The sequence below is a fragment of the Pseudopodoces humilis genome, chromosome 7, assembly GCF_049639895.1.
Source record: "Pseudopodoces humilis isolate 2021_Gansu_Grassland_sample_001 chromosome 7, ASM4963989v1, whole genome shotgun sequence".
Lineage (NCBI taxonomy): Eukaryota > Metazoa > Chordata > Aves > Passeriformes > Paridae > Pseudopodoces > Pseudopodoces humilis.
In genome coordinates, this window is record NC_142206.1 from 16238742 (window position 1) to 16463607 (window position 224866).

Genomic DNA, 224866 nt, shown 5'->3' on the forward strand with positions numbered 1-224866 from the left:
CTAAACCTCTCCACACAGGCATCAGAAACAGAAGTTTGGAAACACGGGAGAGACTTGGATGGACTTCCCTCCACCAGGGCAGTTCAAGGGTTGGCAAAGCCAAAAGGCCCTACAGAACAGCTTGCACCTTGAATTTAGTAAGCCTCTCGTGTTTTGACATCTATGTTGAATTAACCAAGTAACTCACACTTCAGTATTGGACTTTAATATTTCATGCAGGCTAACAGGCTCAATAAATATTTTAAGGTAATATTTGAATGAATCATTCTCTATTGCACTTGTATACATTTAATAAAAGCATTGTGCTGAAAACTACCACTTCTGGAGATTTGTTCCTTTATTCCTGATTCTTTGATTCACTTCATCACTCAAACTTTGAAGTCAATTTGAACTACATTTGGCAGCCAGATTATGAGCTCCCTGAGAACAGTCAGCTCTTGGTATCTGTCTGTATGACAGCTTAAAACATGCTCCCAGTCCTGAGTCTTTGCTGATGATACTGAGCCTTTTCCCCCTTGTAGATCAAATGATATTAAGTAAGGGTTTGGACAAGTTCCCAAATTCTTGGAAAATGGGAAGGCATTAAATAAAACATAATACACCATTCCAGAGGGCTGTCATTGGAGTAGGTACTGGTTGTGCTTTATTTACAAAATCCAGAGATTTGTACACAGCAATCTACAGGACAGCATAGGGCTGGTATCAGGAGGATAAGGGACATGCTCAGCAGGAATTGAAGATGCCAGCAAGGGGTCATCCCAGTTCCACAGGGAACCTGCTTCCCCTTGCCTGAGGAAGCCACCAGACCCCTCCAGGAAGAAAAGCAGCAGCAATAGCCAATCCAGGCTGATGCGATTTTTGTTATCATTGAGGCATGAGAACACAAGTGACCGGTGAAGGAGGAAAGAGGAGACCAGCAGGGGTTCAGCACACCACTAAAGGCCATCCTGCCTGGTTCTTTACTTCCAGCGCCCACCAACCTTGCCCTTGGCTCCTGCCTTCTTGCTGCTACAATGCAAAAGGAAAGAAAAACATGTCAGCGTGATGGAAGCAGTGGGGCTCTGTGGCCACTCTGCATTTCTGACTCTTAGATTAGGTTTCAGCTGCTTTCACTTCTCACATGCTGGGCACACCTGCCATTTACCACATCCTAAGAAAAATATTGTTGATATCGTGGAAAAAGATTTCTCCTGAGGCTCTTGGTGTGAAAGGCAGGATGTGCATGCCTGAAAGAGATAGACCCTTCCAGACTCCTGGATTATCAGGGTAGCAATCTAGGTGGTCTCCAAATTAAGTGACAGGTCTCTGCAGCCACAGACTTGATATTTTCTGAATGTTTTCTGCATATTAATCAGCTATGCTCTGGATTTTAGGATTTAGAGCTCTATCTAGAGAAATTTGCTCAGTACGAAAGAGCTCTGATCAAATTCCCCAGATGCTCCATTCAGCAGTGGAGGCAAAAAGCTGAACACTAACTTATATACAACTAAGAAGTGCTTTGCTCTAGCAGAGTGACTATTTATACCATGAGAGCAAGAGCCTCCAAAACAATCCAACCAACCTTTTAGGCCTGCTCTCATATCAGTATCCTTGTCTTGCTCATAGTGTGTGGGAGCAGTCCAGCTACACTCCCCACTCAAAGCACCTGAGGCAAACTGTCTCCAAGAGTTCTTACACACAATCCTACATGCAAGTCACTTACCTTCTGCCTGAGAAGCCTGAACTCAGAATGAGGCTAGGCAGGACGTTAGTTGAGTTAGATTCTGCACTAGTTCCCATTAGCAGCACCTTGCTTTGTGGGGCTCAGCACACCCCCAAACCCTTCCATCTCACACACACAGTGATGAGGCTGCTTCTTGAACCAAAGCACATGCAAAGTGGGGGCAGCTCTTTGACTTGGCAGATTGTGGGGTTGGGGACCAAACACAAGGTGCTGGGGCCTTGCTGTCAATTGAGACCTTTCTTCAGAACCCCTGGTTCCTCCAGGGAGAAGAAAAACATGGGGACATCACAACCCCATGGATTGGTTCAAGAGCACCAGCCATATTTACAGAAGGATGTAGCACAGTGACAGAGACACACACATAGTGGATACTTTACCTTTGACCAAGATAGGCTTGGTCTATTTGAAAAAATTGATGGTTTACATAAAAGAGAGCATGCACTTTCTGCTTATATTAAATTAAGCTTTATGTCCCTTTTGCCAGCCTTTCTGAAGGTTCAAAACCCAGCGTAGGAACTGAATAGCTCCTCAAACAAAGACAGAGTCCTTTTATGTCCACAAGCACCTGTGATGTTTGATGTTACACCTAACCTTTAGAGTGTGCTTAAGGAGATTTAATAAAGTCTGAAGCAAAAGACTCATTTGATCCTTGTATAACATTCTGGCAGGCACTGCTTTGGAATGATAGTGTCTAGCATGGACAGAAATTTAAGCACACAGAAATCTCATTAGCGCTGGGCTTCTCAGTGCAACCTTTTCAAATTATGTCCTGAGAGAGTATCATGTCTTTTGGGGGAACAAGCAGGCAGCAGGCTGTTGTGGGTGGTGTGGTAGTGCCCCTCAAGAGCAGGAACACCCAGACAAACCAGGGCATCTGTCTGCACATTCTGCTGAGGTTTATCAGCCTACACCTCTGTACAGAAAATACCACAGGAAGGTCAAGCCTTATGTTTGGCATTACAGACAACCAATCCCCCAGAGTTACATTCATTTGATAAGTCTGGGTGTCTTTGGGAAGTGGGAAGGCAGTAACTGGTCACTCCTGTCATCCAAAGACACCACCAAAGATCACTGCTTCATTCCTGGCATGACTTTGCTAAAAAGATACAAATGCACAAAGAAGAGCAATCACACCACTGGAGAGTTCTCTTCCCTTTCTGCCCTGCAGTTACTTTTCAGTGTTAGTCTTCTGCATGTTCTAACCCCCAGGCTGTGTCTACCCCTGGTATCTCATAAATCCATTAAAATACCTAGAATAAAGATACTAGACTCAAAAAAGTAATGAAGTAGTCTTGTGGTGAAGGAAAGTGGAAGGGAGCTGATGAGTGAAAAGAATTCACAACAGTAATCCCATTATGTTAGTCTTGTTACACACCATTCTTCGTAATCTTAGCAACCACTTGTTTATCCTTCATAAACAAGGGTTGTATTCCCTCAAGTATTCAAAGCACCTCTATCAGGTGTTTGAAAAACCCAACAATAAGCAGAGGAAATTTTTGAAGGTATGGTATAGTGAAGAAACAGGATTTTTTTCTTGTTAGGTGTTACATTCACTTCAGTTTCCCCTTCATTTTCTCAATGTGAGGCAGGATGGGAGTGGCCCTTCCATCTCTAGCCCCATTTCATTGCAACAAGAAAATGTCAGTGTTGAGGCTGAAGTGACACATTCGAACACTGAGAAGACATCCCCAAGCCAGGAGCTAGGAAGGGGATATAAATACTTACTGCTTCTGGGCCTGATCGATCCGGTTTCTGAGGGTGACAATCTGCAAACAACATACATGACCAGGGTTTTTAGAGACAAAGAAACCATGTTCCCTCAAGGAGAGGAGAGTTTTACCTGCTAAAGTGCTTGAAACAGGTGCCTGTAGTAGGAATTAATACTTCCTTTGAAATAAAAGCTCACCCATGGCTGAAGGACAGAAATGTTACTTCATGGCAATAAATCTGCAAACCACCTTCACATGTCAAGGGACAGAAGAGCTAGAATTTTATAACCCTTAATAGAAGTGTTTCTGCCTATTGAAATTAATCTCCTATGAACTCACATGTCAAGCTGCAGGCAGGTAAACTGGAATGAATGTCACCTTGGCCAACTGGAAAGCTCTTGGATGGCTCCATCACCTGCATGTTTCAATCTCACCTTCTCACTCTTCCCTTGCTTCTGAACATCAGGTGTTTGTGTAAACCCAAAGATTTTCAGTGGTCTTTGGGTGGGGACCTCCAGAATAGAAGATGGGTATGACATTCTGCTGCAATACCTTTTGCTGGCTGGCAGAGCAGGAGGTGAGGAGCTTGCAGCACTCACCACTTTCCCAGCCACTCATTTAATAAGAGAAGATGACCTGATGCATAGGAAAGCACATACCTACCTTGCATGGGATAAACACCTTATGGCCTGACTTAGTAACTCAGTTTGCTCTGTAGGCCTGGACTCATTACTGAAATGCTGGGACTCACGTACTGGAAAAGCCTACAAAACACTGGGGTGTGACAGGGAGCCCTCTTTTTCCCCTCCATCTTCTCATTTGTAACTAGTCTGTGTTCAGCTTAATTTTCCTGGGTTGAAGAAATGCCCTTGCCGAGAGGTATGCTTTGCTTTTGGCACAATTCAGAATTCGGCACAGGCTCTGCCGGTCCAAGAACTGATGACCCAAATTCTGTAAATATTTGAAGTCGCACTTGACATTCCCGGCGTGCAAAAAAAGAAAAACAAAAGTCATACATTCCAGATGTCCCAGGAATTGGTAATTCCTGGCTCATGTCTTTCCATGGCAAACAAAAAATTAAGAGACTGAAATGTCACCAGGAACAGGACAACACAAGCAAGGAAAGATCAACAGATCACTTGCTTTTGTACTTACTTGTGGAAGTTTTAGTATTTGTCACAGCAGTTTAAATTCGTATTTTCCAACCAAGAATTTTCCCCTAGTGTTGAGGAGAACCAGTTTTCTTCAGTTTGACCCAAGCACTTAAGACTTACCTTCAGTCATAACCTTATGTTTGTGACTACGACACTCACTCTCCAATGAAGCACCAAAGAGCAACAGACACTAGAGCTAAAGAATGGCTCTACTTCTGTGTCCCACTTCCTTCCTTTGTCTCTCCCTTGAATCCTTGCTTGTGTCTCCTTCATTCTCTTTCCTATTTTCACTTACCTTTCTCCTCATTTTTTCCTGCTGTCATCCTCCCTTTATTCTTCCACTTTTCCTCTCCCATCTTAGCTATGCATTTTCCTTCTCCTTTGCTCATTCTTTGTACTTTGTCTCCTTGCTTTTCATCATCAGGCACCCACCTCTTTGTTTATGCAGAGGTCTCATTACCAAAGCATGTACCCCTCCCCTGGCCTTATTTCCTGTTTTTCCACACCCACTTGGCCTGTTATCCTTAAGCTAGCCCTCTGCCAGTCTCCTAGATAACCATGTGCCACAAGGTGGAGAGGCTTTCCAAACCCCACACTATTCTCTATATGCTGTAGTCCATGCTATTACACGTGGATCCCTAAGTTTCTGCACTTATCCTGGGTGTGATATGCGGGGCTGATGTCCCCATGCATGTAATACCTGGTTTTAGATATGGAGTTTTGGATAGGGAATTATTTTAAGGTGCTGTCAGTAGATTGAATTCTCAGTTCTTTAACCAAATCCCTGTTGGAGTCCTGACTCTTTTCCTAAATTACCACACTTTATATCTTTTCAAAGAATGGAAAGGGAGAGAAAAAGGAAGTGAATGGAGAGACACAAGATCCATTTTTCTCTTTTCTCTCTGCACTTGGAGCCAAGTGCCAGCTCCTGTCTGGCACCTGGCTCTGACCATGCGGCAGGCTCATGCATTTGGTAGCCTTTGCTGCTGCTGTTACACAGGCAAGTTCATTGTACTTACAACTTGGAAAGCTCCTGCAGCCTGCAACGCATTGTTAAAATCTAAGAGAGATTGAGATAGTTACATTGGTGTTGCTCACTGCCTGTAGCACGTGTCTGTGTGATTGGGAGTTAAAGGGAGAGCAAGACCAAGAGAGATCCAGTAGGATTTCTCAGCCACTGAAACCTAATGTGGGTGAGTGCCACCCTATCCAGTGACTGTGAGAAGGAAACATGTCCACTTTCTGTTACCATATGACACTTCAGTCAGATGCTCCTGGCTGGAGACAGTTTTCAGTGACTCCAGAGAGCTCAGTCCACAGGTAATCTCTGTGGGATGGAATAAACTTACAACATTCAAGTTTGAACTCAAAGATGGATCTAAAAATATCACTGTGCAATGGAGGTGTGTGAACTCAGAGTTACTGAATTTTCAGGCCAGTTACCTATAGATGAACAAGAATGAACAATGTTTCAGGAGAGGGCAGGTAGTCCAATTTCTATTGGGATTGCCTTTCCATGGGGTACTGAAAACCTTAGAAGTGACCTATTCAATTTTAGCCTAAAATGTGAAATCCAGTTCAAGTATGTATATTAGGGGAATTCAGTACCAAGCAGCTTGCTTGCAGGGTCATTGGAGACCCAAATAAAGTCACAACATTATTTTTGCCAGAGAAATCACAGAGAATTTTACATGTTGGCCTATTAGCAAAATGGCTTCTCAACTCACCTCGTATTTTTTCCTCTTGATCTGCTCTGTAAAGTCATACTTTTCAGTCTCTAGCTGATATAACCAGTCCCACAGCTCCTTAGCTTTGTCCCTGTGTGTTTATGGGAGAAGATGGAAGAAACACATGACATCAGAGATTTTCCATTGTTTTCACATCACATAATGATGTTTCATTCAATATAAAACTCACATGAGTTTTATTTAGTGCCATTCACACATCTTCCTGTAAACCCTCTCTGTTCTCTTAAAGCTACTCATAATTTTCAAGGTCACACTTTTCTCACCTTCAAATCTTTTAGACTTGCAGTCTTGCATGTGTCACACATTAACATAATTCCTCTAATTTCCCCCCTAACTCTTAATGAGAGATAAGACTGCAGTGGAATCAGACAAGAAGGAAGGAGAACTCTGAAGGTCACCCAGATAAGCAGAGCAGTTGCCATTGTGCAGTCTCATCTGTGTCAGGGCTGAGATAAGCCAACTTCATCTTTCAATCATGTGTAAACTCCAACATGTGCAGTCCAGACTATCATCTGATGACTGCTCTGCAGCAGAGCACTTAGCTTCCAAACCTCCAGCCTTCATGGAGATCCTATTCACACCTTAGCAGCATTCACTCACCCCTGGGAACAGATACCCCAGATACCAGTCTGTAGGCTTGTGCAGCCAATCCCAGAGCCAGTCCTGTAAGCAACTAATCCTAATCAGCAGAGCTATTCCAGGAGCACAGCTAGAGGGCTACCAAACCATTTCAACACTTCCCTACGTTCCCATTACTCCTCCATTCTCCAGGTTAAGCAAGGGCACTACTTAAATGTGTCCCATGATGAATTTCAAGGACGGTCCCCTCCTCTACCTCATTTTATCACCAGAGAAGACTTCAGGACACTAAGAGCAAATATCAATGGACTACGTTCCATAAATTAGGATAAACATGTTACCTCAGCTTGTCTTCATTAAGGTGGTCAATGTTCAGGGGCTTGCGCCTCTCTGCCAGGACCTTCTTCTTCGTCTCTCTAGCTGTTTGCTTCTTTCCTCTCTTCTGGTCAGCCTATTTTCAGAATATCAGTTAGCATCAGACTGCAGAAATCAAGCCTGAATGAAACAATTTCAACATTGTATTTTCAACTGCTAATGAAGACTATTCCCAGTCAACTTAATGGATTATTGTTTTCATATTTCTTTCATAAATCCATGATTTTACCTTAGCCAGATAACTGCTGTATGTTGCACCCATGGAGGACAGAGCCTTCTTCTTCTTCAGATCATCCTCAGCTTTTCTCTTGGCATCTTCTTCCTCTCTCCGTGCCTTTTCCTCCTGTGGAGTGTGACACACAAAACAAGTTACTCTAGGACAGACTCCCAGCTTTCCCAGCAGCCAGTGTCAGTGCAGGGAATGTGATACAGAAGTACATTCATGAGAATTAGCAACTCCTGTTTTCTGCCCTTGCTCATTTCACCTCTGGACTGAAGCAAGCAGAACCTGTTGGTTTTTTGTCTCTAGAGATCTCTCCAGTTCAATGCAGAGACAAGGAGAGGGAAGCAAAGACACATACCGCAAGTCTCGCCTGACGCTCCTTCTCCTTCTCGGCCCGGATTCTCTGCTGCTCTGCTCTTTCCGCTCTGCGCTTCTCCTGCAGGAAGCAGTGCCAGAGGCATTGGATCATCATCATCATGGCTTTACCTGCCTCCACTGTTACACCCCACTACCAAGAGTTTTGCTTCATTGAGTGTGAGCCACCTTTTTCTAGAACATGCAGAAGGGTCTCTTGTACAATTCTCAGATATAAAACAAGAGGCTAAGAAAGAGAAGCCATTTGATGATGACTTGAGCAGTCACTTCAGTACGTGATAGCACAGCTTTCTGTCAAAGTCTGACAGTGGTTTCAGCTTCTCATCTACAGATGATCTCTCAATCTAGTACAGGGAAACAGCAGTACAGGGACTCACAATCCTCTCCTTGAGGGCAACCAGCTCTTCCTCTTCCTTTCTTCTGGCTTCAAAGTGGCTGTCAATCAAGGCCTGCAGTTCAATCAGGTCTTTGTTCTGCCTTTTCTTTTGGATGTCCTAGAAAAGCAGGAAAACTCATTAAGTCCATATTGCTCTAGGTATTATGTCCTGGACATTCCCAGCACCCTGCATACACAGAGAAACAAAAGTAGAAAGTGTCTGTAGACTTCCATGGAAATCTATGGATTAACTTTAACGGCTGTTGGTGCAATCAGACACTTATTCATGCAACAGTCAGGAGCCCAGAAGTGTAAATACAAATCTCCCATTTCCCTACACCATATTTTATACATGGCTTTGCTGACACACCTATCTTTCCACATACTTAGCTGACTCCTCTTGGCTTTGTAATACAAATCTTACCTAGAAAATATTCCTGCGTTTGGGGAAAAGCAAATATTTTTGTGGAGGGTTTCAACACCAGAATTTCTACATTTTTCTAACAACTTTATAGGAAAGTGTTTGGACCTCTACTTATTGTTGTAATTTTAGCTAGTATTTCTCAGCAACAGATGAGGGCCTGCAACTTTCAAGCCATTTGTAACAATGGGACAGAGGATCTGAGATTCCTAAAACACTTACTTTCTCCTCCTTATAGTGGCTTCAAAGATTCAAAGAGATAAACAAAAAAGAAGAAATACATGACTTTAGCTTAGTCACATTATCAGTGAATACATTCAGACAGTTTCAGGGAGCAGAGAGTAGCCTTTTGCTGAAATCAAGTGGGAAATCAATCATACTTTTGCCTTTACCCTCTGCAATATCCAGTACAGGAGGAGTTATGTGGGTTTGCACTCATGTTTATTATCAGGTATAAAGGACAAACACAGCCAGTCTTAGGAATACTTACATCAAAATCTACTTTCTCACCCTCTGGTATTTTAGGAGCAGTTAGTCTGCAGAGAGTCAAAAACAAAACAAAAAGAAAAGAAAAGAAAAATAAAGGATTTTCTTCTTAAAGAATATGCAGCTTTTTTAATAGCCCATCCTGCCCTGCTCTCAGGAACCATGCTGACAAGGGGGGATGTTGGTGGAGATAGCGAGGGGTGAAAGAGCACATCAGTGGAAAACTACTCCAGAAAAGTCCTAAGGACCATTGTCCTTCCTGGAAGGTTGTGCAAGGCAGGGAGTTACCCCTAAAGCCCCTCTTTATCCCCAATGCATATGGTCATTCCCTACCACATGGAAAGATGTTGGTCTGTGAGTCTGCCTGTGCAGGGCTGTACACTCCAGTCTTGGGCAGCTGGCAGGGTGGGAAGGGAAAGTGCTGGGGCCCAGAGCCAGCAGGTCCATAAGAAACCTTAGTAAAGCTCAACTCAACCCAGCTCAACATTTGCCACCCTTCCCACTGTCAGTGATCCTGGATGGAAAGGGCAGCTTCCCAGCCATGGCCTCTCACAGAGCATTCACTGTTGAGCTGCCTATATTTTGGGGTACTGTGAGACTTCTGCATCTCAGACAGAGATGCATCCATGAATTCTCTGACTCTAGCAGGAACAGGTCTTAAGGCCCAGGCCAGTAACTGCTGCTAAGGCATCCTCTGAAGGAAGCAGACATCCTGGAAAGGCGTGCAGGAACAAACAGATGGATGTTGCGTGAGGGAGAGTTGGATAAAGACTTCTGGTGGCCACTTGCCTAATACAGAATCTAAGGGCTTCTGCTAGATTAGGAAAATGATCCCAAGGTTTTGAAACTCTGCCCATCATACTTACTTTATTCTGGGCTTCTCCTCTGTATTTGGAACGATGTAGCAAAACAGGAAGGGAAAAAGAGGAAGAAAGTTAAAACAACAGAGATCATGCCAGCTGCTAAAGTAAAAGGAGGGAAGGGAAATTTAATCTTAGGGGAAACATACAGAGAGACTGGTTAAATCTCAAGCACTTCCAAAAGAAATACACACAGTCACACACCCCTTTTGCTAGGAGTGAATCTGTTTTTACCCTTGAAACAGAATTTGGCAGAAAAGAATCAAGAGACTATAAAAGTCCCAAACATAGCATCTGGAAAGCAGTCGTTTTGTGTAAATGCACAATTATTTTTCTCAAACCATCCTGACCAAAGCTCTAAGGAGGCCAGCTGGGCTGGAGGGTAGAAGAAAATTGGGCCTTTTTCAATCAGCACTTTTTTTGTTAAAATTAAATTGAATTCACAAAATCGTGTCTCAGTGATAACCAGGCTTCACTAGTTTTGTTCAAATGCCTCACATGAAGGCCAGAAGGGGAAAACCTTTATGACACACATTTTCCCCAGGTTCATTGGCTTACAGGACATCTTAGGGCACATGTCCCTGAGATACCTTGATGCCATGGGGATGATGCTTATTCATCTGCACTGTGTGGTGCTCCTCAAACCCAGCTTGGAAAGACCATCCTCTCTTAGCAAGCACCTTCTCCTGCTGAGGTACATGCAAAATTCCCATGGGCATTAGTGGGAATGATCTTTTCATCTCCAGGAGAGGCATAATTCCCTGACAGGTAGGCTAAACCATCACAGAATTGTTCCCTTGCAACAAGTGACCTTTCCCTGGCTCTCAGACATGTGCTAGTCTTATGAGTTACTTGCTTAACATTTGTGCTTGTGGTCAACTCCCCTCCCTGCTATTCTTTTTAAACTTTAGTTATTAACTCCAGTGTAATGGCAGCAAGTTCAGTGCTGTTACTCTCACAAACAGAAATAAATTAAACCTATGTGTTTATTCTGGCCCATTCTCTCAGAGACCCAGGTTGACTTTCATAACCACACACTACATTTGAACTTTCAGGGATGCTGATGGATTCTGCGGTACAAGACTCTCCCTGTGTTTGCTCAGTGGAAGGAAGTGAAGTAGAAAAGCTCACAGCCTACTGAATCTGGTAAAAAAAATGAATTGTGAAATAAAAATAAAAATTACCGCCTCAGTAGTGGGTGCATGAGCCCTATCATGATACAGAAAGATATATTTTTTCAAATGCTTATTTGCATCCAGTAGTTTAGGGACAGATGGTGGAAATTTGGAATAGCAAATAGAAAAAAATAGGAAAAAGAAAAAGAAATATTATAAGAAGGGAAAATAGCAAAAAACTTACACTAGAAAAAATTTATTGAGGCAATCAGATGTAAGGGTGATGGATAACAAAAAACTGAGAGAGTGATTGGAAATGTGTTATTGAGATAATCAAGAGAAAATATGTGAGAGATGTGTAAAAGAAATCAGAAACCGACATTTCCTTTTTTTCTACTCATTCCCATACAAATTTCATTAATGACATTTTAGGGGCTAGACTTTTCTCATTTACTGCAAGAACAGTGCCTGCCAAAACATATCTCAGTTGAGGCCTCCAGATGCCAGAGCAATGCTAAGAAAATAAACAGTACGTAATTACAAATGTATTTTAGACTGCTCCACTATAAAGGAAGTCCCAAATCACTCCTGAAGAAAAAGACCATTAGCCAACAGCATGCTTTTGTATTCCTCCACTTATTTTTCTTATTTGTTTTGCTTTTCAAATAGCCAGTGAGCTTCTTAACATGTTAGCTAAATTGCCTTTTACCTGGAGAGAGGAAAAGTAATCATAATTAACCAGTCAATCAGGTATGTTATTTACACAGGATTCCCTTCCTTCATGACATACCCAGATAATTTCCACAAACATTCCTGTTTGGCTTAAAACTGCCAGTTAGTAACACTTCAAAAGAGAGAGTGGGGTGGGAAAAGAGTAGACAGGAAATGACTGGTTTTGTTTGTTGAGCTTGTTTGCCAGGGTCGACACCTGTCTGTCAATAACTGTGTGAATTTGGTTTCAGCTGCCACCAAATCAGCATACCAACAAACAATTGTAAAAATGCAGAAATAAGGTTAGTTATTCTTGAAATAAGAAATTGTAGTTAGAATTCTTAAAGGTACCTCCAGAAAAAAGGGATATTTTATTAAAAATTAAACAGTAAAAAAATCTATCCCCTGCAATGCATGACCCAGCCTTTGTCCATAGCGTATGAACCAAAAGCAGTCCAGGGATAGGATTTATTTTGAAATGCCCCATCTTTCAAGACACTGAGTTAAGGAACTGGGCCAAAATTTGTTGACAAGCAGGAATTGTCAAAGCAAATTCCTGTTCCTATGGAGGATTTTGACTGTCATTCCGGTCATTCTGACTATGAGCCATGGGGCTGAGACAAAATCCCCACATGCAACCCTGCCAAAAGAAGGTAAGAGACACTGCCAATCCAAGTTCACTGCCCTGGTGATTAGAGAGTCTTTGAGTTTCTGGTTTCCAAAAGGCTTCACGCAGGGAGAGGATACACCACCAAAATACCACCACCCTGCTTTCTCCTGCCCAGTCTATGAGATATTCACACGGTGCTCTCCTTCTCTGGGAATCCATCTGAACTGCCTTTATTTCACTCAGAAATCCCTAAACACCCTCCCTTAATCCCACTTCTCAGAAGCAACACATCTAACTCACACTGTGTCCTTGGGAAAAAAAGGAAATCAATATGCTATTTAAAAAAAAAAAGGGAAAAGAATGAGAAAAAGAAAGACAGAGAGGGGCTCAGGAAGGTCCTCAGGGTATTTCCCTAAATTAAAAAAGAAGCCTGAAAAGCGAGCAAGAAAATTAAAACAAAAGAAAAACAACAACAAAAAACTCTACAAAAGCAAAATGAGACAAAATAAGGAAACACAGAAAATGCAGGGTGTTTTCAAGTGATGCTGGGCTTTGTCTTTTGAAGCAGCTGCCTGGGTGCTCTAGGGGCTGGGGCAGTCAGGAAGAACCCTGTTACTTCAACAGCCTCTAAAACTTCCTAAGAACTTTCTGTATGTTTAAACTGGGCAGGGAGGGGCTAAATTATCTTCTACAAGAGCAACACTGACCCTGCACACACTTAGGTTTGGTCCTTTCATGTGCGTCTTGTCCCTAGCTGTGTGCTCCAGCACCCACTCAACCAAGTATTGCAACCAGACAATATTTAGCTCCACCCATCTGAATAGATGTTTAATGTTTAGCATAATTTTAAGTGCATGGCTTGAGCAGAAGTTTACATTTCTGTAGATTCAGGCCTGGAGCCCATGACCACCTAAGGCTGTGTGAGGGATGCATGTCTATGCAGGGCTCAGCTCCTTTTTCCAAATATGCCACTGTGATTTAAAAGGTTCTTTCTTGATTTTCTGGGGATAGACTCATTTTGCTGATGAGAGCTAGAGCACAACAGATTCTGGCTAAAAGACAAGCCCAGAGCAAGCTTCTAGAGTTTGATTTTCACCATCTACTATCCTAATGAGGATATAGAGGCTTCTCAGTACACTAATGACTCCCCAAGGGTGATTGGATATGCACAGTGAGTGATGCTTTGCAGCAGAGATGTTTTGGCCCAGTTCCTGAGTTTAAAAGAAAGTGAGGAACAAAAACACATAAAAGAGAGTGAGATATTAGAAAGATGACTTTGTTGTCCTAAGACAACACTGAGCTACCATCATTGTATTCGCCTTCTTCATTGGCTGTAGGTTGGAGGACAAAAGACAAAGAGAAGAAGCACAGTAGTCAATCCACAATCAGCACTGTGCTAAGAGCACCTGTCCCCACTCCCTCCCTGTTATGCTGGGAACCTTGGACTCTCTGGAGATGGAAAAAGAAGGAAAAAAAACCCATTTTGGTGATTTGATTTGGCTAACAAACATCCCTTTCTCCATGTTCATTGAAATCCATCTAGAGAGATCATTTCCCTCCCATACTCTTTTCTCTTGAACAATGTCAGTGTTTATGACACTGTTTCCTCAGCACTGAAAGAGAAAAAGGATGAGGGTCTGTAGGTACGTCACATACCTTCCTCATGAGCTTCCTCTGCTGTTGTCATGGTGCAAGCAGTGATGGAAAGACAGGAAATAGAAAAACAAAAAAACAAAAAAACAAAAAACAGAACAGTTATTTAAAGCTCTTGGAATCCTGAGAAAGAGACCAGGGGAATCATGAGGGGGGGAAGAAAAAAAGGAATTAGTGAACTAAGGCAGGAAGAAAACTGGAGAGACTGTCAGGACTTTAAAATGCTGTTATGTTAAAGTAGAAGTAAGCATGGAGGTTAATGGAGAAAAAGGCTGCAAAGGATAATTGTGGTTAATGTTTGTTTCTCTTGTTTTCTTCTCTTCTACCAGCCCAGGACTCCTGTTCTCTCCCTCTCTCACACACATACACACTTTCATGTTGCACCTAGGTGAAGTAAACCAGAAGTCGTGTCACATACCTGGCTCATGAACTTCAGGTGTGAAGTGTCATGGAACAAGTTGCGATGGAAAACAAGAGAATGACAACAAGGAACTTGTTATTTCACACACCAAAAGAGCTTTTGAGCCAACAGGGAGGAGGGGCAGAGAGGAAAAGGGGAGCCAAGAATGAAGTTAAGAAGTAAACAGGTGAAATATTTACAGTTGAAATAACACATAAAGAGAAGTCACAGAACAGGAAAGGTAAAAGAGGTAGATTTATGATAATAGTGCAGTGCTTAAAAAACACTTCTAATCATCATATGGCATAAAGCACAACCTGACAGCACAGTGTACCGAGGTTTACCTTGACTGGAAATATGCACATGAACATAGCCAGCACTCTCAAAGCACTACTGGACCCATCCTTTACTACAACAGTATTTCAGCCATTTGAAATAAACGCAGTGTGGTTCAGAAACCTGCTGAAATACCTGCCGTAACTCATCATCAACGTTCAGCTAACTTCCAAAGAAGCTCAGTTCCCTTCTAGATCTATGGCTCAGGCCATTTTCTTCCTTGAAGACAACATTGATGCCTGTAAAAATGTACTGCTGCTCTTCAAATCCATTTGCAATGTAAAATTACAAACAGATTACTTCACAGGAAGAAAAGGTTCATTAGAAGTCTGTGCAGGTCTACATGTCATTCTTCTGGGTTTTGGCAAAGCAGGAATAAATCAGCAATGTGAATTTGCAGGGGAGATTTTGCTTTTCAGCCATACACACACATCCCACCAAATATTTTGCAAAGCAGGCATAAAAAAACCACAAACTCTCACAGTGTTTTATATTCCCCATGTACAGTCAATGGGTCAAATTCTGCCCTGAGATTTGAAATAAATCCTCCCCTGTAGGAAGAAACATTCATTCTCATATCACAGGGTAGAATTTAACGCATTCCACAAGGCAACTTTTTGCTGAGCTACCCTTTCACAAATGTGTTTCCCCAGTTTCTAGTGAAATTCTCATGCAATGGGTAAGTTTCCTCCTCCTTACTGCTGATTACTCTTCACTGAGAGAAAATTTTAAACTAACATAGAACCATCCCAAAGGCATGCAGGTTATAATCCATCCTTAACTGATCAGTTGTTATCCCCTGTCACCTTGTATTCACTTTGCACACACACCATCCCAGCAGACAGACACCAGGGAGTTTAGAAGTTAAATCACATACCTGGAGGGGGAGCTTCATTTAGTAGGATGTGTCAGGGGAAAAACACAGGAAAGGAAGATAAAAGAATTAGAAATAAGTTATGCAGGAAGGGATCACCTCAAACTTTGGTAAGACTGGGTTGAAGAAGTATAATTTGCAGACTGAGTTATAGGGATGGACTGTTAATAAGAGTAGAAAAGGAGTGTAATTACAGTGAGGTATGAAGTAGATAGGAAGGAGATGCCATAGAAACAAAAGATAAAGGGAATTTGAATGTTGATGATTTGCAACAGTTTAAGTCATGCAAATTTATAAACCATGGGCAAGTGTAGTAACACTGGTGATCCTTAAATTTGAAAGAAAACACCCAAGAAGAGAATTTTACAAGCATTTAGTGTTACCCAGGTTTCAGCTGCCCTTTTAGCTATCAGAGCTGGCATAAGGATGTGAGAGTTACTGAAGGAGGTACCACTTTGGATGTATCCCTATGCCTGCATCTGAAGCTCCACCATCTAAGAATCTCTGCTGGCAGAGTCCAGGCTTAGTTCTGCAGAACTGGCAATATTTGTGTTTGCACAGAGCTTGTCTTTGCTGCAGAGGACTAGAACTGCTTGAGTTTGTGTGCCAGAATCCTGCTGCAGTCCACTGCCTGCGAGTGTAAACAGGCTTGGGTTTCTGCAGCTCAGATACCTGCTTTCTGTCAGGGCTATAGGGCAGTCACAGCCCTAAAAGTTTTCAGGGACACTAAAAAAGTTTGTTCTAAGCTTCTTAGATGGTGATCCTTCAGTTACAAACAATATTTATGCTTTCCTTGAGGGAAAATAAGTTTTAGGGAATTTCAGGAATGGATTGATTCTTCATGATTCTGGTATTCTTCAACATCTTCAAATTCTTATGTACAGGAACACTTCAGATTTGTACATAGGAATTTAGATGTCACAAACATGAGCTTGGTTAGGTGGAAAGAGTCAAGAAGGAAAAATGAAAGAATTAGAGCAAGAATTCCACAACATCAACTGTGACTTGTGCAGGCCAAAGCTGTGACTTAGGAGATGTGGTAGGCAAAGACAGCATTAATAACAGAGAAACTAAATAGTCATACAGTTACATGAAAAGCTGGGACAGTCTTCCTCTGACATAAAAGCTTTTTGTTAAGCTTGTTATATTTACATTGTCTTTTGGTTTTATTGTGCTTTATGTGTCAGAGGGAAAAGAAAGCATGGGGAGGCTGTTGTTATGGCTTTATTGTTTGTCATATTATGTTAATACTTTGTGTTTTGCACAAATTTCAAGCTCATACTTCTGTCACTGCTAATAGAGAACCAGTTCTCAAGTGGTATGTAGCAGTTCAATAAATATCATGGAAAAGAGGTACAGAGGCAGGCAAAGAAGCTGTGATGGAAGCAATGACCTTTAGCTTGTGCAAATCAAAGTCAGAAAAACCTTAGGTGCAGATTAAGAGACAAAAATCAATATGATTAAAAAGAGAAGAGAAGGATGCAAAGCCAGAAGCGATGAGAACAGGAGAGGTATGAGAAGCAGTGAAGAGATGAATGTTGAAGTATTAAGTCATGTAGAAATCAATCAGCTTTCACCTCCCTCGAGCCTTGGCAAAAGCATTGGTCTGAACTAAGAGGCTGGTCTCCCTCTGTGGACAGCAGAGGGAAATAGCTGGGGTGGGAGGCTGCTGAGATGTGACTACTTTAATAGAGCTACTCCAAATGGCACAGAATAATTTCCACAGACAGTTTAGAGGACAAGTTCAGTTTCTGCTTTTCCAGGTAATAAACATTGTAACATTCCCATACGCACTGTGAGGATGGCTCCAAGTCCGGTAAGCGCCTGTTACTACAGCTCATACATTGAGATGTTTGTCTACAAAAAATGTTACTACATTTTTCATGCAGCAGTTAGCTTTATCCTCATTATTATGCATCACAGAGTGATGAGGAAATTATGACTGGTCAGAGGTGTGAGGAAGCTGCAAGTTACAGTTTATCGTTAATATTTGATTTTTATGTTTACTTCCACCATCTTTGAATTCCTGAGTATAATACTAGAGTTACTGGTAAAATTTTCCAACATAAATCATAGCTTCAATTAAATTTCAATGTTTCAGAACTCACATAGATTTAGCTGAGATTTTGGTCAAAAAAATAGAAACATTTAACAACCATAAAGGTTGCAGAGAAATTAACATCTCTGCAACAAAACTTTTCTGCTTTTTGCCTTGTGGCAACTTCTTATTCCAGATTTGTTCGTGCTTTACACTATATATACCCCACATTATCCATAAAGGAAATGCTTCAGAAGCAACTGAAATAGAATTTTCATTTCAAAATTTGGAAATCTTCCATAGAGGAGAGAGGGGAAAAAAACGTTGGAACAAAATGTTTTAACTAAATAAAACCCATAATTTTCAAAAGCTGTCAACCAGGTGTTCATCTTTTTTTTTTTTCTTTTTGGTTGGTTGAAAAGTTTCCATTTTGTCCCAATTCAGCATATGACCCAATTGTGAAATTGCCAAGTGGAATTGAATTTCCAGCACACAATAACCCTTCAGATTGACGCAGAGGAATTCAGAAGTCACATACCTGGTTCATGGACTTCTTTAAAAGGGAAGTAGCAGGGAAGGAGATGCAAAAAAAGATAAGAGAATTAAAGCAAGAAACAGAGGATAATTAAAAACCCTTACACTTTCCTTAGCCAAGGTGGTGGAGGGTGGGGGTTAAAGGGAAAAACACCATTAATAAGATTAAGTGAGAAATAGAGGGCACATGTGAATGTCAATTAGAATTGTGGAGAGGAAGGATTGTTTGGATATAAAAATGCAGATGATTAACATATATATTCATAATGTTATAAATCAAATGCCACTGGTAGCCTTTGGCTGACAAAAACATGACTTCTATTTAAAGTAAGTCCATTACCCATAAGTTTGAATGTGCAAAAAGGGTATAGACAACTTGCTCTTATTCATGTGCATAGAAATCCCAGCCAGTGTGGAAATCAATGGGCTCTGAGGAGCTGGCATTGATTTCCTTGGTGCCCAGGATTTCACCACTGGTGTGTAGGGCTGCACACTGATGTGGGGAGGTGAGCACGAGCATGTTACTGCTCTCCAACCTGCACGATAAAGCATCCCGTGGAAGCCTGGCTGGGTAAGCAGAGAGGGGCAGGCAGAAGGGCAACTGAAAGGTAAATGGGTTTGGGCTGCCAGGCTGATGCTTTAAGAAGCATGACCTTCTATTTTGCCAATTAGAGAGATTGTCTTACCAGATCTGCACCTTAATTCAGGCTATAAAATCATGTAAAAATGCAACCCTGCCACCCCTGGTTTTGCATAATGCACATTGACCCAGAAACACCCCAATAGTTATGGAAAAAGCACATACTACATCTTTTCTCAAATGTGCTCCAACTGAAATGATGCCACTTAGTCCAATCCTTACCCCAAGAGTAAAAGCTATGTATGACACCGTGTTGGAGCACTTGTTGAAACGCTCAGGACTTTGGGTGCAAGTCTCCCCATATCTCCATACACTGCTGCAAAAGGGAGTTCTGTCTCTGTGCAGTGGCAGGGGAACTGGGGAAGAGGTGCACGCAGCTGGGGGACACAGTACTGCCTCAGGACACAGCTGTCCCACCTCTAACCCTGGGGCGTGGCACTGAGGAAGTGCTTTGAGGAGCACTGTACCAGCTGGTGTCCATAGGAATAGCCTGGCTGGAGACATCAGGTGCTGGGGAATACTTCAGCAGTGCCCAGCCTGTGCCTCGGGCATTGTTTTCAAACAGCAGTTAGTACTTAATTACTCATCACACTGCTTATCCTACGAGAGGAAAGCAACCGTGCAGAGGGTATTTTTTGCATCGGCTGGTCTTCAACCACCTCCAGAATTCCTGCACGAGTTACCACCCCAGACAGAAACAGAGGAATTCACAAGTCATGGCACATACCTTCCTCATGAGCTTTAGCGCGTGGGAAGAGTCACAGAGCAAAATGCAGAGGGAGATGAGAGCGTTAGAAACATCAGAACAACTTTTCACTTGGACAAAACGGAGGCGGAGGGAAAGACTAAGAATACGTTGCAAGGAAATAAAATGAGTATGGATACCAAAAGCAGTTCTGGAAGTGAGGGTGCAAATGGTCTGAGATATAAAAACATAAAGCTGATTTAAGCAGCCATATCAGATGACATTTGTCTTATACAGCCATTCCTGCAGCCCTGCCCAAAGCCAGGAGCAGCACGCTGTTTCATAACCCCGATACTTGCCCAAGTGTATTTACAACCTGAGGCCAGCAGGTTTTGGGTGGCTGCAAGTACTGCCATGAAACAGTGGCATAGAAACTCCATTATATGAACAAGAATACCATCTTTAATAATTTGCAAAGCTAAAGCATCGAATTTATCACCATTTGCTCTATACCATGGGGTTTAAGCTGAAAAAAAGATGTGTGGAAAGGCTATTGTAAGAATGTCAGCCAATCATGAGCATTTTTGTATATAGTCTGCAGGCCAGATCCACCCCAAATGGTCCAAAATAAGCCTGCCAAGGAGATCCAGCTAATCTCAGAGTAAAGGCTTTTCAACACTCATCCTTTTAAGAGGTTTACATTTCCCAGCACTTTTCAAGCTTCTTTTTCGTGCAACAATTACCACGTACATCGACAGTGCATTCAGTGTCAAGACAGAACATGAAGGCAGACGGTACAAAACACAAAATGGTGGCAAGTTTTAGTCTATATTAATATGCCTATTTGTAACTCTCGTTTCCTTTTGCCATTTTTTGGTTTACTGGCTAAGCCAGAGCTTACTCTGAAAGACAAGGATTCAGGAGTCATGTCACATACCTTCCTCCTGAGCTTCTTTAGGTGTGAAGAGCCGCGGGACAGGATGCAAAGGAACATTGGGAGAAATACATTGTTACATGAGCTGAAATAAGCTGAAAACCTTTTACTAGGCTGAAAATTCTGCTCCGAGGGAACAGTTTCATCCCAGTAAAGGACGTGCTAATGGCCAGGAGGGGAAAGGAATCTGAGACACGTGCGGCTGGGAAACAACTTCACCACGTGAAGGGAAGAAGCAGGAATGTATCAGAGAGGGAAAATATCACAGTAAGCTCAAATATCGCGTGCTGGAATTTCTCTCTAGCTCCAGTTTTAGAGGACAGCCCTGCCCTTGCCCAGATGGGCTTTATGGTGAGCCCTGCACGGGACAGAGAGGCCAGGTTACACTGAGCCGACTCCTGCACTGAGATTATTCCTGTGTGTTAGCCAGCGGCAGAGCCGGGCACGGAGGGGACGTGGAAAGCAAAGACAACAGAAGCAAAAAGGCAAAGTAACTGGTACTGCTCCTCTTGCACCACCCTCGAGTCCCACCAGCACCACCAAGAGACAGCAGGGAGCGGTTTGGAAGGTGATGGCACATACCTGCTGGAGGAGCTTCATCAGGTGGGATGTGGCAGGAAGCAAAAGCAGCGAGATGGAAAACGAGAACAGTTAGACTAAAGAGTGTGTGAATGCAACAGAGGGTTAAAAAAAAAAAAAAAAAAAAAAAAAGTAGGGGATGTATGAAATAAGGAAACAGAGGACGAGATGAAATGGAGACAGGTGACCAGAGCACACACAAGAAATGTAAAACCATCTGGACCTGGATGCTGTAAAAAGGGTGCAAACTGCTCAGAGTGGGTCTATTGTGGCACTACAAACAGGTTTACCCCTGTTTAAAATATGGCCATAGCACAAAGCTTTGCAAATAGGGAACCGACACACCCTTTGGCTCCTTGCACCCGGAGCACCACATCTCAAACCTCTCAGTGCAAAGGGTGAGTTTCTGTTCCAGCTCCTCTTCCACCCTGTCTGTCCCTTGCCAGTGCAATGTGGGGAGCCAGCTGGGGTTACTTCCAGCATCTACATGGTTATAATTCTGCAGCATTATGTATATTATATATCATATGATATATTATCGCTTATAAACTTATAATATATATATTATATATAATATTACATATTATAGCATATGTAATATATGCATATGTTATATAGCATACTATATAACATAGGGCTAAGCAAGTATTTTAACCACAGATGGATTTTGACTTCAAAACCCATCTGATCATGATCTGCCAAGCTATGTAGTAGAAACCAGCTGACACCTGATAGAAACCTTCCTAGCCAGACACCAGTTATTCCATGGCACACAAATACCCAGGGCTAAAAAACAGCCTCAAAACATGTTGGGTCTTGGATGAAGGGATGGTATCCACATTTTCTGTGCTGCTTCCTCCCCAAAACTGGATCAGAGGTGTCTGCACAGATACTCAGGGATGTGGGGTACCCTCAGTGAAATTTGTGCAAGGGACAGGAAAAGCCCTCTCTCTGCAGATAGTTAATCCCAGCATCTTTCTCTTGTCTCTTGCTTTCTTCTACCATCTTGCAAAATGGAGGTTCACATCATCCTGCTGGTGCAGGAACCAGCAGGGCTGAGATGCTGCTTCACCTACCTTCTTCCTGAGCCTCTTCTGGGGGTAGGAAACATCACACAGCAAAAGAAATGGGAGGAGAAAAATTAAAACAGGAAATATGTTATTGGAACATTCCTGAGGTTTGCCAAGCTCCCAGGCCATTATGGGTAAGAATACACAATGATGGAATTACAGGGTGAGAGAGAATTAAAAATAACATTTTTATGGGCACATTACAGGGTTATAAATGTTACTGAAATATGGGAATATGACCACAAGTGAAAACCACATAAAAAGGCATCCAATATGTTATTCTTTATTAGAGCTGGCTAAAATACCCTAAACCAAACTTTTGGTGAATTTTGAACCAAAAATAAAACTGCTGCTTTCTTTTGCTTTACATTTTTTCTCACATGGTGAAAATCTTTATCTGTTTTTTGAAATTTCAAACAAATTAATTCCTGAATTTTACCAGATGAATATAAACTTTGCAGGGTGTCTCCCACCCTTTAAAATATTCATTTGATACCATTGTACCAAAAATAAGCAGTTCAGTAAAAAATGGTAGAATAAAACAAATATATATATATATATATGCTTGTTTTCATACACATATATGCATATACACACAGTTATATATGTATAGATGAAAAATTATTTGTGTGTATATTATATACATTTTATATATATATTTATATATGTGTAAATGCATTTTATTTCTTTCATATGCATAAATGTTTTGGTTTTGTTTTTTTAAACAAATAAAACAGGCCAAATTTCCTACCAGCTCAATAAACTACATCAATGTCCACTATTGCATTGATGTCTGTGACTTAAAACAGAGTCGTGGACACTGGGTGTGAACCATTTGATCTGGATCTCTTTACACACATTCTCCCTCCATACTGAGAGAGAAGGAAAGCAGAAACCATGTCACATACCTTCTTCCTGAGCTTCAGGTGGCAAGTGTCATGGAACAAGAAGCAACAGCAAGCAGGAAAATGAAAACAGAAAACTGTTAGAAACTGGTGTTGGAGTGAGCTAAGGGCTGGAGAAAAATGGTGGTTAGAAAGTGATGGAGAAAAGTTATATGGGAAAGAAATGGATGACATCAGAAAGAGACACAAAGGTCAAGCAAAAGTATGGAGCAAAGAGAAGATACACCTCAGAGGAGCTAGTCATGCAGGTTAAAAAGAAATTAAAAGTCACCTGCCTATTAATTTCGTATCAGTCATTAAATACTTGAAAACAAAAAGTAGACAGTTAGGGAAGAAAGGAAAAAGGCAAGAAATGCTTTTCCTTTAAGAAAGGCTTGTCTGTAGGAGCAACACCCTTTGCTTGCTCTTTTGACATTTGACAAGACATGAAGGATGGAGCATGAAGAATGCCTTCATCTTCCTGGCTCTGCCACTCCATGCAGGACCAGAGAGACAGATGATGACTGAAGGCAGCTCTACAACGTATTTGGAGTCTCTATTTTCTTTTTCTATTTTCTGAGCCCTTGTGAGCCCTTGGTCCCTTCAGAAGCAATGCCAGGGGAAATAGTTACTCAGAGATAATGTAGCTTATAGCAGAAACTACTCTCACCATGGCCAGAGTTGCACCTCTGTTCCCACCACCACAGCACCACTTGCTGCCTGTTGCAGCAACTTGGAGAAATCCATGACAAAAAAAAAAAAAAAAGAAATAAGTTGCTGTGTATAAATGCCCAAAATGGACATTTCTACACAGGGACAACTCTCTGTGTCTGAGCTGGTCTCATACCCTCCATGTGCAAACATTCCACCTCCAGTAAAGGGTTTTCCTTTCAACCCCTTAGAAGATGCCCTAGACACTAAGGGCAGATCCTGGGAGAAATTCCAAGAGCTGGCCCTTAGCTCTGTTCCAGAAACCTTGGGAAAATGAAGGATGACAACTGGCAGCTACACTTGCCTGAACTGAAGCCAGTGTGTCAAAAGTGCCCAGCAAAGACAGTGATACATCTCCAATATCATCTTATCCCTGCTGACTACAAAAGGTGAAACAACCTGGGTGAGAAGGGTTTTTCATGCTCCATCTTTCCAGATCAGCACTTTGTCTTTCACAGCTTGTCAAATCACATTTTGCCAGCTAAAGGCAGGGTAAGAAACCTCATCTTTGCCAGTTGGTTCTCTGCCTTGCCTTTTCTATCCTCAGCAGTGCCCTGTCAGCTGCTCCTCAGGAGCTGGACAACCTGCTCTTCTTTTCAATTTCAAAAGTTAATCTGTGGACACTGCCAAAATGAGAATGGCGGGATTTCACCAATGATATGTTATGGGTGCTCTGCACCAGTCTCTGCTCTAAAAAGTTGGACAGATTAGCCCCCAGCTTTTTCACCATCACCTCATACAAATACTACATTTCACTGTAACATGAAGGCTCTGCACATCACAGCCCCAAAAAAACTCGATTTTTTTTTGTTGTTGGCCAACTGGTTTAGTGATCAAGTGTTTCAGATCGCCTTTAGCAGCAAGCACCAAAGAGAAGGGTGAAATGTAGACAAGAGAAAAGCAGGACCAAGAATCAAAGAAAGATAAATTACGTTCTGCTTTTTTTGTTACCTTCTTCTTCGTACTCCTCTGCATTGAAATGGGAGAGGGGGGAAAAAAGCAGACAAGTCAGCCATCAGCCTTGACACATCAGTAGGACATTATCCATGGCAGAGCCCTCTGTGCTCACAGGGATGCCAGGTAAGATGGTTTCTGAGAGGCCACTTGCAAACCAGCAAGTCAAGTAACAGATTAAATGACTTTGAAAATAAAAAAGAGTAGCTATAAAAAGGGGAAGACAATAAAGTATTGATTTTTTCCTTGGGCAATGGAAACTTAAGGTTATTCATGCATAAGAAGGGAAAAGGTAGCAGAGAAGGCCTCCGAATAGTGTCTATGTATATTGCTTATAAAAATTGTGGGGATTTATGTTCCAGAAACAGAATATATTACACATACAGAAGCTTCAAAACAAATTGCCAGCAGATGGCAGTGCACCTTCAAAAAGTAGCAGCGTCCCCTCCCACCAGGGCATCAATTTGGGGCTGAAACCCCTCAGGCTGCCCGCAGCACAGACACGGTCAGGGTGCTACAGTAAAAACACCAGAAGCTGGAGACACTCAAACAGAAGCACAAGAAGGAAACTTCAGATTTGTCTAACCATACTAGCCGACACAGCCAGCAAATGTTGCAGGCTTGCACAGAAGCAATTACAGACAGATCTAAGACTTACCCTCTCCTTGTTCCCTGTGAGAGAGGAAAAAAGGATATTGAAACTAGGTGAGTATTTCTCCCGCTCTGTACTGATGTCAAGCTTTAAACCATACACTGAAGCAAACCCAATGCAATGTAGTTTAATGTCTGTTGTCTGCAGGTCTGCCCATGATTCCTCTGATCCCATGACTGCCCTAAATTCCCCCTCTGTATTACTGATGCAGAAGTGTCAAACGGTCCCATTGGGTTTGGCCATTCCACTCTAGATTTGTTAAACCAAGGCAGAAACCACTGTACTGTGGGTTTTATTCCTCCTCCTCCAGGTGCAGTGCCACAGCCACAGAGGGCAGGCTGAGCTGGGTGGAGGTTTTGGGGGATGTCCTGTGCTGGACACGGAGAGGTCTTTGACACTCCAAGTCAAGATGCCCCTTCCCCACTGCCTCGGGGGGCTTCAGGCTGAGCACAGAGCAGCACCCTGCAGGGATGCTCTCGCTCTGCCGTCTGGAGCCAAGCTGGGCAGACAGCTTTCTCTCTACTTACACTTCCTCGGTATCAGACATGTTGGCAATTAGTTCCTAGACAAAAGAGAAGAAAAGGAAAACAAATAAGAAGAAAGAAAGGTGTTACTAGTGAGTGCACCTCATAAAAAATACCGGGACAGAAGCAGATGGATTGACTTTTGAGGACAAAAAAAGCCAAGCACCTGCTTTCCCACACAGCAACCACTTCCCCACCAACACTGACATTTTGGGGGAAGCACAAACCTTTGCCACCCATGTCAGAGGACAAAGGGAGGGGAGGAGAAAAAGATCATCTGGAAAGATATATCCCATCAACTCAGCTGCTTCACACAGGCAGACCCAGGGGCTGCCCAGTCCCAGATTTAAATTACAAAATCCCCAGAGCTCAGGGAGACAGGCAAGGCCAGGGTGTCCTCCCACACCCGTCTGATATTTCTATCACTCCAGCAAGATCAGAGGAATTTTTCCTTTTTTTGTGCTACCACAGGTGGAAAGGTGCCAGCTCCAAAGCCTCAGTCAGTTACAAAAATAACTGAAACTACCAATAAACCTAGAGATAAGTACTTATTTGCCAGCACCCTAAAGTCTGGTTTATACAACTGATGAGTGAGTGATTTGTTGGTTAGTTTAAGATGAAAACCAGCCACATGCCTGGTTAGGCAGTTCATATTGATATAACTGTTCCTATGTAATGCAGCACTGTCCTTCCTAACAGCATCTGCTGCCCTGAGGCCAGGGGAGAAGATGAGGAAAGGCCCCCAAAACTTTATCCAAATCCACAGCAGATCTTAAATTAGAAAGCCAGAGTTCTCCTTGCTGGCCCAAACCCCGACTTTCATGACTTTATTATTCAGCTGATATATGAGAGATGTCTTGAAGGAGCAGGTGGGCTGACTTGGGTTCAAAAGGAACAACTGCAGCTCAGCAGCTTTCTATTTCAGAGGAAGGCAGTAATCCCACAGGCTCCAACCCTGCCCTATAAGGGATTCTCTCCATTCCCCAGCAATGACCTTGGGCACCATACATTAACATCAACGGGATTTAAAACCCCCACGTTGCAAGGAGAGATAAACAACCAACATTTTTTCCTTCCACTTCCTCCCTTATTCTCTTTCTGAAATTCATCATTGACCTGGAAGCAATGCCACTAGTGGCTGTGTTATGACCTGACCTGAGGTGCTGGATGGGAGGGGTGATCTACTGGCAGGACACATGAGATTTGGGATCACTGGTCTCTTGGTCCCAGGCTGCTTTTAACTTTGTAGCTGTGATTGCCCATTCTTTGACTGCAACAGCCATCCCAAGGGGTACTTTGGGGACTCTAGTCCTATCAGGCAGGGGGAGCTGGGAGAATTTTTTGTGTTTGGGAGGAATTTCACCTTTAAAACAGCTTTTCTGTTCACCAATTCAGACTGCTTCTTCTGTTAATTACTTGAATGCTACAAGACTTCTGGCCTCTCTCCCCTGGTCTTTTCAGTCTAAATTTTCATAAAATCTTCAGGATGAAGACTTGCACATGCTATCTCCTCAGTGGCTAGCATGTTAGCAGTCTCATTTCAGCCGTCAAAAATTATTCAAGCTATTAGTAATAATACTTGACAGCATGTTGGTTTAGGCAACAGGACAGCAGAGCTTCTCCAGGCAAAAACCTGCAGAGGGAACCTGCCTAATGCCCAGCTGTTGGCTTCTTCCAAAATACACACTCTATAAAGACTCAGGGCAATGGCAAATCCTCCCATGGATTAAGCATTTATAAATGCAGCTTTCCTTCTTGCCAAGGTGGAGGATTAAAAAAAATAAGAGGACTTTAAAAAGGCTGTGGGCTAAACTCCTTTCTCATTCTAGTAAGAAGAGGAGTAATACCACTAAATGGTGAAGAAATCAGCTCGAGAAGCCTCTGTGTGCAGACAGAGCGAGCGTCTGCTCGGTGCACGTCGCACAGTGCACGCTGCTCTTTCCAAGGCAATTGAAGTCAACGGGAGCCTTTGCAATCAGGCTTTCCATTAGCAGTTATTGGAATGAGCTCATCTCATCTCCAATTTAGCTCTAAGGACATCTTGCTGAGGGTTGTCACATTGGCTGTTCCCCTACCCCCTTCCATATTTGTTAATCCAAGCGCTGCAAATGCGAGTGGGATTTTGCATGGCATCTGTCCGTGTGCTATAAAAGCGGAGCGAGAATGCCTGCATCCCTGACACCATAAGACCCCAACCCTGAGGGGATTTCTTGGCCCCAGATAAAATGAATTAATAACAAATGCATTGGCAGACTCTGTACAAAGATGAGCCGGACGCAGGAACCCCACAGGTGAGGGCAGAGGGGACAAAAAAATCCAGGGGAAGACCACAGATTTCAGCCTTGCAAGGGCCAAACATTCAACCAGGTTTGGTCCCTCTGTCAGGAGAAGCTGGCATTTAAGGCAGCACCTGACTGCCACTGCCCTGGCTGGAAAGGTAAAAACGTTTAGTTTCAAGATGAACAAGGTGTCTGTCCACTTTATGGCATTCAAAAGCCATCTGGTCCCTTAAAGCAAGGAGCAAAATGCAGACTGTCATAGCTACAGCCACCCAAGATAAGAAAGGCTCTTTGATGCCCAGCACTATCCACATAGCAAACTCTGTCATCAAAGCAGCCAGCGAAATTGGACTATATTTACATCCAAAAGGCAATAAAGAAAGCAATCTGTTAAGCAATCGGCAGTTTTTGCAGTTAGGATTAAGTTTGCCCGAAGGCAATGGAAAGTCTCCAGCTGGCTCGGGATTAGCCTTTGGTGGAAATTGCTTCACACACAGCAAATGCAGCCCAGGATTAAGGCTGTTAGCACCTTCAGGCAATAACTGGGCTTTGTTTGTATAGTGGCAGAAAAATGGATTCTGGTCTTGACTGAGGTTTAAGGATGTAATAAAATCAATTAGTTAATACTGCCCACCCTTTGGAAGGAAATCTAAACACATGGGAAAGTTTCACCAGACAGAAAACTTCCTGCCTGCTCCCACCCATTAAAGGTGAAAGCAAAGGTTATTTTGCTTTTTGTTGAAGCCAAGCAGGTCACTGGAAGGACAAATACACCGATCCTTAGCCCCAGGTGGGCAGGAATACCGTGTCCTTTTTGGCCCCAAATGCTCCTGGCCTCAGCTGAAAGAGCAGAGCCAGCACATCCCAAGAAGCCTCTTAGCAGCTGAGAATGCACCCGGGAGGGGGAACGGGCTGCCTTGCACCTCCAGGCCATCCCTGGAAATAACCCACCCATCAATCATCCCCTCCCGAGCCAGGCCATACAAGGTAGGCAAGGTAGCAAGAGCCATATGGAAAGGGGGCAGCACAGAAGTGGCCATGCATGGGCAGTGGCACCTGGCAGGGACAGCTCTCGGGTAAGGATTGGGGCTTTGCTCCACCACGCACCACATGGCCACGCTTTCCCAGCAGGAGCCACGGCAAACCCACTGCGTGGATTTTTTTTAATATATATACTTATCATATGAAAAGAGATGGATGTTACCTATAATATAACTAGTAAGCATATAAACATATGCATATACTTCTCTCTAATGCTGAAACAGAGCAGCAGGACTCCAGCACTGCTGCAGGGTCATAGCAAAATCCCAACTCCCTGTCCCAAAACGTACCCCTGACCCTTGTCTGCAGGGTGGTATGAGCTGTCTCATCCCTGCAAGGAGTTTTCAAAGCTGAGGCAGAGAACAAAAAGCCAATGACTGTTCTCAGCTTACATGCCCTGCCTTTCCTTGCTCTTAGAACCATCAAGGTGGGAACAGACCAACAAGATCATCCAGTCCAGCCATCCACCTGGCACTACCACTGTAACCCCTAAACAGCTCAGCCAGGTGCCTCTTGAACATCTCCTGGGGCCTCCATCATTTCCCTGAGTCCTGTCCCCCCGAGGGATGGCTGCCTGCCCTGGCAGTCACCTACAGCCTCACTGGAGCTCCCCCACATCAGCAGCACAGCTCCCACACCCAAATTGCTGGCACCAAAGTCACCTGTGCTGGTGTCCCTCCTGCCTTTGTAGGATATCCACCACCCAACAGCAAGAAACTGGTCTGAGGAATATAAATACGGTCATGGAACACTTTACACACTCCCACAGAAAACGAGAAAATTGCGAGAGAAATTCCCTGTGTGTGCAGAGGGACAGGAGGAGAGGATTAAATTCAGAGTGGTGATGGGATGGGATGCTCCCCATACTCATGACTTCAAATTCCTTCACTTTGATAGCCTGATCATGTAAAACTCACACTTTTCTTCTTTCCTGTGGGAGGGGGCAGTGTTCCATGGTCACTTTTTTTTTTTCCTGGATCTACCTCTAGACCTACAGCCCTCTTCATCCACCAGAAGCTCCCTGATGATCCACCCTTCATACCTCCTGCCTCAGCCATCCCTTTCTCTGGGTGACAGGGGAGGGAAGGTCAGCACTTTCCTCCTGCTGCTGGAGGGAACTTTCCCTGAGTGCCCCAAGAGATCACAATTTCCAGCCCCAAATCTTGGTTTGGAAGGGTCTGTTCTCCCACAACTAATCCTTGAGTCTTCAAAGCACCCAAACCTCTGTGGGTGACTTGTGAGACTTGTGAGATGCCCAACTAAAGCTCAGAACCAGAAGTGCCTTTTCCTTAGGATCCTGTGTCAGATCCCAGATCCTGTGGACCCCAACCCTCCCCTAGTGCTTTCTTCATTCAGACCAAGGCTCATCCCTTCTGTGGTGTTGTCCCCCAGCAGCATCCCTTGCCAGGGATCCCACTTACCTGGGAGGAGTGGAGAGAAGCACCAAGCTCCCTGTCAGAGGGGACGGGCAGGCTGGGATCTGCGAGCGTCCCAAGGTGATGCAGCTCTCAACTTATAGTGACATTTGATCGTCTGCAAGAGCCGATTGGTCACAGACTCCCTGTGCTGGGCAGGGAAGGGAAGGGAGCAGGCATGGGCGGGGAGGGGATGAGATGGAGGGGGAAGCAAGGGAAGGGGAAAAAAAAGGTCATACCATGTATAGGAGCAGCTGGAGGAATTGCACAGATGATGCTAAGATGGGAGGGACATGTTTGGAGAAAAAAACCTCCAGGGCTTATGCTTCTATATTTACAACCAGACAGGCAGGCAGGGCTCAAAGAGGGGTATCTGAGGCAAAGGCACCTCAGAAACAAATTGGGGAGGCCTCATAGCTCCATAGTACACATAATACACTCCAAAATCTGGCTGTGGCACCCTGGATCTCGAAGTCTCAACACACAGCAGCAACCTCCACCCTCCCCTCTGGGCAGGGGCACTTCCCAGCTGCCCCTCCACATGCAAAGGGTTTTGGCTGTGCTACAGGGTGAGAGCTTTGGGAAGGCCCATGGACCTTCTACATCCAAGGCTCTTGGAACCCAGCAGTCACAGGAACGTAAGAAGGCAGAGGCACTTGGCACATGTGTTGCCTTAAGTGCACATGTGTGTGAGTGTTGTGTGGCACACACCCACCTCCCACTGACACTGCTGGGGCTGTGCCACACACCAGCGCCTGAGGGGACCTGGAACAAAATGTGAGGAAGCAGGAAAGCAAAAGAGCTCGTAAGCCTTTCTTAGCATGACATGAAATCATTATTTAAGTAAGGATTTCTTAGGGAGGGCAACCCCAGGTGGCTGGAGCCTGGGTGCCTGGAGTGGTTTTGCTGCCAGAGCAGTCTCCACAGTTGCATGACTATTCCAGCAGAGGATTGCAGTGCCTCACACAACCCTCTGGTTCACGGTTTCCATTTCACTAAATAGCCCAGGCTTCAGCTTCCCATCCCCTCCCTCCCCTCTCCCCTTGGCAGGGCTCCCCAGCAACACAGCATGTGCCCTCCTGGGTGCCTGGCAGCTCCAGCACCCCCTTCCTACCCGCCTGTAGGAGTGGAGAAGAAGTTCAGGAGCTGTGGGGCAGGCGATATTTCTGGCTCAGGTCACAGATTGATTCCTGCCCACTCTTTCCCTGCTGCTTGCAAGAAAGGGTCCCCATCTGAGGATGCAGAGACAAGCTTTTAAAGCCGTGGAGTGGGAGCACAGTGCTGCAGCCTCCCAGTCACCAGGTAATGTGAATCTCCTGTCCAGCTTGTCTTTTCCAGCTGTCTGGCAGCTTATCCCCTCACCTCCCTCCTGCAACCCACCTCCAGCCAATGCTTTTGTTATTTGTCAGGTGGGAGGGGGACAGTGCATCCATCCTCAGCGCCCTGGCTCCATGTGGGAGTTTGCCGGGTGGGGTGGGGACATGGGTGGGCACCCTGTGCTGCTGAGAAGAGCAGCAGCTGCACGGGAACACATGGCCAGACCTGGTATCATCACCTCCACTCCCCCCTCCAGCTCTGCCCAAAGCACTAACACAGCAGAACTGCTCGGTGGTTCCGAAAGCACAGTGTGAAAGCTGGTTTGCTATCTTCCACTCCTCGTTTCCCTCAAGCTCTCCACCAGCTGGGCATGCCTCCAAGAAATACCATATTTGCCCAAACCAGCAGCAGAGTGGGGACACATGGGAGGGGAGGCTCCCAGCTGTTTCTCTTTTTACATCTGTGGTGGGCCCGGTTTGGCAGGAGCCTTCCCCAGCCCCCTGTGTCCACCTGCCATCTATGGACTGTCCCTGCTGCCGATGGGTGCCACAATCCGGCCTGTCATGCCAAGGGCTGGATCAATCAGCTCAAAAGACAGTGTGTGTGTGTGTCTGTGTGTCTCTGTGTGTGTGTCTGTGTGTGTGTGTGTGTCTGTGTGTGTGTGTGTCTGTGTGTGTGTGTGTGTCTGTGTGTGTGTCTGTGTGTGTGTGTGTGTCTGTGTGTGTGTCTGTGTGTGTGTGTCTGTGTGTGTGTGTGTGTCTGTGTGTGTGTGTGTGTGTCTGTGTGTGTGTGTGTGTGTCTGTGTGTGTGTGTGTGTGTGTCTGTGTGTGTGTGTGTGTCTGTGTGTGTGTGTGTCTGTGTGTGTGTGTGTGTCTGTGTGTCTGTGTGTGTGTCTGTGTGTGTGTCTGTGTGTGTGTCTGTGTGTGTGTCTGTGTCTGTGTGTGTGTCTGTGTGTGTGTCTGTGTGTGTGTCTGTGTGTGTGTCTGTGTGTGTGTGTGTCTGTGTGTGTGTCTGTGTGTCTGTGTGTGTGTGTGTGTGTGTGTGTCTGTGTGTGTCTGTCTGTGTCTGTGTGTATGTGTGTGTGTGTGTGTGTGTGTGTATGTGTGTATGTGTGTGTGTATGTGTCTGTGTATGTGTGTGTGTGTGTGTGTGTCTGTGTGTCTGTGTGTGTGTCTGTGTGTCTGTGTGTGTGTCTGTGTGTCTGTGTGTGTGTCTGTGTGTCTGTGTGTGTCTGTGTCTGTGTGTGTGTGTCTGTGTGTCTGTGTGTGTGTGTGTGCAAGCGCAGCCTGTGCTTACAGCAGGGCGCTCCCCAGCAGATGTGGACCTGAAGGCTCCCGTGGGCCCATCTGCCGCCAGCCTTTCGGCAGGAGCAGTGGGAGCATCTCTCAGGGTTGCACAGCCTCCACCAGAGCGGTGCTGCTTGTGTGCACTGGCAGGGGAGCGCTCACTCAGATTTCTCTCCAAGCATCTTGACAAAGGTGAGGCTGGAACAAGCAATGGGAAGAACAGGTAGTCAGACCTCTCTGCTGCAGCTTCACTTTCAAATAGATGAGAAACAGGCATTGCTGCCTGCAGTTTCCACTCAGTTCATGGACGTGTCTAGCAACTTGCTCCAGACAACATCCGTCTTCAGATCCCATCTCATGTCCGTGCTCTGTCTTCCCCATCACCATGCCCTGGGAGCATGGCCTTTCTGCTTAGTACCATCCCGAAGGACACCCGTGCATTCTATGGACTGCCTCTGTCAGAACACTCATGTCCACGTCATGCATCTGATTTCCAGTCCCGGCATGATCTGGATCCCTCCTCCCATGGGACTGAGGGTACCTTCTCCATCCCTTGGTCAAGAGGGCTTGTCTGATCCACACATTTGCTCTGCAAATGGTTTACAACCAAGGCTCATTCCCCACAGCCCAATTTATGTTTGTCCTTCCTTCCCTTTGAGGGTCTCTCTATCCAGTTTAGCACATAACTACAGGCCCCTCCAGCATTTGTTTCATGCCTTATCTACATACCCTGCTTTTCACATATTCTCTGTCAAGTCCTTATTTCACCTCTTGTTTCCATCACACAGCAGTTTCATCCACAATCTTTAGCTGCATTTTCCTCATCAGCTTTGTCTCTTACTACTTTAGATGCTCCTGCTCTAGGATATATAATTTTTACTGTTTTGACATCATCTGCTCTCCCTGCACCTGCAGCAAGGTGACTTTTGAGGACTTCTTTCGAGCTGCCACAGCACAGCCACACCAGCCTAGAGAGCGAGCAAACACCACCTCCTCACACTCCCTACTGATCACAGAGACCTGGTGAGGAAGAGACAACCCCAGCTGTGCCTGCACAGCTACCAAAAGCTACCCAGTTTCATTAGGTGAGGGTGCAGCAAGCACCTGTCATGGAGAAGCCCCTCTCTCCCACCAGCTCCAGGTTAGGAGGCAGCCCCAAGGCCAAAGAGCACACATGAGGTCACAGACACAAACCAGGGTCTCAAACCACAAAAAGTCCCTCTGCCAGGTGACCCCAAGCCAGAGCCTGGCATGCTTTTACTGTGACACTATCTCCACCTGGGAGAGGGTACAGCAAACCAATGTCCCTCCTTGACCAGGAACTAGAGGCTGGAACAGAGATCTAGACAAGCTTCCATAGGTAGCCTGGCACAATGTCACATTTCTTCTTGGTAGGTAGGAACACCCAGACTGACTATTTGAGATGGGCCACAGGAATTTATTGTGTTGCTGGGCCACTTGCAGGGAAGCTGTAATCAGCTCTTCTCATCTTTTTTGGCTTTTGGTTGACCTATTGCAGCAGCCAGTGCACACAGGGGAGATGTCTTTACACACAACACACACACATTAGCCCAGATAATTTTTCAAACTGCATAAAGATGGGCACCTCGGTCAAAGGCTTGTGTGTGTGTTTTGTTTTTAAAATATCCTTTCCCTGTGCTCACTGCACACCAGTCAGCAGGCAGCAGTTTCATGGATCATTGCCTCCATGGCTGGTTAATACTCAGCCAGCAAGCTGAAATAGCACTGGAAAAGTTCATCTGAAGACTTCTACAGCCCTGGAACTCTAAAATCCTACATGTTCATTAAAGCCTACAGAGTTTGTAAATAAAATCAGCTACATCCTTCCCATAAAATTGGTACTCTGTCACAGCCCAGGACAGATCTAATTTCTCAGATAAAGCAACACCTATCCCCATCTACCTGTTATTCTCCAACATTGAACAAATGGATCTGCTTCCAAAGCAGACTGCTTTGGCCTTTGAGTTGGGCAAGAGGAGCTCCTGAGGTCCTACCTCACCCAGACTTGCCCATGACTCCTTCATGGTAGAGCTACAGAGTGACTTTCAGTGGCACCTTCTGTCATTCAGAAATGGTGAAGTTATCCAAAGTGAATTTTGTTATGAGGAAAATGTGCTTTACTTGAGTTTGCAGTTTGAATGATTCTTTATTCCTCCTCCTCTCCAAAGTCATGTTTGAATGCTTTCAAAACTACATTTTTTACTCTTTTGCATGATATAGGTATTTTGGGTTTGGCATGTTTGTCTGCTTCTACAAATAACAGCCTTGAAATAATTGAAGGTATCCAGAAAAATGTATTAAGCTGACTGGGAAAGTGTGGGGATGTGTTTTTCTGTTTTGTGACATTCGGTTATAAACCTTTTACCATGATTCAGGGCAGAGGGGAAATGGGAATCACAAAAGCCATTTAAGAAAGCAAAGTAAATTTTATACAGTTCCCCTATGCCCTTTCTTCTCTTTATCCCACCCCAGAGAAAGGAATTCTGCAGAGGGGTTTATTCAGCAGTTCAAGGTTAGAGTAGATGCCCTATGTTCATTGAACACTCTTTCCAAGTTAATTGAAGTAGCTGTCAATAAAAAGGAAGATCAGATAGTGGCTAAGTAAGTACATTCAGAGAAAGGACAGAATATAAATACATATATATAATTATTATCTGCTCCTGGGCAAAAACCAATGACATGTTTTATGCAGCCAGTCAAGAAGAGATCAGAATAGCCTTAAACTTTATAACCAGCTCCTCTGAGTATTAGCAGACCACTGTCATTTTAGTGGTAATAATGGGAACCTGGGGAATTTGAAACAGCCCAAAGGGGCTGAGCAAAGACCATCTTTTCTCCCTGGCTCTTCTAATACCATCCACTTGGCACTCAGGCTCAGGATCTCCATCCTTGGTTGCCTCTCCTTTCCCCAGAAGTGACCTGGTGCAGTGTTTGCCATGCACAGTGATGCACCTCTTGCAGCAGCCATCCAGCTAACAAGGAGAGAAAACAGTTGCCAAGGTGTGGTTTCACCTACCTCAACCTTGGAAGGTGTCTGGGGAACCTCAAGATGACAACACCTTCTCCTGGTTGTGGGTTCATGAAATTGCAAAAGTTCAGAGGCATAAAAAGGAGAATAAAAGGCAACAAACAAGCATTCTCTTATTGATGACCACATTACACCTCCATTCAGCTTCTTGGTACTGCTGTTCTCCTCCTTGCATCCGGTGGGAGGGAGTCAACCAATAATTTCCATGGAGGTCTCTAGTGTGTCATCCCTTTTGTGAAACTTGGTTGGTAGAAATATTTGCCTGTCTTATCCCCTCTTAGCCTGTAAGAGCAGAAACTCTACATCTTTGGTAAGAAACAGGAAGGGATCTGACCACTCCCTACTTTAGCATGTGCAAACACAAGCCAGCCCTTCATCATTCATACAGTGCATGCTGTAAATACCTGCATTAGGCTGGCATGGTTTCGGTGGTGACAGTGGCAGAGCAGGGAACAATGTGTTCTCCTTGGGCATATCTAAAAACTGTTAAAATATTCTTATTCAGAATATGGAGTTTCTTAAGTTTCCAGTTGGGTTGTTATTGCCTGGGTTTTGGGGTTTTTTCCCCAGAAAAGTCTTCAGTGTTGGGGACACACAAAATCATTAGCACTCCTAAAAGAGAAGGGCATTTTTGATACATTGAAGCTGTGAGAGAGAAATTAATTGCATAAGGGTATTTGTATGAAGGACTGAGCACCTACCCCAAATCCTTCCAGAGGTCTTCACTGCAATAAGGAGCAGCATGACCTGCAGAGCCAGGCAGGATCTCACCAGTCATCAGGGAGGCAGAGAGGAAGAAAGCAAATGGAGAGCTCACCTCTGACACTCACCCCAAAGCACCAGCACGTACCCCCCTTCCCACACGAACCAGCCTCATCAGATGGGCCAGACCCCTGATGGATGAAGGAAGAGCTTTGCTACCTTGATCCATGTCTGAGTAACTCAGATTAGAGAGGAGTCCATGAGCAACAAGGCTTAGAAGGGAGAAGCAGAAGGAATTTGCCTTCAGAGCTGGCTTTGTGGCATAGCTTACCAGCATCTCAAAAGCCGTATGAAACAGGCCAAGTTTAACCTGGGCAAAAAGCTCCTTTGTAGATCTCCAGGAAACTGCTCTCACATGCCCCCATCTTCCTTGGAGTATGTTTAACCCCACAGCTGCCATGGCATTCTCACTTAAAGGCTCCTGAAAGGCTCTGAAAAAGCAGAACCTAGGAAGTCAGCTGGAATGCTGGATGAGATGCCTCAAGGCCAAGAGGCAGTAAGCACCTGCATGGTGTCTGAGCAGCTCACAGGCTGCCCAGGACAAAGGCTAGAATTGGTGCCATCCTTATCAGCTCACTTGAGCAGTCTTAGCTGAGATCCTTGAGTCAAACTGCACATAAACCCCTCAACCAAAATTCACCAAACTAATCAACACCAAACCCTCTCTGCTCCCAGTGCAGCATTTTCCACACTTGCATCCTCTGCACATAGCATGTCCCTTGCCAGGAACAAGTAAGGACAGTGTTCAGTCTCTTCCTCTCTCAGGAAGGTAACAATCAAAGCACTGCTCCAAATTTGCATTTTGCAACCCTGACTTTTGCAAAACAGTAAATCTTACCAGCCAACTTGAAAAGCCTCCAACTGGTTTCATCGCCTGGAGCTACTCTGCTAGAATAGCTGCCCTGGCAACATCTCCATCCTCTGTCCTTCACCTCTCCAGTACTTGAGATGCTGAACTTTGCAGAGCCAAAGTTGGGAGCACGCAACTGTGTTACTTGATAGCCACTCTTCACGCTAATTTTAGGTGGTGGAACTTTTCATGCTTTCAGAAAGTCCCTTTATTTAATTTTGAGAAACCTCTCGTACTTAGTGGCTACCATAAACATTTTTCTATCTGATGCTTTGAACTTACCTACAGGGCTCTAGAAGTCACAAGCAACCAGCACCTGGCACGATCTCAAAGGAACAATCTCCTGTTAATTTCGTAAACTGGACTGAGTAACATGATGCTCCCAACACGCAAATGATTTCAGATGGAAACAAATTACACATCAGTAAGTAATATATTCTTTTTCGGTTTTTTTTCCAGTTCATATTTATTTGATTTTTGTGGTAGACTGTTCCTCCATCACTCATTTGTTTGCTCTGGGATATGTCCTTGCTGCATCTGCTTTAGATAACTAAGGCACAATCCATGTGGGATTCAGGAGTTCTTGCTTGGACACCCTAGATCTAGGCTAAGTATCTCCCTCCAAAGACAATGGATCAAAGGTTTGGCCATTCAAGATAGAGGCTGGGTCTCATCCTCACACTCTTTACACTTAAATGGTTGAGACAGGTTGACAGTGAGGATAATGACCGAGCAGCAGGATGGGAGTCAGGACCAAAGCCTGGAGCTGCTGTTTTGTGTCCCACTCAGATACTCCACAACCTTGGGGAAGACCCACCCACCCAACCAAACAGCTCATTGAATCATTACATTTGCAATTTGCTGCTTTCCTGCCTTAAAGTGCTCACTTGTATAAATCCCAATGGTATATCTCCCTTACTTTTCCTCAGCCTTGCCCCATTCTTCCCATCAGTCTCACATGACCCCTTTTTTCTGTTTATTTAATGCCTGTATTTAGCATTGCTAAGCCACGACTTCTGAGAGTTATCCAGAAGAGATGAAGCACCTTTCTGAAAACTTGTGATCTAAATCAAATCATTCCACTGCAACCAAAACCCTCAGGGGACTCAATGCAAAATCCCAGGGAAGTCACCTGTCTCATTACCAGGAGCCTTGCAACGGTTCCACTTCTATAGTAAATCCTAGCTCCAATGGCACTTTTGTCAATGTGAAATACATTTTTTCTCTTAACCTGCTTCTATACAGATATGTAGATATATATGTGTGGACACAGGCATAAAATGCAGTGTCAGAGGAAGTGTCTTGAGCTGGCAAGGAGCTACCAACAGACCAACCTCAGAACCTCGTTCTACAGCGTATCAGCTGCCACCTCAGTATTTATAGCTGCCCTGCTCTTTGAGCCTGTTTATTTTCCTTCCCAAAGGTGGTGGTGGTGGCAGGAGGCAAAGCTCTGACATTCAGGCTCAGGTGTCCCCGAGGCTGACCTTTCCTTCAAAGAGCAGAAGCTGCAAACACATTTCAAGGAACAAAGTCATTTGGAAACTCTAGGCTCTTGTGTCCATTACCACGCCAGAGGCCCGGTGCAGAGCTGCAAGCAAGAGTTGAGCAGAAATCTGTTAATTAGCATGCATACATATAGATTAGGATGGATGCAAAAATGAGCCTGTAATTATTTTATACCTGGAAAGAGAACCCAGTGAAGTCCACCCCCATTCTCAAGGCAGAACAAGTGCTACATAAAGACATATATTCAAAGCAGACTTGAGTTTTCCATTATTTAAGTTTCCCTCAAGTTTAAATAATGCTGTTTTATGGCATTGCAATAGTCATGGACCATGTTTTTCAATCCCATCTTGCATACATTCATGTAGAATTCATCTGTTAAACCCTCCAGTGAAAAAAACAGCCCTGAAGCTTGACACATAAGGACAAGCAGCACATTACAGTATCACTGGAGCTCCCACAGACTTATTCCAGAGCCAATGCTGCCAAAATCATGTTCACCTTCTGCATAATCTAGACAAGATGGGTAAAGAAAAAATTGTAGTGAAGCAACACGTCAAGGTACAGCCCCAGTTCAGAGCACTGAGAGCCCACACAGGGGTTCCCAGTCCCTCTTTTTGGGCACTGCCAGCCTGCCAAGGGGATGGTAATTTGAGGAAGCATGGCAGCACAGGGGATGAAGGCAGCCAGCAGACACAGGGGCCGGGAAAACATTAGTCTCCTCCACCAAGCTTTGAGGTTAAGACTAATCTTGCAAGACTCAGTGTGACAGTTTGTCCTTGTTATGCTCAAAATGCAGCAGTCTCAGGAGAAGACAGAGCTAAGGTCTCATAGCAAAAGCCTCTGAGATGCTAGTGCTGCAAAAACCACAGTGCTGTGAACAATCAACTGAGGAAAGATAGGAAGCAGTCAGCTACCAGCACCAGACCAGTAACTGCTGCAGAGTGGCACCAGCCTGCTCTCCTTCACTCACAAAAATCAGCCACAGGTCCCTGCAGGTTCCTGCTGGGAGAAGAGATGAGCCTCCATGCACTCATCCCCTCTTTAGCATTGCCCAAAATGCACATCCAGCATATCTGGGTTGCAGCATCCCTTTTTTTTATTTTTGGGGAAGATGGGGAAGGTTTCTCCATTCTGGTAGCCCCACTGCCAGTCCCACCCAGCACCATGTGCACACCATGTTACTTTGGGAGGAAAAACAGCACACCATCAAGTTAATTTAGCTGTGGAAACCTTTCCCCTGGCTGATATAATATCTCATAAAGAGCTGCACACATTTGCTCCAAGCCAGTTCTCTCCCTGGCTCCTGACCACCACTAGAGAGCTCTGGTCTCCCATAACCTGCTCACTTCTCTTCTGTCACCACAACCTCAATTACAGCAGTTGTTTATTGAAACCACATCTAGGTCCCTGTGGGCTTTAAGGGGAGAAAATACACTCTGCAAATTAACCCTCCTTAGAGAAGGAATCTCACACAAACAGCCTTTGGGGCCTTCTCTGCCCTCTGCAAACTGGCAGGGCACAGGAATAGTAACTGGAGAAGTTTTCAGCCATTATTTCCACCAGCCAGCTACAGAACTGTGTTGAAAAATTGCTGCAACCAGTTTGCACACATGCAAAGTAGTATTATTTTCACCTCAACCCAGAGCATCTCTATGCACCACACTGCTACCGCTCCAGCCTCGCTGGAAAATCCCAGCATAGCACAGGAAGGGTTGAAGGGAGGAAAATGTGGCCATGCTGCTCAGTGCTTTGAAGAACACAGGACTCCTTGAATTCCTGCCTCCCAGAACTAAATCAGAGGATGGAGAGAACAAGGGTACCAATCAGCAGAAAGATAAGAGCAAGAAGTTACATTGGAATTATCTCCTTCCTTACCGACACTTTCCTAAAATGTTAGGATAGCAGAAACTCTTCATTGTCTCTGCACCATAAAAGTGTTATTACTTGGAAGGCCACCCCCCATAAAAAGGTTTTTCTATAAAAGGTAGATGGTTCCAGATAGAGCCATCAGCTCATTAGTGTGCTGGGTTCCAGTACAGACAGCTATACTGACCTTATCGAAGCTGGATTAGCAGGATACCGAGGAAGACTTTTTCCCCTTTTTTTTTATAGCTGACATGACCAGTGATTTTGGTTGAAGCCTGTGATGTTGCTCAGGTCTATTACCTAGGGAGCTAAGCTCTGTGCTTCTCCTAGCTGATCACACTCCCCAGGAAGACTCTGCAGACTGCTCCACTGCCCACCCGAGCACTGCTCCTTCCCCTTTTACAGGCAATTACTCCCCATGAAAAATGCAGCAAAATAACAGATCTAAATGGGGCAGGCACACTGAAAACCCCTTTCCTGCATATGTCAAGCTCCTTTTCTTCCTGCCACTCAGGCTGATGCTTCCTCTCCTCCACCTCGCATTCAAGCAGAGTTTCAAGGTCTTGGAAAAACAGCTTTGCTGCAGACTCCTACATGAACAAAATTCTCAGAGTTGCCATCATTACAACATCTTCTTCAAATTTTATTAAATGCTTACAAAAAAAAAAAAAAAGAAAATCAAGGGGGCAGAAAGTTTTAAGCAGAAAGCACACTGATGCAGGCAGAGAAACGAGCTGTCCTCCCTCCAGGAGGGTAGAAACAAGTTGCAATATGATGTTGACATGGCAAGAAAGTAGGAATGAGACTAAAGTGGGGATGGGGGACATGTTAACACCATGAAGTATGAGTTTAGAAACAACCCTAGAAGCTGATTTGCAGACCCCAGGCCCAGAAATGCCACTCGTGAGTGACTCAGTTTCCTCAAGTTCACAGCAAGCCTTGGTCTCCACAAACAATTCACTAGGATGCCATTTCACCAAGATCGCTTCCAGCAGCAGCCATTTCCCAGATATCCTGCTCAGCTTCAGGAACATAGCTTGCAAGTTATCAAGGTGCCACCACATCTAACTTTTAGAAGTGTTTCAGTCACCAGCACTGGAGTCCACGGGTTAGAGAATAAGCAAATCACTTTCCCAGAGAAGGGAGATAACACCAGTGGTCAGCACTCCTCACCTGGGAAAGGAGATCTCCAATCCATTTTAGAGGAAGGCAGCAGCAATTTGAAACAAAGCTGCTATTGCCCTACTGAGACAGGAAAGCGGCAGGAACATTTTGGCACGGGTACATAACTGTGATTAAAGAATGATCTGGAAATTAAAGAAAAAAAACAGGACTAGGTTGAATGCAATTTGATGCATGCAGAGACCAGTAGATGGAAGCCCCATCTAAAGCAGATGATGTAGAGGGACACAGGCTGCATCATAAACAGGGGAAGACTTTACCCACAGCTGGCACCAACAGTGACAAGGGGTCCTTGCACTCTCATCACACTCTCCTTGCAATCTTTTTACACTCAGGACCTGCCCTCCTTTCAAACACCAATTCTTCACCAGATTTCAAGTTCCCTTCTCTGCCAGCACCCAGCCACCAAGGGCCACAAAAGGAGAAATTCTTAATCACATAACAAAAGCCTTGCCTGCTCAGCAGGGCAGCAGATCCCTCTCTTAAGGAGAGAGAACAGAGCCTCTCATCTCCATAGCAGAGACACATTAAAAAAAAAAAAATAGAAAAAAAAAGCCAAAGAGTCACACAGAAAGTTAAAAAAGGGGTGAATTTTGTCAGCTGATGTAGTTCCTTTCTTCCGTCTGGAGGCAGTGTGGGATACTGCTCAAACCCCAAGAGGAGGCAGGCAGTACCCAAAGCAGACTGACAGCAGTCAGGAGTAGAGAAACATCCTTCAATTATCTTCTGTGGAGCAGAGGAAATAGTGGCGTGGAGGCTTGCATTGAGTCAGGACCAAGCTCAGCTGCAAGACAAGAAAACAATGTTATGGATACCATTTGGCCTCTCATGAGCAATACCCTGGGCTATACAGACACCCTGTCTTCTCTAGCAATTACAGGTGGGTTTCTCCCACCCATTTTCACAAAGCCCTGTGAATCAGCCCACCCATAAGGTTTCAGCATAACTGAACCGTGCTGGGAATGTCCATGCCTGTGGCAGAGGAGATGCTGCACACCCAGCAGGGCTCATGGCTGCACTCTTGCCATGCTGTCTCCCACCCCAAGGAGATTTGCAGGCTTCCTCCCAAGCTGATGAAAGCCACTAAAGCAGAGTGTCCCCCCAGCCCCTGATGCTCTGTTTGGGACCATCTGCAGCAGTGTTGGGCTCCTGCAGCTCTCCCTCCATCTGCTCCACGCACGACAGCTGGTGCAGCCAAGGGACTCCAGCACACAAATGACTTTTCCATCACCTGATAAATGACTCCTGCATGCTGACATTCTCCCCATTATTCCTGATTTGGGGCTGATTGCTAATGGAGCCAAGTCAGGAGAACAGTTGGGGTCCAAGAGTAGGTGAACATGCATCCACCCATGGGAACTCAACCAGAAGCAGGGAAACTTAACCCTTCGAATGCCTCTTGACTTCTAGGTTCACTTCATTCTAGCTTATTGCAAACCCACACAAGTGTCCCAGGCAGTGGCTCCCCTCCTGTCCCCTGGTTTTCAGCTCCAGCCTTTCCACTGACAATAAAGCAAGTCTGTATGTCCCTTTACTTTTGTTTCATTAGGTGGCAAGGGGGAAGACAAATATTCCTCACTGAGAATTTCTCCTGAGCACACAAAGCTCTGAAGGAGACTCAAAACAAAGCCAAGCTTGACAGGGAAGACAAATAAATTAACAGCTGATTTCCTTTTGCTGTCTCTTAGCATCCTCACTGCTCCATTAGTCCAAGCACACAGATTCCAACACAGTCACATGCCATGGAAGTTACCACCCATAAGGACTCAAGACCCACAGCACAGCAGATTTCGAGTCAGATAGAATACTGAGATAGCAGCAAGAGTGATTTTAAGAGCACAGACTATTGTAAGAGACAACAAATCCTGAGGTTATACAACATGAAGCAGCTTCTGACTTTGTGAGCAGAGGGATTTTCCTGGTGTGTGCATACTAAACTTTCCACTCTGAGAGCCCCCATGCCCTCCTCAGTAGCATCTGTCAGTTTGCAGCAAATCACAGGCAAGATCCTTCTGACTCGTGGTGAGCTGCATTTTTCTGAAGTGCAGCAATCCATAAGACAAGGAAAACACTCCAAGAGCTGATCAGTAGCTGGGAAGTTCACTGCCCTACCTCTTTAGTATTCCCTACACTAGCCTGAAGCAGGTCAGCCTTATAAATCTGGTTTACCAGTGCTGCTGCACCATAGCTCATCTTGTAGTAGAGTCTGTCCATGGGATCACATTAAACAGCAGCAGATTAAGTCATTCCACAATAAATCCTACCATGAGGTGCATGTATTTACTCACCCTTCAGCAGATTTTTAAAAAGGCACAAAAAAAAACCACAAGCAATTACCAATTCCTACACAAACAGAGCCAGAGCAGTGTCACAGAAATACCTACGTGTCCCTCCAACTGCGACATTTTAGCTTTTTGACCCAGAAGAACCTAAAATACCTATGAGGCTGGGGAGGAAAGCAGGTATATTACAAAGGAGTAGGCTCTCAGCCTTTTTTTTGGAACAGTGAAGACTTGCCTCTAAGAGTAGCTCCTGGAACAAAGCAAATCCTAATGACAGCCTTGTGCCTAAGGAATGAAGCTGATAAGACACTGGGCACGTCCAACAGTTGTCACCCCCAGCTGACACAAATCCCCTGCAAGCCCCCTCACAGAAAACAGCAGGTTTCTCATGCCTACAGCTAAAGTAAATCAGAATGGCTTGAATGGGACCTTTAGTTGAAAGGGACCTTTAAAGGTCATCTAATCCAACACCCATGCAATGAACAGGGACATCTGCAACTAAATCAGGCTGCCCAGACCCCCATCCAGCCTGACCTAGAATATTTCCAGGGACAGGGCATGCACCACCTCTCTGGGAAAGTGTTTCACTACCCTCATCATAAAGAATTCCTTCCTTATGCCTACTCTGAATCTACCCTCTTAGTTTAAAAGCTTTACCCTTTGTCCTATTGCAACATGCCCTACTAAAATGCCTGTCCCCATGTCTCTTATGAGCCACGATTACATATTAAAAGGCCACAATGAAGTCTCCCTTTCTCCAGGATGAAGAACCCTAAGCCTCTCAAGCCTGTCCTCATAGGAGTGTTCCGGCCCTCTAATCATTTCTGTGGTCCTCCTCTGCTCCAGCAGATCCATGTCTTTCCAGTACTGAATGCACCACTTGCTAGATACTGCCTATACCCTGCCCACTACAGCCTCTGCTCTGGAGGGCAGCTCACCCACCATGGTGAGGGCTTGACCTTGAAGCTTTTGAGCTCAACATGCCACCTCTTCAGTGCTTTTATTTGCTACTGCTGCCTTTAAAAGAGAAAAGTCATCCTTCTCCCCCCATCCCCAACCAGTTCTGGCAGACACACCATCTGCTTGCTGGGTATGGATCCCCTTCCCAGCCCAGTGCTGAGAGCAGCAGTGCAAGCCCAAAGCCAGCACTGGGCACTCAAGCACAAATAGCTGAGCTGCACTTTTCACAGTTCTGCTCAGGATAGTTTTCCTGCACAGTAGGTATCATGTTACACACCCACACTAACCAGAGCAGGCTGGGAGCCACCAGGAACAAACACAGCACATGAAATAAACAGCCCCCCTGGGCAAGCCTGACATCACCCTGCCCTCCTCTTCCTTGTTTCAGGATGCTCAGCTGCATCCAGCACCAGGGATTAAGGGGCTTGATGATTTATGCCTCATTTCATAGCAAAACTCAGCAACTCTGTGCTGAGCAAGAGCCAGGATAGAGTCAGATTTCCTTCCTGGGGCTGCCAAGAAGTCACTGCAGGTCAGAAGCTGTTTGGTGCTCCCCAGCTTGCTCATAAAGAGAGAGAACTGAGACTAGTTTTTTGTATGCCCAACACAGACCCTTAGCTCCAGTGTGCTCACCTGAGCAGTGGTCACTGAGCTCCACTGGCCAGCACTCCCCAGAAAGGAGGCAGTGACAAGTAAGAGCAGGAAAAGCAGCCAGGCAACCCTGCTGGAGCAGCCCAGCACTGGCCAAAGGGCATCAATTACTATTGGAGATCAGACCTGACACAGAGCACAATCCATTTCTACTTCACTCAGGAATGAGAGATAAAGGCAAGACAGTGGCAAAGCTTCCCAGGAGAATGAGAAAACTTGGTTTTATCTTGAAGGAAAATGTTGTCCCTGTGCTTCATGCAGCGAGAAAAGACCAGCCAGGGTCAGTGTTGTGACAAAGCACTTCCTCACCAATAAAAAGAGCTTCTGAGAAGCCTTGTATTTCACAGGGGTGTCTTCATGCCAGCTGAAATGAATCACGGCCAGTGTTGACTTTGATTCAAATGACACATGTAGTTTATGGCTGTTCTGTTGTATGTAACATTGTATCAGAGTTTAATAACTGAAATTTGGAAAGCCATGAAACATTCCTGCTTTTTGCCTCTGGAGATGTTTCAAAGCTTCAAAATTTCAAACCCACTTTGTTTCCCTTGACATTTCCTTCCAAATCCCATTAGGACTTGCCAAGACACGAACATCTGGGGTCCCCAGGAGCTCTCACTGTGCTAATGCCAGGAGCAGAAGGGCTCCAGGTTTGGCAATAGAGCTTCCCCCAGGACATCTCTTGCCCTACCACACCCACCCTCAAGACTGGCTGAGGTTACCTCGAGAGATCAACAAAACAAATATGGATGCTCTTCTCCCACAGTATTGACTCCATACTCACAGCTTTTAGAGAGAGGAAGAGGAGGACTCGTATATCAATATTTCAGAATCTAGCCCAGGGCTAAGCCCACACCAGCTCTAAACTTGGTCTTTTCTTGCAGGAAATGACAATGCTGATAACAGTATCATCCTCCACCCAGTCTGTTTCCCAGAACCACCCCCTTTCTCCCCCTCCCACCCTACCAAAGCCTGGGAAGGACAACCTGCGGCTGCAGCGGCTGCTGAAGAAGGCAGCCAGGAAGAACGCCATCCTCACCTCAGAGCAGGGCAAGTCCTTCCGCTCCAGCCTTTCGCCTGTGAACGAAGCCAGCCCCGACCAAGAGCGTGCTGAGAGCGCTGCCCCAGCAGAGCCCCCTGAAACCACAGCACCCCCCTCTGCCCCCCTGCCAACCCACCTCTCCATCAGGCCCGTCAGCCACCGTGCCCCCTCCCCTTTCCGAAAGGGGAAGCCTTTCGCACTGAAGGTCACCGAGCAGCGGCGCATCGCTGAACATGTCAAGCTCACAGCCTCCTCAGCCATGCCACTGCTACAGAAGCCAGGAGCACCTGAGACTCCACAGCAGCCTCAAGGCATGGGTTCCCACCTTCCCTCTCCATCTGACCCTTCATTGTCTGTTCTCCCCCAGCCTCCTCCTTCCAGTACACCCAGTACAGAACAGGCACCAGGGGTTACCTACGTCACCAGGGTGAACACTTATTTCCACAGTGTCAAGCCCCCCAGGGCTAAGACTCCCACACCAAACCCAACCCAAGGAACTGTCAACCACGAAGACAAAAGGCCTACCTCCCCAGCATGTCAAACAAGCAGCTCTGAACCATCTCCAGAGCAGACACCCACCTCACTTCAAGACAGCAAGGCCACTCCCCCCTTGCCAAAACCTCCCCTCCTTCCTGCCGCAGAGACAGAGCCTCCTGATCAAGCTCCCAGACCTGTCCCTACTGAGGAGCCCAGCACCTCTGATGCCCACATCAATACAACCCATGGAAGCGATACTGAAATATCCAGATCCACGACAGCTCCTGAATTGCCCCAGCAAGACAGAGACGCGCTAAAACCATCAACATCCAGCGCTCCCTGGAGGCAAACACGTCCAGCGACGGCAACTCCAGCACAAACTGATGGTACTGGATCCACATCCACAGACACCAAGGCAGAACACGTCCCTGAACCTCAGATGACTCCCAGCTTACCCAACACTGGCTGTCTCCCCAAGGCTGAGCCAGCATCATCGTCAGTAGAAGCACCAAGACCTCCTGGAAGTGGTGCCAGTGGCTGGCATCGCCTCAAGAAGCACTTGATGGTGCAGCCAGAAGCAACTAATTTCCCAGAGTCCGAGCCAGAAAAGCTGGGACAGAAGGAAGGGAATAAAGAGGATGCTGCTCAAGCAGTCATCAAGCAAGACTCCATGCTGGTTAAATCAAAAGCCATGAGAATGTGGGATGCCATTTTATACCAGGTGACACTCACCAAGGAGAGGAAGCAGCAAGCAGAGGAGAAGAAGCCACAGAAGGAAGAAAGCGTCTTTCTTCCCCGCCGCTTACCCATCCTTCTACACAAGCCACGTTTTGATGCCCGGAAACTGAAGGAACTGGCTGCCAAACCCATGACAAAGATCAGCACAGTGTTCGAGCTGAGCCGCTTTCGACCCAAAGGGGCCGAGGAGCACACCAAGAGCTTTAATAGAACGGCATCAGGATGGTCGGTCAACTGAAGCCAGGCTGCTCCACCCCTCTGGAGATGCACCAACCAAGAGGACACCTGTGACCAAGTTTACTGCCCAGTGGAGCCAGGAGTAAGGAAAAAAGGAAATTAAATAAAACCCCTCCAAGCCAGCAGCCCCATGCTGCAGGTTTAAGGGTTACTCTCCATACATTCAAAAGCTCAAAAACATAGCTACCACATCCACAGGTCACAGGAAAACAAACGTTTGTTTTAAAAAGAGTCAACAACAACCACTAGATGAAGTAACAGAGTGAAGAGGACAAACTGCCTATAGAAAAAAGACCAGTTTTGAGTAGGATAATGGAATGTGAGTTTTTTTTGCATTTATCTAAGACAGAGATAGATCCTAGGAACAGCAGCAGTTGAACGAAATGGAAACTCATCCTTTCACCCAAGGCACAGAGAACAGACAGCAAGATACCCTGCTCTCACCAAGCAGTTCCTCTGCCTAACAAAATGGGCATCTTCTGACAACCTCCTAGGCCAGTCTAGTAAATACTAATGCACAGAAGAATAATTTTGTTTTGGTAATCAAGTTCCATTATGTATTTTACCATGTTTTCACCACAATAGCTGATGGTTAATGTTTCCACAATAACCAACAAGACCTTGCTTTAGCACATGGGTATCCAATTCTGTATTTAACAAGGTGCTGGTTTCTGAGGGCTTCTGCTAACCCCATGTAGTCTCATTTTCAGGGCAAACATCATGACAGTTGCACACCTGCTTGTCCCCAATATCCTGAAAAAAGGGCATTTAGAGGAAAATCCCCAACTCTGCCCACCCAGAGACAACTGGGCTTTCCAGTATTACCCTTTGCAACTCCACTGACAGCAGGCTTGTGAGCATGGAAGTTGGGAGATAGGTTATTTCAGTTTCACAAGGGACTTGGTCAGATGCTGGGGTGTTCCTATACAGCTAATATAGGATTGCTATGTTTAGGCCAAATATAGTATGAAGAGCTGTGTACAGTGTTTTCTTTTTTCATTTGCAGAGGATATGGAACTGACCAGCAGTTCCTCAAGCCAAACTGCAAACAAACTTAGAAACAAAACAAAGAGCCTCTTTTGCCTTTTTTAAAGTCTTCCTATTCTGCAGTGATGTTGTAAGAACAGTTCATTTAGCAAATCATCTTAAGTTTTCACTTTACTGGTCTTATCTCTATTCTGTAAGCCCTTTGCTAGTCAAAGGGCAAAAACCAAATAGGAAGAATATTATCTTAACAACCTAAAGTGGGGATTTTCTCTTCAAACCCCCGGTTTTCAAAGAAAAAAGTAAAAAAAGGTTGGAAATGTGCCAGTAATCACAAGTGAATCCTAGGTAAGCCTCACCAGAATAATTTAACATTGCTGCAAGAGAAGGCTACAGAGAAACATCCACACAGCAGCACAAAAAAAGATTTGAAGAGTGCAGTGTAAAACACCTAATGCAGATAAAGCCAACCTTTCCAGAGAGTGATAAGTGGTACCTTACTGCAGCCCAGCCAGGTGGATGCCTCAGCACAAAGGTCTGCATGCACAAGAGCCACAGTACTGGCATGAAGCAGAGCAGCCAACTTTGATTGCATTTGGGAGACTAGGTGAAGGTGGTTTAAGAAGCACTTGTGCTTTAAAACAGTTTTTGTCCTGCACCAAGGGCAACCACCCAGAGCAAGCCAGCAACTCTCACCTAAGGCTTAGGTTTCACATCTTCTAGGCTTCCATTGATACCCCAGCCCCACTGCACATGGATGAAGGATGGGGAAATGCCACTGGGGAGAGCAATTCCCATAAGCAGAAGGAAGGAGACAGAGGAAGGCAGGTCTATGTGTATGGTTTAGCCCTTTTACCCCAAAAGCAAAGGACAGAGGCACAAAGCAAGCATGGCAAGCCCTGCAGAGACAGACCCTGACACAAGAGTACCACAGACAGGAGGACATGTCCCTATAGGCAACAGATTTCAGTCAATGGCTGTTCACTGGAAGTCACTGTGGTGTGCTCCAGACTGAGCTGCTCTACTGAGGAAGAGAAGGGGAATGCTACTGGGCACAGAATTTGCCTATTTTTCAATGCCAAACAGCATCAGGCAGTTGCTAAGAGCCCAAATTGACACTTACAGAAAAACTCTTGTTCCATAGCCTGCAATGAGGTCCTGCAGCCCAGGAAGGGAAGGAAGGAGAAAAAAAAAGCACACCTGTGTTTAAGCAACTAGAAAGCAGATAAGGTGGTGTAAAGCAAGTGACAGGGGTGAGCCAGAAGGGTTTGGGAGTAAGGCCATGACAGTGATCCAGCAGTAAGGAAAAAGGATGAACATAGCTCAGGGGGTACAGAGGAGTTGGGGAGCAGGGAGCTCAGAGCATACAAAACAGACAGCTAAGAACCTAAGAAAAGAAACAAGCCAAGCTCCTTCAGCTATCACAGCCATTTTGCTATTCACAGTAGAAAAAACCCAATACTTCCACGTGAACAAACCCAGAGAGTGTTGTGCCATGGCTGTTTGAAGTGCTGGCTGGATCCTAGAGGACATCCTGTGATAGTGCATTGCCTTTCAAGAAAGGACACTGGACAAAGACCAGAGCCAAAGACACTTTCATTTGAGCTGCTTAGAGAAACTCAGGGCAAACAAAACCTGCTGACAACCTAGCAAAACCTATTTGCTGTTGAGAACTGAAGCCCAGTAGGTTCCCACCTGGTGCACTGAAACAGACTTCAGGAGAAAGGAGACTGATCAAAGGGGAAACCTTATAGGTTTCTCAAAGTCATGGGCAGAGAAGCAAGCTGAGGATGCAAGTTCTGTGGACTGAAAACATAGCTTCAGGCAGTCTTTGGCTTGTACTGGTGCCCATCCCAAAGCAAGTTCAAAAGGGCATCTCCTCTAAATGGGCACTACAAAAGGAAAAAAACAAGCCTAAACAAACAAAACAATATGCAAGACTCAGAAGCCAGCTCGTTAAGGGTGAGAGGGAGAGGAAAGAAGGAACACAGGCCCCAGAAGAATTCAGAAACAAAAGGTGTTTTGTAATCAGCAGAGCTATTTTAACCTTGGCAATGAAATAAAGCTTCTTTTTTATAGTAGGAAAAAAAAAGAGAATGAGCTTGTTTTCACCCTCAACTTCCTCTCCAGTCATTGTGCCAGATGCTGCCCAGTTGGATCCAACCAGTTATCCCCCACTCTATGTCATTCCTTTCCTCTTTATTGCCACAACCCTCTACTATCATCCACTCAAGATAACACCAGGATATCTATGAGCATAAACACAATAAGAACATGAGATCCAAAGACCATGTCAACAGAACAGAGACAGCAACCCAGCTCTGCCTTCCCTTGCTGCACATCAGAGAAGTTCTCTCTGTTCTGTTGGTCTACCCAGTACAGCAGATGTTCACATTCTTCCTGCTACAACCTTATTATAGACTGGTTCCAAGAGGTTACTGAAGTCATTAAAAGATTTCTCCCTGATTAATTCAGTAAATCTGGGAATTAAACCCTAGAAATATTTGAATTTCAAAAGTACATCAGCCCCCATGCTCAGCCAGAATGACCTCCAGCTATCTACTCCTTACAACTTAAGAGAGCACGAGGAAAGACAGCAGATAGAGACCATTCCTTTGAAAGGCAACCACATCTTCACCCAAACAGCAGTACCAGAGGGACTGCAGATTAAACTAACAGAGGTATCCAGCTTCCTAGCAGCATCAGAGAGGCAGAGACCAAAACCCCTGCTGTGTAACCCACTCTGTTCCAGCCCAGACAGTCAGGCTCGGAAGCAAGGCTCCAGCTGTTCCCATACAGCACCTTCCAATTCACCCCAAGTGCTGCTGGCAGAAATAATCCCAGCATCCTGCCAGAACAGCCCAGGAGTTTGTTACACAGAGCACAGTCATATCCCACCTACCTGGTTAATGAGTTCTCCAGACATACTATTGCTCTGCAGCATCATCTATCAACACCTTCTTGTACTGGCCATGGCCTGTTGCAACAAATTTATACTTTTTGCCAGAAGGAATGGACTAAACAGGAGAGAAAGGAAGAGCCAAAGTCAGCATTTTTCTCCACTAAATAGGCAGTCAAAAACCAAATAACTGAAGCCAGAGGAGCACATGATTCAGTTGCCTTTAATCCCAGAGGGCTTGGAGATAGCCCATTCTGTACTGCCTTTTTGCCTCCTTCACACAAACTCTGCACAGATCCATCACCACCTTCAGTAAGCATAAGGTAACACAACAAGAACAGGATATGCAATAGGAAAGAAGATGCAATGCAGGCATTGTGAGGGAGGGCTCATCTAGGAGCCCAGATCCCCAAGCCAGGGTTGCTTTTATCTATGGCAGGCAACTCTGGGATTTACCAGATACTGGAACTTTCAACACAGGAACTGACAAGATACTTTGATCTTCCTCTCCCAGCCCAGACAGTTTGAGCAGTAGCTGCTTGCTGCATTTTAGGAGACATTTCCACAAACATTCCCGCAAAACCCCAGATCCATCTGCAACTGATACTGCCTTAGGTTCAGTTCCACTTAGCTTTGCATGTTTTGTTTACTCTCAGTGCCAAGGAGCATAACAAGAGCTAAGTTACTCAAATTTGAAGTTCCATTTGAGCCTAGAAGGCTGGAACTCCCAGCTCATGGGCTGAGAACAACATACTATTCAAGAGATCTTTCAGAATAACTGGATATAAAAGCATTTTTTCCCCCATTTTCACTAGAGCTGAACCAATAGCAATTCACTGTTAAGAAGGGCTCTTAAGCATGCAGCAATTGCATTGATAGCCAGATACAGGCAGCCCTTGTCCCTACAGAACATCATGCTCTCAATACTTCCAACCCAGCCAACAACTCTTTTCTTTTTCAGCAGAAGAAGTGCTCTCACACTCACAGACACCAGCTCACCTTGATACTGCTCTCAGGTTTGGGATTCCCCTTCTGTTCCCAAAGGCTTCTTTTACTCACGATGTCTCCAGCCACGATATCCTGAGGAAATTATGTTTTCATTACCCTTCATTGCTAATGCTGCTGAACGTGTCTTTGTTCACATCCACTTCCAACCCACACATCTGACCTCCTTTTTTTTATTTATAATATCACATCATCTGACCTATAACAGCTGCTGCTAAAACCCATGACTGTGAAAACGTCTTCCTGTTCCCTATGTCCTATGTTTTCCTATCACTCTTCCACAAGAGTCTGAATTAGCTCCAAGATGTTTATTTTCTTAAGTTCACTAACTATTTATGTTAGTGAACATGTAAACATCACGGCTTCTCTCCGTAAGGAATTCTGCTGTCATAAAGAGCAGATTTGCAACCACCGTGTAACAGAACCAGCCTCACCCACAACAACCAGAAAGTGAAATCTCTGAGAGCAATACATAATATTCTTCGCATTTTCCAAGTTTACAGGATTTATCACCTTGGTACAAGATGCAACTTTGTGCTTGACAACTGGAGCACAGCCCAAGCCCCTGTAGGGGATATATGCATTCTCCCCACCAGCTGATTTTAATTCCCATTGCAAATCAGCCTCAACCAGCAGCACAGATGTCTTCCTGGATGTACCACCAAGGAAAAACTGGGGACCCTATCAAAAAAATTGCATCTCCAAGGTGCAAAGCCTTACGACATGATGGAAGGCCTCAAATACCAATGCCTTTGGAGCTTGTAGGCCCCACAAACAAGAGGTACCCAAAGGATAAACACGGACAATGCTTGTTGTGCCCAGGGACCAGTCCCTGCCTCTGGCACAAGCAAGGCAAGTCCTCCAAGAGCTGTACCTTACAGGCTGAGGGCTTCACAGCAGATTGAGCAGTGACCTCCCCAGTCTCCCAGAGGCTTTTTGTGCTGGCTACCATCATGCTCGTGGTGGGAAGGTCAAGAGATGGCTGCCGGACGGGTTTTGGAGCCTTTGTGGAAGTCTGGAAAATAAATGGAGACAGTTTGCCATCAGAGCGTGTCTCTTGATTATCTTTAACCCTGGAAGGTCCTTGGAGATAAGGGGTTGTAAAAGGAGACTTGTAGAGTCCTACCAGCTCCTGTCAGACACTCCCACTCTTTTAAGCAGAGAACATGAAAAAACAAGCATGGGACAGCTTGCTAAAGAAACCTGCTTAGTGCTGTGGAGCGACATACAGACAGGAGCAAGGAGTGCTCTCACCCAAGGAAGACAATTTAGTTGTCATCTCAGAGATGGTAAGGCTAAGAGGCATGGTGGGAGAGCAGCACCAGCAAAGAGGGCTCCTGGGAGGTCAGGGGCAGAGACAACACAGCAACCCACCTCAATAGCCTGTGTGTACTGCTCCAGCCTGTCATCAATCTTCGACACAGGGAGAGGAGGCTGACTCCTCTTTATGCTGTTACTGCAGAACAGAGAGGAGGATTAAGGTGTTCCCCCAGTGCCTCAGGCAGATGGGAGGACTTTGAGGGCAACAGGCAGCCTGTCACCCTGCCCTTCCCCACAGCAGGACCTGCTGCAATCTCCATTTGCAGCAAGTGACCTGCTTTACCCTGAGGCCAGCCCCAGAAATACCTTTTCTGTATTGAGCGGTTCAGCGACTCAGTTCTGTCCGTGATCTGAAGGGGAGAAAGAAGACAAAGATGTAACTTCTATCACGGACCTCAGATGGATGCAGGTCACCATAGCTGACCATTTCTTGGCCCTGATCTCTCACCCATATTTTGGTAATAATTGCCTCATTCAGTCCCCATGTTCCCCTACTGATCAGAGAGACAGTGAGCATTCCCTTTCATCCTTCTTTCCAATCTGGGGAAGAGAACCCCAACCCATTTCAGGGGCAAACCAACAATGTATAAATTGACTGACAGCTGGAACACCAACCAGGACCATTTTCTCTACTCCCTCTGGTGAAGGAGAAGGTCTCTCTCAGACCTTTGGTTTCCTAGCCAGACACAAAAAGGGAAATGACAAGTACAGAAAGACAAGGGGGGAAAACTAGAGGCCACATCAGCAGAAGAGAAGCCAAGCACAGGAGCAGCACAGGCATGAGTTGGGTCAACTTATCCACGCCAGAGAAGCACAGAGACAGGGCAAATCAGCACATGGAGCTCTTCATGTCAAGTCATCAGGAAAGAGTTTTGCACCAGAGTCTCCTGTGCAATAACTCTTTGGCCAAGACAGGAAGGCAAGCAAATACTTCACAACCACTGCAGGAAAGGAAAGCTGAAATGTTGCTAAACCTTGTGACTCTTTCATGCCCCAGAAAAAAAAAGCTTACAGAGAGAAAAATCACCTTGAAGTCAAAGTGGGGGGCTTTCTTAACACCAGCTCCCACAGAGTCAAGGAGCAGCAACCAAGTAAAAAAGGAGACCTCTCCCCCTGTAAAACTGCTGCCTGTGCCACAGGAAACATCACCTAGCAAGTTAGCAGATAGAAAACAGCACTGAATGATCCTTTAAGATGCTTTCAGGATGCTGGTGCCAAATTTTATCTAAACAGAAGACAAGACAGCGTCACATAGAGGACACATTTACCAGCTGTGCCCAAGAGCACGAGACCCACTATAGAACAACCAAATAGTGCAACCCTGGCTAATAGAGATGACCTGGAGAGAGTCACTCTGCAGCGTCCCCCCAGAGCAGCTCTTCAGAAGCCCATCAGCCAGCTCTGCCTGCCTGCTGTCAGCCCACTCCTTTGCCTGCAGCTGCAGGAGCTGCTGCCTGCCTCTGAGCCGTGACTTCAGAGACTTCACCTTGCCCACTGATGGGCTGGTGCCTGACAGGGCACAGCACCAATCTGAAAGAGCAGTCTGGTAGATCTTTGCCTCAGCTTCAGAAACACAAGTACATATCGAAAGGAAAAAGCCTTGCCAGCCCTGCTAGGGAGATGGTGTGCCAGTGCAAACCTTACATAGGCACTTCTGAAAGGTCATGAACAAGCATCAGATTAAACAGAGGGGCCTAGAAAAAGCTGTAAGTGACAATGTATCTCAGTATGACAGTCTAGGTAGGAACAAACTTTCACTGTGCTATTTGGAGACCACCTCTCCCCACCTCTGGCATTCCCTTGCAGTGAGAATTGTGCATTTCCCTGCTCCCAAGCACTTTGTGAAGGCCCGAAGAAAACAGAGTTGCTCATTCAGCCAGGCTCAAAACTCAGGGCTCACAAGCAGCCTGTGACAAAACAGGGCTGGCACAAGACTTCCCCTTGAATCCATACACCCCTATTGCAGCCCTCGGGGCACGCTGGCCCTATGAACCCCAAACACCCTACAACCCAACATCAGCCTGCCCCAGATGTGTAGCCAGCCTCCACCAGCCACATCTGGCAGGGGAACACACCACCAACTGCAGATGCTTTTATCTTTCCGCTACAAGGAAGGCTTCTGCTGCGCTTCCTGTGCCAAAATACCACCTTGGTGGCCAATGTGTTTGGTTCCCAGTGTTCACAGAGCCCTGCTAGCTGGGGTGTAAAGATCACCCTTCCTTTGGAAAGATTCCAAGCCCAGATTTTTCCTGAACAGTTTTACATCCAGCTTAATGTGCAGGTGAAGTATGACATCACCATTATAAAATGGAGACCGTATTTCTAAACCTTTCCCTGGGCTAATCCTAGCAGCAGCAGTTATGCTGAGGTCAAGAACCTATGTGTGTTTCGGGGTTGTAAAGACAGAAGTTCCAGCACATAAAAGCTGCTGAAAGCATTTTGCACATTTTCCCACCAGTCTCACTTCAAGAACATGCTCTGGCTACCCCCACACTTTTCAAACCTGGCATTAGCACCCAGCCTGCACCCACACCCACCCTGTCTCCCCTCTTTTAATTTGACTATAAAATAGATTCTTCACTGAGAGCAAGAATCTGATGTCTGTAGATGATGAAACGGTCCTCTTGCCATCTATTTACTGATGCAGAAGGAAGTACTCATACAATCATCCCCAGTCAGGAAATATTGAGTAAGCCACAAATAGCACAAAACTAAATCCAAAAAAAAAAGCAAAGACAGTACTGATAGCAGATTAACAGGCTACACAGAGTCCTCACCATCTCCCTCGCTCCTACAATCAAAAAGGTTAGGGCTTACAAAGACAAAAAAACCCATTCAGTACAGAATCACTTATCTGTATCTATCGTATTCAAAAGCACGCACACAAAACAGAGGATTTGTAGTAAATGCAACACAAGTCATAAGATGCAATTCAGGTGGTGTTAATAATGGAAGTTTCACAAGAGCACCAGTGCAGACAGATGTGATTGGGAAGGACACAATGCTTCAAAGATCAGAAATCCCCATTTGTTTAAACAACTTAAGTCACACATTTTGCTCTAAGTAAGAGAAATGCCACTGTTTCAGTTATTGGGGCTTTTCCCCTTTGGAAGGGAGACTTGATTAAGATTAGGTTCTTGTGAATTTTGTTAAAGACAACACAAGCCGAAAGCAGAGGTATCTCAGTATCCCAATTACTCCCTGGAGCCCTCAATGAACTTTAGACTTTTAGAGTGATTGCTACAGCCTCCAACAGCTCAAGCAGACAAAGCAGGAGGAGAGGAGTTTGACAGCCATGAAAGACAAGGCAAATTGCTCAAGTGGTTTGTCTCAGCTTGTAGCAGGACGGATAACGGGATTCACACCCCACATTGCTGTAAGCCCTGGATAATCTTTCCTCATCATTAGTCAGGTCCTCTGTTGTGACAGTTGTCATGCATCCAGAGGGGCCCCAGGAACACAAACCTTTGTGGAGCACGCTGCAGTGTGGTCAGAGAACAGCTCCTCCTCTTCCAGACTGGCAAGGCTTGGGGCCTTCTGGCGTTTCTCTGGTGTTTCCTCTTCCTTCCCTCCATCATTTCGCCTTCTCTTCTTTTCCTGAGTGCAGAAAAAGAACAAGCCAGGAAGCAAGTTGATCAAACTGCTTATTATGCAACAACAGTGATTTTTCCCGTCTGCCAGGCTTCCTGCTTTACACTAAATAAACACAAAAGCACAGAAACTTTGAGTTAACATTATCTAATTTGGAAACATTCAGGAAGAAGCTTATATGCCATTTGGAAAGGAGGGCAGAAATCAGAGATTTTGCAGGTTCAAGATTCTCAAATGGTACGAAAAGGGGTCCTTGCATCAATTATAAAAATCTCTTACCACAATTGCTATAGGAAAACATTAACTTCTCATTTAAAGGCTAAAAGGAGAGAAGCTGCCTCTAGAAAAAAGGGTTGGAAAGAGTAACACAGTTCAAATGCAAAAGTCTTACTAGCCCCAGACAGTCAAAATCCATTTACAAATGATATTTGAAGCTCAGCCCCCTAACTTGCACCCCCACTTCAATTCCAACTTTGTCTCTCTTTCCCCCCACTTAACCACTTAAGGAATTATCAGAACAACAAAAAAAACCTCAGCTGGGAACAATGCAAGGCTAAGAGAGCTATCAAGACAAAGTGCTCCAAAGGTGTGATAAAGGCTGAGGAGAGAAAAAACAAGCAGCATAATTTAGATTTGAGTTCTCCTGTAAAGCTACTCACAGCCCACAAGGCCACAGGAGAATTAAAACTTTCCTCCTCAGTAGGACAGGGACATGGCAAAGCCACCACAAACTCTGGGAGCAAACACACCACCCTGACAAAAGGGCAGAGGCTGCCTGCAGTGACCATAAGAAGGCACAGCACACAGGGAAGAGTGGCTCCAGCCCCAGGTTATGCCATGAAAGCACATCTAATGTCTGCATGGGCTCAACTTCCAGCAGCAATAGTGAGCCAAGACACAGGAGAGCAGCCCCCAGCATCAGCTGTCCCACCACTCCTCTGGAAAGAAGGTCAGCTCCTCCTGATCTCACCTCTTGCTCAGCTTGTTCCCCTTCCTCCTGCTCTTGGGCCTCTTCTTCCTCCTGGCACAGCCTCCCTTCCTCTCTACCAACCATATTCTCCTCCAGGCTTTCCTGATCCAGCTGGATCTGCTCCAGTTTGACTTCAGCTTCCCTCACACCACTGTCCTCTTCTTCGTATGACTGTCTTGGAGACCTGGAGGTGGGGGAAGAGATCAAAGAAGAAAAGCACAGTTATGAGCCTACAGACACCATGAGATATCTCCAACCTCTAAAAATCCACTTTTATCACTTCCCCAAGCCTACAGCTTGCTGACTATTCCACACCAGGGCTCACAGACAGCTCCAGGCACACAGATATAACAGCAGTCACATTTCATTCCCTCACTTCAAATGTCCAAGACCAGCTCAGCTAAGAGCTGTGGCAGAGCTGAAGGTATCTGCACATTACCAGCATCATGATGAGGAAAATCCATAGGAAAGCAGAGAAGAACTCTCTGCTCAAACCCCTGGCACAGAGGACGCTGCTACCATGACGTGTTGGCTCCATCCTCTCCCGGGTGCAACAGCACATCCTGCAGTCAAACACAAATCTGATGCTGCCCCCATGGTTCCCAGCATTAATTCAATGTGGGGCACCAAACACAGCCCTTCTCCGCCTAAACTCATCTTCCATGTTAACAGAGTCTCTTGCTGGAGGAGAACCCAGCCAACTACACATGAACATGCTTCTCAAGCTGAAACTAAACTCTAGGGCAAGGCTGCAGAGCCACTCCTCTGGAATCATTTCATGGGCAAGGCACGGTGCTTCACAAGCAATGCCGTATTGACACCTGATCCCAAACCTCAGTTTCGCCCACTGGAAAAAATTACATCTCTATTCACATCACACATCTTGTAACCCAGCAAAACAAAGGAGTTCCAAATCAGATGGGGTCACCCCTTGGCTCAGGGGGTTAAAAAACCACAATGGGTTTGGTACAAGAGGATTGCTCCAGGTCTCCAAGGCTGCGAGAGGAGACCCAGGAGTGTTTCTGCAATGAGCTTTGCAAAAGCAGAGCAGCCCATGCCTTTGGACACTGGGACCACAGAACCCCAGGACTCTCACTGGCTCACAGCCACACACCAAGCTGTTATTGCCATCTTACTTTCCCCAGCCAAAAGAGCTTTCTCCTCCTCCCAGTTCTTAGAAAATTGCCTGGCTTGAAAGAGCAGGGCTAGAGAGCTGGCTAGCAGGCAGCTGCCAAAGGGCAAGGCTGATTCACTGCTCCTCCCTCAACAGGCAGCAACAAAACTCAAAAACAAGTTCCAACAAGACCTTTCCACCCCCCTCTCTGCTGCTGGAAAGACAGCTCACAGGTCAGCCAACATCCAGCCCTCCACACTGACCACACGGGGAAAAAAAATAATACATATGGTGGCCCACTTGACTTGCTTCTCATCATCCTCTCAGCAAGAGCAAACAGGCTCTGAAGGCCCAGGAAGCTAGCAGCTCTCCACCAGGATGCCAGCAATGTCCCCAGCTCAAGTGCAAGCTCATATTAAACATTAAGGCCAGCAAACACAGTGCAGCCCACGGGATGCCTTTCACACCACAGCAATGTTGTATGGGAGGCAGCTAGGCCAGCACAGCTTCTGGCACACAGCTGACAGCATGGATCTCCTACCTCAAAGAGGAGAACCAGGACCAAAAAGAAAATGTGCCTTGGCACCAAGGCCCTCAGGGGATGCAGGACCTGGTTTAGTTCCATCCAACAGAGAGCAGCTGTCTCCATCCACTCTTTCACAGCCACCCCTTAAAAGCCAGGATTTGCTCCATCTTCATTTGAAGAGGAATGAAGGGAGCTGGGAAATGGTGACCACAGCACTGCTTGTCCCAGCGGGGCACCACAGGCAGACACACCACCTACCTGTGCTCACACCACACTCCAAGCTCCTCTTTGGAGGAGGCAGCTCCCCAAGGACAAAGCTGCTGAAAGGGCTTTATAAGGCACAGCCCCTGCTACAAAGAAAATCCAGCCCTTGCAAAAAGCCTACCCCCAGTAAGCCCTCAGAGCCTGAGCCCCTTCAGCTGCCTCTCCCAACCAAGCCACAGCTACAGCTCCTGCTTCTAAAGCACCACCTCTCACTGATGGGCTTCACCTGCCATGAACACCACCTCCCTTCCCTCTACAGGATAAACACAAGCATCACATAAAAACCCAGTCAGAAATACCTGGGGAGGATAATGTTAATTCCAACTAATTCTCTTTTGAAGGTCAAGGAGGGAATAGCAGTAGCCTTTCTTTCCAGAAAAGCCCTTTGCAAGAGGGGCTGGAAAAAGAGGCAGCAAACCAAAAAGCAGATGATTTCTAATTGCTCCCACAGATGTTATAGTCACGTTGTGCTGGGCCTTGGAGCTGTTTGAGAAGTGCTCGTGGGGTCAAGGCTGAAAAGGTACAGCTTGCAGCATGGTTTAGCCACAGCATTTGGAGAAAAGTAATGACACTTTGAGCTCTTTTTATTTATCCAGCAGTAAATATTAATCTTAAGCATTTTTTCAGGCACAGAAAAGTTTGGGCTGGAAAGGACCTTTAGAGGTCATCTAGTCCAATCCCTCTGAAATAACCAGGAACCTTTTCAATCAGATCAGGTTTCTCAGAGACCTGTCCAATGTGAATGTTCCCAGAGAAGGGGTATCCACCACCTCTCTGTGCAAAGATTTCTTCAGGGTAAAGAAGAGGCTATGCCAAAAATTCCCTACAAAATCAAGCTGCCAAGAGAGCTGAGTCACAGAGTTCATGTGCAGGTAGATGGTGTCCAAGGGAAGTGGTTAAGGCAGGAGTTTGGTTTAGTTCTGTAAGGGAGGAGTGATGGGAGATGGGGACTAAACAGTTGGCACACAAGCACCTCTCGGGGCTCTTTGCTGCCTGTTTTTCCCTGCTCAAAGAGGAGTCAGGCACAAGGTGGGCTGGGACCTTAACACCCACTATGCTGACATGAGCCAGGAAGCAGCAATAACTTAGAAGAGTTTTTTAGGCTGGCCTGGATTATTTTAGAGAGTGTTTCAGCCCCTGCAGCAGCTCAGGTGGCTTAAATCTGCTGTTGTCACTCCTCCAAACCCAGGCGTGCTGGCAGGCTGCCACTGCTTGGAGCACAAAGCTCAATCCAAACATCCCCAAAGCTTGGAGCCATTCCTGGGCCCTTCCTCCCTGCTAGCCCAAGTGGCAGGCAGAGAGCATCGGGGCCTGCTCTGTCCTGCTGATGCTCCAGACTCTGGACTCATTCTTACACGTGCTAGTCTTGAGCAGGCTTTGGTCACCCCTCCTCAGGGACAGTCCTTTTGCTTGGTTCATCTGTGTCCTACCCACCTCTGCTTGCGCTGCTCGAGCTTCTGGGACCAGTCACTGAACCCCTCATCTTCCTCCAGCTCTGAAGTCCCAGATGGCTTGAAGTCATAGCTGAAACACGGCAAGAAGGAAATTAGCATTGAGAGGCATACAAAAAGGCCTAAAGGTGGCCTGAAAGAGCCACAGCCTGACACAGCTCTCCTCTCCTTCCACTCCTTCCATTTATTCTTCTTTGGGTGAGCTGCAGTGTTGGAGATAGCCATGGCAAAATCATTCCAGTATTTGTGGCCCTGGCCACAAATGTGTGCTCAGGCTAACAGAAAAGCTCCCAGGGAGCAAGAGAGACTGGCTGAATGCTGTTTGAAAACTGGCCACTTCCCTGTGTCCCTCTGCAAACACAACCCCAGGAGAAGCACAAAGCCAGCACAGCCCCGTCATCACCACTTCAGCTGATGTCCATCCCTCTGGCTCCCGAGAACACCGCTGTCTTCCTGCAAACCCTCTGTTCTCCTGACTATTTCTGGTTTTCTTCAGCAGGGCTAAGGGAGAACAGGAGGTTCACTCCGTCCCTTTGGAGCAAGGAAATGCAGGGGTGGGTTTGAACTAAGGGGAGTGACCTGGATAGGATGAGTCCCTGTGTGGGAAGAGTCACAGGAAGGAGGGGGCAGGATGTACACAAGAGAGAATGAAGCTCTTCAGAAGATTAATAGCCAGGGCTGACCCTGGCTGCATGAGCAAGCCCAGGTGGCTGTCAGCAGCTGTAAACAAAACCAGGGAATGGCCAGAGAAGAAGAAACATCTTTGTGGTCGAGCCTGGCCCAGCAAGCTTTGGCATCATAGAGCAGGGACCAAACCCCTTCATTTCAGGAGTTGGTCTTGTCATTGCCCTCTTAAGCACTCAGTTAAATTTGGGCAACGCCAGTGGTCCTTGGGGCCAGCAGCACGGCTGTGCCCACGCCAGCAGGACTGGGGCCTGCAAGCTGGGTTACTGGGGCTGCTACACACTGCTCTGGCCTGAGGCTGCTCACAGCACCAACCAGCAAAGCAGAGACCAGAGATCTCAGCTGCTGTTTTAAAGACCTTTTCAAATTATTTCCTAGCCGCCACATGAGGGGGGGTTTGAAAAAGCTAATGACTATTATTACTTTCCTTCTGTTTGCTTTTAGAGTAGACTGCAGTGGTTTTGTCCACAGAAAATCATCATGTGTACTTCCACAAAAGATTGTGAAGGTGTTTTACAGTGCTTTTATATTAAAAAAAAAAAAAAAAAAAAGAAAAGAAAAGAAATCCTGAATAATTTTGGAAGTATAGTCGAAAAAAAACCAAAATCTTTTAATGGAAAAATAATAGATTTTCATAAATAACTTTAGATATATTTTCAGTAAAATGAAGACGTTGCTTCTCTGTGACTATAACACCAAACCCTGCCACCACTTTTCCATTGTGTTCAACAGATTTAGAAATAAGCTTAACAGATAAATAGTGCTAAGACTGAGGACTTTGAGACAAGAATTTGGCAATTCAGAGTGCAGACTAGTTTTTGTGCTGTACAGCATCTGGGCTGCTGAACTGTGGACGTGGGGAGGCTGCAGTAGGATGAGGTGTTTGATGCTGGGGATGTCATCCTATCCCTTCTCCAGGTGTTTCCTCTTTGACAGCAGATAGCTCAGCATCTCCATAAATGCCTCCTGAGCTATTTCCATTTAGGACTCACCCTATTAAAGCACAAAGTTAATTCTAACCCTTGGAGCTGTGAACTGCACCAGTTCAGGTGCTGCTTCATGCTTCCCAGTGCCAGGGCAGCATCCCCCAAGGGAGGAATGGGAAGTCCAGCCAGGATAGGTGATTTCTTGCACTGTGATCTGCCTGGGGTTGTGCATCTCATCCACAGACACATCTGTCTTTGCACATATCAGGAAACTCCATTACTTACAGTGTAGGATGACTCCCAAGTTGAAATTTAACCAAGCACTGAAATCATTGGCAATGGGGAAACCCTGCCCCAAGCTGTCCCAGGGTAAACTCTCTGGGCAGTAAAACCCCCAGCCTCCAGCCAAGAAAATCATCAAAGCAGGACTTCTGGGGTTTTCTGCCCAAACAAGAAAGTACACGATTTGCTAGTGTGCGCTAAATCCCCCAGCCCAAACCTATTAGAGAACTTCCCCATCTTCCCCAAACCACCCCAAATAACAGGGACACACACTCGGTGCCTGCAGGTGGGGTTTCCTGCAAGGAAAAAGTGTGCTGCTGAAGGATTTATCCACAGGTATTTCTTACTGGTTTTCCTGAGCCAGAGCTGCACTCTCTGAGCAGGAGACGGTGCCATTCAAGCCCTCTTCTGCCTGGGACCGCAGCTGCTTCTCCCGCTCCCGCCGCCGCCGCTCCCTCGCTGCCTCCTCCTCATCTTCCACGCTCCACTGTGCTGTCAGCCTGCCAAGCCAGAGGGAAAACTCATCTTTAATGCCATCAGGCAGTCCTGTGAAACCTGGTAACAATCCTCTGAGGTGCCTGGGCTCCCCCCAGCAAGCAGAGGAGAGGTCCCACCATAAGCAGTGATCCTCCAACTGGCATCCTCACCTCCAGCAGCACAGCTCCGCACTGGGATGGACTGATGGACAAGGATAAGGTGGGACATAGGGACTGGGAGAGGGGTGCAGGAGAGCCTGCAAGTCTCTAGAAAGAAGATGTGGTACATATCCTCTTCCTACCTGCCTGTGGGCTGAAGCCCACCAAAAAGCACCATTCCCTTCAAAAACAGCCTTGCACCTCTGGAAGGGCTTGTAAATGGTCCTGCAGTGCTGCAAGATGTCTGAAGGGTTTGTAAAGAGTCTTGCATTGCTGTAAGAAATCCAACACCTTCATCTCAAGCTTTGGCCCACGGAAGGCAAGATCTGTAACCTGGGGATGAATTCCCTTCGGCAGTTGAGCTGCTTCTGCCTGATCAGGAGCCAAGGAAACAGTGGCGGAGGGCAGCACCTATGTCCTTCTCTGCCCTGCCTGGCTTCCTGTCACCCCTGTGGAGAAGAAAAACCTGCCCTGGCTTCTCCCAGTCATCTCAACTGCTGGATAATAATGCCTCTATCAGCAGAACAGCCTCTTGCATCCCCAAGGAAGTGATAAGGTGGATGCCACATTCCTTCTCTGCTGATAACGCCAGTCCAGTCACTCCCCACGTGAGATCAGTTCCTGCTCCACTGGCAGCACCAGCTGAGATTCAGGCAGAAAGGGACATGCCATGGGGTGGCCACCACTCACCCAAAGGGCCTGTGATGCCAGCTGGAGCTGGGCAGGTCTGATTTGTGGTACACAGGGCTGATGCTAGGGCTGATTCTGGGGCAGATACCTCCTCACCCCACTCATCCCTGAGTCAGCCAGGTCCAAAACAGATACAAAGGCTGTTTCCCCTGGCATTTTCAAGCCTGTTTACAGAAATGCCTTTCAGGAAGGCACACACATGGGAGCTGGGAAGTCAATCTCCCAGCAGCAGCAGGACCCAGCCCAACCTGCATTTCCCCACCTCAGGCACACTGTCCTCTTAGGATGAACCTGCTCAATGGGAGACACAGTGCAACATTATTCAGATTGGAACAAAGAGCCTGTGGAAAGGAAAATGGGGAAGAAACCAAACAGAAATGCCTTAGTTGAGACTTGTTCAGTTAGAAAGGCCTTTTTCATCAATTGATCCCAACGGGCTTTTCCCCCCACCATTGCTGGGGTAGCGGGGTATCTGTCCTGAACTTCAAAAGAAACCAAAAAAGGCAGCAAAGCCAGGTTGTGAGCTCAGTGAAGAAAGGTTGCCCATGCCCATGGAGGAGCAGGAAACAAAGCAGACCCCAGGACTAGTCCAAGAGAATGCTCCACTGCCGTGTAGTTATTGCCTGCCTTATTTTGGGTGGGGTCTTTCTGCAAGCACCAAATTCAGCTCTTTCCCTTTTTACCCCCTCATTGCTCCTTGCCACCTTGCTCTTCATGAGGAACAAAACAGACCCAGAGCAGAGCCTGGACTCCCCTCCTCCCTTCCCTACTCATCCCACACTCCTATTTATTATTTTTCCTCAGGTTCCCATAGAAACCCTTGTCTGTGGACCTGGCAGTAAGCCACCATGTTGTTGCTTTTTTTTTTTTTTTTAATATATAAATGAAGTCATTCATTAAACTCTGCCATGATCTCCCTCCCTTGTGCGACAGCTCCAGATAGTCTCCAATTCAGAAAGGCTCTTAACCCCCTCTTGTCCATATTGCCCCAGTTACGAGAAGAAAAGTCCATGTTTATGCCAGAGCAAGTTGGATTTTGATTAAAACCTTTCACTCCCTCCTCCAGTTCCTTGGGAAGTTGCTGCAGAGGTGGTGCTCCACCAACACCCCCAGCTTGGCCAGGGTGCTCTAGGGAGCCTGGAGGAGGGGGGTACCTTCTGAACCACATGAGCTTTCCACACTGTGAGAGCAACACTGGTTGGCAGCCCTCTCCCTTTCCCATTTGGATGTGACTAACTCTCTCCCCATGACCTCACCGGCTCGCTATTCTGTCCCTGCATCCTTCGAACAGGCTGAGGACAGAGCCGGGGGCGACTGTTCTGGGGAGAAGGATTTTTCTGCAAAAGCACAGAAATAACTTTCCCAGCTCCCTTTACCATAGAGCAATCCAGCTTTGTCACAGAGCAATTCCACCTTCCAGGTTGCCCACTGCTGTGCTGGGATGTGTCTCAGACACTCTGAGCATCCTGGGGGGGCTGCAGTGCTGGGAACAGTATGCCTCTGCTCAGCAATAAGGGCTGCAGATAAAGCCCCCACAGATTCAAAAATACCAGCACCCTCCAGAAAACACCTAAACCGGGTTTATTTTCAGATTCTGAGCTCTCTGTCATGCTCAAACAGGCTGGTAGGGGAGTGAGGTTTAATAAGGGATGCGTTGGGGTTCAGTAATCACACTGACAAGCAGAGAAAAAAGGACGATTACTTTTGGACTGACCTAGCAGCACAAATATTTGTCTTTAGTGAAAAACAAACAAAACAAAATGAAGCAAAAAACACATGCAAATGAGAAACTAAGCCTTGCCAAAGTCCTTGTGTTTGGGTCAGCTACAGGGGTTTTGTTGGACCCCAGACAAAATGTGCTATTTCAATTTGGACAAGCACAAGTGTGAGCAGGGGGTCAGCTGTTAAATTGCCTTTCGAAGCAAAAAGGTGGAAAGATTTAATTTCCAAATGGTTCCATTTACTAAAACAGGGCCACGGTCTCCCGTTTGCTCTAATTGTTCACAACCACATTCAGGAACTCAACATGCTCAGCCCACTGTGGCATTTCACAACCATCTTTCCCAATTCTAGAAATAATTACCCAGTGCTTCAGGTTCAGGCTGATCCCACGCATCTTCACCTCCAGCCAGCACTGTCCCTCGTTGGTCCCAAGCTGGGGAGGTTTGGGGAAGAAGTAGACTCACAGCTGCCAGTGGGATCAAGAGCTCTCAACTTCAATTCACCCATCACAGGATGGGGAAATGGAATGGAATGGAGTAGGAATGCAATCTTGAGGAGTTGCAAGATGAGCTACAGCATGCTGAACTCCTCCATCCAGCCACCTGCCTTAATAAAATCCCTCTATTGAGGGACTTTCATGCAATGTGAAAGGAAATTCACCCCCTTAAACAACCTTTAGTGTGACTGGAGAAGGGAGGAGAAAAAGTAGAGAGACCTCAGTGGCCCCAGCAGCCCAGAGCCGTGGCAAGATTTGCTCCAGCAAGAGCTGGTCACAGGGCTGCGTCATTTCTCTTACACGGTCACTACATCTCTGCCAACAGCTTTTGGAGGCCTTAGTTGAGGCAAACACTTTGTGGAACGGGTTTCTCTCTTCCTGAGGCCATCCTGCCGATGTAAGGATGAGCTGAAAACACCCTGGATCAGCTATGCCCACACAGACACTGCCTGCCAAGCATTGGGGATGCTGAGATTTCTGCTCTGACCAGGGCCAGCTGCCTGCTTCACATCCAGCTCTTGACCTCACCTCCCTCTGGACCCCCAGCCAAGGGAGGGGCTTTATTTCTGTTTGCACTACAGAACACCTCTTCCTGCAGCACAGCAATACAGGCACCCGTACTCAGGCTGCCCTGTTCCACATGGCCACAAGCACCTGCTCCAGACAAGCCAGCATGGCTGGCAAGGTCACGTTTCCTTCGGGCACTTCCTCACCGGCACTTGAGGAGATTTTAATATTCAGGCAAGGGAAATTTCTGGCATCAGATGAGCTGTGTTTAAGGGAAACTGCAGACTCGAGGAGTCTTTTGCATGGTTGACAGCTCAAAGGAAGCTTTGCTGGCCCAAACCCAACCTTCAGCACTAAAGCTAATTCCAGAAAGGAAAATCAAATGCCTCCCAGAGGCTTTGGGCTTTGCAGACCTGCGCCAGAAAAACTCAGGAACCCTCTACCAGCTCACTGGACATTCCTGTCTCCTCAGCTCACCCAGATATCAGGCCAGGAGTGTGTTGGCTCTGGTTGCTGCCGCTATTGAGTAGGTCGCCCCCACAAAGCCAGGGTATAAGAGGGAAGAGGTTTTGGGAACAGGATTTGGGAGGAGCCAAATGCAATCCCAGAAGATACATTGCCCCATCACCTGTGAAAAACCCAGTGTCCACCACAGCTGGAAAGACACCCTGGAAGCTGTGTGAATTAGAGAAGAACTGGGAAGGGCAGTCCGGCCTCCCCCAGCAGCCATCCCATCTCCGCTCTGTTGAGGTTCGGGGACAGGGAGATGCCAGAAACCAGCGCAAGGCACTTCCCCTTCCATGCAATCCACAGCAGCCTGCATTGCCCTCTTGCAGTGCCAGACACAACATCAGTGCAGAACATGGCCTAGGACCATCAACAAGTTCATCTGCTGCCAAGCAGAGCTGCCAGGCTTTATTTCATATTGCATTTATCACACACTTATAAAGGGCCCTGACTGCTGGCAGGAGATGTGCAGCTCACCCTGTCACACCACAGGGAAGAGGACACCCTCCAAAGGCTACAACTCCCTCACCCACTTGACCTTCTGCCAAGAAATTAATCACTTATTAGTGGCATATAATGGCTCTGTGTGACTGAGTCAAGCATGCTGAAATACACAGATAATGCCTCCACTCATGTCATTCAGGACCACTGGTGTCAGGCCACCACAGAAGTCATGGGTTTCCATGCCTTAGGAATAACGTGGCTGGATAGCAAAGATTACAGCGGGGTCATCATCCCACTGAATAAGGAAGGGGGTGTGGATAGCAGTACAATACAGGGAGACTGAGAAAAGAAATAGAATCAAGAATTATTATGTCACAGCCTGAAGTTTATTTCAGCCTTGCCTCGGGAGAATTGTCCTAGCTCTGAAACAGCAATGTGTCGGTCGAAGGCAGCCAGAGATACTCCACAAGCCTCTCCCTCCCATACATTCATGTAATTCCTCAGCTGCATTGCTCCGTTCAGAGTCCAGGCTACAGAGTTTTGAACAAGAAGGGGGGCAGGGGAAAGGGAAAAAATGCATCTATGTGCTTCACCCTCAGCCTTTTTCTCATACCAAGCTTCCCCACCCCACGCGTATCTGTGCAGTCTCCCCATTTCTCCTATAAATCACAGGTCACCTTCAGGATGTGAACAGCAGGACAGAGCTGCTTCACACCCAGGAGTGGCCACAGAGCCCATCTCCACCTCCTGCTAGAACTAGGGGTGAGGAAAGGCAGCACGTATGGGGTGATAAGGACACACCAAGGCATCTGAGCAGAACGTGATACATCCCAAACTTTCATCAAGCAGAAATAGAAGGAAAACCACACTCAGCATCGCAGAGACCTATCTCCCTTTTACAAATAGAAGCAACTCTTCTTTTTTTAAACAAATCTTGGATTTCCTCCACATGAGCACGTCCCGTTTCTGCCCTGAGAAGGATGTGCAGATGTGCAGCCATGCATCACATGTGCCACATAAAAAACTCTGCCTAGTTTAGCCTTCATTAAATCCTCTGCAAAGATTGACCTGTCACTGTGGCATGGCAGGCAGGGAAAGCCCCGAGATGGTAATTTACTGCTTCCACAAGGAAAACAAGACAGATTTGAGAAAGCTAGTGGCAAATGGCAGGAGCAGACTCTGGAGGAGGGATGAAAACAGGGCTGGTCCATCACGAGCTTCATGTGCCCCCTCCTGCCACTCCCAGGACTGTGGCTCCAATAAGGTACGTGGAATGCTCCATGCTTCCAGACACCATAGGTGATGCACAACCACTCAGAGGCATGAGGCAACCAGTGGGAACAACTGTTCCTTTTTATTATTATTGATTTTAATCATGGCAGACAGAATCCAAACGAATCGCTTCCAAGATGATGGATTGCACCCTCAGGACCATGGGTCCTTAGCACACAGATAGGCTGGTGCAATAATGTATCAGCATCACCGGTCAGGAATTTGGCAGGGGGGAGGAAAGGGCTGGAGCCCGAGCCCTCCCAGCACTCCACTGCCTTCAGTAGGTGTGAGAAATCAGTGCTGTGTACGACCTCGAACCATGGCTCTTTCTCACGGTCTCTCCACCTCAGCCCTAAGGTTCAAGGAATTGCCGGGTTTTTTCTACAGGGCAGGAAGTCTGGGCTCTGTTTTTGCAAGAGAGAAGCATGTCAGAGGAGAAAATAGACTTGTCAAAGAGATGCAGACTGCCTTCCCAGCTTTTGTATTTTATTTTTCTCCTCCTTAAGAGGGAAGCAAGACTCCACAGCCTCCCAGCCTTGGCTACAGTCAGCTTGGTACACTCCTTCTGGAAAACAAGTCTGAGCCTAGAAAGGTGAGCGAATTGCCTTATCCCTGCTTCAAGCCGGGATTAAGAGCAAGATGTGTATCAGCGTGCTGGTTTTTACAGCACAGCTGGCTTGGCCCTCACTTTGCAGCCCCGGGGGCGAGGCGGTCCCCCCAGCAGCAGGAGGGAGTTTGCTGTCTGAGCAGTGGCAGAAGGCAGCAGGAGGCCGTGAGAACGCACTGCTCCACTCCCTGGGAGAGTTGCTGAGGCTCTCTTCCTTTGTGGCCGTCGCTGACGAGCGGTGCTGCTGCGGGAACCGGAGTCAGCAGCAAGCCCCCGGTCCCTGCTGCGCTAGGGCAGAGCATCTTCGTGAGGAAAAAGTCTTTGCCCCAAAATACTGATCTCAAAATTCCGTGTTTGAGGGCATGGCACCCCGGATTCTTGCTGTGGGGCAGAGGCACTTGGCAGCCCCGGTTGCCCTTTGCCCACCCTAGATCCGAGGGATGGTGCTGATGCTATTTGATGCTCCATCAAAAGAGCTCGAAATGGAGGGAGAAGGAGAAATTAAAAAAATCTGGAAGCTGAAAATTAGTTTTTAGACACCGTCCCAGCTGCAAAGTCTCAGGCCTGAGCTTCTCCATCCAGTGCTCTTTCTAGCTGAACCACACTCAGATACACATGGTGGTTCTTCTCCATCATCAGAGGATGCCAGTGACCTGTGGCTGCAGCCCTGATGGACTCAAAGGCTCACTACAGCTTCCCAAAATTTCCATGGGCTCAAAGTTCAGGCCCTGAACATCCAATTGCTTGAGAGCAGGTAAAAATCTGAATCCGGCCAGGCTAAAGGCAAACAAAACCCATGAGCTGGTTTCTGGGAAAGGTCAATGGTAGGTGGAGTTCTGACAAAACAAACCCCAGGGCTGGAAAAAGTCTGGGAATGGATCCACAGGGTACTCAGAGGAGACAGATGACCTGCTTCAACTGGAGAGAAAGCGATCAGCAGTTATCCTTGGGGTGAAAGCTGAGGGTGGGCACCCCACAAAGCACCCAGGGAGGCACTCAGCCACCACACACTGGCTCAGCCCTTACCCTCACCCTGCCCCACAGCTCAGCTGGGCTGCAAATCCCCGGGTTCCTCCTGGCTTGCAAAATATGGTGGCATCACTCTGCAAGCAGGTGGCACCACAGAAGCCACCCTGTATGTGGAAATCCCCCAGGGCATGCCATCAGTCTGGTCCAAAGAGCTCCCCTGGATGCTCCTCCCTGCCAGCAGCCTCTGCTCTTGTCTCCCTTCCCATCTCCCTCCGTTTGTGGGGTCCACAAAGATGTGGGGTCCATCTGCTCTGCCCTGGCCATGGCAATGGGGCACAGAGGGATAAAAAAGATGAATGCCACTAATAAAAACATCAAAATAGGGAAGATTCAAGAAGAGGAGCATAACAGGCTCCTCATGATGCATTGAGGAAGCACTACAAAGCATGAAGCACACTGATGTAGGCCCTGTGTCTCCTGCTGTCCCTGTGCAGGAATCCCTCCCTCCTCTTCCCACACAACAGCTCTGCTACTGGCTCGTTCCTATACACTGCAGTTTTTCCGTCTTCCCCTAAAGAGCTGCCCCACTTCTTCACAGCAAGAATTCCTTGCTCCCTACACCTATCTATGAGCCAGGGAGTTGAAGCAAAATGGTGCTGCAATAGCCCCTGGAGGCAGTAGCTATCTCCCAAGGCAACAAACTGTGCCCAGACCACGTCCTGGCACCAACCACACACTCCCCCACCCCACAAAAAATGTTCTTCCCCTTCAAAGCGCCATCCAGCCCTCCCAAGTGCTTCAAGCTTCTTGTTCCCAGCTCAGCACTCAGAAGGTCAAGACAGAAATGTTGGAGTAGCATCTTCCCTGCTGAGACACATCCTGGCAAGCTTTGGGAAACATCGAATGCAGGCAGAAAGGAAGGCATCCTGCAGAGCTGGGCAGAGCCCCCACATCCTGATCAAACTAAATATTACACTCAAAACACACACCAAAATTCAAGGAGTTCATGAAATTTTAAAGCTACTCCTAGTGCTGAAGAACTCTAAGCATCACCAAGAACATTGCTTGAAAATGCAGTAACCTGTTGTAGGGAGAAAGAAGGGACCCTGCAGCCACCTCACAGGTGCCAGGATATGAGTACTGGAGGTGGCAAGCACCTCAGCATGTATAGCAGGCCAAGACAAGATTCATTTCAGACCTCACAATCTGGCTTCCCATGTTAATGACTCCACAGAAGATAACAAAGCAAAAATCCCATCCTACAGAGTAAATTATTAGCTCTAACCCATGATCAAATTTTCTGACTTGTTTTCTTCCCCTGAGCTTTTTCATCCTCAAGATTCAGCCCCCTTTTCCCACAGCATTATTTGCACTTCAGACTCCATGGCATTGCAAGGACATATAACTAGAGGTACTGGTTTATTTGTTGCTCATGCAGCAGCCATGCTCTGGAGCCCCTGTTCTGGACCAGGTCCCCGTTGTGCTGGGAAGCAAAGGGGTGTTGCATCATATAAGAACACTGTCCTTTTTCCCCAAGAACAAATCACAGCTCACTTCCTGATGGCACCCCAGATTCACCCACATGCTGGATAAAAGACAAGAGCAGCAGTGCTTCCAGCTCCCATCCACATGCCCACACACTTGACCCTGTGGCCACACGTGCCAGCCAGGCACCCACAGCCCAGCGGTGGGGACACACCTGCAGCAAGCCACCACAGCGCTCAGTGGGAGCAGTGTCGACCATGAGGCCCAATAATCCAGTTCCAAGGAGAAGCACAGCTGCTTTACAGAGAGGCTGATCTGTAGGTTAATTAAACAGCCATATTCTTTTGTGAAACACTTCAGGCTCGATAAACAGAAGGAGAGTAAAATTCCAGCAGGAGCAGATAATGAACTGAATGAATCGACATGACAGGTGCTGGATCCCTATCTTATTTATAGGAATTCATTAGAAGGATAAGGAGAAAGAGATCGTGATAACAAGATAAAGTGCCTTACGTTTGGAGAGGACTTTAAAAAAATACAAAGCCTTGTGGGCGTGTGAGGGATCATCGCTGCAAGCGTGCTACAAAGGGAGAAATATTTCCCCAGTGATATTCTGATAGAGAAACTATGCTGGACAAGGGGAGTGCCTGGGCACACGGGCCAAAGCAGGGAAGGTAGATAGCCCTGCAATTGACCATTCTTGTCATACCTTTCCCAGGTAATTACTCAGCCACTCATGCTCTGCAGTTGCAAGGCCTAACCCTGGGATATTTTCAGCCTCCAACTTTTCTGATGTCAATGGAATGTCCCTGCACCTTCTGCAAAGCCAGTGACGAAGAAGGAGGGCTAATTTTTCCAGTCCACCTCCTGGCTGGGCAGAGGTGAAAGATGTTTCCTAGAGTACTGGCTCAGTGCTTCAGCCTCCAGGTGTCCCCAACATGTCTTAGTGATCCCAAGCACACCAAACCGCTCTGGAGCACCGCGTGCACCAAGCCTGTCAGCAGTCAGTGTGGAAAAGCCACTTCACACAAATCTGACTCCTGGACTGATGTTCAGGTGATGCTTCACCCATGGGCCCCTTTGTCTGAAATGCTGGGGTTTTGTAACAAGCACAAGACAGGATGCCTAAAGCATTAGGACTCAGCTCTTCAACCCAAAATCCACAAGACTTACGCTGGTTTCAGCTCAGGAACCCTTAACCTTGTTGGACAGCTGGCAAGCAGGTCCTGTAGCTGAGCAGTGCTCAGAGAAGGTAATTCCCTGGTTATCCCCCCTGCTGCCCTGCAGCAGGAGCAGCCAGGTAAATCCTGACACCACACTGATATCCCCACTGCTCAAGAATATGGCTTGAGCAGCTGTCTCCACTCCTGTGCTCCAGCTCTCCAAAGCAATTGGACACACCAGAAGAGCCCAGGACCTACACAGCATAACCACTCTGTTGCAGTCACCTGGGGACAGAGAAAAGCAGAGCACAGCAATCTTGACAGCAACATATCTTCAAGCTAGGAGCCTCAAGTTATTCACTAAAGAAGCTCCTTCCTGCAGCCAAGGTGGCAAAGCTTGCAGAGCCAGCCCCACAGCCAACCTCAGGAACTCCAGGAGAAACTGTTCCAGGAGAAAAATACCATTGCAAAATAGGCTATGGAGTGTGTAGAGCAGACCCTGCCTGCTCCACTGGTGAATCCTGTGAGCATGAGTGAGGCTTTTTGTGTGAAAACCATAGAAATCCCTCACATCCCACTCCACTCCTCATCTGTAAGCAGGACTGGAAAACACAGCCACAAAGCTAAACCTCAATCAGGTTAAGTGCAATAACCCTTCTCAGGAAATGTGTCACCTTGTAAAAAAGTCCCTGTTAGTCTCTGGGACACCAGAACCCCCTTATCCACAGCAAGAGGAACATGGAGATGTCACTCAGGACAGGAAAACACCCCTAATTTAGGCTGTGCTGAAGACAGTTCTTTGGACAACCCTTTTCTCTGCATGAAGCACATGTGTTTCCCCTTGCTCCCCCTCATCTGTCACCCTGCAAAATAAATTGTCACCCAGCTGTAAGCAGGTGATTCCCACCCCACTTCATTTGCCTGGCCCTCCTCAGTACCAGCTGACCCCAAATCCAAGCTCGTCCCTGCCTTCTGCACACCCACAGAGGTTTCCCTACCACTCACGAGCCTCTGACAAAGCTCTGCTGTGAAACAGGGATGTGTAACTCAGATCCCGATCCCCCTGGGCTGAGACCAGGGAATGGGTCCAACAGGCCAAACAAAAGATGAACCGAGAGAAGTCAGCTTCTCCTGCCCACTTGCCACCCCAGGGTCCTGTGCAAAAAGTGGCAGCTTTTCTGCCAGCTTCCCTGGGTCCAGAAGGGCAGAAAGTGGCAAGGACTGGATGGGCTGTAGGCACCCATTTACCTTCCAAGGCAAGAAACTTATTTGAGAGATGAGTTTTAGAGGCTGTATTACCAATCAAGGAGATCCCAAATTGACTGGAAAATGCCTGGTGAAATCAACCCCACCGTGTCATCCTCCACCCCTCAGCTGGAGACCAGCGGTCACAGTGGGCACAAGGGACCCAAGAGGCACCCAAGATGCAGAATGTGAGTCCAGCACTCCCTAAATTCCACCTCTCACCCATCCAGCTGCTAAGTTAAATGTGTAGAGGTGAGAAGTGCCTCTCTTCAGCCCAGTCAGAGCCATCAGCATGGCACACCCTCATCATCCAGAGAGGGATCCCACAGACCCAGGGAGGGAAGCAGCAATTCCAGCCCCCAGGGAAGAGCACAGTGACCGCATGGCAGGGAATCCCAAAGCCAGCAGACAATGTAGCCGTCCTCCCCGGCTCAGCGCCGGCTGACAAACGGGAATAAGCCATCCATGTTCCTGCCCTGGCAATTATACTCGGAGAGAAAGGTTTCAAGCACTATTGTGATCAATTAAATCGAAAAAGAGCGATGTCAGCTTGCAGCCCTGGGAGGATCCGACCCTTTACTGATCTTTGAATTAAAAACGCGCATCACAGCGTGCACAACGCACAGTTCCTGCAGGGAAAAAAAGAAAAATCCTTTTTCTAGGCAGAAGCCTTCAGCACTCAGGAGACACAAAAAGCCACGTATTGAGAGATCCCTTGCAGGGAGAGGGGGAACCAGCGGCTCAGGTGAGTGTCACAGTACAGTTGCGCTCAGTTATTTCAGTTGGGAGCTCCTGGAAAAGCCATCAGTAAGTTCAAATCTGCTTTTCTCATACAGCTTTTGGGGAGGAGAGGGAGGTTCATCTATTATCCTTCCTCCCTATGCATGGGCTCTGCTGGAAAACCAGGGTAAGGACGAGATTCAGCCGATCTAAAGGGACACGAAGATGGTCGGTCCGAACCGCACGCTCCCTTTCCCCCGCGGCGTCCCCCACCGCGCCCCCGGGCTCGGGCACATCCAGCCGGAGCCGGGAGCGGACCCCTGCGGGCAGGTGGGCGCTCACCTGATGAGGTTCTGCAGGCCCTGCTTGCTGGAGTTCCTCCTCAGGATCGCGCTGGTCATGGTGGCCAAGCTGCGGCGGGCAGGGTCCCGCTGCCGCCCCCTCCCCAGCGCCGCAGGCAGCCGCCCGGCACTGCGCGCTCCCGCGGCCCCCTCTCCGCCTTCAGGAAGTTCTGCAGCTGGTTTCCTTTTGTTTCTGCTAGCCCCCCCTGCTCCACACCCCCGGCTTGTCTCCTCCACCTCCACCTCCTCCTCCTCCTCCCCTTCTGCCTCGTGGAAGTGTCACGGGAGAATCTCTGGGGGCGCAGCCACCAGCGGGCCCCGCAGCACAAAGCCCGGCGCTCCCCACTGCCCTGCGAGGGGGATTCTCTCCTGGCTTTAACTCTCCTCTCCCTCCTTCATCTTCTCCAGCCCACTCCTCTCTCTTCCCCACTCTCCCTTTCTTTTTCCCCCCCTTCTGTTTTTTTCCCACCTTTACCACTGTTTTTCTGGTTACACAAAGCAACTAGGGAGCAGAAATCCAGGTTGGCAGCTTGCACTCGACGGGCTGTAAATCACTGCCGCTCCATTCACAGCAGAAGTCTTGCATGAGGGTCTCACCTCCAAACAGTCCCCGCACGTCCGAAGGTGAGCCAGGAATCAGAGGAATACAAAAAGGGCTTTGCACTGGGAAATGCCACACCAGAGGAAAATGTTCTCCTGCGATAGCAGCTGGATTTTGGGGGAAGCCACAGAGCTGCAGCCTCAGGCAGGCAAGCAGCCTACACTCTGCTTCTGCTCTCAAACATTGCCCCTCACCTGCCTGAGTCACCAAGTCGCACGTGCCTCAGTTTCCTCAGCCATCAAATTGGGAAAGAGGCAAAAAATCTGACTAAATCTGGCTTGCCTCCATGAAACACTGATATTTCAGGGGATAAAAGAAATGCATCAGTGTTTGATGAAGGACTAAGATTGCCACCTGCTAAAACAAAATGCCCATCTGCCATGCATTCAGATGGTTGTTCTTCACGCTATCTCCTCATGGGATTAGTTCTGGGAGGAAAAAACAAAAGAGCCTTTTTTCCTAAACTGCATCTCCTGGTCCATGTGTGCTTTTTGGGTGAAAAGATATTCTCTACTATGCCAAACCAACTGGTGCCTGGACTTGTACCTAGCAAGTTCCAGCCCTGCCTTATACTTGCACGTTATGGTGCTCATGGCATGGCCTGCCCATGTTCCCCAGGGTTAGTGGGAATATTTCTCTTGTCCGCAAAATGGGAGCAGTTACGATGGAAGCTCTCTGCTGAGACCCTCACCTTCCTTCTGCTTTCAGTCCCTCTCATCTCATTTACAAGTTTCCTTTCAATCACTTCTGCAGAAATGTTTCTTGATGCCTGGTAAACTGAAAAGGGGAAGTTGCCCATGAAATACACCAAGAAATCTCAATTTAAAAAAGGAAGTACCTGCCTTCCTCTCCACTGTCTCTTCATTTCAAAACAGCTTGATTATTTTCCCCTGCAGGTATTTACTAAACATTGCCTAAGTGACTACGAACAACAAAATCCACAAAGCGCAGACGTTGATGCTGGCCTCACTCTGTGGGCTGCTCAGATGATATCACACTGCATATTTTCCTTTCAAAATTCAGTGAGAAGATGCAAAAGATCCACCACAAAAGATCTCTGTTGCTAAAAAAGAGCTTGTCCCAGCCTTGCAAGTGCTTGCAGGAGTAATTAGGTTTAAGCATATGAACATTCCTATTGACTTCACCACAACTGGCCAGAGTTGAAATGAAGTGTGCACCTACAGGGTTTTCTTTTTGGAGAGAATCGGCCCAAACCTGCCCCTGACTCCCATGGTCCGAGCCAGGCAAGAATGCAACTTGAAGGAGCCCGGGCAGGCAGAGATGTAGCTCGCAGCCATGGGCCAGCAGCAACTGGGGCTGAATGAAATCACTGCAAGCATTCTTCATTCAGGCAGAGATGCCAGATGATCCTCAGGGAGCTGAGGAGGGACAGGGAGGAACGCAGTGGAGGTTAACAGGATGCTGCTACCTATGGCAGGAGAGTCTCTGTGTAAATGGGCAGAGGAAAAGCTGTTAATTCCCCCAGCAAGAGAGCCTTGGCTCCAGACCGGGTTTGACTACTGGAGGATGCCAGCGTGAGCTCCTTGTCTTGAAAGCACTTGGCTGACTTCCACCCCAGTTCCAGGACTGCCTTCCTCTCGGAGATGGAGCTTTCAGTGAACAGGGCTGACAGAGACCATGCTTGGATGATGAAATGCAGGACTGGAGAGAGGTCATGACATTAGCTCTTACTGGTCTAAGCTGCCAGGATAATTTGGAAACACCAGAAGTGAGGCACTGAGGAAGGGGGTCCCTTAACTGCAACAGGCAGCAGGCTGAGCTCTGAGTTGCTCCCAGGGAGAGAAATTCCTGGTTCTGAACTCTGCCTGGAAAAATCTTTCAAGGTGGCTGGGCCCCTCGACCTCTAGGAAAGGCTCCATGCTCTTCTCCCTGCCTTTCACCTTTGAGAAAGATACTAAATATCACAAGAAAACTCATCCTTCCTCCAGCATCAGCCGGGTCTTGCGGAACCACAGGGAAAGGAGAGCAGGGCAGGACCCACAGCTTGCAAGGGGAATGAATGGACAGAGTCACAATCCCCATCTCTGTGGGGCATTTAAACCCACTATTCAAAGCACAGAGGACATGCCCAGAGAAAGAGCAGTGCAGGAGAAATCCCACACCATTGCCTTAGAGTGCAGAGGCACCTTGGGTCCCCTCTCCCCTCCTGCTCCTCACTCCACGTGCATCAGTGTGAGTCATGCCACGTATCCAGGAACAGTAAGGTCAGCATCAGTCCCACAGCTGCTCAGATCCTTTCACAGAAACAAACCCCCTGGTCCCACCACGAAGTGGGTAGGAGCACAGTGGACACAGGAAGAAAAACAAAGAATTAATTCATCTGTTATTTTTTGGCACAGTTTAAGCTAGGAGAACCACCATAAATCTCTGCAGCAAAATCCAGCCCACTACAAGAACTGGAGCACTCTGTGTGGCACTGGAGTTTCCCAAAGCTCGTCCCAGCAGCAGGGAAGGCAGAGAAGGTGAGATGCTGTGAGGGAGAGCGTGTCTGCCTCCATCACTGTGGGAAGGAGGGCTGGAGTCCCAGAGAGATAGGGCTGCACCAGTTCCCGTTAATTACACAATCGTTCTGCTATGTAGCACTACTTGCAAAATCAGTTGAAGGCTCACACATGGTCAAGGGAAAAAACAAAAAAGGAAAGAAGCAAAAATACCCTAATCCTGCTAGTGAGGAAATCCAGCTCAAGCATTTCTCTACAATACTGCTGGGATGTCAGCCACTGTCAGGATAAGGCCCAGAGCTTAGTCACTGCAAGGGCCAGTCCTTTCTAAGTGCCACCATCTGCCAGCATGGTTTCCAGAGGTCCATGTCTGCATGTCAGTGGTGAGATCCCACCCCAAGAAGATTTTCTTACAGAGACAGCTTCACATCTTCAGCAGGGACTAAGAGCCCTAGCTCATCTGGAGACCCTGTACCTCCACCAGCAGCCCCTAGGACAATGAAATAGATTGGGGGGGGTATCTCTGGTTTTCCTTTTAAATTATGCATCTTTCCCTCTGCCATCCCAAACCTCTCCCCCTATCCTGATATCCCACCAGCCTCTCCTCACGAGGAACATGCATACACCACTTTGAAACCACCTTGGTAGGCACCAGCACTCACCCAACTCCCCAGTTCAGGGAAAAAGGGCACACCACTGGTACATCAGCTGCATAGATGGTGTGTTTTGCACATTGGCCTGAGTAGGGTTTTCCCAACTCACCTTCACCCTGAATTCCCACTTAACTCAGTCCAGCTCACTCTGCCAGCACTCACTTTTGGGCAGCCAAATACAGAGACCAAGACAGGCAAACAAGAGATAATCCCGAGGAAACAGCAGGACTGGCAGCCAAAAGCAGCACATTGTCTCCTTCCCACCAGAACAGCTCTTTACAAGCACCAGAGTGTGCTGCCAGGAGGGCAGGGAGCCCCACCTCTGCAATTAGCTCAGGGTGCAGGGCAAGGAGTCCAGTCCCCGTGATGCTCCCCAGCAAGCCTTCCTCTGTCCTGGCATGAGTCAGGAGAAGATATTCCCAAGCCAATGCACAACCCCATGGGTGTTCAGGGCGGGGGTGCTGTAGGTGGGAGCTTCTTGGCTCAGAGTTGTTGCCAGGCTGACATGCTCAGAGGAGCACCATGAAAAACATGCATAATTGTGGGTCTAAACAGCCAACAAACACTGTGTCATACTAAGTCTGAAATATCTGGCATGGGATCAGTGATGACTTTCTTCCTCTGATAGCCAAAGAGGCAGAAATGAGAGGGAATCAGAAGCTGGATCTAGAAGGAGCGTCCTTCTTCCTCTACCCCCCTGCCACCTCTCACCCTCACACAGAATGGAAAACAGACAGTCCCTAGGGAACTTAAGGGCTACATCCATAAACCTAAAATCATTAGGTGTCATCATGAAGTTTGCTTCATTTATCAGTGAGAGGGGAAGATGCAAGTTTGCAAGCCTTGCAAGAGAAGATGCATTTGCTCTAGGGTGATACACACAAGGACAAAGGATGGATTTAACAAACAGGGGAAGGGGAAAAGCATTAGCAGGGCAGCCCAGCACTGGCCCCTGTTGCACCAAGGTCTGGGCAAACAGCAGGCCACTGCAGTGAGCCACCATCCGGGTTTCCCAGACCAGGGCTAAGGCTGAGTGACTCAGCCAAGCCCTGGAGGAGTGCAGCTGGTCCAGCATGTTGAGCCAGCACCATCACTGATACTGTGCACTGCTATCTATATATTATGTTAAATCAACAAAGCCATTGGGAAGGAGACAGGAAGACAAAACAATGGCTGCAGATAAGACAGTCCCATCCCACACAGGAGGGTCATTACAGGACAAGAGGAGAACTATTGGCCCCAAGGAGGCAGACTCCATTTCTTAGGGATGGTTGTCTACCACAAGGCGAAGAAGCAGGACAAAGGACTCCAGCCAGGATGGATAAGATATAGGCAGCTGCTGCCAAGAGGTTGTCTCCCCACAGCAGACACTGTAGGAAAAATCTGAAAAAGGCCTTTTTATAGCATCATATTGCTTCATCACGAGTCTCTGCTCACCAAGGTTTGGAAAACTGCTGAATTAATTTGAATTTTGAATGTCTATTTAAAATAAATGGAGTGGTCTTTGCTTTGGCTAGGTGGATTAGATAGACACTGGGCAGCTGAAGACGCCTTCAAACATCTCCCATGCTGGCTATCAGAGGTGCACAACCAGAAACAGAGGCACCGCCTTCCTTCACCAGGTGGCATCTGTGTGATGTGTTTAAGCATTGCCCAAAGCCGTGCAGAACGTTTTGTGGACGGGCCTGTGGGTGAGTTCCACTGCATGAGCGCAGCCCTGTGTCGAGCCATGCTGCTCAGATGACCACACAGCTTTCAAGAAATAAAATACAGCTTCTGCCCAATATAAACTTATTAGCTCATCTGCAGCTGGCTCCAGGCTCTGATGCAGCAACCGTGTTGTGCAACACAAGCACTTTTAGCAACCATTAATCTCCGCTTTACGCTGCCGAGCTCTCACTCCAGCCGGGGTCAGGGGAGACTAAATGGATAAGAAGGAACTCCCAAGCACCATCTGACAGTTCCTGCATCCCTCACTCCAAGCTGCTCCTTGTCCCAGGGAAAGGCATCTAATATCAGCTTGCCCATATCCATCCATGCTTTCCTCGCTAATCTGGGCAAAAGACAGGAGCTGTTCTGAAAGTGCTCGCAAAAGCATCATCATGTATTCAAAAACCTTGAAGACACACGGCTCCATCAAGGGGGAAGACAGTCATTAATGCTCCAAAGTGAGGCCCAAAAAAAGGCTAAGAGGGGACTTTCTGCACAAAGGGCAGCTAATGCTGTATGCAGGAAGATGGCAGCTGGAATGGAGAAGCAGCAGAAGAGAGAAATGCCACTCCCAGGAAGAGGTCCCACCAGAGCAGGGGTGCACAGCCTGTGTATCACAGTAGTCTGCCCTTCAAGACAGCTCAGCTTGGGCACAATGCTGTCAGCTCCTGGTATGGGAACCTAACAACTGCAAGGAGGCACTTATTTCAAGAGGAAATTATTATTGTCATCAATTTTATTGGGAGAGAACTCTGCCCCTCCTAAATAGCTGGCAGCTGTGATTTTTTTGGGGTCTGTCAATAGTTCAGAGTTTGTCAATGCTAATGACTCCAAAGCAAGCTTGCACTGGAAAGGAAACTGCTTCTGCAGCAGAAAAGCACAAGCATGCACAAGCACAGAAGAAGAGATCATATTTTCCAAGCTATCTGGCAAGGACTTGATAAAAGGCACTGCACAAACTGTCTAGTCAGCTGCAGCAAGCAACAGCTACCTAGAGCTGGGAGAGAGGCTTCTTTGGTAATGCAGGATGAATCCCTAACAAAAAAAAAAATCTGTTTTCAAAATGAGTGCGTAAGCAAAAGAACCAAAGACCTCCAGCTGATGCAAACTGGCAGAGCTTTCTCTATGGCAGGCAGAGGGATGGTGCTGATATGCACTGGCAAAAGCATTTGGGCTTGCATGTCTGTGCAATAGCAAGAAAATTCCAAATAAACCAAGCTCCAGCTCATCTGAGTCTTGCACTTCTCAGATCAATTGCTTGCAGATTGCCCCACATTTTCAGACCACTGGATGGAAGTCACCAATTAAGCCAATAGAAGCTCACTGACTGCCATTTGCATTCATTAATAAATCCAGCTGGGTTTGTTCATGTACCTTTCTCTTTATCCATGTATTTCTTGGACAGTTACCAGAGGCACCAGGCTGCTGGGAACCACCACTGCTCGTGTGAGACAGGCTGAACCCAAATAGTTGCTGGGTTTGCCACTCACACGTGTGACTGAAGATGGAGCTCTGCTGCCAGCCCCAGCAGCCCATCCCAGGAGGGACTTGTTTAAAGTAGCAAATAACAAGGTATTTTGTCCTGCCTTACTGCAAGTTCTCCTGCAGGGGATGGGGGCTGCAGGAGTGGAGCCCCCAGAAAGCCACTGGAGACCTGCCTGTGAGAAAGACAACTCTGAGTGCCGAAACCTGGGATTAAGACACTTCAAAGGCTGCCTCACACATCTGGTGTGTGTTAGGACAGATGCACTGGCAAGGAAAACATACACAGGCTCCAAGTGGGGCTGGTTAACCCACTCATGACTGAGCCTCTGTGGAACATGTGGACAGGCTGAGGACCCTGAGACACCTGGCCAAGCTTTGGGAGAGCTGGGCTCAAGCCTCACTAAGTGGCCTGTGCTTCTTAGCTGACACTGGGAAATCAGGGAGTGATTTGGGTGCCTAGTGTGGGATGCCTTGGGCTGCCAAGGCCTGGCAGATGTCACACAGGTCCAATAGGAAACCACTTCTTCTGGGTACCAAACCCACAGTAGCCAAGTTCTACAGTCAGGGCATCCCTTCACCTTCCTAAACCTCTCAACCTCAGCTGTCTGTCCTTGCAGTAGAGATAACCTGTCCTCTATTCCTGAGGCAGTAGCCATAGAACACCCACCATGGTGACACCCTGACCTTGGCTGGGCATCGTGTGTATTCCTCTAGTACCGACCACACCAGCTTCATGTCATGCAGGACAGCTGCTTCCCCAGAATGTGCAGCACCTCCTAGGACACATTTTTTGACCCATACCAGGTGGCCATGATCCAGAACATGACCTGGGTAAAGAGGCCTGACCCCCTATCATAGACCCCTGTGTCTTCCTTTCATTGATGTACATCCCCAAGGCTTCTCCTCATGAAAGGCTTTAGAACAGAACCACACCATGAAGATCCATTCCCCATGCATTTGGCTTCAAAGGATGCCAAAGCACCCCTCAGTAATCTCAAAGACTCAGCCTAATGAGGAGTTTATTGGACTCATTAAGAGAACAGGAACTGCAGCTACAGGAGGTCCAAGCTGCTGTGCAAGCTGGGGGAGCAGCTTGTTCCACCTGTTCCAGGTGAGCAGGCACCATCCCTTCCAGGCAGGTTTGCAAAGCTGGACTGTGGCAGGAGGGCAGCATGGGGAGGATGAAGTGGGACCGTGAAATCCTTGTGATGTTCCCTCTGAGTCCCTGAGCACCACTGCAGGTTTGCAGTCAGCCAGAGCCAGATTACACTCTCAGGAGCCTGGTGGTCATACCAATGCCTCCTGGAGCCTGAGCAGCAACTTTATTTGGGCCAGGATTCCCACCCCCCCCAAAGAAAAAACTGTTCCAAACAAAAACCTGGCACTAACAAGGTCTTGGAGCACCTCCTGGCCAGGTGGTCTGCCCAGATGTGAGTCAGAGTCCTGACAGAGGCAGCAGCCAGGCTGGATGAGTGCCTAGCTGGGAACAAGCCCAGCTCTGAAGAGAGCACCAGGGCAGCAAAGAGTCAGCTCAGCCCTCAGGCAGACCCCACAGTTGGGCTTGTGGGTCACAGGGGTGACAGATGCAAAGGGGGATGCAGGCAGAGCATCAGCCAGGGCTGGATTAGCAAGGTCAGTGAAGGTCAGAGCAGAGAGGCCCAGGATCCCCAGGGCATGCCAAGATTAAGCACTTCCCCACTGCACAGCCAGCCCTTCCAGTTATCACAGGGTTTTCAGATTTGGGGAGAAGCCCTAAACCCTCTGAAGTAAGTTCACCTTACAAAATCCAGGGGCAAGGGATTCCCACAAGCTTCAGAGCCAGACTTCACATCAGGAGTTTTAAAAAAGCCAGCCTTCCAGCCAGCAGAGAGTCTTCTGTGTTTTAAAAAGAAAAGTGCAATTCAAATGAAGGCTGCTGGGCAATCCCCTGCTTTAGCACACACTCCTCCAAACCTGTAGCTTTACATAGCAAAATAAGCTTGGAGGCAAGGCAAGGCTAGCCAGGCTTAATTTATTTTTTTTTCCCCCAAGGAGAAAAGGACAGTGAAGGCACCTGATACCTCCTATAATTAGAGACAGTTCTTTATCCCTAATGCCACTGCCAGAGCACCTATATCCAATTTGGAAACCAGAAGTATAGCCCTGCTTCATTAAATAATCCATCTGGTCCTCCACTGTTAATTTCCCTACTATTTTTCCACTTTAATGAGCCCAGCTGGGTCAAACTGTGACCAGTTACTCCTGAGCAGGGATCAGCTATCCCTCCTTTCTACCCCCAAGGAATCTGGTGTACTGAGGGATCCAAAAACTCTCCAAGTATCAGTTTTCCCAAACAACCTCCTTCCAACCATGGGTATACTTAGCAACAGCAGTCATTTCAGCAAAGACCCTTGAGACTCCTCCAAGGATCTGGAGAATTCAAGACAGCTGGGGATGGATGTGGCAAGGAAAAGCCTGGGGCTTGCTGGCACAGCAGAGCCTCTCCCCAGGCAGTGACCATACATGGGCTGCCTGCCCTGCAGCTCATGGGGAGGGAAGCCCCAGGAGGACAGAGACAGGGGAATTTGGGAAAAGCCAATCTGCCTCCCAGGTGCAGATATCCTGCAGAGCACAGCCCAAGGGATGTGTATGGGTATAGGAGCTAAGGGCAGGAGTTACCTGAAGCCTCCCGGGTTTTATGGAGAGAGCTCTGAGTTACAGATCCAAAACATACTGAGCTCCCAACCTCTCCCCATCAAGGCAGGAGAACCCAAGCAGCCACCTCTCCAGAGCTCCCCCCAGCTTCTTGCTTATTTGGGAAGGCCCACACCACAGCAGTTTCCCATAGAGCAATTCCAGCCCATGGAAGAGACCATAACACCGGTCTGCTTTAGGCAGTGTTACACCAGCATCAGCAGGACTTTGCCAGTATGTCCCAATTTGTATGGGGAAACAGAGTAGGCTATGTTCAAATTAATATTTCTAGGACACCTTCAAGACATGCTCCTATATTCACTGGGCACAAGTTAAATAGACAAGGTTCATTGTATATGGAAACACAGCGCCAATATTTTTCTCCTGACATCTCCCACAGTGCATTACACCCAGGAGCCTTGGGATTTACCTTCCTGGTAGCTCCGTCACAAGACTGGTTGATCTGACATCCATCATGCTTTAGGCTGTCCTTAGAGCCTTGTCCTGCCTCCAACCATGCATGGGTCAGCTTGAAAAGAGCTTTTTCATCGAGGAGAGGAGATCAGGGAGACAAGCTAGCCACAGGGTGAGAAAAGGGTAAACCCAAACAGCAAATAAACACTTCCTTCCTCCATTTTGGGAGTGGAAATCACCAGTCTAGCAAGTGTTTAAACAGCACAAGGAAAACCAAGGGAAGTTTAGAGCTCCACATGAAGCTATTATACAAATTGTAAGGGAAAATAATTCTTCACATTTTTAAAACAAAGAGGAACTCATTTCTGCTTGCTATTTTTGCCACCAATTTTCATATTTCATTAAGATTCTAAAACACAGCTAGAGAGGAAAGGATGTGCCACCCTGCTGTCAATGTTCACACTCTTTTTAAACAAGGCTGTGAGGGTCTGTGTGCTACAGAACAGACTCCTCCAGACAGACTTTTATTTAGCGGGAACTCCAGCAGGAAACAGAAAAGGGAACAAGCTGACCCAGCCCCACCGGTGGCCCTGCATGCACCAAAGCACCTGCACTTAGTGCAGCAAGAGGGGAGCAGGAAGGTTTGCTTGCCTTGTGCCACACACAGCACCTGCTCCTTGCTGCTGCAAGGTGAGCCCAGCCCGTGGCAGAGGCACAGCCAGGAGGAACAATGCTGGGAATCGCATCCATCCCGATGCTGAGGAAACCCCTGTGCTTCCCCCAGCAGCCAAGGCTTCCCCTTTGTTTCAGCATCAAGTCGTGTACAGAGCCTTCTAGTACCTTTTGAAGCTTCCAGTCAAATCTTCAGCCAAGGCTAATTGCTGTCAGGTGTCAGCCGAAGCACTTACTGCAACCACTGATGACAGGAGATGACACACCTTTCTCCTCTCATTGTCACTCAAGGGGTTTTTTTTCCTGTCAGCATTAGCTGTGCCGGCTCTCAGAAGCCTTGGGGAGAAATGCTAATGCAAGCTTTGAAGCTGGAGGTGAAAAATCAGGCAACCTCCTAAACTCCCTGGATGCTCAGCCTGAATCCAGTTCAAACCTGAGTATTTCTGGGTGATGCACTTTGGCCAAGCTTACCTGTCTGCCACCACCACAGACAGACGTGGTCTCCGCTACTGATCTGTCTTCTTTTAGCCCTCATGGAAAGCTATCTGTATTCAAGTGAAGAGACCCCAAATTTTACAGTCTCTGCTGATGAAGCAATAAAGCAGAGCAGAGGCACAGGGAGATATATAACTTTACAGCAGCCAGACTGAAACATTGCCAGGTTAATTCGGCTGGAGACCTAGGAGATGCAGCAAGAAATCAGATGTGCTCAGCAAGGAGAGGAGGCAGCTGGTCTCTACATTAGAGAGGTCTTAGAGATGGGGCTGATTGCTGCCCCAGAGCAGCTCCAGGTCACCAGACCTCTCACTTGAGCTTGCCTGCTTCTGGGGCTGGGGTTCTCTACCCGATCAACCCCTTCCCAAGGGCTTTGAAGATCAAAGGGGATGAGACCTTCAGGAAATCTAAGTCTCCTTCTAGCTGGAGAAGCTTGTCAAAAGCCTGATGGAACCTCTGACCTATTCCAGCCTCATGGCTCATCATTGTTCTGGATGCACATCCTCCTTTCCCACCATGCCCTCCCAGCTTCCCAGCTCCCCAGTATCCCGGGACTGGAAGGCAGCTGTGGTGTCCCCAAGCCTCACCTCTCGTACTCCCCAGGGGATTCATCTCCCACTTGGCTCACTCCTTCTGCACCCTCCTGGCACCCGTCCGAGTCTGACATCTTCTCCCCTGGTTGGCACGGCAGCCCCACAGACAGCTCCAGCACCAGGGTGCTGCCGCTGTTTTGCTTTTCCTGTGCTCAGCAGAAGTGAGCTGTGCCGGAAACTTCATGGGCTGAGGGTTTGTTGGGGGGATGGGAGAGGGCAGAAGGAAGGTGAATTTGGGGATTTGTTTTGTTTTAAAAGCCATTGAGACTGATTTAAGATTTTACTTGTCAGCAGCTAGAAATTTGGAAGTCCTGGGCTAACCCAAAAGAAAAGTGGGCAGCATGGACATCCCCACCATGGCAGGGAGAGGAGTGACCCCACTGCCTCTCCAGCTCCCCATGCCACTCTCACCACAGCCATCATCTCTAAACCACAGCACCCTACACTGTACCAGTCCCAGGGTGCTGCTGCAAGTGCTGCCAAGGTTGTCCTTACTTCACATCTCTCAAATCCCACTGGAGCCAAAGGGTCTGCTTCTGCCCTGCAGACGTCACCCCTCTCCCCCCTTCTCAGCTCTTCCCACAGCTTCCTGCTGATGTCATCATGGGTTGAGGTTCTGCAACACCTCCTGGGGCTCCTTGGATTGTTATCTCTTTGTCTCTTCACCACTGGAGAAGGGCATGAGCATCTGCAGCTTTGGACAGGGACCAAGAGCAGAGAGGTCCCCCATCTCCTCAGCACAGCCCCTGCCAAAGCCTCCCCAGCCCCACCAGGACTGCCACAGTGGGGCAGTCCCTGCTGGCACCATGGCACGAGTCAGGGTCTGGCCACCCAGGCAGGCAACACCCACCTCTCTCACCAAAGCTTTATTTACATCACTGCTGCCATGATGCAGCTCTTCACAAAACTAGAGAGAAATGGCACCCAGTCAGTGCCCCTGAGCCCGGCAGGGCAGCGGGGACAGAGGGGAGAGGACAGGTGTGGAGATGCAGGTGCTTAGGACTCGCCAGCCTCGAACATCTTCTTTCTGCCCTCCATTCCAGACTTCTCCTCAATGTTCTTCCTCCAGTCACCAACATCACGGAGATCCTTCTCCTGGAGGAGGGATGATTGCGTTGGTGTGAATGGTGCCAGCGTAAGAACCCACCGGGCCCGGGCCCCACACCAGTCCACCCATGGAAACCCCCATGTCAGCTAGAGGAACCCAGTTCCACCCATGCTATACATCTTCTTGAACTGCACCCTCCTGTTTCAATACCATGGGTGCCAGAGAAGGAAATGCTGAGCAGGAAGAAGAACATTATGGAGAAAGAGTCATTCTCAACCCTATCATACAGGGAGGTGTGAGCCCTGAAGGGTGAGGGCAGCTCCTGTTAGGGAAAAAAGGAAGAGGGAAGGATACCTTCTCAGTGTCCTCTTTCTTCACTTGCTTCAGGTTGGCACGGAGGTCCATGCAGACCTTGTGCTTGGAGCCCAGCAGGGCCCGCAGCATCGCGTCAGCGGACATGCGCACCCTGCGCAGCGGCGGCCGCTTGAACTTGCCACGCAGGTCAAAGAGTTTCTGGCTCAAGTCTTCCAGCTGGGGGGGATGAAATGAGGGGGTTGGAGAGAGAGCGGGGCATGGGTTTCATGAGATGGACCCAAGCAGTGCAGGGAGGCACAAGGAATGAGCTGCAGACTCCCCTGAAGGATGGCTCCAGGGGAAACTCACCTCCTTGGTAGTCTTCTGTAGCTTCACCTCTGTGTCATACCTCTCCTCATCCACTGACTCTATCTTGGCATGAAGCTTTTTGCACAGATCCTGGGAAGAAAGCAAAGAGGTATGTTGACTGCTAGGACCCACACACAGCTCCTCTCTCCTGACTGCTCTGGCTCTGAAAGCCCTCAGTCCAGAAGACTAGATGGGACTGAGGTGAAGAGGGGCTTGTCAGCCAACTCCTAATCTCCATGCTACTGGCTGCATGCAAATGCTGCCTCAACACATCATTTAAAACACACCTTTCTGGCCAGCAAGATGCCTTTTTTTTTTTTTGCAGAGACCCCACTTGCCTCTCAAGCCAGCTGCCAGCTGGTGACTGATGACTGCCAGCCAGTCTATCTGGCTCCAGGGTAACACAAGTGAGGAGAGGGTCGAGGTGGGAAGGCCAGTCTAGATCCACCAGGCTGACTGATGGCGCCAAATATATACTGCCCCAACACTGAAAGAGTTAAAGAAGCCTGTACCTGAAGTTCCTGCATGGATCCTGGGAGTGACAGAGGAGGGCAATGTTCTGCCAGGTAGTTTTGCTTTTCCACTTCTTTAGCAGCTGCTTCTTTTTCTATTTCAGTGGCAGCAAGCTGGAGCATAGCACTCTGGAAGGCAGCATGAGAAGGGTGAGTGCAGGGTGAAAGCAAGGAAGGAGAGTGGGGGGGTCATCAGGAGAGTGGGAGTCCTGACGGAGAGGCAGCCTGGGGAGTTCCCATAAATACCACCATTTCCAACCAAGGAATATGATGGAGACCCAGTAAGGAGTGGGGTGGGAGGCCCCTACATCGTGCAATGTGGCCTTTTCCAGTAGGGAGAGTGCTGAGAGCTGGCTGGCTTGGGATGGGGGATGGGAAAGTCAGGACACACATCACACAGCCACAGCAGTGCCACGTACCTTGAGGTGCTGCCGACGGGCAGTGGCTGCCCTCCTCTTTTTCTGCAAGTGGAAGAAGCAAGAGAAAAGAAGGTTATCAGGTACCCATTCCCCTTTCCATTGCCCTTCCCCATGCAATGCCACAGTCCTGCAGCCCTGCCAGGGAGATGGCTCCATCCTGACACACAGTTGGTCCCCAAACTAGCAGCACTCAAGGAAGAGACTCCCTGCTGAAACCAGCTTTGCCAACCTCACATAGCTAAAACCCACAGAATCCCTCCAGAAAAGATAACAAGGGTGATGAACTTGAAAATATATGTATAAAATATAGCTTCAAACTTGGCTTCTGGAGACTTTTAGCCTTTTCTCTAATTTCCTCTTCATGCAGATGTGTTTTACTTTGCGCTCAAGCTAACAACTCCCATGTCTCTGGGCACTTGGGAGCTGTGGGATGTCTTTCTGAGCAGTCCAGGGCACATGTCCTTCTGACACTGGTGACAAGGACAACCAGGCAGGTGAACACATGAAGGCTGTGTAATTTCTTTGAGCTGAAAAGACCCAGCACAAGTGATGCTGAAGCAGGGGTTCATCACAGCTGGAGGACAGACACGACCACAGACTGCCCTTCTGTACTTGTTATACTGGACCAGCAGCAACAGGACTCCTACTTATAAAAAAAACCACAACTTCTGCATTTCAGCTGTTTCCTGAGCATTTCACCCAGAAGACTGGGCATGGTTGAGTTGGGCTGGCCAAAGGGAAACAGGTCTGATATGCTGAGGGGCAGGGAGTAGAAAGCAGCACTTGGGTGTGGGTCTGGGCCACATAGAGGAGGAAGTGGATAAGGATGTGCAGAGTGAAATGTAAAAAAATCTGACATGTCTCACATATGCAAATGGCCAAAGCCCTCCTGAGAGGGCTGGAGGGCTCAGCAGAAAAAAAAGCCATCTAGCTCTGAGATGCAGCACACTATTAACCATCAGATAATCAGATCCCTTGAGGGCTATTAGTCCAGGGCTTATTCTCAATCTGAAAGCTGGTACCTTAGCAAAGAGTGTCCTCCCAGATTTTTCTGGGAGGTCTGGGGTTGATGGGGAGTAAAAGAACATGTTGGATATCAGCACCATTTTGTGGTACTTCTATGTGTCCCTGACATCCTCTTTTCTCTCAGTGAGAACAAGCTGGAGCTTCTGGTGTTTCAGACATATGGGGAGATGCCAAACAGATATGAAGGATGGAGCAATTTGCAAAGAGGAAACGTGGAGTGACAAAGCCACGAACAATCCTCCCACACCTTCCCCTGCACTTCTCCAGATGCCCCCGGTCCCACCCAGCTCTGCCAGAAGCCAGGCAAAACTTCCTAAGAATGCAACCTCCATCCTGCTCACACTCCCCTGGATTCAGGTTTCCTTGGATTGCCTTTGAGAAGTGATTTGTCAGTGCTCAGTGGGTAGAAATGAAGGGCTAGATGTGGGGAAGGAGGAGAGGATGCTAGGCCAAGGGCAGGATGGTGGATGGATGATGGAGGAGAGGCAGCTCTGGACCATTGCCTTCCCAGCACCACCTCGTGGCCGGCTGGGGAAGCAGGAATGAAGGGGGAAAAGCATCTAACTCCAAGCCAGGGAACAAAAAAAAAAGACTTTCAAAAGGGATTTTTCTTCTCCTTCACATGTTTACTAGGAGGAGTCAGCAAGAAAATAACCGTGAGCCATTCTTCCCACACACACACACACACACACCCAGCAGCTGATTTTTCTACGGAAGAACAGTGAAGCCAGGACTGCTGCCACAAGCATTGCTAAAGGAAAAACCCCAGCAAAACACACTTACCTCTTCACTGTTTAGGAAAAGCAGATGAACAAGGAAAGGAAGGAAGAGAAAGGGGAAAGAGGAAAAAAAGGCAGTTAGTTAGCATCCTAACTGTAAATGAGCAGAAGAATCTTAAAAAGCATAAAAGTTGGCAGTTGAACTGAAGTTTTTAAATGCCAACAATATATTAAAGACAGAAAAATGGGAACTTACTCAGACATCTTGGTTTAGATGGTTGTGAACCTGAAATGAAAACCATAAAAAAAGTTCAAAAATATTCAAACTTTCTTGGGTTTAAAAACAAAGCAAGACTCCTCTAGAAAATAAAATGAGGAAGTGGTCTGTTCTTATTTCCCAACTTCACCAATTTTTTATCATATAGGGAACTAGGTTGCAGTTTGTAGATGAAAGCCAAACATCTCCTCATAGCAACACAAACCTCAGCATCAAGGGACTTCTGGAAAAGACCAAATGGGGCTGAGCCAGAAAAAGAGAGATTTGTGGCAGAGATTCCTGCAGGTATGGTTCTTGTCTGACCTCCAGGAATCCATTTTACTCAATGAAGGAAGAAAAGGCAAAAACTATTTTCAGTTTACTGCTTCACTTTGTGAACCTTACTTCACTTCATAAACAAGAAATATCCCAAAGGCTGCAAAGGGCTGGCAATGACCCCAGGTGACATGGAAGGAAGGATTTAAGAGGATGCTGCTGCCAGCGTATGCACTCATTCTGCGGGACAGGGGAGCCTGTTGCAGCAACCTCAGCACAAGTGATGTAGAGCAGGTTTGGAAGTTGTGGTTGATACAGGCACAAAAAAATTCCCCGGACAGTTCCTTGCATTTGCTTGAAGTGGAAATTTTACACGTACAACACAGTGTATTAGGGAAGAGATGGAAGAGCACCTTTGCTTTGCTGTAAATTATTTCCAAATAACTAGAATTTTACTTTTCTATCAGAGCAATATCTGTACCGCTTGCATCTCCTAAGCGTGTCCTTTGCAGAGCAGACAAGGCCCCAAAACGCAGCCCTCTGCAGACTTCTGTCAGGAGGAGAAGTGTTAATGGGGGCTCACGCCCGAGGCAGGAGGCACAGCTTGCAGGGCCAAGGAAACTTTATCCTGGAAAATGTGCAGGCCCATCACATTACTTCAGAGAGGAGCGGGGGGGAAAGTGCTTCTAAAAATGGCCAGGGAGCTGCAGAAGGAGCTGCAGCTGTCTCCTGGGACGGCAGGCTCTCCCCGGTGCCAGCCCCGTGACTCGGGGAGGCCGGAGCGCTGCGGAGCAGAAGCCGCCGCAGGTGCCGGAGCGCGGCTGGGGCGCGGGGCGGCCGAGGAACGCGGGCTATTTTCACTGACATCCCTGCCCCGCACACACGCTCCAGCCCCGACGCCGGGCAGCCACGGCCACAACGCCAGGCTGCAGCTCGCTGCCCGCGACGTGGGCTGCCAGTCACCTGTTCTGCGGGGAGGACACCATAAATTTGGATGTGGGCGCCTGTCCGAGGGTGTTTTTGGGGAGGAAGGCGCTGCAAGGGCCCGGCAGGGAGCCGGAGGAAGGGTGTAAGTAAGGGAGCATAGCCGAGCCACCGCAGACAAGGATCCTGAATCCTTTGGCCCTGGGGAGGTCAGCGTTAGGCTCCACTTGTCCTCGCCATTCAAGCTGAGAGCAGAACCAGCCAAGGCAGGGGAAAGCATGCAATCATAAAGAAAAAAGCTCGCTGGAAGAGCCAAAGGGAACCTTTCTGATGCGCAGACCCTCTCCGACGAGCAAAGGATGGAGAAAGTGTAATTAGCACCCCTGTTTCTCCCAGCAGGCCACCCCCACCTGGTGTTTATCTCCTTAATACTCAGGTAAGTAAATCCGCCCCCCCATCGCTCCCTAAGAGCAAGCTGGGTCATTAGGAGGTATGCAAAAAGGCTCACCCGAGTCTGCAGAAAATCAGAGGCGTGCTGGCTGCACGGGATGGACAGACGAGCCGCAGGCAGCTGGCTGAGTAAGGAGGTATAAAAGGGCTTCTCGGGTGGCTCAGCAGAAAATCCACCTTCTCTTTAAGGGCATGGAGACCTTCTCAGACCAATGATGTGCAAGAGTCCCCCGTGCACCTCCCTTGGCTGGGGCAGGCCAGGCCGGCAGGAGAACAGGAGAGGGCAGCCCCCAGGGAAGGAGGGGTGGGGAGGAGGAGAACATCTTCTACCCATGGGATCCAGAGGAGCTGGGGAGGTGTTTTTCCTCAGAAGTGCCAAGGAGGGAGCCTTCCTCTCCCTTTTCCAGCCACCAACCAGTCACAATAGATATGGCTTCAAATCTGTGGGGAGTCCAGGCTCCCTGCACGCAGCCATCCATCTGCAAGGCCTCTAATTAAAATTTCCCCTTGGATACACAGAGTGGCTTATCCATGGACAAGGGCATAACTCAATTTGCCTTCAGGGGCTTGGGAGCAACTCTGCCTTTCAGGAAGGAAGAAAGAGCTTGCACCCCAAATATCCACTGCCGACAGCAAATGCGAGAGCAATCCCTCAATAAGCCGTCCAGCACTAGCATGCTTTTAAAACCTTAATTAGTTCCCTCACACAGGAAATACTTGCAGCTCTTCCCTGTGTGGAATATTTCAACACAACTCAGTTTTTTTAAAAAAACAAGCTGTGGATCTGGTGCAGGCAGCCTTAAGCCTCAAATCCAGCCAGCGGCTGGGCAGAGGCAGCTGAGCATGAGGGAGCAGCCCCATGCTGACAGCAAGACGGGTAATCCCCTCCGTGGGATGACCCAGACCCATATCTCCATGGATCTGAAGGAGAAGCAGGTGGAAACGTGGCTGGAAATATTCCCCAGCCCTGGTCACAGCGCATGTAGTGCGTGTGTGTAGGGGATCCCATGGAGACAGGGACCCAAACAGCTCCTGCTCTCCTCCCCCAGGCAGGCGCTCCCTCCTCTTCCAGCTGGGGTTTTTTAGGCTGATTCAGACATGGCCCTGGCAATTTTTTCCAGACGCCCTACAGACATTATATAGATAGTGGCAAATCCCTTGCTGCAGGCTTCCTGTTTCACTGCCCTCAGCACCACGCAAGTAGTGCTGCAGATGCTGCTGAAGGACGAGCACGTCCTCGGTATGGGGCTGGTGTCTTGCAGGGGTTTGCTGTGGTAGCAGGTGGAGGAGAGAGAAACCCCTAGCATGGGCAAGGCTGGGTCCAATTGGGATATGTCCCTTGGAAATGCTGCAGCTACACATTCTGGCCTCTGCTGGCCCCTCCAGAGAGCCGCTCAGCTCTTGGTGGAGGAATCAAAACTGGGCCAGTTCTTCATTCAAAATTCCCCACAGCCAGGAAGTTTCCTTCAGCTCTGTGGGATGAAGACATTCTGAACCTCCTGGAGTCCAGGCATGTGGCACAGCAAAAGAGATCTGCTCAAAATTTCAAGTGTATGGTTATCACCTTGTGACAGGAAAGTGTTGGCCTGATATAGTGGAAGACTGAAGTTCAAAGAAAGAAACCCCATGAACAAAGTATTGGCCAACAGAAGTGTTTGTAGGATATGGGAGGAGTGGATGGTGAGGTGTGGTAATAGGATGAGCAGAAGGCTTTCCATGTTTCCATGGAGCTGCCTTGCACAGGGAGAAAAAAAAAAGAATCAGCAGACTTAAATGGCAAGAGGAAGAAACCCACTGAGGAGAAGGAAGAACAGAAAAACAAATCCGTGTCAAAGTTAGAAGAACTTTGTGAACTTTCACCATGGTGAACGTTAGGAAAGACAGAAGTTTCCAAAGGAATTATATAAGTGTTTGAGTGATGAAAGAACAAGTTTATTGCAGAAAAGCCCAAGGAAGGCATAAGGAAGCTCCAGACCAATCCTTCAAAGGGTGTTTGGCTCTCAGTATTAGGTATTAGTGAGGTAATTAGGCAGGGGCCAGGAATGGATGCACTGTTCATACTTGGGTACTTTCCTATGGAGCATCTGAGCCTGCTCCTTTCCCTCATTTCCCCCCACTTGAGTTAGAGGAATGCACTGTGGGTGTGGGCCACCATTCCCAGAGCACTTCCACCATCCTGCAAGGTCAGACAGAGGGAAGACCTGTCACACACAGGAGGTTCTGCATGATTTTTTAGAAGCTCCGGTGTGGCTCTTATGGGTCAGGCTCCTCCACAGAATCACCACGTGTTGGAAGGATGAGGCTGATGAATCCATGCAAGCTGTTCCTCATAACACCCTCCTATTCCTTTACACCTTGCCTCCTCTTCAACATCCCACAAGCTTCAAGTGGACAGGTGCTATGGAGTGACGTGACACCAGATGATACTAGGCCTTATTTCCAAGGATGACAGTGTTAACAAACCACAAGCATGCTACTTCAGCAGCAATTGTGATCATGCTAAAAGTCCAGGAAAGATCACTGGGGAAACCTGTATTTGACCACCCTTTGTTTTCCCAAAATCACATCACACCAAAGAAAAGCACATCCTGCCCAGGACATACCCATTCCCCTCCAGTGTGTCCCTAAAAGAGCTCCCCATTTCTCTCCTCCTGCTGACACCAACCCCCAGGAGCTCTACAAAGGAATGCCATCACTTTCACATCTTTGTGCCAGTGCTGTCCTACATCCCATAGCTAGAGCCACCTCATTTGCCCATGAAATGGGATTAAGGTTTTTGGCTTTTCCTCTTCAGGGCTGCTGCCAACCAACACAGCCACCCTGTCTGTTTAGCTCCATGCTATCTTCCTTGACAGGGAGTGCTTCAGGCACATGATGTTGATACCCTCAGGCTCCAAACCCACCAGCAGGTCCTGATGACACTCCTCATGTTCAGCAGATACATCACAAACTCATAAGCTGACAGCTGCTTCATGCTGTGTTTGGCCATCAGCTACACAACGATGGACACAGGACCCTGGGAGAAGCCATCCCAGCAGTGGATGAGGACACAATTCCCTTTTTCCAGTGAGCCTTTGATGCATTCATCAGTGTCCCAGAAACAGGGCTGCCCCATTCCATGACAGTCCCCATGGGGCAGAGCCCAGATGTCAGCCTTGAGGTGTGAGCTGAACCCTCTCCGTGGCAGAGGTAGGGGATGACACTCAGGCTGCCATGGCTGGGCAGGCAGCTCATGTCACTGAAGCTGTCAGTGATGAAGCTGTCAGTGATGAAGCTGCCAGTGCTGCTCATGCACAGCCCCTGCCCACTGTCAATGTTCCCAGGGTGGATGCAGCCAGTTACCTGAGTGATGATGGGTCCTGTGAAGGGGCAACACACATTTCTGACCAGTGGGTTCCTTGAGATGTGGCTTTTTCTTGTTCCTCCTGAGGGATTTCTTGGAGCTGGCATGTGGTGCAGGGGGCTGAAATTGGGCTCTGAGCCCCACAACAGCGGCAAAAAGAGGGACAAGTGACAGGAGAGCTTGGCCTTGAAGGGGAGTCTGCTGGAGAAGGCAGGGGAGGAGCAGGGGTGGGATTGGATCTCTGGGCCTGCATCAGGGACCCATGTTGTGGACTGCCCCTCTGTTCTCAGGCTTTTCCATCTGTCAAACAGTATAAAGGAAAGGACTGGTGAGACCACAAGAACTCATCTCCCCAGCTGCACGAGCAAGGAGACATGCAGACTAATCTTGCAGAAGCAGCTGCTGCCTCCTGCTGATGGTGCTAAGAAGAGTGACCAGGGTATCTTGCCACTTTGCAGGACTATGGACACCACGTCCCTGCCCCTTCTCTTCATGCACTTCACTTTTATACTCACCAACTTTGGACAAGTGCCTGTAGGAACAGAACAACTCCCTATGGACACACATAAGTACTCACACATGGCTGTTTTAGGTGTTTATACCAAAACTTGAAGAGAAATGCCTTGAAGAGAAACAAGGCATTTTAATGATCCCTTCCACTCCAAAGGGACACTCTTTGGTGTGAGCTTCCGGAAGAGTTTGCAGCTCACTCAAGCTGGAGCCTGGAGGAAGGGCAGCATTTCAAAATAAAAACACAAAAGGTTGAAGAGAGGCTTCAGGGAGAGGGCAGAAACCAGAAAACTCCTCTGGATGGAGTCCCTTCTGACCATGGTAGCACACAGGAGCTTCAGTCTCCAGTGATGGAGCCAGGGTTAGGATCACTCAGTTCCCAGCACAGGTCTGGGCACAAACCTCACTCCTGTCAGGAGCTTTTCTCACTTCTGTCGAGGACCAGAAGCCTTGGACTGTTCCACAGGGTGGCCCTTCCTCCATGACCCCAGGCTGAGTTGGCAGCCCCCTGGAAAGTGAACACCTCTGACCAGCGCTGGTCCGTGCCCAGGCCTTCAGCATTTAATGTGTACAGGAGGTGATCCCTCTGGAATTTCCACTCAGCTTGCCCCTGGATAGTATTACCCAAGTGACCCAACACCTGATCCCAATCCTTCATGTATATGCACATCCTCAAAGCCTGGTTAAGACTAGGGTATGACCCAAAATATGTCTGGGGAACAAGATGAGACCTCTGTGTGCTCAAATGGGTACGGCTGAAACATGTCTTTGTTCTCAAAAGGTCTTTCAGGTTCTCTGTGCCAAGACAAAGCAGCAGGAAGAACATGGTGTTAGTTAAAAAGAAAAGGCCACAGAGCTCAAGAAAAACTGATAAATCACAAAGCTGTTCTCTCCCCAAGATCAGCAATTGCTCTACAAACCAGCAGCCATGCAAGGAATGATTCTCCAGAATTTATCCATTCCAAGCACACTGGCCTTTTGTAAATGCTGTGTGACCCCAGACACCTCATTTTACAAAAAATAAAAAACAAAACTGTCAACTGCAAGACCCTTAGCAGCCTCAGCTACCTGCACACTTTGAGAGAGCCTTGGGAGAAGACAGCTGCAAGGAGATGGGCCTCTGGAAGCTCTTCTGGAGGTGCTTCTCATACAGGTTTGGTAACAGAGAGGATAGAAAGCTCAGAGCAGGACAGGGCTGCACCAGGAAAACTCAACCCCCAGCCCCACTGAGCATCTCTCAAGAACATACTCAAAGCCAACTAATTCACAGAGTATCTGAGACATGAATTTTCTTTTATGAAGGCAGACCTGAGTTTAGCACATGTGCAAAAGTTGAGGGTGGTGTGGGATGAGTGCATTCAAAGCAGAGAAACCTTCAGCAGAGGCTTTTGCAAGTATGAACACCTCCTTTGTCTCATCCAGAGTGAACATCAAAGCCAAGTGTTTTAACTGGGCTGTTTTAAGTGAAAACCTTCATGCCAAGATTCAGGCTTCTATGTCTAAATTGCTCTGACTTGTATGTAAAAGTTAAGAGGAAAATGCTGTCTATCCAGGGCAAAACCAGACGCCAGCTGGGCTGGTTTCCACGTGAGACAGCCACCTCTTTCATGGGCACTGGGCTCTTCACCGGCTCTTCCAAGGGTGCATTGTTTCTTTTACAAAGTCAGCAATGATTGATGCACAACTCAAAGTGCCCATTTCCCACAGAGAGCTTTTCAGGCTTTTCAGACATCTGCAATGTCCATGTTCATGAGCAGGGTTATGAAACACTTGTTTGCAAACCCATCATCTTCCCAGATGCTGCTCACAGAATGTAAAATACAATATGGGTTGGGTTGTTTGCAGGCCAAGGCCTCTTTTCAGCTCACTTAAACTCCTCTTCCTAACTGACTCTGTGCTTGTTTCTGCTCAAATTGAGTGGCAGTAAGTGCCTGCAGCGGTTTAATCACCTCTCTGTGAAGTCAGCAAAGCTGGTTGAGAAATTCCCATCTTGTTGACACACAACAAGTCATCACTCAGGGGTACCCATTCACCTGGAACGCCAAACTTCTTCAGGGTGCACTTTTTGCCCAGCAGCATGAAAGATATGAAATCCTCATGCTGCTTCTCCTTTGGTTCCATCCTACCTAGACCTGAAATATGGAGAAATGAGAAGTCTGTTCAAATTGGAACTTTGGGAAGCAGCTCTGTGCACCCATTATTATTCCTGTTTCTCAGACTGGACTGTTTGGGGTTTCTACCCCTCCCTTCCTGCCCATGGCAGGGCAAGGTGCATTGACACGTAAAGTGATCCAAACAATATTTCTGTATCCAGAGGCAAAACAAGCCCAACCTGAGGCAGGAACAGCCCCAGATACAAGAGCCCCAGCAGCAGTCAGAGCATGAGAAAGGAGCTGGGAAAAGGGAGGAAGAAAAAGGGGAAAAAAGGGTAGGAGAAAGAGGTTAGAGAAAGGGAATAAGGATCCAGGAGCTGGAGCTTTTAAAAATAAGCCCATGAATGATGAAAGTACACATTTTGCCCATAAAATTGCAAGGCATAAAGATGCTAGCTAAGGAATATTTATAAAGCAGGCATGCTTGCTTCTAGTGAGAAGAGCTTAGATGCTCTCCAGCTCTGAAAAACTCTAAGACTAGCCAAAAAATCTGTGGCTGGAGGACAGCCAGCCCATACCCAGGCCGAACATGACAGCCCGTAATCATTTTTGTCTCACTGCAGATGACTGGTGACAAGCACACACGAGGCTCAGCCTTCTCCTTGTGCAGCCCTCCCATTTGATTTCCTTGAGTGCAGGGACAAGTAACCAAAAAAAAAATCACTGAATGAGGGAATAATTCACTTTGGGAGGGACTTCTGGAGGTCAAAAGTCTTAGCTCTGGATGTAAATAATTGAGATTGTGAATCTTTATAACAAACAAACACCTCAATTTTCAGTGCTTGTCTCTTCTAACATACCTCTGCTTGGCCCAAGCCCTGCTTTTTGCCTTGCCACTGACCCGCAAAGCTGCTAATCAAATGTAGAGAGACAAACTCCCCATCCACCACCTGGGCACCTTGGATGGCTTGGATATCTGCTTGTGCTCCCCTTAACCACCAGCAAGACCCTCTTTGCCCCTGTGATGCAGGATCAGGCAAAGGCTGGCTCCTGTCTCCTGGAAAAAGCCACTCAGACATCTCCAGCATTGCCACATGGCTACCAACAGGCTATGCAGCCATGGGAACAGGCTTGCACAGCATCGCTGCTTTCTCTCCCTCTTGAACACAGGCTCCATCTCCAGAAGAAATCTTGGCTGGTGAGGCTCCAACAGGGGCCACAGACCAGATGAGACAGAGACCCAGCTCAGAGCACGTACTGGCCTGCCCTCTAGATGCAGACACGGGAATCCAGCAGACACAAGCTGAAGAGGAGCTGCTTTTCCCCCTCCTTTACTTTTCTTGTCGCATCTTCCGCCCTCCGAGTGCAGGAGGAGCATTGGTGACGCAGAAGATGCTCAGACACCTGGCTTTGATCGATGAGGTACAACCACCCCCACCAAGGCCACAGGGAGGTGAAAGGGAGATGGCTTGCACACGAGACAGGGCTGTCTGCCTTCCTGCAAACAGGCTTCCAAGCAGGCTGTGTTCATTTGGGGTGAAATAAGGCATGAAATGAAGCCCAGATCCACCAGCCCTGCTTCAAACAGCTGCCAGCAGACACTAAGAGGATCCTGCCAGAGGAGGAGAGTGCACAAAGCTGTGTTGTATGCACATAAGGCTTACTGAGAAGGAGAGATGATGACGGAGGGAAAAAGCAGCCTTGGCAGCACATTAAAAACTGGAGCTGGGTGGAGAACATCCCCACCTGCTTGCCTCTCCCTCCTGAACAAACAACTCGGTTTGCTGAGTTTTACTGCACAAAGACTCACTCCAGGTTGCCCAGCTGGGTGCTCACTCCCACATTCCTTGGCCTTTCCCTTAAAACCACCATGGCCTTCCCTCTCCAGCTCTGCTCACCCAGCACTGCGCTGGCAATCCAGGCACTGAGCAAGGCCAAAGCTGGAGAGAGAAGGGGCAGGCACTGGTTTGGGGAGTAATGTTTCTCAAGGAGGGGCTGTCTCTGATCTCCTTCAGCTGCATCTGTTTTGGGACTAATATGCACATACTTTTATGCCCAGCCCCATAAATTATGCAGTGAACCTCAAGGCTATGACTTCAAAATAGAGGGACTGGAAAAAGCATACACACACACAAATAAGAACTGCCTGTTCCAAACACCTCCAAAAGCCCTTTCTGGATGCTGCATGGCCCTAAATCACCACAACAACATCACCAAAAACCAGCCTGGCAATAGATTTGGAGCCCCAAACATAATTCAGAGACGTTCCCTTCTGCACAGCCTGCTCTAGGCTAATTCTAAGGTTGAGACTGAAGGCTGAGGCTTTAAAACATCCCGTTACAAGTCTTTCTCAGGTGACTGATTTCCTTCTCCATCTCATTAGCAGCTGCCAGCAGATGCTGTTTCCCCAGCAGAAGCCACACTTCACTTGTTACAGTCATCTCAAAACCACCCTGTCATTTCTCCCCTCCTCACAGCCACAGTGAAGCCTGGAGAATATTCATCAAGAGGCAGACATAGCAGCAGCTTTTTATGGTTAAGCTCAGGTCATTAATCTCTATCAAGACTTTCCATAATCTTCCTCAGCTTCGTGTCTGTTTAACTCTTGGATAGTCGCTCTGTGGTGCTCTGGGTAATCACAGATTAACTGCTTTTTAATATTAATAGCTTTTCATTAATGTGCCAGGCTCTCTCCCCTCCAGAGCCCAGGCAATAGCTATTAGCACTGTGCCTGCAGCTCCCTGTGGTGAAAAGGATTTTTATCTTTGGGGCCAAATTTCCACAGCATGAGCCCAGATCTTATGTTCTGTGGCTGCTTCTTGTAGAAGCATTTTAGAACAGGAGCGATTCCTTCCTCCTCTAGCCCAGTGCAGGGAGCTTCCTCCTGCAGATGGCTCAGAGAAGTGCTCTGGAGTCACCCCAAACTGCAGCAAACTCAAGAGCATGTAGGGGCACCACTCTGATGCCCTCATCTTTCTAGGAGAGATCTTTACTTACGTAGCCTCCACACCAAGGGCCCACAAAGTAGGGTGGGGCAGGACATGTGGCCACAAAAAAACTCCCAGTTTAAACATGAAACCTGCCCAGAAGTGACGTGAGGGCTGCAAGCCAGCCTTTACCAGGGTGGTGTGACCACAAGTGTGAAAGCAAGAGCCTCAGCCCCTCCACCCTGGCAGGACCTCCAGGTGCCAGAGTTGCGAACCTTGCTGTGCCACTCCTGTAGGACCATATGAGGTGGATGGAGCTGACACTGCATCTTCATCCATGTGGTCCATGAGGATGGTCACTGGTGAGTCCCAGAGCGTGAGTCACATCTTAGCGTACACAAATTGCCATGGGCTGAGAGTGGGCTGTGTGAAGCTTCTCATTTAGCCTCTAGCCAGGACACAGAGCACACATTGCAGAGGCACTAAAGAGCTAGTCCAACATCTCCCAACACCTTCCTCATCCACCTGTATTCCTCTCAAGCCTCTTAGATTCTTCAGTGTGGACGTGATTTTCTGAACCTGTGAGAGTTTCAGGCTTTCAGGGGCTGATCTGTTTTCCCAAGGGAAAGCCTTTTGGGAAATTTTTTCTCTCTCAAAGACTGTTGTGTTAAATAAGATTTTGGTTCCCAAAACAAGGACACAGATGTTCTGAGAGTGTTTTTCTCTTGTCCCACCAATGGGATGAGGGAGGTGGTGTTCCTTGTAGCAGTCAGGTTAACCTGTATCGGAACACCTCATAAAAAGGGTTGAAAACCGCAAAATAAAGGCTTCTGCCTCCTGAAAATAAACCTCAGCTGCTGCTTGTGACTGAACCCTTGCTTCATACTGCATGTCCACTAGCAACACTTCAGTACCTTGGTCTTGTTTAAAAGCCTTCACAGGACACATGAAGTGTTTTCAAGAACACACTTCTTGCCAAGTTATTCACAAGTTATTCAGCCATGCCACCAGCACCTCTGCTTTATAAATATCAATGGACTCTGTTTTGCATGAGCCTGAAGCTCTGTGTATTTCCACCTGCAGCCCATAAGCAGCTGGGGTGGGCAGGCTCCTACACCCATGCCATCCCCTCTAGCACCCTCTGCTCCACGTCCAGCCTTGCCCTGAGATGCCGAGCTGCCCTGTCCCAGGCGTTACACAGAGCATGAGCTGCCCCAGCAGCCAGATCATCTCTTGGCCAGAAGGAGTCACAGTCCCCTCTTTGCTGACAATGAGCTGGGACCAACATATCTAGAGCTTGCTGAGCAGAAGCCCCTCACTCCTCCACAAGCCCACCATCCTGCTCCCTGGGTGGAGAAGGAGAGCCCCACTATCTGGAGTGCAGGGGCAGCTTGAGGTGGGACTTCAGTCCCAGGGCCTTGTCCACCACCTCTGGGGGCTGCAGGATGTGCCACTGGGCGAGGGGTCGGCGTGGGTTGGACAGCATGTCAGACCAGTGCCGCAGCTGGTTGCCTGTGGCTCGGCAGCCCAGGAAGAGTTTGCCAATGGGCTCATTCTTGGTCACTTTGTCATGATCCCAGACAGAGATGACCACGTCCACATTCTGGGGGAGACACAAGAAAGAGGGTCAGTGGGAAAGGATTTGCTGCAGTGGGAACCTGCTCAGCCCTGGGCACTTCAGGGAAACCCACCTGGATCTGACTGAAAGGCACCTCAAAAACAAACACCTCGTTGAAGTAAGGGCTTAAGGTGTTTTTCTTCACACTTGTCCTTTTTTTCTTCCATTTCTTCCTGTTCAGTATGAGATGCACCTTGACAAAAGGATCTGAAGAGAGAGAAGGCACACCTGGCACAAGGGACAGTTTTTGACCGAAGAACTCAGCCACAAAAAAGTTTTCCTGAGCCATTCCCAAGGAGACCATGGCATCCCACTTGTCACTCCTCATGGTAAGACAGCCACCTCTGAACTCACTTCCTCCTGCCAAGCTCCCTGTACAATCCAGCCATGACATCTTCTCCTGGGAGATACGTCCAGCACTGCCCAAAGTTGGAGTATCTGTGCTGAGGGAGACTGGGAGTCAGCCAAGGACTGAATATGGTGGTGGCAGCAGGAAGCAGGTCTTAAAACCAGGAGTTTTCAAGTCTTTGTGGCTCTTGGTGCCACCACTGAGGCCTGGGCAGGAGTAGGAAGTTCTGAGAACAAGCAGCCCCCACTGACCTGAGAGTCCATTAGAGTCCATCCGCTTCAACTGCTTGGCTTCAAGGATGAGCACCGTCAGCTTGCCAGTGCTGGGGACGTAGCGCAGTGAGAAGCAGATCTCACCCAGATGCTCTTCCTGATGGAGAGATGCCGGTAATTAGTACCAGGCAGAGGAGCCAGCTCACCTGAGGCTGGAGCACCAGGCTGGCCCCGTGTTTCCCGAGTCTTCCTCACGTTCATGCTTGCCCCTAAGGGCTTGCTTCTTGGGGTGGTGGCAAGCCAAGCAAGAGCACATCCCTCCCAGCAGAGCTTCCCACCCAGCAGGACCAACCTCCACTTTACTGGCCACCTCCAGGTCACTCCACTGCTCGATGACATGCTGCAGGTTGATGTTGGCCAGGGGCAACCGGACCTCACCAATGATGTCATGCTTGGAAAAGCGGTTGAAGTCATAAATCTGCATCACCAGTGTGGATTCAGACACCTCAGCCTGGCGTACCTGCAGGGGAGGACCCAAAAGCCTGGACTCACTCCTCAATGGCAGCCTTGCCCCATGAGGGTATTCCTCTCTCACATTTCCCAGTCCTGATTGCACAAGCTTCACCCTGTCTGGAGAGGTTTTTGCCCAGGGAGCAGTGTCTATGCAACACTCTTAATGGGACCAAAAAAAAACTCACTGGCTTTGGTTTGTACCTGGAAAGTGAAGCTCTCGTTGAAGATGGGGTTCAGGGTCTTGCGGTAAACCTTGGTCTCATATCTCTTCTTCGTATTGGATGTTAGGTAGACAATCACATACGGATCAGATGTGCCTCCGCTGTCCATGGCCTTCAGCTCAACTGCCTGCTTCACACCAACCTTCAGCTGGAGAGGAGTGAGGCACAGGGTCACCAGCTGCAGGAGGATGGGGTCAGGCAGCTGGGGGTTCAGTGGGAAGTGAGTGCAACAGTGAGGAATGCCTTCACACCACACAGGCATGAGAGCTGGTGGGCTGCAGGCAGGTGGGAGAGGGTATATCCACCTCGGTGGGCAGCAAAGAGCGACCATGCAAGAGCATGGCTTTTTCCCTGCTGTGCCATGGCCATGAGCATCCCCACCTCCTGTATGTGGAAGTTGTACTCCAGGGAGTACTGCAGCTTTCCTCGCCGCTTCTGCTCTACTTCCCACTCCAGGTCTTCCATCTCAGGCTGGACCTGTGGCAGACAGCAATACTACCCTCAGGGTGCACTCAGCCATGTCCCTGCCATGCCATGCTCCCACCATCCCTGGGGCTGGGCAGTGCAGCAGCAAACCCCTCAGGGAGGAGGGAGGTGGGATTAAGGAGAAGGCAGGACGCACAAGGTTGGTCGTGGTGGAGTTGCTGACGGCGCACAAGCCAATTCTCTCTTTCTTCTTGGACTTCTTCTTGCTACAGCAGCACTTGGTGATGCAGATGAGGAAGAGAAGGAGAAGAATGGCCCCTGCCACAGCCACGGTGATGAGCGCCCATTTGGGTACTGGTGCGATGTGCAGGGAGCAGAGTTGGATAGAAGAGTTAAAACCAAGCAAAACATACAGAGTACGTTTAAACCTCTTCCTGGTGCTTCAGCATCAAGGAGTTGCAGTTTCAAAATTGCCCCTAGAATCATGGACAGGCCCCATGCAGGGAGACTGTGGTTCCATTCCCCAAATGGGTAGCAAAGATACTCTCTGCTCCTGAAACAGCGTATTCTGCACTCTGAAGTAATCCCATCCTGATGGAGCCCATTAGAAAATGGAATTTGAAGGGAGTGTGAAGTGAATACCTCAGGGTCCAGCAGCCCCACCACGTAATGCTGCCTGAGAGAGGAGGGTAAGAGACGCTGTACTCACATGGGATCCAGCTAAGCCAGCTGTCCAGGGAGCCCGGCCAAGCCGTGGTGGTGATGCTGGTGTGTGGGGAGGCCGTAGTCCTGCCTGTCCTGGCTGCCGCTGCCATGGCTAATCAGGGGTGACCTGGGAGCACAGGCAAAATTAACAGGGTGGGGATTTCCTCTCTGATAGCACGTGTGCTGCCGGTAGCCCAGGGCTCTAATGAGAGCAAACACAATTAAAATACAGAGCCCAGGGTAAGCGATTAGAGGTTGGCCACAATGACAGTGAGAAGTGAAATGGAGCGGGAGGGAGCCGCTGGCAGGGAGGGCTCTGCTCCAGCCGGCCCCTCCCATATAGCCTTCTCCTTCAAATCCTTGCCAGTCTGCGTGCTGGAAGGGGAGAGACCCGGGGAGTTTTGAGAAGTGGATTCACTTGGTTGTAGGGGACAAAAACCAAGAGATGTTTTGTGCTACCTTCTTCCTGGCCAGGCAGAGTGAGCTGAAGGGTTTTCTCAGCTCCAGGGAAGCCCCATCATCAGCTAACACCCCTTTTTGGCTATTTTCCCTCCTGTGGCAGGGCTGAGGAGCAGTAAGGTTGGCTCCTGGGCTTACAGCAGGGCTGGTGCCCTCGTTGCCGGTGGCAGTGCTGCCACCAGGCTGGGGCCACACCGGCACGGAAACTTTCCGTGAGCTCGGTCTGTGCACATGGCAACGCTGACACAGCCTGAGGGAAGGCTTCAAATTTAAAGCAGGATGGTTTTACAGCTTTGCTTTCCCCATGGCAAAGCTTTTATTCTAGCACGAACACTTCCTCATAGGCAGATTCCTTTCGCGTCACGGGGACAGGTGTGCCCGGAGCCGTGAGCGGCTCTGCAGCCAGCAGGGCACGGGTGGCAGCCAGCCCCAATGCCCGGGCTGGCAGCTACGTGCCTGGTGCTGCCCCAGCCTCCTGGCCTGCCTTCCAGGGGGTCCCTGCTCGAGCAGCCAGCTCCACCTCGCTCTGCCTGCGCTCTGCCCACGCTCTGCCCATCCCAAGGTACTCCTTGCATGGGGACCTTCCCGGGGAGGAGGAAACCACGTCCGCATTTCCCTTTGCTGAGCCCGCGAAGCCAGCAAGAACCCTTTCTTTTTCCAGCAGTGTGCTTTGCTGCATGTGGGCATAGGGCTGGAGACACGTGGGAATCGCTGTCATCCCTGCGGCGTCCTTGGTGGGACAATGAGGTGCAGGTTAAATGACCTGTCCAGGGCTGCCTGGGACTTCTCTGTCATTGAACACCCGAAGCATCGCTCAGGCATTTTAGAGTGCCAGGCCGCAGCTTTGGAGTGAAGGGTGGACAGGACAGCACAGGCGAGCAGGCACCCACACAGCACAAAATTAGGAATATCAGAACTTTTTGCCTGCCACAGGCTGTGTCACATTAGTTTAACATTGATCCTTGTTTAAAAAAACCTTTATCCCAACCCTGAAGAATTAACTGAACCACCGCTTTGGGAGCAATGGGGACAGCCCTGCTGCAGTCCGGCACAGGAGGCATAGTCTCAGTGGGCAGTCTTTTGGGACCATTAAGGATCCATGTTCCTGGAAAAGGGGCTAGAGGAACCCTGACTCTTGCTCCCACCTGACTGGGTTCCCAAATCCAGACTTACCGACAAGTATCCTTCCCAGAGTCAGTCTTCCCTCCCTGCTGCGCGGGTTCCAGTCAAGCCACCACGTGTGGCAGGGGCATGCTGAGGGCTGAGATGGGACCCCACTGGGCACGCAGCTGAGGGTGCAGAAGGGATGGTGGCTGCACTGCACAGCCAAAACAGGAAAGTCTGCTTTGCCAGCTCAGGAACCGGGTGGCCCCAGCAGCTCCACCGGCCCCACCTCACTGCTGACCCAAGCAATGTTCATGCAGGCAAAAAGCCAGCGGGGAACTCCCTGCTGGGCCAGGAAACAAAACTTGCCCTCCTGCCTGCAAGAAGCTGGAGGGCATTGCTGCCCAGCTCCATGCACTGGGAAATTCGCTTCTCCAAGTTATCCCTGCAGCGATGCTGGGCTGGACTATGTGGCTGCAAGCACTTAGCACAAGGGAATGGACACTTTCAAGGGGATGGGTGCATGACTGCATCCATCCCTGGTGAGCTCTGGACTTAGGAAGCCCAGCTCCTTGGCCCACAGGGCATGCACTGTGTGAGGGCCTGCAAAACAAGTGTGTGGATGAACAGGAGTGCTCTGCTGCAACACAGCAGGGAGGACAGACAGGACAAGGGGATACAGATTGGGTGGTTTCATCCTCCAGCACCAACAGAAGCACCAGGCACACAGCCAGGAGCAATTTCACAGGCTTCCATTGCATTAAATTTATGCTTGTAAACTTCTTCCCTTGCTGCCAATTCAGCAAAGTCTGCCCAAAACCTGCCTTATCACCACGTAAATTTGGGGTGGTGAAGCAGAAGCAGCGAGCAATACTGCAAAACTGCCAGTGTCTAATGGCTGATGTAGTGATGGGAGGAGATGCCCCAGAAACCAGACCTGTCCCAGCTCTGTTCTCAGGTCATTGCCCTACCACCCTGACTCACCAGTCCTTCCAGATTTTCACATGGCCACCAAGGTGTTGCCATAGAAGGTGCCTAGCCACAGGAGAGGGGCTAGGGCTGCCCCTCAGCCACCCAAAAAACAGCCACACTCACAAGGGCCTTGCACTCCTGCTGCTCAGAGAAGCACCATCTCCAGAAGCAGGAGATGCAGGAATGATGATGCAGGAATGATGCTGCAGCAACCCTCTAGGGGAACCTTTTGCTCTAAACTGGAAGTCCCAAGGGATGCACAAGAGAAATGCATTATGGGGATGGAGGAATAGGGAATATTAAAATCCACCAGGGAAAGGGGGTCTGCATAAGCACACTAAAAACTGAGCATATAAGTAGCCTTTTCAATGGGTTGTTTGCTAGTTGTTTGACAGTTAAAAGAGAAGAGATTCAGATCTTAGGAAGAAATTCTTTAATCAGAAGGTAATGAGGCACTGGAACACATTGCCCAGAGAAGTTGTGGCTTCATCCCTGGAAGAGTTGAAGGCCAGGATGGATGGGGCCCTGAGCAAGCTGATCTGGTGCATGGCATCCCTGCCCATGGTGGAAGGGATTGGAACCAGATGATCTTTAAGACCCTTCCAACCAAAATCATTCCACGATTCTATGATCTCAGCAAGACCAAGCTACACAGGACCCTGGTGGCTTCCCACATTTTGGGAGGAGATTTGGTGATCCTGGTGATAGCCTGGTGTCATGCATGGGGACAACTGCTTGGCCTTAGTGCAGGTGACTTTGATCTCCATTGGCAGGAGCAAGGCTGGGCAGGCTGCAGCAGTGGACCTTGTTCCAGGAGCGGGGCAAGGGAAAAGCTGCAGGATGGTCCTGTGTCAGCCCCCCTCCCCTCACGCTCCCCACATCCCTGACAGTCACACTCTTGGACAGAAAAGGGGTGTTGAACTATCCTGGCACCATGAGCCCCCACAGGGCTGGGTGCCACACAGCCTATGCAGAAGAGGAAAATCCTAGCCCCAAAATCCACCCTGTTCAGGACAGCATGTGAGACGGCTTCCAGAAAAGAAGGGAAAAGAGACCCAGAACCATTACAGTAAAATTGCAAATGCGCTTCACCCAGCCACGCTCTGAACCTGCCTTTGCTCCCTGCATCCCTGCACACCCTGCGCGTCACTCTGGACCAGATACCCCTATTTTTTTCGGTCAAAAAAACAACCATTCAGGGGCTGGGAACTGAGAGGACTAGAGGCAAGCAATAAATACTCCAGGTGCAGAAATCAGAAATCACGGCTTGTGGACAGCGATCTGAGCACAAGCGCCGATGGGGCTCCGGAAGCAGGAACCTCGCCAGGGGTGACCGCCAGGGTGACCGCGGCTGTGGCCGAAGCCAGGCGCAGGTGAGCGTGATCCTGTGCAGTGCCAGCTGGGAAATGCAGTCTGGCCCGGGCACGACGCCAAACAGCCCGCTGCCTACAAATCCCAGCGCGCCGGGAAGCGGCGCTGCGCCCCATCCCGGCTCCTGCCGGCTTCCTGCAGCGAGGGCAGGGGGAAATATAAACAGCAGCGCCCTGGGCAGGGCTGGGATGCTGCCGCTGGACAGGCTGTGCCGGGGAGCAGAGGCAGCGCTCGGGGTGAGTTTGGGCTTTTCTCTCTAGCAGAACCCTGTGTGTGTGCAGAGGGTAACATCTGCTCCCTGCTCGGCAGGAAGGAAGAGCTGTGGGGACCAGCAGCACCCGCCTGGAATGTTTCCGTATGCGAACAGCACTGCGGGTTACTGGGGCAGGGAGATGGAAAGGAGAAGTCGGGCTTGGTTTGCAGTGCTGGAAGAGTGAAGCAGAAATCAGAGGTGGATTCTCCCATCAGGAAGGGCTGCTCAGCTCCGTTGCCTCCTTGCATTTAATTTTGACTTTCAGAGAATACTTGGCCGAGATTGTCAGAGGAAAACTCCTGCCTGCGCAGCTGGGGGTGTTGGCCACCCTCTCTGGGAGGAGACCCCTTCCCAGCACGGGGCATGGGCTGCAGGAAGAAGAGGGATGCTCAGAATCGCCTGGCTTTCCAGGCAGCCCTGGCTGGGGGTGCAGGAAAGTCCTGGTGCAGGACTTTCTGCTCCTCGGGCAGTCGGGGAGTGCACATGCAAGCACTCAGCCCCCATGGCAAGGCTGGCATCAGCCAAGTGTGTTGCCTACTGGCCCAGGCAACATTTTGCAGTCCCTGAACAATAGACATTAATTAAATAAAACTGGGGCAAAAGGCAGGTCTCTGTGGAGACCCTGACTTGTCCTTTACACTGCATGTTGGCTTTGCTCTTTCCTTGCACAGCCCCCCAGCACAGTAATCAGGTAGGGCCTGGCTAGCTCACAGGGCTGTGGAGGGGCAGACCAGGTCCATCGCAGGGGTCTCAGCCTTTATCCAAGCCCTCACCACACACTTCTACTTACTCTGGCCTTTTACAGCTGAAAATGAGTTGCTGTTGCAGTGAACTTCATTTGTAGATACAAATTCACCATTCAAGCAAAAGTGGCAAAAAAGGCAACATGGATATGAGCTAGAAACCTACCTATAAGCTGTAACCTATTTTCACTTTTAAAGACAGTCTTATTTTGCTTGGAAAAGAGGTCCACAACAGTTTGCAGCAGTTCCATACAGAGAAAAATACTCTTTGAGAAAAACTAAAGTAAAAATAAAGGCATGTTCTATGTTTGAAAAGCCACTTTTCCATCACATTTAATTGGAACTATTAGAACAGCTTTTCTCGGAGCAAAGCTGCTGTCAGCAGAAACAATATCATTTGGGCTGCTGTACATGGAGTGTAGGATGTTTCCTGTCTCCTTTCCACTCTTCTCCCTCTCTAGATTGACTATAGGTTGATTATATTATAATCTGTCAGTTTAATTTTATATTTTCTCTTAAAGGCTGAGAGTTGAAGATGGCAGAGCTGGAAAGCACAGTCATAAACACCAATGTAAAACAGGTAAAAGGCTGTTCATTACAAAACACACATCCTGTATGTCCAAACCAAGTTTTGAAATTCCACCACAGAAGACAGCACACCACAACTCAGAACTGTGGTGGCCTGAATTGCTCCTGCCTGGGTTTCAGCAGAAGTGGCTGTCCCAGGGCTGCTGGGCACCTGGTCCCAGTGAAGTCCATGTGATTTCCAGTTGCGTGGACTGGGCAGGTACATTTGCTCACACTTATGTTTTGGAGCAGCCAGGGAGAAAACAGCAGCTTCTCTACATACACAAAGACTTTATTCAACTGTCCAGAACAGACACAAAGGGTAATACCACCAGTATGTGCAGAGAAACCCAGCAAAAACAGATGACTGTGGCTGTGCTGTGCTCACAAACAACAAAATTATGAAGCAATCCCCTCTGTGTGAGCTGTCCTTGGAGCATGTGGCACTTATCAGACAGGTTAGGGTTTCACAACTACCAGCCCCATCCTTGTGGCCTGAAGATGAAGACTGGGTGTGGTACCTCTGGCATCAGGAACCGTGACACAGGGGTGATACCGCCAGCACCCAAACCTACCAGTCTGGTTGGTGCCCCCTGCTCACCCCTCCTCCACAAGCTCCTTCTCTGCTGTCCCCTGATTCCTCTTTCCTCCCTGTCCTGCAGAAAGACCCCAGCACAGCACTGGTCATTGCTGTGACCACCAGAGCCATCTTCAACCTGGAGGAGGAGCACAAGCTCTACCTGGAGAAGGGCAAGGAGGAGTACACAAGGCACCAGCAGGTCAACCAGGACAAGCCCCTGCCACCAGGAACAGCCTTTGCCTTCATCCAGGTGAGCCCCACACCTGGCTAGGGGCACATGCAGACACTCGCAGGATGGGGTGAAAGCTCAGCTTTCCCAGCTTTAAGTCTCAAATCCCATCATGGGATGTAGTTGTGCCTGTCCTGATCTCTTGGCCTCATTGCAGGGCATTGAAACATGTGCTCTTGACCAGTCCATCTCCCCTCTGGCTTTTCCAGGATGGTTACCTTGTCTGGCTCTTCATAACATGCCAGCCTTGCCATAGCTGACAGATGCAGCACAAACCACTAACCTTAACTGTAAAAGAGCCCCTGCAAACGTACTGCAGTCATGCCTCTTTAGAAGAGTCTCGTCTCTTCACAGGCAGTGCAGTATGTTAACACAAAGATCCTGGAGAGCAACCCAGCAGAGAGGAACCTCTTTGACATCCTGGTGCTCTCCAACAACAGCCCAGAGAGCGGCCTGCGCATCATCAACAGCGCCAAGCACTACGGTAAGGGGGACCCATCCCTGGCAGTGCCTGATTCCCCTGGGAGGCTGCAGAGCACATCAGGCACCACAGTGGATCATCAGTGGTAAACAGAGCTGAGGGCTACAAGGGGAAGGGGGGAACGGGTTCTCTTGGATCCCAGCTCCCTTCAGCCTTATCTTTCACAGCAGGAAGTCTGGCAGCATTTTGCACAGCCTGGACATGTTCAGGCAGGTACTGAAAATAAAAAAAAGTTGTTTTAAAAAACCACCCTAAATCCCAGAGTGCTGTCAGGAGGAATGCTTATTTAAGGGAGAGATGGAGGGAATATTTAACTGCACCCTGCAGTTTTATAGGAGCAACAACAGGTCAAGAAGATGCAGCAAGAACACAGGCAAGTTCCCCACACACCACTGGGAAATTCATTGCCCTGAGCTCTTGCAGCAAAGCACACCAAGACCCGGGGAGGGAGGGGCTGTGAGGAGGATGTTGCTCCATAAGACTTCATTCACATCCCTTGTCCTGAAGGCCTGGAGATCTCCAAGTTCTGCTTCGTCAGTGATGAGGACTCCACACAGTACCTGAAGTCCCACGGCGTCAAGCTGTTCCTCTCAGCTGACAGGACAGACGTCTGCAACGCCCTCCGGAGAGGTGCGTTCCCCACTCCATCCCATGACCCCAAACCACATTTTTTCCAAGCAGCTCAGTACCAAGAGACAACACCAGAGCCTGTGGTTTCACACGGACAAGGGGTAGATGGTGCACTGATTACCAGTACAGTCCTGAACAGTTCAGTCTCCTCTTCTGTCCTTACCAGTAGCCTGCAAACAAGACCAGGCTAGCTCAGATGCCCTCACAAGTCACTGAGTACATTATGCATCATTCTGGATGCAGCTCTGCCATGAGCTGGTCATTCCCTGCCTGACATTTAAGCCTTTCTAACCAAAGATGCAATTATATTCATCAATGAGATGAATCAGTGATTCCCAGGACTTTGTGAAGATGCCACAGAAATTTGCTGTCTTGGTACATGTAGAGTTACTGTGTGCTTAGTGATAGATATAAGCATGTGACCTCAATCAGAGGGAGTGGAGTCTCCCCAACTCCTCTAGTAGAGTTAATCACCTTCTTATTAATTCACTTGGGTATGAGCACATCAGCTGGCCACTGTCCTTCAAGGTCAGGAGCAAGCCATCCACAGCCTGGACTTTCCTTCACTACACAGCACATTCCTGGAACCTCCTTGAGAGAATCATTGCCCTGACAGATGTCTCCCATCTGGGAGTCTGGGTCCACATATGAGGGTGGGCAGGGAGCATCTTGTAGGAAGAGACTGTAATTAAGCCAATTACCGCAATCAATGGAGATGCCAGCCCATATTATTCACACCACAGAGTGCTAAATCTGGGCACTAAAGATTGAGGCTTGGCAGAGTGAGCAAGCACCAGGAGGAGGGCTGCTCATGCCTTGACAACCACCCACCATCTCTTACCACACTTCAGTATCTCCCCAGACCTCAGTTTCTGATCAGCAGCACTTTCTCAAGGGATAACACATGGAAAGGCTGGGTTGACTCACCCAGAAAGCTCCCTGACTTGGAGGCCCTGGCCTGGTGATGTGGGACAGGGCTGCAGCAGATGTGTGGGAGCAGCTAGCCATGCATGAGCCGCCCCAGGGAGGGGTGTCCTTGCTGACCCCACCGTGCTCTGTCTCACAGGGGTCTCAGCAGCGCTTGTCTTCCAGCAAGAGGTGCAGGCCGCCAGCACTCCACTCCGCGTGGTGTTTGACGGGGATGCCGTGCTCTTCTCTGACGAGACAGACCAGATCTTCCAGGAGCAGGGCCTGGAGGGGGCAGTGCAGTACGAGCGGGCAATGGAGGCCATCCCCATAGGAGAGGTGAGCATGCCACATCGCTTCCACAGGCTCTGCTGTCTCTCCTGCTAGGGCTTTGGCATGAGCAGTCAAAAAAGCAGAAATCCTTACAGATTCCCTATGCATCCACTAAGTCCCTGGTGTGGGCCTGATCTGGAGTCTCACTGGAAATGAATCTGTTATCTCCTATATGTAAGCCCTAAATATCTAGGATTGTGGCTAATTCCAACACCACCTTTTGTAGGCTGTGACCTCTTGCTGTCCAAGTCCCTGCAAGACTCAGACCCAGAGGCACTGCTTGCTGGGATGTACCTTGCTGGTCACTTTGGGATTAGGATGAGCATCACAAGGCTCACCTTCCTCCTAGGGACTGCAGTGCACAGCCCCAGTCCCAGCATTGCCTGGTCCTGCAGCCCACAGGCATTGTGTGCTCTGCAGAGCCCTGAGAAAGCCTGGAAGAGGAACAAGTGCCTTGTACAGGCAGAGTAGATGTTTCCTTATTTCCCACTCACTCCCAACTGTCTTGCTGTGCTTCCAGGGTCCGCTGAAGGCTTTTGCCATGCACCTCGGGAAGATGCGTAAGAAGTTCGGCCAGGAAAAATCCCCCATCCGCACCTACCTGGTAACAGCCCGCAGCGGCCGGGACATGGGCATCCGAGCCATCAAGACACTCCAGGAATGGGGTCTGCCCATCGACGAGGCTTTCTTCATGGATGGGGCTCCCAAGGGTCCCATCCTCGCCCAGATCCAGCCTCACATTTTCTTTGATGATGGGCTTCATAACATCCGAGGGGCTCAAAATGTGGGGGTGCCCTCTGCCTGGGTCCCATCCTGCTGCTGATGGGCTGCAGGCCAGCAGTCCTCCCTCCCAGCAACACAGGGGACTAGGTCAGTTGGAGGCAAAACTTCTGGTGGAGAAGGAAAGATCTCCTAAGATGCATCAAGCAAATCTCAGGGAAAGGGGATGAGACCATGGACTCCCATGCAAAGCTTGATGTGTATTTCTGCTCCTAATAAGAGGTCCTCTACATCTTAGGATAATGCCAAAAGACACAACTGTTCCAGGATGGGAGGACACCTTTGCTGTGACACTGGGGACTACACCTACTGCTATGTAGGACCTGGGGACTTTTCTCAAAGAAATAAGTGAAGCTAATGCCACACAAATGAGCTGAAGGAAGCAAGAAAAAAAATGCTAGTTTTGGCTGTGCTCAGGCAGTCTCCAAGATGGAGCAACACAAGAAGGACATCAGCCTGTTGAGCCAAATCCAGAGGAGGCCAACCAAGATGATTAAAGGGATAGAGCACTTCTCCTGTGAGAAAGGGCTGAGAGAATTGGGATTGTTCAGCCTGGAAAAGAGGAGGCTTCAGGGTGACCTAACTGTGGCCTTCCAGGACCTGAAGGGAGCCTACAGGAAAGATGGAGAGGGACTGTTTATAAGAGCATGTAGTGACAGGACAAGGGGGAATGGCTTCAAACTGAACAAAGGCAAGTTTAGATCAGATATTAGGAAGAAATTCTTTACTGTATGGGCACTGAGGCACTGGAATAGGTTTCCCAGGGAAGTTGTGGATGCCCCATCCCTGGGAGTGTTAAAGGTCAGGTTGGATGGAGCTCTGAGTAATCTGGTGTAGTGAGTGTCCCTGCTCACACCAGGGTGGCTAGAACTGGATGATCTTTAAGGTCTCTTCCAATCCAAACCATTCTATGATTCTATGATTTATTCCTAGGATTTTTGCCTAAAGGGAGCCTGTTGCTTTCCTGCCTCACCAGACACACTCCTCTCAGTTTCTTAGTTCCTGAGGAGACTGATGTGCTAGTGAGTGCTACAGGCAGCTCCAGGTGAACTCAGAAGAAGAAAAACTTCAAAACTTCAAAACTGTAAAGGACCTACAAATCTTTTAGAAATAAAGGTGAATAGGTTGAAGAAAGAAAGACCAAGCTATTCCTCCTCATAAAAGAGATTATAGCAAAAGACAGCTTTCATTAGGCATGCACACTGCTCACAGAGTGCTTTTAGGAGACAGACCTGTAGGACACTCAGCTCCTGGAGCTGCAGGCAGGGACAAGGCTGCAACCCAGCACTGAGGTCCATCCAGAGAGGGAACAGCTCCAGTGTCCCACCAAGAGAGGGCACTGGAGATGGGCACTTCAGCCAGCCTTAAATGGATTTCTAGGGCCATGGGTGGAGGGCATGGGTGGGGGTCTCGGGAACAACTGCTCCTTGCACATGGGGTACGTGGGTGTACTCGGTTCCTGCCTGACGTCACACCACACCTCGAACAGGGATGCTTCTCCTCTGGCAGTTTGGACTCAGTTTTTCATTTTCCTGGGGAACAAGGAACCTGCAAGTTTCTTTCCCCAGGGCTGGATGTGAGTTGCCACTAGAGGCCACTGTGCTGCCTGGGGACATAGCACCTCAAATCCCTGCCAGCAGTCCAGAAACGCCTCGTAAAAAACCACGAACTGGCTGCTCAGGTGGCGGCGGAATTATGGAGAAGAAGACAAAGATGATGCTGTCTTATTTCTTTTTAATCTCAGTGTAATCAGAAAATAATTGTTTTTGAAGGCTTCACAAGTGTTGCTCTCACCAAAGCTTTTTTACCCCTGCAATAAATAAAAAAAGAAGCATCCCAGTGTGAGTGCTTGTTCCTCATGCCTGTGTCTAGCAGTGTGGGAGGAGGGGTAGGATTACACACATTCATTTATTTATCAGGTGTTTGACATGTTCATCAAAATAGCTTAAATACACAAGAAATTTTAAGTGGTCTTTGGACTAGGTCCCTGAATATCATCTTGTGTTTGTCTCCAAGCTGACTCCTGCTCCCTTGGGTATGGGGACTCTGCACCCGTTTTAGCAAGGGGAGCTGCTGGCCCTGACATGCCACTGGCAGAGGTCCTGTCCTTGCCACCATGGCCACTGTGTGGGTACAAACTCAGGGCTGCTACGGCAGGGCAGGGATGTCCATGTGCACGGATTTGATAGGAAGCCACGTCCAAAGAAGCAAAGCCTGGCAGGGTCTTGGCACCAGGCATCTGGCCCCTGGCCCTTTTGCTCAGTGCAGATGCTGAAATTAGATGTTTCGAGGTAGCAACATCAACAATATCAGCCACTCATCATTCGCTAATAATGCTAAGCAGCCGTCAGCTGAGCAAACATTAATTACAGGATGCTCCAAACATGCTCAGTAAGCGTCCCACTTTTGTGCAGGTCAGATACCACCAGGCTCAGAGCGCTGATCCAAGCCCCCAGCCCTGCCCACCACACACAGCCGGCTGCTTCTGCTTCCGTGGCAGCTGGTGCTGGGGACATGGACCCAGTGCTGGAGGTGACAGTGGTCCTGGAGATCTTCCACCACCCTGACCCATCACATTTGACGATGGCTGAATGGGGCCAGCAGGAGCTTGGTCACTGCCTTGGACGAGAGGAAATTAGCTGAGTCAAGGGTGGTGGGGACAGGCCCATGTGAGCTGCTGCAGTGCATGGGATGCTGAGGCAGGGGGAAGCGCCACATGCCTTCCTCCAGCACTGTCAGCACAGTGGGGGATGACAGGGCAAAACATGCCCAAAATAGGAAAAAAGGAAGGAAACTCGAGGCTTGTGGGGTTGCATCACTGAGGGCCAAGTACAGCTGCTTCAGGCCATAGTTCAATCTTTTAGCATCAAAACTGCCCTTATTGCCCTGCTCCAATGATGTGCCATCAAAAACACCTTCTGTCAAGGACTGCTGCAGCCTCATGCCCTGCTGCAAGGACAAACTTGCTGTTTCTGTCTTAGAGGCATCTGTAATGAGTTCATTTATGCTTGGGATGCTTCTCAGTTTTTGGCTTTCTGAGGCATCTTAAGCTCCCTCCTTCATGTATTGCTGATGCCCTAGGGTCTTGTGCCACTGCTGCAGACTGAAGAGGGTTTAGCTGCGGGGGATGGTCTCTGATCATCATGATGATCATGCTTCTCTGATACACATTTCATGTTTTACTGGCCAGGGCAAGGCAGAAGCAGACCACACTGTCGTGTCACCACCACAGATAGGCTCCATTTGAACCCTGCTGGGTTTTATAACTTTCCACTCCAGGAAAAGAAGTGCAAAGGGAGCTCTGAGGACCTGCATTTGATTCTGACCATTGCTTTCCAACAACTGCCCACAACCCCAGCCAAAGCTGCCTGGTGTCTGGGTTCCCCTCTGAGACACCCTCCTGGTCCAGAAAAGGAAGTGGGCCCCTACTCTTCTCAGCCACAGGCAGGCCAGCTGCCTCCTCTGCAGGGCCCAGCTCTGCCGCGATGCCAAACAAGTGGCCCTTGTTTCAGGGTGCGGCGCGTGACCCCAGGGATCAGAGACTGCAGCTGGTTGGCTCCGAGGAGTTGTGGGAGACCTTTGCCCAGGACCATGCCCTTAATCCCTCACTCACTGCACCAGTCAATTTAGGGTTGCAATGCTAAAAACAAAACAACTCAGTGCTAAGAAAGAGAAAGGGATTTATAAAATGGTGGCACTGCAGGGAGGGAAGATTGGCAGGTATTTAACTGCTAATAGAGATCTGCAGTGGCAGTGTCCGAGTTGTTCAGCTTCATTGACTCCTGGCTGCAGAGGGAGAGGATGCTGGAGGCTGCAGGGCCTGGGTGCAGCTGCAGTGTCTGCCAAGTATGCTCCCACACCTCCCTAACCTACAAGCACCTTTGGTTATGAGCACTGAGCAAGGCATCTTTACATTTTGACCATAACCCTAAGTCACCCTGGTGGCAGTGTACCTTAAGAAACGCTCAGGAGTTCTCAGCCAGAGAGGCCGAGATGCCACGTCCCACGCTGCAAAAAATTATTAACAGGCTGCTCTGCATGTAGAAGGTCAGAGGGAGGGTGTGCAAAGCCACAGACTGTGTTTGCCGACATGCTTAAAACTGGTTTCAAGATCTTAACCCCAGGCAGTAACACTGAAAATAGTGTCTATGGTGGCAAGTAAAGATGGCGCTTAGGAGAAAGGTGACAATAAATTAGAATTCAGAGCCTTTGTGGAAATATTGACACAGCAGAAACTGCCCCAGGAGGTCCAGACTGACTCACCAAATCACCAGTGAGGGCTGGTTGCTTCCACTCCAAGGAAACACATTGCAACGTTTAAGATGATCATTGGGTTGCAATGGGGTGTTGACCCTCATCTTTCTGAGCCCACACTCATCTCAGGATCAGAAGTGTCAATTGCTTTAGCGTTTTGGTACATGGAGGAGACATGATTGTATAAATGATGGTCATCTTCGGGCAGCTTCTGCTGGAAACTAAGGGAAATAATTAAATAGCATCTAGTGCTGGCAAAGAAATGAAAATGTTGCTTGGATGTAGCTGGAGGCACTTCCCTGCATCATGATGGAACCCCCACCATCACACCAATACCCCCCATCCCAAGCCAGGCTTACATGGGGGACAGAATCAGGAATTGCTCAAGGTGGTGACAAGGTGAGTTGGGTCCCTGTGTTCCCCATCACATCCTGGCGTGGGTGGGGATGAATCAATACCATCATTGCCACTTACTACCCCATCCTGTCAGCCGCAGGTCACACTGCTTTGCTACCAGCGTCTGCCAGGATTGTTGTTGCCCATCCCTGGCAATTCAGCCTGCTGCAAAATAACTCAGGTGAGGCAAACAACATGAGATCCCTGCCCTGAGGAGCAGACAGGGCCAGCAGCCAGGGAGAGGCAGGTCCCCTCCTCCCCAAGGTGGGTGCCAGGTATGTCACTAGCCATGGGGGAGGATGGGCCAAGGGATGACGAAGAACATCCAATGCCGAGCAGGGTCAGGAACAGGCAAGTGGTGTGGGGGTGGAAAGGATTTGGGCAGGGCCATAGAGTGCGTAGGACACAGGGACAGACAATGTCAAGATTGGCAGCAGCCCACGGAGGCAAGGTAGTGTGTAAGTAAACCCTAGTGAAGACACCAGCGCAGCTCAGAATCTTAAAGACCTTAAGTATATTTCACTTATGAAATCCTCTCTGGGTTTTGTCTTTAAATAGCTAGGGAGAAGATGGACAAGCAAGATGTGGTGAGAACACTCCGTATTTGAAGACTGCTGCAAATGGCCCTGCATGAGGATGGAACCATGCTCTGGGCTCCTGCCTGTTATGACATCCAGTTGTTTCACATGGCCACCAGTGAGCAACCCTCACCTGCTGGCAGGATCACGGTTTGCAGCGTGAGAGACACCAAGGGAAAAAATACCACCCAGCCTTGGCCTTCTTCCACTTAGCATTTCCCCAAGGTCACTGCAGCCCATGATGGCAGTCAAAACATGTTTAAGCAGGCTGCTGGCCAGCTGTGCCTCCAAACCAGCCCCAGGCAGCTGGCATGAATGGACTGGGGATTGCCACCGCCCATGATGCCAAGCCCATCTTCCCCAGTGCCCACAGCACTGGGACACAATGGCCAGGGCCTGCATGAGTCACTTTGTTGAGCTTAGCGCAACCCCTCCTCTGCTTCTAGGTTTCCCACCACGCAGAGCTGCTACTAAACCACCTTTTAGTCTTGCTTTTGTGGGTGTTACCCTGAAAAAGGGTGTAGTTTGGGATGTGCCAGTGCCACTGCAAAACGCACCCTCACCTTGTGAATTGTACATCAGTTTAGGAAATGGTGTAGGGAGTGGGCGAAGTCCTGGCATCGTGCTGGGAAAATGTTACCACTGCTTTACTCGGGATCTCAGGGATGGTGAATCAGGCTCCACTAATGAGCTGCATCCAGTACCTTCACACCAGCACCAGCACCAGCAGAGGCAGGGTGTTTGAAACCAGACTTGCCCAGGCTTGTGCACCCGTAGGTTCTGCTCACCTCAGATGGAAGAATAGTTTTCTCTTTTAGGAATGAGCTTCAAAATCAGAAATGCATTTTCTTGAATTTGAAGATGCCCCCTAAAAATCCCACCCAAAGTTGAGCAAAAAAATAACCTGCATCTCTGAGCTGAAGCTTTCCTTGCCCTGTAGGTCAATGCAGTTCATGACATTGGTACCACTGTGATAAATAAATTCAGGAAAAAACACTGAGGAAAGGGTGAAGGCAAACACAAAGCCATGTGTAAGGACAAGGAAGCCACTGTAGCAACCCTGGCAGAGGTCTGCCAAACTGCAAATGGGAGACCTGTTAGATCCCCCAAAAATAAGGCATTTGAAGCTTAACTTTGAGGCCCTGGTAGCCAAGGAAACCAGTGGCATCCTGGCCTGTATCAAAAATAGTGAGGCCAGCAGGGCTAGAGTCCTGTGTCCAGTTCTGGGCCCCTCACTACAAGAAAGTCATTGAGGTGCTGGAGCATGTCTAGAGAAGGGCAACAGAGCTGGTGAAGGATCTGGAGCACAAGTCCTATGAGGAGAGGCTGAGGGAGCTGGGGATGTTTAGCCTGGAGAAAAGGAGGCTCAGGAGAGACCTAATCACTCCCTACAACTGCCTGAAAGGGGACTACAGTGAGCTGGGGGCTTGTTTTCCCAGGTAACAGGTGACAGGATGAGAGAAAATAGCCTCAAGTTGTGCCAGGGGAGCTTCAGACTGGATATTGGAAAAATTTATTCCCTGAAAAGGTGATCAGGCATTGGAACAGACTGGCCAGGAGCATGGTGAAATCACCATTGCCGAAGGCATTTTTTAAAAGCCATGCAAATGTGGCACTTAGGGACATGGTTTAGTGGTGGACTTGGCAGTGCTGGGTCAATGGTTGGACTTGATCTTGCAGATCTTTTCCAACCTAAAGGATTCTATGTTTATAAACTAAGCTGCATCAGGTCCCTGCCTGTGTGGCAAAGGGCAGATGGGACAGCCAGGTGTCACTTGCAGAGGAGACCCCAATCTCCCAGAGCTGGGGTGCTCTTCCCAACTGGAGCTATTGGAGCTGAGTCATTTGACCCCACCTTGGGAATCCTCTCAAGCAGGCACTGAAGTTGTGAAAGCATGGCTGGGCCCCAGAGGTGTGTCACCCCACACCCACAGCTGTGGCTGCAGGGGACAATGTGCTGGTTCACCCCTTGGAGCCACAGGGGATGCAGGGGGCTAGGGAGACAGAGCAGCAAAGAAAGGGGGTCATCCACTGTGACAAAAATAGGAGTGAAGAGGAATAAATGACTCCATTGTGTCTCACACTTTCTCTAGATGCCTCAGCCACGGCACTCCCTGTTTGCTCCACAAACAAGGAAAATGTGTAAAAAACCAAAGCCCAGGCTCGTGCCACTCTATCTTTTTAAGATAATATGGTGCAACTCTCACGGTCCCTGCCTATAAATACCAAGACGTACTCCCAGCTCCTGGTTAAACATACCCACTGTACCTCTCAAGGTTTTAACATCAGGGCAAACATTCCACAGAGGTGCTAAGGGAGCCTGAATGCAGAAATCCTGCCTCCTTGCTGAAGCCACTGGCCCCTCAGCGTGCAGGCACTGCAGTGTCAGCTCCAAAACTACCGGTGCAGAGACAGATTAAAAACTCAGGGGATAAGACCCCCAGTCCCCCATCCTGCTAGCACCCAGGAAAGGATCACTATTGTAACATTCCCTGACACAGCCCATTCTCCTTTTTTCCTAATAAACCATTGGAAACATGGGACATATAAGTCACTTAGAACCGCTCTAAAAGCAGCAACTCTCTTGCACTGGTACGAGAGCAGCCCTAGGTGAGGACACAAGCCTTGCTACCATGAAGCTCAAGCAAAGGCTCATTCATAACAGCAAAGCTTGTCATTAATCTCTTAGAATCAAAAACACCCAGACACAGCCTGGGTCCAGAGTTCTTACTCTGCTGAAGCACTTTGCTGTGCACTGTGTGATAGTACGTGACTAGTATGGCATGCTGTACTCAGGAGCCCAGCCCTGCACACTGGAGCCCACTCCATAGCCACGGGATTCTAGCAGAAACTGGCCAGACTGGAAACGCTCGAGGAGGAGCTACCATAGGAGCCTCAGCCTTGGGCCGAAGTGCAGGTTACCTGGCCAGCTACAGTTTCCCAGCCACTTCAAAGAGAAAGGTGGAGAGCTGGTACTTGCTCTGCCACAGGCTCTAGGAAAGCCTATAAAGGACATAGGGGACACGTGGGCCTGGTGTCAGGACCAATCTTTTTGTCTGCAAAGCACATTTGTAAAGAGGTTTAGAGCCCTTTGGGAGGCTGGGTTTGCTTGGATGGGGCCACGGTTGCGCTGGTTTATGTCTGACCCACTCCTGCCCGCGAAGATCCAGGGGGATGAGATGAGGAGACCCGTGAGCTGGAGCCCACAGCAGCAGCAGCAGCAGCAGCAGCAGCAGCGATGCCTCTGGGGTCAGGCTACCGGTGCTGCGGACCCGCTATGCCTGGCCCCTTGCCCGAATGAGCCACACCGGATTTTGCTGAGTCACACAATGCCTCGAGGCTGGGAGAGCAACGGGTTTTGCTGACTCATGGTCAGTGGCACTCAGCTTGACCACACACCCGCAGGGGCAGGAGGGAAGCAGGTGCTAGCCGAAATAACGGGACCCACCACATTCAACCAACGCCTCCAGCAATCACTCCAGAAAACCTCATCCCAATGGCAGCTGTGTCCCACAGGGAGGCAGCAGGTTTCCTGAAGCCCATCAGCTCAACCAAGATGTGGCGATTTGGAGAACTCGTGGGACAAGATACAGCCCAAGGCAGAAATGCCCTCTGCTCAGGATGGATCACAGTTGGGAGGGTGGCATCCACGGACCCAGGGCAACAGGATCCTGTGTGAGGCCATGGGAGGATGGAAGAGGCTTAGGGACAGAGTGTGGGAAGGAGATGGTGCAAGTGAGGTGCCAGTGGCATGACCCAGCAATTTTACAGAAGTTGCATGGACACAAAAGCGACGGGAGAGGGACAGGAACCACATCACAAAGCTAGGGTTCCCCCACTCCAGCAGTGTCCAGCTCGTCCCCCAGGCTGCTGCTTTCCCATCCCCACGACTGGGCATAAGCAGGAGCAGAAAACAAGCATCCCCCCAGCCCTCAAATCTTGGAAGGGAAAATGTCTGTAAATCTGTTTTTTTATTGTTTTTCCAGCAGGTCTCGTGGTTCTGCAGGAGCTCTGTTGGGGCAAACTGGGCAGAGATTAGCTGTGGCCTCTGGAGTTGGTGGGGTGACACTTCTGAACCCTATTATTACACTTTGGTGGTGGTGAAGAGCCCATCTCGGTACTCTTGGATGCTCCGTCTGCATCTTGAGGAAGGGGCAGACCTCAGGGAGTGATGGTGGCCGGTGGCCCCTGGGCTCTGCCCTGCACCAGCATCGTTCTCAATGGCTGCAGGTAGCCCAGGTACCACCACAGTGCATTTTGAGGGGTGGCAGATATGGCTTGGCATCCCCCCCAGCCCCTCACCACACCTCCCAAAAAAACTGCGGCCTAGGATATGCCCATCTTCCCCAGGAACGCCCAGCCTGGAGGGATTGGAGGGATGAGTGCCACAAACTGGAGGTGTCCTGGGGCCAGGGACAAACACGGGGCTGGGGGGCTGCCACGGCCCCCCTGGGCGAGGGTGCACAACGAAACCCCTGTGGTGACAGTGGGTGGGTGGCCGAGGTCCGTGAGCAGCCGAGTCCTGCGAGGGACTCGGGGTCTGCTGCCTGGGGCTGTGCGTGTGTCCTGTGTCCCCCCCACTCCCCGCTCCACTGCCCCGGGAGGAAAAAGCGCCAGATAACCTGGAAAGAACAACAAAAAAGAAACCAGCCCAGCAGAAGGAAGTTAAGGGCAATGCAGAAGGAGCACGCGCGGCCGGGCAGGCATCTCGTGACTGATTTCACGGTGTTTATTCCCCTTTCCCGGGGGTTGAGTCACGGCCCAAGTCGCCGGGGGTCAGCCCGGGGGGGCCGTGAGGCGGCGCCCCCGGCCCCACTCCCCGCTCCCCGCCCCGGCCCGCCTCACGTGACGCTGGTTGCAATTTTAGACCGTCAGCTGACTCCAGAAATCCGTGGAGAGGGCCCGCTGTGCCTACAAAAACAGGGACGGAAAGCAGGAGCGGCGTCGCGGCCTCGCAGCGTCGGGACCTCCAGCCTCTGACCCCTCGCCGCCAGCAGCGCCATCGCCGCCATGGGGCCCCGCGGCCTCCTCCTGCTGCTCGCCCTGGCCGGGTCCTGCGCCGCCCTCATCAGGTGAGAGGAGGGGGTTCCTCAGGGGCTGCTGAGCCCCCGGCCTGGGGGGGACATGGGAAAAGCACCCCCGGTGCTGCTGCAGCGGTGGCCTCCGAGCTTCTCTCACAGCCCTCCGTAGCGGGTGGCTCCCCCTCCATCAAACAAGGAGGGGAAGGTTCGGAACATCCCCCGCATCCTGCGCATGGAGGGGCCTCGTCTCAGCTTCCCCTACACCTGGTGACCTCTGGCAGCCCCCCGGCCTTTCCCCCTGTCCTCCAGCTTTGGGAAAATCACTGAACGCAGCACGGCGGGGGGGATCTAGCGGAGGGTGCTGGCAGGAGCCCAGGTCTCACCCGCCTTGTACTGGCGCTTCCCCTGTTTTGAGTGGATCCCTGCTGCCCCCCCTTCCCTAGGTATCCCTCCCCTACACGCCCCCTTTAACAGGTGTGTGTTTGCTGTCCCTACATAGGATCCCCCTGACCAAGTTCCCTTCCATGCGGCGGATCCTGAGAGAGGCGGGCAGTGAGATCCCAGACATGAATGCCATCACCCAGGCCATCAAGTACAAGCTGGGCTTTGGCGAGGACCGTAAGCCCACTCCAGAGATTTTGAAGAACTACATGGATGTGAGTAACAACCCCCTGGAAACTATCCCCTGTGCTGCAGCAGACCCCAGCACAAAGTTGGACAAGTGGCTGTCACTTGTAGGGGTACCTGTCCCAGGGGGTGGTGAGACATGCCAGCCTCCCACAGCCAGGAAGGCAAAGGAGGAAGAGATGTTGATCCTGTAGGACAGATTCATGCACCCCCATGGCTTAGTGAGTGGGTGCCAAAAGGTGTTTCCTATCATTACTAAACTAAAAATACTAATACTGGTAATTATAACAACAAACAACCTACTGCCACCCAAGTCGGAGCTTTTCAGTTTGTGACCTATTTCCTTTCCTCTTTGTCACTAATTAACAATCTTAAATAGGGGCTTGCTCACTTAGAATCCTTCTTAGCACCTTCTGGCCATTTGGACTCTACTTCTGGCAAGACAGGGGCATAAAAATCATGCTCCGCTCCTTGAGGTGTTGGGGCATAAACGAGTGAGCACAGGATATTGGAAGAAGACTCAGGTTGGGTACTAGCTTTCTATGGGACTGGGGATGCAGGACCCTTCCTCTCACTATCCTTCATCTTCTGCACTGCCTTGGGAAAAGCCACCCTGTACCTCCACTTCCTTCTCAGCAACTTAGGGAGCAAAGGCACCTGTGTGGTTGCAGAAAGAGAAGCCAGATAAAGGACGTGAAGTTTGCCCTTGCCCTGCTGCCAGGCACGTGTGGGGTTTACTATTTCACGGTTCCTTACTGGGCAGTGTAGGATATGAGCATTAGCTGGCAGAATAAAGCTAGGCCCAGATATATAGGTATTAATTCAGGATATATTCCCCCTGCTGCCCTTCCCCAGGGGCTTTGTCACCCAACCAGCGCCGTCCTGTCCTGGGAAGAACCACCGGTGTTTCAGTTGGCAGTGTTGAAAGCCAGGGCAAGCAGTTGTGTCACAGTGTTGTCTCTTGCAACCACCGCTGCTCAGGGCAGTGCTGTTTTCCCTTGTCATAGGGACACCAACCCAACCTGTGGTGGCAGATAAGGGACCACTGGGTCCCTCCCAGCCTGGGTCAAAATACTTTTGCTGCCAAAGGAATTCTTGGGACAACCCCCACTAGCCAGCCCCTGGGACCCTTCATGGGTCTATGTATGTGACAAACAGAGCCCCTGTACCGGGGGTTAATTTTCAAGCAGTTACAGAACCACTGGAAGCAAGTGCTGCCTCCCCATTATGGCTAATTGCAATGTTGCAATGGATTGTTAATTACTTAGTGAGCAAGCCTTGCAAACTAAGCGCAGGGGAGGTGAACAGCTTTGATAATCCTGTTTTCTTTCCTCCCCCTGCCCCCCACCCTTAATTAAGTACACAGGGGATTTTGGAAAGGCTACTGACTTCCCATGCTAGCAGCCTTCTTTTCAGAACCAGCTGCTCCCTGCCTGTTTGGGAGGACTGGGGGGAAATGAGTCCATGTAGCACCTGCCTAGCATTCTCCATTCATCTTCTCCTCTGTGGAGAGAGGGATACCTTGCCAACAACTCAGCCATTCAGGTTTCTTCCGGTACAGCAGAAATGTAGTCTCAGAGCAAAGGAGTATCCATCAGATACCTGTGCTGTAGGGACTTCTCCCAGTCTTTGACCCTGGAGGCCTAAATCCATCTCTGGTGGTGCTACTCATGCTCTTTGCTCCCACCACTCCTCCAGTCTTCCAGCTCTTGAGACTGAGCATTTGTTTATTCCCATCCCATTCCTGGAGCTCACCATCAAACACCAAAACTCCCAGAAGCTGTACCTCCACCTGCAGTGGGCAGTGCTGCTGCTCGCTGCAGCCCACGGTTTCTCTGTGAACCCACGAGCAAAGCAGCTTCCCAGCCAGTTTCAGCTTTTCAATAACGCAGGTGTTTTGCTTGGCTTCCTTCCATGGTTTTTTCTCATCCTTGTAGTGAACTGCATGCTAGCCTGCAGACCATCCCCCTTTTCTTCCCTGTCTTCCTGCCCCATATTTCCACCCCCTCACACACCCATCTCACTTGTCCTCAATTTATCCTTTTCACACTCTCTGTAATGAGTTGTGAACACTGAAGGGGAACCTCCCTTCCAGAGGACAGAGGCTGGGAACCCGTCAGTGCCAAAAGCAAGAGGAGGGCAATGTCTAGATAAGAAGCTGATCCTCTATTCAACCCTAAGAGATTTTTTGGGTTTTAATCACAGCTTTTAGCCAGCTGCCTCTGCTCATGGCTCCCTTCTTCTGCTTTGCAGGCCCAATATTTCGGTGTGATCGGTATCGGAACACCTCCCCAGAATTTCACCGTGATCTTTGACACTGGCTCCTCCAACCTCTGGGTGCCATCCGTGCACTGCTCCATGTTGGACATTGCCTGCAGTAAGTGTCACGGGTGCCAGAAACTGCTAAGCGTCTTCTCCTTCCCTGCAGAATGCAGAGCCTTGCACTGAGAGAGGAGAAACTGAGGCAGCAGCGTGAAAAGACTTGCCAGAGGTTGATGGGCTTTTTAGGGTCAGAGCTGGAAATACAATCCCAGCTTCCTGCATCCATCCTTCATTAGTCCTTTCCTGGGTTTTTTCTTTTCCAAGTAACCATACAGGGCCATACAGGCCAAATCTCCAACAGCTTCAGCCCTACAACAGGGGAGCAGCATCATCAGTTGTGATGTTTCTCCCCAAATTATAGACCAATGCTGCTGCTCTCCCATTGCGCAAGGCTGACTTTTTTAAAATCAGTCTCTTGCCAGATCTGATATAAACTGTCCTAGTTTCTGGTTTATTGCTGCACAGAGCATGTGTGTGCATGTTTATGGTGTTATAATTAACGAGAGACAGGTAGGCACAATGAAATGAGTATGTCTTAGGGACTACGAGTGTTTTTTTTAATTCTGTGACGTTCCTATGCAGTAAACTTCCACATCTGAGGATGTCAAACCTGGCCATGGCAAAATGCTATTTAAAAGTCACTGGTTGTGCTACTTAAGCAAAGTGGAGAAACCTGTGGAGTCCACAAATGCAACCATGAAAGGCATTCCACAGTGCTCACTGGGAGTAGAGTGGAAATTTGGACGTCTTGTAGACTGATCTTCTTTTTGCATATGTGAAACAAGCTTTAGGACACTGACAGGGTGGTGAGGTCCAGACCTGGTATACTTAGGGGTTCCTGATTTGTAGCAGGGAGATGGTTTCTCAAGGCAGGGCCTTGGGAGATGCTGGGACCAAAGGGCTCGTTTTATGAATATACAAGGAGCTTAAGCTCCTGCCAGACTGGAATCCAAACTGGGACCCAGACAGCCTAGCTGGAAACCTGCTTGTGTAGCACTGTCACTTTGTGTAGGGCTTGGCTGGTTCATCCTCAGCTGCTGTCTGCACCACTCAGCAAGCAGCCATGGGACTGTGCTGGCCAGCTCGTGACTCGGGAGGAGTCTGGGGAGGAGGAATCTGCCTGCTCATAAAACCAGGGATATCCTACTCCTCCCAACCCAGCCAAGGGGAAAAGCAGCTTAGACTAGGGGAAAGCCCTTCTTCTCAGCAAATAAAGGAATATTTTGAATTCTTTAAAATTCTAAAAACACTAAAACTAAAATTACTAAAAACAATGTATGAAAAATTTCCAGCTACTCCTAGTAAAAGAAACAGGTAAGTCCATGAGGTGAAAATGTTCATGCTCAGAGCAGGTTATATTTAAAGCCACCCTGGTTCTCCGTAGCGTGTGGAGGGATACATTTTGCTCTGCTGACTAACACACCACACCAGTCACATAACCTCTAGGCTTTTAATACCCAGTGTCCAAATCGGATTTAGCAGCCTGAATTGGATCTGCCCACCTAATTCCCCAGGCACTGGAAATGCTTTGTTAAGCAGACTGAGCTTGGCAAACTCTGGGTTCAGGCCTACCTTCACATCATTGGGTGTCCAGTTGTCCAGATAAGCTGGATGGTGTGGGGTGAGGTATTAGGGAACCGTAGGTATGAAGGAGCACTAATGCTGTGTGTCCCCTTGTGTCCCCTTTCCCAACTGCAGTGGTGCACCACAAGTACGACTCCGGTAAATCCAGCACCTATGTGAAGAATGGCACCAAGTTTGCCATCCACTACGGGACAGGGAGCCTTTCTGGGTTCCTCAGCCAAGACGTGGTCACGGTGAGTTATGACTGCCCCTGCCCTGTGCTGCCCCAGATTGCTTTCAGTAGAGTGCTCAGAGCTGCTAGATTTCAATGGGTCTCTTTCCTGAGGGTCCTACTCCTATAGAACATTCTTCAGAGCTGTTTCCGAGTCCTTTGAAATGACATGGTAACGATGACTGTTAAGGTAGCAATAACCATGGCAGGCTGAGAAGGGAGAGGGTATTAGTCTGCAGGTCAGCAGTCTGGGAGTGGAGACTGCTCACATGGTACACCACTGCACAGACTGCTGGTGGTGCCCAGCTTGTTCTTGGCCAATATCCACACATTAGTGGATGCATACATGGGCAGCTGCCCAAACACAGACCAGAAAAGGTCTCTTTACTGCCCCATCCTGGTCTCACATCAAGAACTGGTGCTTATGCTTGTAAAGGCTGGATAACAACCTGAGGGGGGGTTCCCCAGCAGTATTCAGGGTGCACCTGAAGTTAGCTGGGTAGTGGTTGCTTCACAGTTTGCTTTTCAGCAAGCAAAAGCAGAGCTTTCTGTCCTGTGAAGGACAAGTGCCTTTCATGACTTCCTTCCAGGTACAGATGCTTGGGAGAGTTTGCCAGCTGCCAAACGTCAGGGGTGCATGTGCTGTCAGCTTACTTGCTCTCCTGGCAGGGATAAGAGCATATGTTTGCTTTGCAGGGGAGGAGAAACAAAGCAAAAGTTTTGAATAAGCAGATGAATCTGGGGATTTGGAGGTTTCTGTTTAGGTTCAGCTGAAAAGTATTGGCTTACCAATTTTATCAGAATCAAAAGGAAAGTATCCAGGAGATTTAAGTGTGTCACTCTTGCAAGATGTACTCTTTAGCCCGTCCTTACAGCATGAAGATTTCAGGCTATCCTGGAAGCATCAGCTGTTGCCTCTATGCTGCTCCAAAGATGCAGCAAGGCAAACAGCAAACTTCATTGTCATTAGAAAGTATGGGCTTAATGCAAGGGCTGGAATGAGTCAGAAAGAAAATCACCATTTTTTCTCTTTTTTTTGTTTGTAATTGTCACTCTAGTGCCTGTTTGCTAATTAGCTCTCCACTTCCCGGCAGCTCAGAGGAAGGATTTTGTGCCTCAGTTTGTTCAGGAAGTGGGGATGGCTCTTGTCAGACACAGCTTGTGGCATTTGGTTTCTGTCTGCAAAGAAGCAAAAGAAACCTCTTGCGTGGAGCTGAGCAGTGTCCCACTTGTAGTAGGCAGGAGCAGGGCTGACTCTGAGGGTCAGGGACCTTCATCTTGGACACCAGGATGCCTCCTCTGATACACAACATGTTGTAGGCAAGCTCCCAGTCAGGTATAGTCATGAAAGAAAGACATTGAAATAACCTTCAGTGTGACCCTCTTGGCTCTAGTCATTCTGGTGGGTGGAAGCAGCCACAGCAATCTCTAGTAGCGCTGATATCTGACCAGAAGATGCTTGTTGGCAGGTAGTCCAGAGTCCCTCAGCCCTAATATTTTTTTTGAGAGGGTGATGAGCTCATGTCGAACATCCTCTCTCGTTCTGTGGAGGAGCGATGCCCTGTAGTGCCTGCAATGCTGCTTGCTCTCCAAAGAGCAGCGGGTTCAGCCAGCCCTCTGCTGCTCAGGCATCTCATCTCTTTATCACAGCGCAACCTTGGGATGTCCTTCAAAGACAGCAGAGGAAACTTAGCTGGCCACAGGGCACAAAGTCTCTCCCATGACTGCAGTGCAGATACACTGCACAGGAGAGTACTATCCTTGCCTCTCCCTTGTGCCTCTGCAGCCCAAGCACTGGTGCAAGATGTGCCAGAGGCCCTCACCTCTTGGTCTGCCTTTGCCACCAGTGCTTAACTGCTGGCTGAGGCCACTAACAAGGAGGCCAGGCGAGCTGTGGAGTGCTGACACCCATCTGCAAAGTGCTGGAGAGTGGCCACCGCACGGCCATCCACTAGTCATGATTTTTGGTTGCTCTGTATTGGGGTGAGAGCCAGCCAGGAGACAAAGGATCTGTCACCTGGCAGGAGCACTCTGCTAAAGATGGTCTTGGGTTTCAGCCCTGCTGAGGACCAAGCGCAGGCAGAGTCTGTTGAGAATCCATGACTGGGCAGAAATCTGCCTTCCCCTTGGGATGTGCAAGCAGAGCAATATTCAAACAAACCTGACACTCAGTGTTATCAGTCCATTGCATTTTACTTTTTTTTAAGTAGAAGCTTCATTGAATTTTCTGAGCTGCTGAGGACCAGCAGTGCTGAGGGGTGGCTTTTGTAAACCTGGAGCGTACAACTGGGGCAGTCGCTGGCGAGCAGATGCACTGCCACGCGCTCTTTCCCCCCGCATCCTGCCCTGTGGCTTTTAGCTTTCGCAAGGCTCGATCGCCCTTTCCTAGTGCAATCCTCCAATACCATTAAAGGCAGCACTGCTGTCCCAGCCTTGCACTGTCTAACCCTGGGGGGATATTAGTAATTTGCAGGGATCGTTATCTGCCATCAGGTAGGAGAGGCCAGCTTGTCAGTCCAGCCTGGCTCACTACAGGGCTGCTAGCTGCAGGCTGAGAGGCTGAAATTGTCCTAGCAAGGATGCTAAAATTGCCCGTGGTCATCCAGAAGCTTACAAGCCTCCTGAACTTCTAGACCCAGAAGACAGCAGATGCATCCTGCTCCCCATCAGCAGAGCTGTCTTCCTTTCTCTGATCATCTTCTTCGTGGGGATCTGCCCTTGGAATGCGTTTCAGCTTTCCAGTGGGGAGTGCCAGTCCTTCTCATGGCTGGCAAGGGAGGTGACCTTTGAATTCTCAGTACTCTGCTTGCTATTTTTGTGCTTCAGGCTCAACCTCACTTTCTTGGCTGGGTCTTCTCCCCTGTCATGGGAGGTCTGTGGAGGCTGGTGGCTCTTCCAAGAGATTCAGCAATATCCTGGGGATGTTTCCTATGTAGGGGAGGTCACAGGGGTGGTGGGCAGAGGTGAGAGGGATTTGTGCCTCCAACCGAGGATGGGTGCAGCACCCAAGGAGGCAGGATACACAGATGACTTAGAAGATGTCCAGAGTGGGGAGGAGGATTAAAGGCACAGCACAAGAGCTTTTCAGACTGGGAGGAAAAAATGAAGTAGGTGATAGGGGGGAAGATGTAGGAGGGGAAAATGGATATGGGTCCTCTGTGCAAAGAGGAGGGGTTGCAGAACAGCAAGGCCAGTGCTGGGACATTGCAAAAGGCTAAAGGGATTCTCCTGCCCTTAGAAGGACTGGGCTTTGCAGGGACTCGGGAAGTTCCACTGAGCCAGAGCTGCCAGTCTCTTCCCCTGACAAGAGTGGCACTAGGGTACCTGGTTTCTGCAGCTGCCTAGAAATGCAATGGTGAAAGCAGGCAGGAGCGTGGCAGCACATTGAGGGATGGGCTGCAGCTGCAGCCTGTGTTCAGTGAGGTTCTGTTACCACCCAGGTCCCCTGAGTCAGTGTTCTTTACAATCTGCTTTTCCTTTTCCTCCCCATCTCCCCACAGCTTGGTGACTTGAAAATCCTGGATCAGATCTTTGGGGAGGCCACAAAGCAGCCAGGCATGACATTCATCGCTGCCAAGTTTGATGGCATCCTGGGCCTGGCATTCCCAAGGATCTCTGTGGAGGGCGTCGAGCCTTTCTTCGATAACATCATGAAACAGAAGCTGGTCGAAAAAAATATATTCTCTTTCTACCTAAACAGGTAGTGTTGTGTTTGGTGGCACACCTCTGGTTGTGAGGGCAAGCCCAGTGGGCTTCTCTCTGGTTCCCAGTAGCACCTCTTGTCATCTGCTATTTTACACTCTAGACAGCACTTCCCAGTTGAGGAAGGCACAGGAAGTTTTGCTTGCAGGAGCAGTCAGTCCAAAATCTCTTATGTTTGCTGCTCTGAAGTAAGAAGGAGGGAAGTAGAAATGCAGTTCTTTTACTGATAAAAAGCTGGGTAGATCTGTGACCAGATTTCTTAACTGATGAATAGACAGATGAAAGAAAAATAAAAATAAACAGGGCTGTGATCATGAGATTGCTGCTAGTGCAGTCCCCTTTAGAGAGGTAAACAGCCCCAGTCTGCTGCCAAAATCTGTAAGCCATGTGGTCACCACCATGTTGCCTTGCCGGCAAGGGTGCCTCCCCATCAGTCATCACTAATGAGGGGGCTAATGCTCTTTCACCACCCTGGGAAATCTGCCTCTGCAGCTGCCAGCACCTTCCCACCCACTGCTGCTCCCCGCTGGACACCCCATCACTTTCCTGGCACCACAGCAGCGACTCTGAACTACTTCAGCCCAAAAAGTAGCATGGCAAGAGCAGGGAGGGCAGAGAGGGCTGCTGCTGGCCATTCAAGCACCAGCCCTCCCCCATCACCATATTTCTTCCCATCTGCTCAGCAGTGAGCTCTTAACTGATGGTAACCTTGAGGATTCACTCCAAGGCTGCTGATTGGCAGAGTTGAGTGCAGATAACCTAACCCTGCATCAGCTGTGTCCAGCCCTTCACGGGCACTTTTTACAAGCTGATTTAGGAAGTCCCTGTATCAGTGCTCAGTTCCCCTTTTCCATCCCCTTTCCCTGCCACGAGTTTCTTCGGGTTTCTGTGAGAAGGTACCAGGTGGAAAGCTGCAAGATGGTTTGGTTGGGCCAAAATATTCCTATTTCCCTATCCCAGCCTATCTCACATTATCTGTCCTTATATTGACATGACATAGCATGACATAAGTTATCTGTCTCCAGTACTGTTCTTCACCTCCAAGCCCCCCAGCAGGTATTTTGGGGGGCACTTGAAGCAGGTTGTTCTCGCCCTACCTTTGATGTTCACAGGTTTGGGTATTGTTTTTCAGAGATCCCTCTGGTGAGCCTGGTGGTGAGATGGTCCTGGGAGGCACCGACCCCAAGTATTACAAGGGCGAGTTCAGCTGGTTTAATGTCACACGCAAGGCCTACTGGCAGATACACATGGATTCGTAAGTTCCCCATCCACCTGACTACATGTGTGGGGTCACATGTGCAGACAACACACGCCTGAGGCTTGGATGAGATCCTCCTCAAAAAGGAATCATCCTTGCAACACATCCACACCAAAAAAAGCAGATTAAATCACACCCTAGGGCTGGGTTGTTTGTCGCTGGAAGGAGACGAAAGGCAGAAGCTGTATGAAGATGTTTTGCAAAATACTTTCCTTTTCTTTATGACCTTTGACCCTTGAAAGGAGGCCTGCTGCATCCTTGCAAAGTGGAGAAAAATGTCAGCGTGTTCCCCTTGCAGGCAGAGCGAGCTCCATGGATCAAACCCCAGTTTTGCTCAGCTCTCATCAAGGCCTGAGCTGCATAGCTGTCCTGCACACAGCTCCGGAGGGGCAGGATGAGGCCTCAGGAAGCCAGCCCTTGACTGAAGGGCACAGCGCAGCAATCAGCGCGCATTGTTGGAGGCAGAGGGGAGGAGAGCAGGCTGAGCTGACGGCCGCCAGCCCCACAGTCTATTCTGAGCTCTCCCACGTGATGGGAACTTAAAAGTGGCCTGTGATCAGAGTGTGTCCTTTTCCTGGGAATTGCATCCCTCCGCAGCACGGTGTTTTAGTTCTCATTTTCCCCCAGAGCTGCAGCGTTGGCAAAGCATGGCAGACCCTTGGCTAGAAGGCTTTGTCTTTCTGCACTGCTGTGAAATGTGATTTTGGTGAGGAAGCCAAGCAGCTCCTGGCTTGCCTTTTCTTTGCACAGGAACCCTTCCTTTGCTCATGGCTGTCACACCACCCCTTTAACCCTTTGTTTTCCTGCAGTAGCACAGGCCATAAAAGTCCATGATTCATTGTCCTTAGCTCTCTCCCATGTCCATTAGCTGCAGCACTAGCTCTGGAGTGCAGGTAGCAGGCAGGGTACACAGGCAGCATCCAGGCTCTCTGCAGAAATGCAGTTACACTTCAAGGCACCTACTCAGCCACGAGCAGACAACAGGGATCCAGGGGGTCTGCGCATTGAGTTGGTGCTGCATCAGTGTTTCTGAGCATCTGTCCTTCCTGTCTGTCACAGCCCTCCCTTGCTTGCCTGCGTACTGCTTCCTGCAGCCTTCACTGGGAGGCCTTGAAGGGTTGTCTAACGTCTGGGTATCTCTCCCCAGGGTGGATGTTGCCAACGGGCTGACCGTGTGTGAGGGGGGCTGTGAGGCCATTGTGGACACGGGAACCTCACTCATCACTGGCCCCACCAAAGAAGTGAAGAAGATACAGCAGGCCATTGGTGCAAAACCACTCATAAAAGGCGAGGTGAGGCCAGGCTGGAAATGTGGGGTCTCCAGCCATCACATCTATGCTTACACCCTACTTTGTACCGAGATGCTTGTTGAGACCCTAGTCTTCTGCTCCCTCTGATCTTTGTTCCCAGCCGGTGCTCCTGGAAAAGCCACTGGCACAGCAGGGACCCCTTCATCTTTTGACCCTGGGTAGCATTCACTACCCTACTTGTGCTCACGGTAGAAAGCCCAGGTCCTATGAACTTTGGGAAGCTTTGAGTCGCCTCTGCCACCCATGTCTGGGAGGTAGAAGAGAAGGGATCTGAGTTGCAGCTGAGACAAAGGATTCATATTAATGTGAGTCCAGAGACACTTTAGTAAAAGTATATTTCATGCAAATGGCAACCCTTTTCCTACCATCAAAGCTAATCTCACAAGACTCTCTCCCCTCCCTAAAATTGTAGAAGAATATAGATTATAAAGACCTTGTAGAAAACAATGGCCTGCTCTGAAAGCCCTTCCAGATCAGATCCATGAGCATTTGTCTGGAATTTCTGCAGTGTCAGAGACTCCAAGCTGCAGCAACAGTTGGCTTACACCTGCCATCATCCCCAAGACTTGCCATTGTTAATTAAACAGGCTTTGTCTGTGTACCAAGCCACAGCTGCCACTCCTCTGGTAAAAACCCCCAACCATGCCACATCAGCTGTGGCACCCTGGGAATCAGCAGAGCAAAAAGCTGAATCCAACATCCTTTGGCTCCATGTCTATCCATAAAGCCCTCTTGCCCCTCATCTTGGAGCCCTAGGCAGGGAACAGCCTACTTACCCCAGCTCGAGCTTCTGCACCCTGAGATGAGCTGGTTTTAGGGAAAACAACAGCAAAGATGTGACTGTGCTCAAGGAAGACTGGGAGTGGAGGAAGTCCAAACTAAAGCTTTTACTGTTGCAATTTCAGTACATGGTCCCCTGTGAAAAAGTGCCAACATTGCCTAACATCACAATGACACTAGGAGGGAAACCCTTCGTCCTCACAGGAAATGAGTATATCCTCAAGGTATGTTCAGGCAGATTTTTCCTGCCTTATGCTTCTTCCCCAGGGCCTGGCTTTTGCTTCCACTGCACCAAAACACAAGATCAGCCAAAGCAGTGCTGGAGCTGGTGCTCAGGAAGAAGTCTGAAAGGTTGGGGTGTCAGGGTGGTGGCAGTGCAGATGGATCCAAGTAACCTCATCAAAGTCTCACAGGAATAAGACCCCCTGCATAATGCTCGTAGGGGATAGCAGGATGGTTAAGGAAGGGGAAGCAAACTTGCATCACTTTCTTCAAACATTTAGCTCTTTTCTGCTGCAGTCTGGTGCCATGAGGCCAGCCTTATTATAGCAGAGGCCACCAGCCACTTAAGCCATCAGAATCAACTCGTAAGGACCACCTTGTGCAATGGCTCTAATTCAGAGCTGTGTGAGCTGGGAGGTTTACGGTCATGTGCAGCTTTGCTTGATGCTTTAGTGCTTAAGAGGGAGGGGGAGCTGGGTCTGGAGTTGTAGAAGGGGTGGGTTGGGTGTCACTTTTGCAATCTGTGGATCTCAGTCTGGGAGAAGCCGAAGCAAAGGCAGCCTTGCAGGTGCTCTTGCCAAGCCTGCAAGGTTGAGGGAAAGGAATGACCTGCTTAAATTGAAGCTCTCACTCTTCTTTCTAGATTGGTGCACAAGGAGAGACTTTATGCATGAGTGGCTTTTCAGGCCTGGATATCCCACCCCCTGGGGGCCCACTCTGGATCCTGGGAGATGTCTTTATTGGACCCTACTACTCCGCCTTTGACCGTGATAACAACCGCGTTGGCTTTGCCCCAAGTGCCTAAACATCTGACGCCCACTGCCTCTGCCACACACACACTTAAACATACACACACACACACATGGGAGCTGTAGAGAAAGGTTACCAGTATTAGAAACCCAGTGAGTGGAAAGGAGGAAAAAAAAAAAAAAAAGAAAAAGAAATGAAACTAGATTTAAAATTACATGGAAAATAGTCATTAGTGCCCTGCTAGCTACTTTTTCCACTCTGTTGAGTAAGCGGTGCTGGGAGGTCTCTAGCTGACAGCTCCAGCTGGAGTAGTCCCTTGCTTTACTGCTATGTCTTCCAGTAGTTCTTTTTGAGAATGATTCTCAGAGCTGAACAAGGCCCTCTCACATCTCCCAGCGGTGGTGTCCTTCCTGGGACAAGGTGGGCAGCTGGCAGAAGCCAGCCCCTGGCACGTCTGTTCATGCAGAGAGGCTGTGCTACTGCTCTTGGGTTCATCTTTTGTGCTGGGGGAAAGGGACTAGGGAAGGCTGTCTTGCACATTAGTTCTTACTGCTTTTTCACTCATTAAGTGGGGAGTGGACATCCCGGGAGAATCTATCTTTATGACCCCCTCCTTGATAGGTGGAGGCAGTGACCAGTAGGTTATTTCTCAAGGAGTTTGTGGTGGCTTGGTCATAGGAGAGCGTGTCCTGGGCTGCAGTGATAGGGAAGCGCAGTATTGTGCCCAGGGGATGAGTTTCAGAGCCTGAGGGCTGTGGTTCTGTTTAGTGATGGCACTAGTGAGAGAGCTGGGAGGTAGTGTCCACATGCCTGACATAATGGGACAAGAGTTTGTAGGGGGGCTCTAGCCATGGAACTTTTCAATCAGAATGAATGTTAAGGGGGTCAAGATAGGTTATAATAGAGGTTACTTGAAATCAGGGCCATGAAGGTACAGCCTTCTGCTGAGCAAAGTCATGTGGCACAAGTTCTCTTGAGTTCAGTGACCTTCTTCCAGGTTCTCCAAACAGCAAATCTTCCCAGCTTCGACCACAGCCAGTGAGAATAATGTTTCCTGAAGCAGCTAAGTAATCTACAAGCTGACTGTTTGTCCGCCACATAGGAGCTTTTGGAAACATGGTTAAAATCATTTTGAACTGACCAAAACTCAAGAGACAGTTGGCAGAGTCAGAAAACCTCCTGGGCAGGAGGATGCCATGGCAGCTGCTAGACTTGCATTCACTTTCCCTGCTGCCCTGTCCCAAAATCCAGCTGCCTTTAGCACCCTCTGTACCTGCTTTCTACTTTACTAACACTGCTGAGCTCTGTTCATGTCCAGCTGTGTTGCAGAGAGAGTGAGGCACAATCCTGCTTTGGATTTAGCTGATTTAGCTGTGCACACAGATCCTCCCAGAGAGCCAGGATCTGTGCGTGTGGAGCCACTTGCTGGGCTGTCACTGGTAGGCAAACACTGGTGGAGCTGGGAGGATGATAAAATGAGTTTTAAGCAGTACTGGAAAGCAGAAGAGAGCCTGCCAAGAATCCCAGCCCCTGTACTGGCAGTAAAAGACTTCATTTTCCCAGTGTGCTGGATCAGGTCCTGAGGTTAAGGGTGTGGCAACAGATAAGGAGCAAAGCTTTGAGTGACAAAAGGATAAGATCAGCAGCGGCCATGACCCCAGACTAGGCTAAACAGATGGCAAAATCCTGGCTACCGAAAATTCACTGATAATGCTGCCAGCAGTAGCAGTGGGGCCAAGAAATTTTTTGAGAAAGGTCTTTGGGCAGTGAGTGAATAGATGGTTTTGCCCAGTGAAGTAAGTTTGACATTAAAACCATGCTTCCTCTTAGAGGGGTCTGGCATGGACAGTGGGGACAGGCATAGGCACACGTGGCACACATGCACTGTCCCCTACAACCCCAGATGTGACAAATGCTGCTCCCCAAAGGTTCTGCCGCCTCATAATCTTCACCTGGAGCTCCACATCTGGACACTAAAGGACATCTGTTTTAGACTGGCCAGAGAACAATAGTATGTTACCAAAAAAAAAAAAATATCTTCAGTAGCTGCTCCAAAATTAGCAAATACTCAGCACCTCTACAGAAATCTTCAGTTTCACACCAGTTAAGTGCCCAGAGCTCCTCCAAGTTCTGCTACACTGTTTCCCAACCGCAGGATTCCTTCAGCATGGGGAGGCAGAGTTCACCTCTTGAGTACCTGTTGAATAGACCTGATGTGAGGGGGAAGCTTGACATGGACCTGGCAGTGGCTTTTGAACATCTTCAGCATCAGATTTAAGTGGGATGTGCAGCACAGCCCCAGACAGAGCCCTTGGGCCATGGCTGTGCTGGGTGTGCACTGCCTCCCGCTGCCTGTGTGGTCCCGGTGCAGTAACTCCAGGTGGGCTGGTGTCTGTGACAGGCAGGAGGCAGCTGCCTGGGGATAGCATGGCTCAGAGTGATGCCCTGAGTGACACACTGTAGGATAGGCTGGAGGACCAGTTCACTGCAGTCTTCCCTGAATGGGTCTCCTCCCCTTGTTCTTTTATTTGCATTTTTAAACCCATCTCTAATCGTGTGATTGGTTTTTTAAAATTATTTTGCTGTCAGAATTAATCGTCTCTTCATAGAAAATTGAAAAGAAAATACAGTATTTTCCCCTTTAACTCTGAGAGTGGTCTTTCCTTTTGCAGTTTGAGATGCCAAACTCTTTGTGCGTGTGCAGAGACTGTGTCTCCCCAACCTATTGTCCCTGGACATCTGGTTGCTCTCTTGAGTGGACTCCTGTGTGTTTCAGAAGGGCTCCTCCCCTTCTCTCTGATAAGGAAACATGATAGGACCCTGTTGGATTTGTCTTTTTCAATCGATTAAAACATAACTCAGCCTCTGCAAGGTGAGAGGACCGTACTGCCTGGCTGAGCCAGCACCACTGGGGCAGCAGGCACTCCCAGCATCCCTGCTAGTCCACAGCCTTCTCCCTGGGGCCATACCTCCCCCTCTGAGTATTGCAATGGGTAGTCCATTAACAGGGAACTCGGGCTGTTCCCATCTGACTGGTCCCCCTGTCTGGACCAGCTAGAACAAGCTCCTGCTTAGGATTAGAATAAGTTCCTGTTTAGGACTGGGAATGGTCCTGTAGTAGCCAAAGTGGAACTTCAGATTCTAAGTTTGACCTAAAATCAACTAAGGTGTGAAGTCTGGGGAAGTTCCAGAGCCCAGTGATGAACATGGTGTAGGAAAAATCCATCCCTCTTGCCTAGCTGTGTAATTTTTAGTCCTAGCACTTCTGTATGGGAGCTGGGGACTCTGAAGCGGAATGAAGGCCCCATGTGCCAGGTGGAAGATAAGAGCTAATCCCTACTTTGAAAAAAGCATCATCTCCATAAGCAAGATGGATGCAGCCAAGTCCCATCCCATCTTCTGAGTGCAGATCTAAGCATACAGCTTAGCTGATTTCCCTACTGGAATGTCCTGAGCCTCTGTTCCCCCAGGATGCTTAAATTCCCCAATCAACTGTTCTCCTATGTTAAAGAGATGGATTTAACCCAAAAGGGCTGGCTGGATCCTGAAAACCAATCATGCAGCCCACTGTTCCTCAATAGCCTAAGGGGAGAACAAGTCATCTGCTGCCAAATATTTATTGACAGGAATATGAGGGCCCTGTTTCTGCTGGGGGGATTCTGCCTAAGTCTTCAATCATGCCTTGTGTGCTGAATGTTACATCCCAGCGGGAACAATCACAGCCTTGATCTTGGCCAAGAGCAAGGAGAAGCCAAGAGCCAGAATTTCCCACCCATACTTTTCCAGCAGGGAGCAAAGCACACCCTGCCCCAGGAGCAGCCTGAATGCAGCCCCACACTATCTTGCCCAGAAAGTCCTCAGGTTTACTTCAGCCCCCTGTTTACCGCACCATCTCTGCAGAACTCCATGCATATGACAATTTCACTCTTCATTAAATGTCTCCATTGATACAAAGAATATCAAATTTTTCATTACATGTCCCCTTAAGTATTAGGGTGCTTAGCACTGACCCCTAGGGCTGTCTTCATGGACCTGATCCATCTTCCAAGTAATTCTGCTTAGGGCTTTACCAAAAGCCCATTAATACAAGGACCTGCCCAAGGAGAGGGAAGATGAGACCCCTCACTTACGGAGGTGACTTGCTCATCTGGTTGGCTCAGCAATTTGTTCATTTGGGAAACTATTTTTACTTACCATGAATGACTAAGCACATCGTTTTGGGGGCTGATGGCTTTTCCTTCTTCCGCTCTTTCTTGGATATATTTATTTTTAGGTTTCTTTGGGAGGGAAGAGAAGCGGAGTGCAGAATGAAAGCTCAGAGTACAGGAGACAGAGATCAAGGGAGAGTGGGAAGATTGGATTTACCCCTCCAAGTCTCACGCTGCCTTACTGCTTATGGAACTTAGCCACCCATTGAGGAATTTTATAGGGGAAATAGGAAAAGAGCATTCAGGAGGCTGTGGACTTTTTCCTTCAGAAATAAAAAAAAAGCAGGGTCAGGTTCTGCTAATGGTTTTCTGAAGAGCTTCAGTAGGATTTGAGATGGAAGATTTTCTCACAGCGCTTGATTATGCTACAGCCCACATGTTTCTAATGTGATTATGGGATAATTGCTTTGGGGCAGGAAGCATCCTTCTGTTCTGTTTGTCCCGTGCTTAGCACAAGGGGAAGCCAGCCTTGATGCCACAATAATGCAGGCAATTATTCATATTCACCCCACTTTTTATTTGAAAGGAAAGTAGTCCTAGACCATATGGTTGAGGGCGTGCATGCATGACCTTTGAAGATCCCCAGGAAACTGGAGGAGAGTTAAAATAATGCAGAATATTGAGGGGTTTTATTCCTTCCATTTTTTTATGTCAGTTCCCTGGGTCACATGAACGGTTTTTGAACCAGTGATGCTGCATATATGCCACTGTGGTCCACGTAATAAAACTCCCACCTCTCACACTTAACATGGAGGAAGAAGATGAATCACTCACCTAAAGACCAAAAAGTGTTCTGCAAACTGTAGGGGGATGACCTGGTACCTGGAGAAGAGGAAAAGCAGCCATTCAACCTCCCTGACCTTTCAGTCCTATTCATACAGGGAATATGACTGTCTCTGTTGATCTCACATTCCCCCACACCACCCTGCTACCTCCTCCTGCCTGCTCCAAACCCCCTCTGACCTTTTTCTCTGCTCACCCTCCATCCCTGCCTGACATTAAGAAGAGGAGCAGCTTTACCCATACAACTTTCCCCAGACAAATGAACAGCAGGCTCATCAGTAGCTCTAGTCTCTATCCATGGGGTTTCATTGCTTCTCCTGAGCCTACAGGGAGGATACTCTGCACAACTGAGTTTGTCCAAGCCCTCCAGAAAAGCTGAGGACAGCTGGCCATGGCTCTGCCTCACCTGCAAACCTCTTAATCCTACAGGAGCATCACTCTCACCCTACCACTGCCCCTGTTTCTTAGCAGCTTCTTGGAGAGAGATCTGGGTCTCATAACAGGCAGCTGTAGCACTAATAAAACTTACTTTGGCAGGACCCAATGCCACTCCAGCAGCAATAAATCCTGAACCAGAGGGCAATTTGTCCTTTTTTAACCAAAAAACTTCAGAAGGATTAAACTGGTCTCATGGAAGGTGGACCTCCTCCAGCCTCAGAGACCTGTGGATGTGCAAGAAGTTCCCCCACATCACACCAACCCACAGGGATGAACATAGGGTGGGTGCCCCTACACTGGAGCCAAACCTGCCTGTGAAGAGCTGAGTGAATTACCATCCTTATTTCTTAGCTCAGCACTTTGTGGGTAGGCTTAAGGCTTTTCCAGAGGATTTCCCTTCCCTTGCAGTTTCTGCTCACACAAACTTTTGTTCTACCCACCCTGTTTCCAGTACTCTGGGGATTTCTATGCTACCCTTCCCCAGTGTCACAGCTAAACTGCCTGCTGCAACAAGGCCACCTGCACCAGGCTATGTCACTGTGGGGTGACACGGTGTGTCCTTGTGTCCTCACTCTCCCTGTGCCACGGCTGCATCCTCCTGAATGACCTGCAAGCTGTCCCTGCACGGCTCCAGCTGCTCTCCATCATCATGTCCCTGGGGGGATGCTACCGCAGCACCCGAGAGCTGGGATTCCATGCAGCTTCCAGGCTGTTAGCAATGGGAGGTAGCAAGCACATCCCTGACCCTGTGCTAAGCATGGACACAGCCAAACCTCCTGGGCTTGACCAGCCTTCGTGACACCCCCACCCCCCTCCCCTAAAGCAGCCACATGCCATGCATCCTGCTGCCGGAGTGCTCCCACCCCTACCTGCACTGGGATTTGCTCCGTGCCAGCAGGATCTGTGACCTCACACACAGGATTTATCCCCTTTCCATTCATCCCCTCACGACCAGAGCCCGTTTTTCCCCACAACATTGCATCACCACCACCTCCCCTTGTTAATTCCGGTTGTCCCCACGCACTCCTGCCACACTTGTTTTAGTTTTTCACCCAGATCCATAGCGGTGAACCCGCAAACAAGGCTGCAGCGAGTCCCCGCTGCAAAGGTCTCTGTAGGTGACACTGGGGAGAGCAGGGCCGAGCATCCCCTCCTGATGCTCGGGGAAGCCGCTCGGCCGGGGCCCAGGAGATGCCCTTCTCCAGCGGGGCGCTACCAGGATGCTCCAAGCAGGAGGTGACGTCCCAGTGGGGGGGACACGAGGAGAAGAGCTGAGACACGGAGGAGCTCTCCTGCGTTTAGCATGTTCGGGGGGAGAGAGGGGGCTGCAGGTTGACCTTCCCATCCCCTAAGTCCCCCTCTGCCCATCCCTAGCCCATGGGTGCCCCCCTCCCCGCCCTCCCCTCCTCCTTCAACTCCAGCGCCGAGGAAGCCGAGCCGGAGGCAGTGCTGAGCCGGATATGCAGCGACTCCCCGCATCCCTCCTTGTGAGTATCCCTCGCTCCTCCTGATGCCTTCGGAGGAGACCGATGGACGGACGGACGGGCAGCCAGAGGTGGACTAGTCTCTCCTATTTGCAAAGCTAGGGTGGAGGGGAACTTCTTCTAATATCCCCTTCCCCATCCATCCTCGCCTCCTCCTCTTCCTCCACCTCCCCAGACACGATAGCATTAAAAAAAAAAAAAAAAAAAAAAAAGGGGGGGGGTGTGGAATTGGAAACCTGCTGGCAGGTGGAAGGAACCGGGAAATGGAATCACATCTGGAATCCCACAAAGACTAGGACTCAGGGGAAAAAATGCCCCCCAAAATACCCACCCCGCTAAAGAAGGAGGGAGGGAGGGAGGGCGGAGGGGCGGGCTGCTCTGCCGCACCGGGAGACCCGCTCCGCCCGCAGCCGAGCCACCGGCTCCCATCCCGGCATGGGACAGAAAGGAGAAGGCCCCGACAGACGGACAGACAGAGAGGCGGGCGGGGAGGGCTGCGGGGGGGGCTGCAGCGCGGCCGGCTGGCAACTCCCTCGCAGCCCCCCCGGCGCCTCCCAAGTGTTTCTGTCTGCTTTTATTTGTCTCCTTTTTTAAAGAAAGATGCTTTCCCCAGTGGTGACTGGAAGGCGGGTCACGCAGGCCAGCGGGCAGCGGCGGGGGGAGGCCGTGGCCGAGGGGGAGGGATGCTGCCCGCTCCTCTGCCCCCGCCGCGGGGCCGGGGCCGGCGGCTGCTCCGCGCCGAGGCGGCGGCGTCGTGGTCCCCGGGTGTAGCGGTGCTCCCTCCTCCCTCTCCTGCCTGCCCTACTCTCCTCCCTCTCTCCTCTGCCCACTCCCTCACTCCTCTCCCTGCTCTTTCCTCGGTCTCCCGGTCCCTCTCTGTCTCTCCCGCCTTCCCCCCACGTCTCCCCTTCTCTGCTCCTTGCCCCCTTTCTCTTCTCCCCCTGCCCCCGGCCTTTCCACCCCCTCACCCCCATTTTTCACGGTGGGGGGGGCTTTTCGCTTTGCCAGGGCAGAGCGCGGTGACGCCGCGGCAGCCACCACGGAGAGGACACAGGACCCCCCCTTGGGCCCGCCATGCCCCTTTGAGGGGGTGGCCTGGACCCCGAGACCCCCGCAAGGCCCCCCGCAGGGCTGCTTCGCCTGCATCGCCAAGCCCCCAGCTCTCCGGCAAGCTTCACCCGTCCTGTCTCCTTCTTCTGCCGTTTATCTCATGGAGAGCAAGAGCTGCAAAGGGGACAGCCTGCGGCCAGCGGTCCCGTGCAAGCACTCGGTGGAGAAGAAGACGATGACCAACCCCACCACTGTCATCGAAATCTACCCTGACACCACCGAGGTGAATGACTACTATCTCTGGTCCATCTTCAACTTTGTATACCTCAACTTCTGCTGCCTCGGCTTCATCGCCTTGGCCTATTCATTGAAAGTGAGTACTGAGCGCGAGGCTCGGGGTAGGGGGTGACCAGGCAGGGGGGGAAGCATCTGGGGGTTGTGCCTGATGTGAAACACATCTTTGCCACCCAAATGAGAGGCTGCAGACAATGGGGATGGGAAGAGCTGAGGAGCCTGGGATGTTACTTCAGGTGGGGAAGAGGTGCTTTCACTTGCTCCAAGCACCCTCGGAGGCTCCTCTGTACCGTGGTGGCAGGGTGACAGGCAGGCAGCACGGGGCTGGTTTGGCTCATGCTGCACCTGCAGGCACGCCGGCACTATGTCCCTTATTTGGGATCCTGGCTGTTAGAGATCATCAGCATGGGAGCCAGCAGCACTGGATGGTCAGGCAGGAACAGTAAGAAGCAGCCAGCCAGGATCAGCCATCAGCTGTGAAGTTGCAGGGGGTAAGAAGCTTACAAAGTGCAGGGCAATCCTGCCTGTTTCTTGCCCTCTCTGTAGTTAAAACACCCGAGCTCGTGGCCAGCTTCCCCCACCCCAAGCCCTAAAAATCCAAAAACAAGCCCTGGAGACCTGCCAGCATCATGGGAATGGTGAGGAGGTGGAAGAGAGTGCAGGGGGCTTCCCACAGTGCTGGGCTGGGGGGGATACAGAGCTGTGTTGTTGGAGAGGGTGATGGCGTGGAGCACAGCCCATGGTGGGAATGGGACCAGGTTATTATTCCTGATAGCTGCAGGGGAGAGCAGCCTGGCAGGAATGGTGCCTGGCAAACAGGCAGCCCCTTGGCAGCTGCCAGGAGAGAGGGGCCTGGGCTGCCCTCCCCTTCCCTGCCTGCCAGATGCAAAACTAACTGAATGGATGTGCAGAGAGCCCGGGGCGGCTGGGTGGCCTGGAGAGGAGCTGGCTGATTTGTTTTGGCAGGCAGCATTTAGAGGAAGGCCAGGGTGCAGACGGGCTTCGTCACAGAAGCAGATCAATTAACCCCATACAGCTCCTGTGAGCTGGACTGTGAGCACCCAGCACTGCAAGGAGGCTGCTCCCAACACTGCCAGGGTCTCCATCAGAAAGGCTCAGGGACAAGTCTGCAGCCCCATGTCCTGGGCTCACCCAGCACTGGATTTGTGGTGCCTGCCTCGGTTTCTCATTCCCTGAGATGGGAGACGAGCTCTCATCCATTGCCTGTGCAGGAGGCTCTGCTGCTGCCTGGGTGAGGCACTTAATAACTTAAATCATCCTGGGACGAAGCATCATCACAAGCAAAGGGTAAATCCAGTCAGTAGCAGGCTAAGGGAGCAAGTCCCTTAATACCCCCCACACCTTGATCCAACAAGGGAAGAAAAAACTGGCTTCCTCCATATTTTTTTAAGCCCTTCCTTGTCTGTATTTGTCTTTAACAACTGACATCTTTCCCGTGGAAGAGGCTACCATGAGTATCTGGGTTCCTTGCTGCTGCAGCAGTGAGGGCAGGACAGCCTGAGAACAAGGCTGACCCATCCCCTGGTGAAAGGATAGTGTCTGCCACCTGCAAAGTTTTTAGAGGCTGGACCCTTCGCTATCCTTAACATGGGGTGGAAGGAAGGGCAAAAGCCCAGAGTAACCCAGGCCCTTGCACCAGAACAGAGGTGTGGGCTCAGCATCTGTCTGCAGAGATCTAGAGGACATAAACTTAAGCATGAAAAAAAGAGGCAGTGGTGAGGAGAGGCAAATGGGAAAATTTGCTCCAAATCAGAGAAAGGAGAATAGAAGATGGCTGTCTTCTATTCCAAAAACCAGCCTTGGCTTTTGGGCTGAGAAGGCGGTAGCTGATGGGATGTAACCACGGTACCCAAACAGAGGTAACGCTGAGCGGGTAGAAATAACTCTGCTCTGGTTTTGGAGCTCCCCAGTGGCTGTGACTCCGTGGCAAGGGGAAAATAGAAACAAAATGTCCCTCAGAGGCAGAGGACAGAGCTAGCAAGTGGCTGAAGGGATGCCGAGTGCTCTCACAAAGTGCTATTGGGATGGGTGGTGAGAAGCAGTGCAGATGCTGGGGCAGTAGCAGGTCTGTCCAGGGGAAGACTGGGATGTTCAGAAAGGCAGCTGTGTTCCTTACCCACAGCTACTGCAGGGATCTTCACAACACCCTAGCCAGGCTGGGTGTTACGGTTATTTCTCCAGAAGCATGTTTTCTTTTCTTTTACCATCAATAATGTTTTTCACGACGTTCAGAGAAAACAGGAGCAAGAAATGCCCTGAGGACAGATACCCCTTTAAACAGACTTCTGTTGTTTCTCTGCAATTAAATGTAAGGACATTTGAGCAGTTGGCACTTAAGTCCAGCCTTTCTAGAATGTCTGTGCTCTGTGGGGACTGACTAAGGTGCTGTAGGAAGGAGAAGAGTGAAGCTGCACCTTCCTCTCCCTGAGCCTCTTCTGGGACACCTGACAGCAGAGCCCTCAGCCAGTGGAACACAGGTTTCCTCAAGGACCATCAGTGCACTGATGCCATTAAGCTGTTCCTGGGTTACAGCTTTTACACTTCCTTTAAATAACTGAAACATCTAGCACTTTCAGGAATTATCGTTTTCATTATCAGAAATAGCATTTTCAATTCCCTGTCATAAAGGTCACCTGCTTCTGACAGATTCATACTGTTAATAAAGCAGTATCTCCTTTGTGACCCAAGTCCATGAGATGTTTCAGTGTGTATCTTAGCACACCCTAGCATTTCCTCTGGTTTCAGCAGCATAATGCCCACACTGGAAGACAGATATATCCTTGGTACACTTGAATATTACTGTGAAGCTGTCTCCTTCCTCATGCCCTATTTTATTGGTTCCAGCCACATCTGGGAAAACAGGCATGTCTGCCTGGCCTTTTGCATGCTAGCTACACCCTTCTAGATTTCTTTCTGCGGGCAAATGCTATTTCATGGTGACAACAATTTACTAAAAAATGTCAAAAATCCTCACCCCAGCACCAAAGAATTTGTGAAGAAAGAAACACATGAAGTCAGGTGAGGGCAGAAACTATGACATACAAGGCAGGTTCTGTGTGTGACAGACATCAGAGCCAAGCACTCTGAACAGGAGTGTGGCAGCATCCCTCATCTTTATTTACCCCCATAGCAGGCCAGATCCTCAGCAAACACAGCTTGCTGGGCTGCAACGGGGTCACACAACTCATGGATCCCTCCAGGGGTCATTTCTAGCATCTCAGGCTTCTCAAGGTCAGCCTCCCGGAGTGCAAGCAAGGCACTTGCATCTAATCATGTGTGCTGGATGCTGGGGGAGAAGAGTTCAACAGCAGGACCAGGGAAGTTAGAAATCCTAAAGTAACCCTAATCCCAGCCCAGCACAGATAAAAGTATCACTCCAACAGCAACGCTTTGGATTCAGTTGGTTTTGATCAGAAGCAAGTGTTGTGGTCTGATATTCAGCAGCTCCCTCCCTTCCCCTTTCCCAGCTCCAAGTGGTAATGAATGATGCATCAGTGCCTGGTGGCAGGAGATCTCACTTCAGTTGTTCAGAGGTTTGTCTCTGGAGACTGTCGGGGTGAGCCAAGTCCTTCTCTGTACCCATTGTGCCATGAGGCGATAGATCAGAGGAGCTGGGATCTGAGATGAGCCGCAGTATGGATGCCTCGCTGTGCCTCTGTAGAGATGAAGGTGCCAAGGAGCCTTGCTGGCTTTTTAAGCAGCCCACAGCATTGCTTGCAGAGTTTTCTTGCCCCTTGAGGTCATGGAAATATGCCAGGCTCTCTTGCCTGCTCTCTGCCCAGCCCCTAGCACACAGCTGTGGGCATGACTGTTTGCCTTCCCCTCTTGCCACATGTTGATCTTCCTTGTTTCGAGTGGAAGCAGACCAGCACGAATCCACAGCTATTTGTTAACCCTGAGAAGCTGCCGCACCCAGCCTCTCAGGCAGGCTCTCATCCTGCTTTTCGGAAGGAGCAATGGTTTACGGACGTGGGTGAAATGCAGGGGTGACAGTCCCGTGACGCCAGTGCCAGTGTGGTGGAGGCACGTGGGCTGGAGAGCTCTTGAGCAATTCACAGAGCAAATAAATCCAAGGATCGCCTCCAGAGCTCCTTCTGTGCAGAGACATGGAGCTCTGCATAGAAATGGGTTTACTGACAACCAGCTGTGGACTTCCAGGCTGCCTTAAAAACAGCCTCATTAGACTTGTTATCAACAAGCCATTTGTCTCCTTCTGCAAGCTGAGGCAGCACTTTTTACTAGAGCAGCAAGTTTGCTGCTCCCAAAAATGAGAGGGGCTGAGCCTCAGGGCAGACAGAGGGGAGGTGACTGCTGGGAGAAGGAGTGGGGTGGTAGGATTCAAGGGGAGCACTTGGAGAGAAAGCAAAACCCCAAGGAAACAACATGCAGAGAGGATGGTGATGAGAGGGAGGAGAGAAAGAACCCTTGGGCACTGGCATGCTGGAGGTGTGGGAGGACACAGTGAGATGGAGAAATTTGAAGACAAGGTGAGCAGCACGGAGGCAAGTAGGGATGGATGGATGGATGGATGGATGGATGGATGGATGGATGGATGGATGGATGGATGGATGGATGGATGGAAAGGCCACACCACCTTTTGTTGATAGGAAGGGAGAGAAGAGAGGTTAGAGCACAAAAGCTGGCTCTGTTTCATGTAAAGATAGGCATGGAAGAAGAAAGAAATTGTGTAAGTTGCCAGCCTGGATCAGAGGTGAGCTCTGCCTTGTCCAGGAGGGGGATCTCCAGAAAGGCCACCACATAGTGCTTGGAGGTGCCCAGGGAAACCCCAGTCAGCAGATATAACTATCCTCACACCCCAGTCATCTCAGTGCAAAACAGGGCCAAAAATCCCCATCTAGTTTTAGGCAAAGTGAGGAGGGTCAAAGAGATGATGAGAAGAGCCTGTGACTAAGAAAACACCACACCTGGGTCTGGGGTAGGGGTTCAGCCTTGTGACCTTGAGGACCTGTTCCTCACCATGCTTCATCTCTCTGGCTATGGAAGGAATCAGCTTCCAGGGCTCCCAGAAGCTCGTGCACCAGCTGCCAGCACATGATGATGGTGGCCACAGGAGCATGAAAAGAGGAAAAGCTGAAGCTGGGCTATAAGAAAGACACCAGCATCTCCTTAAGGACAAAGCAGGGAAGGAGCTGGAACATTTATTAGAGCTCCTCCAGAGCCTGTCTCAGTTGCCACAGCAGGACATTAAAGGGAGACATCTGGAAGCATCTGGGGGTGCAAGGCTATGCCAGAGGAAGCAAGGCTGCCCTGGAGAGATATGTGAGGCTGGAGACATGAGTGGTTTGTAAGGAGAAACTTCTTTTCATTGTGCTTTTAGTCTACAAGGGCCCTTGCACATGTTTGGTGTTTAGAGGCTCCATTTCAGTATAAATGGTTATGGGCAATCAGGGATGATTTTCATGAGGGTGACCACTGAAGCCACGGGGTTGGCAGGATTGTGTGGGTGGAACCAGCTGGAGGTGCAGGGAGAGGAGGCAGCTGGGTGCCCTTTGGTAGGAGGCAGAGGTAGCCATCGCATCATCCTTTGGACCCAAACAACAGGAAAGAGGAGAGATGGGAGGAACAAAAATAAGGAACTGTGGGGAAATGGCGTCACTGGGGAGAGGGCAGCCCCAGGCACCCCTCACCACAGACGCTCAGCAGCAGCAGCATGACAAGAGCAGGGTGAAAGGAAGAGCCATGGGCAAATCAAGGAGAGGCGCTGCTGAAGTGTGTCATGGGAAAGGGCTAAAGCACCTGTCACGAGTGAAAGCTGGTGTCAGGTGGGAGATGGGCTGGGAGAGGCTGCTGGGAGCACTGGAGAAGGCTGAGCATGTAAATTAGGATTGTAGGGCGCCCCAGGGACAGGAGGAACAGGAGGTGAGGAGTAGGAGACAGCTCCTGGAGCCAAGAGGAACTGGCCCCACAAAGGTAAAGCGGCTTGGCTGAGGGAGGGTTGCAGAGCTCGGTGTGCCTGCCACGCCGGTCTGCTGGAGAAACCTCTGTCTGCCTGGCAAACACCGAGAGCAAACGCCAGCTTCCCTGCGGCACAGACTGGGTTACAGTGCAGGAAGGGGCAAAAGGCATTTGCTCCGTGTCGGTTTTGCCTGAGGCAGCTCCACCGCTGGGAAGAGGAAAGTGTGTGAGAGCTTCAAAGAGTCTGCTGGGAGCAGCAAGTGGGATTTCTGGCCTGAATCCAGCACCTCTGGGGCTTCTCACCAGCACGTGAGGAGGTGCCAAATGCCTGGTGCTGCTGAGCCCAGGGGTTTTGGGGAGGATGTTAAACTTACTGAATAATTTCAAATGTGAGTCATCCCGGACATTCAGCTGACACAGAAAGCATGTGGGATCCCAAGCTGCCGGCTTGATGACTTCCCAGAGATCATCTCCTCTGCTGAGAGCTCCAGCCAAGTGTGCCCCAAAGACACATGCAGTTTGTGACTATCCCCTCTTCACGATCCCAGAAGGATGCTGGGCTGAGCACTCCACAGCAGGGCAATGAGTAGATGGCTCCAGCTCCAGGCTCTAAGGAGCAGGGCACATCAGATGCTGAGGACATGGCATGGTTTGATTTAATACAAGTATGAAAAATAGGCTCATTCTTGCCTATGTGCCTACCAGCACCAGATCCTGTGGGTCTCATACCAACAGCAGCTTCCTTACACATGGTTCAGAAGATCAGGGTTTGCTTGTGCAGAGAGGTCCTCATTGGTGTGATGGAGGGCAGGAATGTTGCTTGAGGGCCTGAAATGCAGCTTTGGAGGGCCCATAAAGCAGCACAGCTCAGTGGAACAAGGGGTGCAGCAACCCTTCCCCATGTCCAGCAAAAGGCTTTCAGGACAGCCCTGTGAGTAAGCACAGCAGGAGGAAAAGAGAAGTCTGTAAGATGTGGCCTGAATCTGTTGCAGTGTCTTTTTGGAAAGCTCCTGATCGATAAAAGCCTTTTAATATTCCTCAGTCTGACTCTGGTGCTGGTTTTTGCAGCTTGCCACCCTCGTCCGGTGTCTGGCCAGCATTGCCTGGTGGGGCTCTCACTGCTGGTAGCAGGGCAGGTGAAGGGCTCACAGCCCCACTCCCCACAGCCCCCCACCCAAGAGAGAGCAGTGGGGCAGGCCCTGCCACACCCTGGGCACCTGCCTGGATACAGGAAATGGATGAGGTGTCCTGGTCCTTTTGTCCAGGTCCTTATGTTCATCCTTGTGGCTCCAGCTGCTTGAGTCTGCTGAGTGCTGGCTGAAGGGACACCCTGGGGACAGGGACATATCCCTGCTAGGAAACAGTGGAGTCTCACCCCTCCTCTGCTGGGATCCAGCTGCAGAGCTGCTGCTGGTGGACAGTGCCATCAGCTGCCTGGCACTGCCATCGCTGCCTGCCTGGCTGTGCTGTCACTGCCTGGCTGTGCCATCCGCTGCCTCGCAGTGCCATCTCTGCCTGCTCATAGCATCATTGCCTGGCTCTGCCATCTGCTGCCTTGCAGTGCCATCGTTTCCTTGCAGTGATATGTGCTGCCTGGCAGTGCCATCCACTGCCTGGTGATGCCACATGCTGCCTGGTAATGCCATTGCTGCCTGGCAGTGTCATCTGCTGCCTTGCAGTGCCATCTGCTGCCTGATAATGCTGTAGCTAGTACAACAGTAATGCCCACTAGTGGCATTGCTGCCTGGCAGTGCCATGCAGTGCCTGGCAGCCTGCAAGTGCTGGGGACAGGCCCGTGGCATGGATATGCACAATCATTACTCACTGCAGAGCTGTCCCAAGGAAAGCCCATAAAAGTCCCAGCCCACAGGATAATGAAGGGAGCAGACTGTGCTGTCAGAATAGAGAACTGCCTGTGGCAGAGATGCTACACAATCCGCATAAGACCTGCAAAAGGAAAGGAGCTCATTAACCCAGGACTACTTAATATGCTGGAGGTTCGTGCGCAGCCCTGGAGCTGCAGTAGGATGCCGTGCCAGGTTTCACCCGCTCGGGCCCTCAGTGCAGACGGAGGCACAGGGATGCACACCGAAACTGCAGCCAGCTTTCCTTCCCCCTCATGGGCTGGGTGAGCCGGAGCCTGGTGCCACAGGGCCACCTGTGACACGGTGGGAAGCATGCTGTAGTGCCTGGCATCTCAGTGCCTTTGTGCACCCTCAGGCTCCAAATGACACTGCCCCACCATGGGACCCTGGTTTGCCTAGTTGGTAACAGCAATGGGTCACTCTTTCAGGATTTTTCTGCTTCCAAGAATTTCCAGCCCACAGGTGCTTGGCTTCACAAGCTTAACCCATAGCAGAGATGGGGTGCAAACCCCACCTCAGGGTGTTTTATGGTACAGGCAACCACGTACAGGTGCACTGGGTTTTGTGGCTGTCGCTTGAAACAAGTTATGTCTTTCATACGTGTTGCAATTAGTTCATTTAATTATCTTTTTGTCTCAGGTCCGGGATAAGAAACTCCTCAATGACTTAAATGGAGCAGTTGAAGATGCCAAGACAGCCCGGCTTTTTAACATCACCAGCTCAGCCCTTGCCACCTTCTGTATCATCCTTATCTTCATCTTCCTGCGATACCCTCTCACTGACTACTGAGTGAGGCCAACAGCAGCTGCCGCCGCCAAAATGCCTCTACGCCAGAAGTGTCTGCAGTTTCTTGTAGCAAGGACACACAAAAAAACCAACCACCACACCTTGATTGCCAAAAGAAAAAGAAAAAAGGTCAATTAAATACATAAATAAAAGTTAAATTAGTTCATCAGCCCAGCTGAGCATACCCTTCTTGCCCTGAAATGGTATGTGAACAGCTGAAGGAAAAGGTCTCACTCTTACACATGTACAGGAAGAAAAATAGACCAAACAATATTTGGTTTATGGCCAACAAGCTGTGTGAAAAGAGCGTGCAAAGCCCAGAGCTACGCACACTTAGTAGCAGACAGCTGAGCTCTAGGGAGCAGTGGGGTCCTGTGGAGCTGGAGACACATACAGTGATGGATGGGGATCATGGCAGGGCTGGCTCACAACATATCAGGTGTGTTCAGACCGCCCCACTACCCCCAGCTTGTGGGGGTTTCTTTTCCTTTTTTCTCTTGAATTTCATCCACTGGTTCAACAACTCCCAACCCCTGGAGAGCTGAAGGTGTTAGGAAGTTCATGCTGGGGAGTCCCAAAGCCTCCAGAGAAACCCTGAAGTGTTAAAGGGCAGGTTTCTCCCTGGGATTTCCTAGCAGTGCTGAGAAGGAAGGCACCTTCTGGAGAACTCACCTAAGACACCTAAGTGGAGTGCTACTGTATTTCTCTAAACAGTCAATAAAAAGATACCTCTGATATGTGATGCTGCTGGGTTAATTCCTTCCTTAGCAGGGCTGGGCTCCTGGTCTTTATGGGCTGGTAAGAGAAAATGCTAATGTCACCAGCAGCTGCTCGGGAGAGATTTAAAGCAGGAGTGAGGGATGCTGCTGCAGGTCAGGGCCACGTGCAGCCGTGAAGGAGAGCACAGACCCAGATTTAAGAGCAGAGACCTCAGTGACTCCTTGATGGAAGATCTATGGCAAGCAGGCAAAGGCAGCCAAGCAGGCAGGGCCCCCCTCCCCTGCGAGGAGCAACACTGAAGAGAGAAATAAATTGCTGCAGTCTGAACCTGCTGCTACTGCAGCACTTCCCAGGGTCATTATGGAGAGCCAGATTTCGGAGATGATGTGCCTTTGCCACTGAAACAGACAGGAGCTCAGATCCCTGCCCAATAGCTGCCTGCAGCTGCCTGTCATGCTGCAAATCAACACACCCTGACTTGAAAACACCCATAAATTAATGACAAGACCAGGACTAAAATACAGCCTTATCAGCCCCTCTGACCCTTCATCTCATCTCATATGCCACAGCTGCGTCATCTTTTTCCAGCTGTAAGACGACCTCATGCCAAGGGGCACCAGTCACTGCAGACCAGCCATGGAGCTGGGAGAAGGCATCAGGACTCACCTTTGCACCCACCCTGAAAGCAGAGGTGAAGCAAGAGATGGGGAATGCAGACAGACTGTCATGGGACACTTCATCATCTGCTGAGTGCATGGTTAAATCAGCAGGCTGTCTCTGGGCTGTGCTCAGCGAGGGATGTGCCATAGTGAGATGTGGGCACAGATCATGAAAATGCTTCCCTGAAAGAATCAGAAGATGTCACCTCCTTCCTGCTCAGGTCTCCACACCTTCATCCTGTACTGGGCTTCATGTATCAGGGGAGCTTTGGACAGAAAGACCTGCAGTCCTCCCTGCTCCCGACTCACTGGAGAGCATTTCCACCCCAGGCCAGATCAGGGGTCTGTTTTGCAGCAAAGTTTTGGTTGGGAGTGCAATGTATGATGCCCCGAAAGTATCTCAGCCTTGAACAGCTCTATGATCACTCATTCAGAGATCAATACTCTTCCCAGCCTCTCTTGATTACTTATTGCTCCCTTCCCTGAGGGGTCACAGCCATCGGTGTTTCCATCCTAACATATGTAGGGGCTATAGCCAGTCCCCGTCCCAGGCTGAGGGAGGAGGTGGCCTGTCACGATGGCAATGCCCCCCAAAGAGGGTACAACCAAAATAACTCACATTGCAGCCTCCCTGAACTGGCAAATTATATCCCACTGGGACAGTGCTACCTTAGGCAAGACCCAGACCAGTCATCCCAGGACCCTCTGAGGCTAGGAGAGGCACAGAGATGAAGTTGTATCCCCTTTTCCTGTACCTGCACCAAGCTCACTTTGTCTGTGTCTGAGGCCTTGGCTTGGTATCCTTCCCCATCACACCTCTCAAGCTTTTCAGCTCAAACACAAGCGCAGCTGGGTGGGCTTGGGGGATAACTCAGACAGGGTCAGCCTATGTGTGGTGCCAGGGGTTCCAAGCTGCAGCTTTAGATCCCTGTGGGACCTACGGCATCTCTTGCAGTAATGAGTGCATTCCTTTCCATGAGCTGGGACTCATGTCAGCCACACTGCAAGTGCTTTGGCACTCAGAGACCATCCCCAACTCTAGGAAATCTTGCAGGGACAATGCCACCATCCCCATCTCCTGTGCTACACAGGAGAGAGCCACCCTGCTTGGCATGCAGGCATGGGGCTGCTCAGATAAAGGCAGAGCTGACACGAAACTGGAAGTGACCCAAAGCCAGCCTTTTCTACAAGTGTGACAAATGAGTTATCATCATCCCTTCCCCTGATGGACCATCTTATCTGCAGGAAAATGGATGCTGGTTTAATGAACCAGGGGGAATACTGAACTGACTCAGCAGCATTTTTTGAGCGTATAACCCATCGGGGATGGAGAAACAGGGTTATTATTAGTAGCCATCATATTTATTGTTTGTTTCACCTCCATGTTTTAGGAGGTGAAATCGCTGTGCTGCAGCAGGTTGGAGGTCCACCCAGACCAGCCACGGACAAGAACAGGGTAGCAAGAAGGATGCCTGGAGGATGGGATGACCGACCCCAGCACACGCTCAGCTCCACCACAGCCCTTGCCTTGGGTCCACCTGCCGTGGGGCAGCAAAACTCCTGTGCTCTCCCTTCCTCTCTCTTAGTGTCTCCATTAAAGGGGAGTCCCTCCAATCCCACAGCAGAAGGAAAGCACCCCCAAAATGGGGGAAATAAGGGGGATCTGTAGATTTCCAAACTTTTTGGGGAGAAAAAAATAATAATTTATTGATACATGGGTCTTCCAAGTGAAGCAGCATCAAGGTATTCAGCATTCATTTTTCATCTTGTCAGTGTCAGGGAACCCCAAATTGAGACAGCAGAACTACATCCCCATATACTGCCAGGCAAGTACATCCCAGATTGCACCAACTGTGCTGTTAAGCAAAAGAAAGGACTTTTTTCCTTCTGAGGGAACAAGGGAAAGAAAATCAGCAGCCAAATCCGACAGGTCCTCTAATTTTTTATTTTTTTATTATTTTTTTTTTAATTTGCAAGAAAATTCTGGAAGTTCGGGTTTTGCCAAGGCTGACACCCGCCGCGGCAGAAGGCAGGCTTTCAAGAGTTGCTTCTCTGCCTTTTCACTTCTGCCACTCACAGCGTCGCGCCGCGCTCTCCAAATCGCACTTTTTTTTTGGCTGCGAAGCCGCAGCCTCTGTTGCACTCCGCGGAGGGAAGGAAAACTGTGAGGAGGGGGTGGAAGAGAGGAACAGCCGAACGCAACTTGAGAAGCATCTTTTGAGATGGGGAAAAGCTGACGGTCACGTTGCCATTTAAAGATTTAATTGTATTCCTTCGGGAAACTGAGCCTGACAGCTTGATGAGGATTGCTTTTTGGTTTTTGTTTAGCTCGGTGGGGAGGGAGCGATCGTTCCCTGTTAGGCGACATTGTGCAATTGCGCCTAAAACACCTGTGCTGATTTTGTGTCCCTGGTAGCTGGAAGGCGCTTGGGGTGGGCCTGGGGAAAGGCCACCGAGGTCACCGTCCGGAGAGGAGATGCTTCGGGACGGCGCTGCGATGCCCCGGCTGCGGGGGGACCCTGAGGGCAGCGCCAGCACCCAGGGGATGTGGCGGGGGCAGGGAGCGGGGTGTCCGAGCCGAGCCGGGGCTGACAGGCTGCAGAAGGCAGGCAGAGGGCTCCCTCTCCCCGCCGCACGCCGCCGGCAGCGCACTGCCCATCGCCGCCGGGCGGGCCGGCAGCCGCGGCCGCTCTGCCCCCGGCCAGGAGCGCAGCGGGTCCATCCACGCTTCTCCCGGGCTCCCCGCCCAAGCCCCAGCACCGGGGAGCTGCGAGCCCCTACACAGGGCAAGCGCCGGCTTGTGCGAGAAGCAGCTGTGAAGCGAGGGTGGCTCCTAGAACCAGGCAGGAGCGGGTCCCCAGCCCTCCCTCCGCAGGGATGTGCCCCCCCGTGCCAGCGCCAGCCGGGACATGTGCGTCAGGCACATGTACACATATACCCTCCGCAGAGAAAGGTGGCTGGCAGCCAGGCAAGTGCGGGAGCAAACCTCGCCGTGCTTACGCAGGTCTCAGTGCTCACCGAGCCTCTGCCCCCGCTGCCATGCGGGGCTCGGGGATGCCACCTTTCCACAAATGCCACCAAGTCAGTTTGCAGGCAGCAGTGCATCGAGTCCTCGCTGGTGTGAACTGGTTTGGGTTTGGCAGGTAAACACGACTCCACAATTCTCCTTTATCTTTGGACTGACAGTAATAAACACGAGATGGAGCTCGTTCAGGTAAGGACCTCCCGGTCCAGTGTCGACACCTGCTGGTTCCCCTCCTGTGATGAGCTGCCAGGCGTGCAGGCAGAGCATGGTGAGTCAGGCCTGGAGCAGCCATCAGCCTGGATACCCAAATCAACAGTCAGAGAGAGATGCAAATGGCAACCTCTATTCTGCTATGGGGTGTGTAATCCTCCAGCAAAAGCCAGCTAAGCTGTAGCATCACAACCCTGCTTCCCAGGCACTCCGTGGGCCAGGACACAGAGTCACGCTGCCAGCAAGTAGCAACTCTCACCTCCCTTCCCAGATATGTACTGGCATCCTGTGTGACCTTACCAAAGCCCTTTCATCTCTGTTTTACCCTCCAACGCTGTCTTATGGGGAGATGGCTTCTCAGAGGAGGAACTGGGCAGCCTTGCTTAGAGCCACCAGGTTCTGGGACCTTGGCACTGTGGGTGTCCTGCGACAGGTACAACTGCAGCACTGCCCAGCTATGGCTGGCAAACCCAGGGGGAGAGCTGGACACTGATGGAGCTGCCTCTTCCCTCCTCTCCATCCCCTCATCCGTGTGCAGGGTGGACAGTGAAGAGCGCCTGGCTCTGCAGACAGACCATGGCGGTGCGCAGTCCTGCTCGGGGGAGGAGGGGCAGGCACAGATGGCAGCAGATGCTCTCATCAGTGAAAATGATTGAAGCAAAACAAAAAAAAAAACCCTAGCAACTGGTGAGCAGCCTAACAAAAAACAGCACAAGGGTACAGAGAAAGGGTCTGCACCTGACAGGTCCTGCCTTCTGGCCCAGGATAATGTTTTTCCCATCTCCAATTCACATACAAAGAAGAAAGATCATGCCTCGTCCCAGAGCACTGGGCAGTGATTATTTTTTAAGACTTGGATATATTGAAATGAAATAGTTTGGTTTCTCTTCCATTCCCCTGTCCCTATCGTCTCTCTTTTCCTTTTCCCTCTGCCTTCAGAGAAGTGAGTGTGACCCCAGACAGCTTCTAGGCACATCTAAGCCCCTCACCTACCCTCTCTACCCATGGCAATGTGGGCCAACATGGCACTCCATTTCAGCATTGGGGGTGAAGGAGCAGGAACACTTCCTGCACCTGAGGGGAGTGACTGTAAAGCCTCTGCGCAGCCTGGCTGCCGCTGCCAGCCTCAGCTCCTCTATCGTGATAGCCTCATGCCAGAGCAAAGGTCCTGCTCCTCCACCCCTCCTATCCCCTGACTTTGACCCGTAGTGCCAGCACGCAGGGGCCATGCCCTATGTTTGGCACATCTCCGTGCTCCTGCCCAGCTCTCCTCCAGTATTCCCGGGGTGGAGGGAATCAGAGGGAATTTATTCAATGTATGATGGTTTATTTTTCCTTTTCCCCTTTGGCAGGAGTGCCTCACAGCACAGTCAGAGCTACAGAATGAATACTTCTGCAGCATGTGCTGAGCTGAATGGCACAGCATGCAGCCCTCCAGCCTGCTCCTTCTGCCGTTAATTGCACAGTAGCTGTTCCTGCAACGTGCAGGCACAGCTCTGCACGCTGCGAAGGCTGAGCCACACTGCACACAGGCAGATACTCGCGTAGGGAAAATGGAGACAGATCCAGGGCAGCCCCTACATGAGAAACACACCTGCCTGGTGATGCTGCAAGTGCCTTTTTCCTGCTCAAGTATGTCAGCTCTCTTCACTGAGTGACACCATTTTGGGCTTTGCAGAAGGTGGCGTGCACAGGGATCTGTGCATCCATCCCAGCCATGAGGTGGGAGAGCTGGGGAAAACATGGGCAGGTGCCAAGGAAGGGAGTGATGTCCTTCTCAGAAAAGCTTATGCAGAGATCACCACAGTCAATACATTTCTTTATGGAACAGAACGAGGCAATACAAAGCCTGACAAGCCCCTTCCTCTGGCACCACAGAGTGCCCCAATCCAGGACATCACAGCAAGGGTGACAGGCACACACACGTGGTGGAACCAACCAAGCCTGGAAGAAGCAGAGCCATGCCAGCCCAAGGGCTGACTCTGGCCTCAGCTATCAGCACAGTTTTCAGGTGCCAATACCCCTTGCAATGGGAACACAGTGTCTTGTGCCACAGCCAGCCCTCCTGGGAGAGAATCATGGGATGCTGGCTCAGCCAGTGGTGTGAGGAACTGCATCTAAATAACTAGGGTAAGTTTAAAAAAAATATTATTTGGCCATTTAAAGAAATTGCAAGTTGACAAAAATCTCTTTTTTGATGGATAAGAAAGTTGGTTTGGCAGCAATTCCTTTTTCCTAGTTTTAGTTTCCTTCATGATCAGGTTCCAATTTTAATCCCTGCAGGATGCATGCAGAAGGCTCTGCTGCACTCTTCTGCACTTGGCTTGCCATGGCAATTAGGGGGCCTGGAAAACATTTTAGCAAGAACTATTACGTGTACAAGCATAACCTGCACTTGAAACATGTAGCTGGGATGCAGTCCATCTCTGGATGTGTCTGAAATCTGGGAAAGTGAAAAATAACAGAGTGGGGTAAATTATTTTTTAAGTGCTTTACCTGAAACAAAGTGCTTTCCTTTAGCCATAAGCAACTTGCTGTGTAATTTTTGCTCAGCTCATGATGGCTGTGATGGAGAGGGGGGTGTGATGGCCCTGGGGCTGAGACAATAGATTCACATCTGGTACATGGAGCTTAGAGATGAGGCTGCTTTGTTCTGCCTGCCTGACCATTACAGCATTGCCCTGGCTCTCTCAGCTTAATTTCCCCTGGGAAAAATAGGGGCAATAGGGATGACCCGAGCCATCCAGAGCTGACCAGGTGTGCTCACAGCGCTGCCCTCGCTCAGGCTGGCTGCCCACTTCCATGTAGCCATGGGTCCACACCCGAACGCCAGAATATCAGGTTGAGCAGGATTGGGATCTAAATAGGGTTAGCTCCCAGCTTTGGGAGGCAGGTGAGGTTTTGCAAGCCTCAGTTAACGCCTGCTCCTGGCCCCTGTGATCCTGGGAGCAGTTTAGCAGCAGTGAATCATTTGTTTTGGTTTCTCCCCACCAGGCGCTTGGCTGCAGCGCCTGGCGCAGAAGCAGTGGGTGTGGGAGAGATGCAGGGCTCGTGGGCTGGAGCCACTCCTGTGGCCGTGAGAACCCGTGTCCCACTGGTCCCCAGCCCCACTGGAGCTGCTTGTCCACTGCCAAAGGGGATTTGGTGAGCCTGTGTCCTCATCATCCAGTGATGTAGCAGGGGCATCCATGGATTAGTTGAGGAGAGGATGCCAGGGATGAAGGCTCAAGAGGGAGCTCAGCTTGGTCTCTTGCTGGAATGTACAGTTCAAGGGTGTCCCTCAGGACGCTCCATCCTCTGCCTCATCCTCATCACCTTCCTATCCCTTGCCTGCTGCAAGCTCAACATACTTCTCCCATCTGCTTCCCACTCTCCTCCCTTGTGCCATGCCACTGGACAGACAGGGAATAATTTTCCCAACAGCTCATCTGGAGTGCTCATCTGTGATGTGCCAGGTCCAGTATTGGAAACACTGATTTTAACTGGAGTTTGGAAAAAAACTGTTTATATCCTCTTCCTTCAGCAGGCTTTGTGAGCTCATGGCTCTCTGCCTAGATGAGGAAGCTTTGGGATTTTCACAGTCATTCCTTTCCCCCCCTTTTTTCCTATTTTACTCCAGAACAGGGGTGTTGGGTAGGGGAGGAAAAAGTCCAAAGCTGAGGCAAGAGAACTCTTTCTCAGGTTTTCCCCATCTGGGTGCTTTGCATGGCCGCAAGGAGGGAGCTGGGCAGGAAAACCAGCAGGAAAGGCTTTGTTCCAGCCATGCCACTCATGCTGCTGCTCCAGCTCCCACCAGGATCAAGTGTTCCCACGCCCCTAAAGAAGCGAGTGCCCGTGCTATCCCAGCATCTTGCCACTGATTATGATAACTGGGCTGAAACCCATGAGTTCAGGTAGAATATCCTTCATTTTGTAAAAGTTTCCCTGCTGACAGCTTTGGGTGAGCTGATTTTCTGTGCTAGAAGAAGGGCATGAACTAGCATTGCTTATGCAATGGGGAGAGTGAGACTTTTTAGCATCCCATGGTTTTATACCTCTGGTGCTTTATGAGAAATGACATTTCTGGGAAAGATTTTGCCGCCAGTTACTGTGGGAGCTTGGCGTTCTTCTTGAGCAAGCTGCTGGCCCGCGTGTCTGGAGACAGGAGAGTTAATTTTAAAACATCCGGCATCTGTATCGGCAGGGAGGAAGGTTCCCTTCGTTTCCTAAGCACCAGCAAAACCTAAGCTTCTAAACCCTAATCCCTCTCTAAGCTGGAGCTGCCAGGCCAGGGCCAAGGGCAGAGAAAAACCCCTGCCGTGTAACCAGGCCAGTTGCCCAGTTCTCCTTCGGTGAACCCGCAGCAGGATGGGGAGCCCTAAACTCCAGGATGGGGATGGAGCCCACTCCATCCTTCCAGGGATTTGATCGCCCCGTGGGGTCAGGCTCCTTCTGCTATTTGAGCCAGCTTTTTGGTCACACTTCGCCGTGCCATCCCCCAAGACCGCGCTGCCTCTGTGGCAGTCCTTCTGCAGCTTGGGCAGCGCAGAGAGAACGAGTGCCGTGGGGCGCCCCGCTGTCCCCCGCCGCTCCCGGCTCGCCAGGCAGGGCACTGACGGGCGCCAGGGCTGGCCTCAGCCGCGGCAGAGCCCTCGGCCCAGCCCCGCAACGCCAGGCGGCCCGGGGACCATCCACGACCCAAAAGCACACTGCGGCGCGTTTTCTGCCGGCACCGCGCGGCCCCAGGGTGTCGCGGGCCGGAGGCTGAGCCTGGGAAGCGCCGGGCCCCTCACCGGCGGGCAGCCCGGGCCCCTCTGCGGCGGGCAGCCCGGGCCCCTCACCGGCGGGCAGACCGGGCCCCTCACCGGCGGGCAGCCCGGGCCCCTCACCGGCGGGCAGCCCGGGCCCCTCACCGGCGGGCAGCCCGGGCCCGCTCCCTCCGCGCCGCCCCGCGCCCGCGGCGCTGACGTCACCCTGCCCTGCGCCGCCCGCGCTGATTGGCTGCGGGTGACGTCAACGCTGTCTCTTTTTTTTTCTCCCCCCCCCCTTTTTTTTTTTTTCCTCCCTCTCCCCCTCGCCCCCCCGCCCGCTCCCGAGGCATGACCTCATCGCCGGCGCATTCCCGGCGGCGCGGAGCGGCGCGGAGCAGCGCGGAGCAGCGCCGAGCGGGCCCCCCCGCCCGCCGCGGCATGCGGGCCCTGCGGCGCCGCCAGCGGCCGCGCCAGCGGACAGCCCGGGGAGGGGGCCGTCCGCCCGCGCCCGCCGCGCCGGGTCAGTGCGCGTCCCGCCGCGCCCGCGCCGTGTCCGCGCCGTGTCCGCGCCGTGTCCGTGCGGGACGGCGCCGTGCGCCCCGGGGGAGGCGGGGAGGGGGTGCGGGGGGCGGTGCGGGGCCGGCATCGCGCCCTGAGGCGGCGGACAGCATGTGCCGGTATATGTGCGTGTCTGCGTGTGCACCTAGGAACGGCGCTCGGCCGCCGTGAGCGCGCTGCGATGGCTCCGGTGCGAGGGAGAATAACGTGTGCGAAGTGCTGGGGCTGGGGAGGGAGCAGCCCCACGGCGGCGATTGGGGAAAGAACGGGGGGTTGGAGGGGGGGGCTGGCGCTCCGCGGCCGCGCATGTCGGGGATGCTGCGCTTGTTTTCGGGGCGGGGGGGTGGTGGAAATCCCACCCTGCCTTGGCGGTGTGCGCTTGCCGGGCGGCCGTGGCGCAGGTGAGGAGGGGGCTTGGGAAGCTCCGGGGAATACCCGCTGTCCTGCCGGGCGAGGGGTCGCGGCTGGAGGGGCTTTCTGGCGGGGCTGAGGGCTGGTGTTTGAGGAAGCGGTGTTAACAGCGCTGTGGTTTTTCTGATGATGAAAGAGGTTGGAGTGTCGCCCTGTGTCCTTGGCGTTTAAACGCAGCCGGCATGTGTTCAGCAGCGGGGGTTTTCATGCAACACTTCACTGCTGCGGCTCCAAAGGCGCTGCTCGCGATTAATGAGTTAAGCTGCTCGTTTAAAATAATCCTCTCCACCTTCCCTAATGTGCCTGGACCGATTGATCACCCCCACGCACCCTCCATCATTATATAGTGGTAAATGTTGCTTTCTGTGCTGAGCGTTGTTTGTTTTTAAAGATTCCTGGTTATTTCCCTTATTGATAAATAAGTTCCTTCTCCTTCCTACTCCCCCCTCCCTTTTCTCCTCCCCCAGAATTAAATTCCTGAGCAACAGCAAAAGCTGATGTCAGTGCTTCAGCTTGCATTGGGGGAGCTCTGTGCACAGGTCAGTAATTTGCGGTTTCGTTAGAAGGAAGAATGCGGTGCGGTGCTGTTCTGATAGGGATATTTGGATTTTTCTAGGCATGGATGCGTTTATCCCTCGTATTGCGGTAGTTGCCGACAGCTCCCTGGTGGGAGCTGGGTGCTGCATAAGCATATGTAGGAGAGACCATGCCTGTCCCAAGCAGCTGGCGATGACGAATGCGTTGGGAATGGTTGCCAGCGGTTCCATCTCCCTCTGATTTGGGGTAATAAGGCAGACCCCTTCCCGCAGGAAAGGGTGAGGATATCCAAGCACCCTTGGAACAGGTAGCGCTGAGGATTGCGCCTGGCAGTGCAGGGGCCATGATAACCTTGAGAGCAGCTTGCCCGTGGAGCGGTGTTTGACATTGGCTTGCATTGTCTCATCCTCCTGCGCTGAGGCAAAGGCTCGGGGCACGGCTGCCTACGCACCCAAACGCGGCTGTGGAGAGCTTTGTTTTCGGAAGGACTTGATGCACAGGAATTGGTGCTTTTGGGTTTGGCCTTGCCTCTGTGTGCCTCTGCTTGTGCTGTCGGAGGGCGGCTGTGCTGGGAGGACTCTCTCTGCAGAAGAGGTTGGTTTGGGTTTGGGTCTGCATGGGGATTTCTGCACTCGCTTTGATTTTGCTTGTAACAGCTCCTGAAATGACATAAGCTGTGGCACCAAGAAAAATCCTCCTGGCCATAGCATATTTGGGATTTTTAAAATGCCCTCAAGGTTTTTGCAGGTGTCTTGTCCCCAATTTTGTGTGGCAGAGCCTGGATGTGCAGGATTGTCTAAATGGCTGGAACGAGAGTGGACAGGCAAGAGTGTGAGCAGCACAGGGGTGCCCAGATGCCTCTATGCAATGGCACTAGGCAGAAATTCCTGTCCTTGGCCTATTGGCAGCACAATTGAGAGGCTCAAACCTGAAGCTGGAAGGTTTCCAAGCTGAGATGACAGCAGCTTACACCAAAGGTCTTCTAACCCAACAGATTGTCCTCCCATGGTTTTCAGTTGTCCCTTCTTAGACATACAGTAAGGAAAACCTGGATCGAGCATTGTTCTTTAAAATCTAGCCTCAGCTAAGCTTGGGAGAGCTGAGCAAAGTGGCCAGAGTCCTTAGGAGCATTCACTGGTGACACTGCATGGAGATTATTCTTGCAAATACTGCACCATGCTTGTCTGCAGTGTGTTATTGCTGGATGCCAGGCACCTCACTGAGAAAGCCATTGAGCCTTTGGAGAGCTTATATTCACCTAAAATTAAATGCAACGTCACTTTTACTACAAAAACACCCCTGAGGGCTGGGTAGGACTAAGCAGTAGTGTCTGTCCCAGGCTGCCAAATTGGATCTTAAGAGGTGGGAGAAAGCATTCTTCTCTCCTGTGCAACCCTGTTCCCCTGTAGGAAATCTCCAAAGGCTGGAAACCCGTTGTTCCTCTGGATTTCTGAAGTGACTTCTCTTGGCATGAGTATGAGTGAGTCCCCATTCCATCCCTACCCCTTACCTCTGCCACAGCTGCTGTAATCTGCATGGGGGATGCAGGCTTTTCCTCTCTGGATTTGCTTCCTTGCCTTAAACAAGGATTTTCTTAGGGATCAGAAGTTAATTTATCTTGTGCTCAGCTCGGCTCCCAAAGTCCTGGGCACAGAGCATGTTCACACTGTCAGGAATGGAAGAAGCAAAAGGAGGTGCTCCAGCATTTGGCAGCCCTTGATTTATGGTGCAGGCTCACAGGACGCTGCCATCATACTGAAACAGTGCCAGCAAAATGAAACTGGTAGAGGAGGAGATGATGAAGAAAAGGAGCTTGTGGATGCTGACCCCTCTCTCCCAGTAGGACAGCCAGGATGCTGCACTGGGAGAGTCTGTAGACCGTTTTACCCTCTGCCATGTGTTTAATGGCAGTGTTAAGGGGGAGATGGTTGCAGAAATTCCCAGGTGCTTATGGTCTCTGAGTCTCACTGCACTCTTTTTCTTGCTGCTATGCAGAGAAACTCCTGCAGCCAGAGCGGCAATGCAGTCATCCTGTGGGGAAAGCTTCCGCACTCCTCTGCATCCCCATGCCCTCTGGGTTTTAAAACCTGTTTTTCAAGCTTTACATTTCTTCTCTGAAGATACACCTGTCCCGCCTGATGCCAATGGGAAGGAGGCACCTGACGTAATTATGGCAGGCTTGGGGAAGGGAGGTGAGTGGCCTGGGAACATTCATCAGATAAGAAGCTAAACAAGCTCTCTGCTCAAGATTTTCTCAAGCTTACTCAGGAGACCTGGGTGTACTTCTGTGTGCAGGATTATAACACAGCCAGGGGAGTGTGAGGGAGGGTAAAAACTGACGTGCCAAGATGCTGTGCACTACTGGTGTCAAAGCTGCTGCTGTCAAGGCCAGACAGAGCTTGTGGTGTGATTTGTGGTAGTGCAGGTTCCTGCAGGGACAGTGAGTGGTGTAGTGCACCCCAGTGATGGCTTTGCCTGCTCATCTGATGGAGGGGGAGACCATGACATGCCTCATCCCCATGGGACAGTTGTTTTGCCGAAGTGGGGCAGCAGCTGAGACCATGGTGGAACATCCCAAGCTCTGGTTGTGGTCGGTGCCTTGGTCACCCTGTCTCCTCTTTAGCATGAGTTCATGGAGAGGAAAACATCTTTCTCTTACAAGAGATGTTTCTAGACTTTCTGCCCCAAATCTTTGGGTCCATGCTGTCCAAGAGACTCCTTCGGTTCTCAACCAACTCCACTTCCAGAAAGGAGATTAAGAGTGAGTAAAGGTGGGCCACACTGGGGGACTGTGCACAGCACAGAGGCCTGCCCAGAGTATGCTGCAGACTGCCATGACTCCTGTAGGATGGCTGGCTGCATTTCTCTGCTGTTTGGCTCTTATTCTGAGGTTTCCTAGACCTAGCTGGACAAGATAATCTAGGCTGGTGTGCAAGAGGCTTCTTTCCTTGCTTTGCCCAGGGCTTTTGTGGGGTTGGTTTTGCTGCTTTGGGTCTTCAGTTTCCCAAAGTGACAGGTATTGTTTGCATGGTGTCTTGGAAGGATCTGCATTTCAGAAGGTAGGTGAGGTGCTAGCCCAGACTGGGTTCAGGGGAGAACCTGGAGGTGCTCACTGGAAGCTGATCCAGAACACAGAATCTCCTGTTGTAAACAGGGAGCAATGACAGGACAGAAATGCAGGGACTGTGTGGATTGAGCTGAAACTTGCTTAAGAGACTCCCAGGAACCTATATGGGGCTGGAAATCCTTTTTTTGTTTCATCATTTCTTTTAGCTCTTGTTATTCCTTTTTCCATGTTGTTTTTTGTGTGTGGAAAGTGCTCATGGTTCCCCAGTGTTTGCATGTATATCTTGTCTTCCTTCACTGTATTTTCTTTAAATAAAGCCTTCTCTTTGGGCAGAGACCTTGTGTTCTTAAGGAATTCCTCCAGAGTCCTTCAGGGTCCTCTAGCAATTTGCAAAAGAGGCTCTCTGTGTAGGGTTTCTGCACGCTGAGTTATGGGGAGCATTATTTCTGAGTCCACTGATGACTGGGAACAAGTTATCTGGCAACCAGAATGGCAAGACAACGTGTTCTGGTGTTGATGCTCGTTCTTCTTTAAGGGAGAGAGGGGTTGGACCAGCTGAACTGCTGAGGTCCCTTTAAACCTAAATTATTGCATGACTAGGCCATAAATACCCACTGTCCTGCTTCTCTCAGGCTTTTGTAGGACACCTGTTATTAGACAGTGCTGGTGAGGGGACATGAATGAGGTGGACCACTGCTTTGATCCTGTATGGAGATTTCAGTGACAGCATGACCCTGGCATCCTGTCCCCCACCACGTCCTCCAGCCCTGCTAATGATGCAGTGCGTTTTTCCGGTCCGTCTCTGTCAGCCCACATTACTCATCCGGCACGGAGGTGCGCAGTGTGCCCGCATCCCGGCTTTTCAGCTCGCCTCTTTTTGGCTTTTTAATAGGGGATTTAGTTCTCGGAGGAGCTCTGCTGTCTACAGCTAACACATGGTAATTCAGCTGATGCAGCAAAAGCTCAGGGAGAAATTTCAGTCTATTAGGGCATTGCATGTTTTTTGCATAGAGCAAGTCAAGCCCTTTCCACGTATTAAACCTGTGCCTGCATAAATCACACGTCTCCCATTGAAATCCAGACCTTCTGGACAAAGAGGGTCCCTCCGTCTCTGGGGCATGCTGCTGAAAAGAAGCAACCAAGAAGTGTCTACAACATCTGATTGTTTTTGCGTTGCCTCTAACAACCCTCACTTCCAAGCTTGCGACGGCAGCCTGGTCCTCCTTGAGCCGTGGCTTGAGTGGAGTTATTCATGCCATCTTCATCTGCCTTGGCTGGCAGCCCTGCGTGGGGAGCGGACGGGCGCAGCCGGAGCCTGGCTTGGCACTTGAGGCTGTTGAGTGGAGGGCTGATGCAGAGAGGGTGCCAGCGCTGCTGACTGGAGCTAGCCCATGAAAAGCCATGTTAACCACTTTGCTGCTGTCAGGGACCTCGCAGAGATGTCCCCAGCAGCTGTGCTGGCTCAGCAGGGCTGATGCTCAGAAGCCAAGCAAGCCTGGAGCTGTCCTTTACACCTTACCTGCTGCTCACATCAGGTTCAGCTCTTCTGGTGGAAAGTCAGAAGGATGCAGCAGGGTGGGAAGGTGACCCAGAGGGATGAGCATCCAGCCAAAACTGAGCCAGGGCCCTCTGAATTGCTCTGTGGGGTAGTGAAGAGACAAAATGCCTCCCACACATCAAGGGAAGTTGACTGCTGCAAAAAAACCCGAATGCAAATCTCTGACTGGGCAGAATCTCCCCAGACACATCCTTTTGTAAAGCACTCTCATTGTACCATTAAAAATAGATCGGTGCATTCTCCACTTGCTTGCTGAATGCTGATGCCTGTTAATTCAGTGTCATCCTCACAATCCCTTCTGCTTTGAGCTTGGCTGCCTCTTTGTCTGGCACCTGAGCAAGGTTCATTCACAGTAGCCGATGCAAAGATAAGAGTGAACTCTGTTGGAGTCCAGCAGGACAGGTGGGAAAGTGAGGGTGACTGAACTGGTCTTAGCTGGGGATCAGCCAGCCCAAAAGGAGCAAGGCTTGGTGTGATCACCCCAGCTTTCACTTGCAGGGTCAGAAGCAGGGCTGAGTGGGACCTGCTGGCGTGGAGATGAGTTGGAGGATGTTTAAGCTCTGGGTGGATGTCATGACAGGTTCTTTTTGAAACTGGGGTTAAAGTACACTTTTATGTCATGCTTAACACCTGCCTGGAGTTGGTGAGGGGAATATTGCTGCCTGTTTCCTTCAGCAAATGAGTCCATGTAGGTTGCCACCCACAGTAGCAGTGATAATATGGATTCAGAGAGAAGACAGACCCATGTTACAAAGTGCTGCAATACCCAGCTCTCAGGAGGCCAGGCTGCAGGATTTCATACATGAAGAGCTGTGGCATCTGACCAGCAAGCCATGGCTCAGCAGGGTGGTTGAGGATGGAGGAAGACCTGCAAACCATGTTGGACCCCTGTGTCACCTCAGAGTAAGAACAAAACCAGCTGGTAATGAATCATGGACCCCAAGGGAAAAGGAGAAGAGCGGGGCAGGAACATCAGCTTGGGCTTTGCCTGTCTTGTGCGCTTTTTCTAGAGAAAGGTAATCCTCCAAAACTCAGAGGTGGTGCCTCCTTGTTGGGGCTGTGGTAGAAGGTAGAACCTGAGCTGACATGTGCTAATTCTTCCCAAACCTGTGAGCAGTTTGGCTCTTGTGTGCGTATAGAAAATTCAGCAAGCCATGAACCAGGTCAGAGAAGTCTTGTAAAATGTGTTTGCTGGCCTGGGCAACGTCTCATCCCATGGTAAACCAGCATAGTCCCTTTCATCTGCATTGAATTCTGGATCTCTTAGAGAGATACACTGTTTTGTGGGCACAGGGTGGCATAACTGTGGGCATTGGCTTTTTCTGGCTGCAAACCCGAGCAGGGATCTGCACCTCAGTTTGCACTGATACTCGCCAGAAACTGCACAAAACCTGACAGAAGGGAACATCATTATTCTATTTGTCATTTAAATATGGCGGCCTAATGACACTGGAGTGGGCATTAGCCACTGTCATTAGTCACTGCACTGTGCAGTGACTGCCCCTGTGTGTGCTGGGTGCTGGCTTTGGCCTCACCCGTGACTGTCCCCAGCACTCTGCTGAGATCGACAAGTTCCTGTCCCTGGGGATTGTGCTTAAGAAGTGGAATGCAGATTTGAAGAACCACAGCTTAATCCTGTGCTTTCTTTCACTTGGTGTGGAGGTGTTGTGGGAAAATAGGACCCAGGCCCTGGAGACCCTTTCTCCAGGAGACTGCAAATGCACCCAGCAGGTATTTATGGTGTTTGTTGTCTTAGGACGAGAGAGGAAAACCAGCCCTGCAGGAGTATCTGACTGCATACCTTTCTGGGCTGCCTCTGTCTGCTCTTACTGTAAAAAGGCAAAGAAGCACCTTATCCCCAGGATAAACCTGCTGGGTTCATGGGGTCATGCAGCAAATGATGGGAATACCAGGCAGTGGGCAACAAGAGCCCTTGAAGATCAAGAGGACTAGATTTCCCTTCTCCATCATGACATGTCCTCTGTGATGTGTGCCAAGCTGCTCAAAGCAGAAGGTGCTTTTAGCTCTGGGATGAGAATGTAGCCAGCTCTCGCCTTGGCAGGGTGAGAATGGAAATGGGATAGCTTTGGTATTAGAAAGCAGCATGCTTGGGAGCAATATCCTCAGCATGGGCAAAGGCAGTGATTAAATAGCTGGCTGTCATGGATAACCTACCTTTGGTCTTGGCTTTTGTAGGCTGTCGTGGTTTTAAAACCATATAAATCATGTTAAAAGTCTAAGAGGAGGAGATACAGCCCTTGTCATCTAGACTCCAGCTAAATTCCTTTCCCTGCTGTCCTCATTGGCTTTTCCTGACCAGATCTCCAGATTGACTGCCATAACTGCAGTCAGAAATTTTTCTGGGAGTGGCCAGTCTATAAATCCTTAAATGCACTTTTTTGGTGGAAACAGCTGAGAGTCAATTGCATTTGCAGTCATAACCCGTCCAAAGCTGCTGGCACAACCTCAGGTGGTGGGAGAGGATGAGGGACCCCTTTGCTTGGCTTAACTGCAGCCAGGAGAGCCTTGTGGGGTGAGGGTGCATGGGAAAGACTCCCTTGCAGCTGGATACAACTTGTCCCTTTTCCTTTCATCCCTGAGCTGTCCCACGCTGCCAGCCATGTACCCAAGGCTGAGCACCCCTACGGCAGCACTGCCTTGTGGCTCCACGCCACATCCCTTGTCCAGTGTGAATGCACCATCTGTCACTTTGCTGAAGGACATCCTGGCCCTTCAGCCACGTCCTCTGGTGGAAAATACCTTCTGGGCTGCAGGGTACAGGTGGAGAGGGCAGTGGGAGATGGGGGGAGGCGAGTGGGTGCTGTTTGGTTGCAAGCAGCTCCTTGCAGGGCTCTCTGGCATGCTGCTTCCAGCCTACAGGAATTGAAAGGAGACTGCGGCATAGAAAGGAGGAGAAAAAAAAAAAAAATTAAATCATGAGATCAGCAAGCTTGAAACCCTGGCAAAAGTGCAGTGGCTGCCTCCGGGTGATGTGCTGTGGGAAAAAGAATGTTGTCCTTTCCCTCCTTCCTGAAGTGCTCCCTGCATGGAGAGGCACACGCAGGAGCTCTTGTTCCAGGAGAAATATGCCTGGGGTGTGCAGGGAGTCAAGATGGGGTTGTAAGATCAGTGTGGATGAGGCTGTGGGGGAGCCCTCTGTCTGCCATGTGTGTGGCAAGGGTTAGGAAAGAGCAGTGGATCTCAACTGGGCTTAAGTGACACCAGGAAAGTCATTGCCATCTCCCCTACATCTTCCTACTGCTGACGCTTGGGTGATTTCGTTCCTCCCCACCCTTGAGATTCACTAGGGAAAGGTGGACAAGCAGATTTTGTGTATGAGTTAATGGATGTGGTTAGTGATGTTTCCCAGCCTCTTTTTAAGGAGCAAAGGGAAGAAAAATGCACTCCATTTTTCCATCGTCAAGCAGAGAAATCTTTTGTGCTGCCTCTTAAAGGGACCTTGAGTAACTGCTGAGAAATCGTCATCACTTACATCACCTCCAAAACGGCTGCTGCAGGCACCTGACAGCTTTGTCCCACTGTTACTCTGGGGAATCATTATGCTCCAAATTCCTCGCCCTTGGAGAAAGCCTGCGTGGCTTGCTGGGAGGGAGGAGCCGCTGCGCAGTTCGTGATGCTGTGAGTGGCAGAACAGGATTGGGAAGAAGGGCTGAGGTTCCCAGCATGATGGGATAGAGCAGGGGACACATCCTGGAGTTTCCTAACCTCATCCCGTTGGTGAGGATGGGTTCATCAACCCGTGCAGGACCCGAGCATCTTCCTGGGAAAGAGCTGAAGGCGCTGCAGTAGCATCGCCTCGGGCCGGAGAGCTGCCGTTGCCTGGCAGCTGCGAGTTTCCAGGGAAACCAGAGGTGCTAACTTGTTAATGAGCCCCACGTCCCTGATTGCTGCTGCAAAATAATAATAATAATTAGTAATGGTCCTGTGGTTTAGGAATCCCTCAAACGGCATGAGCCAGCCGAGGGGAGTTTGCTAAGTGCTGAAGCACTTGAAAGAAGCGAGGGGATGAGGGAGGAAAAAGGGTGTGGGGCTTGGAAAAGCTGCTGTGGTTTGCATCTTAGGAAGTGTCTGGAGAGCTAGGGTTTGGTGGGGTCCTGCCAGCGTCCCAGCAGTGAGCCTGGGGCTGCTTGCAGGACTGACCTGGATGGATGGAGGAGCCCATGCCAGGCAGCATCTCAGTGCAGGGCTTACAAGGCACAGATATTTCCCCCAGCCCCTAGGGCTGCAAGGGGAAAAGCCAAATCACTTCAGTCAGTGCCACTGAGTCCCTGGTGGAGATGGCAGTTCTTCAGGAGTGGCTGCTTTCAGATAACTGGGGACAAATAAACAGATTTTTGGCTGTGGTGCTCTTACCCCTTGGTAAACTCAAGGTGGAGATGCCACCAGAAGAGTGTGTTTGTGGGATGAGCATCACATGGAGTGTGCTGTAGCTCCAGTCTCACAGGCATGGTGCAAATGTGTTCCTGCAGCAAGGCTGGCTTGCCTATGGCAGAGGGGGGAGCATCTCCTCAACGAGGCTGGCTGTGGAGGGTAGAGCTCTCCAGGACACAGCACTAGCTCAGTGCAAGGAGTGGACATGCTGGTTAGTGAGGTTTGGGGCTGCTGTAGAGACCTGCTGCCCTTCCAGCTGATGTCTCAAGTAAAAGAGAAACCAGATCCATGCCCTTCCCTTATCACATCTCTCAGCTGGGGGCCTTGTGCAAGCCCTTGAGCGGTTGAGGGAAGTGGCCTCCATCTGGGTGATCTGTGTTGGGCCAGCACAGGGATGAGTTCCTGTGGTCTCTCATGCCACACAGATAGATTCAGGCTGTGGTTATTCTGGGTTTTCTTGCTCTCTTGCCTGGCCTGCCCAGAAGAAGGTCACAGCCAGGCTGAACACTCGTCCTTAGCCTGGCGTGCTGTGTGCATCTCTGCCATGCTTGTGACACATGTGGCCACGATGGTACACACGCATTTGTGGAGGTGACAACAGGGACAGAGTCCCATTGAGTTGGCCCAGCCCTCTGCTAATCCCTGCCCATCTTTCTGTCCCTGGGCTGAAGTGTGGCCTCTCCTGCTGGCTGTCCCCATTCAGCTAAGCCATGTGCCCATCTCCTCATTATAGGCACTCCAGGGAGAGGTGGGATTAAAGGATTATGATAATGTTCTTCAGGAACACTCAAGAAGATTAAGATGGCTTTAATAAACTGATAAGAGAGGAACACAGCTATGTTTCTGAAACCCTAATTTAGGTTCCAGGTTAACCTTTACCCCTGGTCTCCTCTCACTGGAGTAAGATCTCTTACTTTAGCACTGCTCCATGGCTAAGCCTCTTCCTTCAGTTTTCCTTCTGACCCATCTGAGCAGAAGCAGAAAGACATCCTCACTCCTTCTCTGTAGTTCCCAGGTATGGGCACATTACAGCTTGTTCTTCTCAGAGACCATCTCATACACAGCCTGCAAGGTGAAGGTCTCAAAGCCTCTTGCTGGTATCTGGGGCTGAACTCATCACCCTCAGTCTGGCTTCAAAATGTCCTGTGGTTGCTGTCAGAGAAGTTGCTTGTCTGCCTTTGACCTGGCTGAACTTACATGGAGAAGTCCACATGTCTTGGTTCTAATGCTGAGGTTACAACTCCCTGTGACCACACTGAGCTGACCAACTTCATCCCCTGTAAAGGAAAGAGGGGCAGAATGGACTAGCCTTGCCCTGCCTTCCCCCAGATCTTTTGGGTGGAGCTGGGAGTGGGACCTGTTTGACGTGTCACATGTGTCTGCAGAGGCTTATCTGGTTATTCTGCAGGAGGGGAGTTATTAGCTGACTTGGGAAACCTCATCTGGCTTCTCCAGTCTCTTCCACCCAAGCTTCCAGTCATCTGCCAAACTTTGTGAAGGCCTCTCCTCTTGGGCCTAGGTTTACTCTTAGAGTGATAAGGTCATCAGGATCTGTTATCTTTCCTAGACCCCTCTGTGTTCGACACCCCAAAAGTTTATCCCTTGTTCACTATCTGGAGATTGGATTCCATGTTATATCCGGAGCTCTGCAATGTTGGATCACTCCTTCCTCCCACTTCACTCATCCCTCTGCCAAAGTATTATTCTAGGGTTTTTTTGTCTGTCAACTCTTTCTACTCCCTTTCTCTTTCTTCGATGTAATTGGAAGAGCCAAAAAACATTCACAGCCTGGTGTCCTGATGGGTAAGGGAGGCAGAAAGTGATTTGGGGAGTGGGGTGTGAAAGGAAGACAAAGGGGAAAAGCTGGCTAATTTGCATCCTTTCTGAGTGCCCTGGCTCTATAGCCAAGGGACAGCAGGGGGGCTTCTGGCAAGGCGGTAGCAACGTAATGAGGTGTGTCATATCCCAGCAGGAGCCAGCCTCGCTCCCCCTCAGACCCCCTAATTAGAACTGTTTCAATTTTTAAGCCCCCTGAGGAGAGCTGGGGGGAGCGGGGTCCTGCGGCGGGGGGACCGCCCGACGCCCGCCGAGGGGCTGCTCTAATTGGAGTGGCGGCGAGGAGCTGCGGAGCGCTCCGTGGGGCCGGGCACAGCCGTGCCAGAGTGCCAAGGGGCTGCCAAAATGCTTTGTGCCAGGAGGGGCTGTCACTATCGCAGCTTTTAGGGGATTTTTTTTTTTCCCCTCCTGTAATTTGTATTAACACGTTGGCAGAGGCAGCAGGGGTGTGATACAAGGGCAGGAAAGTATTGCACATCGTAATGTGGCCTCCTATTGTGAGCTTGGATCCTGAGGCTGAAGCCTGGGATATCTACTCCTGCTTTGGGAGGCAGGTCTGGTAGCCCAGGGAAGTTTGGGCTGTTAGTGCTGGAGTCACAAGCCAGTGCAAATGCTGGAACCCCCATCCTCACATTCTGTGGCTTTCCATTCTTTTCCTACAAGCTGTGGCCTAGAGGCAGTGTCCTTCAGGTTTCGTGGCTGCTAACAGAGGTCCCTTTCATGTCACCCAGTAGCATGTCTGACTCGAGCATCTTTTTTGTATCTGGAGCTACCATTGCAGTAGGTGCCTGCAGGTGTAAGAGCTTATGGGAAGTGCTGGCTTACTCGGATCAGTGTGACTCGTAAGCCTCCTCTGCTCCGTGGACCAAATCCTGATCCTGCAGAGGTCAATGAAAATCTTTACGCTGGCCTTTTCAGGCACGTTATTCATAGTCCTCCTAATTCAGATGCATTAAAGCTTCCATGAAGCAGCTTGTGGGTTCTCTCTAAAACACCGTCTGGCAGGAGCAAGAGGAGCCTGGTAGTAGCCCAGGCTTATTTTCTGAATGACTGCAGTGGCATTAAAATCTAATGCCATTAAAACATACTTGCAGTGACGTGTTCCATTAAAACTTAAGAGGACACCCTGAGCTGAATGCTCCCTAGCCTGCCTGCTGCTCTTGCAGACCTTGTGGGCTGAACATGGAGGAATCTTGTTTTTCACCTCAGAGAACACCAGGCTTGACCTGCCTCAGCTCCTAAGGTGGAAACACAGGGTATTTGTATACCAGGTACTCCTGTATATGAACCCCCTCTCTAATGCTGTGCAAATTTAGATACTGAAAAGCAGAAGGCTTTCTGGGGCCATCTCAGTCCAAGTACAGTTTCCCAGCACCTCTGCCTTGATGCCTGGCCTCTTTCTTGAAGACAGGACTAAAGGTCAGCTTTACTTCTTGTCTTCTCTTGACTTGCCAGGAGGCAGGCTGGCAAAGATAGCCATGAGCAGACTCTGATAAACAGGCAGATGAAATGCAGTGTGAACTGATGAACATGAGTGAGCAAACCTGATTTGGTGGTGTGTGTGATGGGCCCCAAACTAGCTTTTACTGTGCAGCAGCAGAACCATAGAGCTGAGCTAAGCTGCTTCTGTGAAACCATTAGCTCTGGGCTTGGCAGAGGTCAGAAAAAGCAAATTGAGTGTGAGGAGCTGTTGGGCTGGGAACTGGGAAGGGAGGTGACATCTTGCCCTGTGCAGGTCCCTTGTGTGCCTGGCTCTCAAACATGGCACATCAGGGCTGGCCAGTGTGGCAAAAGGTGTCTGTCTGCGTAACTGGCTGCTCTGTAGATGCTTTGACCTGAAAAGCTCCTTAAAATAGGTCTAAATGTGGTAAGAACTGTGGAGAAGATTAGGGAACAGGCGCATGTGGTCTTTTCTGGTGCAACTAGTAAGGATTGCCTGGAGGAGCCATCAGCTAGCAGATCTGGAGCAAACCAAGGGAAGGACTTCTTCAATATACCTGGCAAGCCATTCTACTCCCTGCCACCGGCCACTATGCCTGTTAAATTAAAAGCTGACATGGCTTCAAAAAGCAATTAGACAAATTCATGGAAGTTCCACTGAGGGCTGTTAAATACAAAGAGAAAACCTCTGGCTTGGGCAGCTTTGGAGCCACATATGCCAGCAGGCTGGGAGAACACACCTCAAAAGTGTGACTTGTTGCACTCTTTGGTTCTTCTGAAGACATCCAGATGTCATCCTGCCCAGCTGATGGGTTGTCGTCTCCTTTTTTCTCTTTCCAGGTTCAGCACAATGAGTTGGCACTCTGGGCATTAGCAGCGTGAGGAGAATAGGACAGGTGCTGCCCTGCTCACCCCTCACCCCTCGCTCATTCCCTTTGGGGAGACGGGTGCTGGCATCCCTGCCCTGCCCTTCCACCCCTTGCTCCCCACTCGCCATAGAGGGGACTGGCCCGTTATGGCAGGGGACAGGCTCCCACGCAAGGTGATGGACCCCAAGAAGCTGGCCAGCCTCCTGAGGAACGGAGCGGAGGGCACCCTGGTCATCGACAGCCGCTCCTTCGTGGAGTACAACTCCTGGCACGTCCTCAGCTCCGTCAACATCTGCTGCTCCAAGCTCGTCAAGAGAAGGCTCCAGCAGGACAAAGTCTCCATCACGGAGCTCATCCAGCCTGCCTCCAAGATGAAGGTAAGGGATCTGACCCTCACCTTCCCTCGCGGGTGCTCACACCCTCTCCTCTTGTGGGATGCAGACTGGCCTAAGGGATAAGAATACATGGATCCTTCCCCTCCATCCCTTGACCCCAGTATCTGCCAGCATCTCTTTGACACCCTTTGCAGAACTAAAGTGTGAGCTCATTTGGCCTCAGGGCTGTCCTCGGGGACGTGTTCATTGCCCCCACCCCACTGACGTGGCTCCCTGCTTCAGGAGCCCTCCCCAAGCAAGTTTAACAGGTCTATCAGCCTTGGGACTTGTCTTACGGCTGCAAACAAGCCCCCAAAGCCTTCCTGGAGCTGTAAACTTAATCCCCTGCTAAAAACTCTTCCCCTCCCCTCTGTCATCTCTAACTCCATTCAGGGACATGTAATCCTCCTCCCCTGTGACGCCAGAAGCTCTTATCCGGTGTCATGGCATATTATCTCTCCCAGGCTTCTCTCTATCGCTCCTGGTTAAATAATGGAGGTGGCTGCGAGCCACGGAGCTGGGCTGGAGCCCCGGCCGGGTGTCCCTGCAGAGCCGTGGGTTGGGTCGTGCCCTCCAGCGAGGAGCTGCCCGGGTGGGTTCCGCAGCGGCGGCGGGACGAGCCCGAGGATGGTTCACCATCGCAAGGGGGCTTTGCCATCGCAGCCCACCCTCCTCCAGCTCGCTCCCACCGTTCCCCCACTCCCGCCTTGTAATTTTATGGCAAAGCGAGGGTAATTCAGGCGATTAATCAAATGCTGGGCCCAGCTGGAGCCATCTGCGTCGTGTCCCCCCTCCTCCCCGCCGCCACCCCGAGAAGCCGCCGCTGTCCGCATTGGCTGCCGGTGACATCACCCCGCGGGATCAAGGGGACTGGCAGCGCGGGGGGGCCGGCTCGCTCCAATCTGCTTCCGTGATGCTCTGGGCTGGGCGATTTGGAGGGGATTGCGGAGACTGATTCCTGAACGGCTTTAGCTGCTCTTAAATCCCCCGGAGAATAAAGCAGAATAATCAGTTTTTCGCAAGCTCCGAGGAGAGCGGAGCGGCCGCCCTCCTCCCGGCGAGGGTCACCTCTGCAGTGGCCGCTGTCACGTGGAGCGGCAGCAGCAGAACAAGCGATGCGCAAGGGGGAGGAAGAAGAGGAGGATGACAGGGAAGGGGGAAGCAGGGAAGAGTTAACATCAGCTGATGCCGTCCGCCTGCAAACCTGCGGCTCGCCAGCTGCAGTGGAGCAGTGGGCTCCCAAAGGGGCCGGCTGGTCCTTCCTGGCATTCCCTGCTCTGTCCCCATAGAAGGAGCTTAGAAGGATCGTTTTCTCCCGGCTCCTGGATCATTGCATAATGTTCCACGTACTGGCTGGGGAAGTGATTGTAACCAGGGATGCTAGAGGAAGAGGAGAGAGGCGGTGCCATCGTCTTTAATTCCTTTTTTGCTTTTCTTTTCCATACGGCTGAAATCCTTCCTGGCACACCCGTGGGCAGGAGGCTGCATGTCCCCGCTGCTGCCGTTCTGCACAGCCCCTGCCATGCCCACCGCTTGCTGGCTCTCCCAACACCAACACATGCAGCCCAGGAATTAATTAAGCTCCAGGACACCCTTGAGAGGTTAAGCCACTTGTCCTGGGAAGCTGGAGGGGGGCAATGGGAGGGGATCATTGCCCTGTTCTCAGCTGGCATAAGGCAGGGGTGGTGGCTGTGTCTTGGGGTGTCCAAGCCTTTCTGTGCACGCACTTGTGTGTTTGCATTTTGTGGTGATGAACTCTCTTCTCTCCCTTTCTCCTTCTCCCCACCTCCCATTTCAGTCAGACTGTATTTTGGGACCCCCTGAAATCAATATGATCTGCTGCCTCGAGGTGCACAGATGCTCAGAAGGGGACGCTGAAAGCTGATGTAGACCTCTGATACCCTGTGTCATTTCCCTGCCTCCTTTGCCTCCTCTGGTCAACATCCCCCAGCCCTGCTCTGCCCCTGGCTCCCCGCACCGGAGCGGGGGGCGGGGGGCACGGCTGGCGTGGGGAGCAGATGGCAGGAAGGGTGACATCAGTAGCGCGATTGTCCGGCCCCATTATTCCTCCTGACGGGCCTCCCGCCCTCCTCCTGTTTCCTGCTCCCGGCCGGCCGGGGCTGCCGAGACAAAGGCGGATGGCAGCGACGCAGGGCTGCCCGGGCAGCCAAAGGGCAGCCCCGAGTCCTCGCCTCGTCCCGCTCCTCCTCGCCTCCAGCAAAGAGAGCTGCACCTGCTCACCCCATCCCAGCGATAATAAGGGTGGTGTTCGCCTTTTGGGGAAAGAGACGGGCTGACACAGGGCAAAGCGTTTGGGCAAACCCCACCTGGCCGCCAGCTCCGCTCCTCCTGCCTGCGTGCTGGCAGGGGGGGAACGGGAGAATTTGTCTAATTTGCTTTTCCCAGTGCTTACTCTCCTCTTTTCCATGTTGCCGTTAAGGAAGCATTAGCAATGCTTCTGTGGGCTGCAGTTTGGAGTGATGCTGTGGGATAACAGCAGCTCCTGGCTTTTTTTGGAGCAAGGAAAGGACAGGACCATTTGTGAGGAAAGAAGAAATGGAGACATTTAAAATCCCTTTCTTTTTTTCAATGAATTATGCCTATGATCCTACAGTTGTGGCAGCTGCCACAGCCGCTGCTCCCCAAGCCCTGGTGTGGACCATCTTCCCACAGTGCCCAATCTGGGAAAAGCTGCAGCAGCAATTCCTCTCACAGTTATTTCCCTCCACAGAAAAATGGTATCAACATAACTGCTGCTGGTTGGTTTTGAACCCTTCTCCCAGTGCTGACAGTAATAAACTCTCACAATAATGAATTCTGATAACAACTGGAATAATTCAGCTCCTCAGTGCAGTTTGGAGAGCGTAGGTTATGGGGAATTCCTGCTTGGGCGCTTCACTAACATTTCTTTAGGGAAATGTTGAAAATTACTTCTTCAAGATCCCCCTGGAAAGTCCACCTCTCAACCACTTCTCGCTTCCTGAAATGGAGCAATCTCCAGAGCAACTACAGCCATGCTTTGAGGCATAAGAAGGGTCTCTTCAGGTGATGGGAATATTTATTTATTTGCATTAGGAACTTGGCTCTGCAAGCAGCTGTTTTGCTTGAGGGAAAGCCGGGGCTTATTTTTGAGCCTTGTGCCTGGCTGCTCTTTATGTTGATGGAAGCCCTGTTATTTCAGTGGGGTGATTCACTGTGTTTTGAAACAATATGCTACTGAGATGTCAGTAGTAATTGGGATAATAATAATAGCTCGCTCTTATCTTAGCCTGGGTCACCTGTAGAGCATCATTATCCCTGCTTGGCAGCTGGGGAGAGATGGAGCTGGGACCCAAGCTGTCTTGAACCACGCAGTGCTGGGGACTGATGTCCATATGGGAGTTACCTCAGCCAGAGCTGGGGATGGTGATGGAGGGGCACAGGGCTGGGCAAAAGGCAATGAATCAATGGTCTCAGTTGGGGTTTTGTTGGAGCTGTTGGCCAGGTGGTCGTGGCTTCAGGCTGGTCATTTCCCTCCAGACAGGATTTTAGCAGGGAGGAGGTTTGTTCTTGGGGAGCTCCTCTAGCAGTGGAGTGGGCCAGCAGCTTTTCAAAGGCATGCATTGGTTTGCAAGCCCCACTCAACATCTACCTGGATCCGAAAGACTTGCTGCATCTTGGCTCTGCTCTTCCTTGCTAGATGGATGTGGGGACCCTGTGTGGTGGCTGGGGTTACTTCAGCAGTCTTGGAGTGACAGCAAGCCCCATGTTGCTTCTCATAAGGATACCTGTGTTGTCAGCTGTGTCCCTGTCCTATGTCAACACCTGACAGAAGCAGGAATCTAGTATGGAGCATCTCTTCAGCTTTACCTTCCTCCTCTGCCCATTAGCTTTTATCCTCCCTATGCCTAAGGCTGGAGATGGGGCATTTCAGGAGGGCATGAGATTAATGGAAGACCCATGTGCTTGATTAAATGTCGCTGTCTTACTTCCCTGTGTGGTGAGGAGCCAGGATGCCAGTGTGGGCTCCTTGTATGCTCCATGAAGGCTCCTTGGGACCTTCCTGCAGGTATCCTCACCCCAGCAAGCCAGGTATTTATTTTTTGCATCCAGGCCATGCGAAGCCAGGTCTTGTTTGGCATTTACGTTGCGTGAAACCTTATACCTTTAATAAGATGTAAACCATGTTGCACATCTCTGCCGTCGCTCAGCAACCCTGTGGTAATGACCCAGACAAAGCCTTCCCGTGCAGAGGGAACACTAAATCCTATTGTGGGATAACACTGCTCAGCCAGAGCTGGTATCTCTCCTCAGCCTGGACTGTGCAGCTGGGCTGAGCCTCTGCCCCACCACAGAGTAGTTCCTGCCTCACAGTGCTTTTGGGGGAAGATGTTTTGGCTGGCATGGGGCTTCAGGGTGAGAACTGGGTCTTCAGGATGTGCTAGGGAGCCTTGAAGAGCTAGGCAGCTGCTGAGGACCTGAATCAGCTTGTCAGCCACCTTGTTTTCCTCCAGCTGTGCTTGGATGACCTGCCACAAAAGTCCTGCATCAGGATTGGCTGAGGAAAAGATGCTGGGGTAGATCCTCATCTCAACTGGCTTCAGTAATTTTTCAGTGTCTTATTTTAGAATTCCCATGTCCTTTTCCCTTTTACCCTGCCCTTTCATACCTCCTGTCATCCTGCTGAGCCGTGGGGCCAGTCCCTGGTGGCAGGCTGGGGACAGGTGGGTCCTTTGAGCCCCCCCTTCCTTGTGCACAGCTGCACGTGGTGTCCCGACGGGGATTTCTGTTGGTGCGGGGCTGTCCTTGCGCTGCGGCGCAGAAATGTGATGAGCTCAGCTAAATCAGTGCTCCCTGCAGTTTTATTTGGATGGTGCTCACGTTGCTGAGCAGGGAAGCACCTGCAGCAGGGTGTGAAAGCAGCATTAATAATGATGGCAACCCTGAGCGAATCTGCTCTGGTGCTGAGATAGGGCTTGGCAGTGAGACAGCAAAGTGAGGTGGGTTTCCATGAGTGGTACCTCGTTCAAGTGGTCTCCTAAAGACATTTTGGAGAGGGCTTACCATGGAGTGGGTCCAGCACTAGCTGAGAAGAGAGCAGCTTGCACGCATTCCCTCCTTCCCTGCTTGCTGCTGCCTCCCCCTCTTCCCATGATGTGATGAATGTGCCTTACCCCGCCGGCCGGAAGGGCAGGCACTCTCAGGACAGGTGTGTGCCATACACCCAGCTCTTCAGCAGATGAACTGAGCTCTGCCTCTGTGAGGATTTTTACCTTCTTTTAGTGCATGGACCTTCAGGTAGGTGTGGGAGTGCTCTTATTGCAATCCAGTCATCACCGAGCGTGGGGGTACTCCTGCCTGCAGCCATTTGCCTGCCTGCAGATTATCCCACCTTCTCACCTGTCCCAGTTTATCCCTGCAGTGGTGGGAAGCTAGGTGAGGTTTGTGGCATGTAAAGTAACATGAAAGCAGCCCAGGAGCTCCTTTGCCTCTTTCTGGTTTATCCCTGCAGAGTGCTGGCCCCAGCACTCATTACAAAAGGAAGAATGAGCATTACCCTGAATATCCACTAAACAAAAGAAGAGATTTTCCCTCTCCTTCATCCCTTCAGGGTGATCTGCAGATCTGGGGTGAGGCATAGTGCCTACAGAGGTCTTACTGTGCTAGGCATGGTGTCCCCAGGCTGAGCCCTGAAGAGCTGTTGACTAGCCCCATTGACTCCAGCCACAGCTTAAGGGCTGTGCGGAGAGCACCCCTGCTGCAGAGCCACTCCCAAATCCCTGTGCTCTTGTCCCTGTGACACCAGCCAGGCTGAGGAGGAGAGTCTGAGGGCAAAAGTTAGCTGGGAAGGAAGTGGTGGAAGTCGAGGTGATTTCTGGGATGCAGTTAAATAACAGCAAGCTGAGGGTGGGTGATGGGGGAGGAGTGACCCTCCTTTGAGTGGGATGCTCAAAATCACTCATAGTTGGTGAGAGTGTGCCAGTGGGCACCTCTACTGACACATTTACTTGTAGACGTGGAGCAGAGCCCCAGCGTGACTGAAATGGAGACTCCATTTCGTGGTGAAAACCAGCTCGTGGAAATGGTGTGGAGCTGGAATTTCCTGCTTGTGTGACTGCTAAATTCAGCTTTGCTTCCCATGGTGGTGTGGACAGCAGCCTCCTCAGTGCTCATCCCATTTCTCTGATGCCCGTTTTTTGCTGCTCCCCTGCAGGTGGAGGCAGAGGACCACCAGGACGTGGTGGTCTACGACCAGAGCACGCGGGACGTGACCGGCTTGGCTGCTGACAGCTTCCTCTCCATCCTCCTGGGCAAGCTGGACAGCTGTTTCCACAGTGTCTCCATCCTCACAGGTAGGAGCCCTGGGTTACCACTTTGTCTCGTGCTCCAGGCTAAGGGGCACTCGTGCCCTTAGCCTGGAGTGACGGAGCTGTGGCCGTCCATGTCCATGTGCACCCGCTTCCCTGGCCACCAGTGGCTGTGGTGGAGGAAGGCAGCCCTGCATGCAGGCTGAGGAGGCTCAGCCCACGCTGGCATCATGGATCCTGTGCCTTCGTTCCTTGCACTGTCTGTCTCCCTGCCGCTGCACCCACCAGCCGGGGTGAATGAGAGAGGAGGGTACAGGGGGGTTGTGATGGCATGGATCCAGCCATCCAAAAGCTGCCCTTTGTTCTCCCATCCCTGTGCTGCTTCATCCCTGCTGAATGTACCAAGTACCAGACCTGGTTCAGGCACTCTGCTCCCTCTTGCTGCTGTTAAAGGGAGGACAGAAGAAATCCATGGGTGTACTGGAAAGGAGAAGGATGGCAGGGGCAGAGGGTCATCACGGAGTGAGTCAGGGTCTGCTGGAGATGATGCTCCCCGGGCACAAATGTACAGGCAGGAGGAGGCACATGCTGCCCTAATAACAGCTGTTCTGCAGTGAGGCAGGTAACTGATGAATGAAAAGCTCCGACCCAGCGGAGAGGAGAAGAGAGAGGCAGAGAACTGCCTGAGGGAGAGCTGAAGATGCCTTTGATTCCCCTTTGCTGGGACAGCCAGGCACCTGCGCTGATGGCTGCCTACCTCTGAGCTCTGTGTCTGTGGATGGCACTGCCCCATGCAGCCCCTCAGTCCCACTGAGCTCAGCCATGCTCCTTAACAGTGCCAAAAGCACAGAGATGGGAATCACCTCTGTCCCTCAAGCCTGTCCTCATCCTGTGGCAATTGGATACTGCTTCGGGGCTGAGGCAGAGGGTACCAACCTCTGTCCCCTGGGACACCACAGGGATGGAGGGAACTGCCACATCCACAGAGTGACAGACCCTGGGAAAGGGTAATTGGGGGGAAGGTCGCACAGGCAAGTGGCATTCAGGGAGTCCTGCCCATGCAAGGCAGGGGTAAGTGCTATTGAATTAGAGCAGCTGCATTGTGATGGGGAGAACAGAGCAGAGAAACAGCAGGATTAAACCCCCCAGCCCTGGGTTCCAGCAACAAAAACAAGCAGGAGCTACATGAAATCACATTAAAGCTAGTTTTTGTGGCCTGGGTTGCAGGAGCTCTGCTGAGGCCAGTGCTGGAGGATACCTCCCTGAGCTGGCTATGGCAGCCCCTGGCCTGCCTCAGTAGCTGTGCCTGTGGTTCCAAGGTTGCCGTGGCATTAACTAGGGCACAGCTTGGCATATGGTGCAGGAGAAGGAAAAGGTGGATTCAGTTGCATCTGGGAAGGAACCTGCTTAGTCATGGGGATGGGTCAGGAAACAGCCTTAGTGGTGAGACCCTGGCACCCCCTGACCCGCTGCCACTTTCCCAGGGCTGGGTGAGGAGCAGTGCTGTGCGCTGGCTGCAAGCCCCTGCCCCCTGCACCGAGTCCTCCTGGAGCCGGACAGGGCTGCATGAGGTGGCCCCGAAAACCCTGGAGCCTTTCCCTGCCTTAAGGCAAGTGGAGGCCTGGGGGAGCCTCGTAGTCCCAGTGCCCCCCAACTGCATGCACAGCATGCAACAGCAGCGTGCCGCCCCCTCATCCATCAGCACACCACCACCAAACCCCTGCCAGCACACCTGCTGTCCCCCACTTGGGGACACACCTCCTCCATTGTCAGGACAGCCATCTCCATCCTCCTGGGTTGCAGGAGCCCAGAGACCCAAGCAGGAGTGTTGGTGTGCTAGGCACTAAGCAAAGCTCCAGCCTCCCAAATTATAAGCACAATAGGGCCTCAGCCTGATGTGGAACGTGGGCCACCAGCAGGTGGAAAAACTGGAGCTGAAATGTAGAACACTGGGTCATGGCAGCGGTGTTTCACGTGGAAATCATGACTGGAATGGCTGTGCAGAGCATCCAGGGGAGGCTGGGCACACTTGCTGGCAGGCACAGCTTCCTCCTGCCTGTGGTGTGGGCAGCAATGGGCTGGTGTAGAGACTCTGGAGTGCTTAGGGGGTCTAGGGCAGGATGTGTGAGGGACCTGATTCTGAACCCTTGCCTGTGTGGGGTTTAACTCCTTGGTCTGTCCACTTGGGCCTCAAGCATCTTGTCCTGCCTCAACCCATTTGGTGTCTCAGAGGAAGTGCCTGAGTCCTCCTTGGAGGTGCCTTGTGACCCCAGTGGGTTGGCAAGGGCGGCTGAAATCTCAGCCTGTCACTCAGTGGATGGCATTAGCCCAGGGAGTATATCCTGAGGGTCCCCAGTTCAGTGTGGCAGCCCTACACAGCCCTTCTGTGCTGCACAGCTCTCTCAGCCCCAGCAGATGCCAGGGTCTGTGCCTCCATGTCCCCATCTCATGCCAACACCAGGCTTGACTGTTCTCACCTCCAGGCCAGCAACCTTCTGACCTTTGAAGCAGCTGATGGAGGCTGATGGGTGAGAACAGGGGAGCTGGGGGCGGCAGGACTGGTACCAGGGACTCCTCAAGGGTTAACAGCTCAGAAGCAGCGATTCCAGTGGCTGGCAGGGAAGAATCTGAGTCAATTATTCCCAGTCTTGGAAATCATCAGCTTCTCTTCTTTTTTTTTTCTTTTTTTTTTTTTTTAATTGTGTAAGTATAAATAGTGCTGCTTGCTGCCCTCCATCCGTGGGAGCAGAAAGACTGTTGATTTATATGGTTTTCCTGACATCACATGAAGTGGTGGAAAACTGAATGGAGCCAACATTTTTCCTGCATTACGTAATGCCCCCTCCCCTCCCAGCCCAGCTCAGTTATTCCTGCAGGAGCCTGACTGTTCTTTAACCTTTGTTTACTTCAGCACAAACCCTTGCTTTTTTGCTTTTTCTTTTCTGCTTTTTTTGCCTTTTTTTGCCTTTTTTTTTTTTTTTTTTAATTTTGCTTTATTTTTCTTCCCTTATTCTTCCCCTTTGCAATCACCCGGTTGGTTTTTATCGAGAAGCATTATCTGCTTATGAAGCAGCAGCAGCAGTCTGGCTCCACTGCTCCCTGACAGCTCCCATGTGCCAGCTCTGGTATTGGAGCCTGTCCAGAGCTGTGTGTGCTGGGTGCTGAGCTTCACCAGCTCCTCTCCATTTGTCCAGCTGCAGCGGGCAGTGTGGAGATTTTCTTTTACTCCTATTCAGTGGCTAAAAGCGACAGCTGAGGGCTTGGGCTGCTGGTCCAGATGATGCTCAGTCGCTCATCCTGTCCCTACCTCTGGTCCTTAGGCTGAGCCCTGGGCTCTCTCTCTCTCCAGCCTGGACAGTGGGGCTTGGGATCCCCCTTGAAGGACAGAGGCTCTTTTCTCTGCAGTTCTGTGTGCTGGGGGAGCTTCACCGCTGCCATACCGTGCTCCGACCTGAAACAGGCCCCTCAATTGCGTTCTGAACTCGAGTCATGAGCTTTTCATCTGGCTCGGGAGAGTGTGTGAGATCATCTTCAGCACTCCCCCCTCCCCCCGCTTTTGTACCAATTCTTCAAGGAATGTTTAAATTTTCCAGTCCTGTTCTTTCTAAATTTGGAGCGTCTGTTTACTCCCAGGATTCGGAAAGAATGTAACAATATCATCAGCGACAAATCCCTCCCAGCCCTTCACTCAGCATCCTCCGCAGAGAGCAGGCTGGCTGTGACCCAGGTCCCCTCCAGCCCAGTGATGCCATGGCCATCCGGCACGGCTGCAGAGAGCTGTAATTGCACGGTTGCAGTGATCTGGGGGGGGGCTGAGATTTCGGGGATTTTGGGGAAATCCACAGAAGACAGGTGACTTTGCCGCAGGCAAAAAGAAGTAGCGAAAAAGGAAAGGGGATTTCCATTGCAGGAGCCGACTTGGGCTGCCCAGGCATGAGTGGGTTTAGCACTGAAGCACTGGCTGGAATTATTTTAGACAAAAGGACTCAGAGATAGATGATTTTAATTAAAACAACAGCAACAACAACAACAAAAAAATTAAAGAAAAAACACTTCTTTTTTTTTTTCTGTATAGGGACAGTCCTAAAAAGAGGTTAAACATCAGGGCAACTGAGCATGACTTTGCTCATCCTTGGCTGAAAATTCTGTAATGCATTCTCTTGCTGTGTTGGTGAGAAGCTACATGCCAGCCACACATCTCCCTTGCTGCCTGCTACTCTTGAAGCATACTAGGCTGGAGCTGTTCTGGAGGAAAAGAGAAGATGAATGAAAAAAGCCAAGCTAGGCAGGTGTGAAAGCAGGGCAGAGCAGAGGGGTCTTGCTTTCAGTCCAAGTCTCTGAGGCTGGAGTGACAGCATGTGCATCCAAAGCTTATTCATGGCATATGCTGAAGACAGAAGCTTTGCAGGATCCAAAACCAGGATTGAGGTGTCTTTACAAACTCATTGTAAGGGAGAAAAAAAAAAAAAAAGAAAGAAAATACCCCAAATATCCACACTTTGGTCACACAATCAGAATATTGTGAGTTGGAAGGGAAGATCCACAAGGATCATCAAGTCCAATTCTTAAGTGAATTAGCCATACAGGAATCAAACCCTCAAACCCACAGCCTTGGGTGTCATTAGTACAATGCTCTAACCATGTGAGCGAATCTCAGGGTTCATCACTCACAAGCTGTCTGATGGGAGTGGGGAGGCAGGACCTGAGTGCCACTGCAATGTGATGGTCACAGTCCTCATCATCCACCCTGCACAGCATCATGATTTCACCTGTTGAGTTTGGGCTGTGAGTGTGTCTGCAGGAGACATAGCATGAGATATATGCACTAGCTGGTAGGTTTTGTCCCCTGACTCCAGCAGAGCCTCTGCTCACTGAATGGGCCTGAAGGTGCCCTTGTAGATCGAGCATTAGGGCTATTTCAGGCACCCTCAGGCTGTAATGTCTAAGAGCACCTGGGGACTTACTGGCATGAATCCATCAGATGTACCTACAGGATTTTCCTTCAACTCTGATTACTGTCTCTGAACCTCCTGCAAGCACCTCTGTCTACCTGTGGCCGTGTTCATCCCATAGCATACTGTGATGAACCCAAAGAAGCAGATGCTTGGCTGCCAGGAGTGTGGGTATGAATGAGGGTATGGGAGTGGGATGAGACAGGAAAAAGAGCTCCTATAATACTCTCAATTTCTTGCTTTTTCCAGATTTGGGAGTTTTGAAGAACCAGCTTTGTAAATAATGTGAATGGGGATTCTGGTTGTTCTTCATCTAAAATTGCCCACATGATGGTCAGGAATGGAAGAAGGGCTGTGCAGGGGCTTATGTCCAGCTTCTCTTCAGGCTGTAGGTGGTGAGGTGCATGGGAATTACCTGTGGTGACGTTTTTCTTTTGACTGTCCAGAGGACTGGAGGTAGTATGCTGATACCAGTCTAGAGGGAAAGGCATTTTTTAAAAAATCAAACGGGAATACCAGGGTTTGTGGTTTTACAATCCTGGAGGTTTAGGTAACTCTCTGAACCTCCCTTCCTCTCATGCAAAACATCCCTGGAGGAGTTGCTTCCTTTCCTTCAGCAAAGCTATCTGGGACCACTTTAGCCGTGGCAGGACTGTGTTTTCTTGTCCTCTAGCCCCTCTTCAGTGGGTGCTGGCATCCAGCTTTAGACACCCAGCCTGGCGGGTGCCCTAGGGAGTGCTCCCAGTCTCCTCAGGCACTGAGGCAAAGTGCCCCCTTCTCACCCTGAACCACAACCAGGAGATGCCTGGGAGGCTTTCAGCCCCGGCAGCACCAGTGACTGCATCCCTGGGAGGGGTTAAGCCAGGTCATGTATGTGCAAGGCTGATTGTATTCCAGACCTATGCTCTAAACCTCCCTGTTTAGCAACGCTGTCGTCAGACAACTTGTTTTCCCGATTCTATAATTACCCGGAGGAGCTTCCCCTCCCCCTCTGGCCATGTTTTTAACCATTGGACCCAGAAAAGGCATGCAAAAGGGTCAAAGGCAGAGTGGGACAGAGAAGAAGGGGCTTAGGGAGGAACAGCCCTCTGGATGCCTGAGAAAACTGCTGTGTAATTTCATTTCTCATTTCTGGAAGGGTCAATGGGAGAAAGGCAACTTCCCCAGTAAGAGATCCTGATGGGCAGGAGCTGCTGCCCAGTTACAGTTTCCTTCCTTTTGAGAAATCTGCCTCCCCTCATCCGCCTCCCCCTTTTCCTTGGGCCTGTGCTGCGTGCTTGGAAAAGGTCGTCACTGGCAATTATTACCGGGTCACCATGCTGGGTGGAGAGAGGAACTGCTGGCCCTGCCCAGCTGGGCTTGTGCCAGGCTATAGGCACTGTCCTGACAGGGTATGTAGGTGCTGGACAGGGACTCATCCTGCTGCCTGCTCTTGCAGGAGGATTGCATGAGTCTCTCCAACCCATTGCAGCAGATGTTTTTGCAGTGAGTGCTGTGGCAATGAGAATGAAGTGAGGCTGACGAGGCTGGGCATCTCTCCCTGGGTGATGCACCTCTTGTCTGCTAAACAGGGGCTGGAGGCAGGATGGGTGACATCCTGGCAGGGAGTAGCATCTGGGAAAAAGGGACAAGAGGCAGCAGCTGATACATGGAATGTATTTCTGCACTATGGATATTGCCTTTTATCTCTCTGCTTGCCAACTGCCCCCTGCCCCAGGTGCCAATCCCTGTACTGGTTTTGGCAAAAGGGTAAAGAAAATGAGGAGAGAGCAGGGAGGCGGATACTGTCTGGGGAACGGTGGCTGCAGGTGGCATCTCCATGTGGCTGGACTTCACACTGGTGGAGGAAGGAGGCTGCTGACTGTCTGTGATCGCTTGTCTTTTGCTGAGGATCAGAGGGGTGTGGAACACTGGTAAGCCTCCTGCATTGAGGTCTAACTTGGTGGTGTCATGCCCAGCTTCCCACCTGGTGCTCCCAGGAGCCCTGAACACAAATCTCAGTCCAAACACATCCTGAAGGACCCTGGCATTACCAAAATAACTTGTGCCCAGGGCTCTTGGAAACCTGAGGGAGCTGGACAACCAGAAGGCTGTGAGGGAAGGCAAATTTTGTTTGTGCATCTCTGTGTCAGGAGCAGATTGAGTGTTGCACCCCCTGATTCACCACATGCTTCCTGCAGCATCCCCCTTGCCCGCTGCTCCTGCATGACACAGTGACCCCTGTAGAGTGACTAGGTCCCCCCAGTAGACCCCCCAGCCACAGCCACCAGAGCAAGTCACAGCTGGATCACCCACCAGCATGGGTAGAACACTGCTGGCATGGTGGCAGAGGCACACAGAGGGATCTCCATCCCTGGCAGGCGTTGGCACGGGCCACCAGCATCATGCACCCTCCTTTGTAGTTACAGTGGTTGCAAATGTGGGGGACCACAGATCCCCCTGGGGACCTGCTGTGGAAGTCACTTCCCAAGCATGGCTCGTGGAGGAAGGCAGCTTCTCTCTTCCAGCCTAGCTGGAGCACGCTTTGAATTTTATCCAACCTCTGACCCACATCTGATAATAATCAAACCATATTTGTTACAACAACAAGGCTCGTTAGGAGGCTGGCTCCGCTCGGGGTAGGGGGGAGGAGACAGCACTTAGTTAATGCCAATGACCTCATCTCATGTGATGTCATTCAAAGGAAAAACACTGAAGTCACTCACATATGGCTCAGCCTGGGGTTTTTCAGCCCATAAAGCTTCAGATTTTCAAAGGCACAATACATACCCCCCCCCCTCCCCCCCCGTTTCTCCCCCGCTTACTATAATCCTGAATGATTTTCTGGAGGCCTGAGCTCAGACCAATAAACTCGTAAGGAGCTGTGTGGAGATGTATTAAGGAGTCCTGCGGGTGGGAAGCGGAGAACAAGTAATTTTCTCCCCCAGAACAAATGCAAAGAAGAAAATACATCACTCCCCACCTGCTTCAGAAGCCATTAGAGATGGATAGACCCCCTGTGAGACCAGGAAAGGCCATTCCTACATGTCACCTCTTGCTGGAGTTTTGCACATGGGAAGGCTTTGGCAGAGGGTACATCTCCAGACCATGGTCCTGCTTGTCTGGGACCAGGCAGAGAACTCCATCTGATGTGGCCACGCACAGGTGTGAGCAGCCCAGTGCCAACAGCCCCTTTTCCTGTCAGCTGTTGGGACCCATTCATCTCCAGCTGTTTGGGACCATTCCAGGATGAGCATCCTCCTGGGTGATGTTCTCAGTGGAGATATTAAGATGAGTTGGTCATTAGGGACCTGCTGTCTCGTCTCCAGCTCTGTCCTGAAGCAGAGAATTTGGGAGAAGTTATTTAATCTTTTGTGGCTCAGTTTCCCTCTTGGGAAACTGAGATCGTGGCATTGCCCTTCCTGGTGCTGGGGTTCAGAGTTAAGCATCGCCCAGGGGATGCAGGTTGGTCCTGCCAGGAGCCGCTGTGGAGAGGGGGTGCAGCCGTGAGGTGCCTTCACGGTACGAGGAGCAGCAGGGAGCCGGGATGGAGGGTGGTGCTGCATCCCCCCTACGTTCTGTGGGTTTGATCGCACGCCGCCCTGGCAGCTGCTAAAATGAGGTGTGGGCATGAGCTTCCTCCCACCACGTTCCTGTCCCCATAACTGCGCGGGGCCAGAGCCGGCGTGGTGCAGCGATCCATCTCCCGCCGCGGCCGCTCGCTGCGGGGGCCTTGGGGCAGGCGAGAAAATCGCGGTTGCGCCTTTAAGCAGGGAGCGAAGCATATGTCAGCCCGGCGTTGTGCTGCGTGTCTGTGTGCTGAGTAAGGAATGCGGCCGCATGCCTGACCCGTTAGCTATGAGCGCGGTACGGGCGCGCAGCGAGCGCGGCGGCGGATGGGGCGGCTGCTCCCGGGCTGAGCTCACTCGGGCTGGAGCGGGCGGCCAAGAGCGGGGCGGCCGCGGAAAGGGGGCTGCGCCGAGCCCCCCTACCCCGCTCGGCTTTTTCTTACTGGTTTTTATTTTTTCAGCCTGAAGGCTGGAGCCGGCGGGAGGCTGGCGTTGCTCTGCCGCAGGGGCGCTTTTTTGGTTTTTTTAGTATTCTGTTTGCCCGCCAGCTGTTGTTTGGCGACCGTGAGAGGTGCCCCCGCGAGCCGCAGCCCAGCTGCCTGGATGCCCGTGGATGTAATGATTGCTCCCTCCGAGGACCAGTTCTGGACAGACATGCGCGAGGGGCAGATGAAGCTGAAAATAAGGGTGCGGAGGATGAAGGAGAGCAGGGACAAGAGAGGTTTGTCAGCCGGCCCTGCGTCTTTCCTCGCGATGGGGACGGAGCGGGAAGAGGGGGCCGCGCCGCCGGAGCCCTGCTTTGCCCGGGGGCCGGAGATCGCCTTTGCCGAGTGGCCGGCGGGGAGCGGAGCGCGGTGCTGGCGATACAAAGAGCGCAGGCAGCTGGCGAGCGGGGAGCGTGCGGAGGGGAGCGCAGCGGAGCGATGGCCGGTCCCCAGCTAGGGACGATGTGCGCAGCGCTGGCGGAGGCGGCCGGGCTGGGACAGGAGCTGCACGGAGAGGGCAGCTCCTTCAGGCAGGTGAGCAGCTGCCTGCAGCGAGTAGAGGCTTCTGCAGCGGCCCCGGCGCTAGGCAGCCCTCCCAGCCGGTGTGGGGTCCGGCGAGACTGTCTGGCCGCGGGGACCGCTCCGCGCTCCCCTGAACCCTTCGCCGTCCAGGCAAGCTTGGCGAGGGCGCGGACGGAGCGGAGAGGGGAAGGAGGAAAGCTGCGGGAGCCAGGAGGATCTGCCGCCAGCATCTCTGTGCCCTCGGGCGCCGGGTTGCGGGGGCGAAGGGGCACCGGGTAGAGGGGAGTGCGCGGGACTAGGACAGGCGGGGACGGCGAGGAGAACAAGGGGCCATCGGCTCAGAGCGCTGCGTTGCTGCCCGCACCCAGGCAGCTGCCCGCCGGAGCCATTTCGCTTCACCAGCGCTGCCCTGCCTGCTCATCTTGGGTGGTTTCTTTCAGAAAGGGGTTTTGCAGTGTTTCCACCCCTCCAGAGTCAGGACGAAGGGCAGGCGGAGGAAGGGGATATTAACTGGAGCAGCTTAAAAATATGTCGAGCCTGGGATGACCTAGATTACCGAAGGGTTGAATCAAGCAACTTCCCCTCCATCACCACTTAAAATGGGAGGCTGCTAAAAGTGCTTGACAGGTTTTTGTGGCATGAAGCACATAACCCAGTGATGGTGTCATTAGTAATAAGTCACTTCTGGAAATGACACGTTTTTCTTTACTTAGAACGAGTAAGCCTGGTCCAAAGCAGGCACAGTCACCAGAGGAAAATCAAGCTCAACAGCTTGAGGAGTGTGTCCATGGTTGTGTAGGCGGAGGGCTTCCTTTCTGCTGCTTTTCTTTTTTTAAAAGATGTTTTCCGTTTCTTTGGGAGAATGGGAGCAGGGTCTGGGACCAGCCTGCAAGGCATGGAGGCTTGCACAGGTTGGGAGGCAGCAGGGCACTGTAGCAGCAGATGGACAGAGGCTGTTTGGGGTGACCATTGGGGAAACAGGGAATGCACATAAATCCATAATAGGGCTGATTCATCGGCTTTCTCATCCCCACTGCCTGGAAGAAAAAAAACCTAGCCAACAGTGGGGTGATGAAATTTCGTACCAAATGAGGGGATGGTGAAACCTGGGCAGGGGAGTGGGGGAGTGGAAAAAGAGACTGGTTGAAAACTGGACATCTCTCTCCAATGCACTGAGATGGAGGGACATAAAAGAGCATCAGCCAGGAGAAGGCAAGCTGTGCAGGCTGCAGAGCACCAGGATTTCACCAGGCTTGTGGAAAGGATGCACAAGCAAATCGGCTGTGTCCACATCAGGCATTGCTGGGAGGGATGGGCAAAATTAAAGGAGACTATCCTAGGAGACAGTGAGGATGGAGGCAGGGGGGAAATTTAGACACATCCCAGGCAGCAGGAAATGCTGACAAAGCCCCGGAGCTCCCTGGAGCACAGTGAGTAAGGGTGGCAGTAAGCAGTGTTTCATCATGCCGCCCAGCTTAGCTGCCGGCACCAACAAGCTCCCTCCCACCCAGCACCAGAGTCAGGGAGATGGCGTTTTGCAAAGAGGGATTTTCCCAGCGGCTCTGGGGGTTGATGTGCAGTTTGCCAGGCCCCTCCATTTTCTGTCCTTCAGTTCAACCTCCGGCAGAGATGCTTGACCAAGCACTCAGGCTCATTGTCATAAGAAGGCTGAGCATGATGCAGGTGAGGGCTGGGGTTTTGCAGGTCCCTCCAGCTCTTGTCTTCTCCTGCTGTACCTCAGTTCAGCAAGGTGCTTTAACACTTGGGGATGGATGGGTCAGAGTTCTGGGAGCAGCATGTCCTCCAGTGGCTGGGCTGATGAAGAGGGGATATCCAGGCACCATCCTGGCCACCAAGACAACACAGCAGCGAGAGAGCCATGCCGGCGTGGCGGCTGCTCCAACAGCAAGCCGAGGCGCGTGCTCGCTTGCATGCCCCGCTGCTCCTTGCCACGTGCCGCCCTGGCAGCAGCTCTCAGCCACCACAGGCATTTTAATGAGAGCGGGGCAGAGCCTGGCCTCTCTCAGCCCCCTCAGCTGCCAGGAGCTTTAGCAGGGCAGAGGGTCTCCAGCACAAGCACAGGCGTAAAATTCATTGGTGGGGCTGCGGGCTGCCGCAAAACCTCTGGCAGCTGCTCGGGGAGCCGGTCTCTGAACAGCTCCGGCTGCTGCTCTCTAACTCTCATTATTGCAGCGATGAGGGTGGGCTGTAAAACACATCTTTAATACCCCTGTAGGTCTCCTTCTAGCTTCCAGTGTGAGAGCTGGAGATGAGGAGTGAGGTGTAGCAGCTGCTGGCCCAAGGAGCATTTCCAGCTCTGGATCCCCTCCTCCTTGCTGCCTCAGACTGACGGCACAGCAGAGTGACATGTCACCTCTTCCCTGTTTCTTGGTGGGGACCTTTGAGCCTGCAGTGCACAGGGTAGCCACTGAATAGGACATGCTGCTCAGTGTGTCTCTGAGGGAACTTCTGTGAGACTCATGGGGCTGGGGGTGTCCAAGAGGCATGTGGCTCTCTCTTGAAGAGCAGTTTTGGGGTGAAGCGGGTGCCCTGGGCAGTGCTTTCACAGCTTCTTGCAGTCAGCAGGGCACAGCATCAAGGTCAGAGCTGCTGGGTTGTTTCAGAGGCCTCTCAAGGAGGTGGTGAGTCCGTGGGGCTGGAGATGAATGCCAGAGCGCAGCCGTCAGAGCAAGGTGTGAGAGGCTTTTCAAGCCACAGCTCCACTTTACACCTCCAGCCTAGAAGGATGGCCTCAGTGCAGGGAGGGACACAGGGAAAAACAGGGAGCTGGGATATCCATGCCTCGTGTGTCCCACACCTTCCTTTTATCCTCAGCAGCATCTCTGTTGACATCTCATGCAGCTTAATGGATTGTAAATCCCTAAAGCTGAGGCTTACCACCAGAAGGAAAATAATGCCACACCACATCCCTGTCCCTAGCCAGGACTTCGTCACCTTCTATGTCACCTTTTCTGCACCACCACTGCTGCCCAGCCTTGGCAGAGAAGGGCACAGAGCAACTCACAGGTGACAGATTTTGCCTGTGGTGTTGTCAGTGACCCTAGGATGTCCCCAGAGACCACCTGAAGGTGACAGGGCAGTGGAGGGCTCCCCAGCTGTGTCAGGGTCTCAGCTCAGCAGTGCAACATCTCTGTCCTTACATCTTGTAATGTCCTTCCATGTCTGTGTTTTTGTTAATTTTGGTTACTGCTGTCTCAGGGCAGACACTGGTGTAGGGCCTGGCAGAGGGGCTCCTCACTGTGCAGTTTGCTGTTGGATGGGAGGAGTCACACAGCTCCCAACAGCTGCAGCAGTGCAGGTACAACAGAAGCCTGTTCAAAGATGCTGCTGGCATCTTCACCCTGGCCTGATGGACAGGCTTGGACAGGGTGTTTGCCTTCCCTCTACAGCATCTGCTTGCACAATAAATCCAGTTTCACTGGGAGGTTATCATAGATGTTCAGCTGGAAAATGCACAGAGGGGAGGGCCTGGAAAAGATGGGGATAGGGGAGAATTTGTGGTGTTTTCCCCTCTCCTCTGTTTGACAGAAGAGCCATGCAGAGCAGGGCTGAGGGCTGGGAATCTGCAGGAAACGACAGGAGGTGGAAGGGCGATCAGCACCTTGTGAGTGAAAGCTGGTGTGGGGCAGATACAAGGTCTCCAATGTTGCACTCTTCTGGCACTAAGTTGCTGCAACACCCTGTGCCTCAGTGTGATTTTCACTTCCAGGAGGGTGATTTTCACTTCCTAGGCCTCCTAGAACCTGCCTGATGATGGTTCTTGGCTCCTCTTTCCTCCATTTTCAGCAGCAGCACTGAAAGCATCCCCACTTTTGTTCTGGTTCCCTTCCCATCCAGTTTCCACTTTTCTTCATGGGCATCATCTCTGCCTCAGGTAATTGCAGAAGGTCGGCAGACACTGTTTTTTTCCAGAGGATGGTTTTGAGAGCCCTCCATGGTGGAGCCATGAGCAGCTCATTGGGCTGTGCCACACAAGGACCAGCTCCTCCCCAGCAAGCCCTCACCAGGGTAGGGGAGCATCCAGAAGAAACCAGAGAACCCCAAACACCCACTCCATGACAGATACAAATCCTTCCTGGGCTTAATTCCACACGTGCCAAGAGAAACAGTGCTCCTGGCAGCAGCATTGTGAATAAAAGAGGAAAGGCTAGAGCTGGTGCTACCCTGGCTCCTCACCTCATTGAACTCTGCTGCTTTCTCCCAGCAAAATCTGGGATCCACAGCCTGGGGCATAGAGGGGAGGAAAGTCCAGGTATCAGTTGGAGCTCAGCCAGGGACATTCACTGCCTTTAGGATTGTTTGAAGAGCTGCTTTGCTTTCTAAAAATGAAAGGCATGCTGGAGCAGCCTCTGCAGGGTGGGGTGAGCGTTGCTTCCATGTTGGGATGGTGTCAAGTACCCGGCCCCATCTCTAGGGTTTCCCCCAAGCCCAGGCTGCCCTCAGCAGCTGCAAGTAAGGGGGAGATGAGGACAGGTGGGCTGGGAGCATTCCTGAACTCCCAGACACAGGGTTGAGGCTTTGCTTGGGACAAGTGAGATGCATCATTTCAGGTGCTATGGGCATCATTTCAGGTGCCAGCATCCTCCAGTTGTGGCAGCCTGCCCAGGTAGGCACTGCAGCTAAGGGCACTGCTGCCACTCTACAAACATCTCTGCCTGCTTCACAGCTCCCTCAGCTCCTGCCTGGACTTCCCCAGCAGGGCTGGCAGAGGATCTGCTGCCAGCTGAGTGTGGTGGGGGCGGGCAATGGGGAGAGAGAGCAGCATGCCCTGACCTGCTTCAACTATGAGATCACCTTAAAGAGTCATACAAACCCATCCACTGCCCTGGGCAGCTCCTGATGGATGTGAGTGAGTGCAAGAGGCTGGGCACCTATGGACCAGAGCAGACACTGATCCCTGGGGCTGCATTTGTGTGCACCCTGCTCCCCAAAACTGTGCCATGCTCCTTCAGAAAAATTCCCATGTTGTTTCACACAAGCCCAGGGACAGATCTGTGCCCCACTTAAACTCAAGTGCTGCCAGCTTCTCTAGGGGCAACTGAAGGAAGCACATTGCATGGGGTATCTGCCCCAGCATCCCCCAGGCACAGGGGCAAAGCAGGGAGGTCACATGTGTCCATGCAGAGTTCTGGCTAGTGATGGACAGTCCTTGGCAATGGGGACACAGTGCAGGGATGAGCAGTAACCAGAGCTATGCTGCACCTGTGCTGGGCCTCCTGCTTTTGCTCTGATTTAATGTCCCAGTTGAGAGGTGATGTCATTTTGGAGGGAGCTAGACAAAAGGAAGTGCTGGAAAAGATAAGGTGCTTTAACTCTACCCCTCCTGTCTTGACTGGGTTTTGAAGCTTGGAGATGTGTTAGCTGCCAGACAGGAAAACATGAGAGAGGAGTGGAAAGAGGTTTGTTGAAGGACACCTTCCCCTTAGGCCAGTGGGAGCTGACACCAGGAGGTGCTGAGACAGAGTGAGATGGAGGACCTTGGATGTTCCCAAGTTGTGTGAACATGATTTTTTGTGCACTGCTTTGGTTTCTCCATCACCTTCATCTTCATCTCACAAGGTAGATAGTCTGCAGCACCAGTCATGCCTCTCTAGAGCATGGGTGCCACACCAGCAGCCAGAAAGGTGTTCCAGAGGATAAGTAGAAATGTTGCCAAAATGCTGGAGAAGGTAAATTGAGAATATGCCAAGGCTGCCCTGCTTCCAAAGGGGAGAGGGACTGGCTTGTTAAAAGGTCTTGTTGAGCTGTGGAGATGGGTCAGGGATTCTTATGGTGCTCAGGCTTTCAAAAGGATCTCGTGGGAGCATCCTGGTCCCTTTGACAGTCAAAGGCAGTCAAGCCCCCAAGTCCTCTCTGCCCTTTGGGTGTTGTCAAGCTGCATCTGCTCGTTCGCATGGCTGGGAAAACCTCAAGGGAGACTTGAGGCAGATATGACTCAAGCTCCTCTCCATTGCATGAAGCTGCCACCCAGATGTCCTCAGCTGGAGGGGAGTGAAATTAGGCCACTGCTAGCCAGACCTGGCTCCACCCTGGAGTACGGGATGAGCAAGTGAGAGCAAATCAGGATCACCAGTGGTCTTATGCAACTGTGCAGGACATGCAACAGCACCAGGGCTTTTCCAGCTCCCCTTGCTTTCAGCCTTGCTCAAGCTTTCAGGACTGGCTCTTAGATTTTGGCCATGCCAGACACTGTGACAATAGCTCTGGCCATCACATGCCAGCTACTGCAACCTCAGCTGGAGGTTTTCTTTCAACACTGGTCTTCAAGGTGCTCAAACTGAGTGTGACTGCCCAGCAGCTTGGTGCAGTAAACTGGACACTGCTTGCTGTCACATTCAGCAAGGTCAGAGCATGAAAAACAGCAGTGGCCTGCAAGTACCACTATGCCACCCTGGTGTGGCAGAAATCATGGGCTTGGCAGGACTGGGCACAGGGGCCCTCTCTCAGAAACCGCAATGTGTAAGTGTAACCAATGCAGCAAGGTTCAGGCTAACCTCCCAGACCCAGGAGCTTTGCATCTCAGTGGGCTTGCTTGTCATCATCCTGCCCTGATGGATTTTGCTATCAGAAGGTGACCTTGTCCTCAGAATAGTAGGGGGCCAAGAAAAGGACTGTCTCTTCCTGTTATTTGTCTGAATGAAGCTGAGAAAAGCCAACTTCATTGGAGAGGGTATGGGATGCCTCACATGTGCATCAATATCCAGCTGCAAAAGGGAAAAATCAGAGCTGGTTCTCCATTCCTTTCTCCATGTGTGTGTCATGGCCATCACAATGTGTGTGAACTGGTTAGTGGTGGCTGGTGCCTTGTTGCTCCTGGAGGCTCTGTTCTCAGGGCTGCAGGGTTATCACCACTTTGTCCCCATCCAGGGCCTCGGGCTGCCAGGTACTGATGATCTCAGCCTTGCTGCTCCATGCTCAATGTCCCCATTTTCTCCACAGGAGGCTTTGCCACCTTCTCATCCTGCTTCCCAGGGCTCTGCGAGGGGAAGCCAGCTGCCATCCTGCCGATGAGCATCTCCCAGCCATGCTTGCCTGTGGCCAACGTTGGCCCCACACGCATCCTGCCACATCTCTACCTGGGCTCCCAGAAGGATGTCCTGAACAAGGTACAGCCCTGTTAAGGGGACACGTCTTCCCTGTCCCATTGAGGACCCCAGTCATGCAGAGTGATGAAGGTATTAAGGATTCCCCTCCTTCCCAGTGGGAAGGCCACACAGTGCCCTTTGAAAGGTGCCAGCAAGGCTATGCTGTGATGCCACACCAAGGAAGGAATTTTGTTTAAAGGAAAAGTAATAATGAGAAGAAATAAAGAGGAATTGCAATTAAAGTGCTGCCAAGCATCTGCCTTCTGCAGCTGTGAGGGAGCCAGCCAGGCGTCCTCATCCATGGCAGTCAAGGAGAGAGAGGGCCCATGACACCAAACTGGAGTCAGAGACAGAAAGGAGGGAGAGAGAAATTATGTACAGGGAGTAGAAGGAAATGAAAGAAAAAAATTACAAGAATGTAAGCCTGGGAGCTGGACTGGCTCCATCAAGCCTGCTGGAAGGGCAGGAACCAGCCACTGGAGAGCCACAGTGGAAATCCTGGGGCCAAAATTCTGAGGAGCCAATGCCAGACAGAGAAATTGATGGTTTCCTTCCCTCCCCACCTCCTTGGAGGGTTTGGTTCATGTTTTGGAACTGTTGTTTTCTGCCATCCCCACAATGTGGCCACGTGCTGGAGAAGAGAAGCATTTCCCACACAAGACCCTCCACCCTTGACCTCACACTGTTGCCTATGGATAGAGGATCCTTCTGGCCACAGAGGTTAATGTACGGTGCTACCAGTGACTCAATCCACTCTGGTGGTGAGATGCCTCCCTTCTCCCTCAGCTGATACTTTCACAGCTTTCAGAGTTCTTCCTAATTTTCTTTCTTGTACTGTCCTATTCCTGTCATACTGGGGTTGTTGGGTTTTCCCCTCCAGAACCCCTTTCCAGGTGTCTTTGGCCTTGCTCACCGCTTACTTGGACCAAAATAAAGATCTGATGAGGCTCAAACCTGTGTTATCTAAATTGACACAACCTTTTCAACTGGTTTCTGCTGTATTATTATCAACTGGGCCAGGGCAGCACTAAGAAACCCACAGGAGAAAATGCTGGGATTGGAAAAGGCAGGGAGTGTGCATGGCAAGACAGACCTTCAGTATGTGGTGCAGGCAGAACTCAGCTGATCATTTGATGGCTTCTTTTCCACCAGGACCTGATGACACAGAACGGGATAAGCTATGTCCTAAATGCCAGCAACTCCTGTCCCAAGCCAGACTTCATCTGTGATAGTCACTTCATGCGCATTCCTGTCAATGACAACTACTGTGAGAAGCTGCTTCCCTGGCTGGACAAGTCCATTGAATTCATTGGTGAGCTTTTCTTATAGCTGCAGACCCTCCAATTCTCAGCCTTCCCAACCTGAACTCTTGTGTCCTCCCTGGTTTTGCTCCCAGCAACTGTTGTCCTCTCACACAAAGTGTCTGAGGGTTGGGGAGGGAGGCTAGAACCATTTTGCTCACCATTGTTGTTCTCTCTGTTCCCTCTGCCATGCTCCAGACAAAGCTAAGGTGTCCAGCTGCCAGGTGATTGTGCACTGCTTGGCTGGGATCTCCCGGTCAGCCACCATTGCCATCGCCTACATCATGAAGACCATGGGTATGTCATCAGATGATGCTTACAGGTGAGTTTTCCTCTGAGGGTAGCAGGAGGGTTATGCCAGTATGCTTCACTGCAGGGAAGGAAGGAGAAGGAGAGGGTTAGGGCTCCTCGAAGCTCTGTCTTGCTTTTGCTGGGTCCCAGTAAAACCAAACCAAACCTCCCCTCATAAAATGCATGCAACAAGGAATGGTTGGGAGTTGTAAAAGGGAGTGGGGAGGCAGTCCCACCTCTTAATTCTGGGGCATCCCAAGGCCCCATGGTTCCCCAAGATCCTTTTCTTTGGAGGGTCTGGTCAGAAGATTCTCGATGATGCCTCTTCTCCCTAAAGAGGCTGAGAGACTAGGGGTGGCCCACTGAAGGACCAAGCACCAACGGGGCTGTCTGTGCCTCTCGGCAGGTTTGTTAAGGACCGTCGCCCATCCATCTCGCCCAACTTCAACTTCCTGGGCCAGCTCCTGGAGTACGAGAGGAGCCTGAAGCTCCTCAAGGCCCTAAAGTCAAAAGGTGACTGGGGCGAGGGGGACGCCCAGCAGGACCCAGCAGAGGTGGCTGAGAGCGGCCGGCATCCCCTGACACCTACCTCAGAGAAGGCCGAGGATATGCCGAGGAGCACCGGCTCGGCATCCCCCACCAGTGACCCCGAGCGGCCGGCCGGGACCCCAAAGGTCCTGTCACCCACCACCCTGCAGCAGGGGCTCAACGGCTTGCACCTCTCCTCCGAGCGCATCCAGGACACCAACCGCCTGAAACGCTCCTTCTCCCTGGACATCAAGTCTGCCTACTCCCCTGGCCTGCGGCAGGACCCCCCTGGGCCCCCTGGACCTGGGGAAGCCCCTAAACTCTGCAAGCTGGACAGCCCCTCGGGCTCGGGCAGCCTCAGCCCCTTCTCCCCAGGGGCGGACAGCCCTGACCGGCCCACGGGGCCCGAGCTCCTGCTGGAGGCCAAGGTGAGGCAGCGGCGGAAGCACCGGCACGCCGCCGGCTCGCCGGCCCACGGGCTCAGCCTCAACGTCGGCGGGACCTGCGCCACACGCAAGAGCCCCGGCGCCGAGGACGGGCTGCCACCGCGGCTCAGCCAGCCGCCCGCCGCGCCCGGCGCCACCACCGCCACCGCTGCCTGGAGCGGGGTGCACCTGGAGTCCCCCAGCAGCGCCCCGGGCGAGGCCGGCTGGTACTTCGGCAAGGACTCCGGCAGCAGCGGCGGCAGCGGCGGGGGCCTGTTTCCCAGCGCCGGCCCGTACCCGCCGCCGTTCGGCTGCGGCGCGGTGGCGGCTGGCTGTGAGATCAGACTGAGGGACAAGGCGCGGGCCGAGCCGCGGGACGGGCGGCACAGCTGGCATGAGGAGGCCGGGGCCGAGAAGCAATTCAAGCGGAGGAGCTGCCAGATGGAATTCGAGGAGACCATGTCCGAGGGCAGGGCTCGGGAAGAGCTGGGCAAAATCAGCAAACAGTCCAGCTTCTCGGGCAGCATGGAGATCATCGAGGTGTCCTGACACTCACCCGGGGTGCCTGGAGACCTGGGATGGGGCTGGGGCGGGGGGATATTTAAGCTGGGGGGAGCGGGAAGGGGGGCGGTGGGGTCGGGGGTGTATTTATACTTGCGCGTGCATTTTCGGGAGCGCAAGCGCTGAAACCGAAGCGAAGGTGGACGAGTCTTTCCAGAGTCAGGAAACATAGTGGTGGATGCTTAGTGTCCCTCCTGCGCTCACCGTGGTCCTTTCCCACCCATGTCCAGGGCGCCCCAGCCCTCAGAGACCCACACTCAAAATTTGGGCCTAAAACTCAAGTGGGAAGAGGCAGGGGTTGCAATTTTGGCTGTGGTGATGGGGCACAGCACCTGGAAGGGGGCTGCAGCTGCCCCTTCCCTGCATCCTGGTGCACTAAGCATGCTCCCCTGTGTTTCTCTGGCTAAGTATCCTAAAAATGCTGCACTGGAGCAGCCCTATACATATATAAATATATATTATATATAATATAAAGAAAAAAACCCGAAAACACACACACAGAAGAAAAGGTAAATGGTTTTACTGCAATTTTTATTGAGACGTAAATAATATTTCAATTTTTTTTGTTTTGTTTTTAATTTATTGAAGCTGTTCATTCTGGCAATGATTTGCAGACAATGTGGGGCGGTACTTTCAGCTCTATTTTTACTGTGTATGGTATTTAAATCTGAAATACGAGTTTCTAAGCAATATCTGAGGCCTGTGGCTCCTTCTATAGTTAATGTCCACAACATAGATTTCCCCCCCTTCTCTCTGGGCATACCAACAAGGGGACAGGAGACTCTTCTGGGCACTTTTTCTAGAAATTACCAAGTAAATGAGCAAACCATAAAACCTTCTTATGACACAAACTGAGCCAGAAAACTCTTCTGGAAGCTGCTGCCTCTTCTTCCCACCTTGGTCTCTGTTTCTCCTCATTTCCATCCCAGCCATTACCACCATCCCAGCCATCATCCCATCCTAGGCACTGTCCCCATCCTGGCCATCACTCAATCCCAGCCATACCCCCTCTCCTCCCCTCCCCTCCTTTTAGCTGCCCATCCATGCTGAAGACGGAAAGGTGGGAGTCACCTGAAGTGGATGGAAGGCTGCAGGATGTCACCTGCAGCTGCATGGGGAAGCATCAGAAGCTGCCACAGCAGAGGGAGGGATGGGAGGCTGGTGGTAGTTGGGATTCCTTGTTGGCAGGTGTCTTGCCTGCCTGCCCCAGCCCTTCAGCCCCCCCTCCTCAGCTACCTTGCTTGGGAAGTATGGGCACCACTTTCCCTTTGGGGGCGGCGGTTCTTCTGGCTTCCCACGTCCTTTGTTTCACATCTGAGAAACTCCATAGGGAGCGTGTGTGGGTGCCAGGACTCCCCTGGTCCTGTTGCCCTCCAGGCTGGCTCCCCTTCATCCAGCGGATGATAAGCTGTCCAGACATGAAGCTCTGCAAGCACATGGAGGGGCACAAGTGACTTATTTTCAGATATGGTTGGCTGCTTCCTTCCATCTGGTGGGAAGCCAGGCTCTTGCCCCTAAACCCCAATGTCAGGATTGCTGAGAAGCTGCTTTCTGAAGCTGGAGGCACTGAGCTGCCTCCACCGCAAAGCACACCTCTCTCTGCAGCTGTCTTTGCTTTCTCCCTTGTCTCGCACTAGTTTGCAAAGCTGATACCTCAGGGGTCTGTGTTCGTGCATGTCTGTGTCCTGTGTCATCCTTGGAGTGTTGTTTTTTTTCTTTACTGGGTCCACATGGTTTCTCTCCCTTTCCCTTGTTCCTCCTCTTGTCATTCGTTTCTATCTTTAAATCAAACTACCCGTGACAAAACCAAATTATCTCAGGTTTAAAACTGAACATAAAGCAGAGGCGTGAGGAGCTGCAATCACACAAGGAGGGGCTGCTCTCTTCAGCTCATTGCTTCCTCAACCACCTCTGTGTTCGCAGTTGAGGCAAGTTTCCCTGGAGAGTCCTTGTTCTCTTTGGGCTTTAGTTTTTCTGGTTTTCCATGGAGCTATTTGGTGAGATGCTGAGGACCCCCACATGCTCCTGACTGGTTTCCCACGGTGTGGCAGGGAGGGATGGGGGTGGCTGGAGAGCCAGGGACCACCTGCTTCTCTCCCCACATCGCTTCTGATGAGAGTGAGAAATCTCCTAGTCAATCCTCAAAAGCCTACCACCACCCATCATTGCCTCCAGCAACCACCTCAAACCTGCTCAGTGTTGCCAACCTGAACATTGCTCCCTCCTCATCATGAAGCTAGTGATGACACTCTTATAATCTGCCTTTCTAGACTCCAGAAGGCATTTATATCCATCCCGTGAGCCAGGCAGCTATTTCAGGAGCTCCATTTGCAGCAGGCTGCCCTAAGTAGGCATCAGTGTCAAGTCCAAGGAGAGACAAGAAAAAGGCTTTATCCTCCCTCTGGTGCCTCCTCACTGGGCACAGTATTTGTGTCATCTGCCTCCTGTCCAAGGAGTGTTTCTGGTCCTCCTTCCCCTTCTGCTGCTCTCAGTGGTGGCATCTCTTCCCAAGCATGCAGTGGTGATTGTCTGCTGATCTCTGCCCCGTAGCACTCAGTCACTGCCATCCCACCGTCCTCCAAGGTTGGTGCCAGTCCGTACTTACTGAGCTCAGGTCAGGCAAGCTGCTGGCAGGAGCTGGTTAGGTATACCTTTGAGCAATGGAGAGAGGCTTAAATTACTTCCCAAGGGATGTAATGGGAAGGACAACAGGTGGGCACAACCAGGTGGGGAGATGAGACAAAGCACTAGCAAGCTCCCATCTAATCCCTCCTGTTAAGTGACACAGTGTGTTGCAAGCACAAAAAAGCAGATGGAGCAAGTCAGAAAGGAGAGGGTGCATGTTGTAAATGAGATCCTGAGTGTCTGCAAAGAGGCAGATATGTGGTTTGCTTTTTGTTATCTACACTCTGCCATCGCCTGGATGCTTCTGAGACATGTTTGAGGTTTTACACACTATGGACTCCTCTCTCCTGTGAAACCAGAACAAAGTATATTTTAAGATTAGTAGATTACAGACATTCATGACCCACCTCTGCAGCCTTATTTTGATGTAGTTTGCATTCACCCCTGTCCTGTAAATTGGGCATGCGCGTCAGAAACCCTCATATTTGCAATATTTTAAGACTATATCCAGAAAATAAGCCTTGATGGAGCAGCCCTGCCCAAGTGTCTCCTGCCCATCCTGACCCAAAGCCATCAGGGTCACCAAGTGGCTTGCAATTAACTTAATTTTTATTTTTAATCAAACTCTGTCTAATAAACCACTTTGTCCATGAGTCAGAGAGCTGTGAGTTGTCATGAGGATGGATGTGCCAGGTGGTGGTCCTCCACATCATCTGTCAGCCAAGTCTTTTTATGGGTTCTCACAGCCAGCTGACCCATCCCAAAGCCTCACTGGAACTAAAAATCACCTTTCCATGCCAATCTGATGAGGGTGCATTCATTTGTAGGGACCTACAGAAGTGGAAGTGTGAGCAGTGGAGAGGAAAGTTCTCTTCCTTCAAGGGAGGAACCAACAAAGCTGCTGAATATCTGATGGGAGTGGTAATGCCTGCACTTTCCACCACATGAAGGACTGAGCAAATCACAGCTCTCCTTCAGACTAGGAATGACATTTTGCTCCTTCCTCTCCTCTGGCTGTCCTAGGGGCTGAGCCTCCCGGCCACCTCCTTCCCAGCTGAGCAAAGCTGGCAGGAGGGCAGTGATCAGGTTGGCAACACTGAGCCAGAGGCTTGGGTCAGAGCAGGCTCGTCCCTGGCCTCAGCAGCAGCATCCCCAGCCCCTGCTGCTTTCCCAGCCCTTCTCTTTGTCTGCTTGTTTCTTTGGATGTCCATCCCCGTTACATCTGCCCCTTAGGAGACAATGCCCCTCAGAAACCCCTCCTGCTGTCCCCTTTCCCCTCCCATTCTTAATACTAATGATAATAAGCTATCAGTGTTGTCATTGCAATCTATGAATGATAGATTTTGAGTATTTATGATTATTATTATGATTATTATGGTTATGATTCTGTACTTTTTTGCTTCTTACTCTTTGTATGTTGCTCTTTGTTTCTCTGTTGTGAATAAAAGCAAGGCCCCATCTCACCTTCTCTCTGCTCCCCGCAGCCCGGCTGTGGCTGATTCGGCACAGCTCACGGCTGCCCCAAGCCTCAGGAGGCAAACCTTTGTCCAAGGAGCTGGATGGAGGTGCTTCCTAAGGATATAAAGGCACCCAAACCCGGGGCAGATCCATTCTCTTGACTCTTCCCTTCCCTTCCTGCACCTCCTCTCCCCCATACAGGTTCCTGCTCATTTTTGCAAGAGGCGGGAACCCACTGGCACCAACAAATGAGGATTAAATGGCAAAAGCTTAAAGCTTTAAGGAGCAGTGGCCAGGCATCCAGTTCATGGAATCAGCTCCCTCCAGGTCGTGGTCCTCTCACCTTCTTCAGCTGGCTGCAGGCTGCATCTTCACCCACAGGAGCTTCTTGCTCTGGCATCGCAGGTGCTTTGCAAAGCTGCCCTGCTCAGCTGAGCCTGGTTCTGCTGAAGCCAGGGCTGCTGCTTTAGCCACATGCCCTGGGCTTCCTGGGCTTGAGTGTCCTCCTCACACTGACGGTTCCCCAGCCCAGGAACAGCACAGCCTGGGGAAGACACATGGACAGTGCTAGAGCAAGCCCAGTGGCAGAGCCACAGGGAGACATGTGAGTGGCCTCCAGTAACTGGAGGGATTTAGATGGGCTGGGAATAGCTCCCAACATGGGGCTTGATATGGTGTTTATCAAGCACTGATAAATCGTGGTGTCATGAGCAGAGAGAGGCTGGTGCTGGTTTTTTTCGCCCATTGCCTGTGCTCCTTGTACGACCTGGAGGTTTCCAGACATCTATAAGGTGTAGGAGGAGACATTAGGGGAAGGGAAGAGGACCCCCATCTGCGCTGTGGTACGAAACCCCTGTACTGTGCCAGCCCCACCAAGAGTCATTTTAGTTTGCAGGGTTTAACACTGCCCTTCTCCAAGTGGCCCAGGCACAGTTTCTTGTCTCTGTCATGACTTTGCTTTGTCATGGGTTGGGGTCCTTCTCATCATGCTGTGCTGACCACATTTCCAAGGTTGCTCTGAGACCACACTGGAGAGGAGAGAGCTCAGGTCTCACCCCTCTCTTGGGGGACCCTGGTAGATCTCTGTTGGGGTCCCAGTCCAGCATCACCCTTCCTACCTCACCTGCCTTTGGAGCAGCTGTGGACAGGGAGGGAGCAGGCAGGTTCCGACCATGCCGGGACTGAGCCTCTTCTCCCTTCCTCATCCCTGTAGGATCAGACCCTTCCTCAGCAAGCACAACACAGAGAGGGGGTCTGTACCCACCCTGGTGTACCTGGGGACTCCCAAGCATGGAAGAGAGGGTCTGGCCACCAGCCCCACCACACTTCCTTCCTCGCTGTCCATTTGGCCAGCACCTGCGTCGGACCCGGGGAGACACCCTGCCCCTGCCTCGTCTTTATTTATTTATTACCAGAGGCTGTAAACAGCAGTGCTTTTCTACCCTCTACTTTCTTTTCCTTTCTTTTGTATTTTGGAACAACGTGTTGTAATAAATACCCAAATAGGTGTTTTAACAGCTGGTGTCAGCCTTGGTTTTTGAGGGTCAGACCTCAGGATGGGTTTTTTGGGAGTTTGGGGAGGGCAATGGACCTTTGGTTGCAGTGATGGGGCCTAGAGCTGGTGGAGAGCTGGACATAGAGCCAGACCTGAACAGACAGACCTGGATGTACAGCCAGACCCCTGTCTATGTATAGGGCCCAGCAGCTGAAAGCTGCAGCTGGACTAATTCAAACCAGAGATAAGGCTCACTGTTGAGAGAGTAGTAGCATGAAAATTAATTGGGGTATTCATGAGCACTTAGACTGCAAACCACCACTCTAGGGGCTTTGAAGCTGTTCAAAGGTGCTAAGCATCCCTTTTCTAATGGAAAGGACTGTCCCAGTCCTCCTCCAGATGGGGACACACACCTGTAGGGAATGGTACAGATCGACAAGCTAAAGAGCACAAAGACATGGAGTGTTTGATTTGAAATATACTGTTTGTTGTTGTAGTTGTTTTATTATTATTATTATTATTATTATTATTATTATTATTATTATTATTATTATTATTATTATTATTTTGCTTCCCAGCTGTGCTCTGTTCCCACCTTGCTCCTGACATAATAGCAGAGTATAGTCACACGCTTGCTGTGCACTACAACTAAACACTATAAACATTCCCTGCTCACTGGCAAACTGAGCTGTGCTATGCTCAGGGGGCAGCTGGCGGGTGCCAAGCAGCAGCCCCATTTTGGCTGGACTGTGCTCAAGTGGAAGCTGGTGGAGGCATTTCCCTGCAGCAGGTTTTCTTTGGAGGGAGGAGAAGGCATGAGCAAGCTCCCTGCAGTTCTGGCTCCAGAAAGCCTCAGCATTTATTGACATATATGCAGAAGGGACATCCATCCTCACAGCTGCTTTCCACAGGCTGGGCTAAACCCCTGTGTCTTTTATAAATTCATTCCCCTTAGCCAGCTTCAATTTCTGGGTGTTTTGTCAAGTTTCACAAAACTACTGTCATCAGCTGCTGCTGGGGTAGAAACTCAGTGTGAAGCTTTGGCCTCTCCTACGTCTGACACCACTAGCAGCTCCAGAAAGGCTGTTTGCATGTCCTTCTCTCTCAACAACTTGTTGCTGTGCGTGACATGGGAAGGGACAATTATTTAATAGAGATACATGAACACTGCTCCCATCTCCCTCCCAATTTACCTACCCCTGGCTTAGTTTTTCTGAGCTCACTACCGAGGGGAAGGGTAGTGCTGCAGTTGAGTCCCCAGAGTTGACATCTTGTGTTTCTACTTCCAAAGGCACAATTAAATCTCCTCATGTTTCAGAGAGACTGGCAGCAGCATCCAGGTGGGAGGAAACCCAGGTGAAACTGCTCTTAGCTGGGTCTGGGGTTACAAGTATGTGGAGGCTCTGTCCCCTGGCAGAGGCACCCATGGGTGTGTAGCTAGCACAGCTTCCTCCCCCTGCCCTGCTGCTGGGGCTGCCTCTCCTCTTGTTCCTCGTGGTTTGCACGGCAGAAACCATTACTGCAACGAGAAACCCAGGAACGTCCTTTTTCCAGCTCTCTGGCTTTTATTGACTCAGAATGGCTGCCAAGCCTATAAATAAATGTTCCTTGAGCTAAATATAGCAGCCACTGAAATAGGCTTCTGGCTATTTATTTAGCTTGTGGCCTCTTTGAAAGCTTGCCAGTCCGTACTGCCTTTACCTTCATGCTGTCCCACCCGGGGCTGTGGCCACCCACCACGAGGGCATGGCTGAGTCAGCACGGGGAGAGGGGGTCACAAAAAGTCAGCCCCTGCTCCACAGGGCTGGAGAGCCAGGGTGACAAAGTCTGGCAGCTGGAGGAGCTTTGGCACTGTGTACTCCTGCTCAGAGAGCTGGGGGTCCCCACGAGGGACATTTGCTGGAGTGGTCGGGCAAGGGCTGAACTAGTCAAAAGCCAGTTTCCTCTCCTGTGAGGACTTGGTGTCTTTTTCCAGCACCAAAGCCTGGAAAAGAGAATCTATCTATCTATCTATCTATCTATCTATCTATCTATCTATCTATCTATCTATCTATCTCTCTCTCTCTCTCTCTCTCTATCTCTCTCTCTCTCTCTCTATCTCCCCCAGGCTTTCCAGCATTAGGTGGTGTGCATTGCTTTTCCACACTTAGCAGGAGCATAAATACTCCTGGTGCACAGAGCTGCTGTGTGTTAGGACACTTAGGACAGCCAGGGGCATGAACTGATCCCCACCCTTGCACCCCTACTTGAGCCAGGACACTCAAACTCGTGAGCTGTGCTGCGGCTCTGACCTGGTCTCTGGCCTCAGCTGCTGGGTGGTCTTCAGGCAGTGCTGCAACCATGTCCCCTCCCACGTCTATCCTGCTTCACTCTGTGTCTGGGAGAAGCCTGGGAGATGCCATTTGCCACACTGGTGAGATGAGCCCGTATTAGGGCACCACACTTGGAGAGGCTCCCCATTGGATGCACGTTCCTCCAGAGCTGTGCTGTTGGTTGTACACGGATGCAAGATGGAATGGGCTTCATCTCTCAAAAACTGATGGAAAGTAAGGTGAGTACTGCTCTGTGCTGTAGACACCCTTCTACACCCTGAGCCTAACAAATAGGATGCTGCTTTCCTTGGGCTGTGAGGAATTCACTGCAGCTCCGTGCCAGGCAAGGGAAAAACCCCGTCACTCCCTGGAAAGCAACAGTCACTCCTGGAGCAGTCCAAGAACATTAATAATGTTTAGCACTTACAGAGGGTTTTGCTAAACATGAGCTAATCCTTACAACACCCAGGGGAAGGAGAAAAGTAATTATTATTATTGGGCTTAATTTTTCCTTTTCCATGTACCCCTGCAGATGGGGATCAATTCTACCTAGTCTAGAGAGCTCTGGAAATCAGAGGAGAATCCCACTCATTCCCAGTACAAATAGGAAACCTGGAGCCAAGATGGCAGGTTATTTGCCAAAGGCCACCCAGGAAGGCAGAGTTGGCGCCTCTGTGGAGTGAGAGGAGTGGAGAGAATCCTTGCCCCCAGTCCTTCTCCTACACACCAAACTGTAATTCCACAACTGACAGGGTAATTCTGGTCCCCTTGCAGGTGCTCACTTGCAGGATACCCATGGGTTGCAGATGCATTGTATTGCTGCTTACCTTCCTGTCCACAATGTCACTTCACAAGGTGGTTAGAGAGATACCCTGCTCTCCATGGCAGTGGGTGCTGACAAGGCTCATGAGCATATTGGTTTGGAGCACTACTGCAGCATGTCACAACATCCCCACACGTGAACCCTGCTTCTGGAATTACAGCACCAGACCAGCTGCCATGTGGGGTAGATCCCACCAGCCCTCAGCCTGAGGGTGCAGCTCAGGGTGAGCAGCCTCCACAGCTGTGGCCAGATCACCCCAGGGGGAAAGGAGCTGATGGGATGGTCATGGGGCTTGTCCCAGCCATGTGGCACTGGAGCGATGATGGGCGTAGAGGACTGAGATGCTGCTGGGCTCCCTCCTGGGGCACAGGGTCTGGATAAGGATGCCCCAGATGCAAGTGGAGACTAAAATGAGGGTGAACTGCTTGCCTGCATCTTTTGAAGTGAGAAAGGGCAGTTTTAGGGGGCTCCATAAAGTCATCAGTGTCCCCTGGCCACACTCCTCAGCTGAAATCCAGGCACTCAGTGTCTGAGTGGAAATATTGTCTGTCGGCAGTACCCAGATGATGTAATTTAGTTTTCCAGGCTTCTGGGCTGAGCCAGCAGCTCAAGCCAGTATGACTGGAGATTCTTTATTTAGAAGGAGCCCAAGTGCAATTGAGTCCAGGTCTTTGCAGCACCCCTCTGCTACCTCCCTTCCCTGCTGATGCAATCCCATCTGCAGCAGGGACATCAGGATCCCTTAGAAGAGGTGGTTTTTGGAACCTCAAAATGGCACCCTGCCAGGCAGGTGGGAAAGGAGATGCTGTTAGGGGGCAGGTGAGGGTGTTGCTTAGTCTGTACTACCAGAGGCTGCCCAGGCAGAAGAATCTCCAGTTCCCTCTAGGCAATGCACACAGCAGAGGAGCACTTGTCCCTCCAGGTGTCCTTTTACCTCCCTTCAGCTCCCTGAGAAATTTGTCCTGAGCTCCCCAGCACAGCAGTGGTCACCCTCCTCATCCTCACACTTGTCGTTTCAGACGGGGTTACTGCAGCTAAGCCTCAGGCTGGCTTTTGGGGGCTTTCTAGTTGGAAATCAAATGTTTTCCCCCTCTGACACCCGTTAACCTGCCTCCTCTCCCAGGGTAGCATCTCCTGACAAGCGAGTGGCTAAGAATAGCCCTGCCTCTGGCTCCAGGCTGGTGCTGTTTATTCAGTGACTCAGAGCTGGGCAGGCAGGCACTTACTCAAAGGGCCCCATTACTCATCTGTCTGCATTGCCCCAAGGATGGGGTTTGTGTCTCTCCTTTGCTTCTCCATTAAAGATCATTTATTTATTTCTATTTGATAAAGCCAACATGCACGAGGAGAGGTAGTTTTCCTGCTGTAGATTTACCTCTAAATATGTGTGCCCAAAATGTTGCAACCCCTATAGATCACGCTGGCAGCCCCTCGGCATTGCTCCTTCTCACTGACTTGCCGGGAAGGAGCTGTGTCGGCAGGAACAGGGCAAATGATAATGTCTCCCAAAATTGCATTTCATGGCACCAGGGTAACAATGAAAACAAAAGTTCTCTCCTGCAGAAACCATCTGTGTTGAATACCAGCACGGATCTGACTGTGCCCGAATCCAGCTGGCCCCTCAGATGCCCATGGCATGACCCAGCTGCTCCCGTCTTGCCCACAGCCCACACAAATTGCAATCCTCCTTCCTCTCCACAGAGTGTATTACTGCCCAGTGGGCAAAGCACCTCAACAAATTAGAAAGGGCCTCAATTTAAAAAAAAAAGTGGCTTCATTTCCCAACAACAAAAAGGCAGCATCTTCCTCATCTGGTTTGCTCCCCTGAGGCATTCTTTGAGTCACAGCCAGGCATGCTGGGAACAGAGCTGCATCCTGACCTGTGCATATCTGTGTCTGCAAGGCACTGCCCTGATGGCACTGCCAGGGGAGGACACAGCTCCTCCACCCTCCCTGACACGGTATGGATGGTTGCTTGGGATAAGAAAAGTGTGGCATTGGCAAAAGAATTGGAGGAGGTTTGTAGGAATGGCATTTTGTACTCTTTCTGCTGCTTCAGCCCCATAGTTTTCCTCTTTTGCTGTCCAGGTTTTTCTTCCAGTTTTTCCAATCCTGCTGCTTCATGGCATCACTCTTCAACCCTGCTGTCCAAGGGGCCCAGCACTCTGCTCTAAGAGCTTCATGAAGCCTCAACAGCACCTAGAGGGCTTCCTGAGAGCAGGCACAACCTCCGTGCGAGGCACACCTGAGTATCCCAAGCCAGCTCTGGTTTGTGTCTTGTAGAGATGCATCTTGGGTGTAAATAGATCTGTCTTGCATGGAAGTGGGCAGTTGGTCTGGATTTGGGCTGTGGCTGTGGCACTTCTCACCACCGTGCCCTGGGTCTCCACCTAACACATGCTGAGGTTGTGATCCTGCACTGCTAACCCCGAGGGAGCCTTTCCATCCACCAAGATGAGTGGGCTCCCAGTGCCTCTCCCCAAAGCCTGGCAGAGGAGAGCTGGGGGCTTGTCCCTCAGAGGAGACGGTGTCTCCAGCTCAGTCAAGGCTGGCAGCAGCCAGGGGTGCAGGAGCCTGAACTTCTCCCTTGGGCTGAAAATGGGGTCCTGATGTACTGGAAAACACATATTTGTGTGCTCCCTCCATCCCAGTAACCTCCCCTCAAAAACAGCCCCGAAGCCATCTGGGGGCATGGTTTTGTAGGAAAGCAGGACCAAGCTGCCCAGTTTGGTCCTTTCTTGCAGACCCCACAGCATCCATCACGCTGCCAAGGGCTGCCGAATGGCTGCTTCCAACCCCCGGAGCTGAGGCCACAGCAAAGCCAGGCCGTGTCAGAGGAGGCAACGGGGGCAAGCTCAAAGCAAGACTTTGTGGGACACTTTTCCCTGGCACCTGAGCCGTGCTCAGGAGGGGAGGGGAGTCCCCGAGCTGCACCATCGCAGGCACCGTGCACTGGCGCTGCAGCGAGGGGAGCGAGCAGCCTCTACTGGCCTCTACTGGGAGCCTTCACACCACCCAAGTTCTGTGTGTGCAACTCCAGGGAAAGAAGTTTACACTCGTTTCATATCCTTCGGGAGAGTTCGGGTGACGCTCGGTGCTGGACAAACCCCCTTCGGCAAGTGTGCTGAAGCACTGCTGCAGGTGTTGGTACAAAGAGGAGGAGAAGAGGAAAGAGGGACAAAGGCAAACAGCTGCTCACACATCCTGTTGGACCGATGCAGGACAGAAGTCTGGGGACTGAAGATGTCTGCAAGGCCACAGCCCACGATGGGCCAGGAGCCTGGGTCTGTCTCCTCCTGTGTGATTTGAGGAAGGGCCGGTGCCACTCTGTACTTCAGCTTTGGAATCTCTTGCACCCTACAGGTGCAAACTAAGAGCACTAAGAGCAAGACTATGGAGGTTCAGTGCCTCTGCAAGCAACCTGTCCTTCATCAGCATGGCTGGGAAGAACATGTCAATTCTAATGTTTGCAGTATCCAGCTCCCATCTCATCTCCAGGCTACATATGGAAGAAAAGGGAGGAGGGAAGGGCTCCATGTGCTCCCAAGAGCTGCATGTGTCCTGCTCCACTCACTTGAACCATGTGGTTCAAGTCTTTTACATCTCTGAACCCACTGAGGACCAGATTTGGGTTGCAGCACTGATAAACTCAAGACATCAATTGTTGGGCTATGGACAGATGGCTGTAAAAGATGCTACAGTCCACTTCTAGGAGACCCTGTTCTGCACCCCAAAACTTCTTTCTTTACTGACATCCCAGCCTGTCTTCTTCATTAGAGAAGTCAGTGACAAGTGACCACTGCCTTACTGCCATCTGTGACAACACATGTGCAGTGCCCTCCAACCTCAGGAGCTGGGAAATGCTCAGCAGCAATCCTCTCTGGCTCAGCACATTGTTCTGTGATGGGCAGGAATGCTGCTGCCTTCAGCCTGTCTTCAAGGCTTGGCTTTGGCTTTGGCCTGGCATCCCCTGAGCACAGAGCTGTGACGAAGCGTCTGTATTTGGGAACCTCCACACAGCCGCTGTCCAGCAGACTTGGTGGTGCCCGAGCAGGGACCAGACTGCCTTGTCTCCAGCCAGGCAGCATTAACCTTCCCCCACCAGAGACATTCCTCAGACCTTGCTGATGCCAAGCAAAAGTACATCATGAAGTCGAAGCGCTGCCAGGGCTGCCTCTCCCTGCTCTGCTTTCCCCATTAATTGCTGACCAGACCATCCATTAGGGAGCAGCAGCCAGGATGTGCAGAAGATGCTCCCCACAGGCACCTGGCATGCTTGCCTCTCACTTGCTACAAACCTCTGGGGCAGACTGGCACAGATGACCAGGATATTTTTGTTGTGCAGCCCCTGAGAAAACACAAAGGCGCTCAGGGCTTTGTGGTGCTTACCCCTGCTGCAGCCAGCTGTGGGTTCAGCCCTGGGCATCACGCTGAGAACAGGGCACAGAGGGTACAGAGAAGCTGGAGATGGAAGAAATGCAATTTCCATCAGGGTGAAGGCACTGATTGGCTAAGTGGTGCCTGTGAGGGCTGTAGCTGAGGCCACAATTTCATTGAGACAGCACAGTGGGATGGCATTCGGGTGACTGAACTTTGTGCCCTCACCGCTTCCCCCTTGGCCCCATAATTAGTCCTCTGGGTCACTCAGGGCTCCTGAAGTGCTTTCATCCCTAAGGAGTTTGTTTTGCTGTGGAAACCTAAGGAAAGAAAAAAAAGGAAGAAGTTCAGTATTCCTCTGAAAATTGCATCAAGCGCATTACCCTGGTTCTCCATGCTGCAGCACTGGGTGCAAGGCTGACACAGGGGACCTAAACCCTGCCAGGCAAAGCAGGAGCAGGCAGTAAACAGGAATGATGAAGCTTAGGTGCCTTCTGCAGCTGGGCATGGACTCCCAATGGTAATTGGTTTCACCTGAGTTCCACAGGTGTGCACCTTGTACTCCTTCAAAGCCAGGCAATCTGGTGCCTGGCAGAGCAGCAGTGAGAGTATGGAGATCTCTCAGGAGGAGGAACAGCTCCCCTGTGCAGGGCAATCATCCTTCCTTGAGGTAATTTTATATCAATAAAACCAGCAAGATAACTCAGATCACAGCAGGGAGTCATCTAGTTCAGATAATCTCTGTGGCTTTGCCAGCTCCACTCTTCATTTGATAGCATCCAGTCAAAGACCAAGCCTTGATACCCCTCCTCACCAGAAAACACAGTCCATGCACAGAGAAGTAATGAAAAAGGATCCTCCTGCACCAGGCAGTGCTGCTGACAGAGGCACAGAGACAGCATCAAGGCTTTCTCCAAAGCAGACAGGCTGCCCTTGGCTCTCTCACACACCAAAGCTATTAGCAATGAGCTCAGCCTGCTATTATTGCTGATCCAGGGAGCCTGGAGGCTCTCGGAAGTGCAGCTATTGATCCATGCCTCTTACATGTCCCCCTCAGGCCTTCGGTTTCAGGAAATCTCTTTGCCTGTCCTCTCCTTGTTTCTTCTCTTCAACCTCCAGGAAGGCTTTTTGGAGGGACCTTGAAGCTGAGAGTTAAGGGAGAAGAACAGGGACTGTAGTGAGAGAGCCAGGTATTTAGCCTGGCCAGAACTGCCAGTTTGCTTTGACTGACTGCGTGCTTCATTAATTATCTGCATCTTCCTCAGTGGAGGAAGGGGAGGACATCTTCCCCTAGATTAGGGTTGCAGGTCAAGGGAGGAAAGCTTGGTGCCTTTCATGGGAATACAACCTATGCGGTCTCTGCTCATCCATGGCATGGACTTCCTGAAGGGGCTGTGTCTGTAGAAGTGCCCCCTCCACCCTCTCCATGTTTCAGGGCTGTCAGCATGACTTGCACCAGCTGGTTAACAGGTGACTGCACCTCTGTGCAGACTCACACTGATGGCACAAACAGATAGGTCTGTTAGTCTGCTGGGGAACACTTACTTATGGTAATGATCAGCTCAGTGGCATCCTGCTACTCCTGAAGGACAATCCTACGCCCCTCAGGCTGCTTCTCCCATCCTTTCAGGTTCACCTTCCCCAAACAACCAGGTGGTAGGGTGAGGAACCATGCTGGGGCATAAAAAAAACTTGGTGGAGCTACAACCAGAAACCACATATCTGCTCTGGGCTGATTTCCTAGGTATGACGCAAAAAACTTGCTGGCCAGCCCCTTATAAAACGTGTTGCCTCACTCTCCCCACATCCCCAGGAAGACTTTCAGGTGCCTGTGTGCACTCCATAAATGACTAATGAGCCATCGAAAGCATTAGCACTGGTGCTGGCTGCCAGATGCAGATTGAGATCAAGCCTTCCCTTGCATCCATCAGCTCCACCCGGGAAGCAGACTTCCCTTTGACAACAGCCAGGCTGAGCAACAGGCAGACAACAACTGCCCCGTGCCTGACCAGGCAGGCGAGGCTGGCAGTCTGACCGTTTGCCGAGGGAGGAAAACTCACATCTTGCTACAGCCCCCATCGCAGACCCAAGAGGGATTTCGTTGTGGCCATGTTTTTCCTTGTGGATGGATTAGGACTAGTAGAGAGAAGTCATTAATTTTTGAGTGAGTTTGTGGACAACAGAGCCTTGGAGCCTGTGGATGCCCTGAGGAAACCTCCACACTCAGCCAGATCCCCAGTGTGCCCGACACTGGGGTTTTCATCTATTCCTTTAAAAGCTGCTCATCCGGCCCCAGTTTGCACATGAGACACACAAACTTGATCCCATGAAAAGACCAGTGTATATACTTCCATACTTCCATGAAGATAAACTCCAGGGAGTTGTTTCAGCTGGTTCCACTACACAAATCGTGGTGCCACCAAGGAGGAAGCAAATGGTGGTATTCGTTTTAAGTGATGACTCATTCATGGCAGCATTGTCCCCCGCAAAATCTGAGGAAGTTGCCCTGGGCAAAGCTTCCTTACCTGTCACCCTATCCTCCTGGATTTCATGTAGTAGCAGATTACTGTGAGCAGGGGACAAAATTTAGCTGACTCCTTGCACTTACTGCCCTTGAAGTCATCAGAATCAGAGGAGAAAGAAGACAGGTCACCTTCCATTGCTAATGCTGCAAAGTAGACATGGAATAAACCTGACCTTCCTTTACAGCCTTTGCTGGAGAAATCAACGCTTTCTAAACATAGAAAAATCAATGGAAGGCACTTACCAAACAAATCTCCATTGGCCTGAACCACATGCATCAACAGAGCCTTACATGGCCATCTATGCACACCAAATCCCCCCCAGAAGCTCCAGCTCAGCTTTCCCTTGTCCAGGCAGCTGTGGCAGGGTTTGTTTCCTTTGTTTCTACTAGTACACCCATTCTGGCACGGTGCACTCCGCTCTGTGCTGATTTTGGGGAGCCTCAGCAGCATCCTACATTTTTATGATTGTGCCCTGCAAGCTCGCTGTCACCCTTTTTTCACACACTGCTCCGGAGGTGCTGCTGCTCCCCCTGTGTCAGCACTGAAGGAGCCAAGTGAGGAAGAGGGTAGAGTTCCCCCCATGCGCCAAACACTCCCACCTCTAAACACTCCTGGATCCCTCCCAAAGCCGCCTTGAAAGACCACTAACCCACCTGCACCTAGCTAGAAACCTTGTTACTGACTGGGAATAGCTTTGAATGAATGAGTATTCATGAATATGAATATTTCCTCTCAACCATCAGATGGTGCCATTGAGTCTTCTTAGGATGTGGAGCCCCCAGGACAGCAGGCTGCCACCAGGCTTCTTGCTCCACCTCAAACGCAGGGAATAGCACTTTATTCCTCAGTTACACAAATATTCTGGTGTTCTCAGATAAATTAGCAAGGATCTGTGTGACTGGTTTTTTTTCTGGGGTTTTGTGGGTTTTTG

General features: G+C 50.3%; 9 protein-coding genes and 1 long non-coding RNA gene across 22 annotated transcripts; 5 read left to right on the forward strand and 5 right to left on the reverse strand.

Annotated features, from left to right (window-relative positions):
* Positions 1 to 810: 810 nt before the first annotated feature.
* On the reverse strand, positions 811 to 25217 carry TNNT3 (troponin T3, fast skeletal type). Its single transcript, XM_088058057.1, has 14 exons — positions 25181 to 25217; positions 24755 to 24772; positions 22215 to 22232; positions 18305 to 18319; positions 14122 to 14142; positions 10036 to 10054; positions 9174 to 9219; positions 8264 to 8380; positions 7870 to 7947; positions 7518 to 7631; positions 7255 to 7364; positions 6314 to 6404; positions 3449 to 3489; positions 811 to 1008 (listed from the first exon to the last, which is right to left on the reverse strand). The coding sequence occupies exons 1-14, from the start codon at positions 25215 to 25217 to the stop codon at positions 960 to 962; spliced, it is 774 nt and encodes a 257-aa protein (XP_087914183.1). The 3' UTR covers positions 811 to 959.
* A 193-nt stretch (positions 25218 to 25410) lies between these two features.
* On the reverse strand, positions 25411 to 30830 carry LOC148183984 (uncharacterized). The gene is made up of 3 exons (XR_015773010.1): positions 30675 to 30830; positions 25937 to 25971; positions 25411 to 25429 (listed from the first exon to the last, which is right to left on the reverse strand). It is a non-coding gene; the product is annotated as an uncharacterized LOC148183984 (long non-coding RNA).
* An 881-nt stretch (positions 30831 to 31711) lies between these two features.
* Positions 31712 to 52749, forward strand: PRR33 (proline rich 33). Of its 2 annotated transcripts, none has more exons than XR_001331437.2 (3): positions 31712 to 31970; positions 38221 to 38356; positions 39356 to 39750. XR_001331437.2 is itself a non-coding variant. In XM_014252072.2 (3 exons), the coding sequence occupies exons 2-3, from the start codon at positions 38336 to 38338 to the stop codon at positions 48872 to 48874; spliced, it is 1632 nt and encodes a 543-aa protein (XP_014107547.2). In that variant the 5' UTR covers positions 31712 to 31970; positions 38221 to 38335; the 3' UTR covers positions 48875 to 52749. The 2 variants fall into 2 exon arrangements, 1 of the variants encoding a protein (XP_014107547.2); XM_014252072.2 differs by lacking the exon at positions 39356 to 39750 and adding an exon at positions 47264 to 52749.
* LSP1 (lymphocyte specific protein 1) lies at positions 41940 to 89591 on the reverse strand. 3 transcript variants are annotated; one of them, XM_005522347.3, is made up of 11 exons: positions 89445 to 89591; positions 65237 to 65389; positions 62981 to 63070; positions 59643 to 59826; positions 58547 to 58678; positions 55388 to 55431; positions 55136 to 55217; positions 54636 to 54776; positions 53756 to 53836; positions 52760 to 52874; positions 41940 to 43270 (listed from the first exon to the last, which is right to left on the reverse strand). In XM_005522347.3, the coding sequence occupies exons 1-10, from the start codon at positions 89522 to 89524 to the stop codon at positions 52785 to 52787; spliced, it is 1077 nt and encodes a 358-aa protein (XP_005522404.1). In that variant the 5' UTR covers positions 89525 to 89591; the 3' UTR covers positions 41940 to 43270; positions 52760 to 52784. The 3 variants fall into 3 exon arrangements, with proteins under 3 accessions (XP_005522404.1, XP_014107549.1, XP_087913619.1); XM_014252074.2 differs by lacking the exon at positions 89445 to 89591 and adding an exon at positions 77694 to 77839; XM_088057493.1 differs by lacking the exon at positions 89445 to 89591 and adding an exon at positions 65668 to 65974.
* Positions 89592 to 90272: 681 nt separating this feature from the next.
* Positions 90273 to 92135, reverse strand: TNNI2 (troponin I2, fast skeletal type). Its single transcript, XM_005522348.3, has 5 exons — positions 92093 to 92135; positions 91674 to 91802; positions 91162 to 91251; positions 90853 to 91029; positions 90273 to 90545 (listed from the first exon to the last, which is right to left on the reverse strand). Exons 2-5 carry the CDS (start codon positions 91794 to 91796, stop codon positions 90447 to 90449), a joined length of 489 nt encoding a protein of 162 aa, XP_005522405.2. The 5' UTR covers positions 91797 to 91802; positions 92093 to 92135; the 3' UTR covers positions 90273 to 90446.
* A 4330-nt stretch (positions 92136 to 96465) lies between these two features.
* SYT8 (synaptotagmin 8) lies at positions 96466 to 110457 on the reverse strand. 2 transcript variants are annotated; one of them, XM_014252142.2, is made up of 10 exons: positions 110293 to 110457; positions 108665 to 108787; positions 108152 to 108309; positions 107911 to 108006; positions 107510 to 107677; positions 107148 to 107315; positions 106835 to 106952; positions 106589 to 106672; positions 106308 to 106441; positions 96466 to 106219 (listed from the first exon to the last, which is right to left on the reverse strand). In XM_014252142.2, exons 2-10 carry the CDS (start codon positions 108768 to 108770, stop codon positions 105986 to 105988), a joined length of 1266 nt encoding a protein of 421 aa, XP_014107617.1. In that variant the 5' UTR covers positions 108771 to 108787; positions 110293 to 110457; the 3' UTR covers positions 96466 to 105985. The 2 variants fall into 2 exon arrangements, with proteins under 2 accessions (XP_014107617.1, XP_005522406.1); XM_005522349.3 differs by lacking the exon at positions 106589 to 106672.
* Positions 110458 to 112689: 2232 nt separating this feature from the next.
* Positions 112690 to 119888, forward strand: LOC102112924 (cytosolic 5'-nucleotidase 1A-like). The gene is made up of 7 exons (XM_005522350.3): positions 112690 to 112802; positions 114084 to 114142; positions 114792 to 114959; positions 115293 to 115422; positions 115927 to 116049; positions 117116 to 117294; positions 117809 to 119888. The coding sequence occupies exons 2-7, from the start codon at positions 114098 to 114100 to the stop codon at positions 118109 to 118111; spliced, it is 948 nt and encodes a 315-aa protein (XP_005522407.1). The 5' UTR covers positions 112690 to 112802; positions 114084 to 114097; the 3' UTR covers positions 118112 to 119888.
* An 8262-nt stretch (positions 119889 to 128150) lies between these two features.
* Positions 128151 to 143728, forward strand: CTSD (cathepsin D). Its single transcript, XM_005522351.3, has 9 exons — positions 128151 to 128368; positions 128817 to 128973; positions 131198 to 131321; positions 132965 to 133083; positions 136562 to 136761; positions 137896 to 138018; positions 139169 to 139313; positions 140237 to 140335; positions 140977 to 143728. Exons 1-9 carry the CDS (start codon positions 128307 to 128309, stop codon positions 141136 to 141138), a joined length of 1191 nt encoding a protein of 396 aa, XP_005522408.1. The 5' UTR covers positions 128151 to 128306; the 3' UTR covers positions 141139 to 143728.
* Positions 143729 to 147780: 4052 nt separating this feature from the next.
* Positions 147781 to 158613, forward strand: IFITM10 (interferon induced transmembrane protein 10). 2 transcript variants are annotated; one of them, XM_005522352.2, is made up of 3 exons: positions 147781 to 147999; positions 149005 to 149419; positions 157782 to 158613. In XM_005522352.2, the coding sequence occupies exons 1-3, from the start codon at positions 147890 to 147892 to the stop codon at positions 157929 to 157931; spliced, it is 675 nt and encodes a 224-aa protein (XP_005522409.1). In that variant the 5' UTR covers positions 147781 to 147889; the 3' UTR covers positions 157932 to 158613. The 2 variants fall into 2 exon arrangements, with proteins under 2 accessions (XP_005522409.1, XP_087913294.1); XM_088057168.1 differs by having other exon boundaries at positions 149005 to 149329.
* A 9120-nt stretch (positions 158614 to 167733) lies between these two features.
* On the forward strand, positions 167734 to 208333 carry DUSP8 (dual specificity phosphatase 8). 8 transcript variants are annotated; one of them, XM_088058365.1, is made up of 8 exons: positions 167734 to 167792; positions 181912 to 182317; positions 188508 to 188646; positions 197631 to 197822; positions 205069 to 205235; positions 206367 to 206526; positions 206714 to 206837; positions 207213 to 208333. In XM_088058365.1, the coding sequence occupies exons 2-8, from the start codon at positions 182087 to 182089 to the stop codon at positions 208306 to 208308; spliced, it is 2109 nt and encodes a 702-aa protein (XP_087914491.1). In that variant the 5' UTR covers positions 167734 to 167792; positions 181912 to 182086; the 3' UTR covers positions 208309 to 208333. The 8 variants fall into 8 exon arrangements, with proteins under 8 accessions (XP_087914491.1, XP_087914485.1, XP_087914488.1 ...); XM_088058359.1 differs by lacking the exon at positions 197631 to 197822; XM_088058362.1 differs by lacking the exons at positions 167734 to 167792; positions 197631 to 197822 and adding an exon at positions 167953 to 168020.
* Positions 208334 to 224866: the final 16533 nt, after the last annotated feature.

Coding starts and splice junctions, on each gene's coding strand:
- SYT8 (XM_014252142.2), bottom strand. CDS start 108,770: ATGGCAGCGGCAGCCAGGACAGGCAGGACTACGGCCTCCCCACACACC. Junction 108,007..108,151: donor ACTCCACCACGACCAACCTT/GTGCGTCCTGCC, acceptor TGTCTGCCACAG/GTCCAGCCTGAGATGGAAGA. Junction 106,673..106,834: donor GGACTCTAATGGACTCTCAG/GTCAGTGGGGGC, acceptor CCCTCAGCACAG/ATACTCCAACTTTGGGCAGT.
- TNNT3 (XM_088058057.1), bottom strand. CDS start 25,217: ATGCCCTGGTGGGAGGGGACGCTGCTACTTTTTGAAG. Junction 6,405..7,254: donor CTTAATGAAGACAAGCTGAG/GTAACATGTTTA, acceptor ATAAACACACAG/GGACAAAGCTAAGGAGCTGT. Junction 1,009..3,448: donor ATCGATCAGGCCCAGAAGCA/GTAAGTATTTAT, acceptor TTTGCATTGTAG/CAGCAAGAAGGCAGGAGCCA.
- LOC102112924 (XM_005522350.3), top strand. CDS start 114,098: ATGGCAGAGCTGGAAAGCACAGTCATAAACACCAATGTAAAACAG. Junction 114,143..114,791: donor TAAACACCAATGTAAAACAG/GTAAAAGGCTGT, acceptor CCTGTCCTGCAG/AAAGACCCCAGCACAGCACT. Junction 117,295..117,808: donor AGGCCATCCCCATAGGAGAG/GTGAGCATGCCA, acceptor CTGTGCTTCCAG/GGTCCGCTGAAGGCTTTTGC.
- LSP1 (XM_088057493.1), bottom strand. CDS start 65,795: ATGCAAGACTCTTTACAAACCCTTCAGACATCTTGCAGCACTGCAGGA. Junction 55,218..55,387: donor AACCGCTCAATACAGAAAAG/GTATTTCTGGGG, acceptor TCTGTTCTGCAG/TAACAGCATAAAGAGGAGTC. Junction 52,875..53,755: donor AACCTGAGAGCAGTATCAAG/GTGAGCTGGTGT, acceptor TCTCCTGTTTAG/TCCATTCCTTCTGGCAAAAA.
- TNNI2 (XM_005522348.3), bottom strand. CDS start 91,796: ATGCTCCAGCTTGCTGCCACTGAAATAGAAAAAGAAGCAGCTGCTAAA. Junction 91,252..91,673: donor GATCCATGCAGGAACTTCAG/GTACAGGCTTCT, acceptor CTTTCTTCCCAG/GATCTGTGCAAAAAGCTTCA. Junction 91,030..91,161: donor TACAGAAGACTACCAAGGAG/GTGAGTTTCCCC, acceptor CATCCCCCCCAG/CTGGAAGACTTGAGCCAGAA.
- CTSD (XM_005522351.3), top strand. CDS start 128,307: ATGGGGCCCCGCGGCCTCCTCCTGCTGCTCGCCCTGGCCGGGTCCTGC. Junction 128,369..128,816: donor TCCTGCGCCGCCCTCATCAG/GTGAGAGGAGGG, acceptor GTCCCTACATAG/GATCCCCCTGACCAAGTTCC. Junction 138,019..139,168: donor TGGCAGATACACATGGATTC/GTAAGTTCCCCA, acceptor ATCTCTCCCCAG/GGTGGATGTTGCCAACGGGC.
- DUSP8 (XM_088058365.1), top strand. CDS start 182,087: ATGGCAGGGGACAGGCTCCCACGCAAGGTGATGGACCCCAAGAAGCTG. Junction 205,236..206,366: donor AGAAGGATGTCCTGAACAAG/GTACAGCCCTGT, acceptor CTTTTCCACCAG/GACCTGATGACACAGAACGG. Junction 206,838..207,212: donor TCATCAGATGATGCTTACAG/GTGAGTTTTCCT, acceptor GCCTCTCGGCAG/GTTTGTTAAGGACCGTCGCC.
- IFITM10 (XM_005522352.2), top strand. CDS start 147,890: ATGGGTGCCCCCCTCCCCGCCCTCCCCTCCTCCTTCAACTCCAGCGCC. Junction 148,000..149,004: donor GACTCCCCGCATCCCTCCTT/GTGAGTATCCCT, acceptor TCGCTTTGCCAG/GGCAGAGCGCGGTGACGCCG. Junction 149,420..157,781: donor CCTTGGCCTATTCATTGAAA/GTGAGTACTGAG, acceptor TTTTTGTCTCAG/GTCCGGGATAAGAAACTCCT.
- PRR33 (XM_014252072.2), top strand. CDS start 38,336: ATGGAAACAAATTACACATCA. Junction 38,357..47,263: donor TGGAAACAAATTACACATCA/GTAAGTAATATA, acceptor CTTTTCTTGCAG/GAAATGACAATGCTGATAAC.